The 275511-nt window shown below is 47.6% G+C and overlaps 77 protein-coding genes across 77 annotated transcripts in view; 45 read left to right on the top strand and 32 right to left on the bottom strand.

The window, feature by feature from the left end:
• The window catches only part of FSST1_005848 (uncharacterized protein), a gene marked incomplete at both ends in the record, with an annotated part of 1659 nt that extends 589 nt beyond the window's left edge, over nucleotides 1-1070 (top strand). Inside the window, one exon of the mRNA XM_083232162.1 lies at nucleotides 1-1070. This exon is cut by the window's left edge and continues 589 nt beyond it. Coding sequence (XP_083089278.1) covers nucleotides 1-1070 — 1070 coding nt within the window.
• A 987-nt stretch (nucleotides 1071-2057) lies between these two features.
• FSST1_005847 (triglyceride lipase) lies at nucleotides 2058-3123 on the top strand (the record flags this gene model as incomplete). Its single annotated transcript, XM_083232161.1, has 2 exons — nucleotides 2058-2250; nucleotides 2312-3123. The coding sequence occupies 2 exons, from the start codon at nucleotides 2058-2060 to the stop codon at nucleotides 3121-3123; spliced, it is 1005 nt and encodes a 334-aa protein (XP_083089277.1).
• Nucleotides 3124-3677: 554 nt separating this feature from the next.
• On the bottom strand, nucleotides 3678-3926 carry FSST1_005846 (proteolipid ATPase; the record flags this gene model as incomplete). The annotated part of the gene is made up of 2 exons (XM_083223790.1): nucleotides 3678-3754; nucleotides 3809-3926. 2 exons carry the CDS (start codon nucleotides 3924-3926, stop codon nucleotides 3678-3680), a joined length of 195 nt encoding a protein of 64 aa, XP_083089276.1.
• Nucleotides 3927-9117: 5191 nt separating this feature from the next.
• FSST1_005845 (putative sulfate/molybdate transporter) lies at nucleotides 9118-10501 on the top strand (the record flags this gene model as incomplete). Its single annotated transcript, XM_083232160.1, has 2 exons — nucleotides 9118-9360; nucleotides 9422-10501. The coding sequence occupies 2 exons, from the start codon at nucleotides 9118-9120 to the stop codon at nucleotides 10499-10501; spliced, it is 1323 nt and encodes a 440-aa protein (XP_083089275.1).
• A 1097-nt stretch (nucleotides 10502-11598) lies between these two features.
• On the top strand, nucleotides 11599-15600 carry FSST1_005844 (uncharacterized protein; the record flags this gene model as incomplete). The annotated part of the gene is made up of 1 exon (XM_083232159.1): nucleotides 11599-15600. One exon carries the CDS (start codon nucleotides 11599-11601, stop codon nucleotides 15598-15600), a length of 4002 nt encoding a protein of 1333 aa, XP_083089274.1.
• A 1035-nt stretch (nucleotides 15601-16635) lies between these two features.
• On the bottom strand, nucleotides 16636-19561 carry FSST1_005843 (uncharacterized protein; the record flags this gene model as incomplete). The annotated part of the gene is made up of 3 exons (XM_083232158.1): nucleotides 16636-19220; nucleotides 19277-19420; nucleotides 19495-19561. 3 exons carry the CDS (start codon nucleotides 19559-19561, stop codon nucleotides 16636-16638), a joined length of 2796 nt encoding a protein of 931 aa, XP_083089273.1.
• A 3665-nt stretch (nucleotides 19562-23226) lies between these two features.
• On the top strand, nucleotides 23227-26920 carry FSST1_005842 (RING finger protein; the record flags this gene model as incomplete). Its single annotated transcript, XM_083232157.1, has 3 exons — nucleotides 23227-23537; nucleotides 23708-24906; nucleotides 24963-26920. The coding sequence occupies 3 exons, from the start codon at nucleotides 23227-23229 to the stop codon at nucleotides 26918-26920; spliced, it is 3468 nt and encodes a 1155-aa protein (XP_083089272.1).
• Nucleotides 26921-27563: 643 nt separating this feature from the next.
• FSST1_005841 (uncharacterized protein) lies at nucleotides 27564-29556 on the top strand (the record flags this gene model as incomplete). Its single annotated transcript, XM_083232155.1, has 5 exons — nucleotides 27564-27679; nucleotides 27742-27815; nucleotides 27971-28349; nucleotides 28400-28618; nucleotides 28668-29556. The coding sequence occupies 5 exons, from the start codon at nucleotides 27564-27566 to the stop codon at nucleotides 29554-29556; spliced, it is 1677 nt and encodes a 558-aa protein (XP_083089271.1).
• A 180-nt stretch (nucleotides 29557-29736) lies between these two features.
• Nucleotides 29737-31008, bottom strand: FSST1_005840 (meiotically up-regulated gene 113-domain-containing protein; the record flags this gene model as incomplete). Its single annotated transcript, XM_083232154.1, has 1 exon — nucleotides 29737-31008. The coding sequence occupies one exon, from the start codon at nucleotides 31006-31008 to the stop codon at nucleotides 29737-29739; it is 1272 nt and encodes a 423-aa protein (XP_083089270.1).
• A 1093-nt stretch (nucleotides 31009-32101) lies between these two features.
• Nucleotides 32102-32941, top strand: FSST1_005839 (S-adenosyl-L-methionine-dependent methyltransferase; the record flags this gene model as incomplete). The annotated part of the gene is made up of 1 exon (XM_083232153.1): nucleotides 32102-32941. The coding sequence occupies one exon, from the start codon at nucleotides 32102-32104 to the stop codon at nucleotides 32939-32941; it is 840 nt and encodes a 279-aa protein (XP_083089269.1).
• Nucleotides 32942-32986: 45 nt separating this feature from the next.
• Nucleotides 32987-33961, bottom strand: FSST1_005838 (HAD-like domain-containing protein; the record flags this gene model as incomplete). Its single annotated transcript, XM_083232152.1, has 2 exons — nucleotides 32987-33790; nucleotides 33911-33961. The coding sequence occupies 2 exons, from the start codon at nucleotides 33959-33961 to the stop codon at nucleotides 32987-32989; spliced, it is 855 nt and encodes a 284-aa protein (XP_083089268.1).
• Nucleotides 33962-34272: 311 nt separating this feature from the next.
• Nucleotides 34273-35503, top strand: FSST1_005837 (60S ribosomal protein uL18; the record flags this gene model as incomplete). Its single annotated transcript, XM_083232151.1, has 2 exons — nucleotides 34273-34373; nucleotides 34636-35503. The coding sequence occupies 2 exons, from the start codon at nucleotides 34273-34275 to the stop codon at nucleotides 35501-35503; spliced, it is 969 nt and encodes a 322-aa protein (XP_083089267.1).
• Nucleotides 35504-38277: 2774 nt separating this feature from the next.
• FSST1_005836 (protein phosphatase regulator GIP3) lies at nucleotides 38278-41989 on the top strand (the record flags this gene model as incomplete). The annotated part of the gene is made up of 3 exons (XM_083232150.1): nucleotides 38278-38332; nucleotides 38441-40544; nucleotides 40603-41989. The coding sequence occupies 3 exons, from the start codon at nucleotides 38278-38280 to the stop codon at nucleotides 41987-41989; spliced, it is 3546 nt and encodes a 1181-aa protein (XP_083089266.1).
• A 2208-nt stretch (nucleotides 41990-44197) lies between these two features.
• FSST1_005835 (uncharacterized protein) lies at nucleotides 44198-46363 on the top strand (the record flags this gene model as incomplete). The annotated part of the gene is made up of 3 exons (XM_083232149.1): nucleotides 44198-44283; nucleotides 44340-45197; nucleotides 45253-46363. The coding sequence occupies 3 exons, from the start codon at nucleotides 44198-44200 to the stop codon at nucleotides 46361-46363; spliced, it is 2055 nt and encodes a 684-aa protein (XP_083089265.1).
• A 1261-nt stretch (nucleotides 46364-47624) lies between these two features.
• On the top strand, nucleotides 47625-47837 carry FSST1_005834 (uncharacterized protein; the record flags this gene model as incomplete). Its single annotated transcript, XM_083232148.1, has 1 exon — nucleotides 47625-47837. One exon carries the CDS (start codon nucleotides 47625-47627, stop codon nucleotides 47835-47837), a length of 213 nt encoding a protein of 70 aa, XP_083089264.1.
• A 1758-nt stretch (nucleotides 47838-49595) lies between these two features.
• Nucleotides 49596-53368, bottom strand: FSST1_005833 (phosphatidylserine decarboxylase-domain-containing protein; the record flags this gene model as incomplete). The annotated part of the gene is made up of 5 exons (XM_083232147.1): nucleotides 49596-49820; nucleotides 49876-50627; nucleotides 50690-52868; nucleotides 52937-52981; nucleotides 53174-53368. 5 exons carry the CDS (start codon nucleotides 53366-53368, stop codon nucleotides 49596-49598), a joined length of 3396 nt encoding a protein of 1131 aa, XP_083089263.1.
• A 3211-nt stretch (nucleotides 53369-56579) lies between these two features.
• On the bottom strand, nucleotides 56580-59842 carry FSST1_005832 (uncharacterized protein; the record flags this gene model as incomplete). The annotated part of the gene is made up of 6 exons (XM_083232146.1): nucleotides 56580-57650; nucleotides 57836-57967; nucleotides 58027-59098; nucleotides 59149-59253; nucleotides 59304-59329; nucleotides 59378-59842. 6 exons carry the CDS (start codon nucleotides 59840-59842, stop codon nucleotides 56580-56582), a joined length of 2871 nt encoding a protein of 956 aa, XP_083089262.1.
• Nucleotides 59843-64076: 4234 nt separating this feature from the next.
• On the bottom strand, nucleotides 64077-65543 carry FSST1_005831 (choline-phosphate cytidylyltransferase; the record flags this gene model as incomplete). The annotated part of the gene is made up of 4 exons (XM_083232144.1): nucleotides 64077-64214; nucleotides 64270-64612; nucleotides 64662-65012; nucleotides 65077-65543. The coding sequence occupies 4 exons, from the start codon at nucleotides 65541-65543 to the stop codon at nucleotides 64077-64079; spliced, it is 1299 nt and encodes a 432-aa protein (XP_083089261.1).
• Nucleotides 65544-67846: 2303 nt separating this feature from the next.
• On the top strand, nucleotides 67847-69159 carry FSST1_005830 (pectate lyase-domain-containing protein; the record flags this gene model as incomplete). The annotated part of the gene is made up of 3 exons (XM_083232143.1): nucleotides 67847-68375; nucleotides 68419-68831; nucleotides 69001-69159. The coding sequence occupies 3 exons, from the start codon at nucleotides 67847-67849 to the stop codon at nucleotides 69157-69159; spliced, it is 1101 nt and encodes a 366-aa protein (XP_083089260.1).
• Nucleotides 69160-71921: 2762 nt separating this feature from the next.
• Nucleotides 71922-73810, top strand: FSST1_005829 (ergosterol biosynthesis ERG4/ERG24 family-domain-containing protein; the record flags this gene model as incomplete). Its single annotated transcript, XM_083232142.1, has 2 exons — nucleotides 71922-71956; nucleotides 72016-73810. 2 exons carry the CDS (start codon nucleotides 71922-71924, stop codon nucleotides 73808-73810), a joined length of 1830 nt encoding a protein of 609 aa, XP_083089259.1.
• A 910-nt stretch (nucleotides 73811-74720) lies between these two features.
• FSST1_005828 (H(+)-transporting V0 sector ATPase subunit c) lies at nucleotides 74721-75429 on the bottom strand (the record flags this gene model as incomplete). The annotated part of the gene is made up of 4 exons (XM_083232141.1): nucleotides 74721-74785; nucleotides 74841-75101; nucleotides 75157-75286; nucleotides 75346-75429. The coding sequence occupies 4 exons, from the start codon at nucleotides 75427-75429 to the stop codon at nucleotides 74721-74723; spliced, it is 540 nt and encodes a 179-aa protein (XP_083089258.1).
• Nucleotides 75430-76246: 817 nt separating this feature from the next.
• FSST1_005827 (RNA binding protein SNU13) lies at nucleotides 76247-76844 on the top strand (the record flags this gene model as incomplete). Its single annotated transcript, XM_083232140.1, has 5 exons — nucleotides 76247-76262; nucleotides 76319-76381; nucleotides 76440-76465; nucleotides 76520-76634; nucleotides 76690-76844. 5 exons carry the CDS (start codon nucleotides 76247-76249, stop codon nucleotides 76842-76844), a joined length of 375 nt encoding a protein of 124 aa, XP_083089257.1.
• A 533-nt stretch (nucleotides 76845-77377) lies between these two features.
• Nucleotides 77378-80346, top strand: FSST1_005826 (SacI homology domain-containing protein; the record flags this gene model as incomplete). The annotated part of the gene is made up of 2 exons (XM_083223789.1): nucleotides 77378-79416; nucleotides 79473-80346. 2 exons carry the CDS (start codon nucleotides 77378-77380, stop codon nucleotides 80344-80346), a joined length of 2913 nt encoding a protein of 970 aa, XP_083089256.1.
• Nucleotides 80347-80449: 103 nt separating this feature from the next.
• Nucleotides 80450-81613, bottom strand: FSST1_005825 (uncharacterized protein; the record flags this gene model as incomplete). Its single annotated transcript, XM_083232139.1, has 1 exon — nucleotides 80450-81613. The coding sequence occupies one exon, from the start codon at nucleotides 81611-81613 to the stop codon at nucleotides 80450-80452; it is 1164 nt and encodes a 387-aa protein (XP_083089255.1).
• A 2221-nt stretch (nucleotides 81614-83834) lies between these two features.
• FSST1_005824 (Transketolase, thiamine diphosphate binding domain-containing protein) lies at nucleotides 83835-86400 on the top strand (the record flags this gene model as incomplete). The annotated part of the gene is made up of 6 exons (XM_083232138.1): nucleotides 83835-83888; nucleotides 84171-84217; nucleotides 84277-84372; nucleotides 84429-84513; nucleotides 84567-86216; nucleotides 86284-86400. The coding sequence occupies 6 exons, from the start codon at nucleotides 83835-83837 to the stop codon at nucleotides 86398-86400; spliced, it is 2049 nt and encodes a 682-aa protein (XP_083089254.1).
• A 574-nt stretch (nucleotides 86401-86974) lies between these two features.
• On the bottom strand, nucleotides 86975-87523 carry FSST1_005823 (DUF5308 domain-containing protein; the record flags this gene model as incomplete). The annotated part of the gene is made up of 1 exon (XM_083232137.1): nucleotides 86975-87523. The coding sequence occupies one exon, from the start codon at nucleotides 87521-87523 to the stop codon at nucleotides 86975-86977; it is 549 nt and encodes a 182-aa protein (XP_083089253.1).
• Nucleotides 87524-91489: 3966 nt separating this feature from the next.
• On the top strand, nucleotides 91490-93708 carry FSST1_005822 (CASC3/Barentsz eIF4AIII binding-domain-containing protein; the record flags this gene model as incomplete). The annotated part of the gene is made up of 2 exons (XM_083232136.1): nucleotides 91490-92139; nucleotides 92190-93708. 2 exons carry the CDS (start codon nucleotides 91490-91492, stop codon nucleotides 93706-93708), a joined length of 2169 nt encoding a protein of 722 aa, XP_083089252.1.
• A 3701-nt stretch (nucleotides 93709-97409) lies between these two features.
• FSST1_005821 (uncharacterized protein) lies at nucleotides 97410-100186 on the top strand (the record flags this gene model as incomplete). Its single annotated transcript, XM_083232134.1, has 3 exons — nucleotides 97410-97535; nucleotides 97646-98648; nucleotides 98700-100186. 3 exons carry the CDS (start codon nucleotides 97410-97412, stop codon nucleotides 100184-100186), a joined length of 2616 nt encoding a protein of 871 aa, XP_083089251.1.
• Nucleotides 100187-101562: 1376 nt separating this feature from the next.
• On the top strand, nucleotides 101563-105434 carry FSST1_005820 (uncharacterized protein; the record flags this gene model as incomplete). The annotated part of the gene is made up of 3 exons (XM_083232133.1): nucleotides 101563-104674; nucleotides 104728-105236; nucleotides 105399-105434. The coding sequence occupies 3 exons, from the start codon at nucleotides 101563-101565 to the stop codon at nucleotides 105432-105434; spliced, it is 3657 nt and encodes a 1218-aa protein (XP_083089250.1).
• A 607-nt stretch (nucleotides 105435-106041) lies between these two features.
• FSST1_005819 (gamma-tubulin) lies at nucleotides 106042-107885 on the top strand (the record flags this gene model as incomplete). The annotated part of the gene is made up of 7 exons (XM_083232132.1): nucleotides 106042-106049; nucleotides 106110-106150; nucleotides 106279-106445; nucleotides 106499-106681; nucleotides 106735-107028; nucleotides 107126-107590; nucleotides 107655-107885. 7 exons carry the CDS (start codon nucleotides 106042-106044, stop codon nucleotides 107883-107885), a joined length of 1389 nt encoding a protein of 462 aa, XP_083089249.1.
• Nucleotides 107886-108428: 543 nt separating this feature from the next.
• On the top strand, nucleotides 108429-108905 carry FSST1_005818 (uncharacterized protein; the record flags this gene model as incomplete). The annotated part of the gene is made up of 1 exon (XM_083232131.1): nucleotides 108429-108905. The coding sequence occupies one exon, from the start codon at nucleotides 108429-108431 to the stop codon at nucleotides 108903-108905; it is 477 nt and encodes a 158-aa protein (XP_083089248.1).
• A 21189-nt stretch (nucleotides 108906-130094) lies between these two features.
• On the top strand, nucleotides 130095-131718 carry FSST1_005817 (GATA-type transcription factor; the record flags this gene model as incomplete). The annotated part of the gene is made up of 4 exons (XM_083232130.1): nucleotides 130095-130126; nucleotides 130206-131115; nucleotides 131168-131482; nucleotides 131533-131718. 4 exons carry the CDS (start codon nucleotides 130095-130097, stop codon nucleotides 131716-131718), a joined length of 1443 nt encoding a protein of 480 aa, XP_083089247.1.
• Nucleotides 131719-138062: 6344 nt separating this feature from the next.
• Nucleotides 138063-140557, bottom strand: FSST1_005816 (glutamate--cysteine ligase; the record flags this gene model as incomplete). The annotated part of the gene is made up of 6 exons (XM_083232129.1): nucleotides 138063-139196; nucleotides 139252-139960; nucleotides 140017-140177; nucleotides 140230-140295; nucleotides 140403-140475; nucleotides 140547-140557. 6 exons carry the CDS (start codon nucleotides 140555-140557, stop codon nucleotides 138063-138065), a joined length of 2154 nt encoding a protein of 717 aa, XP_083089246.1.
• Nucleotides 140558-145140: 4583 nt separating this feature from the next.
• On the top strand, nucleotides 145141-145785 carry FSST1_005815 (camp-regulated phosphoprotein/endosulfine conserved region-domain-containing protein; the record flags this gene model as incomplete). The annotated part of the gene is made up of 2 exons (XM_083232128.1): nucleotides 145141-145176; nucleotides 145363-145785. 2 exons carry the CDS (start codon nucleotides 145141-145143, stop codon nucleotides 145783-145785), a joined length of 459 nt encoding a protein of 152 aa, XP_083089245.1.
• Nucleotides 145786-146273: 488 nt separating this feature from the next.
• On the bottom strand, nucleotides 146274-147323 carry FSST1_005814 (metal-dependent protein hydrolase; the record flags this gene model as incomplete). Its single annotated transcript, XM_083232127.1, has 1 exon — nucleotides 146274-147323. The coding sequence occupies one exon, from the start codon at nucleotides 147321-147323 to the stop codon at nucleotides 146274-146276; it is 1050 nt and encodes a 349-aa protein (XP_083089244.1).
• A 2042-nt stretch (nucleotides 147324-149365) lies between these two features.
• Nucleotides 149366-150715, bottom strand: FSST1_005813 (guanine nucleotide binding protein, alpha subunit; the record flags this gene model as incomplete). Its single annotated transcript, XM_083232126.1, has 5 exons — nucleotides 149366-149710; nucleotides 149765-150023; nucleotides 150085-150242; nucleotides 150350-150534; nucleotides 150598-150715. 5 exons carry the CDS (start codon nucleotides 150713-150715, stop codon nucleotides 149366-149368), a joined length of 1065 nt encoding a protein of 354 aa, XP_083089243.1.
• A 5077-nt stretch (nucleotides 150716-155792) lies between these two features.
• FSST1_005812 (uncharacterized protein) lies at nucleotides 155793-157292 on the bottom strand (the record flags this gene model as incomplete). Its single annotated transcript, XM_083232125.1, has 1 exon — nucleotides 155793-157292. One exon carries the CDS (start codon nucleotides 157290-157292, stop codon nucleotides 155793-155795), a length of 1500 nt encoding a protein of 499 aa, XP_083089242.1.
• A 1900-nt stretch (nucleotides 157293-159192) lies between these two features.
• FSST1_005811 (TFIIIC subunit 6 family protein) lies at nucleotides 159193-160443 on the bottom strand (the record flags this gene model as incomplete). Its single annotated transcript, XM_083232122.1, has 2 exons — nucleotides 159193-160266; nucleotides 160324-160443. The coding sequence occupies 2 exons, from the start codon at nucleotides 160441-160443 to the stop codon at nucleotides 159193-159195; spliced, it is 1194 nt and encodes a 397-aa protein (XP_083089241.1).
• Nucleotides 160444-160962: 519 nt separating this feature from the next.
• Nucleotides 160963-162664, top strand: FSST1_005810 (imidazoleglycerol-phosphate synthase; the record flags this gene model as incomplete). The annotated part of the gene is made up of 2 exons (XM_083232121.1): nucleotides 160963-161085; nucleotides 161138-162664. The coding sequence occupies 2 exons, from the start codon at nucleotides 160963-160965 to the stop codon at nucleotides 162662-162664; spliced, it is 1650 nt and encodes a 549-aa protein (XP_083089240.1).
• Nucleotides 162665-163034: 370 nt separating this feature from the next.
• FSST1_005809 (acyl-CoA N-acyltransferase) lies at nucleotides 163035-163988 on the bottom strand (the record flags this gene model as incomplete). The annotated part of the gene is made up of 3 exons (XM_083232120.1): nucleotides 163035-163242; nucleotides 163299-163749; nucleotides 163841-163988. The coding sequence occupies 3 exons, from the start codon at nucleotides 163986-163988 to the stop codon at nucleotides 163035-163037; spliced, it is 807 nt and encodes a 268-aa protein (XP_083089239.1).
• Nucleotides 163989-166200: 2212 nt separating this feature from the next.
• Nucleotides 166201-168569, bottom strand: FSST1_005808 (uncharacterized protein; the record flags this gene model as incomplete). Its single annotated transcript, XM_083232119.1, has 4 exons — nucleotides 166201-168126; nucleotides 168191-168301; nucleotides 168354-168370; nucleotides 168455-168569. 4 exons carry the CDS (start codon nucleotides 168567-168569, stop codon nucleotides 166201-166203), a joined length of 2169 nt encoding a protein of 722 aa, XP_083089238.1.
• A 6705-nt stretch (nucleotides 168570-175274) lies between these two features.
• FSST1_005807 (oxysterol-binding protein related protein OSH3) lies at nucleotides 175275-178410 on the top strand (the record flags this gene model as incomplete). The annotated part of the gene is made up of 3 exons (XM_083232118.1): nucleotides 175275-175331; nucleotides 175400-175476; nucleotides 175551-178410. 3 exons carry the CDS (start codon nucleotides 175275-175277, stop codon nucleotides 178408-178410), a joined length of 2994 nt encoding a protein of 997 aa, XP_083089237.1.
• Nucleotides 178411-181169: 2759 nt separating this feature from the next.
• FSST1_005806 (Glucanosyltransferase-domain-containing protein) lies at nucleotides 181170-182624 on the top strand (the record flags this gene model as incomplete). The annotated part of the gene is made up of 3 exons (XM_083232117.1): nucleotides 181170-181284; nucleotides 181342-182002; nucleotides 182051-182624. The coding sequence occupies 3 exons, from the start codon at nucleotides 181170-181172 to the stop codon at nucleotides 182622-182624; spliced, it is 1350 nt and encodes a 449-aa protein (XP_083089236.1).
• Nucleotides 182625-183214: 590 nt separating this feature from the next.
• FSST1_005805 (ClpP/crotonase-like domain-containing protein) lies at nucleotides 183215-184138 on the top strand (the record flags this gene model as incomplete). Its single annotated transcript, XM_083232116.1, has 2 exons — nucleotides 183215-183578; nucleotides 183645-184138. 2 exons carry the CDS (start codon nucleotides 183215-183217, stop codon nucleotides 184136-184138), a joined length of 858 nt encoding a protein of 285 aa, XP_083089235.1.
• A 99-nt stretch (nucleotides 184139-184237) lies between these two features.
• On the bottom strand, nucleotides 184238-184563 carry FSST1_005804 (TFIIH complex subunit TFB5; the record flags this gene model as incomplete). The annotated part of the gene is made up of 3 exons (XM_083232115.1): nucleotides 184238-184285; nucleotides 184337-184485; nucleotides 184545-184563. 3 exons carry the CDS (start codon nucleotides 184561-184563, stop codon nucleotides 184238-184240), a joined length of 216 nt encoding a protein of 71 aa, XP_083089234.1.
• Nucleotides 184564-185587: 1024 nt separating this feature from the next.
• FSST1_005803 (uncharacterized protein) lies at nucleotides 185588-186010 on the top strand (the record flags this gene model as incomplete). Its single annotated transcript, XM_083232114.1, has 1 exon — nucleotides 185588-186010. The coding sequence occupies one exon, from the start codon at nucleotides 185588-185590 to the stop codon at nucleotides 186008-186010; it is 423 nt and encodes a 140-aa protein (XP_083089233.1).
• Nucleotides 186011-189752: 3742 nt separating this feature from the next.
• Nucleotides 189753-194803, top strand: FSST1_005802 (uncharacterized protein; the record flags this gene model as incomplete). The annotated part of the gene is made up of 2 exons (XM_083232113.1): nucleotides 189753-194697; nucleotides 194748-194803. The coding sequence occupies 2 exons, from the start codon at nucleotides 189753-189755 to the stop codon at nucleotides 194801-194803; spliced, it is 5001 nt and encodes a 1666-aa protein (XP_083089232.1).
• A 1162-nt stretch (nucleotides 194804-195965) lies between these two features.
• FSST1_005801 (mitochondrial carrier domain-containing protein) lies at nucleotides 195966-197035 on the top strand (the record flags this gene model as incomplete). The annotated part of the gene is made up of 2 exons (XM_083232111.1): nucleotides 195966-196104; nucleotides 196167-197035. 2 exons carry the CDS (start codon nucleotides 195966-195968, stop codon nucleotides 197033-197035), a joined length of 1008 nt encoding a protein of 335 aa, XP_083089231.1.
• Nucleotides 197036-197457: 422 nt separating this feature from the next.
• Nucleotides 197458-198140, bottom strand: FSST1_005800 (60S ribosomal protein eL22; the record flags this gene model as incomplete). The annotated part of the gene is made up of 4 exons (XM_083232110.1): nucleotides 197458-197584; nucleotides 197672-197868; nucleotides 197996-198031; nucleotides 198126-198140. The coding sequence occupies 4 exons, from the start codon at nucleotides 198138-198140 to the stop codon at nucleotides 197458-197460; spliced, it is 375 nt and encodes a 124-aa protein (XP_083089230.1).
• A 1163-nt stretch (nucleotides 198141-199303) lies between these two features.
• Nucleotides 199304-200196, top strand: FSST1_005799 (protein-tyrosine phosphatase-like protein; the record flags this gene model as incomplete). Its single annotated transcript, XM_083232109.1, has 2 exons — nucleotides 199304-199808; nucleotides 199871-200196. 2 exons carry the CDS (start codon nucleotides 199304-199306, stop codon nucleotides 200194-200196), a joined length of 831 nt encoding a protein of 276 aa, XP_083089229.1.
• Nucleotides 200197-200917: 721 nt separating this feature from the next.
• Nucleotides 200918-201311, top strand: FSST1_005798 (uncharacterized protein; the record flags this gene model as incomplete). The annotated part of the gene is made up of 2 exons (XM_083232108.1): nucleotides 200918-201196; nucleotides 201249-201311. The coding sequence occupies 2 exons, from the start codon at nucleotides 200918-200920 to the stop codon at nucleotides 201309-201311; spliced, it is 342 nt and encodes a 113-aa protein (XP_083089228.1).
• A 403-nt stretch (nucleotides 201312-201714) lies between these two features.
• On the bottom strand, nucleotides 201715-203656 carry FSST1_005797 (uncharacterized protein; the record flags this gene model as incomplete). Its single annotated transcript, XM_083232107.1, has 2 exons — nucleotides 201715-203489; nucleotides 203548-203656. 2 exons carry the CDS (start codon nucleotides 203654-203656, stop codon nucleotides 201715-201717), a joined length of 1884 nt encoding a protein of 627 aa, XP_083089227.1.
• Nucleotides 203657-205520: 1864 nt separating this feature from the next.
• FSST1_005796 (uncharacterized protein) lies at nucleotides 205521-206544 on the top strand (the record flags this gene model as incomplete). The annotated part of the gene is made up of 3 exons (XM_083232106.1): nucleotides 205521-205974; nucleotides 206075-206269; nucleotides 206402-206544. 3 exons carry the CDS (start codon nucleotides 205521-205523, stop codon nucleotides 206542-206544), a joined length of 792 nt encoding a protein of 263 aa, XP_083089226.1.
• Nucleotides 206545-214291: 7747 nt separating this feature from the next.
• Nucleotides 214292-214738, top strand: FSST1_005795 (uncharacterized protein; the record flags this gene model as incomplete). The annotated part of the gene is made up of 1 exon (XM_083232105.1): nucleotides 214292-214738. One exon carries the CDS (start codon nucleotides 214292-214294, stop codon nucleotides 214736-214738), a length of 447 nt encoding a protein of 148 aa, XP_083089225.1.
• Nucleotides 214739-221172: 6434 nt separating this feature from the next.
• FSST1_005794 (marvel domain-containing protein) lies at nucleotides 221173-221706 on the top strand (the record flags this gene model as incomplete). Its single annotated transcript, XM_083232104.1, has 1 exon — nucleotides 221173-221706. The coding sequence occupies one exon, from the start codon at nucleotides 221173-221175 to the stop codon at nucleotides 221704-221706; it is 534 nt and encodes a 177-aa protein (XP_083089224.1).
• A 599-nt stretch (nucleotides 221707-222305) lies between these two features.
• On the bottom strand, nucleotides 222306-222698 carry FSST1_005793 (uncharacterized protein; the record flags this gene model as incomplete). Its single annotated transcript, XM_083232103.1, has 2 exons — nucleotides 222306-222409; nucleotides 222470-222698. The coding sequence occupies 2 exons, from the start codon at nucleotides 222696-222698 to the stop codon at nucleotides 222306-222308; spliced, it is 333 nt and encodes a 110-aa protein (XP_083089223.1).
• Nucleotides 222699-223454: 756 nt separating this feature from the next.
• Nucleotides 223455-224977, top strand: FSST1_005792 (translation initiation factor eIF2 subunit beta; the record flags this gene model as incomplete). Its single annotated transcript, XM_083232102.1, has 3 exons — nucleotides 223455-223466; nucleotides 223934-224747; nucleotides 224808-224977. The coding sequence occupies 3 exons, from the start codon at nucleotides 223455-223457 to the stop codon at nucleotides 224975-224977; spliced, it is 996 nt and encodes a 331-aa protein (XP_083089222.1).
• A 923-nt stretch (nucleotides 224978-225900) lies between these two features.
• On the bottom strand, nucleotides 225901-230218 carry FSST1_005791 (Nup133 N terminal like-domain-containing protein; the record flags this gene model as incomplete). The annotated part of the gene is made up of 4 exons (XM_083232100.1): nucleotides 225901-226238; nucleotides 226292-229684; nucleotides 229747-229816; nucleotides 229877-230218. The coding sequence occupies 4 exons, from the start codon at nucleotides 230216-230218 to the stop codon at nucleotides 225901-225903; spliced, it is 4143 nt and encodes a 1380-aa protein (XP_083089221.1).
• A 1160-nt stretch (nucleotides 230219-231378) lies between these two features.
• FSST1_005790 (AFG1-like ATPase-domain-containing protein) lies at nucleotides 231379-233292 on the top strand (the record flags this gene model as incomplete). Its single annotated transcript, XM_083232099.1, has 1 exon — nucleotides 231379-233292. One exon carries the CDS (start codon nucleotides 231379-231381, stop codon nucleotides 233290-233292), a length of 1914 nt encoding a protein of 637 aa, XP_083089220.1.
• Nucleotides 233293-233517: 225 nt separating this feature from the next.
• FSST1_005789 (uncharacterized protein) lies at nucleotides 233518-234286 on the bottom strand (the record flags this gene model as incomplete). Its single annotated transcript, XM_083232098.1, has 2 exons — nucleotides 233518-234033; nucleotides 234101-234286. 2 exons carry the CDS (start codon nucleotides 234284-234286, stop codon nucleotides 233518-233520), a joined length of 702 nt encoding a protein of 233 aa, XP_083089219.1.
• A 477-nt stretch (nucleotides 234287-234763) lies between these two features.
• FSST1_005788 (ACP S-malonyltransferase) lies at nucleotides 234764-236059 on the bottom strand (the record flags this gene model as incomplete). Its single annotated transcript, XM_083232097.1, has 1 exon — nucleotides 234764-236059. The coding sequence occupies one exon, from the start codon at nucleotides 236057-236059 to the stop codon at nucleotides 234764-234766; it is 1296 nt and encodes a 431-aa protein (XP_083089218.1).
• Nucleotides 236060-236794: 735 nt separating this feature from the next.
• FSST1_005787 (uncharacterized protein) lies at nucleotides 236795-238522 on the bottom strand (the record flags this gene model as incomplete). Its single annotated transcript, XM_083232096.1, has 3 exons — nucleotides 236795-237950; nucleotides 238004-238423; nucleotides 238479-238522. The coding sequence occupies 3 exons, from the start codon at nucleotides 238520-238522 to the stop codon at nucleotides 236795-236797; spliced, it is 1620 nt and encodes a 539-aa protein (XP_083089217.1).
• Nucleotides 238523-238779: 257 nt separating this feature from the next.
• On the top strand, nucleotides 238780-239128 carry FSST1_005786 (uncharacterized protein; the record flags this gene model as incomplete). Its single annotated transcript, XM_083232095.1, has 2 exons — nucleotides 238780-238888; nucleotides 238947-239128. The coding sequence occupies 2 exons, from the start codon at nucleotides 238780-238782 to the stop codon at nucleotides 239126-239128; spliced, it is 291 nt and encodes a 96-aa protein (XP_083089216.1).
• A 713-nt stretch (nucleotides 239129-239841) lies between these two features.
• Nucleotides 239842-240898, top strand: FSST1_005785 (exosome non-catalytic core subunit RRP4; the record flags this gene model as incomplete). The annotated part of the gene is made up of 2 exons (XM_083232094.1): nucleotides 239842-240008; nucleotides 240070-240898. 2 exons carry the CDS (start codon nucleotides 239842-239844, stop codon nucleotides 240896-240898), a joined length of 996 nt encoding a protein of 331 aa, XP_083089215.1.
• Nucleotides 240899-241192: 294 nt separating this feature from the next.
• Nucleotides 241193-242855, bottom strand: FSST1_005784 (Aldehyde/histidinol dehydrogenase; the record flags this gene model as incomplete). Its single annotated transcript, XM_083232093.1, has 2 exons — nucleotides 241193-241620; nucleotides 241667-242855. The coding sequence occupies 2 exons, from the start codon at nucleotides 242853-242855 to the stop codon at nucleotides 241193-241195; spliced, it is 1617 nt and encodes a 538-aa protein (XP_083089214.1).
• A 970-nt stretch (nucleotides 242856-243825) lies between these two features.
• Nucleotides 243826-244583, bottom strand: FSST1_005783 (P-loop containing nucleoside triphosphate hydrolase protein; the record flags this gene model as incomplete). Its single annotated transcript, XM_083232092.1, has 3 exons — nucleotides 243826-244323; nucleotides 244395-244479; nucleotides 244555-244583. 3 exons carry the CDS (start codon nucleotides 244581-244583, stop codon nucleotides 243826-243828), a joined length of 612 nt encoding a protein of 203 aa, XP_083089213.1.
• Nucleotides 244584-245070: 487 nt separating this feature from the next.
• Nucleotides 245071-246289, bottom strand: FSST1_005782 (mitochondrial 37S ribosomal protein mS35; the record flags this gene model as incomplete). The annotated part of the gene is made up of 2 exons (XM_083232091.1): nucleotides 245071-245663; nucleotides 245719-246289. 2 exons carry the CDS (start codon nucleotides 246287-246289, stop codon nucleotides 245071-245073), a joined length of 1164 nt encoding a protein of 387 aa, XP_083089212.1.
• Nucleotides 246290-246527: 238 nt separating this feature from the next.
• FSST1_005781 (N-acetylglucosaminyldiphosphodolichol N-acetylglucosaminyltransferase catalytic subunit ALG13) lies at nucleotides 246528-247255 on the top strand (the record flags this gene model as incomplete). Its single annotated transcript, XM_083232089.1, has 3 exons — nucleotides 246528-246843; nucleotides 246892-247030; nucleotides 247081-247255. The coding sequence occupies 3 exons, from the start codon at nucleotides 246528-246530 to the stop codon at nucleotides 247253-247255; spliced, it is 630 nt and encodes a 209-aa protein (XP_083089211.1).
• A 206-nt stretch (nucleotides 247256-247461) lies between these two features.
• FSST1_005780 (WD40-repeat-containing domain protein) lies at nucleotides 247462-249354 on the bottom strand (the record flags this gene model as incomplete). The annotated part of the gene is made up of 2 exons (XM_083232088.1): nucleotides 247462-249180; nucleotides 249241-249354. The coding sequence occupies 2 exons, from the start codon at nucleotides 249352-249354 to the stop codon at nucleotides 247462-247464; spliced, it is 1833 nt and encodes a 610-aa protein (XP_083089210.1).
• Nucleotides 249355-251297: 1943 nt separating this feature from the next.
• On the top strand, nucleotides 251298-251856 carry FSST1_005779 (uncharacterized protein; the record flags this gene model as incomplete). The annotated part of the gene is made up of 2 exons (XM_083232087.1): nucleotides 251298-251506; nucleotides 251565-251856. 2 exons carry the CDS (start codon nucleotides 251298-251300, stop codon nucleotides 251854-251856), a joined length of 501 nt encoding a protein of 166 aa, XP_083089209.1.
• A 970-nt stretch (nucleotides 251857-252826) lies between these two features.
• On the bottom strand, nucleotides 252827-254710 carry FSST1_005778 (ADA HAT complex component 1; the record flags this gene model as incomplete). The annotated part of the gene is made up of 1 exon (XM_083232086.1): nucleotides 252827-254710. The coding sequence occupies one exon, from the start codon at nucleotides 254708-254710 to the stop codon at nucleotides 252827-252829; it is 1884 nt and encodes a 627-aa protein (XP_083089208.1).
• A 3261-nt stretch (nucleotides 254711-257971) lies between these two features.
• FSST1_005777 (uncharacterized protein) lies at nucleotides 257972-258610 on the top strand (the record flags this gene model as incomplete). The annotated part of the gene is made up of 1 exon (XM_083232085.1): nucleotides 257972-258610. One exon carries the CDS (start codon nucleotides 257972-257974, stop codon nucleotides 258608-258610), a length of 639 nt encoding a protein of 212 aa, XP_083089207.1.
• A 354-nt stretch (nucleotides 258611-258964) lies between these two features.
• FSST1_005776 (uncharacterized protein) lies at nucleotides 258965-259407 on the bottom strand (the record flags this gene model as incomplete). Its single annotated transcript, XM_083232084.1, has 2 exons — nucleotides 258965-259320; nucleotides 259374-259407. 2 exons carry the CDS (start codon nucleotides 259405-259407, stop codon nucleotides 258965-258967), a joined length of 390 nt encoding a protein of 129 aa, XP_083089206.1.
• Nucleotides 259408-260567: 1160 nt separating this feature from the next.
• Nucleotides 260568-261240, top strand: FSST1_005775 (Tctex-1; the record flags this gene model as incomplete). The annotated part of the gene is made up of 4 exons (XM_083232083.1): nucleotides 260568-260579; nucleotides 260636-260674; nucleotides 260759-260833; nucleotides 260896-261240. 4 exons carry the CDS (start codon nucleotides 260568-260570, stop codon nucleotides 261238-261240), a joined length of 471 nt encoding a protein of 156 aa, XP_083089205.1.
• A 3021-nt stretch (nucleotides 261241-264261) lies between these two features.
• Nucleotides 264262-265179, top strand: FSST1_005774 (F-box protein; the record flags this gene model as incomplete). Its single annotated transcript, XM_083232082.1, has 1 exon — nucleotides 264262-265179. The coding sequence occupies one exon, from the start codon at nucleotides 264262-264264 to the stop codon at nucleotides 265177-265179; it is 918 nt and encodes a 305-aa protein (XP_083089204.1).
• Nucleotides 265180-266160: 981 nt separating this feature from the next.
• FSST1_005773 (uncharacterized protein) lies at nucleotides 266161-268462 on the bottom strand (the record flags this gene model as incomplete). Its single annotated transcript, XM_083232081.1, has 3 exons — nucleotides 266161-266697; nucleotides 266753-267412; nucleotides 267539-268462. 3 exons carry the CDS (start codon nucleotides 268460-268462, stop codon nucleotides 266161-266163), a joined length of 2121 nt encoding a protein of 706 aa, XP_083089203.1.
• A 3289-nt stretch (nucleotides 268463-271751) lies between these two features.
• FSST1_005772 (uncharacterized protein) lies at nucleotides 271752-273008 on the top strand (the record flags this gene model as incomplete). Its single annotated transcript, XM_083232080.1, has 1 exon — nucleotides 271752-273008. One exon carries the CDS (start codon nucleotides 271752-271754, stop codon nucleotides 273006-273008), a length of 1257 nt encoding a protein of 418 aa, XP_083089202.1.
• Between the last annotated feature and the right edge of the window lie 2503 nt (nucleotides 273009-275511).

The following is a 275511-nucleotide window of genomic DNA, read 5'->3' as shown; positions in this document are numbered from 1 at the left end:
GACTGCTCAAGGAAAACTGGAGGTATCAAATAGGATTAAAGTTCTTGCCTATTGAGCCCCCCAGGCCAAAACCGACAACTCAAGAAGCTTTTGCACGTCGTCCTTTTACGTTCCGACCGCAGTCCCCTCAGCCAGAAAAGAAACGCTCTTCCCTTTTCAACTTTGGTAACAGTTCTGAATCCAAATCTGCCTCTAATCTGGATCCTTCTGCGGATATTGCTCCGGCACCTGCAATTGAGATATCGGCTCGTCTACCTCACCCCAGCATCTTGACTTGCAACAAGCCAATTCCCCTGCGACTTATCGCCAAGAAGCTCAGCAACAATCCAGAACAAGTATACTTGGTCTCGTTCCAGATGGAGCTCATTGGGCGCACTGATGTCCGCGCACTTGAGCTTCACAACCAAAAGATCAACCGATGGGTCGTTGTTTCTAACCCCACTATCAATATCCCGTTGACCACGGGTCCCGATGACGAGGTTGGAAAGGAGTTGGTGATTCCAGATCATGTGTGGAAGAGCATACCTCTACCCAACACCGTGGCGCCGTCGTTCGCCACATGTAATCTTTCGAGGAAATATGAGCTTGAAATCAAGCTTGGTCTGGCGTGGGGTCAGCCCAAGAAGGGACTGACCACCAAAAGCCCACCAGTCATTATCCTACCTTTGCACTTTGCGCAAGTGGAGGTTTACTCCGGTATCACTCCTCCGGCCGAGCTGGTTGAGACAGCAAGGTCAACACGTCCTGGGCGCGCAACCTTTACAAACAACACTCCTCCTCGTCTGCCGCCCAGGCAGAATTCCGTCCATGTATCACCTCCACAGCAGCAACAACAACGGCCTTCTCAAGCGTTCAACCAAGCTCCCGCTCAGCCTCCTCATGATCCTCTTTATCCACCGCAATTGGCCCCAGGACAGGACGCACCTCCGTACGACGATGCTCCGCCCAGTTACGACGAGGCTGTTGCCGAGAACTTGGCTGGTCCCTTTGATGGGATGCAATCCCGACCAGCTTACAGCGGTGTTACCAACGAGAATGCACCTAGCCAGTTGCCTCCTGAGAAGAACTGAATTGGACAAATCGCTTTCTGTGGCAGGTTCTTTTTACGCGCCGACGATTATGACAACGAAGGGTTAACAAGGCAATCAGTTAGTTTTATGAGAGGGAAGGGAGTGATGTTTGCAGCTAGATACCCTATTCGACCGTACCCACTAGTGCTATACGCTTGTTTCTTTCTGATCGGGGAAGATATCACTGTGATGAGGTTGAGGACGATGTGTCGGGCGATGTGTCGGGCGAAAAGGATATAATTCAACAGTTGGCGCAAACTCCATCGTAGACCCAGACTTCGATGCGCCTCCAGGTTCATAAGCATATACTTTGGGCAGAAGGTTTGGATTAAATGAGTATACTTATAGATTCATTTTAATTGGACTTTATTAGACATAAAGTAAGGCACGCTTCTCTCGACCAGCACCAAAATGGAAGATCTCTCAACTGCAAGCATGGCCATTGAGGCTATTCCCGAGCTCCTTATAGTGGTAGAAACTTGCATAAGGTGTATATATTCAGCTCAGACAACCGCTTTAGTAAGGACAAAATACGGCAGAAACTCATATATTTTTTTAACAAATAGTACCATAATTCAGATACACTAAAACTTTGTGATTATAATTCCTCTTGAATCAGTAAATATCATTCGGTAACCTGGCAATTAACCCCCGTGGATGAAGCCTTCGTTTTGTTTAAGTGATGGTCATTTTGGACATGTATTTCTCGCAACTCGACATAGCATTTATTTCTTCCTCTTGGCTCTAAATATCATGTTATCTTATAATAAGGGCATAAGTAACTCTAGAATTTTTGGAACATTTATGATGATATCACTCCCTTATCGCTTCTTACAACCTCGGCAGTATTTCAAACCGTTATAAAATCGCATCACCCTAAGCGGTGACGTCATCTGTTTAACACTCATCTTTCTCATATTGCGACCCTTCAATTCCATGTGACCACAACACTTCTTCGTGACTTCCATCCATGCGATCCAAAAATTCATGAACAGATCTACAATATGGCGCAAAGCGCCCGCTTCAACTCTGGTCAGATACGCATGCCGCAAGCAACATCCCATAGCCCAATGTCGGAGCTTCACTTATAGTCGCTATGTTGGCCGTGAATATGACCCAAGGATAAAAGCCGTAGGTAGGGCGATATCCGATGATTATGCTCTAATACGAGAGAAATACGGTAAATTTTACAATCCCGGATTTTCACCCCAGGGAACATCTCACTGATAATCACGCAACAGATACCCCAAAATACCCCATTGTCCTCGCACATGGCCTGTTTGGCTTCGCTGAACTAAGCCTCTCTCCCTACTTCCCATCAGTAGAATACTGGCATGGGATTCGCGATGCCCTCACCGCGCAAGGCGTCACCGTTTTGACTCCCGCCGTTCCTCCATCGTCTTCCATTGCCGATCGCGCCGCCGCTCTACGCTCCGCGCTAGAAGCGCACGCTCCAGTTCCAGAGGCTGTCACCATCGTCGCACACAGCATGGGCGGTCTTGACGCCCGATATATGCTATCGCACCTTGAGCCTCTCCCCGTTCGTGTCGCAGCACTCGTCACCGTTGCCACCCCGCACCGAGGCAGTGCCTTTGCGGACTATCTTCTTGACGAGGAGGTCTCGCCAGTACATCATTACTTGCCCCAGCTGTACAAGACTCTTGAGAGGGCGGGTCTAGGCACAGCGGCCTTTTCGCAGCTGACGAGACGGTACATGGCGGAGGAGTTCAATCCGAGCACGCCGGACCAACCTGATGTACGGTACTTTTCTTACGGAGCGGCAGTGGAGCGGCCGGCGCTGCTGAGTCCATTCCGGCATCCACACGCCGTCATGACGCAAGCGGAGGGACCCAACGACGGGCTTGTGAGCGTGGAGAGTAGTTCCTGGGGTACATATAAAGGCACACTGCTCGGCGTGAGCCACTTGGATCTCATCAACTGGTCTAATCGCGTAGGATGGACAGTTCGGGAGTGGATGGGGATCAAGAAGAATTTTAACGCCATTGCCTTCTACCTTGACATAGCAGACATGTTAGCCAAGGAGGGTTACTAATATGCGCTTGCTTCTTACGGTGTTTAATTATTGTATCACTAGCATTAGATCATGTAGACATATCACGGGATATAAAAATTAGATGAGAAAAGTCACAGCTTTATACACAGTTGCTTTGGTCACTTGCGCGATTCAGGAGTCGTAAATAGTCATGTAAGGAAGGAATCATTATCGTTTGCTTCAAACAGGTAGGTATCAGTAGCATTAGAATATAGAACACAGCCACCTAGCCGCGAACACTCGACGAGAACCCGTCCTCCAGCACATTTGTCCCACGAGATCCGGTGGTATGTTGATATGTACGATGAAATGCAAGCCAAGACTGCTGCTGGTCGTTGGGGGTTCGACTGGCAGCCGGCAAGCGAGGAATTGATGAGGGACGTAGCCGATGTATGACTGGAATACGGGGTCACTGTCGGTCACCCGAAGTGTCGCAGGAGGCACTTTGACGTAACACCGCGTCTACCTGAAGCTAATAGTCCAAAGACGCTCATGACTATGCCTCAGGTCACCCTCCGTTCTCCCCTAACCTCGGTCTTCTCCGAACATTCGGTTTAGACGGCGGAGGCCTTGTTGGCCTTGCGGGTAGCGGCCTTCTTGTAAAGGAAGAGGCTGAGAAGACCAATGGCGACTGTTGACGATGTTAGCATGCGTTGCAGAGACTCCAGGGTTAAGATTGACATACCAACACCAACGATGCAGAAGACAACGATAACACCAGGCTCCCTAGAAGCCCAGTTCTGGCGCTTGACGAGCTGGTGGGCGACCGAGTCGCGGGTCATGAGAGACTTGATGGCGGCCATTGTGTTGGGAGCGGAGAGATTACTAAATGATATGTTAGAACAAAGATTGAACAATTTTCGCTTTCCGACATGAAAAATTGAGGTTATGAGAAGTTCTCATTCGCGTCCATTGAGCGCTGATGTCGCAACAATATCACAACCATGGCCATATCGTTGCTCAATTGAGTCGTGTCGAGACGAATTGACAAAACAGATTTGTCCCAAGAAGGTCTGGTGTGGACGAGGGTCTGCCGAGCGCTGGTGCCGGCAGTTGTACCAGGATTGCGACAACATGCGTGACCAGAGCTGAACTGAGAGACGACGGTCATGGGTGAAGAATTGTTGTGATCATCGCGACAAACAATGGACATCGAGGCGGACGAAACGAGTGACGAGAGCAGCATAACAGCAAGAGAACGGCTTACCTTTGCGAGCTTTGAAGGGTGATGGAGAAGCAGCAAGTGAGAATGGTCGCGAAGGCGGGCTTTGCTATGGTTTTGTTGATCAGCTATCGACACCAAGAATCACCCAAGAGTTGCGAAAAGTGGGGAAAACATCGTCACGACCCGATGACAAACAGTCTTGAACCAAACGAGGCCTAGAATTCCCTGGATAAAATGGGTCCTAAGCCCGGTAACAGCAGCTAAGAAGAGACCGGGCGAGCAAGCCAGCCGGGGTCTCTTTTAGTGGTTGCTTGGGTCTTCTGGGGGTGTGAGCATGGGTATGGGCAGGGCATGGGCACGTATGAGATTAATGAGAGAGAAAGAGAGCGATGGAGTGTGTCTCTCTCTTTGTGTGTGGTGTGACAGAGAGGCTGGATACCTAGGCGCTACGCCGCTACCTACTAAGGTAGGTCAGGCCTATCCTGCGGTGTTTTTTCGTGCACTGTACAGCCAAAAACATGACGCCCGAGTGCCCCGGACGATGTGGATTTTCGATTTCCAGAGTGATGATGATGTTCCAGTCCATGGACCGAGGGAGGAAAGGACTGGGCAGGCCTGGGATACAAAGTGGAACTCACAGAAACAAAACAGAAACACAGTGATTGTCACTGCTGGCAGGGATTGGCTGATTGGAATTTGGCTGTTATGTACTTGTCTGAGAGGTTATAGGAAAGGAATTTGTGAGGTTATAAGAAACTGTAGAGAGGTTGATGAAAGATTGTGTGATCTTAATAAAAGCAGGTAAGACAACTGAGTAAGGGAAGCTTCGTTGATGTGAGGAAGGGGTACCTCCGTGGTAGTGCAGGCAGGTACTGTAGGTGAGGATTCAGATCAGCAACTTCCTGACTGACATGACATGCCTGGAGAATGAGGGATAATATTTCAGGCACCATATCAAGATCTTACTCTCTGAGTTGCAAAGATAGTAAACGACTGGTCTCACAATAATCGCTCACCGAAAATGAATACGCATTTCAGGATGGATGCATGCAACAGACATCGTGATACTTGAATCCCAAGGTAACTTCAATGTCACCAAATTACCAAGACTCAAGACCCATACCATTCGATTCTGTTTACATGCTTGGTCAATTCTGCGCTCCACGAACGGGCCGCTTGTACATGAGCACTAGTCCCATTGTAAGGAACGAGCGGAGATACACGAAAGATACATATGAATACAATCGCCCGGACGATATTGTGCCGGGGAAAATGGTACGAAAAAAAGAGCTCTTGCCTGGGTCTGCTTGATCAATGCGTTCAGTAACTCGGAACACGGCAACTGAAGAACGGTGCGGTGAGATTATCCAAGTGGAGGGCGTTGAAGCTCTATGCCATTTCCATCAGTGGTTCCACTACCCGCGAGGGATACCAACTACAGCAAAATGCGTACAGCAGCAAAGCTCATGATACAGAGAATTACAGTGTGATGGTATATCCATACGGTACATACGGCTTCACAGCAGAGGCTCGCCCTCGCGACTGACAGGATGAGCTGCGCGAATTTCCTTCCCTCTTGGTTAACAGCTCCGTACCATTATTGGGTCCGGCTATGACGGAGTTGATATAACGGATACCCTCTCGTTGATAGGATGACGGACACAAATCAAAACTGGCGAGAGAGATTGCCCAAAGGCTCCGAAATGAAGACGTCTCCATCGTCGTACAGTTCTGTTCCTGAACAGTTGGTCCCCAATTCTCCCCTCTCTCTTATGTTCGTTGTTCCTATCGTGAGTTTATTCTCATCTTTTTAAATTACGGTACATTCGTAATGGGAGATGAGTCTCTGGATCAACCTGACCTGGATCAACATTGGTGCCTCGGCAGCCCTTGAAACGCCAATCAGATAGCTGCAGCAAAAGCTTAGGTACAGGTGCATGGCCGTTGCTTACCTATATCAGAATGTCCATTGACTTCATGTTATCATCGAGCTCGATCAAAGACAACACCTTACCCATTGACTTGAAGTATGAGACAACATCAAATCTGATGAATAGGTAGCAGCCCCAGGGAAGCCGCCTATTTCGCATCATTGCTTACTATACATGCGACTCTCTCGTCAAACTCTTATTCCCATTCGCTGGTAGGTCCCATCCGAAAGGAAAATCCTCAGCAGCTTGGCTCCACATGTTTTCCCCGATTTCTACAGTTACGCATGGCACTGTGCAGGCTTGACGTGACATTTACAAGGATTAAGCAGAATCAAGCCTTATCGATCCAGTTCAATGCCGGGAAGAAGCCTGCATCCTTTGTTCCCGATGCTTCTGTAGGTTGTCGCCGACTGTCTACCTCAATAATATTCACAACACGACAGGAATGGTTGTCGGAGAAGTCCTCAGAAGAGGAATATTATGAAAGAGTTTGTCTTGATACACACTATATCGTCGCTAAGTGCAAAATAAGCATCAACTACTAACCCATAACACGACACGAATCTGATTATCATGAGAACGATTGTGAGGCCTGGGCTGGGGGTTATAAAAGAAGAAAAAACTTCCCAGCTTGGGTACGTGGAGTGGAGCGTCGATATCTCATCGCTGGTTATTAAAAGCGTCTGTATGCATCAATTCATATGCAGAGCTTTATGCCCTCCTTTATGAATACAACTCTCTGCTATTGTCCGTATTTCGTACTTTGATGCCCTCTATCTCACAGACAGGTACAAGGTGTGAGCTGTGTCCTGCTGAACAATAGCTTGACTCAGAAGCTCGCACTCCAGACCGTTCCTGCTGAAAACCTCGCCTGGAAGTACCGGAAGACGAGGGATAAAACAGCCATACAGAGTACAGTTTACAAGGTTTCTCGCTTTACCTGGTTGCCGACTTGTCGCCGGGGGTTAAGCTACCGGCACGACAACCGCTTGCTACTATGAGGTCATCAACGATTACTGTCCAAGCTCTAACAAGGCTCTAAGAAAAGCCTCGTCAAAAAGAATGGCGCTTGTGATTAAGTGCAGTCTTGCCTAGCAACAGGGTCTTAAAGTTTATGTCTCGAACCGAAAACCCCAATGGATTTTACCAACCTCCCGCGCTATTGTTAAAAACGGCAACAACATGTGACCTTGCATGCAGTTGGATCTAAGCTTGGCAAGCTTGGCTACCGGCTGCTGAAGAAGGATATACATCATGCCATGATTTTCCCAACAGCACAATAATGAGGCTTGACAGATTAGCAAGAAACTGAAAAGTCGGCAATTGAATTGTGGTTATAGAAATAAATAACCTGAAAGCGGTTGACATAACTGACTTGCTTATTTCATCTTAGCCAGGTTTTCTCATCGCGAAGGCAAGATCTACAGTCACCGAGACCCAATAATGCCAAGTTACCTGTGAAAGCACAGAATATGGGGTGTTAGATAGTTGGTCGCACAAGCCATCGCCAATGGACCTCAGTACGCTTCATTAATTGAAGGACGGCTCCGCGATTAAGGATACCGGGGTAGGCTATTAGGCTATCTTCTGGAAGCGGTCTGCTCTCTTGGTGAAGGATCGACAACATCCTCCGGTGTTGAAACATACAGTGGTACATGCACAAGGCCCAATGAATCATGCCGTGGTGGTTCTTCTCATTTGGGTGAATCGAGAGTGCTGAGATCAACTTTGGCCTGTATGAGCGTCGAGTGCACTATGTTTGGAGCTGGAGAATAATTTATTATTGTCTAGAGCTTCAAGAATGTGTTTAGTGCCGGTAAGGATCTGGCCCATTTGGAACCAACAGCTCGTGTCGGAAGCACCCTCAAAGTAATTTGATGGGGGGCTTCTCAAAGTCTAATCGATGCACTCACAGAGTAATGAATATAGACACAAACTTCAAATATATCCTTCACATACGACCATACCTATCAGAGAACTCGGGATCCCGTCCGCTCTCCCATAGATAAGCTGGTAAGGGGCGGATTAGTAGTTGGGTCGGTGACGACCAGCGAATCCCCGCTATTGTATGTTTTTTACAGTTCAGCTTGATCTTTTTCAAGTAGACTCCAACCTATTCTGGACACTACCTATCTATACTTCTCTCTTTCTTTTTTTGCTGACATTGCCATGATCAATTCTCTGACACACCGTGATGCCAGTCTACAGCCACGGTTTGTCTATGCCCTGCGATCAGATCCCCCATCGCATATACGGGGTTCCTCTTCAAGACCGTTAACACCCCGAAACTCTGATATTGCTTTTTCTCGGCTCCGGTTAGCAGTAGCAATATTATATGTGATCTCTTCGAATACTCAGGGTTCAAATAAATGAGTGAGCAAAAGAAGTGAAGAATTCATTCAACTGCTACAATGGGTCTTAGTTATTGGTCCGACTACGGATAACAAAAGCGACTAGGTACGACTGTAACGTGAGACGAAGCAGCTGACTACAATGCACCCAAGAGGTTCAACTCGTTTAATACTTTGCTTTATTACTTTGTGTAAGAATTCTTAAACTATTGATGATAGAAACACGACCAAATCAGGTAACTGCAGAAATGATATTAACGACATAATCTTATCACTTACTGCGGCCTTTTCCCCTCGTCTATCTCAACTCCCCACATGGGCTTCGTCTATCACTTTTTCTTCTCATCAAAGGGCCAGTTGCGCCTTCTCAAACGCCATCATCACTAAACATCTATCTTCCACCGCCTTCCTTTGATTGCTACCAAATTTCAGTATCTCTGCGAATTCCCGTCGCCTGTTTGCATAAACCGAGGCTTTGCGCTACTACCGACTCGCCTGGTCTTTGAAGCAGTGAGGCCTGCCAGGTTTCACATCAGTTGCACAAGCCATGGCACCCTTATGGTTGAATGATGTCCGTCGCATCAACCGAAATAACCTGACGACTTTGCGTGCAGCACCATGGGCTGAACTTTCCGGGTCACTAGGTGATCTGGGAACTTTGCTGCCACTCATGATTGCCCTCACGGCACAAGGGTCTATCGATCTTGGGAGCACACTTGTCTTTACAGGTGTGTTCAACATTCTCACTGGGGCATTCTACGGGATTCCTCTGCCGGTTCAGCCGATGAAGGTTTGTGAGGCCTCATGCTATCACCAATATACAGTAGAACTAACTCAGACACTCAATACAGGCTATTGCATCGGCAGCTATCCAGAATCACTCTTCTATGGGCGTCGTTACGGCTGCTGGCCAATGGGTTGCTGCTGCTGTACTCATAATGAGTGTCACAGGTCTCTTGCGATGGGTCGTTCGAATTGTGCCTCTTCCAGTAGTAAAGGGCATTCAGCTTGGAGCTGGTCTATCGTTAATCCTCGGGGCAGGCTCATCGCTGCTTCAGCCTCTGCACTGGGTTCACCCGGCTCTTGATAATCGTATATGGGCCTTGATAGCTTTCCTTATCCTCGTTGGCACACAGAAGCTACCTCGCTTTCCATACGCATTGCATTTTTTTATTCTCGCTCTGATCCTGGCCTTTGTCAACGTCACTGCTTCCCACGAAAGTCTTCCGTGGTTCTATGCTTGGCGTCCTCGCTTCAACATGCCGCATTGGATTGGGAATGGAGACTCGCCTGCTCTGTGGATGGCCATTGGACAGTTACCTTTGACAACACTCAACTCTATTATCGCTGTCACTGCGCTATCCCATGATCTATTGCCTGAGCTTCCCACTCCTTCAGTAACCTCTATCGGGATCAGTGTGGCCACGATGAACCTAACTAGCACCTGGTTTGGGGGCATGCCCGTGTGCCACGGCGCTGGAGGATTGGCTGCTCAGTATCGCTTCGGGGCACGTAGTGGCTCCAGCATCATCATGCTAGGCATGTTTAAGCTAGTTTTGGGACTTTTCTTTGGTGAGACCCTCGTGGACCTCCTGAAGCACTACCCAAAGAGTCTCCTTGGTATCATGGTTATAGCAGCTGGTCTTGAACTTGCAAAGGTGGGAAACAGTCTCAACCAAGGTGCTTCTGACTTGTGGCATACAGCTTCTGGGCAGGGGCCTCCTCGCCAACGCGATGTTTCCGAAGATGAGCGTTTGGAGAGGTGGACAGTTATGCTCATGACAACTGCTGGTGTTCTTGCCTTCAGAAACGATGCCGTAGGATTCTTCGCGGGTATGCTTTGTCATGGAGCATATCGCCTCTCGGAACAATTGACAGAGAGGTACTCATATCGCACTTCTCCAGTCGAGCGCGAGGCCCTGCTTCGTTAGATATTCACCGTCCTATCGGTGTGTTTTGAGTTAGGAGCATTTGTGTTAATCGCGACGCTTTGTCTTTGATTGCACTGCTTTCATCCGCAATGTTGGTTTTGGTGTTTGTTATGTTGTACCTACAAGACATTACATCTGGTGGGTCTAGTATCATGAAATAGCTACCTAAAGAGAAGCACGAAGTTTGCAGTGATACCCGACACACTAATAGAGCTCATCTGATCAGATATAGGGCTGCATCATACCCCATCGGGATTCCTGGGTCTTGTCCGTTCTTCACCGAAGTTGTGACTCACTTAGAAAGACAGGCAGAGTATTTAGCGGGGCTGGAGTTGGGGACTCGTTTTTGCTCTTGTAACATCCATATTTTGAGTGATTTTGCAGATATTGTAAAATGTTTGGGGGCATGTTTGGATCCCAACATGGTGTTAATTTAATAATGTTTACAGTTGAGGATGATACCTTTGATTGTAATGCTCCATCCATGTTTGAGGCGCTGTAATGTGCTGCTCAGCGGGTTTGGTTCCTGAACGAAAAGAAAAATAAACAAATGGCTGACAACGCGCGGGGAAAGCGCGACTTGGAGCTTAAACCTTTCTTGTACCACCTCTGAGAGTCTGTACCACATATTATCTCTTTGATTGTAAACCTTAGTAGCTGGCTACCTATTATTTCCAACTTGATTATTCTCTTTTCTAACACTCAACTTTTGTTACCGGGTAAGCGATCCCATTAAGCAAGATCAACCACTGTCTATCCATTGCGGTTGATCGATCCTTTCCTATTACCTAAAGAGTACTAGCGGCGCGAACCATCGCCGGCCAATTTAGCACGAAGTGAGAGGAGACTCGGAGCAGTTGACCAATCAAGGCGCGCAGCCTTCCCCTCTGACCCTCTCAGACATCGCGGCTTTGAGGACCCAGGCGAAAGCCTCGTCCGTCTTGAACCTTTTATTTTCCCCGTCTTTACTGCCAACGGCCATTCCTTCAAATATACACCCGGCCCCCGGCGCGCCCTCCGCCGAGACCCCTCGTCGTTTGTGCCAACCCCTCGTGAGGTGAGGGTGAGTGACGAAGGAGCTGGTCGCACGAACAGCGATGACTTCGTCCATTGCTGGCCGCAATGGCCTGCCCGATAGCCTGGGAACCGACCGGGACCATCAGGTCGTCGCAAACAGAAAACCGACAGCCACAACCACAGCAAAAGCAGCAGCATCTCCCCCAGCTGCGATGCCATCGACTGCGACTGCGACATCGATATCGACAGCAGCATCGACTGCGACTGCGACGGCGACACAAACACCAAACGCGATACCAAATTCGCCGGTAGACAACGACGATAAGCGCGACCAAAAAGTTACTGACCCTACCCCGGCCTCGGTCTCGGCCCCGGTCCAAACATCTTTTTCACCAGTTCCAGAATCAAATTCAGTCTCAAACCCAAATGCTGCCGATGCTCCTTCTTTATCGGCTGCGGCTGCACCTGCTGATTCGTCAGTACCAACATCAACATCACCTCCTGCACCTGCCTCAGCAAGTACAACCACAGCTACTGCTGCTTTCGCTGTCAATTCAGCGCCAGAAACAACAGCAGCGACAGCAGCTACTTCAACAATGCCATCTAACTCGTCGCAGGCGGCAACTTCGACCGCAACATTGCCAGAGTCTTCAGACCCTCGTGCAGATTTAGCTTCTGCAGTTTCTCCAACGACAGCTTCAGCCTCTCAGCCTCAGCCATCAACTCCGCCGCCGTCTCGTACCGTCCTGAGCGGTCCTTCATCCGAAGCTGATATCAAGACGTCAGTAGAGCATCAGCAATTTGAAGCGCCTTCGAATAATGAGGCTTCAACTTCGGTGAAAGCTGAACCTAGTGACCATACGATGCCTGACGCTCCTGCTGCAAGCGATGTGGTTGTACCGGCGAGCGCTGATCAGGCTCAACAAAAATCCACCCCTTTGCAATTGCAGATGCCAGCTGACAACATGGGGGAGTCATTTGCGCCTTCTACCCCATATACTTCGACTACAATGCCTACCATAAACCAGCATGCCTACATGATGATGGCTTTGGCGACAATGTCGGGAGCTCCCTCAGTCATGTCACCCCCTCCAACGGTCACACCAGCCCAGGTTACTTTGCCCAACACTCTAGATGATTCATTTCAAACCCTTGCACAACCTAACTCAACACGCCAACCAGAAACCCACAAGGCTCTCGAATCTTTTGCACGTGTAGAATTTGCCGACAGTCTTTTCCAGATGACGACGTACGCTATTGTTATTGGACGTGATCAGCGCGCACTGGAACAAGCCCGCCGTGACGAGAAGCGCCTTGAAGAATACCGCCGCCGTGCTGAGGAAAATGCCCATCTGGGAATTCCACCACCCTCGCCCATTCAGCCCGATCGGAACAAGTTTAGCAAGTCCTATGTCAGTGAAGAGGGAGGAATGTTGGGTCCTGAATCAGATACTGGAGAGAACCCGCGGCCAACAAAGCGACGCAAGACCAGTACACAAGGGTCTTCGCAACATGATCATGATGAAGCAGCAGCACAAGCACAGGAGAACATGATTTCTAACCGACAATATGTTTCCCACACGCCGGGTGCTGCCGCGGTAGATTTGACCTCCTTGCGCCCATCACCATACCATGTTCCTTTCATCGGTATCCATTCGCCAGGTCCCAATATTGCATCCAAAACCAAGGCAATTTCCAGAGAGCACCTAAAGATTGCATACAATCAAGAACTGGGTGTATTTGAAGCCATTCCCCTGCATAAAAACGGGTTCTTTTGCGAAGATGTGCACTACAAAAGCGACAAGGTTGTGTTGCGAAGTGGTGACCGATTGCAAATTAAAGATATCGACTTTCGATTTCATATAAATGGCGTCGAGCGGGGACGAACGGGAGCTGAGGAATACGTGGAAGAAGAGCCTGCGGCAGCTCTCAAGAAAAGGCATGCACAGGGCGGAAAGGAGATGAGTTTCGATTTCGAATCTGCACATGGCAATGCAGAGATACAAGACACAAGTGATGAGTTATCCGATGTGGCAAGTCCACCTGAATCGCCTGATTTTAGCGATGATGAGGATGCTAGAATAGAGGAGCCAGCGGCCGTTGAAACGGTGGAAGCGGAAGCAGAGACAGTGACTGAGGTGGAGGCGGAGGCGGAAGCAGATGCGGAAGCAGATGCTGATGCTGATGCTGATGCTGATGCTGATGCAGAAGCTGAAGCCGACGCGGATATGGACATGGACATGGACATGGACATGGATATGGACGGGGACATGGACATGTCAATGATAGGTGGGGAGCCAGGATATAAGCAGGAGGGTATGCTTGATCCGAACCAGGAACATCTAATGCTCCAGATGCCTAGAAAACGAGGGCCTGGTAGGCCACCAAAGAACGGCATCATGTCGAAACGAGAGCAGCGGTTGCTCAAGAAACATCAACAAGAGATTGCCAAAAAGACTCTGCCACAGGCACCTCCAGTGGAGCCCCCTATCAAACGCAAGGTCGGACGACCCAGGAAACATCCTCTGCCTGAAGGATCCTCAGAGCGACCGGAGAAACGCAAGTACAAACCTCGCAAGCCTAGAGAAGATGGCGCTGAAGGCTCAGATGCAGAGAGGCGCGCGAAAGAAAAGAAGGAGAAGAAAGCCCGGCCGAAATCTCCTCCCCTGGAACTCAATATGGCAGACTATACCGAAGAACAGCTCCAGAAGCCAAACAAAAATTACGGCGTGCTCATCGATGAGACACTCACAGCAGCTGGGCCCGACGGGCTTACCCTCAAGCAGATTTACAAACGGATTTGCCTGAGATACCCTTGGTTTCACTTTCATACGGAGACCAAAGGCTGGGAAAGTAGTGTACGCCATAACCTTATTGGTAACGACGCATTCAGAAAAGATGACACGACTAACCTTTGGTCTCGTGTTCCGGGCGTCGAACTCGACGCTGGTAAGAAGAGGAAGGCCTCGTCTCCAGACCGTGCGGCAGCTCAAGCTTATGGCCAATACCCATACGCCTACAATGCCCAGCATTTGGCAGCTGGTACGCCCGGTTATAACGCTGGACAGGCGCCTCCTGGCTATCAAATGCCAGCATACACAGCACAACAAAGCCAGCCAGGGCGGCCAGTGCAGCAGTATGGAGCATCCGCATCACCACCAGCACCGGCATCAGGCCAGCCAGCCGCTACAACTGCTGCATCGCAGCCGCCAGCGCCAGCACAACTACCTCAAGGTTATGGACCACCGCCAGCCCCTGCTCACCCGCAACTCGGAGTGCCCCAACAAGGTACTTACAGCTCGCCATATGCGCCACGACCACCGCCTCCAGCAAATCCTGCGGTCAAGAGTGAAGAAGGACATGCCAATACCGTCATGTCTGCTAGTGCAAGCGTTGCCCAGCAGCAACAGCAGCCTCATCTTCCTCCGCCACCCCCGCCAACGGTGGGCGCCAAAACCGTCCCTGGAACTGGACCCGCGTCGGTACAGCAACAACCTGCCACCCCTGTAAACAGAACTCCTTCAGTGCCTGCAGCTCCTGCTCCAGCGCGACCCGCTATCGAGCCCAAGCTACTCACTGCAGTTGTCAACCTCAAGAATGGCCTGATTGAAAACCTCAAGAAAGCCAAGAATCCCAAGGCCGCAGGAATCGTCATGTCAGCACTGAATCGCTGTATTGGCCTCAAGAAGGAGGCAACAGAGAACGACAAGATGGAGGCGATCTGTATGAAGGGTATTCGTCAAGTTATTGACGGTTACAAGTCGAAGAGTCCCACGCCTGGTCCAGCTTCTTCTGCTGCTTCACCGTCGGCTACCGAGATACCCCTCTTTCTTAACTCCAAAGTTCTCGCATCACTCAATGGCTTCAAGGATGTTTCAGTCAAAGCTCTCAGCCCCAAGCTCGGTGAAGCCAAAGCGGAAGCTGTTACGTTATCTGCTATTGACCGAGTACTGGGCATAGCCGATGCTAGCATTGTTCCACCGCCGGGAGAAGGTGAAGCTGTCGGAAACTTTGAAGGCATTGAGCAGCATCTCATGAAGTCTATACGGCAACTCTTGACGGGGATGAATCAAAAGGTGTAGGAGGGGGGCTGATTTTGCGTCGATTTTGCATCCTCGGTTGCACTAGCCTGCCAGGTTGCTCTATCCGTCTTTTGGTCGAAGTGATGGTCCATTTCAGCGGCAAGGTTAAAAGTCAGGGGACGATTAGATTAAGGGTACAATGCTTTACAAGGCGTTCTGGAGGGTCTAACGACGGATACGACCTAGGGGGCGCTGGGTATGCTGTTATTATCAGAGTTGCCATTCCGAGGTATAATCATTATCTTAGGGGGCCTTTTTTTCATCTATCATGATAGGGGGTTACATATCAAGTCAAAAAGCTTGATCAAAAGGGATATGGAGTTTCTCGTCGGGGTCATGATCCCCTTTTCTACTTCAACTTGTCTCATATACCTCTAGAGCAAGCGATCGTCTTATCAAATTCAATGTTTGTCATAAAAAATTCTTTGCATTCGTTCCGTATAACTTTGACCGTTCTATCTAATGAGTCTCGCCTCACTCACTCAGTGCATCATCTGCTAATGTATTCTCTGCTCGACAGAAAGTACTTGAAAACAGCCAGCTGGAATGTTTAGAAATGGTCTGTGTCAACAAGGCAACAAAGCCTTATTAATATTATCACCACAAGAAAGAAGATTTGAGCCGCCAATATGTACCCCTTCATGAAGAAATCGTCTTTCCCTCATCTCAGCAAATCACTCAACCTTCAAGGTTGGGAAAAGACCCAACAACAAAAGCTGACCTCATCATCATTGTCTCTTTTAACATGACATTCTTGTTCGTCTCTTTCGAAGGTTGCCTCTGATGCATCATCTCCGCAGCAACTGATATCGTATCCTCCACCTCCTGCCTTTTAATCCACGTCCCGCCTGTTTCATCAACATATCTTCAAGATTTCCGGTTTTTTCCTGCGCCCTAGGTATCAAAATAAAAAGGATTAAACTTCTATTGGAGAAGAAGGTAAAAAGATAAGAAAGGAAATCAACGTCAGGGAATGACCAGAAACGCCCTAGACCAGTTGGAATAGTGAAGGGATTGTGTTGCGAATACGTTCTATCAAGACGCGTGTGGAGCCCCTTGCTCAGAGTCGAGACTTGACTTGGCTTCTTCAGCCTTTTGGCCGGCTAGCTTGTCGACGCCAGAAACGCCACTATCTGCTTCATCGTACGAGATCCCCAATCCATTGGCTTCCTTTCGGCCTGCGCCTGTCTCCTCTTCGGCCCCCTCTTCGAGGTTCATCAGAGCTGGTGGACGAGAACGCATCTGTTTAGCCTTGGTGAGGGATATCGTCTTCTGCTGATAGGTTGTGGTAATGGGCTTGGAATCGTCTCGATCAATAGTCGCTTTCATGAGAGCAGCCATCCACAATCGTCCTTGCTTCAAATTCGGAACAGCAAAGTAATGGACAGTTGGCTTTGTAAAGTTCACAGCTCTCGACAGACCGGCCCGAGGAGGAACCAGCTTGAAAATGAATATCGAGTCGTCTCCTTTTTCAAGATCCTCGGTGCCAGCTTGGCTCCCAGGCATTGATTGACCTCCTAGACTCGTGATTGTGGCATGAAGACCTGTGAGCTTTTCATTGTCTGCAGGCAGGACTCGGTGGAATGAAATATCAATAAGTCCCTTTTCTTGCTCATCATCTTCTGAATAGTAGTATGCCAATCTTCGACCCTTAAGAACAAAGAAACGGGGCTTCCATGTTGTCATTAGATTGGAACTCTTCTTCCTCATCCAGCCACTGTAGTCGGCATCTTTGCTTGCCTCCTTGGGTGAGATCTTGAGTAATCCTCGGGTGTAGGCGCTCGTTTCCTTTTTGCCCTTCTTCCCGGCTTTCTTGCTAACTTGATTCACAGGAGTACCGGGACTCTTGGCGGTATCAGGAGATTCAAGATCGAAACTAGCTCCTCCCGATGGTGTCGTCGAACCGGTCCGCGCAGGTGAGTCCACTAAGAAGTCCTTGTTTGACGAATCGGTCGGAGTCGACGCTTTGGACCTGTCAAAGCTCAAGTTATCAGATATGGCTCGCATACCCTTGCTTCCAGCCAGTGCGATCGGTTTGTTCACCATTGACGACAGCCAATCCGAATTGAAACCTTGGTGCCGAGTGGAGACAGGTGATGCTGTCGAACGGCCTGATCCGACTGTGGTGTCTAGTTTAGTGACAGTGGGTGACGGAACGTCGTTGTTAGATGCCGGTACGTTCATCGTCGACTCCGAAGCAGCTGACGCAGTTCTCCTGTGAGCGCCAGACTGAATACCGTAGTATTTCTGAGCTGCTGAGGAAATACCCCCCTCTGCCATCGACCCCACGCTTCCAAATCTTGACTGTCGTGCCATGGCTGTAGCGCTTCGTACCCTTTGCTCATCTGCATAACTGGATTTTCTCGACTCGGCATTGCTGTCACGCTTTCGCAATAGATTCCGCTTTCTTCCGTCGACTTCTGTTCCGGAGAAATAGCCTCGATCAGCGTCAACATTAGAATCTTGGGCGTCGGCCCCAGGCGGGCTAAGTAGGTCATGAAGGCCGGTCGAAGAAAGGGGTCGTTGCGGGGGTTGCGAATAAGCGCTGCCAAGGGTCCAGTTTCGGTCAAATGAGGGCTGCTTCTTATGAACACCCTCGGTTGCAGGGAGGGTACCCGGTGTTGAGATTTTAGGAACAGGGGCAGGTCCAGGTGCTATTGCTGGGCCAGCTTGGCGAAAATCTGTCGATGAAGAATGTCGGCGTGAATGGTTTAATTCCCTGATCGATGCCGCAGATGGCCTCTTGATATGACTGGCGCGATTAGAACTGTCTTGTGTATGAGATCCTGCGAACGTTGGAGATGGTTTAGGAGTGTTCTGCGATAGAGACATCCGTCTCGTTTGAATAGAAGTAGGCCGGTTTGTTAGAGTGTTTGCTCGACTTCTCGGCCGCCGGATGTCATCTGAGCTATCATTTCCGTATGTCTGCGTCGTCCGGCGTGTCTCCAATCCCTGATTGTTAACTTCATCCTGAAGGGCCTTGATCTTGTGCCAAGTCTTCAGTCGCCGGCCAACTGAGCCAAGGTCGAAGGCTTTGATAAACAGCGAGCTTTGATCCATACCAAGAATAACCTCGCCGGATATTTCTTGGTCTCGGAAGACTTCGCAGTGGTGCTTTTCAACTCCTGAAGTGAAGAGGTATTCGGCAACATCATCAGGTGACCACGCCTCGACTTCTTCTCGTGTATGGAACTCCCCTTCTTCTTCGTCTGTCTCTTCGCCTTGAATGTACGACGCTCGTTGGCCAGGGTGGATGCTGCTGTACTCGCTACCGGAATCGTTCGCTGCCGCTCGAAGCCCGCCATTGCTGGCTGGAGATCTCAAATCGGTTATGTGCTCATCAATGACAGTAAGTGTTTCGTGCAAGACGTGGCTGTCTTGGTTCTGGGTAGTCAGTTGGCTCAATCCGGGCAGGACGGGAGGGTCGCTGGCTACCAAAGCGGGCTCGGATTTGACACTGTTGAGAGGGAGTGTCACAGGGCTTCGGGTCTGGGGCTGCGGCGCAGGTTCTTCTTTTGTGTCGGGGGTCGAATCATGAGTTTGTTCTTGATGATGGGTCTGGGTTTTGGAGCTGCTGAAAGTGCTCGTAGGGGCATTTCTGGGGGCCAGTCTGGTGTAAACTGCAAATAGTCAATTGTGATTCAAGAAACGGAGCATATAAGATGGGTGAGCAGACCTTCAGGAAAGAGCCCATTGTTATTGTTGACCAGATGGCGACCGAGAAACCATCCGTCGCCAAACTCGTCATCTCGTTCTATTAGTTCAACTCGATCTCCCTTTGCAAGGCTGAGTTCGTCGGAGCTTCGGGCCTGAAAATCATCTGCAACGAGCAAAAGAGCATGAGGGTCAGCTAATGCTATAGACAAAGAGCAATAAAGCCAGGAGGAAACTCACGTATTACGACCAAGGTGTCGCCAACGTCAGGCCTCGGTGCCCCTTCGCTAGGGCCTCGTGAGGCCATGATGTGATGAAACGATGCACTGGAGATGACTTGAGGCGATTGCGTTGATAGTTGACGGTTGGGGTTCGTAGAGGGAGGAATGGAGCAGCAGTTTAAGGGCAGTCGTAAAGTCTGCGGAACCTGACGGTGGTGCGGGACCGAGCGGGTAGTGAAGAATGGAATCGGTCGACTCGAGAGAGGCCAGAATGTTTTTGTTGTTCGGATTCAGATCCAGCTGCTGGCGACCGAACCAATACTCTGTAGCCGTGTTGCCAGAGCTGGGCTCGGTTGGTTCAACTCTCTGCAGCGAGAGGGCTGGAAATGATGTATAAGTTGGGTACAAACTGCTGCAGCGCAGTCTGAGCTATGAAGAGAGACCCGTGGCAGTGGTGGTGCGCTAAGGTACGAATGTTTTGCTGGGGTGGAGCGGCGGTTGCGGTTGGGGAGGCGGGAGAAGTGCGTGGTTCCTGGACAGCACAGAGCGAAATGCCTAGCGTGGAAGATGGCGATTGGTGATTGGTGTGACCCAGGCCATTTATGGCTTTAATCGATGGTCGTACCAGGCTTAATTAATTCGAAGCAGACCCGACGGCAGTGCTGTCTTTTGTCTTTGGTAGTGTGAAGCACGTCTTGCAGTTGCAGGTAGGGCTTGCTGATGAGCCTCCAGAAGAAGTGGTGCATTCCAGGTTGCCCTCCAGTCCAGGGATGTCTGGGATTGGACAGCCGAACAGTCAAACCTTTGATGCTATTTTAGGATGATATGCCAGCACAGTGGGCTTAATGGAGTGAGAAATTCGATGTGATACGAGGTATACATATGGACCTACTATGATACTAGGTATAACTGGGACGCAGCATTTAATGCCTTCATACCTTACGGAAAATTGTTGTTGGGACCGACGTCACCAGGCTCATTTGATAGGATCAATCACAGGTTGAACAAGAAGCGGTGGTACAGTACTACGCCAAAAGTCTGACCCCACCACACCATCTTCATCCATACAGGAATTTCAACACAACATTTCAACATATTATTTATTTATTAATAGAAGGTCAATTGAGATAATTTATATATCATTAGAAAGCCCTAATTCTGGCATTTAATATTTTGTATACTAACCCCGGGCCCGAATATATGCTCTTAGTCTTTTCTCTATTGAGTTGATATACTTTAGAATCTTGGCCTGTGGGATAGCCTCCTACGCTAACTTAACGCATCTTGTGAATTCTGCGATTGAAGCTTTGTTTTTCTTTAAATCTCGTAGAGAAGGGAACTGTTTCTTTAACTGCTTCTTTAAAATGGCCTAAATGTTCTTAATTGGGCTTAAATTGGGCGAATTCGGCGGCCAATCTATCCAACTAACCGCATTTTGAAGCAGCCATTCTGTAGTAGAATTAGAGGTATGAATACTTGCGTTGTCTTGCTGGAATTGTCGGGAACTATCGTATATTGGTAGGAGACCTTCCCGGAGAGCTTTCTGATATGACTAAGAGCTGTATCCGTTCTTCTTGGCCAACGGATCTCTTGTTATGGTGATAATTCGAGATCTTCCCGTTTTCCAGATGGCAGCCCAGAATATAACGGAAATCGTTGGTTTAATATGGTCGTTCTTGTTCATAAGGTCCTTATTGTACTTTTCCCAAGGGAAACGGAAACAATATCTGTTGGGGTTGCTGCTGCTGTTAGCCACAGAGACTTTGTCTGAGTTGATGATCTATACGGCTGTCAGCGTTGAAACTACCCTCCCTGTGATTTGCAGCATACCTCCTTTAATTCTTCGATTTCGTCGATCTAACCTTGATAAAAATGAAGCCGGATTTGTGCTTTTTCTTTATTAAGCTTCGGTCGATCTATTGACTTCCATTTTCTCTTGTAGTGGAAGGAAACGGCGCGTTGGATGGTCCTGACTGATATAGAATTACCTGTTAATTCTCGGAGCGAATCCTATGAGATAAACTGGTCCTGTTGAATATACCTTAGTATATTCCTTCTCTCTACTTGATTCAGCTTCGAAGGACGCCCAGTACGCGTATTTTCGTTAAATATGCGTGTTTTGGTGAATCGTTTGATGATGCGGTCAACCGTACGGTGGTCCGTTTTGAACTCATGCGCAATAGCCCGTTTTGACGTGCCTGTGTAAAAAAGGGCGAAAATCGCAGCTTTTGCTTCCGGGGAAAATTCTTTATTTTTTCCTCGGTCAGGACAAATAATATCTCCAAGAAGGGCTTTTTCCGACATCGTTGAGACGTTATTATGGTGGTGTGATTAGAAAGGGTTGTCGCGTTGAAGTCGCGAAGTAATCGGGTGGTTGGTTAGGTGGGGTCAGACTTTTGGCGTAGTACTGTAGTGATGTAGGAAGCCTATGACAATGTAAGGCAAAGCCCAAGGCTAACTAGACTAGATGATGTCGTACAAGACAGACAATCCTTGCTCAATCAGTGTTGAGAGATGTTCGAGTACTACTACAAGACAGGCGGGATAACGAGATGCCGGACATTTATGGGTGTTTATCGGTATGGATATCCGAATAAACTCTCAAATTGTAGTCGTTTGTACTGCAGTCGCACAACGACCACCCAAAGTGATTCAGTAATAATACATAACCTATTAACTTGGTGCAGGGTAAACAACTACATACTAAGTCAGTATTAAGGCTGCGATCTATCTTACCCTTGCTCGCAATTACAGACTCTTGGCAATACTTGGCCGGACCGATTCTTATTAGCGCATGCAGCCTACCTTAGTGCCTTCTTGTATCAGAAAAGTATGTTCGATTGAATTATATGTGCGAGTTGCTCACATACAATATTCAAGTACTATACGCATCATATAGTTATATATAGCATATCTAGGTAGGTAGTAGTCATGGCATATGAGCTCTTTGTCTGGTTTATCGAGCATTTGGCTATGGTCGCTTTACTTTGTGAGACTGGGTGTGTGTTAATGTGTATGTTGCCTTCTTCCTCTGTACTTTTTATCCGATCTACCAGGGCAACATACATGCTGTGAAGTGGGTAAACGAAGTGCGTAACTAGGTAGGTAGGTAACCTGGACCAGTCAACTGAGACATCCAAATGCACACAGCAATAGCTAGACTAAAGATCAGATATCCAAGCCACCAATCTGGGTACCTACCTACCTATGTAGGTAGGTTAGTACCTTGCAAGTCATCGGCTGACTGCAGAGCAAGTACCTCCATACTACTAACCTAGGTAGGTAGGCAGGCAAGCCAGTGTTTGCTTCTTTGTCTCTTGAGCTGAGGCGCAACTGCACTTTTAGGTTTTGATTTAGTACCTGACTGGATCACTGCTCTATAGTTTCTCCGTTCGCATCAACAAACAACGAACTTACACATCGTGTGTTGATTCATCAACTCAATCTTTTGGCTAAACTGCTTCTTTGACTTGTACAACACGGTGATTCTTGCCTATCGTCGCCCACCTCTGACACAACCCCTTCGTTCACTCACTGATCAGTTTCCATAAACTGTGACTGATACGGCGACTCGCCCTTTTGACACTACTTATCTGCTTCACTGAATCATGCTCAAATTTGTAGCTCTCGACTCCAGGAAGCGGCGACGTTAAGAATGGTTCATAAGTAGGATACATATGATCCAAGTGGTCCTAGGTATATGTTGTGATCTCAGACTCACCTACCAAGACACACGTCATCGACCTGTGAAATGCCAAAAAGCTCAAAACAGAATCAGTCAAAGACTGTGTCCCCTCCTGATTCTCTTCAGATTGCTTCATCTAACGCAACTCTCAATACCTTTCTCGGTGGTCACACTCGGTCATGGATGACCGGGGGGCCAGCCGTAACCACCAACCCTAGGCCAGCTCCAGTAGCGTCTAGTAATTCCCGGAAGCGGAACAAAAAGAGAAAGGCGTCTGACACGGCTCCCCCGACCCATAACGACAATGACATAGAACGCGACAACGTTTCACCTGTTCAATCATCTGAACAACCACCGGGTGCCAGAGAAACCACCATGTACGTTATATCTGTCATTTCTGAACGTCTTATTCTTTAATACGCAATTCGCCTCGAACCAAGCAACAGAGTGTCGGCCGCGTGATCCGTAGTCTTCGGTTGCCAGCTTGAGGCAGCATTGCCACTGACCTTGCGCATCGTTTACCAACGTCGCTAACTTTGCAAAACAGAGCCCCGACCGTCCTACCCTCTCCGGCTCTGACCGATGCACCGAGCCCGAATGGCTCGAATCAAGTTGACCATATCAATCCCGATTCAAGCGCTCACGTAGAGACTGTAGGGCCTGGGCGGCCAGTTTCCGATAGTAACATGAGACGAGGCGACTTCGTACACGTCGCGACCAACACCAACCAACTGAACCATGCACCCACCACCTTTGCGCAAGCCGAGAGCTCTTTTCCTCAACAAGCCCATGGCGCAGAGATAGCAACTTTATCTGCAGTCACCAACCCGACAACGACTGCGCAGCCCCTTCAAAGACCGGACGTGTCGTTCGGCGTCGACAACATACAGTACGGTTCAATTGGGCCATCAACATCAAGCCCGAGAGTTCACCCAAGGCCATCATCTATCGACAGCGAGCACAGGGCCAAGCGTCCTCGTGTACAAAGAGGATCGACTTCAGAGTTAATACCAGATCACGAAGTATGTCGGTATTGGTTACAAGTAATCCAGAGTCGCGAAGAGCAGCTCCATAATGATGGGCCCTTCAACAACAACCACAATGTCAACAACCACAATGTTGAAGGACCTAGGTATGCCATTTTGAAGGACGCATGTCAGAATGAGGATTTCATTTTCATTGCTTTTCACCAGGCGCTTTGCGCTTGGACCTTGAACAAAGAGCCTATTCATGTTGCCTTCAACGGCTTGGTGGTCCCTGGCACCCTAGATCGTGCTTTCGAAACAATGCAAACCATTGTGAGGAGAAACGAACTCATGCCAGTTCCTCATCTTCAGTGGTTTGCCAATTTCCCAACTCCCATTTCTGATTTCTCTCGGGCATTTCCAGGTTCAGCTGCGGCCAGAGAACTATCTGTTTTTCTCATTCGGATGGCAACACATTGGCACCCGCTCCTGCGAAATATTCAGACTCGAAGTTACCCATTGATTGCATATGAAGTGATACATATCCTGCAATGTCGGTTCCACGGGCTACAGACTATGCTGTTTACTATGAGTCGCAGGATGCTCAACGTGAACGACGGGCTTCTGGCAAATGCGCTGAGCGAAATCTTTCGACAGGACCTGTGTGATGAAAAAACATTTGAGACGCGTGGCGAGCACCCTGAAGTTATGAGGATTCATCGAGAAGCTGTGGTAATGAAATACAAACGAGTTATATCATTGCGGCCAAGTGTCTCTTCCAGTACGTTCAACTAACTCATTGTATATCGATAATGTACTGACCGTTACGGTGGATAGATACGACAGTGTCCCCTGTTGCCGGTCAAAACCCTCCCATAATGGAGCGAAACAGGCAACAGCCAGTAGCCCGGCCACCGCTTGCAACAAACGTTTCACCTCATACCATAGACGCAGCGGCTTCGCCTGTTCCTTTACCCAACTTCGATGCCGTGGCTGCTAGAGCTTCTATAGGTGGCCCTGGGGCGACAAACCCGATGCCTATCAGCCAGGCCTTTTCGCAAGGCAGCAGAGGTCTTCAAGGCGCGCGACGACCAAACCATCTCCATATTCAGACGGAAACCCCAGCAGTTCCACCATTTACCGCTCATACTAGTCAGTCCCCTCTCGCGCAGCCTCCCACTCTACCAAGGTCGTCAAGCGCTGGGTCGCCAGTGATGTTGCAACAAAACCGGGCGTTGCAATCAAATGGCCAGGTGCGAACTCCCGTTATGCCTTCAAATAGCTTGCTGCCACAAAGACGAGCCAATTCCTTCGCTTTTCCGCCCCCCGCTTTTCCATCTCCAGGGCCTCCCGGCGCTCAAAATACAAACACCCATAATCCGTCAGTACATCCTCATTCACCAGGATTCCAACAAGCCAGGGGTCCGACGCAGATGACGTCTCCTCATCATACTCAGACAGTACAGTCTCCGCAGCATCCACCAGTCTATCCAGCAACGAGCCCGCCGCGTAGGGTATCTGTGTCACAAAACCTGAACTACGCGGTGCAAGCAACCAACCCCCCAACCGTACCATACCAAGTTCCAGTCATAGTCAATAGCTCTCACCAAATGCTTCCAGTACAGCAAATACCTCCGGCGGAATACCCTCCGAGTCCACATGTGGATAGTTCGCTCCAAATTGGTCTTCATCAGATTGAGGTACGCAGTCCTCGCCGCGTCCCGTCACACAAAGAAAAAGGTCGATTTTACCAATTTGTCAAACAGCTTGTGTACGAGCCTGTACACTTGGAGCCCGCAAGAAGCCTACGGCGTTTACCTTTCACCGTGCCAGAAGACTATATGCGGCAACTCTCGAGAAAAATTGAGGGGACTGGCCTTCCGTTTTGTTACTATTCTGAAGGGTCCTACCGCTGTCGACTGCGTATGTGTATGCTGCCCGAGGCGCAACCAGATCCTAAGGAACACGACTGGGTGGTAACGGCGACATCCTGGCCGAGCTACATCTTCTTTGATTTGAATAATAAACAATTAGAGCTGCGCCGCAAACAGCACTTCGGCAAGGATCAGCCGGTGGAATTGACCGATTTTCTGGTCAAGGGTGAGAACCAGCTTAGGATCAGTTATCCTCCGGTCAGCCAGAACAACACACCGGGTTTTAAGTATTGTATTGCTATCGAAATAGTAGAGACGATCAGCTATAGTGCCGTCTGTAACATGATCAAATCAATACGGCGCTGGTCCCCAGACCAAACGATGGCGCGAATCAAGCGTCGCTTGCAACCATCAGACTCGGACGACATCATTATCGAGGACGAGACCTTGACAATTTCCTTGACTGATCCTTTCAGCGCGACAAGGTTTAAGGATCCTGTGAGAGGTATCCAATGCAAACACCTCGAATGTTTTGATTTGGACACATGGCTTAACACCCGACCTCCGAAACCAGAACAGTTCGGAGGCGGTCCGGAAGAGAAAGGGGACGAGCCCTCGATGGTGGATGTTTGGAGATGTCCGATATGCTCTCTTGATGCGCGCCCTAACAGCCTCTGGATCGATGAGTATTTCGCAGGAGTACGTCGATCCTTAATCGGCATCGGTGATTTACGGACAAAGAGCATCAGTGTGACCGCTAATGGCAGATGGGCTCCCGTGTTGATCGCGGACGACACAGATGATGAAACCACGCCTGCGCCACAACCCAGAAATACAGTCAACGGCAATGCTGGGAAGGAGCCAAGACCATCCGTTACAACAGCACCGACTGTTATTGAGATCCTGGATGATGACGACTAAACCTTTTTTTTTTTTTTTTGGCGTAGGCCTTGATTGTTGTTGTTCTGTCGAGAGACAAAGTTTTCTAGTATTCTATGGTTACACAAGGCGTTTTGGAGACGGAGTGCTACTCGAGCTTGGCAAAAATGCGTTTTACAATTAGATACCACGTATATGACACAAGATCCGGCGTTTCGGGGCAGGTACCTTGGATGGCATACTTCATAGAACACGTGAGATTTTCTCTTCCGTGTTCCAAGATAAAAGGAAAAAAGAGGGTATGGGGGATCGTGGATGTTTATAAATCACCTAAACTATAGTACAGACATGTACATATCTAATGTGCTGGCTCTACCCACACATCAATGACGAACTGTTCTAATTTTTATCCTGACAGCTATAATAAATGATATCTATGTTTATCACACCTATTTTGAGAAGTTATATTACGGGAATGCAGTGTACATGAATGTAACAAGATCCATCCAAAAGGGCTTTGAGGGTTAATGTTGGGGTAATTTAGTAGTATCAACCAGACGCGTCAGACATGCTAGGTTACTTACTCCGATACCGCATCCAACAAGCAATAACCCGTGTACTCATTTGACCGATATGAATTTGTCGTCTCGACGTTACGTCCGATCAAAGTTCTGTTGCTGCCGATATGACAGGGAGAGAACCCAGCCCGCCGCGTCGCTTACGAGCTTGCGCTTCTTGCGTCAGAGCCAAAGCCAAGTGTCATTTCCGACAAGACAACCAGAGAAGACACATTTGCGATAGGTATTGCAGCACTAAAATCAAGGGTTGTTTCCTGTACTGGATATGAGAGTAACTTGGTCAAGGTGTGAGGTTTTGAAGAGAGAGTGTCTACCACAGACAACGAATAATCTGAGAAAATCACGAAGGATCCATCAGAGTAGAGAGTAAGACCGTGGTTACTTCGCGCGTTGTATACCTGATTAACACTAAGACTCTATAGATTTATTGCGAAACAACCAGGCGTGGCGACAACTGCAGGAGGTGCAGCATCTGTATCGAGAATATGAACTTTTACTGATCCTAAGTACCTAGATCCGAATGAGAACCAACAAACGCCAGAACCCAGGCGAATCACTGAATACGCTCAGAACTCAACCCCAAAAACTCCAGATACTGCTCGGCCTCCATTTGGACTCTCGTGGCCACAAGCAACCCAGATTCTAAATCTCTTCCATCAAGAATACATTTCTCAATTTCCCTTTGTGCTAATCCGTAGCGATGACACAGCGGAGCGTCTTTATAAAGGAAACCCATTCCTATTCCGAGCCATCTTGTTGGTTGCAGCGCCACTATCCGAATCTAAAATCATTAAGATGAAGCGCAATGTGCTTGCCTACTTGGGCTATCGAACACTTGTCGAAGAAGACAAGACTCTAGATATACTTCAAGGTATACTAGTGATTGTTGCTTGGTAATCCTTTACGTCTACCGTTACTGAACCAATACTAAAATAGCGTATAGGGCACATAGATGCCATATTGATAACAGTCAAGCCGTCAACTTAGCGTACCTGGGGTTAGGATATGCGCATAATCTAGGAATCACGCAAGATGCTCCGGCGTCTTCTGATTCTCACGACAACACCCAAGATTCAAGTACAGCAGCAATGGATCCAAAACAAGATGCACATCCAATGGAGACGAAACGCGCTCTTCTTGGAATCTACTGTGTGTTATCAACGTAAGTAATTGACTCAATCACTGCTGGGTGGGTGGCTAATACAGTACAGCCTCTCAATGAGACAATCACGCAAAAATCCCCTGCAGACACCTTATATAAACAACTGTCTCAAACCGTTCACCGAGACCCAAGACTCACCATCCGATTCTATAGCAGAGCACATGGTCCGTCTAGTCCAAATGAGCGAGAGACTCTCAGAAGGGTTTGGTGAGCCGTATGAACGTACGCTCTCCAGACCATTCGCTTTCCTTCTCGAAGGGACTGGAAGACGCTTCCACTCTGATCTAAGTCGCTTGTCAGAATCAGTCGCATATCCCAATCTCGCAAGCCATAGCCAGATGTTTGAGCTACATCGCTTATATCTCCTTGTGCGGCTATATGAGCCTGCAATTATAGTGGCATGTCATCCAGACGAGGGTGTAGCTCAGTTTTATTACCTTTTGATATGTCTGCGCAATTGCCTTGAGGCTATGCAGTCCTTTTTCGAACTTTTCCTGGGATTACCTGTCGAAATGGTCCTGCGCTGTTCAATACTTACCGCCGACCAAGCTCTCTATGTCATGCTGCAAGCATCACGACTGCTTCTCATTGAAACTCCTGAGTGGGATGTCGAGTTCGCTCGACAGACACTGGGCTTCAGTGCTGTACTGGATCGAATGATTGCACGTTTTGAAGAAGCTGAAGAACTACGTAAGAGGGACATAAGGAATTTTGTTAACAATGTACTCGAAGACGGGAGTGGAGAGAATGTTAGCAGTATCGCCAGGACCGCGAAAGAGGTGCAGTGGTTGAAATGCTGGTTCGAGGCCAAGACTCAAGGGCGTCAAATGGAGGATATATCACCAGATGAGCAAGGTAGAGATATACCCGAACACGAAATGAAACCGAGATGGCTGGTAGGTCTCTTAGAGGAGATACCATGGAATCTTACGCCTTGAAGGTTCCATGTCAAGTGTATAGAGAATTAACAGAAAGAAGAAATTCAATTCAATCAAATTCAATTGTAGGGTATCATGTAATCTCGAGAATAAATGAAATATGTCAAAAATGACCCATGAAAACGCCAAACATCGCCGCGCCCATCATCAAGAAATCATCTCTCCCTCACCATCTCATTATCACAGTGACTCTTTGCGGCTACATCCATCATCAGTGAGAGAAATTTCAGACATGTCGTCGTCTGAATCTTCAAGGCCGTCATCTTCAGAAAACTCGGACTGGTCATCATTCGACCAGGCGAAGCTATCGCCTTCTTCAGAAAGCTCTGACTCATCTTCAACTTCATCAAATACTCCCTCAGTAAGCAACTCCCAGCAACTTGGGTCGGTCATATCAAGGCCCTCAATCCTCTTACGCCACTTCTCTTGAAGGGTTCCGTCGTCGTTATATGGCTTTTGCCTCATCCAGCTTGTCCACATCATAATATTCTTGGATGCAGTTGGAGATCTGATTTTGAACCACTCTTGATGCGAAACATGGCAAGTTGGGCACCCTTTCTCCCGCTTTCGCTGATTTCGTAGCTGGTGGTGCACGAGCTTCTCGACTTTGACGTAGTGCTCAGCGGTGAACTGGCAAATAACTTTGGAGTCGTATCCGCATTGGGCTTTCCAATCCTTCATACGCTTTTCAACATTTCGTGCATATCCAATCTTTATAAAGGGATTGGCATCGCGGTATGTCTCGGGAAGAATGTAAGCATAGATGAACCCGTCTGACTTTTTCTCGGTATCTAACAAGGAGCGTAGAAGGAGTCTCCTTATGCGTTTGTTTATCTCGATGACTGTCCAAGCATCTCCAAAGTCTTCAAACTCATGCTTGAGGGTGGAGACCTTGGGAGATGGTTGCTTGGACGTGGCGGACGCGGAGCTGATTGAAATTTTGGTTGGTGTAGATGGGATCGGTTGAGATGTGTGGTCATTTGTGATTTTCGACATCGATTTCTTGCTCTGGGAAAGAACTTGATGCTTGGCTGCCACTATATCTGTACCTAGAGACTCTGGGCCATCCTCTTTGCAAGTTGTAGGGGGGTCATTTTCGTCTTCCTTCTTGAACGCCACTGTTTCAAGCGGCTTCAAGATTGCCACCCATAATAATATGCGTTGAGATGCTTGGTTTTGGTGGTTTCTCTGGCACATGATCAATGAGGCCATTTCCATAAGTAAAGACTCGGAAGCGCAGAAGCTACCATGATCAACGATCTGATCTAGTAAACGGGTAATCTTCTTGGAGTTGGGTTGGCTAATGGGGCTTCTGCATCGCTCGCCAGTCTTTTTAGGCTGGCCATGGCATCTTAATTTGTCGCCGTCGTCAATATTGAGCAACTCCCGGAGAGCAGATGCAGTAGTTGGCCAAGCTATCTTGGAGGTGGTAGTGACAACGGTAGGAATCATCCTGAGAGCCAAGATATCGATATGTCGTAGATAGAAGAGATAATGAATGGTTTCTATGCCAACCTGATACTAGAGACGTAGTTCAGGACGATATATAGCCAGATGAAGGTATCGTTAAGCGCCAGAAGAGGCAGCGTTGTCTTGGAAGGCCTCCTACATGTCCTTTTTGGAGGCTATGGTCATGAACCGGGTCGTAGGACTTCAGCTGGGTGGAGTCTGTACAGGAAGAGATGGTATGATGTGATATTTATAGAGACGATAAAATGGTTCAACATGGGAGTATATAGGTATTTCCCTCCATCTCTGATAGTCTGATGAATCCATGCTGAATGCCTTCCTTTCCACTTCCTTACGTTCCTGAATATGATTCCGTTGCAGACATGACAGGAACACTTGCGATTCCCTATCCTGCCCACCTATTTAGAGATCAGCAGTCAGCTGAGACTGAGTCAGGACTCGTCTGAACATGGGACGTTGGACTTCTGTTAGTGTGGCATCCCAAGATGTGTTGGTACACCCTGGTCTCAAAACCTCTGCGCCCCTCTTGGTCGCATCATTCGAACCATGAGGGACCTCGAAGCGCTTCTCATATCCAGTCTTAAGTCAGCCTAGAAGATTTACTTGCTACCATTGGCAGATTCACTTACATAGTCTTCAGCAGGTTCGCTAGAGGTGTCACATCATCACAGCCACCTTCGCAGGCCGTCGCGAGCAGTGGATGGATACCTACCTACACTTTAATGGTCTCGCCTTTTCTGAGATATTAAGCAGGGCGCTTTTATTTTTCCTTGAATATCCAATTTAAAACGTTTATGTTTTTTTATTCTTGGATAGGTATGGTAGAGGTTCATCATTTCAGTGTCAACAGCCATAGATGACTTATCTAGGCTACGAGGGAAGACAAGCCAATCAAGCAGGACGAGGCAGCTGATCAACTGTCCTCGGTTGAACAACAAGCCGACTGACGGAATTCATAGAGCTCAATTGGCGTATGTCGCTAACTACATAAGTATCAATCAACTCGTTACTTTCATCACATCTAAACACCGGCTGTTCACTATCATTTGTGTGCTGCCGTAATCGCCTCATCGCCATGTCTTCAGCTGAAAGTCAAATTGCTGCTGCTCAGCGCATGTACACTGAGCGCGCCCATAATTATGAAGATTCATGGCATCCTGACTATAGCAGACGCTTCATGGAACTTGTTCCCATTCATCAAGGCGATCTTGTTCTCGATCTTGCCTGCGGAACTGGTCTAGAGGCTGTCATTGCAGCGGATCGAGTTGGTGATGATGGAATTGTCGTCGGCGTCGACATCACTGATGCAATGCTTGCTGTGGCACGCAATAAACTGAACAACGATGGGCGTTTGGCTCGCCGTGTCAAGCTAGTTCAGCACAATGTCACCGATCTGACCGGCTGTCCGCATGTGACTGAGGGTAACTTCGACCTTGTTATCTGCTCAAGTGCGTTTGTTCTCTTTGACGAGCCCGAAAAGGTTATTGGGCATTGGTATAAATACCTCAAACCTGGTGGAAGGGTCGCCATCGACATTACCCACGAGTATAATCTCCGCGCAGGCCTTCTGCTGGAGACAGTAGCTCGACGTTTGGGCATGTCGTTCCCCGCAAACCGAAGCTGGATCAAGTCAAAAGATTCATTCAGCGATATACTCAAGAATCAAGGTTTCATAACCGAGAAAGCCAAAGAATTGGAGAAGATTGTGGGCCTCGGCTCGACGTACATCAGCGTGGATCAAGCTGATGAGCAGTTTGACTTTGTCGTCAACGGGCCTCTTACCGCCTCTATTGTCACGGATGAATTAAAGTTCAAGGGCAGAGAGTATTTCAAAGAAGAATGGAACAACGCTGCGGTAGATGGCAAGGTTGAGGTTTCTGATACTGTCTACGTTTATATTGCCAGAAAGGCTTGATAGTATTATAGTCCAATATCCGTATACTTGACTCTGCCATGTAGTTCACATCTTAGCCTTGACTTTCCTAATTTTAGCCTCGACAGGTATTCTTGGGTGATCACCAGCAAGCTTCAGTCCAGTAACGCGCTCAAGCTCATCAACGGCCTCGAACGCCCTCCCAAGATTCACCTTGATCGTTCTTAGTCCTTGTTTGCGAGCTTCCTTCAGGTTCTCTCCAATATCATCAAGAAATGCAATTTCATCTGGCTTAACACCAGTGTTCCAGTTTCGATCCTTGCCACGAAGTGACTGTGCATTGGCCTTTGCGAACTCGTCTACTCTGGCAAGGGCAAGCTGATACATGGCCGGATCAGGTTTGCGGATTCCCACATGGGCGGATGAAACGAAAATATCAAATGTTTGTCGTACAGGTTCGTCGAAGAAATGATCGAGATGGAGATTGTGGCCAGGTGGAAATATGACAGTGTTGCTTAAAGCTGCTAGGATGAATTGACCGTTCTCCTTGAGCTTCTTCAGTGCCGGGAACATCCAGGGATCAGGACTGTTGGATACAGTCATCATCTCATTGAATAGCCATTCTGCATCGATAGTGGGGATTGGTGGTGTTTCCTTTGGAAGGCTGGGGTCCTTGTTTTGCTCTCTTTTGTAGAAGGCTTCCCATCTAGTTGGGTCATGAAGGTCTTGACTGAACCCCTTGAAGAAAGATTCGCTCATGGGTATTTCACCCTTCTCCAATCGGTGCCAGAAACCGTTGGGGGCTGTTCGGGATATCGAGTAGTTGACCCATCCTGGAGGAATACCCAGACTCAACTCATAATCCAGGATGGCTTGGAAAGGTGACACGACCTAGGGATGTTAGCGATATCAATACGGTATTTTTCTATCGATTTTCGACATCAACGAGTAACAAAAGCTAATATCGAATGGCACGAGTTGAAGTCGTCGCGAGTCTCTTGAATCACTTACACAAACACCACCAATATCAAATAAAAGAACCTTTGGCTTGCTCTCAGACATTATGGTCGTCTTATTCGGGTTTAAAGAGAGAAGAAATCAAACATGTAAGTAATCAGATTATAGGATTGAGACTGAATATTGTATAAACTAAACCATTCAACAACTCTCAAGATGTCCTCGAAATATACATCCAAGACGACTCCACCGAGGCCTGGGCCATTAGATGAGCCTCGGTAGATCCCCATTTGACTCTGGGGTGAGATAAGATAAACCGTGACCACGTGATTCGATTGTCCCTCGTCCCCAACCCAGGTGCAGATGCTCAAAAAGGTGAAAACATGAGCTAGACCCTTTTGGGCGATTAGGGCTATATGAATCCCCCACCAAAGCCAGACTTTTACGGATTATTCCTCTCGCATCAACTCGTTAACTTCAACACCCAAGTCGTCGTTGAGCCAATACCGTCAAGATGGTAAGTTGAGGCCTATCGAAGGGGAGTTTCCTTGCAAAGGAGCTTCCTTGATGTTTTCCATTCTACGGCAGAAATGCCAATTGCTCTTGGAAGAGTCAACGCAAGATGCTTCGGAAGAAGAGCAAATCTGAAGCGCAAATTGCTGACTCGGGGATTTTGACAGCCTTTCCACAAGTTGGTCAAGAACAGCGCGTACTACAGGTGAGTTTTTACTGTTTTCCCGCTTTGGTTATCTTGAGAAGGAATGCTAACAATTTTTCAGTCGCTACCAGACTAAGTACAAGCGCCGCCAGCAGGGCAAGACCGATTACTACGCCCGAAAGCGCCTTATCACCCAGGCCAAGAACAAGTACAACGCCCCTAAGTACCGCCTGGTCGTCCGCTTCACCAACAAGGACATCATCTGCCAGATCGTCACCTCTGAGATCACTGGCGACAAGGTCTTCGTCTCTGCCTACGCTCACGAGCTCAAGGCTTACGGTATCGAGCACGGTCTCACCAACTGGGCCGCTGCTTACGCTACCGGTCTCCTCGTCGCCCGCCGTGCCCTCAAGAAGCTCGGCCTCGATGAGGACTTTGCTGGTGTTGAGGAGGCTGATGGTGAGTACAAGCTCACTGAGGCCGCCGAGACCGACGATGGTGAGCGCCGCCCCTTCAAGGTCTTCCTTGATGTCGGTCTGAAGCGAACCTCCACCGGTGCCCGTGTCTTCGGTGCCATGAAGGGTGCCTCTGACGGTGGTATCCTCGTCCCCCACTCCGAGAAGCGTTTCCCTGGCTACGATATGGAGACCAAGGAGCTCGACGCCGATACCCTCCGAAACTACATCTTCGGTGGCCACGTCGCTGAGTACATGGAGACCCTCGCCGATGACGATGAGGAGCGTTTCCGCAGTCAGTTCCAGAAGTACGTCGACGACGACGTTGAGGCTGAGGGTCTTGAGGACCTTTACACCGAGGCCCACGCTGCCATCCGTGAGGACCCCTACAAGAAGGCCGAGAGCGACGCTCCCAAGAAGACCAAGGAGGAGTGGAAGGAGATCTCCAAGAAGTACAGGAGCAAGAAGCTCACCAAGGAGGAGAAGGAGAAGCGTGTCCAGGAGCGCATCCAGGAGATCATGCAGCAGGATTAAAAAGTTGCTTTATCTCATTGGGTCACGGGCATTTGAGGATTGTTAACCTTTGCATTGGGTTTGGAGTTCCGAGGAAAGGCAAGGTCTATGAAAAGGACCATATGAATGAATTAACAAAAAGATACCTTCCAGCCAAATTCCATAGTTCTGGTGAAACGGGCATCTCATTATTTCTTGCTATTTGTGCGCGTGTACGTGAAAACAAAAAATTTACTCTATCTGGTTGCACTGAGTGAATAGCATCATGTGTGAGACCACGTGATCTCGTATCATCTGCATTTGCCCTGGCGATTAGTATAGGGTAGGTTCTCCAGAACTAAACTCTCACGTCAAATGTCATGGTCTGGACAAGCAATACAATACTCCGATACTATTGACCGGTTCTGAGACTTTGCTACCAATAACAATAGCAAGTTTTGCAAAGAATGAACCAAGAAAGTACCTTGTAATCGTGGAAACGGTTGAAAGCCGATTTTTGAGGCTTGTGTGGCGGCAAGCCTACTGGTGCATAAGGTTTGTTCCGGATTACCCATCAATCTACTAATGTACAGGGCATTTCAGCTAATGTATCTAGTGTTGGAGGAACTCGATCGCGGGAACCGTTTTAACTGTTCACCGTGATTGGACTTGAAAATCCGGTAGCCCGGATATCAGACATTCCTTTCTTCGGAAAATGGTGATACTGTGGACATGGTATAATGGAGTAAGTAGGACCACGAGCCTGACAAGAGCCAAGATGGAAAGAAAAAACAGCGGGCTGATGGGTATTTCGAGAAAAACCATAGCTAGTCGATTTCGCGGAACCTAGAATTTTAGTAGTGTTCGGTCACCTCGCCTCACCGGACAATGTGTTGAGCCCGCGGCCGAGGACCCAGTCAGTTATTATGATGCGGCTGGTGATGATTTCGGACAAAATCAGGTGGCGCGTGCCAAAAGAGAAAGGGGACCCGACGTAACGTTATTGAACCGTCCAGCTAGCTGTCTCTCCGAGTCGGATGGACCCGGTGGGTATTTTGAGCGAGAGCGAATGATGCAATCGAGTAAAATGAAGATCGGATACATCCTACGAGATGGACCCTGCTTTGAAGGCTTGATGAACCGAAGAAAAAAAAGACCCACGTTTGCTAACAATAATACTATGTAAGGGTTCTTATTATATGTCTCGGCGCCGACCAGGGGTTAATCTCGGCATCGATGGATACTCTGTTGTGCTTGTGCTGTCCCCTAAAAAATTGTTGTGCGATGACATCGTCTGCCAAGAATGATATCAATCAGGGCCCTCTTTTTTAATATATAGATTTACAGTGATTGACTTTGGTAGTTTTAGACTTCTTTCTCGAGAACAAAGCGCATCATTGTACAGTCGAGTAACGTATCTGTCAGTTTGTAATAGGGTTATGACGTAACGTCGTTTGTTTGTGCTTTGCTCATCATGGACTGAGCCGAGGGGGTTTGCATCATCGGAGGTTGCACCGACTTAGTACCTATTGTTGATCTCTAGTTTGTGCGGTGCATAGGTATGGAACCTGATCACTGCTGATACTGTACATGTATTAATCTCTAGAGTAAAGAGAATAGGGGAAACTTCATGAACCGGGTTCATTCATTCATTCTCGCTTGCGCATATTTGCGTATTCTGTTTTAATACAATGTCCTGTCCCGTTTCTGCACTGACGTTCATTTTGATGGCTCAACTTCCGTGCCCGGGTTCCAGGGCGGGCGGGCCCCGATAAAACCGGGGGTACTAGACAAGCTCCAGTCGGTTCGGTACATGATCAAGTACAGTTACATGATGCATGGGACATATCCGACCGGCTACGCGACGGGCGGCTGTTTCTTCCCCTCAGATCCCAAAAGCCTCTTTTATCCGTTTGGTAGGTATTACAGACATATACAAACTCGTCTCGTCTCGTCATTGCATCACGAATTAGACCCGAGATTCGCCTCGAGAAACGAAGTACTGCTTGCACTATATAATTGTATGCATGTGTAACAACCAAGATCTTTGTCGGACCCTTAATTCGACACTGACTTTATTTGTCAAGGATGACAGCCCTTGATCAGCAGGCATGGAAGGTTTGGCCTTTTAGTTTTTGGTCAGCAGCATAGTACAGTAATTACCTATTACTTGCCTTCCAGTTGGTCGGTCACTCTCGCCTCCTAATCAATCACATTTGCACCAAATAGTTGAAATCGTTAACGCCCTCCTGTAGGATTTCTGTATCATGATGTGGTCGATTGTGCCTTTACTCGACCGCTCGTGACAAACCGCTACCCCGCTATTGGATATTGCAGTAAATATGTTATGATTGTCCCAATCCACTAACTAAGTGATCCATTCTATCCTCCCAATTCCACATCTTTACTGTACCTCGTCCTTTTTCATCTCCCATCGTCATTGTTCCATACAAGGCCGAGACCACTCGCGCATAGTCCAGATCAAGCCCGCTCCAAGTACCTGTACTTTAAAATCCGTTCTCGGTATTGCGCATATTTGACTACCAGGTACCTTAACCTTGTCTAGCTCTCTATCTTATTGCCGACTATACCTCATCCAGCCCACCAAGCTCGTCTCCAGGATTCGCTAGCCATCCACATCCCAACACCACCTCACTAATCATTATCTTTCTGGCCGTTTCTCTCCTCTTTCTTTACTCACTTCCTCCTCCTCCTCTGACCGACTACAACACTGTTTAATCTGTATACAATAATATTATCGTTTTCAACGTTATATCGCTCGAGTCTCTACCTGCCGTTGCGGCTCCCCGCCCAGTATGGAGCAGGTTCATGGTGTTGATGTCAGCTGGATGACCCATGGTGCTTCCAAAGGTATGTTCCCTAATCGCCACTCGCGCTCAATCGCTTCACCATGAGATGCACACCGCGCCCATTGTTTTGATGCGGTAGACCAAGATCCAGAACTAATACAGCATACAGATAAAATAACTAGAAATTCGCCTCCGACCAAAACTCCCTCAGCAGCTCTTCCACGACAGATCCCAGGCGCAAACTCGAGACCGAAGCCACCGGCTTCAGATAATGCTTCCATAGACTCAAACACCTCACACAACGGCCAGGCCACGACGACAAACGGTTCAAACGGTTCTACCGCTCCTAAACGGGTATCGCGCTCGAATTCTATAGACAAACAAACTCCTCCTGGCACTTCACCTCACCGTCGCAATTCGTGGTTCTCCAATATATCAGCCAAATTCTCTTCCTCCGGCACACCGCCAGCCGCCGGTCCTCCTTCGCCAGCTCCCATACCAGAATCATCGCCAGCGCCATCGCAAGATCCCCTCCCACCAAAACTGACACATACGAAAAATGCCGTTCTACCGCATGCCGCGAAGCCAGAGGGTGATGGTCCTTACATACCTGCCCCACCCAAGAGTGGTCAACCCGGCTTCTTGGGCATGTTCCGCCGGCTCTCGTCTTCCAACGGTGGTGCCCTTACGCAAAGCGGAAAGCTCGGACATGGCCTTGTCGACAGGGTGGTTTTGAATGTTGATCAGAACCGTGAAAGATGTCCTATACAAGAGCTATCTTGTGCAAAATTAAGAAGAGTTGCGTTCTGTGTAGATGTTGAGATTGCGCCACAACCCAGATACGCCGAAGGCGACTCGCAATTGCCAAAAACAACTGATAAGACGCAGAAAAAGAAGTTGGCCGAGAAGGGCGAGGGCGAGGCGCTCAAGAACCCAAAGGCTGTTGAAGAACAGAAAGAAACCAACGGAGAAGTAAAGAAGACAGGCGAGACGTTACCTCAGAAACCCCAAAAGGAAGGGACCCAGGCTCCTCAGCAGACTGAAGACACGACAAACAGCAACGTGACTCCCCTCCCAGAGAAAAAGGAAGAGAATACTAAGAAGAAAGATAAAAAGAAGAAGAGCGAGGAAGAACGCAAGGCTAGAAAGGAGAAGAAACGAAAACTTGCAGAAGCAAACGGATCTATCCCTATGGAAATTCATTACGATAGTAGCGATGATTCGGATACGGCGGGAACGCCCCCCAATACCACCAAGGCTCCTAATGCTACTCAGACTGCCAAGACTCAGACAGCACCTACAACGAACCCTGTCAGAGTATACCGCAGATGTTGTCAGCTGCGCGAAACGCCGATTCTCAAGAAGATCACCGAGCAACTTACTGATACAAACAACTATACAGCCTCGACTGGCACAGTCAACAAGCTTGATCTCACTGATTACTGGCTGCAACTGCCTGATCTAGTCACCTTGGGCGACTATCTGGCAATTGTTCCTGTCAGGGAGGTACTGCTAGAAAACAGTGGCTTGGGCGATGAGGGTTTGCGAGTTATTCTGGCCGGTCTCCTCGCGGCCAGGCGACCTGCCCTAAGACGACGGAAACCCAAGCATGACGAAGAAGAAGAAGAGCAAGGAGGAGTGGTGGAGCGTCTAGTCTTGAAAAACAACAAGATTGGCCCCGATGGATGGAAGTATCTTTCGCTTTTCATCTATTTGTGCCGGTCACTCAAATTCCTCGACCTCTCCCAAATCCAGTTCCCGCGTCAGCCCCAAACTCCACCGAATGGATCACCCAACAGCGGAGTGCAAGTACCTCGAAGTATATCGAACATATTTTCTAAGGCTTTGGGCGAGCGTCTTGGAGGATCAACACTCGAGTTGATTAACCTTGGCCAAGCAGGCTTGACAATGGCGCAACTCGGTTCGGTTGTCGATGGTCTAATACAATGCGGTGTAAAACGACTTGGCTTGTCACACAACGAAATAGATGCAGATGGTATGAAACACGTCGTCAGGTTTCTCAGCGAGGGCCATTGCGAGGGTCTAGACTTGGGTGGCAATGACCTCAGCCAACATACTGAAGCTCTGGCCACAGCAATCGAAAACGACACAACTTTGTGGGGTCTGGGTATGGCTGGCTGCAACTTGACACCTTCGGCGCTTTGCAAGATCTTACCTGTGATGGTCAAGCTACCCAACCTGCGGTTTTTTGACCTGTCGCAAAACCCAGCCTTATTCCAGTCAACCCCCAGTGCCGTTGGTCTGCTAAGGAGGTATGCACTCGATTTACTTTATCAACACTGTTGACGCATATATACTGACTACACCTAGATATCTACCCAAAATGAAGGTCTTGAAGCGTATGCATCTGGAAGATGCTGCGATGACACCAGAACAAGCGATTGCAATTGTGGAAGTGCTCCCCGAAGTGCAAACGCTAGCACACATCAACATCACCAACAATGCCGAGATTGTCAAGCTTGCTGATGCGAGAACGGAAGAAGCGCAGGAGGAAGCTTGCGCCCTTTACGCCTCTCTGCTTGCTGCAGCCCGAGTGTCTAAGAGTCTCATCTGTGTGGATGTTGAAGTACCCAGTGAACATTCAGGTGAGATTGTCAAAGCCATGGCCAAGCAAGTTGTTGCCTATTGCTTGCGTAACATGGAGCGACTTCCCGATGCCGACGCTGGCGCAGTCATGGCGTCGACACTTGCGGAGAACAATCTTGAGGCTGGTGATAGTAAGCTCCCACTCTATCCTGATGTCCTCGCACATCTTGTCGGACATGATGTGCTTGACCAGGACGAAAGCGACGACGACAACAGCTCGGCGCCCGATGAAGATTATGTCATTGGAGGCACTGGCGTGGTCAAAGCACTTGCTTGCTGCTTGAAGAACCGGGGCGATGAGTCAAGGAGACAGTCCGGCGAGTTCATCCGTGACATCGAGAACGGTGCAACGAGCCCAGCAGCGACACCATCAGCGAACCTGTCAACAGGAGGAAAGGCCAAGGACATGTCGAAACACTTGTTGATGGGTGCCCGCAAGATTCGATTACGCCTCCAGCCAGCACTGATCAAGGCGAGGGCTCATTCTGACGATGAGCACAATCTGCGTAGGCTGATCTTTTTGGACGACACTCTGCAAGGTATCATCAAACGGTTCGAGGATGAGTATCCAGATACACGCGAGGATGCGACACCTCCGAGACGTCCACGCGCTGGGACCAAGGGCATCGAGGAACTACCTACAACCCTACCTCTGGATGATTCTGCAACGGCTCTATCAGACAACGAAGACGAGGGCGAAATCCATGCAGGCAAGCCACTCTCAAGATCAAATTCTATGGCCAAGATTCTGGTCGAGGAAGAAGGCCGAATTCTTCGTGCTGGTCACCGGTTCCGTGCTGGTTTCTTCAAGCAGGAGCAGATCGATCTACTCAGCACAATTGACGACATTGGTTCCGATCCTATGCACGTGGGAATGCTAACCGAGATGGCCGAGGATATTGGTGGGGAGCTGTTGGAACTCGTCAAGACGAAGGGTGCTGTTAGGGCCTTCAAAGAAGACAGAGACGTTGCACTTAAGTGCATGGCCGAAAGTGACCCAGAGCATTGGGAGCGATTTGTCGATGCTCAGAACAAGTCCCGTGCCAACATTAGCATTCCACCAGCAGCAAAGCAGGGGGAGGCGGCGGACGAGAGTGCAATTGCCGATTAGAGTAGTATCACTGTTGGGACGGTTGTGTAGCAGAAGCTTGTTTGGTGGTTGCATGGCAATGATTTGCTGGCCATTGAAGGCATACACGCATGTTTGAGGTGGACAGAAGGACATAACTTGCGCATGGACGCCTGCGCACTCGTTGATTCCCATTTCTCTTTTTCTGTTTTTTGCTTTGAGCGGGGAGTTATGAATACTACGTACAATCTCTTCCAGGAGAGAACTGGTTATAACTTGTTACAAATTTTGCGTGGATGAGACGATGAGCTGGTAAACCTTTGAACAGTAGTAAGCATCTCTGACAACATGTGGACGTTGCTTTTAGATAAGGGGCATTGGTTGATTGGGTAGCTCGATAACTGTCCAGTGAGGTTTCTCGCGAAGTATTAATCTCGTACATCTGGACCACAAAGCTTGTTAATTTGATTGTTCATCGACATTCGAATTTCCTTTGGACCTATGTAACCTAAGGAGTGGATAGGAAAGGTAGTACTCCGTGGGCAGTGCTAGCTGGGTATGGGTTATACGGCATTGCCGGGATGAGTACAGTACGACATAGGGGAGCATGGGGATAGGATGATGCAAGTCATTGGATGCTTCCAGAGATGTGATCCTAGTGATTATGAGCTGAAGTTGAGATGAGATGAGATTCTGTTGTTTGTTTCTTTCTCCCTGATTAGACCTTGAGAAAAGAAGAAAGTGAAAAAGAACAACGTCTTCCCAGTTGGTCTATTTGATCCAAAATCATGATGTTTGGTTGGTCCGTGATTTGTGGCCCTTAATCTGACCTGCAACACGCGCGATCCCGTACTGATGTGACTCTGAAACACGAGCTATGCCTTATTGGGTAACATGGGAGGCTCGGCGACTTCTCTCTAAGCCCGGGTCTCCGTAAGGCAGGAAGCGGAAGCGAAGCCTCTTTCCCTATGACATGACTTCACCTTGATTAATTAATCTTTAGTCTCTGTGCACGTTTCTTTCCTTTTGGACGTTTCACAGCTAGTCTATCTATCGAGTCTTTTCATTCGACAGAGGAGATATGAAATCCACCTTTTATTCCCGTCTCGGACGCACCGTCTGATTTCAATGCTTCTTTTCTGGGTCGGGAGACGGGGAAGCTGAGGCTGAAAAGGAAGGAAGGATTGAGAGTCATGGCGATGATGCGCTCTCAACTCAGGCCCAACATGTGAGCCTCGCCAGATGCGGCGCTTATTCCAGAAACTTCACATTTCCTCACTGTTGGGGTTTTGCCCAGGGCTGTCATCGTCATTGAGCTGTTTGATCTGCATCTTAATACAGGAGTTATATACCGTCTAATACGAAGATGGTTGCTGAGCTGGCAATGCGAGGACAGCAAACCACCCGAACCTGAACCCGATCGATTCTATTCTCTCCCCGAACATTTATTGATTGTACCTCTCAAGACCTTGTGCTGATCAATACTCGTGCAATTCCTCGCCTGGTCTGTGTCGAAGCTACGAAACGACCTAGAGCGTACACGTTTAAGTGTGGATTCATGGTTGATACTCAAATCCATCTCCCACGCTCCTGATTCTATTTACGACTCTGGGCAGTCTAGCTCTAACAAGAGCAAGGACTTTCTTCTGTAATATAAGCTGATGTCGAAACAGAAGCACGTCCCCCATCAGCGGATTTCCCGCAGCCATCCCGCCGAGTTGATTGGCTTTAGCTTGTCCGTTTAATTCATGCAAATGCTTGCAAAGCATGTACAGGGATCACTGGGGAGACGGGAGATCCTTGCCCATGAGCCAGGATCCCTCGACATCTGGTGACGAGAATCCGGGTTGTCCTCTCTTATCTCTTTGGTCCACGACTTACTTCTCATGCTTGCATTTCCCCCCTCTTCTTCACGGTCTTTCCTTTCACCTTGTGCAGCCTGTTGACTGGCTTTGGCGATTCGCTTCTTACACTCATTTACGTTTAACGTTTAGTCTGTCGTTTCCTTCTCATCTTTTACTTTCTCGAGGCGAGCTGCGCTCATCACTGTAGCCATTTTCACTCTTTTTGACTATTACTCACTCAATCTTGAATGTTCTCAGTGACCGACGCATCTTATACACTTTGACCATCATTAACCAACGAGTGTTGCATTCGATCTGCCTTGATCCGCGTCCTGGATCAACTTTGCCACATTGTGTGACAGCCCTTTGAACAAATCATACATCATATTCTGTCATCTCATAAGCCATGAGTCCAATAGAAGGACCTCCGTCGACTCGGTCGACTCTCCCGTGGGTTTGGGCCAAACCAGGCTCGGTTATGAATTTCGAAAGGTAAACTAAGCAACGGCAGCCATGTCTATTCACGGCAGTGAACTAATTCGATATAGTATCTCGGAAGAGCCTGGCTCGTCGACAAACACACGACCCCCGACCAGCCGGACTCGAGGCTTCACTTCTTCTTCAGGACGACAAACCGTCAAATGGCCCTTTCACAGTTTCAGCAATTCCCGATCTTCCATCCCCAACTACGCTCGTCGCCCTTCCAACTCAAGATCTATTCCGCAAAGCTCAGGGTCACTTCCTCGCCGTGCTGCCGGCAGCATCAGCCGTTCTGTATCCAGCTTCCTCGGCAGCGACATTATCCCCGATTATGTGATCAACTTCATGCGGGGCGAGACACCTGAGAGTCTCGCTCAAAGGCACCGTATTCCAGACAGCCCTGAGCCGGGCCAGTTTCATCGTACCCAGCCTTCTCAGCTCGATTTCTCGCCAGACAACTCGAGACCATGTACTCCAAAGGCCGAACATGAGAAGATGCTCGTTGATGAGCGACCAGTGCGGACTAGGTCTCTTATGACAGGATGGAGAGCTGGAGTTGCTATGAACATGTTTCTAGCCTTTCTCGTTCTTTTGGCCTCTGTAACTTGCCTCGCCCTCGCCTCTGCTAAGGGACATATGGCCACCTGGGAATCGACATTGATGCAAGACAACTCGACCACAGTTGAGGGTATCTCTCGGGGAATTATGGCAGGTGTCAACATTCTCGCCATTGTCCTTATTGCTGGAGCCAACTACGTAGTTCAAATTCTCAACAGCCCGACCCGTGCTGAATTGGACAACGCCCACCAGGACTTTGAGTGGCTCGACATCGGAATTCCTTCATTGCGAAACCTGTCACTCATTTCGTCGACCAGGGCTACGTTATCCGGAATCATGATGGCGTTCGCCCTCGTCTCTCAAGTAATGTAAGCAAGGAACCATATGCAGGCCAACCCGAAAATCATTGCTGACAACTTTTAGATATAATGCCGTAATTATCACAACCGAACAGTCCGACAAGTCCAACTCATCACTCAATGTCAACGGGCCTCTACTTGCTGCTATCACACTCGTTAATCTTGTTCTCATCTTCACGTACGCTATCGCTATCGCTCTGGCTCTTACTCGACAATCTTTCAATCCGCTGGTCACGCTCGGCGATGCTCTTACCTCATTCCTTGCGGACCCCGACTATAGCACCCAGGATTCATGCCTCATTACCAAGGAAGAGGTTAAGAAGGGATTGTGGGGTGACCGGGAGGGCAAATACTGGTATTCACAGTCTAGCTGCTGGTACAACATACCTTCTCCCAGCCGATGGGCTGTTTGGACCTTGACATGGATCACGCCTGTAGGCCTGACGGCGGCTGCTCTGGCCCTCGGAGCCATGGAAGACCCAAAGAAGGCGTTTTCGACGTTTGGCAAGGCGACAGTGGTATATGAGCTACCCACAGGAATGTCGCGGCCTGGCTTAGCTATAGTTGCTGCACTGCCTCATCTTCTTTTGGGTCTTCTTTACCTCTCAAGCAACGCGCTGCTGACATTGTTCTACCTATCTCATGAGTTCTCGCAGTTCTCATCAGACCTTTTGTCTTTCCGCGTATCTTCCGGTGAACCTCTGGGTGCACAGACAACTTCCCTATACCTTACCCTGCCTCGACCTGTATCTTGGATGCTCTTCTTCCTGATTACAGCCATGGCTTTTCTTCTAAGCCAGGGTGTCCTGCTCGTGTCTGTAGACGGCAGTGAAGGCTCGACTACAGGCATTGGATTCAGCTCGCTGCCACTGCTCATACTCCTTGTGCTGCTAGTGGTATTGGCATCCGGAGTTGTCGCCCTATCTCTCCGAAAGGTGGATCCCCGGGGTACCGTAGAGAGCGGAGCGCCGGCCGGTAACCCACTCGCCTTGGTGGGCGGAACATGCTCGGCAGTCTTGAGCGCACGATGCCATCGCGTGCCGAGAGAGAGCGGTGTTGAAACGCTCGAGGTTCGATGGGGTGTGGTGCGAGAAGGCGTGGGAATGAATGCAGGACATGCAACGTTTTCTGGACGTCCTGTGGGAGATATCATGGTCGGAAGATCTTACGCATGAGTTAATTTGATTTGGGTGTTGGATTATACGGTTGCTAATGTCTACATGGATGATATACCTGGCGTCTGTTTATTGGGAAAGGTTTAATGAGAAAAGTTTAGGTAGTAAAGTATTGAAATGCTTGACACTCTTTGTTACTGTAACTTTACCTTTTTTGTGTCGGTGTGATTGATTGCAGCTTTGCCCAAGAAGGTCGTAGCCCATGCAGAGCGCCAGAATGTCCCAACAGAAATGAGAAATGTTGATAGTCAGGGATCTCGTGATATAAAATGATTAGTCCCTAGAACAGAAACAGACGATCGCCGACCTAGATAATCAAAGATGGGTCATGGGCCCATCAAGATGAACAACGAAGACGAAACGAATCATTTAGAGGTTGACTTGGAAGCGATGAGGAAAAACGGTGTACGATGGTGTCAGCAACAGACGATTCGAGCCAACCCCCCCACATGCCTAATCTAGTCTTGCGAATGATGAATTATTGGTAATGGTTGACTGAAGTAGCACATTACCAATCCTTGCTTATAGCCAAGAAACATCAAGGAAGAAAGTTCTTCAGATTCATCTCGACTTTGACAAGAAACAAAAACTCTTTGTTCTCGGCCTTGCTGGATCAAAGTCTAGAAGCTGGAAGAAAAGGGTTCGGTTACGAAGACAGGGATAATTTCGTAGATATAAGCCACAGCTAATTCTTCTCCCATGCGTTGGTCATACGATTCAGTGCCACATCAGCCCAAAGGTCGGGCGTTTCTTACAATTAGGTGATTCATGATTGGTCAGGCAGCACATTTCCTTCCCATTCGGGATCTCCTGCCTGCCCTAGTTCACTTCGGTTCGGAAAAGCATTTGAGTTGGCGGGTAGGAGCGTCTGTACAGTCCCTCCCACGTATGTCCACTAAAGTCCAAGGTTAGGCAGGTACCTGCGGAGCTCCCTTTTGTTGGAGAGTCCCCACAAGGGTACTTGCGGTAGAGTTGGAGCATTGCAGACAAGGCAGGTTTAATCCAGGTACCAATGAATAAGTCAAAGCAGAAAGGACCTCCTTTCAAAGTGAACCAACCTCATTTGTACTTAAACACAAGCCCTTCTCCTTTGGCTAACCTTCCCTTCCCTTTTCTTTTCTTTTCTTTTCTTTTCTTTGTCTTCGACTTTGACTTTACACAATCCAACAAATACCATCTTATCCCCTTCACTCACCACTTGCTCACCTACAAACCACACTCACACTCAAGTCTTCGCATTCAGACTTGCAATACCGTCAAAATGACTTACACAATGACTGCCCATCTCTGCAAGCAGCTCTACGCTTCATGGCGCCAGGCCCGACAACCTTCTCCCGAACTGGCCCTCCCAAACCAGACTCCCTCATCTTTGATGCGCCCTGCCTCTCGATCTCCTTCACCTCCCGCCCAACGCTCTGAGCGACGTCCATCGAACGCTTCAGACTCGGACTGGGCCCCAAACAGACGTCACTAGACAACAAAGACTCGCGAATAATTGTTTTCTTACTCACGACTTACGAGATGAGTCGACTCATTGCATTTGGGACACGGTCACGGCATCTGGCGCATATAACTTGTTTACACCTGACGGAGTTATCCCTTTACAACATAAATGGTCTACGACTTTCTGAAAGACGCCGCCACCTACTTTCTGACGACGTTTTCCAATAACGAAATTTCTCACCCTGCAAAACCCCAACAAACAAACCACCCAAAGACTGTCCTCAGATGAGATGCAGCAAAAACAGCCCAGAAAGGGTGGGTCCCATTCGTGACCTTCCGGAACCACAAAGTGTCAATCACGGCATTTCGTGCTAGAATGATACAATGCAGGCACATGTACGTAGTACTTACGTAGTACTGCACGACTTGGACCTTTGGTCAATGAAAGACGAAAGTCTTACCTGGTATGCGTTTTTCTCATTTCCTTTAGGTCCTTGGGCATTGAGGCCTCCGGCTACAGACGGGCAAGGGCGAGGCTTTGTTCAGAAGCAAATGTTATTTTTCCTTTTGTTTGTCATCTTAATTGTTCAGTGGTTGAAATACACAACCTCCTTTCTCTTACATAGATACCCGAAATGAAATCCATACGTTGAACCTCATCCTACTTTATCGAATCTACCGTGCTAAGCACCGTCAATCCCATTCTTCGACCCCTGGCAACGCATGACTCAAAATGGAAAACAGTGGCATGACCATCTGCCCACATCACATGTCCCCTGCAGTCGGGGCCCGCCGCTAGCTGCCTTACTTTGCGGGGTGATGACATGGAGACAACTGTGGCTGTAAATCTTACAACAAGACCAAGGACTGATTTGGAAGACATGAGTTCTTATTTCTCTTCTTGAGAAGGTCAGTATAGCTCAAGAGAATTTGAAGCCCCTTCGAAATTCTCATTTTGAAAACTCTTCTTAGGTCCTATTGAGTCTTCTTTCAACTCAGTCAACACATGATTGACATTCTATGAGACAGCGGATTAGCGCTGTATATACATACACATACCACTTTGCAGAACTCACTCGAACCTGAGGACATGGCCAACAATAAAAAGCTTAATGATTCCCCCAGGCGCAGCATTCAAGTCTACCCCAGACTTCAGCCCTGAGTTGCATGTCAAGTAGGAAAGCAAAAATGTTACTTTTCCTCGGATCGGATCGGCTTTCCAAACTCGTATCGTACGTACCATATCTACATAGCCTCTTCCGAACCGAACTATTGAAGCTTATACTACACCTTAGCCATGTCAGCCAGCCAACTCAACTTCCATGCTTTGCCCAGAGTCTATTAATAGCGCTGACGTATCTAAACTCCAGCCAACTCACAGTCTTAAAGTCATGGGAATCACAAGAATGGACGTTGCAACCAGTATCATGATGAATTGCTCACTACAGATTTACCAGATATAAACAAAACCATTGTTATGTGTTACTGTCCAGTTGCTTCCGATGTCGCTTTTTCGTTTCCGTCGATTCGTTTCTCATCAGTCCAAGTTAAAATCCTAGGTCCCTTCCAGTCTCGGTCATGCTGTCTTAGTCCAATGACGGTGAATATGCTTCCCTTTGCCCTCGCACAATCCCTCCACGGCCAATTCAATGGCCATGTCTACACGTCTGCGAAGGCTGTTTATCCATCTTCTACATGCCCTCCGTAATGTTGAATATACTATCCGCCGTTTCCACCTCCAACGCCATCTATGCCCCTTGCATCGCTCCCGTTTGCTGGGCCGGCATCTCTACATCGCCGACGCAGCCATAGTGTCGATGGTTGGCTTGGCCAATCGTGACGCCTGTTCTTCCTCTCCGCTGCCGTCTGGTGAATCTTGCAGCGCCACGTTGCCTTGGATACGTCGCTTGGCAGTTCTCTTCTCGGCTTCCGTGATGTTCTCTGCGTTCTTTCGCATGTCGGGAGTCCACTGTGGCTCACTAGGCGTGTGGCCAACAGACATGCCTACTCGGACCTGTTTGATGCGTTAACCACTGACTACTTCACCTTATGCTATGTTCGTGACTTACTAGAGTTTCAAGTGCATCGTTACCATTATCGACAAGATCATCATCAAAGACCATTCTTCCAGGCTCAAACAGCAGCAAAATGGTGCTGCCGCCAAACTTGAAGTATCCAAGCTCCTCTGCACGTTGAACCTTGTCGCCCTCGTTGCGAGTGATAACAGTGCTGCCCACCATCATAGCACCCACGCAGATGACCATGACACGGCCGTGGCACTCGCTGTCAATGGGCACAAGAACTCTCACGTTCTCTCCATACACATCGAGAGCTGATCGAATGGCCATAGGATTAACTGTGTAATACTCACCCTCGATCGTCTTAGGCTTGCCCATGACACCATCAACGGGGATATGGAAGCGATGGTAGTCCTGTGGAGCCAGTCGGAAGATACCCAGCGCTCCACCTTCAAATCGAGATACATCTTCGGGATAGGCGTCTCCTAGGAGTCTCTTCACGTTGAACTCACGACCCTTGACCCAAATCTTAGTAGCGATTGAGATGGAGTTAAAGACAACACTGCGGCAATCGGCTGGTGATACGATGATACGGGGGTTGTGAGGTGCTGAGCAAGGACGAGCATCGGGTTTCAGAGCACGGTAGAAGAATTCGTTAAAGTTGTTGAACTCTTCTAGTGGCAGCAGAACCTCCGACATATCAAGGCCATGGAAAGCGATGAACTTCTCAATCTCATCTTTGGACGCAGGGTCATCAAACTTCTTGCCCTGCTTAACGCTGAGGTTTTTAAGCAGCTTTCGAACTGGCGATAATGTTAGCGTTCGTTCCGAAGTTGCCTTTCGACGTTTAGCATTCTACACTTACTTCGCTTGTTCTCCATATCTCGAGATTTGAGACCCTTGTAGAGAAGACGGATTCCTAATCTGACATAGACACTCATCTTTTCCTCGTTAATCTGTCCTGTGAGACGGTCTTGGACAAGGATATTGGCCGAGTTTGCACCCAGCTTGTATCCACCGTAAGAAATCTTGGTGATGACCTTGGAATACCACTTGCGCTGGGCCTGGCTGGCGGTTACGAATCCACCTACCAGGACACTGTTAACCTGTCTCCAATCCTGGCTCGCGCAAGTCGCGATATGAGTGATGATGTCAGCATCCTTGCGCTTGTTGAGTCGTGGTTGATGGCAGATGGGGCATTCCCGGATCTCGATGACATGTTCCTCACCACGGTCATCACCGCTGTCAGATTTGTCGAGAGGATCACCCTCTTCATCTGCAGGTGTCTTCAACGTGGGGACGTTGGAGGCTGGTGTTTGGGTTCCTGATGTTGTACTCAGGTCTAAAACGCTAGGATTCTCTGAGCCGCCATTGTTGTTATTGTTGCCTGAACGAGACACATGAAGGAGGTTCTTCATGTCCGGTACAAGATGCTTCAATTTGTCTGCCGCAGTGGCTGAAGGTCGTCTCCGGCCCTCCAACTGGTCTTCCAAACAAATGACAGCTTCGTCCATAGTGAGCTCCCAATTCTCCTCATTGTCAGCATCCCGGTGGGGGAATCTCGAAAAGAAGGTGTCGATGGTATTCTCAGTAAGTGTGGAGCCCAAAGCCTCAAGCATTGTCGTGAGTTCAATTCTGCTGATTCGGCCGCTTTCATCGGCATCATATTGCCGAAGCATGGCCCTCCAGAATTGTTGTCGCAGAGCATCGTATGGCATGTACTTGGCACGAAGGTACAGAATAGGGTTGTGCTTCTTCTCCCACTTTTCAAGATCCTTCAGTTTGAGGGGTACTGTGTATTCGTGAAAGTCGCCATCCCCGCCATCCTGACCGATCAAGTCCGGATCAGCGCCTGTGTTGGCAAGGGCATCCGATGGCGCCAGCATGTTAGGGCTGGGAGTGGACGTGGGCGCTGGGGCCGGAGCTGCGGTTGTTGTGCTGCCACTAGATGCATGCTTGCTCAGTGGTGGGCGGATCATCTTGCTGATGCTTGAGGAAGAGTTGGAGCGCGACATGGCGAGCTTCTTGAATCGTGATCGAGAAGGAAGGGCTTCAGCCTGCGCAGGCACCTTGAGGTCGTATAGTCCAGTTTCAGGGTTGGCTTTGGGGGATCTCTCAAGCAGTTCATGTAGGGGTAAATTGCAAGAAGCAATAAAGTCGTTTCCGGAGTACTTGTCATGGTCGATGACGGTGAAAGAGAACGAGTACTTCTGCTCATGGCTCTGAATTTGGAACAACATCTTCTCATTAAAGACAGGGTTGAGGTTGTGACGAATGCGGCGAGTGCGATAGGTCTTCTTGCCGAGTGATGCAACAACAAATGGATCCATGTCGAAGCTTGTGCGTGTGAGATTGGATTCGGGAGGCAGGTCTGTAATCTTGACTACTTCAAGGTAGATGACGCCGACCGTGTCGAAACCGTTGCTGGCAAATGCGTAAGGATTGTTACGCCTCCTCTTCTTTAGCCCTCGGATTCTAAGTCGGCGCTTTCGCTTGGTGGGATCTTGGTCTTGGTCGTCTCCCGATTCTGACTCGCTCGAATCAGAATCATCCTCATCAAATTCGTCGTCACTGGGACTGTCTTGGGCATTGGCGGCGGACTGGGGAGCCGCACCGGGGCCCAGGTTAGGCGTCATTGAGGGCGTGACGTTGCGAGAACCAGCGGGAGCAGTGCCCACGAGGGCTTGAAACTTTTCAAGGATCTCCTGTTGCGTAGCTGATGGGTTTGCCGAGTCGAAGAGAGAGAACTGCAGCTGGACCTCTCCAGAGACAACACTCGTCTTTTTACCGGGACGCTTGCTCTTGAGGCGATACCAGGTCGGCTCTTGCTCCACCTTGCCGTTGTTGAATATCTCTTCGAGAGCGAGATCGAATTCGCCCATGTAGTCTTTTCCGAATCGATCCTTGTCCCAGCAAATAACACTTAGGAGAAGATTTTGGACGGAAGTGAGAGGGATTTCTTCGGAAACGTTCCATTCTGGGTTGAGTGTTTTGGGAACATCGTTGGTTACGATTCGAGATTCGCCGGAGGAAACAATGATATACTAAAGAAGCTAATGTCAGCATTTTGTGAAGCACTTCGCGAAGACGACATTGAAAGAGGAGTGCTCACAGGATCTGACGTGCCGCTGCGATCTTTGGCCGCAAGGTCTTTTCCCTGGTGGAAAGTTAGTAATTATTCACGATTTGAGTTTTGTTCTGGAAGTCAGCTCTGTGTCCTGGTCAATGCATGACGGTAACCTCGACTGGCAACGGAGCGATGATGCAATAAAGCCAAACAAGGACCAAGATATGGGTTGGGTTTCGCGTGTTGCGGCGGCGGCGACATGGCATAAGCACAGTTACATACTCTTATAATCCAAACTCTCAAAGCCAGACCATTTCCAGCATCCCTGGAAGGGCTCGTGCTGTCATTCTTTGATCTCATGGGGGGACTTTTGCTGCGATTTTTTTTCGTGTTTCCGTTGCTGACGGAGATTGTTGCGGAGGAGGAAGAAGAAGATCGAGAAGAGGATTTGAGTCTTGATGGGATGATGCGCACCATGACGGCAAAAAAGGCCTTGGCTAGGCCTGCAGCGTACAGTTGTGGATAGACAGCTGGAGCTCCCCCGTCGGGTTACAGGTAATAGATCGATCGACAGCGGGGTTACTGCGCTGGTGGTCCTGAAAGCAACCCCCGTCGGACTTGCAGGTGAGTGGGTGTGGTGTCTCAGGCTCGGCCTCAGCTCAGGCTGATTTCCTTTCCAGGTGATGACGTTCACCAAATGCCCTGTAATCTGTTGCGTTGCAGAAAATATCGTTCCTCCAAGGCGGTACCCAGAATCGAGTGATGGGATTGGTGGGAAGTGACGTAGCAATCAATGCCAGGCCAGGCACAGATTATAAATAAATACCCAGGCACCTAATATCTGCGAGTCCAGTTAAAGTTTCTATCTTGGGAAGTATGCAAAAGAATATTCCCTCAGTAATAAACTCAGACCCAAAGTTATTGTCGCTTGAGTTTGTGTTGGCTCAAACTGGGCTTATTGTTCGCGTCGTCTTATTCGTTCCGGAAAAAGCGTAATCCAGCTCTAGATTCGCATGGATGAAACTCCTTTTTCGGCCCCTTTTCCAATGCGGCTGTATAAGTGGCCGTGTCGTACTCGTGGTCCCTCGGTTGAATAATAAAATGCGATGTGCACTCTCGCTCGTGCTTTTGTTTCCCTTTGCTTCCCGATGATAGATTGTTGCCCGTATCGAACAGTATACCAAATTGGTTTGTTCCTTTGACGAGTGACGAAAAGCCAAGCCACGGCCAAGCCTCGTTATCGATATCAGCGCGCGTGGGTGGGACAAGGAACGCGCAAAGTTCCTTGAAGGAGCTGACACAAGTCGTCGTTAAAAGTGTAATGGTCGATCGTTCAGGTAGTCAAATATGAGGGAGGTATTGACTAAGAAGGTATCGGTAGTGGTGAGATCGAGCTCGTTCGCAAGAGGAAAAGAGTATAAAAATGTAGTAACAGAATTGGGATTCAAATTAAATCCAACTCGGTTATAGGCGAGACGAGACGAGACAAGAGGTTGAATTAAACAAAAATGGGGGGCCTAGAGACTCAGGAGTAACCATGATACTAATTTGAGCAACAGGCTATGGAGTAAACAAATGGGTTAATCTCGTCTTTATGTCTCGCATAATAATGATAATAACATCTGGTAAGGTCAAGGGAGAGAAAAAAGAAGCAGGACGGAACGGCAAGAGCAAAAAGGAAACCGCCCTTGTTTTATTTACGAGTATAAGACGAGGTAGTAAGTAACAACATTTATTATTAGGTACCTACCTAGGTAGGTAGGGAGAGATACAATGATCTTACTCCCAATCCCGGGCATGGCTCTTGTTCCTTCTTGCTTCTTCCTTCGCCTTGGCCTCTACCTCTCTCTGCCTATACATACTTCAGCCCAACACAGGCGAGACCAGACCCAGACCAGACTAACTTAGAGCCCGTGAATAGCTTGTTGGGGCGTATCTTCCCGTGCCGATTTGGCCGTGACTGACTAGGGGACTGACTGTCACTGGACACGTATTCTGGACTATGGATCCGTGCGTCTACCGAGACAGCTATACCTAACTGGACAAGCCGTAAAGCCGTTCCAGCAGGTGCTGTACCTTTCATTCTTTCTTTGTCTTCTTATTCAGAAGAAGGAGAAAATACCTCTCGTGTTTTTTACTTTTATTTAGCCTGGCCGAATGGAATTGAATTCGCTTCTTCCGTTCTTGTTTAGCCTCATAGCACGTTAGACCGACTATCAAGTATTTGTTGGCTTCCAGTCTAGTCACTTTTTGCCCAGCACCTCGCCCTAGGGCTACATATATGCCTCGTCTTGAAGTTCATCGTATTACACTGGACTCAAGTCCGTTCCCCTCTATTGTGTCCCCTCCACAACAGGCAACTCCTTCTGGCCCTTGACTTCTTGGCCCTGTGCTTTTGGCCCCCATGGTGCCGATTGTCCGGGAACCTGCCAGATCGGAAGTCTTGGTATGTACAATCTGTTTATCTAGGACTATCTGACGAGAGGCATCCAGTGTGTTGAAATCGTCGATTCAGACTGAGGTTTATTGGGGCGAGTGTGAAAGAGTACGAGAGTAACAAAAGGAACTTTAGCTCTTGTACTGTACAAGTACAGTACTTCTGACTCTCAAGTAAGACTAGGTAAGCCAACGATGGAAGAAGCATGATTTTCCATCACCGTTCCAACACGGGCATGCGACAAGGACATGGTGGTTGGTGTCTATATTAGTTAGTAGACCGATGGCTAATTTTCTGTTGTTTTTCTGTCACCGCTTCTTCTTTTGGCTATATCATGATGCCTTTTGCATGTGATCAAAACTACATCCTTATGAACCCTGCAATACGCTCACTCACTTGAACACACTAACTCTCTTCTGTACGAAGCTCTACTCTACTTTAACCTTCGCAATTGACACGTATATCCATTCTCCAAGTCGAATCAGTCTTTCAACCGGCATTCTGCTTGCTGTATCAACAAGAGTATGACAGCTCATTTCGACGTCACTGGAATGCGCCCAAAAATAATCTTCATTTAAGACTGATCGTCTTGACCCTTGTCTCTGTTTTTTTCTTCGTCCTCTGGCCCTGTCTTGAGCTGAGACGAAGCCAGAAGCCACAAGCCACTTAACTTTAGCTCTCTTGCCATCCCCTATTTCCCCATCCAAGCTCTTCTTTCCAGAGGAGCTGATATGGCCTGGTCTGATCTCTAGCCAAAACGAACAGAAACAATAATAGATAGATATTCGTCTCCAGTTGGATTCGCATTAAACACCAGAGACTTCCGAAACCACATTAGCAAGATATTGTTACTAGGTTAATAGTTCAATTTGATATTAGCAATTTCATGTCTCATCTTGTCTTTCTCTGAGACATTCAACAGTTTTATTTTACATCTATGCAAGATCTTATCAAAATATGGGTATAATAAGTAACATACCTAAACAACAACCAATGCATTCGTGTATACAACGCTTTACGATGCTATGCTACCAATAGACTAATGTCTGCAACCGAGGCAAAATACAGTCCTCCGGAATCAACACCTTACTCCATGACATGTACGTCCGCTCTGTTTTCCCTATTGTTTTGACCGCCCAACTCCAGTCGCTATGCGGTCTCTATCACGTCAATGTTGCAATGCAATGCAATGCGATGCGCCCAGCCCAGCCAAATTCGGCCGCAAACAATACCCCATCTTCGCAAGCCAGCTCAACAGTTCCCAGCAGTTTCCTCCTCTAGTCGTATCAACACGTTTATAGCATCGGCAAAAAGAATGTTCCCTCCTCCTAAACACTCGGTCGACAGCATTTGCCTGACAAGACCGACAACCCCTCGGACCCCGTTGCGGTTACTTTGCGTTTGTACCTCATATGGCTCTTGAGACGCAACCCTTAGAATCCATTCCTTCGTAGCTTCATGTGTCACGCCTTTTCTAGGTTTCTCTTGCTCCTCTGCTGTACCGAAAGCCCAACAGATTAAAGAGCAGACATACATGCCCCAATAATCTGATATGTCGGACAGGGGTGTTGTCTTCGTCTGACAACCCTCCCCTCTGTTACATTCTGCTTGGCTGGGCGAGCACTGCATGTTCAAGAAGGTCTTCAACGCCCGCGCAGCAAATACTGTTGCTATTAAAGCCGTGTCTGAAATTCTCCATTTTTCAAGAAGCTTCTGATGTTCCGTAAACAAGTCCGAGTCAGTCACCTTTTTGTTAAACACCCAGCTCTTGCCAGATACTGATAGCAGATGATATAGGGGTGTATGGTGCAATGCCAGATAGGTGCTGGCAATGGCTGACTCAGGGAATATCTTTGAAATGGGAAACATATTTAACTGAAACTTTGCTGCATCTTCCACGAGACTAATTTGTGGTTGGCTCTGGCGCCGTGGAAGGAATAATGAGTATACGGCAAGTAAAACTGCCGCATCAAAAGCTGGGCCAGATACTATATCAGAAGCAGATAGTACCCCCAGTTTCGTGTTAGAAATGGTTTTGGGAGCTCTTCTCGTCTGTAATTTTGACCATGATTGAAGATCTTGGGCTTCCCAAGCCTTTGTCGTTGTAGCTGTAAGCGGAATTGGGAGAGTGCTTGGGGAAGAGTAATCCAAACCGATTACAGAACTGTATTGGCGTTCGTGATACCAAGAGCTATGTATATCGAGCAGGAAGCAGGCTGCCAACAACCGTCGTCTTGATTCTGTGGCAATCCATGCTCTCCAAGCTTGGTGCCCATCTCTGATGGAGGGGCGAGAAGCCGAAGTGAGTTGATCACTAATGACCTATCGGATGTTGAGCTGAGTATTCGCATGTAGGTAGTTGATATGAAAGAAAGAGAAAGGTATGAAGAAAACAGATATATAAAAGAAGGACAAAAACATGCAGAAAAGTAGAGAAAGTGGTATCGTAAGAGAATATAGAAAGAAAGATTTAAAGAAGAAGAAGAAGAAACTTAAGAAGAACTAACCCTGTTATAGAGTGAAGCGAACCGAGCAGAGGGTTGGTGCGAATGTGACTTTCTACCGCGGAAGCGTGCGTAGTACTCGCATAGTGCAATCGTTTGTTGGACTGGCATTGACCACTTTTCAAGGTGTGTAAACTAAGTGTATTAGCACCGGCCAATTGTTGCCTGGGCGAGTCTTTGTTCTCTCAACTCACCACTTTGGACTTTTGCCAGGCATAGGCATGAAGCTCCGCCCCCTTCATGCGGTCATCTGCGTCGGGGATAAATTGTGTTGCCAATGCAGCCATAGCACATTGTAGTATATGTTTATGCTCCGTCTCTTCTTCAGGGACGTCTTGGAATGTGCGCTTATGAATGATAGGCTTTCTGGGGTGCACTTGATCCCAATAGACCTCAAGATACCTTGGAATTGCTTCACTAGCAGCAGACGAAAGGGAAAGTGGCATCAGGTCCTGGGTGCTTAGCAAGCCGTTTCCTCCTGAAGTCCCAGAGCTGCAGCTGGCCAGATCGAAAGCCCCGCTTGAAGTTGGTAGCGATGGAACAGCTAACAAGGTCTCAGATTGAGGAACAGCCAATAAAGGGGACACGCTACGAACTGTAGAAGTAGGAATTTGATCGACAGTACTGAAAGTAGTGTCTTCGGAATATCCAGGTAAAGGGAGGCCCATGCTAAAAACAGGAGTGTAGACCTGTGGCGGAGTGTACGTATATGAGCCAGGATATGTGGCATGGTCCATACTTGGTATATCGTTCGGAGTGCTCTGGTAAGCCGACACTGGGTCTATCCAAGGTCCGTTCGTAGCCGGTGCAGGATACTGGTGAGGTCTCGTGTTATTCGGAGGAGTTGAGAAGGCGCTTGTTGTTGCGGAACTATCTTGCCAGTGTAGGTCCGGAGTTGCACTCTCTGGTAGAGTCGGCAATATCGGCATATCCGGTATGTTTCTTGGTTGCTCAGGATTGTTCGGCATGAAACTATTATATGATGTTGATAGATCAGGGCCTAACACGTAGTTGTCTGTGTAACTACCTTGTCTGTTTATACTAGGCTCTGTCTTGAAGTTGTGGTTTAAGTTAGGGGGAGAAACCATTGACGGCCAAGCTCCAGGGACATTGGAATTGTTGTTCACCGGAGCCAATGTTCGATGGTCGTTGTAAGCTTCGATAGGTTTAGGTCGTGTAGCTTCCGCAGGGGACAGTGCATGTGTCCTTGAACTGCCTTGGGTAGAAGGGCGTTCTGGTTCAGCAATATCCATGGTATCTTGATCACTGTTCTTTGTTAGTATTGAGAAAGTTGTAATGCAGTATGCTCAACCTACTGTCTCTGAACATGTCGGTCAAGAAGGTCTTTGCGGTGGAAGGTCTTGTTACAATCACGGATGGGGCAATACAAATCGGGAGGTGAATGGCTGAGCTGATGCCGCCTGGGTCGTAACTGTTAGAAATGTCCATCAAGATCGGAGGAGGAACGAACCTCAAATGTTCTGCTCTAGAGAACGTCTGGCTGGATTAGAAAGCCGCGGTTGTAGACTGGGAAAGGATATCTACCTTGGGACACTGATCGCAATTATGAACCAGTACGCCTTTTTTTGCCTTGCTAATCTTTCTGGTAATTGGGGTCAACCTGACATGCGACTCGCCGCTCGCTGTAGCGGGAAAGGGTCTCATAGGGCTGTTTGACGATGAAGCATGCTGGGCAGAAGCATAAGGTGTTTCATTAGAGCCAATGCTCATGTTGCTGCGGCGTCGGTTGTTCATGTTGAGATCGGTTGTTGTTGTTGTTGTTGTTGTTGTTGTTGTTGTCGGTGATGAGTGATCAATAACAGAAGACGGCTTGGATGATCCTGATGGGTCATGAGGGTTGTTATGAGAAGAGGAGTGTGTCTGATAGTTTAAGGATGTAACATAGCTGTGGACAGAGGGTGAACTTGAAGTCAGGTCAGTGGAACGGCTCTCAGATCGTGGATCGACGGGCTCGTCCTCGGTATTCATGATATTCTTGAGACTGGTCATGACATGTAGTTGATAAATAGAAGCACGAATTAAAAAAGGCAATGAGTCCGGAGAATTATTGTAGGTCAAGCCAAACTTAGTAAGACACAGCCCCCCAAGATGCGGATGAGCAGTTCCCGGCAGACAGAAGGCTTTAGGCTCATGTAATAAAGGTGGGCGATGAGGGTATAGAGCAGCAGGTGGGAGTATTAGTGGGGGAGTTGACGTAGAATTTCATCAAGATGAGTAGATGAAGGAAGGGTATGGACGGCTAAGGCTGGGGACACAGCGTAGGCGATGCTAGCCTCGAGTGATGAGCAGGGATGTATGTGGGTGCGAGGACGGGGCTCGGTGTAAGTGAGATATTTACTCTGATGCTAAGATAGAAACCAAGAGAGGCATTGCTAGTTGAATCTGAGCATGGTTAGTTGAGAAAGGGATAGAGATGGAGTTGCAGGGGAGGGTTCAAGTGATTGACCCAAGATTGAGGACAACCCTGCGAGCTGAGCATGGGGCGCAGGGCCCTGATGCATGGGTGGACAAGATTAGATGTTCTGTGAAGTCATCAAGTAAATGATGGATGATGCAAGGCACTCGACGGTCTGGGGATGCTGTAGAGAGCATGGATGGAATGGCCTCGAGACCAAACCCGAATGGCCATGCAGTCCGTCCATTGTTTAGTTTGGTTTGGTTTATCTGCCCATGTGCCACCCTTTCACATTGACCCTTGTCGCATGCTTGCCGCTCCCTGTTCGTCGAGATGTGATGCGACAAGTGGCGGGACGGGGCCGCAAGCGCCATCTAAGCCTTCAAGGAACGGTACCTGATCAAGCGACTAGCGCCCAGGCTTGGTGCAGTGCGGTACCAATCGAGAGTATCAATGTCAGCTACATAAGACATTCCCGACCGATCCGATGTTCTACGGCCAGACAAGCCGCGCTTATACAGCTGCCCAATGCCTTGTGAGGAAAGGCACAATGGCGGCGACGATCAGTAAGAAAGAGAGCTGTGTCGGCAACAAAGTTGCAACTAAAGCTCAAGCAAGCCTTGTAAGCAGGGAAGCAGGGAAGCAGCTAAGGGGCGTAGCTACTGAAACATCTTTACATACCTCGGAGCTAGGGTGTCTATGTATTTATCGTCCTGTATGTACCACAGAGTAGGATTTTGGAGCTTGATCGGGTGGAGGTTTGTTTGTTGCAAGGGGCACTGAGACAGTGTGGGCACGAGCATGAGCGTGTGCGGGTAAGGCGTCAAGGCGCCTGTTGGTGGCTGTTTTAGAAGCGATCGTGACAACGGCCCATCACAATACTCGACCGGGATTGATGATAGAGGAGTGGAATAGATCCAATACAAAGGGGCTGAGTGTTAAACTTGGATTGTACCCAAGTACCTAGAGGGCAGGAACGGCGGCCGACTGGGCTGTCCCCCTTGCCTGCTTTGTACTTGCATCGCTGACAGGTACCAACTCATAGGTACCATCGCGGGTTGGGGGGGTTTTTCGACATGCCTAGATGACACTTTAAGGCTGTCGGCTGGCTGTCAAAGATACATACAGCATGTCAGAATTCAATGTGATATATAGGTACTGCTAACAGACGGTCGACAGCCTTATTTTGTCATCTATATATGTTAAAAAAAAACCCTCTTCCCCTATGGTAGTACCTGCCATGTTGTACGTATTAGCCCTCCCTCAAGCTGACATGATAGTACGGGCTTGCTATCAATAGCGATGGGTGGACATAACATGCCGACTGAATAAGCAGGCCATGCAATGCATTGTCAAGTTGAATTAAAATTGATTATTGAGTAGTCTTGATATGTATAATGTTGTCTTGTTCGGTTAGGACTTGGATTTTCTTCTTCCTTGCTGAACCACGTTTATTCCTAGGCTCCCTTGTCCAATCTTACAAGTGCTTATCCAGTGGGTTACTGGCAATTAGCTCTAACCCACCCATGAAGCCTGATGGTATGGGCCAATATCTTGGCCCGAGAATCATCTCAACTATGAGCCATGGCACAGTTTACAGAATGTGCTGCTTTCCCAGGCAATTGGCTTCCTTCTTCCTTGCTCATCTTAGTTAATTGGAATCTATACTGGATCCGTTCTGCTGGTAGCGCCAATTTGAATCCCTGTCTTGCTTATACAGGGGTGATATTAGCCCAGCCCTGTCGGGCGCTAGAGCAACCAAGTAGAAATCCCTTAGGGGACACACCAGGACTCAGCCACGTGAAGGCTTATTGGTTAGTATTTCATGATGACCTGACATGACCTATTTTTATATATGGAATACAGGAGCTGCGCCTGTCAAACCCTTGTCCATAACTCTGTTTGCTTGCAGTGCGATGAGGATCAGGGAAGTGTCTGTATAGAGTAGGCGAGTCTTGAATGATCGACAGCTTACTGAATTAATTTATTTAAGACGAGGCATTCTTTGATACACAACTTAGTCATACGATTCCAATAATGCCTTGTGTTTTAAGTTCAACGATCCTTTAGAAGATGAGTATCTGAATCAACAAAGGTCAGTGCTTCGCTTCTCTAAAGATTTCATGTCGGAAGCCGTTCAAAATAAAATATGCGGGGTCGGACCGTTCCCTTTGGTTGTTCCACCGTCTCCCCGCCTTTTGGCTGGAAATGGACATGGCATCAGGGCAACACCATCACGACAAACGTGTGCAAGTCTTTCTAAATTAGGCCTGCATATTCTTTATGTGTTGTCCATCGAATTGGATCTAGTAAATCATGATAATGATCCTTCTCCTCATCCTCACCTTCATGAGACCCAAGATACTATCTATATTGTAAGATTCGGCCCGTGCGGAGAATATTCCTTCTTTCATGCCCTCCACGCGACCTGCGAAAGCACTGTAACCACATATCGCGTGCAAGAGCGGAAAGCCTCCGGCGCTTGGGATCCGACTATTTTTGTCGTTGGAGGCTCTTTCTGACCAATGCGATATCAACAAGAAGCGGCTTTTCCAAATGCAGATCTTGGTTGAATGTTTATCTTGGTTCCAGATGCCAAGCTCTTCGCTAGTATCCCGTCCCCATGCGCGAACTTACATCGTCACCAACATTGGCATTTTACGACTAGCTTTTCAGCACCGATGCACCTCTGGTCTGATTTGCATGTGTTCCTTTCTGGGAAGGGTAGCAGATCTGCACGTCGGGAGTTGCTTACAATATGGCTACCATTGCGTACCACTCACCTTTTGTTATTGCAATTCCTCCATACACCGCAACTTTACTCAAGCAACGAATCATCTATTTCCAATTTTTATTTGAGTTTATTGTCAATGAGATCTACCGGAGCTTGCGTCCTCTTTCGGACACATATACGAATATGATGTCGCGACAGTTCTGTTTTACGACCAGAAACTCAAACATCAGAGTCCACGAATACAATGGTCCATGCAATTTGCATCTTTACCCCTTCTAATCTGTTGTTCCTTTCTTTTTCTCGGTGATTTCTGTATTTGCTGTCGATGCACTGTCACGTTCTCTGTTGACTGTTTGGTCGCCAAATTTAGATGTCCCTCTTGTTATTGCAAACCGGGCATGATTATCATGTAGGGTATGAGGGGTGCTGTTTTAACGAAACGTTACTTCAGATGCTTAAGCATTCATTTCCATACCAAATACTTTTAATGCTTATACATGTGACATAGCCGCTCAGTTAAACGCAAACTAAGCGCGATCGCCCCATATCGTGACATACTGCGCTTGCGCCCTTCGGAAACTTGAGTACCCTGGAGAAATCTGATTCGGGCTCGGGATCGAACTCATCAGAGCCTCCAGCTAGGTTACCGTACGATGAGGCGTTAATCGAATCTGAGGTCAAGTTTTCCCAAAGTGATTTTTTTGCTGATGACTTCCAAAATATTGGCAGCCAGCTCAGCCCAGTACATTAGTACACGAAACGCAATGTGGACATCATCGAGTTCAAATAAGACATGATCTCTTCCATTATTTCGCCCGCTGCCGTACACGTAGTACTGGACAGAGAACTCTGGCTCAGTAGCGTGCTAACACGTCTCCGTAGCCGCAAGAGCATTCGATACATAAATAGAAGCCGGAACGCCTTGTATACCGGCCCTTTGTTAAAGACATAGCCGAATACTGATTAAAGTAGTAATCCAAAGCCCATTGCACAAAACACCTGCCGTCTCTTTTACGATGGCCTTGCCTCCTTTGCCATCGGGACATGTTTTTATCCTATCTCTCACATTTGTAGTTAAATGTACACGGCTCCGTTTATAGCTTGGAGGAAGCCGCTGCAGTAGGGGTGTCTGATGATTCCTTTGGCGACTTGGCGTGGGCATCGCTCTCTTCAGACTCATCGTCGCTGGGACCTCGGCTGCTATCGGCGACATTCACTCGGCTCTTGGTCATCTATATAGTTGTTAGTCGACCCGAACTAAGATGGCATGGTTTTCTTGTTACTCACCCATCCTCGAACACCACCAACAAGGCCGAGGGCGTATCCAGTGATAAACTCCTTGGGTGTACCAGAAGTACCTGGGGTCGTAGGTGAACGAAGTCCCTCGGCGGTACCCGAGCTGTTAAATCGGGCAGGGCTTTGAGGGCGGCTGACAGGCCAGAACTGCTTCAGCTCGCGGCCGAGTTCTTGGCCAGTAGTGGACCAGTTGTTTGTGATGTTCTCTCGCAGGTCCTGGACGTGACGCTTGAGGTCCAGTTCGTTCTTCTTGAGCCAGCTGACGTTAAGTTCCTGACGGGATGTACCGCGCTTGAACTGTCTGGCAATGTATTTCTCGTAGTCGCGCACGATTCTACAAATATTAGAACAATCATCGGAGCGGGGGTGGAATATCGGCTTACCTTGTAATGAGGCCAGTTGTGCTGACGCCCTCTGTACGCTGAGTAACAAGGAACTTGCCAGCGGCCTTGATGGGCTGGTAAATATCGTCGCCTTCGTCAGCACCGTAGGGGAGATCGTCATGGGCAACGTAATCGAGCTTATTCGCGTCGAGGAATTCGGGAGTGACGACCCATGGGCAGTCTTCGATAACCTCATCAACCCATTTGCAGTGACGGAGGGTCTCGGCACGCTCAGCGGCAGACATGACAGTCAAACCCTTGCGCTTATGTGTTTCATGATCGCCTGTGACGCCGACGACCAGCGTTGTGTCGGGGAAAGCTTTCTTGGCCTGCTCGAGTTGTCGCATATGACTAGGAAGTTGTTAGCACACATGATTCGACTGCGCAATTCAGACTACCTAAAGAGAAAACATACCCCAAGTGGAAGAGATCAAAGACACCATCAGCGTAGACACGGACAGGTCGTCCAACAGGGGGAGGGTTGGTCTTGTAGCCACCAGCAGGATCTTGTAGGTTGCCAATGGGAGGAGGGGGCATAGCCTCGATTCTGCGTTGCTCCTCTTCATCGAGCTCCTTCAAAGCTTGACGTCCTTTGCGACCAACTCGCTCAGCAATGTCGACGCTGGCTTCGGTGGTGTCGCTAGGCTCACCAGGGTCAATGGTGTGATCACGGTTCGAGCTAGAGCGCTGCCTCTTAGGAATTGGAGCTGAGCCGCGGGCGTGAAGACGTCCCGACTCGGCAGCAGTAGTATCACCCTCCTCGCCTGAAGCATCACGCGAGGATGTCTGGATGCCATTCTCACCAAAGTCGTTTGTGGATTCGACGCGAAGAGAGTTTCTCTTGCGCTTGCCGCCTTGAGATGATCCGGAGGGCGACGACATGGCTACGGCTGACGAAGATGAATGGAAATGACGCGGTTTCGGGCTTGGTTGGGGGTGGGACTGTCGGGTTGTGGGAGAGAAAGAGGGAAGAGAGGTCTTTATTAAGAAGAAGCGATGCCCCCAGTGTGTCTAGGTAGGTAGGTAGGTAAGTAGGTAGGTAAGGTCTGTCCTTAGGTACGTGCTGGGAAACGACGGGGGATGGAAATCAGTCGAGTCTTGTACAGCAACTTATTAACCTGGAGAAACGGTTACGGCTACCGAAGCAGTCCCACGTTGACGCGAAAAAAACCGGGTCTAGGATTTGGGTCTCGACCTTATGCCAGAGCTGATTGGGCTTGGGGAGGTGATGATCCCTGCAAAAATCTGGGGGGGTTCTAAAACTTGGCTCGCCTTACAGTAGAGCATGTAGCTTTTTTTATACGGGACGAGGGATACGGTTGGGGATACCGTCATCGGGAGGCGAGATATGATGATTGATAAGAGACCAGAAACAAGGAATGCAGCAAAATGCAGTCAACCAGAAAGATAAGTAGGAATTAGTCTTGAAGCCATCTGTACTGTACAACCCCTTAGTTATTGCCTGCCACGAATTACCTTTTCTCGAAATGACAGACACAATCTAAATTAAAAAAGTGGTCCAACTCTTCGTGTCCAAAAGGAGAGCAATCTCAAAAGAGTTAATAGCGCAGCCGCATCGTATCGTAGTGTAACCCATCAGACTTCTGTACATTGGGCAATTGCTCTCGTGACAATCCATATGCTTGTCTCTTTCGTAATTGTGCTCATCATGAATTTTGAGCATCTCAATGTTGGTTTTTTGGCCAGAATTCGTTGCTTCAACTGCTCGATTTCCCCAGTTTTCGAAGACCCGTGGCGTCATCATTGCAACCCCCCCTTTCATCTGTCCTCTCTCTCTTTGAGTTCCAGGAAAAGGGGAAGGAGAAGGAGAAACTCATGGAAGGAGCAACCTCGAAATTGTGAGCTGCAAGTCACATGATGTTACACGTCAAAGTTCCAATACATTCACAGCGTCTTCAACATGTAAGCCGCGTCAAGTTGAATGATCTTCAAATAAGCTTCACACAACGATTGAACAAAAAGTGGATACGTGATGCTATCACCAACTCTGATGCGATTCCGAGCAGTTGTCATCTTGGCAAAACGCACAAATCTCCAGCATTTTCTCTAATACCCCAACTCGTACAGGCCTTTATGACTCCTATTCGACTTGGTCGATGCTTTTACCGTTGCACTAACCCATCATCACCAAGCTCAGACCCAAGTCTTCCCCAGATTAGCAAACCCTTGAGATCGCAGCCAGGAACACAAGTTTAAGTATGCAAGTGCGATTCGATGAACTGGCTCTGCTTCGTTACCTTCCCGTTACTGACCTCTTCCGGCTGAATTCTTCACCTCCAGGGTCCAAAACATTTCATGTCTCAGGCCGTGGCTCCTTACTCCTGCCATACTGACCTGATCTCTTCATCAGAAAGGGCAAGTCATTGCTTCAGTTCTTAACTTTGATTGGGGGGTCACTGAATATATGTAACCACCCGTCTACTGACTAAGGGACTGAGGCAATCATTTACTAGCAATACTTTAGGTAGGGTATACCTAGGTATCTTAGTAGATAATCGAAGTTATCATAAACAGACTCCGATCTTTCACTGTCCAAGTCTGCAGGATTTCCAAAAGTTATTCATCTATTACGTTCACTCAAGGATCCAGTCACGCATAAATGAGATTACTACTTGATCCTCATCTCCGTTTCCCCATTTCAGATGAAACCACTAACACTTTTGCTTGGCTTCTGCGCCTTCTTCCATCTTACAAGCGACGTCCCGGTCACTTGTTCCATTGTGCAGTTGGCCTCAAAGGGAACTGGGATGTCAACCATCCCTAGCAATCTAGCACCTATACGTTTTCGCAAACCCCGCCAATCCAAGCATCTCGGTTATTAGACCCTTCAAATAGACTTGGGCCAAGCCTTCACTATATGCGGCCAGAAGCACCTAAGCCCAGGTTTTAGCAACAGACATACCATCGTTTTGATGGTCAATTCTTCGGTTCCTGTCATTAGCCTTTTGCCCAGGGTTGATATGCTTGTACTTGGAGGTTGAGGGATAGAGATATCGCATGTTGGGCACATTTATTTAACGAGTATAGTAGTCGAGGTCATCACGGTTTAGCTTCTCTTGACATTTGCATTTTCTTTCACATTACCCTCTGGTAGGTAGTTACGGGCAGGCCCAAAATTCACACTTTTTTATTCTTATACTCTCGTTCAACTTACACCTTTCAATATGCGAACCTCTGCTGTTTTGACGATTGCCAACTTCGGCACAGCGTTTGCCGCAGTGCAAGTGTACAACCAGTGCGGTGGCAGCGTCTATTCCGGTGACAAGGAGTGCCCTTCTGGATCAACCTGTGTCGAGGCCAGCAAGTGGTATAGCCAATGGATTCCTAACTCCTCATCCAAGAAGGCTGCCTCAGTCGAGAAGACTGATTTCGACTTTCCCGCCTTCGGGCTCCCAGCATTTCCTGCACCTCCTCAAGCTCCTTCCGTCGAGGGCAACAACAACCAGGGCGGTGACGATGTGTCAACTCCATTCACTCCCACTGTCCCTGTTCCCGAAGAGCCTGTCGAGACTGCCATCGCTGACCCGATTGTGGCTCCTACCAGTGCGCCCATTGAGACCGGTTCTGGGTCTGGGTCTGGATCTGGGGGTATCACGCGAACTATTCCAGCCTTCAGTGGTGCCACCGCCGTTGCTACTGCTATTCCTGTCTCTGATGAGCTCGATGGTGGCATGGCTTACTACGATCGATCCCGTAAGTTCCTTGATATGAAGGTTTTCTGTCTGTAGAGACCAAGAAGAAACTGGTGAGGCCGATGCCATGTTCATCCTCGAAGACGGCGCTACTCTTCGCAACGTCATAATTGGCCCTGGCCAGGCCGAGGGTGTTCACTGCAAGGGCAAATGCACCCTCGAGAACGTTTGGTTCGAGGATGTTTGTGAAGATGTCATTACCTTGAAGCAAAAGCCAGGTACTTCTATCATCCGTGGCGGGGGCGCTTTCCATGCTGCCGACAAGGTCATCCAGTTCAACGGCCGCGGCACAGTTGAGATTTCCGACTTTTATGTTGAGGACTATGTTAAGCTTGTCCGATCATGTGGCAACTGTAAGGACAACGGTGGTCCTCGAAACGTTGTTATTGAGAATATCGCTGCCGTCAACGGTGGCGCTCTAATGGGTAGCAGAAAAGTTGGCCTCCTAAGTCTTAGGGTATAAAAATAAGTAGTCTAAGGACTATAGCCTGAGGAGCATAAAGTAACCTGCTAATTTCGTCTCTTATACCTCCAGCGGCTAACTTTTCTGGTACCCTGATGGGGTTCTCTGCGGCAGTAAGTCATGCCCTTGTTTTTTGTTACCCTACAACTGACAAATATCCTAGTCAACACCAACTATGGCGATACGTGCACCATCTCCAATGCTTGCCAAGACGAGGGCAAGAATTGCGATCTCTTCGAAGGTAATTCTAGAGCCAACTAAACTGTCCAGCGGTCCTGATGGCACTTCTTGTAAGGTCAACAGTTTTATCGAGACCTGCTAAATGGGCTTCATCAAAATCGAGTAGAGTAGATTAAATGAATCAACGCGTGCGACTACAGCAGAATCCAGATCTTGTATGACCTTTTAATAGGGGAAGTCTATTGGTTCAACATATTGCAGGTCCAGGATGGCCTTCAGTAAAGGCAGCAGGCCATAAGAGGCTGCTATGAAGGTATCTGAGCATAAACCCTACAGCCTTAAGGTCGAGTTCGGATTTACTGTTCCATTTCTTGTCTTCAAAAAAAAAATTGTTCAGTAGTTCCCCAGCTTTGGATTGATATTTGGCAGGTTGAAGCCAGCCAAGAAAGTGAGTCTTGCTCAGCAACACGGTCACATATCCTCATTATGTTCAATCGAGCCGAACTGATCGGCCTACCTGTCTATGCGCATCATTGAATTATATGTGCTGTAATTGAAGTATAGCACTCTCCCATTTACATGACATTGAACGATCGCTACGGCCTATCGTACTCGGATGGCAAGGCGGATGCATGTTTATACAGGACCTCGGTACTCCAGTATAGTGACTGACTGTTATCATCATCCATGACCGCACTGCAGTTTATCAGTGCAATCAAGCGGACCTGACAGTTGATATCCAGTCTTGTTGTCCTTTCACATCGCCTCCCTTTTGCTTAGGTACACTGCAAGGGTACAAGTCGGAAAAAGGCCCAGGGCTCACAACCCCAATGTTACAACACCGTTATCCAACTGCACCTGAACCTGAACGATCTCCCGTATTAACTAAAATTTGAGTTTGCTACTGTAACTCTACATTGGTCTTTATGTTCAGATTACGTGGCAGGATATTTAGCTCCTGGAACAAGGTTGGCTGAAGTGCCACCTTGTAAGGGTGAACCGATTCGCAAATATTAATCTCACTGATGAGCAGACGAGAAAGGGGCTACATTACGACTGTTGGAGCGTCGCGGACATGCTACAACCTGCATATTCTTGACCTTCAACTGCGAGACTAGCATGGGTTATTGAACCCGGCGACACAAGGACGGCGGCGTTGGCCCTATCCATGTCCAACTGCACGAAGGCTTCACTCTAGGAATTGATGCGAAGTGACTGAATGCATGGCTATCGATTACAAGGTAGGGGCTGGCTGATTCAAGTTTTTAGTCGCATGTAATCACAGCTGCGTCTGTCAAGAGATACACTCTCAAGGACAGTTGTGGTGATCAAATAGAGGGGCACAGCCTAGAGCTGACGAATAAAGCAGACTGGCTAAACAAGCAAATGATGATTTGTAAGTTTTTAAAAGGAGACGGCAATTTGCAACGGCATTTGAGTCTTTCCAAAGACCTCGGGTTGGACTCATAGCAGGTTCGTGGGTAGACTCGATGTAGCCAAGATCAAGTTGGCCGAGGAAGAATCAAAGCAACACTCGTCTACACGGACCGAAACTCACACTCTTACAGTGTAATTGACACTTTGTCAATCATAAACTGTTCTTGTAAGAAATATTTGGCAATTTTAGACACTATTAGTATCGGGCAAGATGCACGTTTCGTCTAGCATGTAGGAACTTGGTCACGGAAATTCAAACTTGGTTGCGTACACTGCAGTACAAGACAACTAGGGTATAGAACAGTGTGTTAAGACTAGATAAAGCTCTCAATAAAAAGATTTGAGTCGGAAAGACGGGCAACATCACGATGCCGAGTCGAAAAGTAGATGCTACTTGTGGAGGAAGTTGACGTTTCAAGGTCGAAGGATGGAATGTCGTTGACCAAGTCGAGGCTTAGCTTCATGCACGATTCGTATAGCAGACCCTTGTCAGTGTAAGAGATGGAAGCGGATGCAAGCGAGCGATGAGGCTCAAAAATGAAAGTAAAAATTGATCTCATCATCTGGGGATGTTTGTCGTCAACATCAACATAATCCTTGTCAAATCGCTATACGAATCGTGCATTAGTGCCAAGATGCATGATTGGTGCGTAGGATTATCTGGGGCAAATGAGAAAAAGTACCTGATAATCTTATGAGAGCTCACCAAAGTTTGAGGTACCTCAATTTCCATCTGCATGGATCGACTGCTTTGCCTGTCAAAGCCTAACATTGATTGGCTGGGTCCCCTGAGGGAGATTGACTCGGAAGTGTAGAAGGAACGAGCGCGCCAATAGTACAACACGTTTTTCTCTTATTCGGGTTCTGTTTTGGTCTGGTCTCTACATCACGAGAATTGTTTGTCTTTGCCTCTAACATGCCCACGCAAACTTCCATGTTGTGTTGGCCGCACGCCCCTCCACTTAACAATTTTCCTTTCCATGACCCTGTCAACTTCTAATTGATTTTTCCCCCTTCCTTCTTACTGATTTAATCCTTCCCCTGATCCTTCAGAAGAGAACATCTTGGTATATCAGCGGATACTGAATACCTCTTTAGGCACCTTTCTCTCAATGCCCTAGTCCTCGATTGGAGGTTACCGTCACCGCTCGCTCCTCTTTGTGGTCCCTCCCCCCTGTAGCCCAACTACCACTAATTTATTGTGGTTTTGTTTGTTTCCGAGCGACGTACCACGTCTGCATCTTTCGTCAACCAAAAGTGCAATTGAGGCGCCCAATTGCTTCTCTTTGCATTGACAAGACCCTCCCTCTGTCACTGTTTTATGCACGCACTGTGAGACAAGGACAAGTATTGTCTACCATCAAAGCCTGATTGTTACTTGGGCTCGAACCGCTTGGTCTGGTTTCTTGGTCGCCTCTACGGATACAACACACATATATAAGGCTTCGCTTGAACCCTTCGTTCAACATGTCGTCAAGATATTCTCTACGCCAAACTCCCAGGTTTGTTTACCTTTATTCTCATCACTTTCATTAGGCACATGCTAACATTGCGCCTCCAGGAAGAAGGAACTCTTCGAGGGCATGGTAGAAACCCCTATTCGTCGTTCACGTTCAGCACGCCGCCAGACTTCTCAACCTCTTTCAGACGTCGAAACCGACCTTGCTGCTGAAGTTATCCCCCAACCTACACGTCGACGAACTGCCAGATTCAAAGAGGAGCTCGACGAGGAGACAGACTCTGACAACATGGGAGCTGTTAACAGGGCTGCCAACGGCAAGACCAACGGTCATGTTAATGGCAATGGTAATGGCTACACCAATGGCCACGCCAACGGCAATGGCTACACCAATGGCCACGCCAACGGCAATGGAGACGTGACCAATGGCTATGTCACATCCAACGGTGCTGCACCCACTCAGACTGTCATGGAGAAGACCGAGGGCGTTTCCCACGACCCGCACGTCGTTGATGGCTGGAGACCTGGCCAGGACCCCAAGGTCGACTACTCGGGCGAGGTCGAGTTTGGTGGCTCCTTTGGTACTGCTGCTATGATGACCCTCTTCCCCGTCCTCATGTGGTACATGTGGATTGGTGCTACCTACTACGATGGAAAGTTCCCCTACCGAACAGAGGGTCAGTCTTGGAGCGAATTTGGCGCCCATCTCGTCAACCTTGTTTACACCGGTGCATTCCCCCGTCTCCAGATCTGGGTCTGGTACTGGTCTTATCTCATTGTTGAGGGTGCTTTCTACTGCCTCCTTCCTGGTGTTTGGGGCTACGGTAAGCCTCTTCCTCACGAGGGCGGTAAGCAGCTTCCCTACTACTGCAACGCCTACTGGAGTCTCTACACCACCCTTGCCTGCCTTGCTGGTCTGCACTTCTCTGGCATCTGGCCTCTGTACACTGCCATTGATGAATTTGGCCCTCTTCTGTCTGTTGCCATTCTGAGCGGCTTCCTCGTTAGTATTGTCGCCTACTTCTCTGCTCTCTGGCGTGGCAAGCATCACCGCATGACTGGCTACCCCATCTATGATTTCTTCATGGGTGCTGAGCTGAACCCCCGTATGTTTGGTATTCTTGACTTCAAGATGTTCTTCGAGGTTCGCATGCCTTGGTACATTCTCCTCATCCTCAGTCTTGGTACCGCCGCTCGCCAACATGAGCAGTACGGCTACGTCTCTGGCGAGGTTTGGTTCCTCGTCATGGCTCACTTCCTCTACGCCAACGCCTGTGCCAAGGGCGAGGAGCTCATCATCACTACTTGGGATATGTACTACGAGAAGTGGGGTTTCATGCTCATCTTCTGGAACCTGGCTGGTGTTCCTCTTTCTTACTGTCATTGCACCATCTACCTGGCCAACCACCACCCCGATGTTTACCGCTGGAACCGTGGTATCCTGGCCGCTATGTTTGTTGGCTACCTCTTCTGGTACTGGGTTTGGGACAGCTGCAACAGCCAAAAGAACCGTTTCCGTGCCATGGAGAAGGGCAAGTTGGTTCTGCGCAACACCTTCCCTCAGGTTCCCTGGCAAACCATCCACAACCCCAAGACCATCGTCTCTCCCCAAGGAACCATCCTTGTTGACGGTTGGTACGGCCTTGCTCGCAAGATTCACTACACTGCCGATGTGTGGTTTGCTGTTTCTTGGGGTCTGATTACCGGATTCGAGAGCCCCTTCCCCTGGTTCTACCCGGTCTTCTTCTGCTGCATGATCGCCCACCGAGCCGCCCGTGACATCCACCGCTGCCGTCGCAAGTACGGTGACGCCTGGCTCGAGTATGAGCGACGCGTTCCTTATCTCTTTATTCCTGTAAGTCTGTTCACAAAACCGACCCTGTTGACTTTTCGCTAATATTTGCCAGTACGTTATCTAAACGATCCCCACCCGAAACAACCTTTTAGGGCCGTTGAACTTCATATTTGGGAGACAGGACTTTATGGTTATAGTTATTATTGAAGGTATTCTGTCGAGGAGGCAAGTGTGCAAGAACAACATGCACCAGATGTCACATGATAAATAAAGGAGTAATTTGCGCATGAAGAGACGAAGAAACGTAATACGGAGAGGTTTCTAGGAGGGTTGGATACGAGTCTCCAATAATTGTCGAAATGATTAGACTTCTTGGATGTTATTAGACTTTGTAATTATTTTACTTGTTTGCACATATTTTACTATTGGTTATCGTCTTAAAGAATATTGTTTCAATTGCGTGGTTGAACAAAGCGACAGCAGCCTATTGTTACTCTTGTAACAACTGCTTGGACTTGAAGTATTTCGTGTTTCCTTAGCGCTCACGTTACATAGAAGACATTGTGTTGACTACCAAGTCACAGTTTGTGAAAACAATATCAGATTCAGTGTGAGGAACAATTAGCAATAGCATACACTGGTTAATCGAGTTCCCTTCACCGTCTATGATGAGAAGCCTCCCGGACAAAAACACGCGCATTGACAGTATTTTACAGAAACCATTCTCTCATTGCATAACATCACCCCCCTCTTCCGACTAGTAAAAGCATAACAAGAGCTCGAATCCATTATCCCATTTCCGTGCACAAAAGGGCAGATGCAAGGTCGGACCTGACCATGCGCCCACGTCTCCAATCCCCTACTCCGAATCCGCGTCCGGAACATGAAGTAGGGAAAGTTGTAACGCCATATATGATCTCATTCGTTTTTACCATGGTCCCGAACCGCCCGTGTGTTTTTAGTACGTTGTTGTCAGGCTGGGTTTCGGGACAGGCTCTGTCGAGTTGGTCCTCTAGCAGACAGCGTCGACAGTGGCCTTGGAGTTCATGAGGAGAGCAACAATAAGACCGTAAAGACCTGGGACATAGTGTTAGGCAATTGGAGGCTTCCAAACAAACGCGACAAAACATACCGAGGACTTCAGCGAAAATGAGAATCAGAATCATTCCGACGAAGAGACGAGGCTGTTGGGCAGTTCCTCGGACACCAGCATCACCGACAATACCAATGGCGAAACCGGCAGCCAGACCAGCAAGACCGACGGAAAGACCAGCACCGAACTGAATAAAGCTGGTGAACAGAGGCAAGTCCTGCTTGAGACCATCGGAGATAAGGACTGAAACGACGAGACCGTAGATACCAATGATACCAGCCATAATGACAGGGACAATGTCTGTACAAGTTAGCACTGGACGAATACCCAACGTTGTTTCAGAAGGGCCGCGTACTCTTGACGATCAGGTCAGGGCGGAGGACACCCATGGCGGCGATACCGACACCAGACTTGGCGGTACCATAAGAGGCACCGAGACAGGTGAAGACAATGGCGCAGGTGCAGCCCATAGCACCGAAGAAGGGCTAGACGAGGATTAGTTATATGCATCTTGATGGTAAACCGATATCGTCGACCGCCTCACGATGGATGGGCGTCGCGAGGTGACGTCGACGGTACGGATAACGTGGAGGACTAACCGAGTAAACGGGGCTGCAAAGGCGCTCATGTTAGCTTCAATTATTAATGGTAATGTAATGCGAGGCCATTCTGACAGGTTTTCACGTTGAATGATGATGCCTGAAGCTCCTTGTGATGATGAGGGAGCTTGATGATGATGGGGGCAAGGAGGCGCGCAAGCACATACCAAAGTTCGCTAACCATCTTGACTATTGTGACGCGAAAACGGTACAGATATCAATCGAAAAAGGTCGTGTTGAAGGAAACGAAGTGCACGTGGGAACGACAGGCGAGCTGAATTGTCGGGAGATGAAGTCGTTGGTTAACGGGTCGGTTGCTTAAGACGAAGATGTCGAGGTAAGGTGTGCTGGTTAAGGTCTCATTCCAGGTTGGCGTCTGGTTGGCGGCAAGTTTTGCTGTACTGTGGTAGGAGGGAGCACGGGGGAGCATTACCTAAGACGCCACGGGGGTTACTACTGTTTCGGATTAAAGATAGACCACACACGCTAGTCCCTGGCTGGTGGATCGAGGATCTAGGTGGGTCTGACTTCCACAGCCTCGCATGCTGAAGCCACACAAGGCTCGCCGCCACATCTGAAATTTTCCGCCTCGGCGCATATACTTCTAACTTTTTTTTCCCTCTCTTCCTTCCCTCTTGACTCTGTCGATACATCGCCAACCACGTTCCATCAAGTTAATCTTAGTCCTCAGGGCGAGCCAACGCAAGGAACCCTGAATTACCATCTTGTATGTTTTAATACAGCTACCACCGCTCAACCAATCTCCACCACTACGCCCAGAATTAGTTACTGACCGCTCACCACCAGAATCTTTCCTAAACACAAACCTCGGTTTTAATCTTCAATATGTCTGAAAGCGCTGGTACAGTCTGCCCTCTCTCGAAGCTACAATATGCGGTGTGCTAACCTATATGATAGCCTGGCCCCTTGCCGATCAGAAGCTCGAGCAGGAGCTTCTCGATCTTGTTCAGTCTTCTCAGCGTAAGTTCTTTCTGAGCTGGTCTGTTTGAGGGATTGTCGCTAACGCGCTGTTGTACAGATGCCCGCCAGCTGAAGAAGGGTGCCGTAAGTGTTACCTGATTTGCAACTTTCCCTTCATCCTTACTAACCATGCTGTAGAACGAGGCCACCAAGACCCTGAACCGTGGTGTTTCTGAGCTTGTCATCCTCGCTGCCGACACTCAGCCTCTTGCCATTCTCCTCCACCTCCCTCTTCTCTGCGAGGACAAGAACGGTAAGCACTATCGGTACACCAAGATGTTCGCATTTTGCTAACTTCTGCCCGCCAGTTCCCTACGTTTACGTCAGCAGCAAGATGCACCTCGGCCGTGCCTGTGGTGTCAGCCGTGCTGTCATTGCTGCTAGCATCACCAGCAACGACGCCAGCGAGCTTGCCGGCCAGATCCGAGCCATGCGCGACAAGGTCGAGCGTCTCGCCATCTAAGATACCCAACGAGCCGAGGAGGAAAGCAAAAGATGGAAACGTTTTTCGTTTGTGGGCAGCCGGCTTCAAAAGTCTGTTTATTGCTGCTGAGATCTGTCGCCGAACTTTGATGGTTCGGTCCCAATCATATGGTGCAATAATTGGTGTATGAAATTAGGCCCTTGGGTAGAATAGTAATATCATCAACTGTCTTGACGAAAGCCCAATACGAAAACGAGCCAAAGTGGATATGTCGAACTATTTTCTAATGCGAATGCGGTTTCGGCGGCTTTTTGGCGCTATAGATATACAGTGGTTACAGCACTGCCAAGTTATGACGTCTCCACTACCAAAAATCTATTAAGCTGATGCGGTCATATCTGATTTCTGTTAAGTGAACTGCGGCTTTCCCCGGCTCTTCCTGCAGCTGGATTGTAACTCAACTTTGCATCTCTTGTTGTTGCTTGATCGTCAATCGCTCTGTTATCACTCCCCTGTCGTTGCCTCTGAATGCCCGTACATCATCGCCAACGACAAGTTGCGTGCCCCGCACAATGCCAGCCATCGCTCGCAAGCTCCTCATCTGCGCAGCGATAGATGGGCTTGTGATACAGCCTCTGTCTTCCAAGGGTCAACGACCTTTCCAACCGGTACGAATTAAATACGGCGACGCGTCAATTTCTCGTGTCCAACGCGAATATGTATCAGATGATTCAAAACCAGACTCGTCGTTTGAAGCTTTTGGAGTGATTGGTACGAAATCTCATGGTCCATGCTTACTGGCCCGTCCTATGTCATGTAAAATCGAGGCTGATTGCTTTACTATTCTAGGTCTTATCACTGTGTCCAAGTTGAGTTATCTTGTTACTATTACCCGGCGCCAGCAAGTCGCACAGATATGTGGCCATCCCATATACGTCGTAACCGAAGTCGCCATCACACCATGCGTATCGAAAACAGGCGCCGAGGAGGCCATAAAGAGAACCTCGGACCATCTGTCACGCCAAGCAAGAGACTCAGGAAACGATAGCGATAGCAGTGAAGAAGAGGATGTCGAATTTCCTTCCAGAGCATCAGACGAAGTTGAAGATGCTATCATCGATGACGACGATGCAAGGCCAGGTTCTGCCAGGAGTCGCGTTGCAGAAGATGTAATTCGCAGAAGAGGAAGCTATGGTCGATTTGCGCAACGTTGGTTTAGTCGAAGTGGCTGGACTCTGGACCAGAAGAGAAACATGGGACTAAGCAATGCTCCAAAGGTGTCTGAAGCTGCTTCTACTGCAGTTGAGTCCTCCTCAGACGAGGCGCAGGAGGGTCCCGGCAGTGTTGCGCCCAGTGAGCCTGAATTGTTGCCCAAGCTGTTGCGGACTGCCCAGGTTCTATTTGGCTCATCTCGAAGTTTCTACTTCTCTTATGACTTTGACCTCACCCGCTCCCTCGATGAAAGATCTGGGCCTCAGAATACCGAGCCCTTGCACAACCAAGTAGATGAGGTGTTCTTTTGGAACCGCAATCTCCTACAGCCATTTACATCTAGTGGGCAAGATTGTCTAGCGTTACCTTTGATACAGGGTTTCGTGGGACAGAAAACATTTATCGTTGATAACCAGCCTCCGCAAAGCGATGACAAGGGAAAGGATTCTGTCGAACTTTCCGACCTTTCGCCCACGAAAGAGCACTCAGAGTTCCCGGGATTTGGAAGCTCCAGAGCGTCCATTGACCTTCGTTCTTCAGAGAGAAAATATGTTATTACTGTGATTTCGCGACGCTCCACAAAAAGAGCTGGTCTGCGATATCTGCGCCGTGGCATTGATCAGGACGGTTTCGTTGCGAACATGGTAGAGACTGAACAGCTACTCTCCACGCCTACTTGGGACCCGTCTTCGAATGTCTACTCCTTTTTGCAAGTAAGAGGCAGTATCCCTCTTTTCTTCAAACAATCCCCATATGCTTTCAAGCCCACGCCCATACAACAACACTCTCAGAAGGCCAACCAAGTTGCGTGCTGTAGACATTTTGAAAGTCTATCTAGAAATTATGGCCAACTTCAAATCATCAATCTTGTGGAAAAGCACGGGGTTGAATCAATTATTGGTGGTGCGTACGAGAAAGCAATAGAAGAAGTTAACAAGAAAGTAAGCCAAGATAACAAGATACCCTTCGAGTGGTTTGACTTTCACGCGGCTTGCAAAGGCATGAAATTTGAAAATGTCAGCATACTTTTGGATCAACTCAGAGATAAGATTGAGAGCTTTGGCAGTACCGTACAAAGGGATGGTAATCAGGTGTCCCGGCAGCAAGGCGTCTTCCGAACCAACTGCATGGACTGCCTTGATCGCACCAACGTCTGCCAAAGCTCGTTCGCAAAGCATATGCTTGAAGTCCAGCTCAAGGAGGAAGGATTTGACATGAGCGCACAGACGGACCAGGTAACTGCTTGGTTCAATACTCTTTGGGCAGATAACGGCGATGCAGTGTCGAAACAGTATGCGTCAACAGCAGCGATGAAGGGTGACTATACGAGAACGCGAAAGAGGGATTACCGTGGGGCTTTGAACGATTTGGGCCTCGGGCTTGCTCGATATTACAGCGGGTATGTTTATCAACCACAAGCGCTTTATTTATTAATTCCTTTTCTAACCAAAATAGCATGGTCAATGACTACTTCAGCCAAGCAGCTATCGATTTCCTCCTCGGAAACGTAACGGCGAAGATCTTTGAAGAGTTTGAAAGCGACATGATGACAAAGGACCCAGCGGTGTCTGTCACCAAGATGAGAGAACTGGCTGTTGAACTGTGTCAGAAGCGAGTGATAGCCGATGAAAAGGAAGAATTCCATGGCGGATGGGTACTCCTGAGCCCAACCACACCCGACGCCATTAGGTCTTGGCCCCTGGAAGAAGTTGTTCTCTTGCTAACAGATACGGCTCTCTATTCATGTCGTTTTGACTGGATGTCCGACAAAGTATCATCCTTCGAGCGCGTTGAGCTCGACAGTGTCACAGGTATCAAGTATGGAACTTACATCACCTCGACAATCTCTTTGTCTCACATCGATGAGGTCAAGAACGCCGGCTTCGTGGTGACATACAGTTCCGGCAAAAGTGACATTCGTCGTACCAATACACGAACCCTATCAAGCCACGGTACAATGGCAGGAAAGGACAGCCCAGTCGAGCAGAAGGACGCGAGTTTACCGGCCAGTCTGGCGAACTTGCTTACAAGCAAGAGTTCGTCAGCATCACCGCCAAGCGTTCGCCGTCTTGTCTTCAAAGCAACCAATGCAGACTCCTCCGTCGCTGTTTTGGGTGACGATGGCCCGAAACAAACAGAAACCCAGCAGGTGTCCACAATATGTGGTGAAATTGAACGGCTGGCACTGGAAAAACAACCACGACAACCAGGCGAGGACCATGAAGCTCTCATAGAGACGGGTCCTATCATTTCTCTTGAGGAGGCGAAGAAGAATACGGGATTGCTAGAACAGCTGGGGCACTCGCTCAAGAAGATGGTGTGGGCTTGATTGACCATCCAAGAACCGACGTAAAGAATCGACGCATACGTAATAATGGCATAGATAATATAAGGCATAATACCAAAGTATTGCTCAAAATGGCAATTTATGATTATATTGGTTTTTGCAGGCGGTACAAGTGCATCTGGTAACGCATATCCTCCAAGGCTATCGGATACGACAAGTCTTCTGGAAGACGAAACCATATGGATTCGTCCGACTGCAGCTTCTCCCATGAGTACCCAGGAGTTTCAGTTTCCATAAGGGTGTGGTCTAGTAGCCATTGCATAGGATACTTCTTCTTTTCTTTGCCCAGGGCTGCTTCAGAGTAACTACCTGGACTATCTACCACAAGGACCAGGCTGTCCGGAGCAAGGACTTGTCCTAGGTTCTTAAGGAACTTGGTTGTTTTCCCGATCCCTGCCGTGGTGTACAGTTCATTGAGCGTGAAGAGTAAGGTCAAGAGGATAGGTGTCTTGCCACCAGCGCACTGAGCAGAAAGAGAATCAACGTCAAGGCTCAAAACATCTTTCTGGACAAATGAGAGGGAAAGCTGATCTTTTCCTAGCATTGGACGGTTTGCTGCTTGACGAGCTGCAGAAGCATACTTTGAGATTGGTGGGGGGCTGATAGTACTTGATTCCAGGAGAGACACGACCTTTGCCCATGGACCTGAATCGAGAAGCGTCAGATGGCCAAATGTAGAAGTGGTTTGGACGTAGGATGCAAGAGCGACATGCTCGGCCGCACAACCCCCGACAGACAACATATGTAGAGAGGCATTCCGTGAAGGAGAAGTGCTGTCAAGCTTGATAGATTCTATTCCGGCGGCGACATCCTGTTCCGGCTTATCGTTTTCGTCATTAGTCGTTTCTCCCTGAGTCTGGCCAACATCAGACTCCTCGCGCGGTGTCTCCTCGTTGGGAATCAAAATCTTTTCAAGGTGACGCTTGATGCTTAGCAGCACCGTAGCATAGCAAAGGGCTCGTGTGGGGCTCCATCGAGCAGCATAGGCTTTAAGATAATCCTCCCTCCCGAATGCGGTAGCAAATTCTCTGTTGAACAATGCCTGCTTTATCTCCTGTAGCGTCGTTGTGAAGTCATCTGAAGTGAGCGTCTCGTTGAAAGCGCTTGAGAAGATATTTAGAAGACGCTGCTGCTCCTCTTCGCTCTGAAGAGCTGGTGAAGAGGTTTCTGACGGGGCATTTGATTTTTTGTTGCTGCTCTGCTTCGATGAGGAAGCAGCCTTCTTGGAAGGACCAGTTTTCTTGACCATTTTCCTTTCTCTCTCTTTCTCTATCCTGAAATTTCCGGGATTTTCAGCTCATTGGCTGGATTATATTAGCGAGTAAACAAACTTGAGGTTGTCGTCGGCAACGTCACAGCAGTTGTTGGTTTAGTAATTTGATATTGGAGGGGGAAAATCTCGGACATGTTTGACCGACGAAATCGAAAAACCCCACTTCCATCGGAGGCTGTGAGTAAGTGAGCTGGCGTTCTTTGGTGAGAGACAGCGAAACCAAGGGTGAGTGCAAACGAGTTAACACTTCATTATGGGAGAGATTCGTATTGTTAGCAACCAATCTCGTGAATATCACATCAAATTTTAGTTCTTGTCAAACGTTTGTCATGAGTGCTGGGCGGCCGCGAAACTTTACGACCGGAAGAGTCGAAGCTCTTAGTTAGAAATGTCATATCATTGATCAGCAGTTACGGCATCATTGATAAACACTGACATAGTTTATCCTTTACCGTGTTGGGGTGAAAAGTGCTGCATGTAGCTACCACACCTCAATCTCTTGGCTGCCTTGCTCTATTTGTCAACTCGTCTTGTCTTTTTTTTTTTTTTTTTTTTAAAGAAAACGACTACAGACCGGTATCGCTCCCCATCGAATTTCAAGGTCGACAAAGTCGTTAGCTTACTCAACCAGTTGCGGCTGTGACACTGGAACACCATTAGCCGCACCTCTGGCAGGAGCAGAATTTGAAAACGGCATTGTATCCGACTCAATAGGAGCAATCGGACTTGGGCTGCTGCCCCTCTTGTGTCGTTTTGAACCCCTCGTTTGGGGGTCTCATTTCAATGCTTTTAGGCGTACCAATTCGAAACTCGTTGGAGTTTCCATATGGCCCATTGAAACGCTTTTGCCTATTAATTGCCGGTTAAATTTAACCAGTGGGCGATACTCAGCCGCAGCTTTAGAATTGAGGGAAATAAAAGTATGGTATGGTAGTAGTCATCTAGCTAAGCGCGTTTAGTAATATCTGATGTTTTTACACAACCTCCAAGAAAAATTTCATTATCAAGGCCAAGAATCGCCAGCAAAGCATGGCTACCTATGCACGGTTCACATGTTGGATAGAGTAGCAGAATAGAGACACAAGCAATGCAATGCAATGCAATGACGAAGTGGCCACTCGACGTCACAGCAGCGAGAATTTGTTGCCAGAAGTGCCGCCGTTATGGATATTCATGCTGATTAAAGAGGGTCCATATCCTTGGGCGAGCTGGCGAATGTATGTACCTCTCTGAAAGGTGAGACAAGACCAAAGAGGACCCTGAGCCTAACCAGATCAACGGGTCTGTTTGAGCACGCGTTGAATCCATAGCTTGTGACTAGACTTGAGAGTGATAACTTTTACTCAGCCGAATGAATTGCATTAACAAGCAAGCGTTAATGATAACAGCTATCATGAGAGGATAAACATACTTGGGTTAAGGAGGGGCTCCCTGTTCACCTTTGGCGTCACTGATGATACCCCCATCTATTCTGATTCTGTTCCCCCCACCGGAAGATCCACTCGGCGTGTCGCCGGCCAGATTTGACCTCATTCGGCGGCCACGGCGGCGGTTGAGGGACATGTTATACTGAAATCTGAGTTTGAGTGAGAATTCGATTTGGCGATTGAAGTTGTCGATCTACCCTTTTTGAGGTGGCTGGTACATGTACATTCCCACTGTAATTACCTGCCCAGCATTGGATGTATTGTACTTGCCAAGGGCATCATTCTTATACTTTGAAACTCAAAGGCATGGCGGCCACAGACAACACCAACACCAACACCAACAGCTTCACGCGCCCCCAAACAATGATTGGGTAAAGCATCATCCAAGTTGCAGCCCAAGTCTCTCCCTACCTAGATATGCTGAGCCGTCCATAGGATACAAAATATCACCATGTCAACGCGTATAGCAGCGGGATATCACCCGGCCGAATTATTCTACAAGACTGGGAAAACTGGAGACCACTAACATTTCATGACACTACCGCACCTGTCCTGTACCCCTCCACCCTTGTTTTGAGCTGTAGTTGGAGCGTGGTAGGTGGCAGGTAGACGTCAGACGTGCTCCGATTTATCTCCCCGTCATTCTGTGAGGTAGGTACCCTCAAGTACCTTCCACTCCCTTCTACTTCCTCTCTCTTTTTTCTCTCCTCCTTCTCCTCCTTCTTCCTTTCTTCTTCTTCATATATCCAAATACTCATAAATCAGTCAAAATGGGTTACGGCGAAATCGATCAGAAGGCTATCAACACCATCCGTGTCCTCGCGGTAAGCTCGACTCTCCTCTCTTCTTCCCTACTGCTCTGCTGTCGTCTGCCCCCTCGAGCTCACTGAATTGGTTTTTACCCCGCCACGGCTGCCCCGCCATTCTTACCATGGGGAATGGGCGACAAGCAACATTGTGGTGAGAGTATTAATCGCAGAGGACATCATAGTTGGGTTTCGAGTAGCTTGGGGTTTATTCGACGTTTTTGCACTGAATCCGACAGCTCCGCAGGACCTCGAGAATAAATTGCGAGAAAGAACCATGAAAACTAACGAGCTGAACAGGCCGATGCGACCGCTCACAGCAACTCGGGACACCCTGGTGCTCCCATGTGAGTTCACCCAACATACGTCTACACGATGAGAATACACACTGACATTGCTGGTACAGGGGAATGGCCCCAGTTGCTCACGTTCTGTTCAACAAGTTTATGAACTTCAACCCCAAGAACCCCGACTGGTTGAACCGTGACCGTTTCGTTCTCTCGTAAGTTAATTGAAGCCGTTGGACTGCGCCCATCTACTGACCATTTTTCCCGTTAGCAACGGACACGGCTGCATGCTTCAGTATGCTATCCTCCACCTCTTCGGTTACGACCTCAGCATCGATGACCTGAAGGCTTTCCGAGTATGTGGTCTGAATCTCGTGTTTCCACCTATGTGTGCTAACAAATTCCACAGTCCGTTGACAGCCGCACCCCCGGTCACCCCGAGGCTCACGACACTCCTGGAATCGAGGTCACCACTGGTCCTCTTGGCCAGGGTATCTCTAACGCTGTTGGTCTGGCCATCGCTCAGGCCCACACTGCCGCTACCTTCAACAAGGACGGTTTTGACCTTGTCAACAACTACACCTACTCCTTCCTTGGCGATGGTTGCTTGATGGAGGGTGTCTCCAGCGAGGCTTGCTCTCTGGCTGGTCACCTCCAGCTTGGTAACCTCATTGCCATCTGGGATGACAACCAGATCACTATTGACGGTGATACCGCTGTTGCCTTCACCGAGAACGTTCCCAAGCGATACGAGGCTTACGGCTGGCAAGTCATCAAGGTCGAGGATGGTGACAACGACCTTGCTGCCATCGAGGCTGCCATCAAGGAGGCCAAGTCTGTCACTGACAAGCCTACTCTCATCCAGCTCAAGACCACCATTGGTTTCGGTTCCCTCAACCAGGGCACCCACGGTGTCCACGGTTCTCCTCTCAAGGCTGACGACATCAAGCAGCTGAAGGAGAAGTGGGGTTTCAACCCCGACGAGAGCTTCGCCGTCCCCCAGGAGGTCTACGACTTCTACGGCAAGCGATCCTCTGAGGGCGCCGCCCGTGAGCAGGAGTGGAACCAGCTCCTCGCCAAGTACAAGGAGCAGTACCCCAAGGAGCACGCCGACCTCGTCCGCCGATTGACTGGCGAGCTTCCCGAGGGTTGGGAGAAGAGCCTCCCCGTCTACACCCCCTGCGACCCTGCCATTGCCTCGCGAAAGCTGTCCGAGACCGTCCTCAGCAAGGTCGAGAGCGTTATCCCCGAGCTCTTCGGTGGTTCCGCCGATTTGACTGGCTCCAACCTGACCCGCTGGAAGGAGGCTGTCGACTTCCAGCCCAAGGCCACTGGTCTCGGTGACTACTCTGGCCGATACGTCCGATACGGTGTCCGTGAGCACGGTATGGGTGCTATCATGAACGGTCTGGCTGCTTACGGTACCATCCTTCCCTACTCTGGTACCTTCCTGAACTTCGTTTCTTACGCTGCTGGATCCGTCCGTCTGTCTGCTCTTTCTCGCGTCCGCACCATCTGGGTCGCCACTCACGACTCCATCGGTCTCGGCGAGGATGGTCCTACTCACCAGCCTATTGAGACTCTTGCTCACTTCCGTGCTCTCCCCAACAACATGGTCTGGCGACCTGCTGACGGCAACGAGACTAGCGGTGCTTACTACGTCTGCTTGACTGCTAAGCACACCCCTAGCATCATTGCTCTGTCTCGTCAGAACCTTCCTCAGCTCGAGGGCTCTACCATCGAGAAGGCCGCCAAGGGTGGTTACGTCCTGCGCGAGGTTGAGGGTGCCGACATTACCCTGGTTTCCACCGGTTCTGAGGTTTCTATCGCCGTCGACGCCGCCAAGTACCTCGAGGAGCAGAAGAACATCAAGGCTCGCATTGTCTCCATGCCCTGCTTTGAGGCTTTCGACCTCCAGGACAAGGAGTACCGCCTCTCTGTCCTTCCCGACGGCATCCCCTCTCTGTCCATTGAGGTCATGAGCACCATGGGCTGGGAGCGCTACACTCACGAGCAGTTCGGTATCAACCGATTCGGTGCTTCTGGTGCCTACAAGGACGTCTACAAGGCAAGTTCCTCTATTCTCATTCTAAACCCTATCGAACATGTTGCTGACCCTTCAATAGAAGTTCGAGTTCACCCCCGAGGGTATCGCCAAGCGTGCGGTTGCCACCGTCGATTTCTGGAAGGATGTTCCCAACATCCGATCTCCTATCAACCGCGCCTTCCAGCAGATCATCTAGATCCAAAATAATAACGAGTAAAAAGAAACGAAGGAAAATAGTAAAAATACCGGTACAAAATGAAACCGGACAGAATGATTATGATGATGGACTTTGGAGCAAGGTTTTGTGGATTTCGAGCAACTTAGACGTACTACGAGATGAAATTAAATCTTTTAGAACAAAGAACTCGTATGCTGTGCCGTGCCGTGTCGTGCCGTGTCTTGGTGTGGCAATTTTCTGCCACGCGATTCTATGATCTATATAGCCGTGATTGGGTTGAATAACTTGAATTTGTATGTGCGCCTCCTATGTGTCATGGTTAAAGGCACGCAAATTCCTCATGAATCCATATGCTGGTCGATTTTCTTCTCTTGTCGCATCTCATCTTGCAGCTTGTCGCATTATAGATGGTGCACGAGCCTAAATGACGAAATACACCAAAGCTTTTATCCCAGTTTCCTCGTGTACTTCATGTCGGTTTCGCGCAATCCCTTTGTGGTATCGCTCCGTATTACATCGCTTCGTAAACGTAGTTCGTCATGTCATGAAAACGACAAGCATTGTTCGGATGTCAAATGTCCCCTTTGTCTGATTACTCTGGTCCATTCTCGTTTGCGCGGTCCTGACTGCTTTCAGCAGCCCATTCCTTTTGAATCTCTCTTCCTACGCGCTCCATTCTAGCGGATGCGCGGCGGGCCTCTCTTGCTTCATCTGCGGAACCGGCCACAACGACGCCCACGAGCGGCGGGGCCGCATCTTCAGAGCGCGGGTCGCTGTAGGACGCCGGCGCCGGTTCAGACCGAGGTGCTCTTTGGTCAACACCATGACTTGACCCAGGCGCCGAACCTGGACGGCTTGAGGTCGCCGCCGCAGGGTTGTTGGTGGTTGTGTCAACGGTATCGCGAGGATCAAGATATGAATACAGCACGACAGGCCCGCGGTCTGGGTACTCGACCATGAGGCGCTGAGGGCGGCCAAGGCCAAGTCTTTGAGCGGCAGTCTGTGAGGATAGTGCGCTGGAGGTTAAGGCTGTGAGGGATTCGAGATGCGATTGCGACGAGGCCGAGGTGATGAGCGGGGTGAGGGTACTGTCGGAGAGGTGGAGGGAGAGGGTGGGGTGTTGCGAGGGGAGGCTGGCCATGATGAAGATGGCGAAGGCCACAGAATGGCTATGATGTCTGTAAGAATTGGAGAGTTGTGCCGTAGCCAAAGGGATTCTGGCGCAGTTGAAAAGAATAAAATATTATGGCGGAGGTAAGGTGAGTGGAGGGGGGTTGATAATTAGGTCATGGATCGGAGGATATGGATGGATGGATGGATGATCTGGTGTTGGAGAGACAGCGACAGACAACCGCCCAAACTGGACCGACAGACAGACAGGGTAGCTTTTTGGCGCCTTCGCTTGGGGCTTGGCTGGTTAGGTTGAACCCTGCTGGAGAGCATGGCTCTGTCACTCCCTCTTTGCGCTGTTGCTGCGTTATGTTGCAGTGGGTTCCACCATATGATAAATCCAGAATTGCTACTTACAAAGAGGGGGAAGCTTGCTGGGTTATGGTAAGAACTCGCATCATATCTGTTCGGTTAGTCCTTCATGGTTATCTTGAAATCCTAGCAATCTCGGAGCTCTGCGGTGGTTCGTCGGCAACATACAATGTTGAGAGCGCTATCGGCAAAGAGCAAGCTATTAATAAAAGGAAAACATTAAATGGATACTGTATCAGCAACTTATTAAAGAGTGCATAGGAATTTGCCGTTCCCCGCCTTTAACTTTCCCCACTGACAGTGATAGTGAAATCATTCAAACGGCCGAGGTCATGAAAGCTCTAGTGATTGAGCCGCCGTTTTCCACCAGCTATCGTAGTACCTAGACCAGATCCAGATAGGTGGAAGCTAACTAAGTCGGAGAGCTATCAAGTTTTGCGGGGGGGAGATAGCGTGGATGGCGTCCAATTGCGATTGCAACTTCGTTCGTTATGTTGATTCTAGCAAGTTGGCGGTTTATTTTGGGCTTCTTTATTACCTTCCATTTTCTCCTCTCTTCTCCCCAGGTCGAGGCCCAAGTATCGTAGGAGGGGTGACTGGTGTCAGAAAAAGTTGAGTCGTAATTGGTGCAGTAAGAGGGCTGGATAAATCGTGGGGTACAGGATTGATTACCAGGATATTTGACGACGGTTTGCTTGGCTGTAATACCTAGCATGGGTTTTCGATGACCTTCGAAGAGATAGGGTCGACCCATTGTGGGTTGTTTGTTGAGGGAAAGCAACATATGCCTCACTTACGTGATTGAAATGCCATTTTTCGTGCTTGAACATGTTATCGATAATACACATGTCGATAGGGTGTGGGTGATTGTTGCGGGTTTGGTTCAGCTGGTTGACGAACCTCGGATCTTGAACGATTTACATGTATTAAAGCGGTCAACAAAATGGTAGACAACAGGGATTAGCTATCCATTGAGACACAAACACATATATGTTAGGGTTGAATTGACGCAAATTTACTCAGCAAGAAGACTGAGTAAGTTTGTACATGTCTTGTCTCTGGTGCATTGCTTGATACTACACGTCTGGCTTTGCATGCGAATCAAACCATCTGAACTCACGGCAAATATTCTCCAGAAGCATGGATACACGCAGCAATCCATATTATTGTCAATATTAAATCCATGGATGGAAGAAACTCAGTAGTGCATTTCTATGTAGAAGTGTTGATTCGATGAAACTATATCCTTGGGTTTGTAGTCACTTGAGAATAGTTTTTCTAATCGTAACAATAGATTAGTGTGGTTATTGGTAGTTGGGTAACTTCTCTTTTCTATCAAGTTCAGAGGCTCTTTCTCCGTCCAACAAGCAATGTCAAGTTAGCAAAGCTATCATTTGTACTCCGGGGACAATGCTTGGCCACCACTTGAATCCAATTCCATTCAAGAGACTAGGACGCAGCCCTTACGCAGAACAGGTAGCTTCCGGTTTCCTATCTTTCCATATTACAGTTCAAATCAGAGAAAGACAATAACAAGAACAAGGCTGATTTGTCTAGGTAGATATATGTTCAACTTAAGTATAGGGTATATTGATGACTCCCAAAATGCTCTGATCAAAGGACACATGATGATATATGAAAATAAAAAATGTTATATTCTCATCACTGCATAGCACAGACCTAACGCAATTTGTTAAAACTCAATATAGTTCAAAAGAGATAACGATTAACGTAAGATTATCTCAGTTGAAGGTTCTCCTTGCATGACCACCAACCCAGCTACGCTGGTGTTCAGGTTGAATCTGTCACCTGCTTCACATGCCATCCTAGTCGTAAACAGCAAACCAGTAGTTATACCAGGTCAGGCTGTCTGTAACACCGGAATCGGATTACTGAATACAAGATGTTACATACACTCGAGAAGGAGAAGGAATAGTTCTATTAGATGGGGTTGCAAATGCACAGACTTAACTTTAATATGGAGTGTACTTTAAAGTTTGTCGGATAGCCGTTTTAATCACGTTGTCAAGTTGTTTGTTTTAATAAGTGTAATGACAATTCGCGTATTGCTTCGCTCTAATGGCTACAGAGGTGAGGAGCTGGGACTTATATCTACAGTCAAACTAGGGAATGTCCGCCTCATCCTAAGAGCTAGCGTGGGGCAATGATCCCAAACTACTGTAGGCACAATATGGTGGATTGGAGGGAGGTATGCATGTCTCATGAGGCAATGTGGCCAGTAAATAATCGCCTACCTGTATGTAGTCTACAAGACTGGATTGGTAGTCGAGGTTAAATAAGGCAGCTAACCATAATGCGCTGAACTGGGTTATCAGAGGCTAAAAGAAAATGTATGTCTGCATGTTTACGGTCATCATACTTTATTCATGTTTGGTTTGTTGTGGTGCATCAGTACCTAGGTTAGGTTCGTGTCGTGAGTCGCGCAATGCGTTGAGCCATCGTCCAGTCGCGTTAATAAAGCGGGACAAGCAGTCAAGTCAGTGCAGTGTGTTGTGAAGTTAACTAAGGTACATGCTACTAAGGTATGTGTAGGTGGTGGTGTGCTGTGTTGCGCAGCGCAACCTAAAGCAAGTGTCGAGATGGAGGTCGGACTGGGAGGAAGCTGCATTCAGATAACCCCAAGCAAGCTCTGATGGCTGGGCTGGGCTGGGCTGAGGGCTGATTGATGTGAATCAAGCTCATCTCATCGTCGTTGGATGGACGATTCCCAATGTCTCTCTTATTGTTATTCGTCGGGCTGCTAGCTGTTGGTGGGGTTAATGGGAACGGGTCTTGGTCTGACAAGTCACCACGCACCACATATCTGCTTGTGTGGTACTTTGGCTTTTCAATGTCCTTCCAAGCTCAGTAACATCCTATAGCGTCCAACGCACATGGGGCTGGGCCTCATCGACCGGGGACCCAGCAGTTTTCTGGCGATCCGATTTACAGCCCAGCAGTATCAGAACAGTAGAGCAAAGCTTACCTAGCACAGGCAGGTAGCAAATCTTCTCCATCTTGAAAGAGAACAGGACCCGACACCATCACCACCGAACCACCTCTAGGTTATCCATACCTACTACTTACTCACTTATCCATCTTCTAGATTCCACTTCCGCTTCTCCTTCCTCTTCCCACTTCTCCTTCTTCCACCTCCACAATCCGCCTCTTCCTCCTCGCCCACCTCGCCCACCTCGCCCACCTCGTCTATCTCGCCTCGCCTCGCCTTGCTCCTCAACCAGTCCAGTGCTGCAGTATTTTTTCCCCAACTGCATCTATTCGCGGGCTGAGAGCTGACAACGAATATCCTCCCTTCCCACTTCCCACTCTTGCTTCGATCGAATTTATCGTCTAGCGGCTGTTTGTTGGTTGCACTTTTGGCTTTGTGGCATATTTCCATTGATTATCTGTCTTTTGGTTGATTATCATCTTCTACCGCCGGCCGGTTCTGTTTCCCATCGGCTCTCCAACTGTCCACACATCGTTTCGTCATTTCATCGATTCCAAACGCTTTCCTTCTCCGGCCTCCGCCGCCGTATGACCCGCAAACTCCGTCGCATCTCAGCCATCGAATCCCCGAAGCTCTGTCTGTCGTTTCCTACATATCTTTTATCATCACGCAATCATGGCTTCTGCTGCTCCTCGCCGTAGAAAGCTTATCGGTCAACGTCGCCGTGTTGAGGACGAGGGCGAAGACGAGGGTGGTCTGGAGGGCTTGGATCACGATGACGACTCAATCACCGATGGCTCATTAACCGACGACAATGACCCTGCCGACGACAGCGACACTAGCAACATCGACGAGGCCTCCCCCACATCCCCGAATGCGAGAAGGAAGCCCAATGGCGCTATTAAGCATGCTGGCCATGGCCATAAGTCGGGGTCCGGCTCCGGCTCCGGCCAGAACGGCAAGCCTGTGACGGATACGGACATGATGCTACACGGGTTGTCCATTACGGATGAGTCACCTCCCGTTCAAGAGATGCACTTTGATGAGGTTGTTGCTCCATCGCCCAGCAGATCCCCCGCTGCTCCCATAGTTGTTAGCTCGGCCTCCGCCAGACCTCCCGTCGCCCCCGCGAACCGACGTCGACAAGAGCATGAGGACTACAAGAAGAAGAGAGACGAGGATCCGGCATTTGTGCCTAACCGAGGTGCCTTTTTTATGCATGATCACCGGCACGCCGGACCTGCAGCAAACGGCTTTCGCCCCTTTGGACGAGGCAGAGGTAGAGGCGGCCGTGGTGGTATCGGGGGGCCATTTGCTCCCATCAAGTAAGTCGTCATTTGTCACTTTCTCTACTCCTATGTGCTGATATTTCTAGTCAATTGCATCAACCGGGAGATCCTACTACCAATTCTCCATGGACACACGACATGCACGAGACAGTGGTAGAGCAACCACCGCCAGTACGTCCCCGTCACATGGTAGAAGAAGAGGGCCCAGCCAACGGAAACGGATTTATTCCAACTTGCGACCCGAACCCAACACCTATCAATCGGACGCTTTCCACCGAGAAGCACATTGGGAATGCCCAGGTCCGAGTATCACTCCCGGACATGAAAGCACCGGTCATTATCCCACGTCTTGCTGTGAAGCAGTACACCAAGCTGCCCGACCATCGACCACCTCTTCGTCGTGACAAGCCTGTCCGCATCTCGCTCCCCAACAACAACCCTCGATATATCTATCCTGCCGCTGATAGATCCTTCATCTTCATCCCCAGGGCAATGCGGCCTAACCAGCAGCGCATGCGAGGAAAACCTCGCTCTGGCTTTGGGTCCATGGGTGGATTCTCGAGACGAACAAGTGTGTTTGGTGGCAGCTATTACGGCAGTGTTTACTCCCCCAGCGTAGCCATGAGCAGGCGGTCTTCTATCGTGGAACGTGATTATATGTTCTCTCCTACAGGTTCTGTCATCTCACGACCACCGATTCCGGCCGAGAATGCCCGGCCCGTTGTTCGACTTCCTCCTGCCCCTCGAATGGATATGCCTTTGAATGTAATGGCTCCTCCTATGGCTCCCCAAGGACCCGCGCACGGCCTAATCGACCTAACTTATACCACCGAAAGACCACCCATCCTAGATGCATCGATCAACGACTTACCGCCACCTCAGACACATGCCCTTCCCCAGAAGCCCACTTTCCAGGAGAACCGTCCCACGTCAGCGCTGCCCATGCATCAACCCCGACCGCAGAAGAACATATCGGTTGCGGATATAGAGTCACCAACCTTCACACAAGGTCCTCAGGCTTATCAGCAAGCTTTCCACCAACAAGTGCCCATCCAAATGGCTAATGGCCTATCTCAAGAGTCACATAACCGTCAGCCTTCTTACCCGTCTCATCACTCCACCGGTACACCACTCTCTCAAATCCCGGAAAGAGCCATCCATGCTGCACCATTTCAACCCAATACATACGGCCAGCAATCATACTATAATCAACAGCCTTATCAGGCACAGCCTCAGCAGGGTTATTACTACCCGCCCAACTACAACAATCCTGGCATGGGACCGTCAAATGTGGCACCTGCTTTCGCGCCCGGTCAGCCAGGACCTCCCGGCAGTTTTACCCCCCAGAACCAGCCGGAACAGCCTGTCATGCCCAACAATGGACCGAACCCTGGTGCAGGGTCCAATCTGGTAGCACAAGAGGTCAATGGAATGGTTTACTACTATGACGCGTCCCAGTTGCCGCCGGTCAACAACTATTCTACATACTCTGCACCTCAAAACTACCAGCCTAGTGTGATGGGTATGGGTGGCATGGTTACACCTAGCCCTGACGGCTTCTATTATCCCCAACAGGCACCTGGCATGGTCTACTATCCGCAGTAGAACTGGGACATGTCTGATTATCCCACTTTCACTTATCCCGATGCTTTCTACTCGTATTCGATTTAATAACTACAATTACGACTTCATACCTAAAAAAACACAAAAGCGCCTGCTACTTTTAACACAAAAGCCCCACGTGGGCAAACATGAGGGAGGAGGTGGATGGAAAATTACCGTTTCATGTGAAGCCATTCTTTGGTTAGGCTACTCATGCCTTTCAGGAATAGGTTTAATATGCACTTGGATTGGTCAGGTTGACGCATTCTTATCTTTATAACCACGGACGCGACATCATTACTTGGAATGGATTGACAGATGGGAGTTGAGCGGGAAGGAGTATCCTGACTGGTATTTTTATCATTGGTGGGAGACGGTGTTTTCCTTGGTTAGGAATATCAGAGAGGGGTTGCTGGGAAGCCAGTGTTGAGAGGGCGTTGAATTGCTACGGATTATCATTTCTGCCTTAGCAATCCATCTTTTCTACCCTCTTAATTTCTGTGTTGTGCTTTCATGGCAATGGTGCTTTGGTGTCCGGGGCATATAGTATACCTGTTTCCATGTGCAGGTAGTCCTGATGAAACGATACAATTGCTTAACAGTAAGAGGCGCTTTATGCTTTTGTGAGTGTGTCTGAGCGATCAGGAACAATGAGTTAATCTATGGCCGAGGTCACTTCATTGTATATCCTATGCTTTCGTGTGATTCCAGCCGAGGAAGTGAGTCGGTGTTGGGGCATGGTGTGCGGGGATGAAGTGGAAATAAGTTTAATAAAACCAGGGGACAAAGATGGAGTAACGAAGTCACGAGTTAACAATACGTGCATACCTAGTTGCATCTTGATAGACATTAGCAATACCTTGGGAAGCCTGGACAAGCTGCTACGAACGGAAAGACTACCCGGTCGTGAGTACTGTACAGACGATTCGTCCACACGATTCGTCCACGAGTCTCGTGTATAAACTGGGATTAGAGTGCAATCGCATACTCGGCCTACAGGATTCGATGTAAAGTGCCTACCTGCTGCCGTCGGCTAAGCTTGAGCTCACTCGGTTCAGGGTTACGACATCCGCGTAAGACAACTAACTAGAGGTGGGGGAGATAAGAGGAAAGGAAACGTTGGAATCTTGGACCTCAACAGGAACCTGCCTGAGAGTCAAACGGACAAAAAGCCTTGATCAAAGTTTGTGATACACACAAAGTCCTAGACAACTCGGCCTTTAAGTGGGTCAAGTACAAGTGTTTAAACATGCAAACTGCCAATGTCAGTCAGGGACATTGCTGTATTCTCAGATGATATTGTTCTCGTGTTATCAGTCTTTCTGGTAATAGTTTGGCTTCATTCGTTGGCTAGCTATTTCAAACAAAGAAATATCAGACATTAAGTCAGCTACTTCTCCAGGCATCGACGAGAGTGACGGATATGTTAGGCGACAGAGAGCACGCGTACTGTTACGCTGAGTCTGAGACCAGCCAGATACAATGATGCACCCTCTCTGCCTAAGACAGCAATTGGACTGGGGCGATGTGTTACTATTCTAATAACATGGTTGGTCTCGAACCCGACAAACAAGACAAGCTGACCAAGTTGATTTGGCCACTGATCTACAGTCGACGTGAGCCCTTATCGAGTGTCGGAGTGTGTATTGACTGACCCGGGCTTACGGTTCTCTTATGGTTCTCGCATTGTAGTGCTGAAACAAAACAAGAATAGGTACATAAGCCGAGAGAAGACCGATCGACAACCTTAGGTTAAGCTATGCGGCCAGACCCAGACAGAGTTGGCTTGAAAGCGGGGAAGATGGCTCTCTTGCTCTCCAAAGTCCAGGACTCTGGGGCCATGGTGACCATAACCATGACCCCGAGTCTGTGACCTTTTGAGCACCCAATAGTTCCGTGGAGGGCGGCATCGGTGAGGTGAAGGCGGGCATCGCGTTGCGTGTGGTGTTTTGTCGTCATGTGGTACCTGGCCGCAGATAGTGTCTGGGGTCGCGACAGGGCATCCAAGAGGCTCTCGTCCTATTACAGGTCAAGTCGAGCTGATGTAGTTCTCCGCTTCTTCGCTTTCAAGCCACTCAACTCCACTCTCCACTATTTTCAATCCGGGGGAGTTTTGAAGACCCAGCCAAGTGACTAAATTAGACTTGACCTGACGGAATATTCGTTACAGACGGTGAATGATGATTCAACTGTTTCTTTTTCTTTTCATGTGAGCTCACATGTAAAACTAAATGCCATAGAGTTGACTTTTTATCGGGTTGAAGAGGCTCGTGTCAATTGCACCGTTAATCAACCTTTCGGCGAAACCCTATGAGGAGTCAAAGTTTAGTAGTTGAACGACGTTGTTCGACACATTAGTCATGCTCTCTTTCCTTCTGCCCAATAGAGAACCTTATGTTCTGGATCAAATCAGCCAGCTCCACCATGCTCACAGGTCACAGGATAACCAGGTACTTACTGTAAGCAGAAATCACTTACGGTTACCTACCTACCTATGTCTGCTTTTCTATGTATTAATTTCTCGTTTGCCGGATTATCCAATTGCGTATAGATGTGTAGTAACACAGTAAGAGACGAAATTGAGCCCACATGGTCAGGTAGAGAAACGATCCATTACAGAACAGTATTGATCATTGACTGGAACAAGCTCAACAAGCTCAACAAGCTCGACCTCGCTACAGAACTCAATGCTAGAGGTGCCATGGTGCGACCCAGCCGGACCAGAACTCGTCATCATCAGTATTGCCTGCATCTTTTTTTTACCTTTTGCCCCATGGTTGCGTTTATCGCCATCCGTCCATTGACGAAGCTCGTCTGTCAATACGGGAGCTCACATCATCCTTGATAGGTGACTCTAGTCCCGCGCTAAGGCCGAAAAAGTGCCCTGATCGACCAACCCCCCTCAGTATCGAAGGCCAAGCCCCCAGCCCGGACCATCCCCCCGGCCGTCACCTGGTGCAGGGAGATTTCTGTTCCAGCCGCTACAGGTTACAGTTGGAGTGTTGATTCAAGCCGCCGCGTGTACTGCCATGCTACCTTGGCTTAAGCGAATAATTGCATGACTGCGTGTGGCTTAAGCTTGTAGTCTCCAGGTACCTTTTTCTCCCTGACGTGACACGGAGCCGCGGATTCACAGTACAGGACAGTCTCGGCTCTCCAATCTAACCTGAGATACCGGGCATCACTGCTGGGTTACTTGCAGCACAGCGCGTCCAAGCCAGCCCAGGCAGACTACAGGCAGCTCAGGCCTGTGTACAGCGGAAGCTTCCATTGTATTACTACTTCTTCCTCTCCCGCCTCATCCTCATCCTCCTTCTCTTTCCTTCTCCTTCTCCTTCATCTACATAACTCGTCTTTCCATCATCAAAAAGGCATTTTCTTTTAACCTTGAAATCATTTCCCCATTAATTCTCCGCATCGTCTTCTTAACAGAGAGTGTTATTGTCGGCGACTTTACAACGGTCGTCGGTCGCTTCGTCACCGCTGATTGCTTATCTCGGCCACTGATAACACCATCAGTATCTCAGGTCGTCACCGCCCCAGACTCAATTGTAGATTGCCTGTAAGACTCCGAATCCGCCATCCGCCATCCGCAATTGTCATTTCTTCATTTCATCATTTCCGTCTATTGCGGGTTGGGACACGACGAGGATTTACCTCTGACTATTTCTCTTCTACAGTAGCCGCACCGGACCATCGCGAACATGGCGTCCGCAGCGCATGCCTCGAGTCTCGACCACAACATCACCGTAAAGGTGATGTTCGAGGGCATCACCCGCCGCACCAAGATGCCCCTTCGAGATATGATCCCAGGACCTCTTGAAGCTAACGTACGTCAACAAGCTGCTCCCATCGCCTTCGGGCGATACGCTAGCATAATCTGCTTTGCAGCAGAATGATGATGGTTATATTCTCTGGATAACGACTAACATGGTGCCAGATCCGTAATTTCTTGCATATTCCTGCAGACGCTGAGGTCGCATTTGAGCGATACTCAGACTCTGCAGCTTCTTTTGTTCTTCTAGAACTAGGAAACATACCCATTTACAAGCAGCTCTACCGCGCTGCCAAGGCGAAGTCCAAGCTCAAGATCCGCGTTGCTATAAAGGAGCAGCCTAAGACTACAGTACCCAAACCTGTTAGTGTCGAGGATGAACCCGAGTCTTCCGCATCGGCTCCAGCTCCTGTCAGTCTAGATGAGCCTCCCCGAGAGATTGTTGAGGTCGCAGAGGAGGCTAGCCCGGCTCCTACACCCGCCGCCGAGGCCCCTGCGCCAACTCCAGCATCAGGTTTCACGCCGCCTGAGACGACTCTTCCCGTCCGCATCAACTCTCTGTCCCGCACCTACAACGCGGCTGATCTCAACGGCGCGGCAAGATATATCGGAGAACGACAAGACTTCCGCAAGGAGTTTGAGAGTCGACTTGCTAGCTTGATGGACCGGACATCAACGCCACTGACTTCGCCCTCATCCTTCAACCTTACCAAGGAGCAGCAACAAACCTGCTATCTTCCCAGGCCTCCTGCGCCTCCGGCCTTCCCTTGTCCCGTCCTATGCCCTGCAACTGGCACTAGCTTTGCTGTCTGCTGTAACAGCTGCGAGAAGAACATTCCCAATGTTCATTATCATTGCTCCACCTGCGATGACGGGGACTTTGATCTCTGTCAGTCTTGCGTAGACCAAGGCATTACCTGCCATGGCCGAGACCACTGGTTGATTAAGCGATCAACTGTCGACGGACTGCTGGTTCAGAGCACCACTGAGACAATCGCGCCCAAGCCCAAGCCCAAGCCCGAGGTCAAGGTCGAGGTCGAGACTATCGTGGAGACCAAGATTGAGCCCAAGACCCAGCATGTGCCACTCCCCAAAGCTCTCTCCGAGCCACTCCCTGCTTCTTCCGCATTGCCTGGCATTATGCGAACATGCAACTGCTGTGTGCAAGGTATGTATCTAAACAAACATCATCAGCAATCTGAAGCTAACATAATATCAGAACACCCCGAGGCCGAGTTCCTCCATTGCTGTGTGTGCGAGGACTTTGATCTTTGCCAGTCATGCTTTGCTAAGGACTCTCATGGCCACCACCCCAAGCATAGTTTCGCCACTGCTGTGAAGGGAACCAAGATGCCTGGCCACATCGAAGTCAAGATGAGCCCTGGACGCAACCACATGCATCACGCTATTTGTGATGGCTGTGACCAGAACATTTTTGGCGTTCGCCACAAGTGTCTCGATTGCCCTGACTGGGACTACTGTGCCAACTGCATCAAGACTGTCAGGATCAGTCACCCTGGCCACCGATTTGCGCCCATCTACGAGTCTCTCACGGATGTTCGCTTCCGCGCTCCAGCAGCCGTTCATGTTGGCATCTGCTGTGATGGACCTCTTTGCAATGGACGCAACGCTTATCCTTCCTACATTCGTGGCGCCCGATACAAGTGCGCGATCTGCAACGACTTGGATTTCTGCGCCAACTGCGAGGCTAGCCCTGATAACAAGCATAACAAGACTCACCCCTTGATTCAGTTCAAGACTCCTGTCCGTGCTGTCAGTGTCACGAGCACCGGCGAGACACCTGAGGGTATGCGCATGCCTGAAATGGGCGATCGTCAGACTATTTCTAAGGCTACCGAGACTATGCCTGCGGTTCGCAGCAACTCTATCAACGCTGTCCGCACGATTGTTGATGTTAAGCCTTGTGAGCCTGCTCCTGCCAAGGTGACCGTTAAGAAGCCTGAGCCGGAGATTAAGAAGGAAGCTTCTCCCACCCCGCCCCCTGGGCCTGAACTGAAGGGTGTTTTCGTCCGTGAGACCATTCCAGATGGCACTATCCTACCTCCCAACCACAACTTTCAGCAGACATGGACCCTTCGCAACGAGGGCAATGAAAACTGGCCCGCTGGCTGCTCTGTCAGGTTTGTCAGTGGTGACTATATGGGACATGTAGACTCTAACCATCCCGCTGGCATCTCCGAGCTCATGTCGGCCTCGGAATCTACTGTATGCTATGCTCCTCTTGGTCCCGGTCAAGAGTTCCCCTTCACTGTTCTGCTCCGAACACCCGCTCGCCCTGGTAAGGTCATCTCTTACTGGCGCCTGACAACCCCCAGTGGTGAGAAGTTCGGCCACCGACTGTGGTGCGACGTCAATGTCCGTGTTGTCAAGGAGGAACCCAAGGCCAAGCCTGAGCCCGAGGTTAAGGAGGAGGATACCACACCCGTTGAGGAGGCCAAGCAGGAGGATGAGAGCCAAGCCTCTAGCCAAATGATCTTCCCCAAGCTGGAGAAGGAGTCACCTATGGCCAGCATCCACGAGGCTGCTGTTCCTGTGCCTGCTGAGGAGCCCAAGGAGTCCGTTAACATCGATGACGAGTGGGACTGCTCTGAGGAGGGTTTCATGACGGACGAGGAGTACGACATTCTGGATGCGTCTGACGAAGAGTATCTGGAGGAGCAAAAGAAGAGACTTGCCACCAAATAAGCGCGAAACTGATTTATTGGGAACGGATATGGGGTTACGGATTTGATGGTTTTTTTTTCATGTCGGTCAAGCTTTTTGTTGATTTCCCCTCTTTACTCTGTATTATTTCTTCTTTCTTGTCCCAAATGTCATCAGCAACGACAAAATCTACGAAAAACCATGCAGTATGGCAGGGAATGAATTGTCACCAGTCATCCACGAATCTGGTGCCATTCGAAATTGGTCCGTAGAGACCCACGCTCCTTTTGTAGCCAGTAGTCAGCAAGGAAAGAAACAATGGAACTTGATATTTAAATAATTTTCTTTTTGGTTGGAAGTGAAGTGTGTGAGGTGAGGTGAGGTGATGGATTCTTTGTAAAGTACATGTGAGGCGTGCATAAGCAGTCACAGCGTTCGCAGTCTCAGGTTTGAGGCCCGACGCTGATGCACAATCAGCTTCTAGGACGAGTAAAATAGTCTTAGCGGAATGAGGAAGTTCAAAAGATAACGACTAGTAATTCTAAAATATCACATCTAGTGGGTGGGAGTCCATTTGCATACAAGACATTCATCACCTTTCATGTAGGCCAAACTAAGTTCACGGTCCCTTTGTACCTTGAAAGAAATCCATGATGTATTCCAGTCACGGGGACTGCTTGCCGCCGACCTCCACTGAAAAGACGCAGCATGATGTCTTTGGTTTGGTCAAAGTGGAAGCTGAAGTGGTTGCAACCGGTTTTTTTTTTGGTGCCTGAGAAGAGAATCTACTATGCTGAGGTACCTTGTAACTTTTGCTGTGAGCAGTCCTCAGGGTATCAGAAAAATTGACCGCTGGGAACATAAGAGACGAAACTAATAGGTCACTTTATGCCTCTTGGAGTGTAGTTCTTAGACTACTTATTTTTATACCCTAAGGCTCGGGAGGCCATTTTTTCTGGTGCCCAGTAGGCAGTTGAGTTGGGTGGACCCATAATTATTTTTTCGAAGGAGGGTCAGCAGCAGCTCATTTAGCAGTCGTCCCCCCAGCTCAACGCACGGTCAAAACATCCATTCGTACAACTCCTCTCATATTTTCGTGACGGTTTCCCAGGGCGACCCTGGGCTTATAACCTATGCGACTGCGCTGCCATCAACGCCGCATCGCTTATCGACAAGAACAGCTTCTGTAGCTGCATCTTGATTGTTTCTCATCAATTCCTTCCATCTGCCCTTTGTTTTATCCCTTTTTTTTGTCCTCAGGTCACGTCACCTGCCTGACCTCGCGCACTCAGTCGAGTTTTTAATAAATAAAAAAAACGCGACCTTTTGGTCTTGGCCCCCGATCGTGGTTTATCATCACTCCCTCCCCTTACAAACTTTTTTTTGCCTCTACCTCCTTTCATCCACCGTCACGCAAAATGGTTACCTTCTCTATTCCCGGCGACAACGAGCTCGCCGAGGCCGGCAAGAGCACGCCTCGACCGCGTCCTGCCCTGCCTTTTGCAAGGCGCGGCTACGTCTCAACACCATTAAAGAGCAGCCGTCTCGGCGTTCCTCAGAGTGCGCCGTCGCGGAGGATGTTGACGACTCGCGATGAACAGCCAGCAAGCAGCCTCAACAGATCAACAATCTCTACCGCCCGGAATATTTTCCGGGCATCCACAACCGACAGTCCTTCCATAACTCTTTTCTCTCCGAGCATTCCTCAAAACACTCCAAAGAAGGTGTTCGCTCCCGGCGCCACCCCCGAGCCGAACCGTGTCTTTCGAGAGTCGACTGCGCAGGCTACCCCCCGGGGCATGGCAGCCAAGACTACTTCCAAAGATCTCTTCCACATGCGTATCGCGGACCCCGATCCTGAACTGTCTGGAGAGGTTCTTACAAGGAAGATCCCACAAGATTGGAACAACAAGGGCTCCATCTACGCCGACCAATTCCTCTCCCATCTATGCCCTCCTGAGTTTGATGACGAGCAGCGACGGCAATTTTTCTGCATCCTCGATCTTCGACGACTCAAATACGCAGCCAACGAGATATTCTCCAACAAGGATTGGAAGCTAAACGTCATTAACTTCGCAAAGGAGTTTGAGAAAAGCAGGAGCATTATTCTTCTGCGATACGGTCTCTACGAATTCCAGAACGTCAAGCCCTCAAAAGATGTCCTCAAGAGATGGCGCCGTGAACATGGTCTTCCCGAACCAGAGGAGGACAATGACGAGCCCACTCCCACCAAGGTCACAGCAGCCAAGAAGCGTAAGGCAGATGATGAGGATACCGATATGAAGGACTCTTCCACCAACGGCAAGCGACGTGCTCCCGAGCGTGAGGAGGATGTCCAGGAGCAACAATCGCCGGCGCCAACTCCTGTCCCTGTCCCTGCATCTACCCTGGGCAAGAACAAGCGAAGGTCGTCTATCGGTGATGAAGCTGATGGCCAGCCATCCAAGATGCAGAAGGGTCAAGCGTCCGCTGCCAAATCCCTTTTTGAGAAGATCGCCAACAAGTCATCTACTACTCCTGTCAGCTCTCCCCTTAAGCCTTCTGCCAAGCCTGCCGACGATAATGCTGCTGCCAAACCCAATCCCTTCGCCTTCAGCAAGACCAATGGATCTGGCAGCTCTCTTGCTCGCAGTATTTTCCAGAATCCCAAACCCACCAGCACTACCGGTGCCTCTGGCGGCAACATCTTTGGTTACCTTTCTGACGCCAGCTCAGCCAAGAACAGCGGTGTTGATGCTGATGCCGAGAGCGAGGCCGATTCTGATGCAGAAGACGATAGCCAGGGCGATGAGCCAAGTGCGGCAGCTAGTGGTGCCGAAACCGCTTCTCAGGCCGGCAATAGTTTGTTCGGACAAAAGACTGCTCCTTCCAGTGGCCTGGCCGCTGGATCTAGTGCCCCTGGTACTAGAGAGAGCACCCCTGGCCGAAGTCTGTTTGACCGAGTCACCAAAGATACTGATGGGCAACCCGTGCGTGTTGAGGATAAGGCTGAGGCACCGGCTGAGAAGCCTTTCCCGAAGCTTGCTGACCAAACCTGGAACCCCAGCACTACCCCCATCAAATTTGCTCCGTCTGTCCCTGCTTCTACAAGCCAGGCTACCTCTCTGTTCGGAAAAGCCACTTCGGCGCCTACAAGCTCTTTGTTTGCCAACAAGCCCACCACCACTTCCAACCTGTTTGGTGCTGCCAAGCCTGCCGAGAAGGCGTCAACACCCTCGGACCAAGCTGATAAGACGGGAGGCGACGAATCCGACAAGGAGAACGATGAAGCACCCAAGAAGTCGATGTTTGAGTCCAAGGCATCCACTTCCCAGCCAGGCTTCGGTTCCATGTTCTCCAAACCAGCTACTGAGGCGACCAAGGCTTCGGAGCCTGCCAAGCCTGTTACCAACTTGTTTGGAGCTAAACCTGATGATAAGGCAAGCGCTCCCGCGCCCACTACCAACCTCTTTGGTGCTGTAAGCAAGCCTGCTGAATCAAGCGGACCTGTGATGCAATCTTCGACACTATTTGGAGCCAAATCCTCTGGTGGTGATAAACCTACTGCCACTGAAGCTCCCAAGACTTCGCTATTTGGCGCTCCCAGCACCTCGGTGGCAAGTGGCGAATCAACTACTGCTTCCTCACTGTTTGGCGCAAAGCCCACGACTACCGCTAGCAATCTGTTCGGCAACACTTCAACGCCTGCTGCTACGACTTTGTTCGGTACTCCTAGTTCCAGCGATGCGACTGCGGCAAAGAAGGATAGTCCTGCCGCAGACAATCCTGCCGCAGCCCCCATTTTCAGCTTTGGTGCCGCTTCCAATGGTGCCGACAAACTTAACGGTACCGCAAAGCCTCTGTTTGGTGCACCCCAATCTCCCAAGCCGTCTTCTGGAGCAGCCGGGCTTGATGGTAGTCCCATGAAGCAGGATGAGCCATCGCCGGCTAAGAGGGCCTTTAACGGAGGAACTGCGTCGGGCGCGTCTGCGCCCATCTTCAGCTTTGGTGGCTCAACTACCCCTGCTGCTGCCCCTCCCTCTTTTGGCGCTGGTGCTCCAGGCACCTCTACACCTTTGTTTGGTGGTGCCTCCACGACTCCTGCTGCTAATGACGTAGGTGCGTCTTTCGGCTCCAACTCGTCTGCCTCTGGAAGCTTCGGTTTCCAGTTTGGAGACGGCTCGGCTTCTTCTTCATTCAACAACCCTTTCGCGTCTGGTAATAACGGAGGTGACTCGGGCGCTGCCCCATCATCAGGTGGAGGCATGTTCAACTTCGGAGCTTCTTCTACGCCTTCTGCGCCTTCTGCGCCTTCCAGTGGTGCCACACCTTTCCAGTTTGGCGGATCAAGCAACACCGCGGCTTTTGGAGCAAACAGCAGCGCTCCCGCTTTTGGAGGCGCGCCTGGATCGTCTGGAGCACCAGGATTCAGCTTTACAGGAGCCTCACCAGCACAAAACTCGACACCAACATTTGGATCCAACCAGTCTGCTCCGGCCTTTGGCAACGGCAACCTTCAACCGCCTGCTGGTGGTTCTACCACCGGGACCAGTAAGTCTCCTTTTCCACATCGGAAAATCGCCCCACTAAAGCGACGGGTGTAGACACACCGTTTAGTCTTGGGGGAGGCTCTAGCCTGGCTACTACACCAGCCGCTGGGACCCCGGAACCATCCACCCAGGCCGAAGGAACCGCCGGAGGCGATGACGAAGGCGAGAAGCATGAGCAGGTCAACTTGGCCGAGAACCTGGAGCAGGACGAAGATGTTATACATGATGTACGAGCAAAGGTGCTGAAGTTTGTGCCGGCTGGGGAGAAGTCGGACGATAAGAAGCCCAAGTCGCAGAGTCCATGGTCCACACAGGGTGTGGGTGCTCTTCGATTGCTCAAGCACAAGGAGACCAACGTTGTTCGTCTTTTATTGCGAGCAGAGCCTCGTGGGCACATTGCCATGAACCGAGCTGTTCTCGCCGATATGTCATACAAGGCAGACAAGAAGTATGTCAAGATGACTACATCGAATGAGAAGGGAGATGGGCTTGAGACATGGATGATTCAAGTCAAAACTGCAGATATGGCTAAGGAACTAGCAGAGGCATTGGAGAAGAACAAGGTCCATAATAAGAAGTAATGCGGAAGGAAATTCGGGGATAGTATATTAGAAGCACACTATAGCGTGCTTACGTAGAAAAGGTAAGGTCCAAGGAGCAGCATTGCGGGCGTTGTCAAGCATTCGAGGTTTATACTTTTTTTCGCCGGTGGATTTATCTTTTAGAACATCGTGGGAGGAGCTCAAGCAGACAAAGATTGACTTGACTAGCTACTGCCAGAAATACAACAAAAGTTGCTTTATAGCAAAATATTTTTTGGTGCTTTTCATTATTGGAGTTGGCAGTGATAGGATTTGTGGCTGGTTGTTGTGCCATGAATTGATTGTATATAACCGAAGTACGGATACTAGACAGGTAGTTGAGAGAAGATAGATTCGATAATATGAATTGTGTTGTGGTAATGTTCTTTTGTAACCTATGAGTACCTAGGTATCTAGTACCTAGGTAGGTAAGATTGCCAGATGAAATGAGGGAGTCAAGAACACCTAAATTTTTTTAGCCCAAGCAGATAGCAAACCCAGCCCGATCTATTTTGAAGCATGTCTTCAATGAGATGGAATTCATCCTATAAATAAGCGAAAGGCATCGATTAGACTTTGAGTAGCTCCCCCCATCAAAAGCGAAAGGCAACACTTGAGCTGAAGATGGAAGTCCTCTGTGAAACGCGGGGGCGGGGATCAATTAGGCCCGGGAAGCTCAGGGCAGGTGCGGCACGCGTCGCGTCAGGTTTCCCCAAGACGATGCATGAACAAAAAAGATTTAGCTCTAAAACAACAACTTCTCAGTCCCTGATTGACACTTGACAATATGCCCAGGTAATTTAACTTTCTCTGCGGGAGATAAACTCAATTCCGATGCTCACCTATACTCGACAGGGAGATTATCACGATCCAGGCCGGGCAGTGCGGCAACAGCAGTCAGTTCAATCTCTCCCCCGCTACCGTCCCCATCAGCTACAGACCGCATCTACCAACCTCTACAATGCGTTCACAATCGAATATGCATGCGTATAGTGGCCATGGCTGATTCTCTTCACGTGCACAGTTGGAAGTCAATTCTGGCAGCAGCTTTGCCAGGAACACGGCATCAGCCAAGACGGAAACCTCGAAGACTTTGCGACCGAGGGTGGTGATCGAAAAGATGTATTCTACTACCAGAGTGACGACACGCGGTACATTCCCCGAGCTATCCTTATAGATCTGGAACCTAGGGTGCGCCTCCTTCGATAGTGGTAATGCAGCCGAGTGCTAAGAAGCTTTTGCAGGTCATCAACGGTATTCAAACAGGGCCATACAAAAACATTTACAACCCCGAGAATTTCTACGTTGGCAAAGATGGTGTGGGTGCTGCCAACAACTGGGGTGATGGTTACCAGAGTGGTGAGGCCGTGTATGAGGACATCATGGAGATGATTGACCGGGAAGCTGATGGTAGTGACTCTCTCGAGGTGAGTACTCTCCAATTTGGGTGGTACTCGTTTACTGACTCTCGATGTGTCAGGGCTTCATGATGCTGCACTCAATTGCTGGTGGAACAGGATCAGGTCTTGGTTCATTCCTCCTTGAGAGGCTTAACGATCGATTCCCCAAAAAGATCATACAGACATACTCAGTCTTTCCGGACACGACGAACGCAGGCGATGTCGTTGTACATCCTTACAACAGTATCCTATCTATGCGCAGATTGGTCCAAAATGCTGATTCAGTCGTTGTGCTGGATAACGGTGCTCTGTCTCACATTGCTGCTGATAGATTGCATGTCCAGGAGCCGTCTTTCCAACAAACGAACCAACTGGTAAGTAATCGCAATGTTTTTTTATTATTAACAAATCTAAACACTGGAAACCCTCTGTAGCTGTGTGATTGAAGACAAGAGAGCTAACAACTGTCAGGTTGCTACTGTAATGTCGGCCAGTACAACAACTCTGCGATACCCTGGCTACATGCACAACGATCTTGTTAGCATTCTAGCATCTCTTATCCCAACCCCCAGATGTCATTTTCTTATGACTGCCTACACACCATTTACTGGTGATCAGGTTGAGCAAGCCAAGACGGTCCGCAAGACCACAGTGCTTGACGTGATGCGACGGCTGCTCCAGCCCAAGAACCGCATGGTCTCGACGGTTCCCGGCAAGAAGAGCTGTTACATTTCTATTCTCAATGTCATTCAGGGTGAGGTTGACCCAACGGATGTTCACAAGAGTCTGCTTCGTATTCGTGAACGACGTTTGGCTACATTTATCCCTTGGGGACCTGCGAGTATTCAGGTAGCTTTGACGAAGAGAAGCCCATATATTCCCATGAGTCATCGTGTAAGCGGTCTCATGCTCGCCAACCATACAAGCATCGCAACAGTACGCAACACCCTTCCCCTCTTACAGCGATAGGTTACACACGTACTGACACATGCATGTACAGCTTTTCAAGAGAATCTTAAGACAATACGACGGCATGCGCAAGCGCAATGCTTTCATGGAAGGGTACAAGAAGACAGCACCATTCTCTGAGAATCTCAACGAGTTTGACGAGGCACGGCAAGTGGTTGCAGACTTAATTGGCGAATACGAAGCCGCTGAGGATGCAGACTACCTCAACCCAGACGCAGGGGAGAAGCCTACGTCTATAGAGACAGATCGACGAGTAGCGTAAGGAGGGAGGGGAGGCTGAGACGTCACGGCGGGTTGGATGTTGTTGACATTGCTTGTAGGCGTATTAGAGTAGAGGCGTTTTGGGGGCCGGGCTCGGTTTTGTTTCGGCTTTGCAGGTATGCACGGGGCTGGCCTTATGAGATCTATCCTAGTGGACAGCATATTCTTTGTCTACATATGATTGTGATGGAATGCCTTGATCAAAGTTGATATGCCGCGTGCTCTCCGCCTCGAGTCAGCTTCATCCAAGGCACTGACTTGGTACCTGACGATGGCCTTGGTAGAAACCCCTGCAATACTCCTCTTTAATAACAAATGGGTCGATCTGCGATCCGATTTAGTGTGATTCGAGGAAGAAAATGCGGTACAGAAGTACAGAATCTATCAGAAACATCGTGGAACGTGAAAGATGATGCTTCTTGTGGGGAATAACCCGGAGCTTTACGTGCGGATGAGGCTAAAGTGACGTCACTGACGTCACAAGAGTAAACCGCATCGTGATGTCAATTTTCATTGTTTGTTTGGAGGAGAAGAGATGCGAATTATGGAGAAGATCAGTTCTCTGGGCGCTGGTAAGAGAATATTAAAAAGGCCTTTGAGAAGTGTTGTAATTCATCATCATCATCATCATTATCAACTCTTCAACCACATCATCACAAGACTTCTATACCACCAAAACTACAATTTTCAAACCAGTAAGTCAGGTCACTCAACATTCACATACCTTAAAAAAGAAAAGAAATCTAACAAATCATCCAGCAAATCAATCAACATGACTCAATCCAACGACCAGAAGATTGCCGAGACTCAGGCCAACCTTCCTCTCCCCGACCAGCCCCCCACTGCCTCTGACTGGCAGTCCGCTGATGCCCGCAACGTCAACGTTGGCGCCGGCAAGGTCGAGGGTTCAGTTGGCACTGATGCCCATGCCCAGTCTGGTCTCCGTGAGCCCGCTACCAAGGGCGAGGAGGTTGACTTGAGCAATGTCGGCCGCGAGGGCGTTGAGAAGAACCAGCAATAAGTGTTGTGCCTGTCTGTACGATATTAAGAGAAATGAAAAGGGAAGGGACGGAGAGCGAGATTCGAGGAGGTTAATGATACCTACGTATAATCAATGAAGCGAACTATAAGCACTGAACGCTATCCCATGTCGATGTACCATCCTTTGTGATTTGTCTCTTTTAGTCCGCCTAACTACCCCTGTGAATTCAATTGGATGATATTTGACTGTTAACCCTTAATTCACTTATTTGTACCGTTGAGAGGATCGTTGTGCGTTGCATTTTGTTAATCATCTGGCCGCTGGGTACAACATGCATGATTTTCTGAATGTCTAATTTGGCTGCATTGCAACACAGTACATTCACATCATATACAATATGTATTTGAAGCAGTACCTTGACAGTATATTTACACCTGTCAGTGACCTCTATCACAATATCCCGTTGTGCACATGAAAGAAATCTCTCCAGTTAGTACCAGGGATCATACAAAATTATCCTTACTAGCTCAATCATCACTATCCTACAGTTACAGTTATGTGCAAAAGTTCCGACCTATATCAGATTAACCCTAACTACCCTTAATTTAATATAATATTTTAATTATTAATTAAGTAATCTATATATATTTAATAAAGTTATAATATATATTATTTTATAGAGAATTAAAAAGAGAATTTAATTATATATATTAATACTTTATATTTCCTTTATAGCAGCTAATACTTTAAAAAGAGCTATATACTTAATAGTAAATATAGGGTAATAGTAGTTTAATAGTAATAGTATAATAATACTATAAGGCTTAATATTAAATTAAACCTTATATTAAAATATAAGCTTTAAATAAATAGTAAAAAATCTTCCCTTTTTTATAATATAATAATAAAAATAAGAAAGTTATTAATATTAATATTTTAAGCAGTATAATATATAAATTATTCTATTTTATTACTTATATAATAAGGGAAATTAATTAATAATAGTTTATATAATAATATATTATATTAAGTAAGCCTTAACCCTATAAATACTAGCCTTAAGGCCTTAGCCTATAGTAATAATAATTAATATAATAATAAGGAAAAGTTAATAATTATATTAAATAATAATAATAAATATATTAAATATTTATATTAATTAACCTTTAAGTAAAATATACTTTATAATACTAAGATTAATAGTATATATAAAGAAAAATCTATATATAGTAATTAACTTAATATTATATTAATATAATTTAATTACTTAGTTTTAGTCTTTTTATATCTTATTAAATTAGATTATATTAAATAAGTCCTTAAGGAAAAAAAATATCTTAATGCCTTATATTAAAAGCTAGATTAAGGTATTATACTATTAATAAAAGAGGAGGTATTCTTAGAGGAAATATAATTAAGTAAATATAAGCTCTAGATTATAGACCTTAAAGTAATAGTATATTTAATTAAAATATTTAAATAATTTAATAATATATAAAAAATAATTAACTTTTTAATTAACTATAGCAATTAAGATAAATTTAAATAGAATAGGTTAATATTTATTATATAGCTATATTAGTTTTAATAGGAAGCTTTAAGTTAAAGTAAAGGCTTCCTTATAAATTAATAAGTATTATAAAAGAATAAATTATATAATAACTATTTAAATAAATATAAATAAAAAAAAATACCTTATAATAAGCAGTAATCTTAATAGTAGTTTTAATAATAGATTAATACTTTATATAATATCTATTAGTAAGGTAATATATATTAACCTAATTAAGTATTAATTTTATTATATTTTTATTACTTTATTTTTAATCTTTTCCTATACTTTAATAATAGCTTTAATAAGCTACTCTTTTATTTCTATAGTAAGTAAAAAAGCTAATATATTAAGATATTCCTTATAGATTTATTTTTTTAGTATTTTCTAAATATTCTTATTAAGATTAAAATTAAGACTATTTCCTTTATAGTAGCTAATACTTTAAAAGGAGCTATATACTTAATAGTAAATATAAAGTAATAGTAGTTTAATAGTAATAATATAGTAATACTATAAGGCTTAATATTAAACTAAACCTTATATTAAAATATAAGCTTTAAATAGATAGTAAAAAATTCTCTCTCTTTTATAATATAATAATAAAAATAAGGAAGTTATTAATATTAATATTCTAAGATTAAGACTATATAGAGGCTAGTCTATAAGAAGAATACTTTTTAATACTTATTTTATTAGCTAATCTTAGATTAAAGAAGCTATAAAGGTATAGCTATTATTATATTAAAAAGTATTTCCTTTTAAGAGATATCTTAGTAGGTATAACTTTAAATAAGCCTTAATATATTATATAGTTATATTACTGCACTTAGACTAAAGGTTTCCCTTAATAAGAATAATTATTTATATTTTTAAGACTTTTAATTATTTTATAAAGAAATAAAATAGCCTAAATAGTAAATATTTAATAATTTAATAACATTATAAGGCTATAAGGCTATACTTTTAAATAAGCTTTTAATAAAACTCTATATTAAAATAAAGCTATATAAAATAATAAAATAATAGTAAATATTTTCTTTTTCCTTATATAATAAAACTATTAATAAAGAAAGGCAAGAATAATAATAAAAAAGTAAATTATCCTACCCCTAATATTTAATATACTAAGTTAACCTAGATTATAGTTATAATATTAATACTATATTACTATACTATTTAACCCTATAACTATAGCCTTATAGCTAGGCAATATATAAGGCAATTTTACTATATATATAGTAAGATTATTAAGGCATTATATATTAGCCTAGCCCTATTCTAAGATCTATATAACCTTATAATAATAGAGCTAAGATATATCTCTATAGGCTAAAGACCTTTAACTAAAGATAGTATAGTATTAACTATATTTATAAGAATAATTATAAATAGTTTATTATAATAAATAGCTATAAAGAATATTTATACCTATTTAGCCTTTTATTTCTATAGTTATATCTTATCTTTATAAAGTCTCTTACCTTATAATAGTTAATATAGCTTTCTATTTAAAAAGGGATAAGATTAATTAATTAATAAAAGTATTACTTTATATAATTACTATTTTCCTTATTAATAGAGACCTTATTAAAAAACTAGTAATTAAATTAAAAAGACTTATCTTTATAATAGTATTTATTATATTATTTTTTTTAAATTTTAGTTATTTCTTTAATAAGAAATAAATATTAAAGACTACTATTAAAACTATTATTAAGATTACTGCTTATTATAAGGCATTTTTTTTTTTTTATATTTACTTAGGTAATTATTATATAATCTATTCTTCTATAATATTTACTAATTTATAAGAAAGCCTTTACTTTAACTTAAAGCTTTCTATTAAACTTAATATAGCTATATAAAAATTCTCTATATAAAAATTCTCTATTAACCTTATTATCCTAATTAAATTTATTTTAATTGCTATAGTTAATTAAAATATTAATTATTAATTATATTCCTTAAAATAATTTAAACTTTTCTACTATAATTACTATTAATATTAAATCTATAACCTAGAGTATATATTTACTTAAGTATATTACTAATAGAAATACTCTTTTCTTTATTATTAGCTTAATATTTTAATTTAGTTTTTAATATAAGGCATTAAGATATTCTTTTTCTTAGATTACCTATTTAATATAATCTATTTTAATAAAATATAAAAGAATTAAGACCTTATAGCTAAATTATATTAATATAATATTAAGCTTATTATTATATATAGATATAGAGTTTCTATATATATTATTAATTCTTATATTTTAAAGCTTTTTCTATTAAAAAGTTAATTAATATAACTTTTTAATATATTCTTTATTATTAGCTAATATAATAATTAGCTATTCTTTATTATTATATAGATTATTATTCCTATAAGTTAAAGCGCTAAGGCTATTATCTCTAGGGTCTAGACTTACTTAATATAATATATTATTAAGATTACTATTAATTAGCTTTCTTTATTATATAAGCAATTAAATAAAAGGACTTATATATTATATTACTTTAATTATTAGTATTAATAATTTCTTTATTTTTATTATTATATTATAAAAGAGAGAGGATTTTTTACTATTTATTTAAAGCTTTTATTTTAATATAAGGTTTTAATCTAATATTAAGCCTTATAATACTATTATATTATTACTATTAACTTATTATTACCTTATATTTACTATTAAGTATATAGCTCCTTTTAAAGTATTAGCTGCTATAAGGAAATAAGTATTAAAGAGTATATATATATTAAATATTATTTTTAATAAGCTAGTAATAAATTATACTTCTATAATAAGAAATTCTACTTTAATTTATAATATCCTTATATAATATAAAAGTATTTTTTTTAATAAGTATTTTAATATATATTTTATCTTAATTAGATAATACCTTAGGTCTCTTAAATTATTTATTATTCTTACTCTTATTTTAATAATAGTAATACTTTAAAATGCCTTTTATTATATCTAGAGTTATATCCTTAGAATATATAATATCCTTAATAGAATAACCTATATTATATATTATTTAAATCCTTATTCTTTTTTAAATAGAATAATTCTAGCCTTAAAGTAATTAAGATATATTTAACTGTTAATTAGATATATTAAAGATAATATATTAATATTATATCTAAAGAGAAAGCGGGGTTAGGTCCAGAACGGGTCGGAACTTTTGCGCGCCTACTGTACATCAAAGTCACTTCCATGTATTGATACAAGTCCCAATGCAATATAGATGAAACAAATTCACAACGTATAGTGGCCAGAGGTACGAAAGGTACCTAGTAGTAGTATTAGAGAACCTACAGAGTACACTCGTGGCTATCGACTTACCCTGTATCGTAACATCACATTGCCTGGTAAATCTCAACCAACTGAATCAAACCCATGCAGGGGATTAATTACAAACATCAACTGAACAAACAAGCAACTTATGATATCAATTCAACTGTCTCTGGCTGATACCTTTGTCTGGACCAGCAAATCATATTTAGCCGACCTCAACAACCACTATATATTCACAACCAAATGTACCAACACGCCCAGTGATGAAAGAAGGATTTCCGGGGCCTGTGCTGTGCCGCATGCAAGAATTATTTAATGCTGCTTGGGAGATCAGAGACACAGGTGAAAATCTCACGCCCATCTCTATCTTGTAGGCAGTGCAGAGTAACATTGTTAGATGACAGATTTGACAATCGCGATTCAATAAGTGGAGCTAGACTGAAAGGAGGGAAAGAAAGAAAGAAAGAAAGAAAGAAAGAAAGAAAGAAAGAAAGAAAGAAAGAAAGAAAGAAAGAAAGAAAGAAAGAAAGAAAGAAAGAAAGAAAGAAAGAAAGAAAGAAAGAAAGAAAGAAAGAAAGAAAGAAAGAAAGAAAGAAAGAAAGAAAGAAAGAAAGAAAGAAAGAAAGAAAGAAAGAAAGAAAGAAAGAAAGAAAGAAAGAAAGAAAGTGCCAGCGAGAAATGATATGATACGACAAGAAATGATCTGACATTATTTGTATCACCAACAAGCCTGTAAAGTTTGCTCTTTTAGATTTTACAGAACCAACATGCGCTGTTTTATTTGAGATGTGCTCGAGCACACAGCAGAGTGTTTGGTAGCGACACCAGAGCGAACCATATCATGACTCGCATTGCAAAACACCAGGAACGCTTGGGCGCACGTCAAGGTAATTAGTTGAGCCAGTTCAAGGATACATAATCTCAACGGGGAGGCATTCCACAGCCCCATGGCTAGTTTCTGCAACCAAACTTGGCAGCTAACAGTCAACTTGTGATAAAATTCACCCTGGGTTTGTCTTTGCCTCAACTTGTTTCGCAGCCAAGAACGCATCTGCGTAATTAATTGCAGGGCAGATATGGCACTCAGCTCGCAAACCATCACCGATACAGTATAGTGCTGCCCCATAAAGCGGCTGGCGTTCGCCCTAACATCAACTCCAAGCTATTGGGCCCAATACGCTTTGATGGCCCCGATGCTGCACAGGCAGACAGGCAACAGGGGCGTGCTTTAACTCTCGGAGCAGAGTCAGGAACTCAGGAACTCACCTGGCACGACTGCTAACTAAATCAGAGGACCCTGGATCGGCCACGGAGCCGCTGTCTCATATTCCCACATCATTTCTTCTTGGTCCGGCTAACATGCCTTCTAGCGCTGTGACTACTCCATTTCCTGGCAGTAAGGCCAGCGGTGAGCAACATCTGCAGATGCTCCGGCCCTTGTCGCTAAACCACCTGATAGGGATGTGAGATGGTGCATGAGTCTTGGACACTGGCCGAACTCGTCACTGAGCTGGAACTAACCAACCGCGGTATTTCAGACCCGATGATCGACGCAACTACCCGATAAAAGTGATTTCAGGGTCCTGGGGGTTTGATCTTATCGACGCCATGGCCAGTGCCAAACCCCAGCCTGTGAGCCGGATCGTCAATAGCCCCAGGCCATTTGTATTTAACACAGCACTGTCTCATTAAATAGGCCCCATTAAGGGTTCTTGCACAGGGCAGAAACTGTATAGTCTGAGATCGAGTTGCATGAAGTGAGTATCCTGTCCATAACCGCATTGTGGCACGAACTCTTAAGACGCAAACTTCAGTTTCACCCCCTAGATATAGATTCAACATGGCTGCAATGCCATCCTCTAGAACGATCATGCATATACTATGGAATCTCCACAGGTATCACATGCCGCAGCCAGATAGACATCGCCCACATCGTCGTACCGGTCAATAATGACCAAGTCAGGGTCCAGCATGGCCCACGATCTCGGATATTGAATGCGTTGTCAGGCAAGACCCAGAAGACTCTTGAGAGGCCCGTTTTGGGCCTTTCTGACCTCTACCAGAGGCTCCACGGTTGGTTAAAGGCCAACGATGAAGTACTGGCAAGGCGAGTTATCGTTTGAATTGGCCTACAGCAGATTTGGAAGGTATGCGCAAAAGTAAAAAGGGGGGTCTACTTGCCATATCATATCCCTCCAGTGGATAAGAGAAAGAAGTGAATCACGAACAAACCACGTTCAATCCCACACGCTCGTGTAACATCCGGGACGATTCACCTAGACAAGATACGTGGACAAGGAACTTTGACTGCGAGAGGATGCGTACGAGCTGATCAAAACGCGACTAGAACTCAACTCTCCGGCATCCGAATGAAATATTTGACGGCGGTCAGAAACAACTGCCGTGGTGATAAAAAGAGAAACACTAAATTGGCGTTTCTAGCTCGTCAAGATCGCCGCTTGGACACCTTCTCGAAGATTGATTTGCTGGGGGGTTCAATGCGTAGCTCGACTTGACTCATGATCATGCTTAAAATGTAGATAGACCCCTCAAGCCCTGTCCATGCTAGTTTTGGTTGGTAAATTCGCATGACTTTTGTATAATGCTTGTCTATGGGCGTAAATGTCATCCTCTCGACTTTCTCATTCATGCTATAGCAATTGCTTTGTTGATGCAACAAGACTGTGCTTGGTTTGAAGTGGATGCCTATGTGAGCAATATAGGACAAATACCTTGCTAACCAAGTTCGTAAGAAGGCTGTAAATAGCAAATATATTAACTTCATCTCAGCCTTTCGGCACCAAGGCTTGCCATGTGGATTAATGAATCGCGCTTTGGTCCAGAAGCAGGGGTCTGGAAATCGTCAGCTTCCAAGACCCCCGCCCCGATATGGGGAATGAGATACGATACGATACGATGCGATGCGATTCGATGTGCTGCCGGCCTACAACACGAGATGAGATACGATGTGAGGAGAGTTGAAACACAGTTGAAGCCATTTCATTCGACCGGTAGTGACCTGTTCAAAATTCCCGCCGAGGCTCCATGCGAATTTTCAGTGCGTGGTTGCCCAGACTTGTGTAGTCAAGATCGATAGTTGCTCGTTATCTTTATGACTGGTCATCCATCATCACCCGCTCCGAAAACACTAAGAGGGCATCGGGTAGCAAGCGAACAAGCTTTCCATCACATCGTATGATGAATCACGCCAGTTTGGGTCAAAGAAGGGGCAAACAAGCCTCAATTGACCCAAAACAGGCAAGTCATTCGTGCGCTTGGTTAAGCTTGTCTTCTTCTTAGCCAAAGCGGCAAGGCTGAGACGACGACTCGGTACCAGAAGAATGATATGGGATATCTTGTCTCGCATCCGCGGAAGCGGTTATCGACTAAATTCGTAGACCAGTTCTTAGCTTGAGAACATCGCAACAATACGCTAACAGCAGCATTGAGAGTTCTGGTGCGGAATTTAGTCCGAAGCCCTTGACGCCAAAACGCAAATGTAGAGCCGCCAAAAGGCCCAAGCCGTGACTACTGTCAGGTGTCTTCAGTGGCGCACCCTAAGACCTCGGTTGGAAGTCGCTGCCAGCTCGGCTGGCAAACCCTCAAGTTATTGAATAAGTGGCGGTTGCTCGGTATTCATCTCGTATATATGCTTTCGGATCGATCACGGACATAGCATAATCATCGATTGAACGGATAAGTATTCATGAGGCTGATGTCCAGATCGACTAAGGTCCTCTTTTGTCGTTGGCCCCGGGGCCTGAACGAACAACAAGGTGTAGTATACTGTATATACTATACCGGCCAATAGCACATTCTTTGATATTAGGCGACTCGGTAGTGCCAAGTTGAAAAAGACAATCGCCAGCATTGATGGAGGAGTCGTTATCTGACCTAGTGTGGCCATAAGGATTTTGGATTTTTACCAATCAGAAGTGGCGGACTGCCTGGCTGAACCTGTCAGCATTATTACCGATCGATTCACCACAGCCGTAACTTACCTATCAAGCAAGCATTGTAGTTTCACAACAGAGCGCAACTATGGCTCACGCATAGGCAGATGAAGGCAGTTACAGTCAAACACTAAAGCCGTGCAGTTGTTTGTTCTTATGGCCACCTTTAGTCCTCATATTATCGGCGGATAAGGCGCAATGGACACAGACTTGCCACGGTGGTGAGCGAGGTCGGTACATACTATCAGTCTGGTTGCAGGCTCGACGTTTACCAAGACAGGAAGCTCAATGTGTCCCAAGGGTCTTGCTGCATGTTTGACACGCACGCTGAGCTAATGGCAGCAGCACTTCGATCGATCCATCCGCCTGTGGGCCCGATATAAGATTTGCTCACTAGCTCACTGTATCCCCCCAAAACAAAATCAAGTCACAAAGCATAGTCGGTGAATGGAAATGAATGCAGGAGGTGTCCGTGTTGTTGTTGACCCAAAGTGGTAGTAGTATTCGTGAGAAGAGCGTTGGCGTTATTATCAACTCCATCAACCAAGAGGTGAAAAGGGGTGTGGAAACGCTGAAAGCGGTGTGGTGTGTTCGCGGGACGGGCAGGATCTCACTAGTGTACGGCGCCCTGGGATCAGACGATCGTGCTGTCGAGCCTGCCCCACATCTAGCCAGATCCCAGGGTTCCCGCCATTCCGTCCTGGTGTTGATGGACAAATAGATCCTTGTCCTTGTTTCTCCTGAGCTGTTCAATAAGAATTGCTGCTCCTTGGTCTTCTGCCTTCCTGTAAGCTGTTCAGTCGCTGTTTTTCAGGCTAAACGCGTCTATGCCTGTAAGATGTATCGATGTACGTATACATCCTTCTCTCACCAGTGGCAAACTGGTCACGAATTCTTTTGTGACAACTGAGTGTTCAATATGATGAGTTGTTGATGAGCCTTGACCGAGCGGGGACTTAGCACTCGGAAGACCAAGCCCTCACCGATCGCTTCGGGCGCAACCCACCCTTGACATGAGAAGCAGCAAAGACTGTATACGATAGGACTTGTACGTTGAAGTTGTCAGTAGACATGTGTGTATGTTGGCGGTATCCCGGGGTCATGGCCTGGTCATTGGATCGCCCACCCCGTACAAAGCAGACTCAAGAACAAGAAATCGATCTACTGTAAAGGTACAGTACTTCGTAAGTTGTCCGAAGAAGTATAGCCACGTCATTGTATCGCGACCCCGATCGGCTGGGGTTGGCTGAAATACTGACTTTGCTTTGGGGCTGTATTACTGTATTGCTTCCTACCTGGATCCTCTTATGCTCAAAAGTGCTCGTAACAGGACGACAAAAACGACCGTGAGTGTGAATTAACAGGCCACTTACCAATTGTAACAGTATGTGCGGCCACAACTACTATGATGCTTCAATTTGTAAGGATGTTACGTCCTTTAATGAGACCTCGGCAGTTGATGACCCTCGAAGGGACGAAGAGCAAAAAGTCCGCTTGTTCGCATGTACTGTCACACTAGGGATCGTGCGCTTGAACCATGAAGGCCTCATATGCTCGCTCCTAACACGAAGTGCCTATCCAAGCAAGGATGTGACCAATAACCCCCTTTGACGTGGTATCTCAGATCAAGTCTGGGGTTTGCAACATGGTGCAGGAGAAAAAATGATTACCATACTCGCTATGTTGTTGCTGCTAAGCTTGTTGACGTCTGAAGAAATGAATAAGACGAATGAGATGTCGAGAATAATAAACTTGCATCTAGCTGAGTCTTGACAAGCATTGTTTATGTGTTGCTTTTTCGAGCGTTGTGCATCATCGAGACCGTTGAATCGAGAAGCTGCAGGACGGACGCATTTGGACCATGGGGTCGGGTGTGCGCGGTCAACATCCATGGTCGGGATGTGCCGTTAACCAAGCACCGGTGGGTGTTATTGGTCATGTTTGCGTTAATTATGTACGGTGGGTTGGTGGCCGCCAACTGGATTTCACCAACACCCGTTACATTTTAGGCTCACTTGGTGACAGACTGTGTAAGATATGCATCGGAGTGCGCATGTGGGTGGACTCTCGGCGAATATTACGCGAGAGCCTGTCTTGAAGATATGTCAGAGCAACCACTGAGTGAGGAGCAATCACTGTGTTGAAGCACTGCACTGTATCTGTGGGGACAGATAGTAGGAGGGTGCGGACAGATAACAACGCAATGCTCCTCAGGCCGGGATGCTGTCGCATTGGCGGTTGTTCTTGTTGAGGAATCATGATGAATGAGAGATCGATTTGCGAAGATCCAAAGGAGGTCGGGCAAAGGCTGGGACAAAGGTGGTGAAGCCGGGGGTTGAAACCATCAAACAGGGTGACAGCGCTTGCATGAGATCCATCGGTGATGAATCTCCAAAATGACATTTTAGGTAGCCATGCCGGCAACCAGTTTTATCGATTCCGATATTTGCGATGATCAGCGGCTGTTGAGCTGGCGCAGAAGTAAGGCCAGCCGGGGGGTCATATCATTTGAATATTATGACCAAGCAGGAAACTGCTGCTTGTCTCCGAGTCCGAGTCCACGTCCAAGTTCACGTCCAAGTCCAAGGCCACTCAATGGGTGATTGTTGGATGCATCTCAACAGGCAGGCATTAATGTTAGCAAATCATGTATCATCTGATGATCTGCACGTCGTAAAGGCGTTTGATTTTGTAGGAATTTTCCGAACACGATTCGCCAAGGGGTTTGAAATGGTGTTTGAGAAGGGTTATTGAGAAGCGATGGAAGAAAGGAGGTCCATAGGACATCAGGTTGACCCTCTTTTTCTTTCCCTGACATCACTTTCAGGCAATGTATCAGTAGGCAGGCACGCGAACACTTCGGGTTTGGCCCACTGTGATAATTCGGAGTTCTTTCTCTTGTCCCTTTTACTTCTTCTTACGGCATAGACTTTTATTATTGAGCAAACTTAGAAACAGATGAAGCTGTTGGGACTGACAGGGCACTAATAGCGAAAAAAGACATGGAAACCCCAGCCAGCCTGTGTGTGACTGCTCCAGTTTTCTAACTAGATCCACCAGAACTTGAGGGTCAAAAGCAACCTGGTTGACCACCTGCCTCTGCCGCTCTAGAGAACTGCTGCATAAACATAAACAGTCTGGGATTTGTTTTTGCATCAAGTGCGAATCATCAAGACGTTTGAATGGCGTGTTCACCGAGGGGAATGCTTGACAGATGATCAATTATAATGGACCTGTATCATCTACTCTGTATAAAGCCTGTGTTCAGTAAATTAGAGGTACGTAGTGCCCTGAGAGGATAACGATGCGCTCATTTATAAGTTAGCATGAGTAGAGCAAACTTTGTAGATCTGTATTTCCAGGGGTCAAGAGAGGAGCACACATAACCTTGTTACAGTGGAATTTACTGATTTGACCAACGGCCAAGCATCAGCATACAGGGCTCGACTTTACGCAGCACATGAAAGGACGGTAGGATTGTGTGCCATTTTCATCATCTCGTGCATTGTCTTTTAATCCTCTGCTTGTCCCGTCTTTTGCTAGCCCAACTCCACATGAACAATCTCAATTGAAAGGCGATCCCGAATGTCCATGCGCTCCTTACTACGTCAGAATATTCCTTTTTAAAAGAAGGAAACCCCATCATGTATGCTTTGATTATCAAGGGATATTGCCAGTTGTTAGGATTCAAACACAGTTCGTCCGCCCTGCATTCAATGCTCACCACGTGTTCCATTCCTAGTACAGTCCTCATTCGACTCAACTTTGCTCGTCCTCTTCTGAGGCCCCCCATTGAACGACGGTACATATCCACATTGTAAGTGAAACACATTGCTATTGGATACCAGTGGTTGATAAAACGCTCCGGAAAATACAATCCAACCCGAACAGAGACCACAATGGCTCCAGTACGATAGGTAACCTAAATGGTGGTAGCCTGCAGGGAACGATGCAACATGGTTGGGAGTCATCCATTCGATCTAGTTTTCTCTTGGTGTCAGACTTGCGGGCGGACCTGGAAACGACGGGAAATAGATCAATGCTGGTCGGTCGGTAGGTAGGGATAAAGGATAACATCGGTCGATACGATATAGTACTTTGGGGTATTGTGGATCGAAGTACCTGGATCTTGCAGCGCAGCCCAGGTCATGACCGACATGTGTGTAATCTGTATGTAGCTGTAGGGAAGTAGCCAGCTGAGACGGGCGCATCTGATCTGTCTGATGCAGTGTGCGGAAACCCGCCCGTCTCTCACTCCATATGCCACCATCATTGGAGCAAAGCGTGGACTTGTACACTGCGAGTCTCAAAGCTATCGTTCTTGTCGTTAGGCGCTGATGAAACCCCATTCCCTGATGGGAGACTGCACCACCGCTTAGGATCACGGATATGTAGGGATCCACGAATGTCTGATGAGTTGGCCGTGTAACCGTGAAAGCTGATATGCAAATATCTCACTCAACTCGATCAGTCGTGCACCCCCTTTCCTTTGCTCAGTGCACCTCACACATTCATTCATTGCATACATGCTGACGATGCAATATACGGTTTGGGTACAGTCCAGATGCAAGCAATTGCAAGACCGAGGCAACGAGCCGGGAGGCGTTATCGCGGAGGCTGAGTGGCTACGTTATTATTACTTGTTGGTAGTCAAGGATCAAGCTTGACTACATGCCTGGGTAGGTATGTACTACATTGCATAGACAAAGTCCAAGTACCGTGTAATAAGTTTCATAGTGCGATCGATATCAGGCCACCTCGCAAGCCCTCGTCGCAGTCAAAGGATGTTCTAGGCTTCTGGTCTGGCACGCCCTGACCCTAAGATCTTCCAGTCCGGGCCATTCAAGCCTAACCCGATGGTCGCTGCTTAGTGTGTGTGATGAGCTTGCCCGGGGAAGGCTTAGCTCTGGCAAGAAACACACGATTTGAGGCTGATGGTGGGTGAGGGCTTACTGTCAATGGTTCCGGTTGGTTTCTCGCTCCAGCCGTGCGCTACGCCGCATCGTGAGGATCTCATGATCGTGTCCGCTGGGATTCTGTCCTCCAGCGTTCGAGATCTGACCCCTGACGACATTGGACGTTTCTGCCGTCTGTGTCACAGCACCTTTCAACGTCCATGTACGGTAATCGGGCCTAGTAAGCCCTGCACCAATAGACAACAGGCAGTTGCTTGACATTTAACATTGGCAATTGGCTGACCACCCCATCATGTAGCATTCTCAATCCCAATCCTAGCGCACTGAATCGACGATTAATATCTCCAACGTTAGATCCCGACCGTTGGAACTTTTTTTTTTCGTTGGTTTTGAGAAGCGAAGGAGGGCTGTGTAACTGCATTTGGGATGGCTTATACTTGGCCAGGCTGGACTAGGCTGTGTCGACAGGTTTCTAATTATTGAACAATATCCAAGGTCCAAACGTTCTGCCCTTTACAGGACGACATGCGGGTTTCTTTTTCCTGAGGGTCCCTGTTTCCACTTCTGCCTCCCATCTATTCCCGAACCTGACTCGATATTAAACAGGGGTCGTTGATAGCCTTGGCTTAGATTGTTACTTGAACAAAACAACCCGAATTAGTCGTGGACTTGCGAGGTGCAGAAACCGAACAACAAGGTAAATCAAATTGACAATTAAAGAAGCAAACATAAAACAACGTTGAAGGAATACTTGTGGGGCTATGCAACTGCTTAATAAACGAGGAGACGACTGTTAATGACAGCTTCGTACACTACAGACAACACAAGCATAGCGGAAGTACAAAGTCATCACTTGTCACATCGCATGAGATGAGATGAGAAGAGAGGATACTTCATATCCAGCTCCATGTACATGTCCTTTGGACCGGTGCAACAGCTCAGTCAAGCCGAGTAATTCTCGTTTGCGCACAAGATCAGGCCAAACTCATGCAGCTGGCAAGCAAAACGAATGTCAAGATCCGATGCTTGTCGTTTAGATCGCCCATCTCTGACCCGAATCCGATTTCGAGGAAATCTCTCTTGCTCTATTCGCTGTATATGGGGCTGACATGCATTGTGTGTGGGTTTAGCATCGGGGATATGCTATATGTAGGTAGGTACGTACATATATATATACCTGGGTACAGATATACCTACATTAGGCGAAGAGCACACATGTGAACAAGCAGTGTTTGTACATCGGGGACAGACCACGATTGACAGATGAGAAATAGAACAGGCACTACTTGACAAGGTTCTTTTGCTATTTGCTTTTTTGTATCCTGGTAAAGACCGAGTTGGCTTCGAGAGGTGGTGCTGAAAAACGTATGACCTGCATCCTCGATCAGCACATGGAGGAATCTGCCGAACCTGAAGAGTAAATGCCGACCGGATCAAAGTACAGAGATACCGCAGCAAAAGCAACTAACGAACTAAGTTGGCAAATCTAGAGGGGAAGGACGAGAAGGAGGAAAAGAAAGAAGAAAAATCTCAGATCCTCCTGCAGGGAACCTCGCTTACCTAGCTTACATGGCGCCTCTCAATAATAGTTGCGGGGTGTTTAATGTCGATGGGCCATGGAACTAAGCCAGATGGGACATTTTAGGACCTGGCTACCGTCTACGATGGAATAGAAGCAAACTGGGGCTTCCTGAGCTTCCACCGGTACTGTACGGCATGGAAAGTACTAAGGTAAATAAGTGGGGTACCCACTTACTCAGGTCACTCACTGTATGCTCTATTCTTACGGGCTGGATTAGATAGACCCTGACCTTGTAGGCACTAGAAGCATGCTAAATATTTCCATTCATCCGTAGGTCAGCCCGCGCCTGATCCAGGACAACAGACTTTTGTTCTGTCTCCATTTGCTTGCTAGATAGGTTTCTTATCCCTGAAAAAAGTCCAATTTGATCGGGTAGAAACGTGATTGTTACGTACTTGCACAAGCACAAGGACGATTGCATTGGCAGAATTCTCCGACTTGTACTATCCTTGTAATTGAACAACGTAACGTTGTGTGTCACTTCTTTCTTGAAGGAGACAGACGGGATACAGTAACTAGTCCGGTTCAATCCAGCCCAGTCCAGTCCATGTCTCACCAAGGTATAACAATGGTTAGACAAAATCATGACCGAACCCAAGGTTACTGGTAGATTTCAGATACCTATCGCCAAATACTCAACAATCATGCAGACGAGAACCTACAGCCACGGATACCTTTCCCAAGATCAACAGGTAATTAGTTCAAAAACAAACAAAACTCCTCTGTCACTGCATAGTCACACAACATTAAGTTGCACAGCATGACCGTTTTCGCCAGGGTTAAAGGCAAAGAACTGTCCAGAGAGGGAGAAGCCTTCATCAAAGCACGGAGCCCTGGTCCTTGTCAGCTAAGCTCATGTCATGACTTGACATCTCTCCCAACGGCGGCACAGCCGATGGATGTTCCATCCCAAGCGACTGGAAACAGTAATTAATATCTTCAAACGAGATTCAAACAAAAGGCCAGATGAAGGAGATCCAGCCAGCAACCAGGGAGACCCATGCCACTGAGAACCATCTGCTCTTCCATGTGACGCACCCTGACGGTCAAGATTGCATCGAAAAACCCATCCACGTCTAGAAAATGCCGGTGCACCAGTCAGGACTTCTAGCGTAAAACTACAAGAGCTATTTGACACCCTATCCATGCTATTCTGAGACATGCACGTAGTAATTAATTTACTGGTCTTGCGAACCGCCCAACCTTATGTTGATCGTTAATGTCCCGATTACGAGATAAACTGTATCAGAACAGGAGAAGCACGTCGAAATGGAATCGTCGCCTATCGCAGTAGAATGTGAAAGATAGAGTGACCAAGGATGTGCATGCCCCTGCCTCTTTCATGCATCGTTCTGGAAGCTCAGTGGGAATGGGAAACCTTGTTATAACAACTGAAATTGGGCGATTACACACCAGGATAATGCTGGTGATGCTAAATCAATCGGACCACTGGGACAACACTGTAGATATTGTACTTGACATACCGTGTATTGCTTCCTTCGACATGGGCCAACGAGGACTTATTGTCAGCCAGGTGGTTTTCGCCATGTCAAACCCCAAGGGAGGAAAGGTCGATCGATGGAAGCCATCACCAGATCATTCGCCCACAGCTCGAGCAATAACCTATCAACACCTGCTTTGGCTTGGCTTGGCTTGATTCGCCGGCGAGAAATCCATGTCATGGAACATCCTTGGCTGGTCAAAAACCATCTACGATTGACCATCGGCTAAAACAACCTAGACCAAGGAACCAAACAATCGACTGTCCTTACCCAACATACATTGACCAGTCGAACGAGACGTAACCTACTGGAACCCGTATAGCGCTATGTATCTTCTACGCATCTTTATCTCATCTCATCTCATCTCATCTCATCTCATCTCATCTCATCTCATCTCATTTTTGGCTCGTCAGTACATAGTATGAGCAGAGTGGCGACCTTGTGCACCACACACGTCCATGGCGGCGCACTAAGCAAGGGCGTGTCTGATCTCGAGAGATTAGGTCCGCGGGTCATCTCTGCGCTGCTGACGATGTGAATGGACAACCCGCCAGCGCGGCGCCAGTCGACGATTTCGCGTGGTGGCGGATGAACCATCCCTGCGGGAAGGGAGCCGCGGGGGACCGTTCGAATTGGGTTTCTTACACAGGGACCTGCGGGCCACACGTGCTGAAGCTCAAATAAAGTGTCAACTGGCAGGCAGCTCCAGAAAGCTAAGTACTTTATGGCAAGTTGAATGCCCGCCTGTACCTTCGCAGAGAGGTGGGCTTGTAACTGCTTGTAGCCTGGTCCTTGCCCACTGACGTACCTGGCTGCGGTGCCGCCCATCCATCGGGACCGACCCAATCTGTATTCTGCATCTGGAAAGTAGCCCATCTCTCCAAAACCTCTTTGTTCGTTGTTGTGGCTCACAATAGGCATGCCATCTGCGGTCAGGATGTTCATCTTGATCCATGGGTTTGCTCAACGTAATAAGTGCCGGATCCTGGTTTCTGGAGTTTTATTAGCTCCAGCTTTAAAAACTTTTGTTCCCAACTCTTTTCGCGTCAATTTCATCATCTCCCTTGTGAGCCGTCATAAGTAATGTTTCCCGTCATTTTGCCCCTATTCGCCTTGAGCTAGCATGCACTCCTGGCCCTCATGCCCTCTGTTCCATTACAGGGGACAAGCTAGACAAGCGATGCAACTACACTGTTCAATACCTAAAGAGACAGCCGACAGGGAACCCGACCTGTACCGGATCGAAATGTGACATGTCGATGAGAGACCATTTTGCTACCCAAATTGTTCATGTTCAACACCAGAGAAGTGCTGCAACATGAACATCTCAAAATAGCGATGTTATCATCGGAACACTGCCCCATATTCCGCCCGGCCCTTACTACAACGTCAGTTCGACACTCAAAGCACCCATCCACTGTGTTGCGCTTACCACCGCGTATCACTATGTACATGTGCTTGCCAACAACAACAACGGAACCGAGTTAAGGTGGCTCGTGCTCTTGCGGCAGCATCAGAAAAACCCGTCAGTTCCCAGTCAAGCATTGGGGTGGTTCAGGGGTGTCTTTCGGTACGTACTACTTGTCGACTAGGTACTCAAGCCAGACCGCTGCTGACCCCATGGAGCAGGGCCCCCCAGAAGTCGTACCATTTTCCAAAAGTTGAGATTGGAGATCTCCAAAGCCTAACCGCTACTGAGCCAGACCATCGTCATGCCCCAGCCATTGGTGCAGAACATGACAAGGTCGGTGTTTGAAGCAACGGCAGTGAAGAGTGCATCATTGTCTCGCTTTTTCTCCGGCTTCTCCTCCTCTAGTCTTTTTCTGGCACCAGAATACCTAGGTAGGAAGGAATGTTAGGGTAAAGGACTACGGATACGCATCAGGTTCCAAGGCATGCTTTTACACTAATGACGAATAACATAGAGATGCGCGTCCCCTAAGATCTTGCTTGCCAGAGATGAGATGCCACAGCCCTAGAGCAACATGGGGTTCTCAAGTCTTTTCCCCTGGTGAACTTCAAGGCCACTCATCCTTGTTTGCTCCCAGATGGCCCACCCATCCATGATCGATTTTGTTCGGATCCCTACCGTCCCCCTTCTCCACTTATACCGTATCGTAGACCGTCCTGCAGTTGTGTCCCCTAGCCAGTGGGAGCGAACCTTGAAATCCTTGTAGCACGGGCGGTATCTGTATCCGTGACCGTTTCCACCAGGCGTCGCGACCTAACGCCGTATGGACGGGATCAAGAATACTTGCTAAAAGTCGCGCTTGCTGATTGACTTGTCTGTGACGTTGGATGTCTCGTAAAGATTATCGTTTTTGGGATAAGATTGCCAGTATCCGACCCTTCAAACAGTTCTTTATCAGAAGGCTTTGTGTGTTCGACGGTAAAAGGGCATCGACCAATTCATATGAAATATTGCTGACTCGGTAAATGGAACTATAGTCGCGTTAGACTGATTAGTTTGGATGGATCACTGACAAACAATCGCGTCGGTGGTTCAGCCTGTACCGGTCGATCCTTTTATTAGTGTCCACGCTGGAGGTTACGCTTTTTCAACATGCGTATGCTTTGCTTCAGTAGGTGTTGAAATAAAGAGACGTTGAAGAGGACTGCATTGGTAGGTACTTACCAAGACAATTAAATACTGGTTGTAGGTTATTATGACTTGTTTGCTTGTCTGTCTGTCTGCTGCAGTATCTCGATAGCATACATGTATGTATGTATATTAATTAGTGGGTGATAGAAAGGACGACTGATCGAGGTGTTGATCTCACATCTGGTTCCTCGTAGCGTGATGCACTGTAACTCAGTTGGTGATTTTTAGGTGGTTGTACTGCTTGGGTTGCTTCTGTCACATCGCAGGTCCTTCCGTTCTAACTATACCTTGCTTCACCTTGCTTTGCCTTGCCTACCTACCTACTACCTACCTACCAGGCCTGCCTCGTAGCTTGTAACTGCGCAATATTCCTTCCTTCCTCTTTCCGCTGCCCTTCTCTTCTGTTCTCTCCCTCCTTCTATCTGTCTTTCTCGCACCTCCACATTTCCGCAGCAACAAAGAGATAACCGACTTCCTTCCCCTGACCTCGACCTTTGAATCTCTCTCTCTCATCTTTCAACCTTTTTATTTTCCACCTTTGTCGATTTGTCCCGTACCTTCCTTTCAGTGACCCCCGCGCTGACTCAAGCGCCTGCAGAGACACCGCCGTCCGCAGCAGCAGCAGGATTTGTCCTTGCCCGCCATTCTAGTGGCCGCGCTGCCCGGCTCCGTGTCTGTGTGCAATACGTTATAATTGCACTATCCCTTGCTGGTCAACCCATCCCAGTCTAGTCTTCACTCGACCAGAATTTTGCGCAACTTGTGAGAGACCAGAGAGAGAAGGAGAGGGAAACAGCAAAGTGATCACCAAAAGTCAATTCGAAATACCGACGTCGTCAATCAACAACAGCGCCAGCACTCGAGTCATCGTCGGTACAGGTTCTGGTCAACCAACCTTTTTACATTCCGACCTTAGCTTCGCGCCGCGCGCGCCAGGTGTTATCCACGTCGTGTCGAGCAAATCCCTCCACCACCAAAGGCATCGTCTACCTCAGGATTTCTAGCAGTCACATTTGCTAGCTTCGACTTTGTTGCCAACAGGTGCAATCCAGTGCCGCGATTCTGAGCTCCACCCGCCCAATTCTTTCGTTGGCTGTCTTGGGCTAACCTACGTGCTACGTCCCCAGACCCCGGGCATTGGACCAATTCCGCGGCAGTCGCTCGTCTGTTGAGTTTGCGCTACTCTTCACACTTGCCTTGTGTCCCAAAAGACGGACAGCAGCAATTGATCGATCAATCAATCAAACTGGTTCTTCCATCTTGAGAGTTCTTGGTATTTGGCGCTCTGTCAGCAGCCAGCCTTCGAATATTCCAACCCAAGCAAACCCCAGTCTTACGGCCCCTGTGTGTCCGCCAGAACAAATCCAATCCCGACCAGGACAGGACCTAAGTAGGCGGAACCCCCCTGCCACTGTCCCGCTCAGCGCCACCACGAGGGACCTTGTCGCTTGTCCATCGCACGCCAGATCTACCCACCCCCCCCCCCTGACCTGGTCTGGTCTAGTATTATTTGTTTCTTTTCTTCTTCGCTTCTGTTCATTTCGCCTCATCGGTCCCCCCTCCCCGTTTTGACACCCCATTGCCAATCCTCACCTGAGCCCATTGTCACATCTGTTATCCTAGTCCCGTGTCGACCCCATTCCTAGCTTTTTTACTTCCCCTAGCACCAGCAGCTCGTTCTTTACCACCCCCCTCCCCGTTATTCAGTGCTACTGTTTTCTTTCGCCCATCAAACCACCCCCCAAGCCGGATCTAGCCAGGTCAGATGCATCTACGGCCTTAAAACTGTCCCAAGTCATTGTTAGTAATTACCAGATCCGCTATGGAAGCGGCTGACTCTGGAGCCAGGCAAAGGTCCGTTTGAATCCTAACTTCAATATTATATTTCTGTCTGCCCCTCCCATATCAACTAACATCTTTTTTACTCTTACAGCCGTCACTCTGCTACCAATTCAGAACATCAACTCCACCGTCCATCTCAACTCGATCAGCCATATTCAGATCATCGTCGTCATCATTCCTACTCGCGGGATATTCTCGACAGGTCGTCATATCGAGAACCTCCCGCCATGGCAACGGCAACGCTCATCGCTCCGTCAGCCCATTATCCAGCTCAACCGCCTTTCCCAAGCTATTCCCAATCGAACTCGGGTGCCGCCAGCATATCCAACATGATTTCTTCCGTTGAACCTCGAAAACAAGCAGATGATCAAGAGCCGCCAAACCGTCAATCGCTTCCGTCTATCTCGGAAGTCATTCAGGGCACCAAGCCTGGACCATATCCTGTCGCACATGCGCCTGGTCTCCAGTCTACCCCGACTCTGCCATCGCCCTTTGCCCCGGCTCCTCGATCTTTCCCCGAAACTGAGAAACGTTCCTCTCCTCAGCCTCTTCACCCGACCTCAGCTTTTTCTCGGCAAGATGGCCTACCTACGTTTTCGGACTCACCCCGCCCACACTTCAGCAGCCGTCCATCACTTCCTCCTGTCTCTGATCGTCGTCAGAGCCCTCCGGCCAAGCCTGATCTACCTCCTCAGCATCACCACCTCGAGCAAAAGCATTCGGAACCTCATCACCCTCTGAATGGTGTCTATTCGCATCCTCCGCCGCCGCCTCCTCCGGCCCCTGTCGCATACCAGCCTGGTCAATTGCCTCCTGGGCAGATGCCCCTGCCTGCGTATCCTATTTCCCCAAGACACGCAATGCCACCGCCCGCCTCTGGGCCATACGACCCCCGAGCACCTCCACCACACGCAGAGGAGTCTGAATATGCTAGAGCTAGGTATGAAGCTACAGTTGACAGGCACTTTGAGAGCTGGAGCTATCAAGACTCGTTGAGCCGAGTAAGTTTTAATCCACTTTGAACCAATGCTGGTCATTGCTGACTTTGTCTAGATTGGCTCGTCATCTCGTACCATCTTCAATTTTGCCGAAGCGTACAGCAGAATCGCTCAAGAGCAGCACGGCGCTCACCCCATTCCAGCTCGACTACCTACAGAACGCGAAGTCAGCGATATGCTTAGCAACATTGAACTTGTCAAACGCTCTTTGGAACAAGTGCGAGACCTGGTACAAACCTCAATTCAGAACGAGCGAGCTCGAGAAGGAGCCAAGATGAAGGGTCCTTACGAGGAAGAACACGATGTTAACATGTATGGCGATGGAATGAAGCCACAATACGGCATTACAGAAGTTAAAAAGAGACGAGGAGTAAGTCAGATTGATCAACACGCGATAAAACACAAGCTGACAAGATGCAGCGCGCTGCTCCCCCAGGAAGATGCCATAGCTGCAACCGAATCGATACTCCGGAATGGCGACGTGGACCCGACGGCGCCAGGACATTGTGCAACGCGTGTGGACTGCATTACGCCAAGCTTGAGAGAAAACGGCAACTCGAGGCAAGATCTATCCGTCCCAAACCTGAAGAGGCCCACCGACAATGAGCCACGTCACATGCTGGAGATATCGACAAGAGATAATTCGAATTCGACATGGGGCTGCTCCTAGTCAATGGCAGACATACTCACACTCGACGGATACATATACGCAACATTTTACGTTTAATAATACCCATATTTCGGAGCGACGACTTTGCGTCGTTCTTTGTATATACGTTTTTACAACTCGGATACCTCAGGCTTCTCAGCAAGGATTCGCGGCATATCAGGCGTTTGTCTTATTATACACACCCCAACCAACGATGTTAGTGGGTGTGGTCTTGGGAAGTTTTTTACGGAGGGAGATGAAGTTTGAATTTCTAGACAAAAGAGTTTTCATGGGCCACTCAAACGGTGGAGAAGTCTTCAGGATGATAGGGGGACGTAACGCAGAGCAATCATGGTAGAAGTTACCAAATTGAGGTGTTGGTTATGGTCAATGGAAGGAAATGCTATTTACACGGGATTGACAATTGAGAAGAAAATCACTACAGAATTATGGCATGTACCCCAAGACGAATAGTCTTGGCACGAAGCGAAGCAAATTGAAGGGTTGAAAGAAGTGATTTCGTTTGAAGCGATGTAAACTCATACAGGAGATTCGGCAATAACGACTTTTGAGATTAGTGACGGCTGAAGAAATCACAAAGTGACTGACCATATCAAGACTGGATAATCACTCACTCACGCCTACATGCACCCTTGAACGTCCCTGCAGAACTAGCGACAAGTGTGTGGCATGCGGTCCGATGCCGAGACGATGGTTGCTGAGACAAAAGAATCCGAGCCCAGATATGACATATTGCGATTTAGATTGGGATTTAGATGTTTGCCACTTGGGCATCGACAGAGAGACTATTGAAGGTTTTGGGAGTGTTGATTGGCCACTCTCGAGAAATGTAAGGTCAATCAATAACCTTGCCATGCAAGTAGGCTGATATGATCTACAGTACAGTCACAGTGTACGCATATATATATGTACGTACATAGTATTGATATACGTACATAGTATCGGTATACGTACATAGTATCGATATACGTTGCATTGGCAATGTATCTCAATGTACATGTACGTATATCTGTATAGATAGAAGAAAATGAAGTAGAATATGTACTGAGCAAGAGGCATGGAATAGTTCGTCAGATAACAAAGGTGACGACGAAAATAGGTAGTGAGTGCCAACTCATGACTACGGGAGATAACCTATAAAACAATCTAGGATGAACAGGTCGAATGCAATGGTTCGACAGCGACGGTTGGACAGAAGCAATGGGGTCGCACATGGGAGACGAGGACGGGAAAGGAGGCTAATCAAGGCACGAGCGGGAGATCTAACGACGGGTAGCCTGCTTGAGCTCATCGAACACGGGAACGTGCGTGCATGTGCATGTGTACAGAATTTATTGCTGAGTTGTGGTGTTGAAGTTGTTCTGGATAGACTACTGTAGTACAAGGTCTCAGCTGTAAGAGGTGTACATAGATTGTTGTTAGTCGGATATGCTTTTCACATTCCTATTTAAGAGCATTGCTAGTGCCAATATCATGCACTACATACATCAGATATATATGTGAGTATTCTGTCAACTCATGTGTTCAGCTATATAAGCGAGCGAGTGAGTGAGTGAGCTGCGATGCATGTATGCATAAAAGAGACACGGCAGAAATGATCAACGAGCGATTGTGATTGTGAAGTCATCGCCAGACCTGAACAGACATGTCTTGATGCCTGAACTACCCCAAAAGAAAGCCAGCCCGCACCATGAACAATGGGAAAGCAGCACGAGAGCTCGTATGCGCTGTTTCTTGTACCACTTGATCAGAGACAGGGCTGCAAGCACGCGATCTGCACGTCTTTCCAAGATCTTCCCTGGTCCTCCCCCTTTTTATGTTATGTTATGTGATGTGATGGATGAGGTTCTTTCCTGTAGCACTGTAGCACAGAAAAATAGGTATATAAACTATCAGATCATATCATCTCATCTCACCTCATGGCACGAACCCCCCAACACCACGCCTTTGCTCTGTGCGATGGTAGCACGAAGCAAGGTCAGCGAGAACAAGAACAAGATAAAGGTGCTCCTGTGCCGCGTGTCTGCAAGTGCTTGGCTGGTTTCTCCTCAGCTGCGTTACATGGCATTACATGTACGGAGTCTATATGTAAGTATCCATCCATGTGGCTTGGTCCGTCTGTATAAGGGATCTAAGCTAGTTTGAGAGTCAGGCTGGTAGAACCAGAACCGCTCGCTGTTTTTGTGTGCGCGTGTGTTTTGATTTTATGAGGCTCTGGCAGGTGGCATGCGAACCATGTGTATTGTGCATTACCCTGAGACTCATAAAACGTTTGGCTTTCTTGTAATGTGATGTATCAACTGGCTTGGTTCTGATGAGTGGATATTCGGTTGGGTATATGGATGGCCTCAACTAAGCAACCCCCTCCACAAAGAGTTCAAGGTCTGCTTTTGACTGAGACATGGCAGTTGAACGAATGGCTATAAGGTCTAGATTCTCAGGACCCAGGCTTGGATTGGGGATCGTCGCCTTTGAGAGGTGTCATAATTGTACAACTACGAATCAACAACAACCAGGGCATTCGCCCACTCACTCATTGACTTACTGCACTGCAACCAGGATCATTTGTTGACAGGCTCAGTATGGAATTCAACCGTTTATTTCTCAGCCGTCGTCAGTCACCCTTGTTTCATTCTATGGACCCTTCAACAGCCGTCATTCCAGCCAAAAGCCAAGAGGATCGGGCTCTTCACAGCCACGTGGTATTCTACACCCGAGGAGCAAGGATCTTTTGGTCTAACTTGTTTTTTTTTAGATTGTCTTTGCCTCAGCCATCCTCCCTTCTTCACTCTGGCCAACGAAAGAGAGAGTGTGTATATTTGGCTCGGAGGATGTCACTAGGCGTGGGCAGCACGAGGTGCTGAACCATATGGAGAAAGAGGGTTGTAGATGAATGCAAGGGCAGACAAATTAGACGCCCGCCGAGGAGAGATTTACTAGGCAAGAGTTTGGTGAGACCAAAAGTCTAAGGGTAGTTCGAGACAGGGATAGATTACTTGAGGAATGTGACTGGTTGACGTGGTTATCACAAACTACATTTATTCCCCTTCGTGGTCTCTTGACAAGAGATCCCTTCAGGTGGTGGCTGCGTACTAGAGTTTCTCGGTTACAGAAGTTCATGGTCTAGTTTAAAGTCATTTGGTTGGGTTGAATCGTACTATCCTCCTGCATTTTGACGTTGCATGGCAGCGGGTTTGACTCAGCCCAAGGTCTTATAGTCGGAAGAAATTAGGGCATGTGGTTTTATTTGTGTTTTTTTCCTTCTTCTTCTTCTTCTTCTTTCCTTTGTTTCAATCATTGGGGTTTGACTGACGTGCATTCTTAGACTGCGGCATTGCAATTAGTTGTTGAATCCTTGATCGTGCGTGGAATGCCAGTCAACGAGGATACCAAATATAAGCAAAACTGCCGAGCTGCTTCCTTCCACCTGAGACGTCATACCGAGTTCTTCTTCCTTTCCGGAAACCCGTTTTGTTAGAAGTCAAAACACAGCTGCCAAGTTTAGACAAGATAGCTATAAAAAAAAATAGACTGAAGCCGCGCAGAGCATACTATATGTACCGTGTTGACTACTGGCACATGTCGACATGACTCTCTCATATCATTCATTACTTGGAATAACATGTCCCTGATCGAGATTGATGTAGGATCTAACTAATAGCAGTCGGCGACATAGAATAACAACGGATATATTGCGCTGCTAGTCAAAGACAAGCTAACTAACCAATGCGATCCACAGCACCAAAAGGATGAACATTGTGATAGCGGGTAGCGGAAGAAAAAGAGGCCTTTCTGCATTGGGCCGGGGCCGTTTCTTATTTTCCTTGTGTGAATCTGGCTTGAGTTAGTTCAGGTTTAGTTTGGACGCCCAGTTTCCTCGATCAGGCCACCACACGATCTGTTTGAAGATCGAACCGCCATGTCTGAGACTTGACGCCCACTTTGGAATGGCGGCGTGTGCCTCGCCTCGGCAATTGCACAGCAGTTAGACCCAAGGGCGTGTGGTAAGAAACAAGAGAAGTGAGATGTTGGTCTATAAAACCTGGCTGGGCTTACTATGTCCTAGTTGTGAGACAGAAGCCGCCTCTATGATTGGGCAGTATATCTCCTGGAGTTCCCAAGTGAATTTGTGCAGAATATGTCACTTTACTACGGTGAAAGAGAAGAGGCGATGTTACCTCGGCTGTATCTACATGATCTGTCAAGATATGCGGGTATATCGCCGATTCCTGAAGTCTAGTTCAGCCAGCCTTGGGTCTAGGATGTCGCCCCATAGCGGTAGGGTAAAGCGCCTAAGCGCAGTAAGCAAATAGGCATCCTTACTATGCTGTAAGAACCAACATCATTCCGGTCAGCATCGGTTGTTGATCACATCCGTTAGTTTCGAGACAAGGTCCAAGGATATTGAGTCAAGATCAGCACAGCACAGCACAGCACAGCACAGCACAGCACAGCACAGCACAGCACAGCACAGCACAGCACAGCACAGCACAGCACAGCACTTCTAATCAATCACATATTACCCCCTAGTCTATGTATCTTGAAGTACTGATCACTGTTGGAGCTTAGTTGAGATGAGCACCACAGCAACATTAGTAGTGACAATGAAATACCCTGGCCTATATCCATAGCAATATCAACAAGTCCTCCGGCTTCCGGACGTCCGGACCCGGCGCTTAAGTCTTGACATGTCCAAGCCGTGTCGGCCCCGAGATTAGCCCCAGATCGGCATCGGCATCGGATGACCACCGAACGTCGTTAAGCTGCATCATGCCATGTCTCGGTCCTTCTCCTCTTTCCAATGTCTGTCTCTAGCACAATGTCTTACTTATGCTTTAGCGCTTCCACTCACATGACCACGTCGCCGTTTTAACAGGCTAATCTTGTTTTCCCTGCTTCTACGGATAAAGATCTTCAACTACTGCGGCCGCTTGGACCAACCCCTTGTTGTTGAACTTTTCCCCCCAGCATGACACATTCTTACATACCTGAAAAGAAGGAAAAGAAATTCTAATAATATCCGTGCGCACCATGTTACAGATCATCAACACCCCCAGCCTCGTTAAGCGGGAAAAGCAAAGACAACAACAGCCTCAAAAACTGAGACTAGACTAAGTCTCTGTCGATAATGACAAGTCTCATTTTCGAGTATCATGTCAAGATGTAGGGCGAACACATTTAATCTCACCGGTCCACGCTAGGCCCTTTCGCCATGACCGGTCAGAGGACCCTTCTCTTGTTTCGTCACGACTGTCGTACTCTCATGGGACATGTTAAATAGCCATGACCTGATATTGGTTTCCAAGTCCGTTTATTTATTTAATCTTTACCAGAATTCCAGCTGAAAAGGGGGTAGCCAAGCAAGGCAAAGCAAGGGGCAAGGGCGGGGGACCCAAAAAAGCAAAACGGAAAAGCCACAACTCAAGAAAGACTGTCTCTATCAAACAAAGAAACGAGTATCTAGTAAACCTAGAACCATGTCATTTGTTTCTAGAAGGGGCCGTGGGATGCATTTTTAGTCTGCGGCACGGCACGATCAACACGGCTGAGAGTTCCTAAGAGTTTGAGTTGAGTTCCTCTTTCATACCTACTCAATACCAGAGCACTTTACTAGACCCCCAACGCTCGGGCTTTGTTTGATCTTGACTTTTACTCCTGCATGAATTCGCGAGTCCTTACACAGAAATACCTCACTAGGAAGATGGGAAAAGCTCCGAGCGCACTGATGTTGACTGACACTTATCGAGATAAGCCCTAACCCTTGAGACCCCTGACAGGTCACGCTCGATGTGTTGTGCAGCATGATTTGGTTGAAGTCCTGACTATCACAAGGCTGACTAGGAGACCCGGATCCGAGAATGATTATCTAAACCCACTGTGAGGTTCCATCTGCGAGATGCCCGTTGACTGTTCAGGATATAATAGGGGTTTCAACTATGAGTGAACTTGATTCTACACTCAAACAAACCATACGAGTCATGCTATTGAGATTGAGACACAACACTGACAACGATAAATCAGATCCAAGTAAATATATTCTTTTTGGGGCTGTGATAGGCTCGACTAGTTGTCAGATAGCCTTGAGCATCAACACCTGTGCCGTGTCTCAACCGAGCCCGCCAAAAGGCCAAGATAGTACAGTATTGGCATATCCTGAGACCTATCGTCGAGCTTCTCGCCATATCTGTCTAAGTACATTCATTATAATCAAGGAGAGAAAACATATAACAAAAAGTAGGACCGAAAACTCCGACCAAGTGCAGTTCTGCTTTGTATTGTTTCATGATGCCATCATTTCCTGGCCATCAATCCACTCGCTCTTCCGCTTGAGGGAGCCGTTGATAGCCTCTGTCTCTGCCGCGTGTGAGTTCCCGTTTGAGCCGTTGCTTGATCCGCCGCCGCAACCTCCTCGGAAACCGTTGAGCAACCGTTCGAGGCCGTGAATTCCGAGCCCCGCAAAGTTGCGACCGGCCGTCTCTCGCTCGCCGATGGCAATTACAGCGCCGATAAGGTCGTGGTTGATCTCGTCATTGACGACACTGTCATGGTTGTATTTGGGATGTACATCAATAAAGTTGCGGATCCATCGGGCTGTGGTGTCAAGCTCTCCGCTTGCTCGCTTGGAGATCAGGTCGAGGTATGTGGACAGGTGGCATCTGGTTGAAACATCGACATTCACGCTGTCGAGGTAGCTCTCGACGATGGGGATCAGGCCAGGAAACTCGCCCGACTCTGAGCCGTTAATGATATCGTTGACGGTCATCTCCTCAAACTCGTGCTCCACGGGACCACCGGGGGTTGGAGGTCGGCTAGGATGAGCTGACCCGGGTCGGCTGTCGTCGCCGAACGTGGTGTTTGCCCTAGACGGGCGGCTAGGGAAAGGGTTGCGTCGGAAGTGAAACTTCTCCTTCAAGACGGCATCCACCTCGTGTGCGCGCTCCATGTTGTCGTCAACCTTCTTAATGGGGATGTAAAAGTTCAGGTCAAATGACAGAATGGCACGCGTGACTAGGACCATAAATACCGAAAAGGCGGCATTCTCAAAGTCTGTAATCTGGATCTCCATAGAACGGAACTCGACTCGCCAGCCGATGCTATTGTCAGCGGGTGGCGGCTTAAAACGCATATGCTGCCAGTTAGTTGACTGGATGTTTTCGAAATGGTCCGTCTTGTTGAGATCTAATTCTTGGAGATCCTCTTCAAAGACGACAATAGGATCACGGATAAAGAGATGAGCGAAATGAGTGGCCAGGCGGTCGTCCATGCCACCCTCAAGGAGTTGACGTTTGATATCTGAGTCATATACAAGATCAGGATCGAGGTACTCGTTTCTCAATCGTGGATCTATAGCGATGTATGTTGAGTTGGATGCATACCGCGACTTTGGTATCCTTCTGACGCCTTCCGTGAGAGGCTATTTCAGTGTGAGCAACATTCCCCGAGTTCGCAAGTGCAGGATAAACACATACCTTTTCTCCCAACTCTTCTGGAGTTCTACAATCAACAGCGTGGCTGATCTGGTTCCATCGCACATCTGTGTTGGCAAGAAAGCCCTTGTACACGGGTGTCGCAGCAGTCAAAGCCAGCATAATGGGACCAAGAGGGCTCAGTTGGTCGTAGAGCATTCGTCCTTCGGTGATGTTCTTAGCCTGGAAGGTGATCTGGAGACAGCAGCTGCCCATTCCAAAAGCCATGGCGTCCATATGGATGAAGTCGTCAGGGGCGGCTCCATTCCGCACATCGTCGTCCTCGGGCCAGTCATGCTTGTCAAAGTTGACAGTGGGATCTTTCCAGGGTTTCGGTGTGTTCTTGTCGTGAAAGATGGGAACATTTACCTGGACCTTTCGGCCTCGCCGAGAGCGAATGTTGGCTGCTAGAGTTGGAAATCTGATATGGGGGTTGGCGATCTCATCCGGGACAAACTGAGAACGGAGACGGGATCCTGAAGGTGGGAAGTAGGGGTCTGTGAACTGTCCAGGAACGCCGATTTGAGGGTAAGTAGTCAGTGTAATGGGATATTCTGTGGAGAGCATGTGCTCCTTGGCAATCTTCCTCCGCAGCTTCATGTCAGGTTCTACGTCAAGAAGTTCTTTGAAGCCGATACCCCAGGGCTTGCCGGGAGTGGCTTCCAACATGAAGCGACCAAATTCGGGATGGAAAACAGGAATAGTCCTTTCTCTGAATAACAAATGGTCAGCGCGAATATCCTAGGAATGAAAGGGACCTCAACCTACGTCTTCTTTTCATATGTGCTCGGCTCTTGAAGTTCCGGGACACAACCACCTTGCTTCTTGAGATCTTTATCGGCGGCTAATGCTTCAAGAATCTGTGCTTGGCGGAGGGACAGTAGCACTCGCTTGTTGTCTTCGGAGTAAACCACAACAAGATATTCGACCTGTCGAAGTTGTTAGTCAAGCGGGTTCAAAATCTTTAGGTTCATGACCAACCTCATCACCCCAGAGAAGAGCATCGCGCTCTTTACCCTTGGCTTTGTTCCATATCTCCAACAGTTGCTAAACGTACAAGGGAAAGTCAGCAATCTGTGACATGATTCATTACTACCCATACAACCATTCGCGCATAGTGTATAAGAGTTCAAGAGAGTGAGCGAGTGACTTACCTGGATACCCCATTCCCTAACTTGAGGGGCACGCTTTTTGGCGTCGGGCCAGTCGAGGGCCGTTCCCAAAGCTCTGAGGGTAGGTCATGTCAGTATATATGTTCTCTTATGAGCACTGCAACCATGCATGTGATCGTGACTTACAAGAGACCCATAGTGAGAGAAAGAGTGAGGTTTGCGAGGAGGATGAAGATGGAATTTTCGGGCTCAGGGGCTAGAGAGTCGCTTAAACGCGGCGATCTTGGTTTAATCGGCAGGTAAGTAGTTGGAAAGATTTGCTCAAAATGACGAAATCCGGTTAATGAGACGAGATGAGATTCGGGTAAAGCGATGAGAGTCTTTGGCCTAGATCAAAGACGGTGCCTCGACGAATTATAATGTATGACAATTCGGTTCCGAGGTATAACTAATCTTTTAGTTAAAGCGAAATCGGCAGGTGGGCGCTAAATAGGCGTAATAAAATAAAAGTCGTCTTTTTTTTTCCCCCTTACCCAGAGATATGCTTCCCCAAGATGGATGTCGGAGTCTCGGGGTTTGTTGTGAAGAACAATAACTTTTTTTGCTTTATTTTGATTGGGAACTTCAAGATAACCAGAGAGGAGTGTTCTTATCAGTTAGTAGTATTCTGAGGCTTTTCTTCTCGCAGGACAAAAAGAAGAAGAAGAAAGGCAAAGACCTAAGACCTAAGACCTAAGACCAAAAGCCGGTTGATCAATCGTCGACAATAGTAATAAAGTCGAGCGACGACCCGAAGGTGTTGACAAAAAAAAGAAAGGAAAGAAAGCCTTGAACGTCAAACGTCAGACGCAAAATAGTAACGGTCCGTGTCGATCAGTAGGGAAGGAGATAATGGAAGAGTGACTGCCTCCGCAAAATAAAAATAAAAGAAGAGTACCTTAGTACTTACTTTAGGAAGGAAAGGCTTAATAATATCCCCGTATTGTACTTTATCGTACTATTTCTTCTTTTATGTTTGCCAGAGTCGAGATCAAGTCCAATTCCGCGGGGTTGTCCGTTGTCAAAGTAAAGAAAAGCGCCGAAGAAGAACAGTTCCAGTCCTATCTTTGCACTCGACGGTGGATCTTCATGTGGAAACAATTAGACAAGCAGTTTTAGTTTTAGTTTATGTTCTTATCAACTGATTTCACTTTCTACATTGTCAAACCCTCTCTTTCCTCTTGACTAGGTTGTTATGGCTGTTGCATCGCATCGCATCGCAAGCGGAGCGCATTTTCTGCTTAGAAATCGACTGAAAAATATCAAATCGGACAAGGGCCAGATGATGCCATCGCACGCTAACCTGTAATGGGGGCAAGTGACCGGACCAAAGCCGGCAATCTTGAGCGGTTCAAAGGTCCAGGGTAGGCGAATGCCCATCGGACATGTGATGGGATTTGCCCACCTTTTCAATATATCACCATTATCTATGTTATAACAATCAACTAAACAAATTCACTACTGAGGCATAGTCTGGCTACTAATACAGCATCAAGCTGTAAGTCTCATATCAGTATTGGACACAAGTCAGCCCTGTCACTCGTTCTAGTTCGACGCCAAAACAACTCCGTGTAACCGCAGGCCGTTATGCTTACAATAGCATCTCCGAATTGCTAAGCACCCGATTCCTGCATGTAGACGATCGTACGTAAACCCACAAGCCATGACGTTAGACTGTCGGCAATTCTACAGTTGTAAACAGCCAAGACAGTTGTGCATGCAGCAAAAGATTCAGGAACTCCAAGGAACTGGTTACAGAAACGGCAAAGGCACTGATACAGAGCCCAAAGGAAGCTTAAATGTGCCGCCGACACTATGCATGCACGGATTAACCCCATTGTTGTTCCATTGTATATTCCAGAACAGAAGAAGAATCATATGAAACATACATCTCGTTTCCCCAGAGTTCTTATCTTACCGCCACCACATCCCACTTATAGTAGCTGATTGGATTTTGCCAAACTCCAATTTCATGCCGTCATCCATCCATTGATTCATTCCAGAATAAACATATCCGAGTTATGTCCGTTGTGTTAAAATACATACTCCATTACACTTGGTCGATTCCTTACTCAAATCCAATGTGAGCTTGTTTCAACTCGCACAAGATCAACGTTAATTATGCAAAGTCAGCTGGGTCACCAGGTCTGGTATTGGGAAATACTTTACCCCGGATCATACAAGTCCAAGATATTTCACTGGTGATCGTTTCTTCCAACTGAGGTCTAGATCTCTCCTCTTCGAGATGTGGTACTACCAGAGAGCCAACCAGCTAGAGCTGTTTTACGAGTCACGCGGCACTACCCAGCTGTATGTAACCAACAAGGTGTAATGGTATGCGGAAAGCGTGGGCAATGTGTTTGATTGGTATGGTACTCGACAGTACGATTCTGCATCATGCAACAAATGTGTTATATCACCCAACACCATCGATTTATCTCATATCTCACCACGAGGTGGCTGACTTGCCAAACCATCCGTCTCCTGATTCTGCATATTTGACAATTATGCGAATTCTCATCTTCCAGACTTATTGCACTAACATCAAGGAATGGAGCGCTGTCCTCTAGCATAGCTGGTAAAAGTTAGCCCCATGCTAAATGTTTAGTCTTGCAAAACACCACTCGCAGTCGACACAATACTCTGCTGTCGGTGTTCAGGGTGAACCAGAGACGGCCTGGTTTCTCCTCAAATTCGGCGGGTGTGTGGTCCTCTAAGGTCGCTCTTATCAACTGCCGATGAAATAATACACTGGCACTGACATTGCTGCCCCTCCGAAATTTCAATAGTTAGGACAGTCTGCCACAAGCCACCGCGAGCTTGCTGTACTCTTACAGGACTGTACCGCATCTCTGCATTAGCAGCCGCTTCGGCTGCGGGGGGGCATCAAGCTTCCGTTCGAGCCAGCAAGCCGAACTCTATTACATAGAAGGCCATTATTAGCTGGAATCCGTACTGATTTCAGAGCACAGGATTCAAAAGGCGTGCCGCATGCCTCATTGATTTCCCTTTAGATCGAGGGATCGACGTTGTGGTACCGGCCGGAGCAAGAAAACGAAAAGTCGCCATGACAAGATACCTCGGTACGTATCTCAGGGAAAAGGTGTAATTGACGATACTGAATACAACATGACGGCATGGCTGGGTGATACACAAAATAGATCCCAGAGACAACACGGAGACACATCGTAACATTGTATTGTATGACCGGAGACAGAATGCCGGCGATGAAGTTTGTGGTATTGCAGTATGTTGGCTTCCGTTCCTAGCTTGATGGGATCGTCCATGACACTAGGATGCCATGTGAGCGATGTACCCCTAGCCCAAGTCGCATTTCATGTGCTTATCGAGGTGAACCAAGTCAGCCAGTCAACCACACACTCCCTTACAACAATCTCCTGGTTGCCGTTCCAGTGCCAAGGAAGAGAAAAGAGATAAGCAATGAGAAGAGAGGTGTGTAAAGCTATGACACTCTGACAAACGTCAGAATTCCATCAAGCTCACAGTCAAGACACCCTCTTACCCGGAGCATCAGCAAGCTCCACTGATGCCCTAATGTCATCCGAGCTTGCTCAGCATTATCAGCTCTATCCATGGATGAGAGATAGCTTCATGTGTACGGACGGCAGGCCTGTTAGTCCCGCTATTTCGGATCCGGATGCCCAATTGTGGCCCTCTCGAGGGACCCTGGTACTTGACGACAATGCGCTGGGTAGCAATGGATGTTGACTTTAATGCATCCCACCAGGGGACAACACCAGTCCCTGACGATCTTATTGAACACTGTATGGATAATATCTTAGTAAAGCAGATACAGGGTCTTGTGGTCAAACTCTTCTCGGCTTCCAATTCTTTTTTTGTTCCGATGCCTCTGTGGTGCTTTGACAAAAAAGTACAGCACAGATCAGCACAAGTCTCGGGTAACAGAGATAATCTATGCAACGACTGTGTCTGCATTGCTATTGCTCTCCCCTGATGCGTGATGCTTGGCACAGTATAGTTCAAGCCGATGATTCAGCGTTGTTGTCATTCATACAGTTCATGTACGACGCACCGTGGCAGCATATCCGACGCTGATACTGGGCGTTGCAATAAGTGACGTTAAGGTCCAGTGAGACCAGCTCACAATATGCAATGCACACGTGAAAACGGCAAGATGAATTAGTCAGTTAGTAACAATTGGATACGAAGCTCTGCATAGCATACAGGTAGGTACTGTTGCTTAGATAGAATTCGCTGTCATCCAGTGGATATAGAATGATATACCTACGGAGAGAGAGATAGAAGATACATACCACGCCACCCCTGAGTTTCAGCCAATGTACTTATGACGTGTTATTCACCTAAGCCTAACCCCGCTATCCTCATACAATGACCAGCGCCAACTCTGGATCTGCCAGCGACCAGCAGCCAGCCAGCCGTAGCCAGCCAACCACCTTAGCTGCTCAGGTATATCCATGTAACCCCCACTACAAGATAGACCTCTCAGGCTCTCAGCTACATCATACCCAACTGCTCTTCAGCCCCCCAATCAGGCACTATCCCCTACCACGGCCTGCGACCCTGTGGCTCCTCCAACAACCCCCCCCGCCAGTCTCAGACTTGATTCCTTCAAAACGACGCTTGGCTGTACCCGTACCGCTTTGCACTGCACTGCACCATATCGACAAAAGAGAGAAGCACGGCATTTCCTTGTCCTTCAACTACAACGTCAGCGTTCCAGTCCAAAATCACCTTCGCCATGAACCCTCACCAGAAGAACAAGGTCGACGTCAAGGTAAGCTGCCCCCAGGAAGCAACCTCAGAAGACTCAAGCTCCCCTCTATTCATGACTCGATGCCCGCGATAGCATATACCAAAGACCCGTCCGTCAATGCCGCTCGCTCACTACAACTTCTACACCGATATCACTTATAAGCATTCTTCGACTCTTTTGCTAACGACATGCTCCCTTGCGTTACAGTCACTCACTCCCGAGGAACAGCGTCTCTTCCGTCTCTACGGCAAGCTGCCCTCCCGATCCGACCACTTCGCCAAGCATCTCAAGGACCGCAAGTATTTCGACTCGGGTGACTATGCCATGTCCAAGGCTGGCAAGGGCGACGGCGTTGATGCTGGTGCCGTCGGCTCTCAGCACCCCGTCCCGGAGAACATTCCCCACCTCTCCTCCCCGGTGAATGGCTCCGGAGCCAACGTCCCTAAGCACCACGGCTCCGTCCCCGGCATTCAGGCTGGCAGCCCTATTAAAGAGAGCAGCTTCCTCAAGAGTGAGACCAGCGTCGATGAGTCTCAGGGAGACGACGTCGATAAGCCCCAGGGTACAGACACTGCTGCTGCACCTGAGCCCGTTGCCGCCGGCGGCGAGGGCATCCCCATCCGAAGATAGAGAACAGTCGTAATAACATGCGAAAAAAAAAAAATAAGCGGCTGCAATAGGAACAACCACATGGTCTTTTTTTTATCATTGTTTTTTTATCATGCACAACATGAAATGGTGGTTTGTACGAAGTCTCGTGTGTGGGCTTACAGTGGACTGCGATATTAGTTTTGACGACTTACGAGGATCGCACAGTTGGCGTTTGGGAATGGGCAGACAATCTGGTTCGCACGCAGAAAGGGGACATATCTCAGTCTGAAACCATCAGATAGGCTAGGTTGTTTGATAGCGGGAGACGAGAGAAACATCACCCTCCCCGCGCAGAGTCATCGTATTCATTTGGTATTTTAGCTACCTGCTTCGTTTTCCGAAGTAGCCTTTCTATTTATTTTCTTCTTCATGTTCACATGTAGTAATCCCCAGACTTCATCATCCGTTTATGGCTTTGTAGGGGTGATCAAATACACAAATACCATCTCGACTGTGTAGCTCGTAATTTAACCCTCAAGGGCCTTGGTTGCCATCTCCTTGGCGCCCTCAAAGGTCTTGTTTCCGCCAATGAAACCAGCTGCGTGGACAAACACGCAGCCAGGAACACCACTGATTCCATCAAGCTCAGCATCCCGGAAACCTCTCCAAGCCTCGGGGAGTGGCTTTCGGCTCATAAAGGAGTCCTTGCTCTCGGGCACGCACTGGATGCGCCACTTGGCACCAGGCTCAGGCTTCTCGGCGTATAGAACGTAGAGAACAGAGGGGGTGCCATCCTCAAGAGTGTACAGGTGGTCCTTCCAGGGGACAGACTGGCCTTCGAGGACGAGAATGCGGCCTTGCTCATCGTATTGTGTGCGCTTGTTGAATGCCTCCTGGACAATGGTGCGGGCAGGTAGCCACGAAGCGGCATAGCCGTCGAGATCGCGGTCGAACTCCTGACCAATGCGGTTGCTGGCCTCGTTGAACTTGGCATCTTCAGCGACCTGAGCCTCAGCAGGGTCGGAGGGGGCAGGGTCGTTCCACTTGGGGTTCAGACGTCCGACCATGGCACCGAGACCGAAGGCACCCTCACTGAAACGCTTCTCAAGGCCGGCAGCGGCAATGCCAGCGGGGTCGAAGACAGAGATACCATTGTCGTGGGCATCGAGGGCCTCAATGAAGTTCTCGTACAACTTCTTGTAGATCAACTCGACATCGGGAGAATCCTCAGACAGTCCAAGGCGTTCAGCAACGATGGCACGGCCAAAGTGCAGGAAGACCAGACCAGCACTGGAAAGCTTTGTTGGACGGCCAGGGAAGGTGGTGGCGAAGCCTCGCTGGTGGTGATCGAAGCGGCGCTTCTCAGCATCGTACTCTCCACCAACGTCGACAACGGTGTGGCAGGTAGCTAGGACAGCAGGGTCACGGGTACGGACGAGGTCGGCGTCGCGGTAGGCAGGAAGCCGACGGAGCATGTGGACGGCGAGGGCCTCATCAGCGTGGAAGTGGCCGCTGTGAGTGCCGATGAGGGGGCCGTTGCCCGAGGTCTTGACGCGCTTAGCTGCTGATTCGGCCATTGTAACAAAGAGACGACGGTACATGTACTCTGCGTATTGTGGTTGTACGGGAGAGAGGGAGAGGGAGAGTTAAGGTGGGGGCAGATAAAAAAGTTGTTGCTAATGAAGTCTAAAAACGCGGGGGGACAAAATAAGCGGTACATAATGGCACTGCACTGAAACTGCCTGTAGCCAGTACGAATAATGTGCAGGGCAGATGGCATCGATTGAGTTTTTTTGTGTATTTCATTCCTTTCTTTACACTTTTCAATTAATCTGTAATAACAATTGCTGTTCAAGACCCGGATTCTCTACTTCTCTTTCTGTAGCTTTATCTGTGCCGCATACGCTCAGTATAGGTGGGAGCAAATATGCAAACAATTGGTATGGAAGAAATGCACCTTTCAAGCTACGAAAAATTCCTTGGCGTACTACCTTTAAGATATATCTCGTCATATATTTCTGCTTGTACAGAGTATTATAAACTGTCGTACCCTGATATACTGGATCCAAGGTGAGCCAATCAGTGTGGATGAATTACACAGTCCAGACCCGCTTCAGAAGTTAGTATGTATAAATATTATCCGATCTGATGCAGATATAGTTTACGCCTAGTAACGTTCTATTATTCCTGGTTGCTCGATCTCAAAAACTATACTTGATATATCGGTATAGTTTATAATGACTACTTATTGATAATCATATAGGTAGTACCCATAGTGCGAGGTAGCCACCGAATCCCTAGTCTTGTAATCCAAGAAAGTACGTCTATTAGTAAAGCTCAGCTTTTCCTCAAGAGTTAGGAGATGAAAATGTTTACCGACTGTTCTATCATAAAACGTTACTATTATTAGGTACCCATTGATTAACACGGTCTTGCTAAACTAACAGGAATTTAACATGAGCACATGTCGATTGTCCACTATGATGAACAAAGGGACTACGGACACTATATTTGAAATAGGTTCAACTGCCGAGATGACCGATAACTAAGCTCTGTAGACCAAAGCTTCATAGCAGATAATAGTCCGTTCTCTCTTATACTATGTACGCTTTTGCAGTTTTGTTGTATGTTCATGATGCATTGACCTGGTAAATACAAGACTTCTACTAAGCTTGCAAGCGAGCGAGCGAACCCGATGCCTACCATCCCGTCCTCATACAACACATGGCCCAAGCAGCCATGTGGCCACTGGGCTGCATTCGTTGTCAAAGCTCTGTTTCTACAACGGGAGCGAGCGAAGAGAGGGGAAGCGAAGCGAAGCGAAGCATGGGCCTTATTATTCCACTTTGGCCGTTGGCTGATAATGCGTAACAACCATTACGTGTGCAATGGTGGCATACATGGACGGTTCAATCCGAGTGTCATATTATGTATCTTACTCTATATATTTACATAACCAGTCCCTCGTTGTTTTACATCGTGTCTCATTATGAGCACTAAAAAGAAAAGAAAAGAAAAGAAAACCGAATGACCAGCCGCCGTTCCCTCTTTTCTCTTCTTTTTAGCAAGCAACTAAAAAGAAACTAAAACAACACACTGGTACGCCTAGGTATCATGCAATGCAATGCATTAAAAGAAAAAATCAGTCTGCCGCTCGGTCCTCTCTTGTTCCACTTCTGTTCCAATGCGCCTTGTGACTTGAGGACATGACTCGTCACGATTACTTTTGTACACTGATGGCCGCGGAGCTTTCCCGACAGGTTTTCAGCTCCGCCTGCAGACGACTTTCCAGTCTTGCAGCAACCGAGTAGGGGTTCAAACGACTTGGACAGATACGCAAGTGGGCTGTGAAAGGGCATACGCAGTATGCGCAAACGTGTCGACTGCAGGAGCGTCCGGGCTCAAGAGGGAACTGAAGTGTGATCCAGAATAGATGACGGTGGAACAGGCCTCCGCCGATCATGCTGGTCCACCTTCACCAGAGTGCTGCTGTGGAAAGTGGAAGTATAAGCGACCTGATATCGCCCCCGGGAATATCTTAACGCCATATATCCGTATATATCTTGAGAAATGTCGAATACTTGTGCATATAAACTTGCAATTCGAAGACCAGAATTCATTATAAGATGAGTTGCTTGAGATTACGCTGAATAATCATGTCCTGGACAGAGGCCATAGTGATCTTGAGCAGATTAGTATCGGTAGCGTTGGTGAAATGGCCGTAGATTTCCTTTTCGGTGTTTCGGTTCAGGGCTTTGAACTTGTCGAGGAAGTATTTGCTGGCTGCCTTGTAATCGTCCTTGGGGCCATGGTAATCGGTGAAACCGTGATTTGAGATTGGGCTCTTGGGAAGCTTTTCCTTGAAGAGGTCCATCTTGTTGAGGAACAGGATAAGTGCGGATCGAGCAAACCAATGGGAATTGGCAATCGATTCCCAGAGCATGAGTGCCTCGTTCATTTGGTTCTGCATAGCTGTTAGCATGTGATCCGTGGTATCCCAAGTTTGTGAAGTACTAACCCCATCCTTGTCCTCAACCAAGCACTGGTCGTAACCACTAATTGCGACCAGGAACAACAGGCAGTTGACGTTCTCGAAACAGTGAATCCACTTCTTTCGCTCTGATCGCTGACCACCAACGTCGAACATACGGTAGGTCAACTGGCCGAGGTCGAAAATGGTCTCTGTGATACCAGTTGTACGTAATCGAGATCGGAGAAGATCTTGATCATCTGGGACATAGTCTTCTCCCCAGAGTCTGTCAATATCCTCAATAAAGCTTTCAACCATGTCAGCGCATTGTTACACACGTTTCAGTTCAGCTGTGGTGTAATACGTACTAGGTGAGGTTGTCGTGTAGCGCATATTCATTTCCCATTCCAATGGCCGCTCGGACACCGCTGTCGACCCATAACGCCTTGACGGGCGTAAGATAGTCAGCGGGCATTGGATCGTGTGGGCTAATCTCGTGGTCGACAAGGATATGAGCCATGTATTTCTGTAGCAATTGTCAGTCGCTGTAGATGTCGAACGGACCGGTTTGGTCGCCAGCAGAAGTGATGGTGTTCTAGCGATCACGACCAAAACCAAGCAGAGTCTGCTTACCTCATTGTCGGGACTATCGAAATGAAGATCATGTTCGCCCATTGCCTCGGCAATAACCTTGAAAGATTGAACAATGTTGTTGAAAATTACGGGCTTCCATTCCAGTTTCTCGTTTTTGGTGAAGCCTTGGGAGTAGATGAGCTTCATCTGTTTGAGGACAGTAGACTTTCCAGATTCTCCAGCACCTGTTGAGCGCACGCAGCGTGTCAGTCTCGGTTCGTCTTAGAGCGCGATGTGACAGTTCCTACCTAGTAGGAGGAGCTTGACCTCCTTTGATAGTCTCTTTTCATCCTGACGGAGTTGCTTCTCGATCTCGCGGGATCTTGCAAGGCCGCGATCGCCTTTGTCTCGGTTTCCGAAGCACATTGTGTGTTGTTGAAGCGACTGGCTTGACTGCAGCGAATGCGAGACAGCAGAAAAGATGGTGTCGGCTGAACGGGAACGCAAATCGAGGTCGCAAGCGCGTAATGTTATGTATATATGGCAGTAGAGTTGAAGCTGCGATGCGAAGATCAAGACTGATCAAAGCCAATGCCTCAAGCTTTGTATCGAAGGATTAGGGGACGGAGTTGCAAGACGAGTCGCGAAAACAGCGGGATACCCGGCCGAGTCACGTATTCGATCGAGGGTTCGATTAAGATGGCGTTTGAGACAATGTCTTGACGGATCGGCAAAACCAGCAAGGCTAGCTGGGTGACGCAAGACGAGGCCAAAAAGTTTCCTATTCCCGTTGAATAGCAAACAAGAACAGAAGAAGAAGAAGAGGAGCTTGCTCTTGCCGGGCGTGTTGGTTCAAGTAAAGTAAATATAGAGAGGGTGTGGGGCAAAAGAAACGATGGCAGACAAGAACGACACTGGACGGGATGTGTTGGGATAGGATAGGATAAAAGCGAGCAAGCCATGCGGGTTTGAGACAGGGAACTAGAGACGGGTCGTTTATTAATTGTGTATTGACATTCATCTAGCATCCATGGATCACATCCCAAACTAGCCCGCCTAGGCAAGAATAGAGAAGTTACCTCACTTTCCACATCATCCCGTCATAAATCAGGTCTAAGACAGGGACGGCAAGCATGGCAACGGCACAGTGCAACAGATATACGTATCTAGCAGCTTTTTCTTCTCTCACAGTATCAGATTAGCTGCACTGCAGGGCCACTCGCGATGCTAACCCTTTGTTCTTCGTATACTTGCCTCGATACCTACCTACCTATCCTCGGGCGCTTTCTTTCTTTTCCCTTGGGCCTGCACAGGGCCCTGCAAGCTAAGGTTTATAGCAGTGGAGTCGCCCCTTAGAGCGTACCTGTCTACCTACTAGGTAAGGTAGGTCTACTGAACTCATTAAGGTGAGAGTGGATCTTTTGACAGGCGGAAGGAAGCTACTGCACCAATTGAAGTACCGCGTGCCGTGGCGTTCCTACCTAAACCATACCGTCCGTTCCCGGCGATACTATGGATGTTAAGACATCTTGGGTCCGTCTCCTTCGCACCTGCCTCGGTAGGCGCTGAGGTAATGAACTATAGATACTTACCTCCTACTACTACGGTAAGAGAATCAAATCGTGTCAGGAGATATACTGAATACCTTCACATTCAATGCATCATCATAGTTCGTCCTTCATGCCGTTCAAGCACTTTCTTTCAAGGTTCATCCCCGTCTCCATCAGCGGACTAAGTTACATACCTAAAAGCCCCTTGAAACACGAACCCTCGAGGGGCCGACGGCGGGAAGGTAATGTACTCGCTATTCGGAACCGTCAATGGGTCAATTATGTCAATCAGTGGCTCAGCACTTACACAATGGTTCTGTTTACTTTTTTATTTTTCTTCTTTCTTTTCTTTTTTCGCCTCCATCCTTCGATGCAATGCGACTCTGGAAGGTCATCCGCGCTTAAACGATCTCCACTCAGCTACATTGCGGAAGAAACATTGCTAACGATTGCAGTTAGTAGTCAACAAAGCCCCATTTAATACCACGAGGTGTGGGTGGATGCTAGCTGCGGATACCGATGCTGATAATTGTAGCGTAGTAGCGAACCTGAAGAGCGGTACAGTAAGTGCCGTGCATGAGATGAGGCTTGTCATCAGCAGTTACAACTCACAACTAACTGATGTATAGTATACTCTACAAGTAGTACGACACAACTCTCTTGATGACTCCATCCGTATTTGTATAAACTAATTGGTAGTCACCACCTAAGCCGGTGAATTGTCTTCCATCTCTCTGATTGTAAATAGACTTCCATACTAATAGTCCGTGCTCCGATCGCCATGTGGTGGTTCAAGGTCGGGCTGCTCTGAACACTGGATGTCAGGCTCAAACATTGATGGTAACGTTATGGTATGTACGCAGCTTGCCTGGCTGGGCTGAAATTGGCTACACGGCGCTCGTCCACTGACTCGAATCGAGCTGGCTAAACCTCGTAGAACCAGTGATCGGCATGTGTCAGTTCTTACTGTACAAGGCCGTGCTTACGACCTCAACTCAGTGCTCATTTTGGCGACCCCTGATTTCTTACTCGTCTAAACAACACAACGCACGGGCTCGTGATGTTCAAGAAGATCAAGAAGCAGAACCTGAAGCAAGGCGACAAACTACTTCCGAAATTTCCGAAGAAAAATTCTAGTGAAATATCCACAGACTACAGAACATCTCGGCTCCATCAGGTGTCTGGTAATTGTGGCAAACGGTGGGTCTTATTCAATGAACAAAGACCATTGACAAAATTCTTCGATCACCTAACCTGTCTTGTCCATTGGACGTTGGAAAAATTGACTACCTATTTCTCAACTCGGTACCTGAGTCCTAGAGACGCTATCGCATTACCGGGACCATCAGTATTTGTCCATTGCACCTGAGTCTCAAATAAAAACACCAAAGAACTATCCCCATTCCCTAGCAGAGCCTGCTCGTGCTCATCTCACAGCGTCATTCTTCTCATTGGCTTCCACTTCTCAGAACGTGGAAACCTGGTCAATGACCCTTGCTTAACCTCCAGGAGTTCTTCTCTTCCACCCTGGTTAACCCACTCATTTCCGTTGACGGTTGCAGGGACTGAGGGACCACTCAACATTATATCGCATCATACCACACCACACGATGATAAGGGGAACTAGTTCTGTAACAATTCACATATCCGACGTTCATCCTGGAGTATTGTTTTCACAGTCTCAAACTCTACTAGCCAGCTAGCTAAACCACCACCTCCAGCTTGGCTAGGCTAGGTGGCTAAGCACATAGAATAAGCAATAACTGGGCGTTTAGCTTGTGACTTGTCAAGATATTGCAAGAGTGTCCTCAACATTAAGCCCAAACCACCCACTAACTACCTGCGATACATCACATCAACCACCGCCGACGGTACAAAAAAACTGCATTGGCGTGCCCAAACCCATAGGTGATGAATTGATCGCGCTAAAACATGGAAGTTCGGAAACAATGTTCGAAGAGGGAATAGCATATTTCCGAGCCCACTACACCTGAGAATAGCTTGGCTGTTAGCATAGATATTTTCTCAGGTGATGAAGTGAAAAACAGACGTTTAAATCGGTCGTAAAACACCAGCTCTTGGCGCAGACGAGTCTTGAGCGGGAAGGGGGAAAAGGCTCCCCTCCTCTCAAAAGCTCTAACCATGTTACATACAAGTTCTTAGCCGCAACAGAGATCAGCAACGTTTCTATTGATCGATGAATATGGGTGGACGCCAGAAAAATAGGGGCACGCACTTTGTGCCCTGTAAATATTTTGACTTGTCGTTTAATCTCTGATAGGAGAAGGAGTCGCGAGCTAGGATCGCTCTCGGATCCAAGACATCCCGAAAAGCATACATACTTTATGAATCAATTGTTGGAACCTCCTGCATAGTGAATTTCTTCTTCAGCTGAAATATGGTATCCGTAGTATAGATATAACGTATAGACGGATATAGAATGGGTTGCCTCTAGCGTCCGCCCTCGATCTACATAATTCGACGATGTTATCAATAGCAAGGACAGATCTCCCGCTCCCGGTGGCTGATTGACTAGACTAGGGTTATCAATACTGACCATTAGACGTCAATAGTGAATGCATCTACGGTAATGGAGCATCCAAAAGCTCAGCTCTCACAGTGTAATACTATTCCTGGCTTGGTAGTATCCAACTCACACGAGTTCTTGTACAGATAGAGTTCAAGTAACCAACGGTTGGAAAACCGTAAGGGGAGCAAACATCTATACGTTGCTGCATGCTGTTGGGTTCATCATATAACAGCTACTATTGATTGGCTGTTGGATCATGATGAAACACGATTCTTGTCATCACATACCAGTCTGAACTAAGAGGTTGTCGAGTGGGATGGAGAACGAAGGATATGCCCAATTAGAATGACCCATGGGCATACCAGCAAAGTATTATGTAGGTATATCAGAGTTCAAGTATTGGCCACACGTGGGTTTCCGCATACTTGCTGCACATATCCCTTAGATCGATCATACTTCTAACCCACTATTCTAGAACAATCAGGGAATGTATGCAATGGTCCTAACGCACTAAACTTGACGTTTGGATAGTACAAAGCTTAGAGACGTTTGGTGCCACCTAGTTAAATTCTGAAACTATCAACGTCTCTTTTCAAAAGCGGCTAATAAGTTAGCACATGATTGGAATTCCAGACTTGGTTAAATGCAGAGACGCTTCATCAAACTATGGACTGCCTCGATTGGGGTCACTGCATGAAAAAGCTCGGTATCCGAAAAGATGCTTCTTTGCAGACAATGATGTGCACACGTTATAACCGCCCGGCACTATCCATGAAACAGGTTGAAACAAATATTGTATTGTTAGTCTTATGGCTTAATGACAGGGATCTAATCATCAGCCGCATCATCCGGCCCGGTGTCATGCGTTGATGCCAGGCCATGATGAGTTCGCGCATATTGCGGTATGTGCATTAAAGCTTGAGTTCGCTGGTCCATCTTACAACAGTTGGGTTATGCGATGAGAATCTTGTACACTAGTGCAGGTTTGACAGCTGTAGCGCCTTCTGTCTACGATGTTGGAAGCATTCAATGCCGCAGAGATAAATTCAGTGACTGTTTTATTTATATACTGGGCAATCATAAGTAAGAATCATAACGTGTCTAAGGTTGAGGCATGATAAAGTGGTATCCAGGTATCAAATGCCCGTCATCAAAGTATCCAACCCACCTCCTTGGCTTAAGTCTTTGCATCAAGCAAGCCAGATCAGAACTCTATCTAAAAATGGAAATCCCAAGAGTTCAACGCCGCAGTCATGCCGTTCTATCCAAAAAGTAATTCCCGCTCTGGAGGGCATCTTGGGATCCATGGCTGGATCCGCTATCTCGATGCATTCGTCTAAATTAATGATATCATCAAGGTTTCTACTGAAGCCTTGTGCCAACGCTAATGAAACAACATAAAACCGAGCTGGCAGTATCTTGTTTAATACCAAGTGTTTTTGGGGTCAAGGTTGTAGAGAATTTTGCAACTCTGCTTCTGGCACATCTTGCCACGATCAAGCGTCTTGAACACGGGTCCGTCAGGGCCAGTGACGTAGTGATACTGTCCAAAGAAGCGCCATTGACGAGGGTCAGCGAGGGAGTATACTTCGTCACCCCAATGTCCGCGGTAATGGAACCAGGAGGTTGGTGCATGTGGATTTGAGGCTGCGGGAACGAGACTCAGAGGTTCCTCCGTATCGTCCGGTTCGTGGCCGCCTTCCTTTGTGTAATCGTAATGATATGCGTAGTTGTTAAGAGACGGATCCCACAAGGGCCCCTTATCTGTAACATCCTTGAGGAGCTTGAAGGGGAGAATGTAAGGATGCTTGCCTGGTAGAGCGTACATCGCGTGCGATCCAACGGCGGAATAGATGACGGGTCGTTCTCCGCGCTTCTCAACAGCCTCAAAGGCGTATGCTTGCCCACCCTCATGTTCTGAAAAGAACACACCACGGGGAATGCCGTGCTCGAAGCGCACCATGCAATGCTCCCAGTCACCCACATGGTTGCCAAAACGAATCCCCAAGACGGTTTGGCCAAGATTATACGAATAGAAAAAGAACCAGAAAGCGTCCACAATACCGGATCCTTTATCAACAACTACCAGTACGGCTGGAGCGGCCGAATAGCCATTTTCGTCTGGCCTGTGGCCATAAGATTCCGAGCGACGACCGTTTTGGAATTTGCGATGCCTGGGATCCGAAATCTTGTGTACAGGACGGTCCTTGCCGACATCATACCAAGTGCTGGGTTCACGAGACTCCGGTTGCCCTTGAGGATGTCCTATCGGTATTTCGGTGTCCTGCTCTCCGTCGTGATCATCCGGGAACGGTTTGGGAATGTTGTAATGACTGTGTAGCCAATCGGGTCTAGACTCAACATCATTGTCGCTTCGGAGAGTAATGTTGCCGGAGTACTTGTTTAGTTGGTGCAAATTGTGAAGGGTCCATTTCTCAGTAGAGTTGATAAGCTCATCGCTAGCATATGCGGTCATGTGTTCGACATGCTGACGGATATCTGAAGGCCAAAACTCCTCTCCAGAATACAGATGAACCAAAGGCGCATGCTTGGTAACATAATCGGGGATGTCGCGGAGAATCCGGCGACGCTGATTTGTGTTGCGCTTATGATCTTGACGTGGAAGTTCCTCTGGCTCCCAGGCTAGAGAACGGCGCTTCAAATCCCCCCATTCAGGCTCCTCGTCGTCATTGCTCCCACGAGTAGCAGGGTCACTGCGCAAGTGGTGCAGTCCGCACAAGCTCATCCAGAGACAGGCTTGACGATCCAGAAAGTATGGGCTGCTATTAACCCAGCGTCGGTCTCTTTCTCGTCTCTCTGGGCCTTTATCCGTTGGGTCTAGCACTCGAGGGAGCAGCCATGCGCCAAACGAGACAAGCAGCACAAAAGCTAGCAATATGGAGAAGCGGCGTAACCAAATCATGGTTATTGCGACGACAAACTCATATGATGTGGGATTTGTAGGAATTGAGCAAGATAGAGTATTGAGTTTTCGATAGCGATAGCGACAGGGCGGAAGCGGTCGGAGTATAGGAAGAAGGGTCTAAGTCAGGATAGGCCGGCTATACAGGCATCACGAATGAAGGGGAGCGAAGAGAGTCGGTGCCGCTGTCGGCATGCCGTTGAATGATATGGAGAAAGAAAGGAATGAAAGAAAGAAGAAAAAGCCTTTGACTAAGTTGATGGAAGAAAAGAAGCGTGCGCAATAGTCATGGCCGTTGATCGACAAGGGTACGGATAGATTGGCGGAGTCCGCAGTGACCCATGAGGTACTGTAGTAAGTGGAGGGAGAGGAGTAATGCAGGTACTTGACCTTTTTGGCAATGGAACTGCAAACTTACAGCCCAGAACAGGTCTTGGGTGTGTACCTGACAGGACTGTTTCTTGTTTCTTTGTTGCCCATAAGACGCCAATCACCAAATACCAAGACTAAGTCTTTACAGGTGTCGAGTACGAATACGTAGAAATTTTGCCCATTGAATCTGGGGTATTGACATCCATGGGCGTTCCATGTGGAGGTTCCTTGCTCCCCCAAGTGCCGATGAATGACTTACTCAAACATCCATACTTGATGGGGTTCTCCTCAAAGTTTGGTATACTCAAACATCTAGACAATAGCAAGCCACAGGTCAAACTCACTTCCGGATTCAGACATTTTTGCCAAGTTTTAGAAGCAGCGTTACATGGACAGGTACATACAATAGTACCATTTCAAATGCAACCAAAGATCTCGAACCTCATGCCCATGTGCTTGCTTCCTGTGGAAAATGTTTTAGCGTACTTGGAGACCCCTCTTGTCCTACTCAGAGCCTCCATCCAAGAACCCCAGCATCGCTACGACCCTGGAATGGACCGACTAGTTAGACCTTCTTGCCAGAAATACACGCAAACCCGTATTAAACCCCATCCAAAAGGACATGCAGGGGTTTAATAACGCTGAGCTTGCGATCCCGAGTACGATGCTTCTATTCCTCTAAGAGAATCAGATGCATTTACCTGTTCACTGTCAGTTCTCGTTCCGAACAAATGATCTTCAGCAGAATTAGGACGGATGGACGAACGCACGAGAAAGGCGGGGGAATTGTGCTGAGTGACATGATCATTCTATGTCTGCGAGTCACGACACACTTTGCTGCTTTATAACTAAGTGAATTACTGATACCAAAAAGGCCTTGGGCTGCAGTCTTACAGAGCGGTTTAAGACACCAGAAACACGGATACTTGTAGTCACTCGGCTCACGAGACGTCCCCACGAGCTCATATCACTGGCTGCGACCGTCTCATACTGGCCGAATTATCATAATGCCACATACGAGCTGCAGTAGTAAATAGGAAACTCTCGGTTCCATAGTCCGAAATCCCTTGCTGATCCAGCTTGAGGACATATTCCAGTTTGAATTGAGACATCGCAAAGAGCCAACGTAATCAGAACAAAACGTTTCCAAGACCTTGGTACTTCTATCACCGCCATATGGTACTTGCGAGCTGGAGCGCATGTTCTTGTCGGTGAACAAGAAGCGACTTGAGCCTAACAGCTAACGCTTAACGTTGACCGCATAACTGCTGACCAGCAGTAGTCAGGCTAAAGGTGCTCATGATCTTTCTTGTATCGGAAGAGTGCTCTTAATAGCCCTCAAGAGAAACGGAATCACATCAAGTGACGAATGGAAGCATGGTAATATAAAACATGTCATTCAATGTGGGCAATGATGCACCACGGGTATCATAAACTCATACCTCCATCCATCTATGGCTTCTTAGACCCAACTGCGCCAGACTCAGACGTCCTGAAAGGTCTTGGCCCGCAACTACCTGGCCAATACTTATTCAGCGTTTGACATATCTTCGTCTTCATCATCAGTAGTCTCGCTCTCATCATACTGGTCCATCTCGTCGTATTCCCCTCCATGCAGGTCATTCCATCTGCTCGGAGTAGGAGTCGACAGGTGGCCTTCGGGATATGGACCCTCTAGGTCTCTTCCTATAGATGGCGTCAAGGTCGTCGAACCGGCCTCTGATCCGCGACCGCGACCCTGACCGGCTCGAAGTCTCGGCCGTCCACCCCTACGTCCACTTGCACGCCGCCTCTCTCGTTTGGGAATGACTTCCTCTCCGTCTTCGTTCAGCAGTCTCCTCCTCCGCCTAGGTTTGTATTCGGGGTCTCGATTGTCCTTGAAATCTTGTCCTTCGCCATCTTTTGCCCATACGGTGACTTGATCCGTCTCGCCCTTCCTCTTCTTGAGCGCCATCAGATTTTCCAAGAATCGCGTCTGCTGAGCTCGCTCGCCTGACCTGTCCTTTCCGACGGGAATTCTAATGTTCCATTCCTCTCTGATGGCAGCTAGCGGATCCTCCCGAATAATATTAGGCTTACCAATGGTCTCCTTAGTCGCAATCCTCGAGGCGCAAGCGCCCAGAAAGTCAACGTTTCCTTCTAGACTGCGTAGAGCAGGAAGGGGGTTCTCGATATCGCGCGATGTAAAGATTCCTTCAGTACCAACAACCTCGGCCCATGAGCCCTCAAAAGTTCGACCTTTGTACGATATAATCGGGTGCGGCGAATGCAGTTCCAATATCTGAATGTCCTCAGTCTCATTACGGGTCTTGTTCCCATTCTCCTTTGTATCGTCCACTGTATCGCCGCGATCAACTCCTTTGCCTTTGTCGTTGCTCAGGGCCGGGTCGATTTCGGGTTCGTCGTCGTCAGCCTCTGGTTCCGGCAAAGGGTCGTTGTCGATGTCGTTATCATCCTCATTATCCTCCGCAGCGCGAAGGCCTCTCCAACTAGGATTATGGTCCAGCCAAGTTTTGTAGTATCCACCTCGACTATGGTGCGGTGTTCGTGGTTGTCTGTCTTTGAATTCGGGATATGAGAGATCAAGTGTTAAATAATAGGTCTAGTAACAGTCAGCTGGTTGTTTCAGGCGAGCGTGTAGTTCTCAATTGAGTAGTACTTCTGTTTCAGTGGTCGAATATTCGTATTCCCATTCTTCTTGGTCATCTTTTTCTAATTGTTCTCCAATCTTGAGGATTGCCGCCGTCTCAGCCGACCTCGCCGCGTCTGGTGTGGCCATGCTGTATGCGCCGGGTCGCTCAAGTAATGTTAGGATGGTGAATTGTATAGAATAAATGGCCCGGTAGGATTTAGGTGTGTATGAACGATTCGTATTGGCATCAGCGCATCTGTAGCTTTGAAAGTGACGGTGCTTGAAAGTCTATAATGCTTTTGTTGACAAAAGGCAGAGGTTTGGTCGCGAAACTTAAGGCTTATAGCCAAGGTACTTACCAATTGGGGCCTCAAAGTCGGTCAAAGATGGCACTTTGTAGGAAAAGTTGATAATTGCAGGGATCAGGCGGGGCAGCTTCTGTCCACCCCTGCCCCGCTATCACTATCAGGCTGGGTTACAGCATTTGATGAGTCTTATTGGATTTTGAACTTGGCCATATCTTTCTTGACGTTTTCAAAAACACGCCCTTGAGTCATCCAACGCTTCTCTTTTTATGTTGTATTTAACAGTCATAGTTTCCTTTTACTGAGAGACGAGTCTCAAGCCTCCATTCTCCAATCTTCTTTACATATATTCAAGAGCAAGATGCCCACTGTGCACCTATTAGATTATGTTGCCGGCAACATCAGGAGTCTGGTGAATGCCATTGAAAAGTGTGGCTACGAGGTCGAATGGGTTCGATCTCCAGAGGACGTTCCCAATGCAGAGGTTCGGCGAGACTCTCCCCTTTTATGTGTCCATCAAGACTGATGCGCTTCAGAAACTCATCCTCCCCGGTGTCGGCCACTTCGGCCATTGTCTTTCCCAGCTTTCTCAGGCCGGCTACCTAGAGCCTATCAAGAAGCACATTGCCGATGGGAAGCCCTTTTTCGGTGTTTGCGTTGGCCTACAGGCTCTCTTCCAGGGTTCTGTCGAGGATCCTGACATCCCCGGTCTCGGAGTCGTGCCAGCTGCTTTGGATAGATTCGACGACTCAAGTAAATCGGTGCCTCACATTGGTTGGAACAATGCCTTCACTGCTGGTAAGGCCATGTACGACCTTCAACCCGACTCAAAGTATTACTATGTTCACTCCTACAAGTGCCCGTACAAGCCAGGGGAGCTCGAGTCGCAAGGATGGGCTGTTGCGACTGGCACCTACGGCACCGAGACTTTCGTAGGTGCCATCGCCAAGGGCAATATCTACGCAACCCAATTCCACCCAGAGAAGTCTGGCGCTGCCGGTCTAAGGACTCTCCGGGCCTTTCTCACAGGTGAAGGTCTGAAAACCCTCGGCAATGTAGTCGACGAAGCTGTCGCCAATGCTCCCGTCAAGTTTGAGGACAGCCTGACACGACGAGTCATTGCATGCTTGGATGTGCGCACAAATGACCAAGGCGATCTTGTCGTTACAAAGGGTGATCAGTACGATGTCCGCGAAAAGGGCGACGATCGCAACGTGCGCAACCTGGGCAAGCCTGTCGAGATGGCTAAGCGATACTACGAATCTGGGGCGGACGAGGTCACGTTCCTTAACATCACTTCTTTCCGAGACTGCCCAGTTGCCGATCTCCCCATGCTTGAGGTCGTTCGTCAGACGTCTCGCACTGTTTTTGTGCCCCTGACCATTGGTGGTGGTATCCGTGACACCGTGGACACTGACGGCACAAAGGTTTCAGCGCTTGAGATTGCCACCATGTACTTCAAGTCTGGAGCCGATAAGGTCTCGATCGGGTCTGACGCTGTTCTTGCTGCCGAAGAGTACTACTCTCTCGGCCGTAAACTCTTTGGCAACACTGCCATTGAGCAGATTTCCCGGGCCTATGGTAACCAGGCCGTTGTTGTGAGCGTCGATCCCAAACGTGTCTATGTTCCCAAGCCAGATGCTACCCGACACAACATCGTCAAGACGCAGTTCCCCGGTCCCAAGGGCGAGGAGTACTGTTGGTACGCCTGCACAATCAAGGGTGGCCGTGAAACTCGGGATATGGATGTAGTCGAGCTTGTGCAAGCTGTCGAGGCGATGGGAACCGGAGAGATCCTCCTCAACTGCATTGACAAGGACGGCACCAACAGTGGGTTCGACTTCGAGCTCATCAACCAGGTCAAGGGAGCTGTCAAGATTCCCGTCATCGCCTCAAGTGGTGCTGGCAACCCGGCTCACTTTGAGGATGTATTCCAAAAGACTTCAACAGATGCCGCTTTGGGTGCTGGAATGTTTCACCGCGGCGAGTACACAGTCAAGCAAGTGAAGGATTACCTACAACAAAAGGGTCTCAAGGTGAGGCAGTTCGAAGAGGGCTTTTAGGGCTTTTTGAAATAGAACAAAGAATAAGTTTATAGACAAATTCTTGAATTCGGTAAATATCGCTTTGGTATAATTTCAACTAGAAGGCATGCTGTACTGGATAAAGAGTCATAACCATAAGAGCTTCAGTATAACACAGAGACACCAATACGCTCCAACACCTTCGAAATCCTTCAACAGGAAAGATGCGCCAAGATGAGTGTGTTGAACTTACGACTCAACGTCATTGCTAACAGACTCTTCGAGCATAGCAGAGCAAGTCGCCGAGCGAGCCTCCAGGCTAAATTTTGGAAAACACCAACGAAAGTAAAATGACAAGAGACAAAGAACACAACCACTCCCAAACTCCATAAAAGAAGCAACTCGTTGCCTATAGCTCCATGCCCATCAACATCCACTTCTTGCTCGTAACATCAAGATCATGGGCCCAGTGATCCAAGGTAACCATGTCGAAGCCAACCCACTGAAGGCTCTTTGACAGAGAGTGGACGTCATCCGCGGGAATACGCCTGTCAATACAGGTAACAATGTGAGCACAGTCCAAAGGACCGTCGGCCAATTCGATAAGGGCCATGAGACTGTGATATTGTGTTAGCGAGATGCGACAGATCAGGATCAAAGGGAGAAAACATACGCCTTTTTCAGGTCTCGGCCGAGAACGCCTTCAACGTCGAAGAAGACAAAGAGAGATTTCTCCTCTCCATCATCAGCAACAAAGGCACGGAAGCTCGCACCGCCGGCATAGTCCCAAACCTCCAGCCAAGCGGTTATGTCGTAGGCAGATAGCTTGTCATCGGAAACAGGCTTGAAGTGTTCGGGAAGCCGGTCATCGGACGGCGGCGTTGGTAAAAAAGCACCAGACAGGCCGGAGCCATTCATGGACGAATTCCTCTCACCGTGGAACGTCGCCTTCATGGACTCGCAAAAGAATCTCTCACATTCTTCCCTGATCGAAAGTGCTGCCCCCCCTCGTCGGCCCAGGCGCCGGCCTGGGATTTCTCGCTTCTTGTTCTTGGGCAAGAGAGCGAGCTCGTTAGACGAGGTTAATGCGGCGAGGGGGGGGCTTGTTGGAGGGGAGGGTAATCCTGAGGAAGGGACCTCAGGAATACCACTCGGCCCCTGTAGCACAGAGTTAGGATCATGACGCAGATGTAGTGTTTTATAGAGATAACGTACCTGCAACCCCGGTAGTGCAGTAGTGGAGGCCCTTGAGGTTGGCGGCAGAGTCGACGAGGTAGCAAGAGGCAAGGACATTGACCTTCTGGGCAGCGGCCTCGCCATAATTACTACTGTAATTCAAATTCTGATTATTCATTGGCGCCATTGCTGGTGATGTTTCCTGGGTATCGACTAAAGTGGTGATAGTTGGGAAAGGACCGAGGTTGTTGATCGGCGGAGAGAGGTTGACTGGTAACGTTTGATTGAGGTGGCTCGAAATAAACGGGTTGGAAATCCTTTTAAAAGATTTGTGTTATTTGTTTGGAGGCGAAAGTGTGGATACGTGCGGCGACGTTTAGTTTCGTGTCTTGGTAAACTCGTGGAGAATGTCTTTCAGCTTGGAGTAGAGTAGAAGTCAAGATTGTGGCAGCGGTGTGACGGGCGAAGACGAGGATAAATACTGAGAATTGAGTGTGTCAGGCCTTGAAGGGGGAGCGACAAAAGCCCATGAATCTGACGCTCGGGGCAGGAGGAACAGCGATTTGTGTGGACCCCTCACCTGAGGCTCTGGAATTTTGTGCACCACAGTGGAGGTAGCGCTTGCCACACCCACCTACATTGGGTGGCATCCATTGGAGCCGGGGTAACAGCAACAGTTTAGCAATTCCAGTGGATGGACAGGCGTTGTACAGTGCGACTTTCTTATCTTGGCAAACGCTGATGTGAGTTGAACCGAGCGAAATGGAAAGAAATCCTTGGATGAGTTGTTGTTGATCACAGCCAAGATATCGTCATCTCGTCACAAACTTGATGAGCATCTTGCAATTTGTAACAATCTTGTTTCCCAATGATTATCAGTGGAATTTCAACTCATTTCTCATCAAAATAAATCATAATACCTACCTTGCTAGCCAAGCATTCTTCTAAACCTAGCGCACGCTTTCGCACTAACGCGAACGCCTCCGCGGCACATGGTAAGGCCTACTGGTCAAGGGCTGAGAATGTTAGTTGCCAGCTACAGAGTAACGAACGACAAAAACTTGATGGTCATACAGAGTCTAAAAGTGTTTCACGAATGAACGCAGGCTTATTGTTAAGGGCAGTCCAGACTGTCCATGTATGTCTTTTTTTTTTTTTTTTTGGTTGCACATCACCGTTGCAACTCAATACTTCCAAGACTGTCTCACGCAATTGCTACCACCCAACCCGGAAGAGTCTAGAATTCTCTGCGAGCGTCTTTGTAAAGTGATGTTCTTCCTCGCTTACATACTGTGTTAGTAACGAACAGCAGAGTTACACGCTACGGATGCATTGTACAGCAATTACTGTATTCAGTTCTTCATACCGCTGGGTTGTGCTGTGCCACTTCTACATTGTGTGATGGGAATCTGGAGAGGTCTTGTTCAGAATTGCATGATACACCTACAGTGTAAAAAGACTGCAATTATCTGGGGCGTCCTCCACAGTGATCAATCACATGATCAAAATTTTCATGATCGATCCAATTGACAGTTTCATGCAATTTTCATGATCCTCCCTGTCTACAATGCCAGAGGTAACAATTAAGGGCGGCATTCTCGGCCAACTCAACCCAACCCGACCCAACCCAACTCATAGCAATGTCTATCTATCTCCGGACTAAATGCCCCCGTCGTGTAAGTTGATTGGTGGACACGCTGTGGTCCCGACATGATGGCGCCGTGCCCAACCCCGCGTTTTGGTTCTCTTCGGGAATGCATCCGGACCGAGACTACTCTATATCAAAATACCCATCCTAGCTGCTGCAGAGATGAAGCATGATCAACATGCTAAATACTCAGTTCGACCTTGGCCTCCAACGGCCACATCCTTCCCTCCTTGCTAGCTTCATGCACCTGCTATATGAGGTTCAGAACAAGCTATATCGGCCCGGCTCAATTGCATTACTTTAGATGCCAACTAATCCCACGCGATACCCAAAGTATGGCAGAGAATTTGGAAGCTGAACAAGGTTTTATTCAGTATAAACCATAACAAAGGGACCAATCTCTGTCTCGTGTCCTCCTATCAGCAAATAGTCTACCGAGAAAAGTCCCTGATTGGAAGAGTGTTTCCGCGACTTCATCACGCCGGGGACATGCTCATCACCATTCACCGTTATGGCTATGCTGTATTCTTGGCCTCTATTACTCGGCCAGGTCCAATTTAACCAATGCATCCTGTAATCCCATTCAGTTACACGAAAATACGAGTCTAGTGCAACCTGAACCAAGATCTTCAACGCAACTAGCCAAAAGAGACATTATTATACTATCATACAGTGTTCCCACATCTCCTGTGTCATATATGTACTATCCTGGACATATTTGTATTCAAATGCACATTCTATTACGGTACTATTATCCGTGGCGGGCACTGAGGCTTGCAAATGCATCCGGGCTGTGTCGACCATTTGTCCATGCGAGGTCCATACCAAGGTTCATACTCTCCCGGCTCCGAGCAGCAAAAGGATCCGAAGTAGCCGTAGCGTTTGGGCTTGCAATGGAATTGGCAGCAGATGCGTTTGTCATGAACGGATTCGTTCCAGATGACATTGGCGGGTGAACACTGTGGTTCTGCTGCACAGGAGCCATTGGTTGGTTCTCGGGTATGGTTGGCTGTTGTGGTTGATGAGCTTGTGCTGTCTGGTAAGAAGACTGTGTTGAATCGACACTTGCTTGCTGGGGAGTTGCTTGCGGGTAATTGTTGAAGAGCGCCATAATCGAGGCTTTGTCGGGTCTCTGGGGCTGGTAGAACTGCGGTTGCTGTTGCTGTTGTGGCATCTGCTGCTGTGGCATTTGCTGTTGTTGTATGTGTGGCATCTGCTGCTGCCCATAGAACTGCTGCCCAGTCTGTTGTTGGGCAAATGGATTGTTGCTCGCTTGGGCCTGATTCTGCATCGGCTGCATAACAGGCTGCTGACCAAATACTTGCTGTCCTGTTTGTGCTGTGGACTGGCCAGCATTCGCGAAGAAAGGGTTCGTAGTAGTTTCAGGGGGGCTCAGAGGTGCCGGGCTCTGATACACGGCAGAGCTTTGATATACTGCAGAGGCCTGATATACGGCTGGGTTCTGGAAAGAGCTCTGTGTTTGCTCTGGGATCTGGCCAAGACTGGGCGATGCTATCCGAGTCGGAGATCGGGTGAATGGATTGTATCCTGCGGACGCTTGGTTGGTGTTGACTTGGGGGAAAGGATTATTTGACTGTTGAGGCTGCTGTTGGACCGCGACAGTCTGGTTCGTGAAGAAAGGGTTGTATCCTGTCGACTGCGCTTGGAGTGGCTGGGGGTATGTCATGTTGTTGCTAAAACCCAAGCCCGAGAAACCACCAGGAGTCGTGGGTGCCGAAGGGGCCACTTGCTGGTATCCTGTAGGCTGCTGGACAGGTTGCGGGACCGGTCCTCCAGTATGGTGAGGAAACAAAGGCTGCTGTGGGGAGAGTGACATATTTTGAAATGCCTGGCTGAAGGCATCGGTCGGCTGTTGCTCCTGCGCAACGGGTGCGCCAAACGGATTTGTCTGGCCGTATGGGTTCCGGTTCTGGAGACTCCCTGTCGAGTGAGCTGTCTGTGGTGGAGCTGTGCCTAGGTTATCAAATGGATTCGTCGAAGCACTCGATGGAGTAGTCGGACGGTCTGTGGCTGAACGGGAAGGTACACTGAGACCTGCGCCGAGTCCTAGCCCTCCAGAATTCGGTGTAAGAGGCGTCAAGGACCTTGATGTACGCAAAGTCTGTTCTCGAGGTGAAGGTGTAGGAAGAGGAGAGGGACGGCCACTTCCCTCGCCTAATCGCACAAGAGTTTCGATCGCCCTTTCCAGGTTGCCGTTGACACCTTTCAGCACCAAGGCATTCCTCTTAGCATCCTGAAAGCCCATGTCCTGTAGCCTGGCCATCTTCTGGTCCAGCTCATCAGGTTGGTCGAGATCCAGTGTTGCGCCGAAAACCTTGGACGGCTTATTGGGCGGCCTTGGAGATTCGGTGCGACTAGCTTGAGCAGCCGCTATTGTTTTGGCATCCTTCTTCGATTTGGAGGACAGAGGAAAGATGGACGAGGCAGATCGGAATCCGAACTTCGAGTTCTTTGGCGGCAAAGGTGGAGGTTTTCCCTCGCCCATATGCGGAGACTTGGATTTTCCCGTTCCATTAACAGTATTGTTCATATACTTCTGTCGAATGAATCGTTCCATCGCGGAATCGGCTTCGTCCACGTCAACGGGCACAGGCGGCTTGCCATGTTCAGGGTTGTATAAGTTGTTCGATGTAATATTTCCAACCTTCCTCATGTTCTGTTGGTTGTGTAAGCTGAGAGATACTCCCGTACGCGACTCTGATATTATTCTCGTTACTCACATCGACTTGCTCGTTGGTCCAGCTGTCCATACTCAAGGACTTGACTTTGGAAATGTGCGTACCAAGCTTTCGGTGGATTGCAGCACATCTCATGCATAAGAAAACGCCGAGCTAATAACGAAGTTAGTCAGAGTCGATTTCGGTACGCCATAGAAATGCTTACACTCCATGATGCCCATGCTAAAGATGACAGTTCACGTTAGCGAATTCCGAACCTTCTACAGACGGCCCCATGATGAGCTTCATTGTATGTCTGGGGCGTACCTGGGTTACGCGCATGGCAGTCTGCACACATATTATTTCCCGGAACATTCTGCACAAGATCTTGCAGAGCCTTTTCATTCCGCGCCTGCTGGCGCTTGCTCATTAGACCAGACATTGTCGACGGGTCAAATGGACAAAGATTTCGATGACCTCTAAAAGAAATGCGGTAATAACGCGATATATCTTGCAATGTAACAGCCTATGGTCGTTTGTGGAGCTCGCGTAGTACGAATTCGGCGGTCGGAAACTCGAATGCTCTCTGTACAGAGACTGGAGGCCGGAATGGGGGTGGTCGTCAACGGGAAGAAGCAAGTTGTCGAGATTGATGTAATGGATGGCCGGGAAAAGCAATTATGGCGGCAATGCATGTGAAACAGATGCAAGTAATATGTAACGCAATGGTATGCGATATAATGCGATGCGATACGTTACCATGCAATGCTGATGGGTCTGAAAAGAAGGAGGAAAGAGGATGAAGGTTGACGAAGGAGGTGTTACTTGTTGCGCCGTGCGATTCAGGTCCAAATGGATGCGGGTGCGGGAAGAGCGCGGGTTTCTTAGGCTCTGACACAGCGTAGAAACCAACAATCAATCAACTACCTTGTGCGGGTAAAAAAACGTAAGATTGGAGAGCTTGTTGGAATTGATTATCAAGTTTCCAAAGCCAGATGTAAAGAAATTTGCAGAAAAAGGATTAATTAAAAGTCAGCCAAAATATGATCTTGTACTCAGAAAAAAGCCCCTGGCCTGAACCTTTAGCAGTTAGAAACTTGCCCAGGGATAGGTTTGTCGTCCCCTAAAGCCACAGTGGAGTTCCATCCTGTTGCCCGCCCGCTTAGATCCACCAGTCACTTAACGTAGGCTAGTAGGTAAGGTAAGGTCAGGTTCCGTCTGACTATCCCAACTTGTTCTAGGCATGGGCTCGCCTGGTCCATCCACTGGTTGAAAGCGAATTGACGGCCTTGGCTGGTTGGATTTTGACGACAGCGTCAGGGGCAAGTCTCGTGGGTGAGACAGGGTTTAGGTGAAGACCGAGATTCACTGTCCAGAATCTCCAGGGTATCTAGCGGGAGTCGCAGATCCATATAGTACGCCATTGCTTTGTTTTGTAGCAGTGGTTTTCGGTTATGATAATGGACATAGTCGAAATAAACGAATTCGGTGTTTGCATTACAGTGAATATCAAATGTTGCCTCCATTCTGCGTTGCAAGACTTGTCCCTGTAGTGGTACATCGTCAAGTGCGTGTTAAATAACTCATCCCATGTCCAGTCCTGGAAGTTCAACATTTATACACCTATTCAACTGCAACCACGTGCATAGACCCCTGATTGCATAACATGGCATTCACGGATGGTCTCGTAAGTGGGATGTAACCCACAACCGTTTATATCGGTCCTATCAGCTCAAAATTACAGAGTTGCTAGATAGTATTTAACTTCAATATACATGGTAGTTATGCCCAGTTTAGGATAAGCTAGGCAAATTGACTGGCATGGATTCTTAGTCGTTTTATATTTCTTTATATTAAAGGAATAATAAGTAGGCCGCTTAGCAGTGCTTTTATTTCCTTATAGCAGCTAATACTTTAAAAAGAGCTATATACTTAATAGTAAATATAGAATAATAATAAATTAATAATAGTAATATAATAATATTATAAGGCTTAATATTAAATTAAAACCTTATATTAAAATAAAAGCTTTAAATAAATAATAAAAAATCTTCTTTTTTTTATAATATAATAATAAAAATAAGAAAATTATTAATATTAATAATTAAAATAATATAATATATAAATCTTTTTATTTAATTATTTATATAATAAAAAAAGCTAATTAATAATAATTTTAATAATATATTATATTAAATAAATTTAAATCTTAAAAATAATAATTTTAATACTTTAATTTATAAAAATAATAATTTATATAATAATAAAGAATAGCTAATTATTATATTAATTAATAATAAAAAATATATTAAAAAGTTATATTAATTAACTTTTTAATAGAAAAAGCTTTAAAATATAAAAATTAATAATATATATAAAAACTTTATATTTATATATAATAATAAGTTTAATATTATATTAATATAATTTAATTATAAGGTTTTAATTTTTTTATATTTTATTAAAATAAATTATATTAAATAAATAATTTAAAAAAAAGAATATTTTAATACTTTATATTAAAAATTAAATTAAAATATTAAGCTAATAATAAAGGAAAAAGTATTTTTATTAGTAATATACTTAGGTAAATATATACTTTAAGTTATAAATTTAATATTAATAATAATTATAATAGAAAAGTTTAAATTATTCTAGGGAATATAATTAATAATTAATATTTTAATTAATTATAGTAATTAAAATAAATAAAGTTAATAGAGATTTTTTATATAAAGAATTTTTATATAATTATATTAAGTTTAATAAGAAGCTTTAAGTTAAAATAAAGGCTTTTTTATAAATTAATAAATATTATAGAAAAATAAATTATATAATAATTACTTAAGTAAATATAATAAAAAAAAATACTTTATAATAAGTAATAATCTTAATAGTAGTTTTAATAGTAAAGTAATACTTTTATATTATATAAAATAAATTCTTTCCTTTAAAAAATTTTCCTAAGTAAAGCTATAAAGGTTTTATATTATATATAAGTTAAATCCTTAATAGGCTTTTAATATATCTCCTACTATATCTAATAATCTATTAAATATTAATCCCTTTTTTATTTTTATTTTAATACCCTTAAACCCTTAGCTAAATAGCTATAATACTTTTTCCTTCTTTAAAAAGTTATACCCCTTTAATATATATTCTAAGGAGAATTATTATTTAACTATTATTAAAAAGTATTAATAAGTAAATAGAGTTTAGGTTATATTAATTATCTTATTAGGAAAGTTAATTATTAAGAGATATTTAAGTTTAATATATTAGGTTTTTAATTTATATAAATCCTTTAATTTTAAATTTATAAGAAAAACCTTAAAAAGACTTAGGCTTTATAAAATATAAAGTAAAAAATAAAAAATAAAAATATTAACTATATATATTCCTTAATATTAGCTAATATATTAAATATAAGCTTATAATATAATAAATTTACTATTAAAACTACTATTAAAATTATTACTTATTATAAGGCATTTTTTTTTTATATTTACTTAGGTAATTATTATATAATTTATTCTTTTATAATACTTATTAATCTATAAAAAAGCCTTTACTTTAACTTAAAGCTTTTTATTAAACTTAATATAGCTATATAAAAATTCTCTATATAAAAGTTCTTTATTAATTTTATTATTTTAATTAAATTTATTTTAATTATTATAATTAATTAAAATATTAATTATTAATTATATTCCTTAGAATAATTTAAACTTTTTTATTATAATTACTATTAATATTAAATCTATAACCTAGAGTATATATTTACCTAAGTATATTATTAATAGAAATACCTTTTTCTTTATTATTAGCTTAATATTTTAATTTAATTTTTAATATAAAGTATTAAGATATTCTTTTTCCTAGATTACTTATTTAATATAATTTATTTTAATAAAATATAAAAAGATTAAAACCTTATAGCTAAATTATATTAATATAATATTAAGCTTATTATTATATATAAATATAAAGTTTTTATATATATTATTAATTCTTATATTTTAAAGCTCTTTCTATTAAGAAATTAATTAATATAACTTTTTAATATTTACTATTAAAACTACTATTAAGATTATTATTTATTATAAGGTATTTTTTTTATTTTATATTTATTTAAATAGTTATTATATAATTTATTTTTCTATAATATTTACTAATTTTTAAAGAAGTCTTTACTTTAACTTAAAGCTTTCTATTAAAACTAATATAATTATATAATAAATATTAACTTATTCTATTTAAATTTATTTTAATTACTATAATTAATTAAAAAGCTAATTATTTTTTATATATTATTAAATTATTTAAATATTTTAATTAAATATATTATTACTTTAAGGTTTATAATTTAAAGCTTATATTTACTTAACTATATTTCCTCTAGGAATATCTCCTCTTTTATTAATAGTATAATACTTTAATTTAGCTTTTAATATAAGGCATTAAGATATTTTTCTTCTTTAAAGACTTATTTAATATAATCTAATTTAATAAGGTATAAAAAAACTAAGATTAAGTAATTAAATTATATTAATATAATATTAAACTAATTACTATATATAGATTTTTCCTTATATATACTATTAACCTTAGTATTATAAAATATATTTTACTTAGAGATTAATTAATATAAATATTTAATATATTTATTATTACTATTTAATATAATTATTAACTTCTCCTTATTATTATATTAATTATTATTACTATAAGCTAAGGCTTTAAGGCTAGTATTTATAGGGTTAAGGCCTACTTAATATAATATATTATTATATAAATTATTATCAATTAGCTTTCTTTATTATATAAATAATAAAATAAAATAACTTATATATTATACTGCTTAAAATATTAATATTAATAATTTCCTTATTTTTATTATTATATTATAAAAAAAGAAATTTTTTTTATTATTTATTTAAAGCTTATATTTTAATATAAAGTTTAATTTAATATTAAGCCTTATAATATTACTATATTATTATTATTAAATTACTATTATTTTATATTTACTATTAAATATATAGCTCCTTTTAAAGTATTAATTATTATAAAGAAAATAACTTTTTAATATATTCTTTATTATTAATTAATATAATAATTAGCTATTTTTTATTATTATATAAATTATTATTTTTATAAATTAAAATATTAAGGCTATTATCTCTAAGATTTAAATCTATTTAATATAATATATTATTAAGATTATTATTAATTAACTTTTTTTATTATATAAATAATTAAATAAAAAGATTTATATATTATATTACTTTAATTATTAATATTAATAATTTTCTTATTTTTATTATTATATTATAAAAAAGAGAAGATTTTTTATTATTTATTTAAAGCTTTTATTTTAATATAAGGTTTTAATTTAATATTAAGCTTTATAATATTATTATATTATTATTATTATTTTATTATTATTTTATATTTACTATTAAGTATATAGCTCTTTTTAAAATATTAGCTATTATAAGGAAATAGTATAATAAATACTAGAGTTTAATCTAGTTTACCTTAAAACCTTATATATATTTTATTATTATATATTTTATATTTAATAAATCTATTTACCTTAGAAAATATATATTAGATTTAAAATAGACTAGCTATAGTAAGTGCCTTTTGCCGCTAATGCAGATATCCCAGCATTAAATAATAAATAATAATAATAATAACTGTATTATGTGAGAATAAGGTTGCTCTTGGAGCCCTATGTTTCGTGATAAACCCTCCTCATTGCATCGATTAGACTTTGAGAAGCCCCCCAATCAAAAAGTCACGCCTAGTTGCTTGTATTTTTACCCGTCGACGTCCAGTGTGAGTTTTAGAGCAAGCCTTAGGGTAGCTGGCCACCTTACATTTGTGCTGCACTCATTTCAATTCCTAACTCATTGTAACCTAGACCTATTGGCAACGTATGGAATGGGAATTATCTGTGGGGTGGCAGACCATAGTAGGGTTGGGGAGTTTTATTCATACTCATCAGGATCGTCCTTGGTTAACATGGGAATTCTCGAGACAGTGGACAATCTGCTAGCAAAATGTACCACTATCGTTATTGTTATTACTGTAACTCGAGATTGCAGTTAAAGCCATATAGACGACAGTAAAGTTTTTGATAGCAACGGTTATATGCTCGCCTACACATTGCTGTACACTCACGCGTACCGTTGATGGTTACATCACTTAAATTGGAAAGCAACGTCATATCATGCCGCAATAAGCTTGCCGTACTTGCATAAAAAACCAATTGATTGAGATGGTACATGTCGAAGATGCAAAGTACTTCAAGAATAGGCTTTTGTTTCTCGTATTAGATAAATTCCCCCTCTAACAGCATTCCTTTGATCGATATTTGATCATCATCCATCTGCAAAGAATCTCGTCAATTATTGCCTCCAGCCACCTTCATCACCTTTTTGACAGGGCTCTTATTCCCAACCTCCGCCCACCTGTTGGTATTCCCAACCACTCAACCCTCAAATTGACCACTTGAAACTGACAACATCCTCGCAACAGTTTCGCGTACATCTCCGAATTGCCCCAAAAAGGACTGGTTTTGTGGCTGTAAACCCACGTTCCCAACGCCAGCAGCAAGGCGAACCTCGCTTTACCGTCAACTACCCGGGCCTCCACCTGGACCCCTGTCGGACCCAATACAGAGCCCAGCACCACGACTACAGCACTAGCTTGGTCGTTAAGTTGGGTAGCTGCTGCCTCGTGCTCGAGCTACAGCGCACGTATACCGAACTCCTGAGCTCCTCTTGGATTCGAGGCGAAACTCTTGGCTTCTACACATGTGAGCAGAGTCAGACGTATAGTACCTAAAGAGGAGCTGTCAGCCACCCCCTGCACACACAAAATCTCACCTCAACTCTCGAAACTTGTCTTTATCAACAGCAGTAACCATCTCGGAATCCAGCCGCAGATTCCGAACCCCCGAAAACCCAAACCAAGTACCGAAAGACCCGGCATGGTCAATATCTAAAGACCGAAATCCAGCCGCCGAATTGATCCACGACCTCCCCCATAGCTCTTCAAAGTGATCGGTACAACAACTTTCTAACGCGAAAACCTCCGACGCCTGCGCCAGAGACACGGTGTCCCAACATCGCATACAATGGCAGGCATTGAGCAGCTTGAAGTTCACAGCAAGGCATGTCACCGGCTCTCCTTCGTATAACAGACGCTATGACAAGCGACGGACAAAGAAAAAGATCCGAACTCTCAACTAATACTCACTAGTCGTATATCGTTCGCTGGGTGAAAGTCGACGAAGGGAACACGTTATCATGGAGCGTACAGCCTCACAAAAAGTCCATGTACGCATGCTCTCTGCTGTGCCTCTTATATCGGCTCTACCCAGGCGCAGAAATGAAGCTCTGTACTAACGCAGTGATAGCAATTTCGGTCTTGTCAAACATCCCGGCAGCGGTGCCACCACTTTTGCATCCTCAACAACCGAGGACTTGAATAATGGACCCGAAGAATCCGGCGGTACCTCCGATGGCAAAGCAAGCCGTTTCTCAAAGAAAGAGACCAACGCGCAGGAACTTCTGAAAAGCAAAGGATTCGTTCCGATCAAATGGATAGGTAAATGCGAAGCGGACAAGGTATCAATCGGCACCTTCGATGTCAAGGAAGATCAGAGTGGGATGTACGGTCTCGTGTTTGACAACACATTCTCAAAACAGACATCTAAAACGGCAACCTTTGTGGTTATGACATATCCCACTGGAGCACCACCGCAGACTTCATCACACTTGCCAAATCTTCAGGCACCGAAAGCCGGTGCGAGCCAAACAAGCCTGGGACGTTACAGCAGCCCTAAGCTTGACGGAGTTACGTCTGCTTCTGTGGATAGCCTCCACAGTCATAATGCTGCAGGAAACGGCGCACCTTCGGTCTCCGGCCGGAGTGAGGCTGGCTCGAGCAATTACCACACAGGCGTTCTGCACAAGCGACGACGTAAGAAGGGACAAGGTTATGCGCGCCGGTTCTTCTCCCTCGATTACTCCACCTGTACGTTGTCATACTATTACAACCCCAAGTCATCTGCTCTCAGAGGTGCCATCCCCCTGAGCCTAGCTGCTGTCGCTGCAGATGAACGACGGCGGGAAATTAGTATTGACTCAGGCGCTGAAGTATGGCACCTGAGAGCTCCAAACGACAAGGAATTTCAGGATTGGGCGCATGCGCTGGAGAAGGCCAGCCGTGTTGCAAGAGGACTGGAAACCCTGGATCTTCCCAAAAAGAATGAACTCAAACTCAACACACGCCAATTACAGCCCACTTACCAATCTTCGCCCCAAGAAGACAGAGAATGGGAACAAGTCGAATCTCTAGTTAGCCGCGTGGTAGGAACTCGCGATGCGCTTCGTCGTTTGACTCGCGAGGTTACAGCTCAGGCGAAGCCAGCGTCAGCGAACACACCTCAATATCTTTCACCTACACCCGGAGGCACCAGTGCCGTAGAAGAAAATGATTCATATTTTACGCCCCCTTCAGAACACAGGCGCTCGTTTTGGAGACGAAAGTCGAACGCACCTGCAATGTCTCCAGCGACACTTGGTGCGGCAACAGCCATGGCGGTGCCCGCACCTAGCGGAGTTACGACGACCATCTCGGCCAGTACGCCAAATCACTCACGGAGACAATCCAAGGCCATCAATCGAGAAGAAAATACGCTCCAGGACCATTGTCAATCGCTCTTGACAGACCTTGACTCAGTTGTATCCGAATTCACAACCCTTATTAATAACAGCAAGCGTCGTCGACTGCCGGTGCCTCTATCTGCAGGCGGTGCATCGAGAAAGAGTATAGACACTGTCTCGACTGCTGATGAGTTCTTTGATGCTGAGGATGCCAACTCGGCCGTTCTCAAGATCGATGGCAGCGAAGACGAGGCCTCACGATCGGAACAAGCAGAAGATGAGGAAGAAGAGGACTCATTCCGTGACAATTCTTCAGTTTCATCTATTGGGGAAAACGATACAGTTAATCTCGACGACGCGTCTCACTTGTTCCCTGTTAAACCCAAGAGCCTCATACCCCTACCCATCGAGCAAGCCGTGGTGAGAAGGGCCACTATACCACCCGCAGCGGCAGCAGCCCCAAGTTTGATCGCATTCTTTCGGAAGAACGTTGGCAAAGATTTTAGTACAATCAGTATGCCAGTCACCTCGAACGAACCTTCATCAATGTGTCAGAAGGTGGCCGAGCAGCTGGAATATGCACAGCTACTGAACCAAGCGGCAAAGCAATCTTCCCCTACAGACAGACTTCTTTTTGTGGCCGCATTCGCAGTGTCACAATTCAGTAGTGGTCGAGCTAAAGAGCGTGCGATTCGCAAGCCCTTCACCCCTCTTCTTGGCGAGACATTTGAGCTGGTGCGAAGTGAAAAAGAAGTCCCCGGAGGTTTCAGGCTTTTGGTTGAGAAGGTTCAGCATCGACCTCTTCTCTTGGCAATGCAGGCTGATTCAGCCAACTGGTCATTCTCTCAGTCACCCGCGCCCGGCCAGAAATTCTGGGGTAAGAGTGCCGAGATCACTACAGATGGTCGCGTGAGAATCGTTTTGCGGTTGTCCAATGGCTCTGAAGAGCGTTACTCTTGGAATATTGCTACCATGTTCCTGCGTAATGTGGTGATGGGTGAGAAGTACGTGGAGCCCGTGGGTACAATGCATGTTGTCAACGACAGCACTGGTCACAAAGCTGCAGTCGAGTTCAAGAGTAAGGGCATGTGGGGTGGGCGAATTGAGGATGTCGGTGTAGAGATCTTCAACCCTGAAGGAGCCAATACAGGAAGTGGCCTGGTAGGCACATGGACCAACAGCCTGAAGACAACTGGAAAAGGGGGCGGCCAGGAGATTTGGCGGGTCGGACCCCTGGTGGACAACGCTGCTAACACTTTCGGCCTCACCACTTTTGCTGCGACCTTGAATGAAGTTACCGAGATCGAGAAGGACAAGATACCGCCGACAGACTGCCGTCTGCGACCTGACCAGCGCGCATATGAGCAAGGCGCAATTGACGATGCCGAGGATATGAAACAAAAGCTGGAGGAAGCTCAGCGTGGCCGACGCCGAGAGCTAGAAGAACGAGGTGAGACATATAAGCCTCGATGGTTTGTGAAGGTCGAGAACGCTCCGGAGGGTGAGGAAGTGTGGAAACTCAAGACAGGAAAAGATAGTTACTGGGAGGAACGAGCAAAAGGAAGCTGGCAAGGAGTGGAGGAGATCTTCAAGATTTCTTAACGAATGACGACAACAAATAGAAAGTGCAATTGGATCTGGTTTTTATTAAAAGACCGCATATTAAAAATGAGAAGCAGGCTTATTAGGTTGTGCAGAGAAGATGTTACCTTGGAATGTAGAGGTAGGTACAGAGTACGGAGTACTGCCTAGCATGTAACAAAATGCGGAATAGAACCCGACTCCCTTGTGGTGTAGGAGCGAATACATGAGAGACCATGACGAAATTTCAACAGCGATCAGGTCTTGTTGCCCATATAATTGAGATGTGTTTATGTTGCGAAGTTAGTCAAAAGTGTCACTTGAAACCTCCTATTGCTCGTTGAACAGGTTTAGAAAGCCAAGAGAAAGCTTGGCCTTGAGATAGAGTGATTACCCGTCTAGTGGTGCGTAGACGAACAGGGAATGTGAAGGACACCCCAGTCACTTTTCAGATGAAAAGAGGGCCACTACGTTGAGCGTTTTGGAAACCATGAGATGAAAAGCGACGCTGTTTCACAAGAGCCTTCATTCTTGGTTGAACGCCCAGATCTTGGAGTAATATTATGCAACCGGGTTAGGTGAGCAACATTGGCGCTCTGGAGAAAATGCTAAAGCGTCAAGGCGTTTATTGATTGAATTGAACTGAGCTGAAGGTTGAGTGACTGTGATGGGTATGGTGATCAACGTGACGATTGAAATTTGACCGGCGCCTCACCAGTCAGCGAGTATCATGTGTACTGGAGCTGTATGGACCAAGGGAAACCCATGCCAAGCCTGCTCATCATCATTCTATATTTGCAGCGGTCAGTCTTCCACAATACCCAAGCTCCTTTGACGCAACGAGAGGACGATTGCTTACTTTGCTAAGAAAAGAAAAGAAAAGACCCAGCATCTAATAAGGGTTATTACATACTTGCCAATAATACCGAATCGAGAATCTAGCTCCAACATATCAAGTTAGACACATAATTCCTTGATTAACTATTCCGAATAAAGGCATCATATCGAATTGCATTGCAAACGTTGAAGGAAGAAGCATTGAAGAAGAAAGAAAGGTCCCACTGAAGTCAGCTTTAGCGGCTCAGGAGTGGCGAACCATCCACATCCATTCAACCAGGCCCCTGACGATTCATCCTGAAATAGAAGAAGCCATCCATAAGTTCAGCGAGTAGATAATTCGTGATGGAATTGTTGTCAACTGTACTTTACAGTAGAAAAAGATGATCAAAAGTTGACTACCTTTGATAACAGGACAAATCCCCACTTCTAAGCAATTGGATCAAAGACATTCAATGCCAACCCCAGCCAGTTACTCACAGTCCAAGACCGTTTGTGTGTAGACGCACATAGAGGTACGCTGGTACTAAGTGGATGGCCACAGGCGAGTTTCAGCAAGGCGCCAATCGCTGATCAGATGGCGCTTGACACAGCCGAAAAAGGGGGTGCCCGCGATGGAAGCTGCTAAACCATCGACGGGTGAGGGGCGTGCAACTGCGCTGCACTGTACATCACTCTAGTCCCGTCTGCAGGATGCCGCGAAAAAGCATTACGACGACTCTCGGATTTAGTGGGTCAATTTGTTAACATTGAGTGAATTCGAGGTTGGAGAAAACGAGGGAGCCAGTTGGAGACGAGAACGTTGTTGATGCCAATTACACTATCAGTCTTGGACCTGTCATGGAAACGAGAAGGATTGAATTTGTTGTGGCTGGGCACTCTTGGGAATTCCTTGTCTTGATGGAGCATGTGAGGTGAGATGTTTATACGAGTGAAGCGGCACCACGGGCAACACTAGCAAAGAAAAAGACAAACATAGCTTAGTTGTCTGGATGAGGCGGCACTATGCACACTATTTTGAGGGACTTGAGCTCGTTATAGTAACAAGTCGTCGTATACAGAATACGTTGGTATAAAGTTACAATCGCCTTGTTTACATACAACAAGAGGTTGGTGCTCATCAACAGCAATCATCGAGAAGCAATCATTCACAAGCAACCCGACTCTGGCTGCTCGTTTCATCTGACAATATAGTTCCACGACATGCGGGATTATACGTGCAACAATAGAGATTCTGTCTATAATGGCTGTTAACCCTCCAAGCGGCACTGAAATTACTGGATCAGACGTGCCCCACGTTTAATCCCCAATCCATGGTTCCCTCTGGGATTGCATGGCAGTCAATCCAAGGAAGAAAACTCAACTGAGTCCACTGTCGACGTAGTGTATTAGCGGTTAGGTGGACGCTTGGACGACTACAGTAAGTAAATGTTATGCCATGTTCCCCGGGTCTTCATGAATGGATACACACACCCCATCTCCCTCCTAGGTAATGCCGAGTATTGGAACAGGAAAACCAGTCAAGCCAAGTTCAGGGATCCAATAATCGTCAACCATCCCTTGATACCTACCACATGAGGTGGCTATCAAATCGAGTTGCACCCCCATCCTCTCTTTTTTAACCCCATTCCAGCCTCTACTTCAAACTCGCCTTCCCTCTCTCTCCCTCCCATTGATTTATTAATTCTTTCAAATCTCCAATTTCACCGGTTAACGCCTTCTGTCGTTTTTGTTCCGGTCTTCATCCTTCTTTCCTTCTCAACCCCAACTCTCGCTATTGGGCTTATTCTAGTTTGATTATAATTCAACAACCACTCACCAAATACTCTCATTTACACAATACAGCGCTCCCGTTCCGGCTTTCGACTCTTTTTTTTTTCTACAACAATTTCTCAATCAATTCCAGTAATTTCGACCCATTACATTGATTTAACAAATTCACAATGAAGTCTGTCACTCTTCTCTCCGTCTTGGCGGCTGTCGCCTCTGCCACCCCTACTCTCAAGGAGCCTCCCAGCAAGCGTGGATCCCTTCCTACCGTCACTGCTTCAGGCAATGGTTAGTGCTTCAATTCGTCACAATCTAAAAACCAAGTCAATATTAACCTTTTCGTAGCTTTCTGGGCCGGTAGCGAGCGTTTCTACCTCCGAGGTATTGACTACCAGCCTGGTGGTGCCTCCGCTAATGAGGATCCTCTCGCCGACCCCAAGATCTGCAAGCGTGATATCAAGTACTTCAAGGAGCTCGGTGTCAACGTTATTCGCGTTTACGCTGTCGACAACAAGGCTGATCACGATGAGTGCATGAAGGCGCTCGACGACGCTGGCATCTACCTCGTTCTCGATGTCAACAACCCCAAGTACTCCATCAACCGTGCCACCCCCGGTCCTTCGTACAACGCCGCCTACATCCAGAGCGTTTTCGCTACTGTCGAGATGTTCGCCCAGTACGAGAACACCCTCGCTTTCTTCTCTGGTAACGAGGTCATGAACGACGAGAAGGACACCGACAAGTCCGCTCCTTACGTCAAGGCCATCACCCGCGATATGCGAAACTACATCAAGGCCCGCAAGCTTCGCAAGATTCCCGTCGGTTACTCTGCTGCCGATGTTGCCTCCAACCGTATGCAGACTGCCCACTACATGAACTGCGGTTCCGACGAGGTCCGATCCGACTTCTTCGCTTTCAACGATTACTCCTGGTGCAACAGTGACTTCAAGACCTCCGGCTGGGATGTCAAGGTCAAGAACTTCACTGACTATGGTATTCCTATCTTGTAAGTGAAACCAGCCATGCTTGTTCGATAGCCACTAACCCGCTCCAGCCTGTCTGAGTATGGTTGCATTGAGAGCCGTCCCCGTAAGTTTGAGGAGATCAAGCCCATGATGGACTCCGACATGTCCTCTGTCTACTCTGGTGGTCTCATGTACGAGTACTCTCTCGAGGACAACGACTACGGTATTGTCAAGATCAAGGGCAACACCGTTCAGACTGAGGACGAGTTCGACCTCTTCAAGTCTGCTCTCTCCAAGTACCCTGCTCCCACTGGCGCCGGCGGTGCCGCCAAGGCTTCTCACGGTGTTGAGTGCCCCAAGTCCGAGTCTGTCTGGCAAGTCGACCCCAGCTACCTCCCCGAGATGCCTGCCCAGGCCGAGAAGTACATGAAGGACGGTGCTGGCAAGGGTCCTGGTATCAACGGCGACGGTTCTCACTTCGACACTGACAGTGGTACTGCCACCGCTAGTGTTGCCGTTGGCACCTCCACATCCACCGGCGACTCTTCCTCATCCAACTCTGAGGATGATGATGACAGCGGTGCCGCTACCCTCGGCTTCGGTGCTCTGTATGTCACCGGCGCTGCCACTTTCTTCACCCTCTTCGGAACCCTTCTTCTGTAAATAGCAGATTTACTATGAATTGCTTGCTTTGTTAGTTTGGGGGTTGCCGCCAAAGCTATGATTTAGGCCTCCCCGTTGGGTTCATGATAATCACAATAAGATGTTGGTGACGAGCGCTTGATTAGCTGCGCTGGGTATGTCGGGTTCGTATTTTTTCAACAGGAGCATTGGCGTCTAGCCTTGGAAGGGCAGACAAATGATTATAATGCTATCTGGGCGATTACCGCCTTTGTCATTTGAGTTAAAAGAGTTCGGTACGGAAACACAATCAATAGACTTTCCTTAAACTTGATCATGAATTTGCCGATGTCTATATGTTTGTGCAGCGATTTTGAAATTGTCGTTTTATACGCTGTTCATAATCGTCAACCAATAGCACGCGTGAGCTCGTGTTAGCCGTGGTTAGACTTGACATGAGCCTCGGCATCTCCATCTGTAGGCTACTATGGACATGGTTACGTTGCCACTCAAGCTTCACCATGGTTGGCTGTCTAATACTTGAATTCCTTTGAGTCTCTTACAATTGTGCTTTCTCCATACCATCCATCCATCGTTCCCTTACAATAATCTACAACCACTCGCGATTCACAATGTCTTCCGCTACGCCCTTGCCCGCTTACGCTTCTTATAAGCACATGCTTGTCAGCTCACCAGGACCCTTTGTCGCACATGTTGAGATCAATCGTCCCAAGAAGCTCAATGCTTTCTCACAGGAAGTCTGGCTTGAGTTTGGTCACGTTTTCGATCAACTCAGCAATGATTCAGACGTACGCGCTATTGTGGTCAGCGGCGCTGGCGATCGCGCATTTACAGCCGGTCTCGACGTGCAGGCTGCGTCTGGAGACGGAATCCTCTCTGACGCTGCAGGCGATGTCGCGAAGAAGGCCAAGGTGTTGAGGAATCACATCGAAGAGTTCCAAGATTCAATTAGTGCTATGGAGAAATGTGAAAAGCGTAAGTGTCACTCGCAGCAGTTTGGTCAAGAATGGTTACTCATAAATGAAATTTGAACATCTACAGCTGTCATTTGCGTTCTTCATGGTATTGCTATTGGCCTTGCTATTGATATTGCATGCTGCGCCGATATCCGCATCTGCGCTTCCACCGTGCGCTTCGCTGTCAAAGAAGTTGACATTGGTATGGCGGCGGACATCGGCACGCTCTCTCGCCTTCCCAAGATCGTTGGCTCGACGTCGTGGGTCAAGGATGTGTGTCTCACAGCGCGAGACTTTTCTGCGCAAGAGGCGCTGTCAATGGGCTTTGTGAGCCAGGTCCACGAGAACAAACAGGCGGCTGTACAAGCCGCAGTGGCGTTGGCGTCAACGCTTGCTGAGAAGAGCCCCGTGGCAGTTCAGGGAACGAAGGAGCTGCTCAACTACAGTAGAGATCATAGTGTCGCAGAGGGCTTGAGGTATACAAAGGTGTGGAATGCTGCGGCAGTGCAGGGCAAGGACTTTGCCGTGGGATTGACGAGCGGGTTGAAGAAGACGAAGCCTCGGTTCGAGAAGTTGTAGGCATTTCGATAGTCGCGCATGGCCGGTATTGAGATATAGTAGTTCGTATTACGATAAAGAAGAAGAAGGACGGAACCGACCGAGTGGGTTCTATTATTCCTATTCCGAGCCAGATTCCTCCTCGGGAGGCAGGTTTTCCTTTAATCGCTGTGCATTTGTTAGCGCATAAGCGGTGTATTCATTGAAAATTGTACGAACATCTTCAAGCTTGGCCTTGAGCATCGAGACCATGTTTTCTTTAACGACTACGCGTTCGTCGTCGAGATCTTCGATTATGTAGTCATGGTTGGCACTATCGATGCTAACAATGATGGATTTGATGGAGGGGTCGCATTCGATAAGAACGCCTGTAGTAGAGTTAGATGGATAAGAATAAAGAATAATGCGTATTATAAGGTGAACTGACCTCTGATTGCGCGAGGCATCTTGGCTGTGCGAGGGAGGTCGCGCGGTATGATGAAGCCAACAATAGTAGAGTCAAGTTATGGATAAGAAAGCTCCCCAGAAAACCTAGTGGAGTTGAAAGGGAGCCTTGCATGCATGATGCACAGACCCACTTTGACGATTGGAGTCCATGACATGACATTCCAAATAAATGTTTATTCATCTTGTAAGTCTGCGCCTCAGCAAAGCCACTCTTTGATAAAAGAATTACAATCACAGTCAGCGGGAATGTGTATGATCAAGAATCATGTTGTGAACCAATCTAGAAGTTACTAATGCGAGGTTTATGATGTGGCAAATCACTCGACTATCTAAACGCAGGGCATGCATCGTATTGGCATCATCGTATTCTCTTACAAGCTGTGTGAACCCATGAGTGCATAGCCCAAATCTAGTCTATGGAACTTCCGGGAAGACCTGTCACGTCTCGATTTACACTTTATCACCACCCTGGTTGAACCTCTGTATGAGGAATCTGGATTACTAAATATGGGCTGTGTGCAATAGTAGCAGCAGCAGGTGCCGGGCATTTTATTCCGTTCTCACCGATGCCGCGGTAGTATGCAGCCTACCAAACCTAAGTAGATTTTGAATCTAAGCTAACAAGCCACCATGATGAAGTCACCTTCCGTGCAGTGATCGGCTACGCGGCCTGCTTCTAAATCTGGGATGAGGCACGCAAATCAAAGGCAAAAAAAGCAACGAGGTCGAGGCGAGCATAAATACAAAGGGTTGCCCTCCCCCCCTGTGCTTGTACACTCTGGTGGTTGCTCTGATGACGACACCCTATCAAAGTCTCTGACCTCACAACTTTGCAACTTATCCGTTATTTAATTCTTGATTCCCCAGGTTTCACAAATAATTACCTAATACCACTGAGAAACTACTTATTTTCAACGATCAATATACATACTCGAGAGGTATATGCAAGTATCAGTCTCTACGACAACCCAAAGGTCCATCTATCGCCACTCTACCTAAATCACCATCGACCCTGCCCTTGCGATGGCAACTGGGGACTCTAACGATTCCAACGATGCCAATGATGACGGCTTCAACTTTGGACAAGAACCATTCGCTTGGGCTCTCATCCCCTTATTCGTCATCCTCATCCTTGGATTGACAGCAACTGTCGTCCAAATCAGACGTCGACGCCGCCGTCGTGGAAACCAATGGCCCGGCTCAAATCCCCAAGCACCCACATATTCGGGACTTCGTGGCGGTATAACAACAAATCGTGGAGCCCTATGGAATGGGACTAGGTCTCAAGAAGGTCTGAACGAGCTTGGACAGGCGCCGCCACCGTATGATGGCAAGAAGGAGAGGCAGGATCCATTGGAACTGAGAGATCTTGAAGCTGGTGGTAGTCCACCCGAGTATCCTTCTGAGCCGCCACCAGCTCTTGTGACGGATGGCCGGAGATCTTGATTATGATCCCTTTATAGTATGTTTTTCGGGCTGGTTGATGTATGGAGTTCTGCGCATCATTGGGAGTAAAATGGATTTGGGACGCGTACGGCATGGAAGTTAGGAGTTGGATAGTTTTACTGGTAATTGAAATGAATGAATTATACTACCAAACTCGTTGTATTGGGCTCGAGAATACTGATATCCGTGAATTGGTATTTAGCATGGCTGATTGCCAGACTAGACATGCCATGTGTAGCACAACGTCATATGTCTCAGATGATAGAGGTTTCTCGGTCGGTCGAGTATCGTGTCTCATCATGCGTTGTATCATAGTATGACCATGTTGGTTCATTGATGAGCAATCTCCTATGCTCCTATGTTTAGCCCCAATTGGAACTTACACGTTCTACAATCTTGGATTAGCAACAGTACATCTGTCAAACTGTGAAGAGATATATAACGTATGGTATGAGCGTATGGGTATATGCATCTCACAAGCCATCGGAATCAAGTCCTATACGAGGTCGTCTACAGGTTACACGATTGGCCTTAAGATACCCGGTTGGCTGCAGGGCTCGAGGTTGGTGTTACTGGAGATGTCGTTACGATCTTCCACAAGGTTTCACGGAGTCGATCAAGACCATAAACTCAGTGCGTCTCCATGTACAAAGTAACGTGATAGCAATTCAACCGTCGCATGCTGACTAGGACCATGGCCATAATATCGCTAGCCAGGAACCATAATCAGGCGCTCGGGATATTTGATGGGGTCTGATATTTGTTGTTGTGAGGCCAATCAAGATGGAATGGAGTTTTGATGGCTTGGCTTGCTGCAAACATCAGGACTACACTACGACGGACAGAGTCGTGTTGGATACTCTTAGCTAAATAGCCCAACTTCATCTAGAAAGCTGAGGAAACAAGTGAAACCAAGAGAAAAACGAGACAAGCAGTTAGTTGTGCCAGGCTTGAAACTTCAAGGATATACCATGTGTTCTGATGTGTCCTGCATATTGGTTTTCGCCGGGGGAGACCCACTGATGCAGTTTGCACGAAAAGGACCAGATATCCGAATGCGCAGTTCGCCTCGTCTTGATAAAATGTTTGTTTGCAGTGGAACAGAATGCACCGGTACAAGCTCGTAGTGGTTAGGAGGATATATGGGGCGTAACCAAGTATATGGAGCCGGAAGTTTGCCCTGAAGATACGAGAACGGGGAGGCTGGAAGTGCTCGATCGAAGCTGTCCCATTTTGGAATAGCTTCGGATTAGTTGTTTGGCATTTCACTGATGTTACTAAGTACGGAAGAGAAATCCAATTCTTGATGATCTTCAGGGACATGGGAGCTGAATTAAGTTCGTGCTGGAGACGGATATTCTAAAACACCACGTTTAGAACTGACGATCATTTGTGCTGTAGTTTATCTCTGCATGTGTTTTTGAAATTCCACATTGTATCCATAAGTGAAATCTAGTATCAGGAATGCAATGTTTTACAGGTGAGGACTGTCGGCTCAATATCTCTCAGACTTTCAGCCCTACAGCCCACTCATCAACATGAGTGGAGTAGAGATTTGATCGGCTTGAGTACGTAACTATTCATTGTAAATCTCTTAAGCGCTGCTCATGGGTAATTATTCTTTTAACGGCAACAGAGGACAACCTCGTCACATGAGAGTATGCGTGATTTTGCCGAGTAATGAGGCTCTCTCGAATGATGTTCCGCCGCCTTTCAGGACACGGACGCCCCAGCCGCCAGGTTTGAGCCGTGGCGTTGAGCCGAAGATTAATTGGCGAACCAGGGTTTGGGTTGATGATTGACGGAGTGGATCAGATCAAGCGAGGGACGAGGGAAGGATAGAGGCGAGAGGTTGGGGGAAAATGGAGCACGATGATGGATTTATTACTGGGGCCTGATTCGAATGGGAAACCAAAGATGAATCGTCTTGTATCAGATTATCGTGGCAGCCCAACGGTCCGTTTGATACAGGAGTAAAGAGGCTGGTGGTCAGTCGTGGCAAAGCTACTCAGCAACTTTGGAGACCGCTAGTTGTGAATACCTGTTTTCGATAGCCACAGAGGATGGTTATTGCTTATTATTCGGTAGTAACAAAATGTGATGGATGGTGAGAGTTGTCACATCGCATCGCATCACATCACACGCAGGCAGGCAGGGTAGGTCAGGATCACAACGAACTGGTCGGGCCTCGCTTTCTTTTTGAGCCTGCAGCAAGCAGTCTCCATTTCCTGCATGTCCTCATTCTTCTCTCAAGATCGTCCATTGGCAGAGAAACCACGGGCATAGCGTGTTGAGCTAAGTGTGATCCCGGCGGGCCGGCGCTATTGGGTAGGCCCCCCTTCGGCAGAGACAACTCATCACGCCCAAGACACTAGCTTCAAAATCTCAAGGGCCCAGCCGCCAACCTAGAACAGGACAGGACAGCAGTTCTTTTGTGTGAATGATGATGGATATGGATTTGAGAGAAAGTGGACAATATCATCAAGAAAAGATATCAAGCCATCAGACTTTGAGGAAAACCCTATCAGTTAAGAAAAGATATGAGGTTGATGAGGACATGATGGACCTCTAGTCCCACTACCTGGCTGTAATTATAGACTACAACTAAAGCTGGCGCACCAAGCATTTCACACTTCATGCATCATCGAAAACAATTAAACCTCAATCATAATCTGTTTTAGTGGCTTTAGCAATTGAGTTTGCTCATTGCCAAAATTGCCAAAACGGCCGGCCCAGCTTACTCTGTACTTACTGTCACCAACCCGTTTTTTTCTTCTTTTCCCAGCCTCCAAATCCTATTCCCAGCCTCCTCTGTCCCTTGTATCCCCTCGAATACGGTACACCTAAATTGATTGCCCTGTTCCCCTTTCCCAATCAGACCTAGATTTCGGTTTTCCTCCTTCTCTTTTCTGTCCGGTTTTCTGGGATCTTTACTGTTTTCCAACAAACCCAACATTGAATATTGCACATATTCCCTGTTCATGGAGGTAATACTTCCGCTTCCATTTCCACTTTGGATCCCTGTTTGGCGTTGCTGCGGGCAACTTTGTTAGCCCCATCTTTTTTCTAGCCCCCCCGCCAGAACCTGACCTCCTCTCTACCTTACCGGATCCACATCCCCATGAGCCTTGGGAGACATTCTTCACACCATTACCATTACCATTACCATCGACCACGCCGCACGTCGTCGCATCCCAAACCCTTCCTTCTTCCCCCAAATCTCCCCCCTTCTCGAATTTCCCTCGGAAACCTAAAGGAAAGGGCTTTCTGCGGTGAGAGGTCACTATCGAGTCAGCCATAGTGACTTCACTAGGAGGCTCTCTATCTGCCTGCCTGCCTGTCTGTCCTTTGGATAGGATAGGATAGAAAAGGATACATTGTCGGTCAACGCTTCCAACTTTATTTCCTTATTTTTAATCGGGTCCTTGTGTGTAAGTCTCTCAACTCCATCCTTCTCCGCTTCATGAGTCGATACGACGCTGGTGGCGATTCATAGCCCCATGCCATTGGCCTACACCGTTATTTCTCAGCTCAGTTAAACCTTGGAATCGCGGACATTGACCTCTGTACCTAGACACTCTTTGCTGCGACTTTGATTTCCGCATGTCTTGCTTGATATCAATCCGTTAATCAACCAACCCCCTCCTCTCCCACCGGTGTTTCTCTGCATCCGATCCGGATCGCAGTCCTGGGAAGAAAGGGCCCCGAAACACCTCCACTTAAGAGCCTCACCAGATTTACGATGGGTGTATCTGACAGAAAATCTCTTCCACTTCCCGCTCCCACCGAAACCGAGACTAATACCACGCCCACCGACCTCACATCAACGGCGGATGTGGTGAACCCCGGCGACGAAAAGTCCTCATACTCCATCCCCGAAGACGGAACTCCCGTCACCATTGCTACCCGTGGACACAAGGCTAGCAAATCCCAAACCTCTTTGCTCATCGAATACTTCGAAGGAGGCAAGTCCACTGTCGGTTCAACAGGCGAGCGCCGTCCCAGCGTCCGTGTCCGCCTCACACCTTCCAAGAGAGGTCGATCTGATCATCACATCCAAGTCACCGAGAGCGCCCGTAACACCTCTGTGACTCGACGGATACCTTTGGGCGATTCTGAGTTTGACGCAGACGACGGTCAAAGCATGGACTCTTACGCCTCCGCCACAGAAGAGTCTAACGTCTCGAGAAATCCAATTGACATTGAGATTGATCGCAGCCATAGACGTAGACGACCAGCCAGCCCTTTGATTCCCTCAGAGACGTACGACGTCAACGCCTCAGAAATATCCGCCATCCCATCTGACAGCTTCCTTGACGGTACTGGTAACAACACCGACGCCAAGGCAGAAAGCCCAACAGGAACAAGGGATATGTCCACAGCTGCTGGTGCTCACGCAATGGCGAGAGATGCAGCAGACGAGGTCAGAAATCGTAAGAGCAGAACCAGAGATAGGTCAAAGGTTTCCACAACACATTCGTCGAGGGACAAGTCGACATCAGACAGAAAACGTCGACCAAAGAGCAGAACCAGCAGCGTTTCTGAGAGGACGGAGGAACCTATTAAAGCCCATCGCCGTCGCTCCAGCAGAAGCCAACAACTGGAATCCAATGTGTCAGGTCTTGACTCGAATGTGTCAGCATCTCACCTGGCCCCTAGCCACCGCACACACGCAGCGCATTCCTCACGATCAGATGTCTCTAAATCATCAATCAACAATCCAAAGCTGCTCGAAACTGTCGAAGACGCTATTCGTCGACTAATATTACCTGAACTCAATGCTCTCAAGCGGGAAACCAGCAAGAGAGAGGGTCGCCGGGACTCATTCACTTCATCCGGCACATCACTTTCAAAAGACGAGTTGACACCCGACCGCCGGCGGTCGTCAGTTCAACGACATGAATCAAAGGATAGGCGTAACAGAGAGGCTCGTCATGTCCTCGAGGCTAACTCTGATTTGAGCCAAGATTCCGTTGAGGATGATTACCGCCAATATGAGAACGATTCTGTTGCTCCCAAGCGTGACATGGCTAAGGGTGCGGCGGCTAGTGCCGCTGCCGCCGGCTTCGCCTCATCTATTCTATCCGATAGCACACAAGGCGACCGAAAGCCAAGAGAGCGACGCCGCCGGAGAGCCGAATCCACTCATAGCCGTGCTATGAGTCGTGATCCTTATGCGGACCAGTACGAAGATGATCACGTGGTCCCTCAACCACCAATGCCCCTCATGAGTGAGATCAATCCTTCGGAAATGACCAGGACTTCCATCCGATCTGCCGATACCGACAGACCTCAGTCAGCCAGTGAAGAAATCACCCCCATTAAGAATGTCCCTGGTGGATATGTCTCTGGAAACTCAACTCCTACACCATCAGCGGCGCCTTCAAATGTCGACAACAGATTATCTACCTCGCACGCCAATGTATCACAAGGTGACCTAAGAGCGCTTCCTCGAGGCCAGAAAGATTACGTGGAGGAGTACGAACCGGACGAGTATGGTCAGAAGCATCCTCTTGAGCGCCAGGGCCAGTATGAGGAAGAAGATGTTTCTGACAATGACTACCCCGAAGGCGGATATGACAACTCTTACTTCGCTACTCAGGATGTTCCTCCCCCTCTGAAATATGTCCCTTACCAGGCTGGTGCCCGAGGTCTCAGCCCCATTCCCAGCGTCTCTGGCTATACCGAGGGAGGCAGCGAGTATCATCCTCGCAATTCAAGGAGCATGCACTCCACGAGCCCCGCCTACTATGAGCAGTCTGGGGATCGTCGTGACAGTCGATCAACTCCCTCTCTCAACTCCCTGCAGCAGAGGGAACCTGAACACATGTCTCCTCGTGAGTCTGGCATGGACTACCGCAACTCTACTTATACCGATGACAGCGAGCTGGAAAAGGTGGCGTCTGGACAGGCTGTGCGTGGCATCGCTGCCAACCCGAACGTCGTTCACCCTCCTATGGGCCCAGAATCAGCAGTTGCCTCCTTGATCGACGGATCCATGCTTGATCCTTCCATGCTGAGTGCTGCTTACAGCGATTACCCCACTCATCGTGATTCAGCACTGTCTTATGACGATCAGTCAAGAACCTACAGCAGCCGCGGTGCTAGCCCCGACAAGCAATATATGGACGGCAGCGAGTTGGAGCCCGAGAGGCATGCCACACCCAGTGCCAGGTCCAACAAGTCTCAAGAATTCACTGAATATGATCTTGACGACCATGGCCGTAAGGTAGCTCGGGCAAGATCTCCCACCGCTTCCGAAGTGGCTATTGCGACTGGTGCTGTCGCAGCTCTTAAAGCCGCACAGGGCAAGAAGCAGCCGGCTACTGGGGAGCCAGAGGAATACCAAGGCGCAGGCGTCTTCCGAAACAAGTCCTTCAAGGAGCGCACATTGGAAGGCCACGAGCCTCGCAACACTCCCGCACATAGCATCGACCGCCTTTCCTACGATGATTCACCCAAGTTGGGCGCGAGTGGTTTACCTGACTTTAACAACCCCATGCCCGAGTTTGGCTACATGGATGATGATGTTCAAACCAACCCTTCAGTCGTGCAAGACCGTCTGGACGGTGAGCATCACGATGATGTTTCAGAGGGTCGAGTTACACCTACGCCTCGAAATGTCGCCGCACAGCGTGCTGAGAGTGCTGCCAGCCAAGACCAAGACGAGTGGCAGCGAACCTCTGACGATCGCAAGAGAGACACCCTTATCACCAACCCATACGAGGATACCAGCCCTGTTGCTAACCCAGCCCTGAACGACAACATCATGGCAGCTCGTGGCTTCGGAGCTCCATACCATACCGGCAGCCCTGGCTACAACCCTAAGTATGACGAAGGTTACATGTCCAATGGCAACAATCGAACCCCCGATCTACAGCCCAACACCAAGGCTCTGCACATGTCTCTGCCCGGATCTCCCAATGCTGCTGGCCAGGATCCCTTCTACGCCCCTAAGGACGCCCGTCACATGAGTGGCATGTCTCAAGGCATGGGGTCGCCCTTCTTCGATGCGGCTACTGGCCAAGGAATTGACCGTATTGAGAACAAGGACATCGTGTCTTTGATGCAGCACCTCATGGTTCGCGATGCTCAGCGCTCTGCTCGAGATACCGAGATTGTGGCACTACTTATGAACTCAGCCATCGAGATGCGTTCTTCCATGAACGAACTTAAGAACCTCGTCCAGGACACCAGTGACGATGTCATCTTTGCCGGCACTGAAAACACCGAGAAGCTCCAGAAGGCTATCAACGGCCCCCGCCCCTACCCTGGTGCCCGATCAGTTCAGAGCATTTCCCAGATCGACACCTTCAACGAGGCTGCCGCAAAGAAGAACCTGTTCAAGCGAGCATTCCAAGGTCTCAGCAACAAGGGTACTAGCGACTTCAAGCGCATCGAGGAGATTCTTATGCAAATTCTCGGTGAGGTCGATGATCTCAAGGTCCAGGGCACCGTTCAAGCTCCTTCCACCAGCGGTGGACGTGGTCCCTCTTTTGACAACTTGCAACCTGAGGGCCACTTCGAGCAAGACCGAGGCTATGAGCCTGAAGGCAACTCAACAATCACCCCCAGTCAATCGGGACATTTCTCTCTTTCCAACTCCAGAACTCGCCTAGCAGGCGAGCGCAAGTTCTCTGACAATCGAATCAGCACTGTGGCTGAGCATGAGGATGAATACGAGCATGACCACCCTAGCCCATCCGCTGAGCGTAGCAACCCCAACATGCTGACGCCAGAGCGATCGGGCTTCCAGCGCGGCAGCTCAGTTCCCCTTGACACTCCTCCCCAGCCCTCCAACGTTCCCCAGCCAATGAGTAACGAAAACACTCCTCGCACAACAGAGAAGAAGAAGAAGCACAAATCTGGCCTTTCTGGCTGGTTTCCCAAGATTTCTAGATGGTCTGGAACGACGGCTTCCAGCCAAGGCAAGGGCAAAGAGGAAGTCAAGTACGACGACTACCCCCCCTCGCGTTCTGCTTCTAGCCTGGGCTCTTACAACGATGGCGATTACAGCCATGGTCCCTACGATGACCAGCTTCCTGCTGGATTTCAGCAACAAGAGCTTCCCACGGCACCCAGTGCTGCCCTGCCCGCACCTGTCCGACGTGAAATCTCACGTACCCCGGGTGATGCTCCTAAGTACAAGGTTCACCGAAACTCCTTGAACCTTCAACACCCCCAGCCTAGACAGGGTCAGACAGAGCGCTTCCGCAATGCCTTGGAATTCTCTGCTCAGGAGTACAATGTCCCGATGACACCCAGATCCGCGGACTGGGGTGGTTCGGTATCCAGCTTCAATCAGGCGGGCCAAAACACCAACCGATACAGCCAGGCATCATCTACGGGTGCTCCCCAGGACCCAGCCTACTGGACAACATCCCCAACTGGTCCTCCTCGACCCCCTAAGGAGCCCATTGAGCCTACCGGCAGCCCTTCAGCTATGTCTCCTCAACAAAGAGGCAGCCGTATCTCGAAGCTGGCAAAAGGCAGCCCTGCACCACACCCAAGCGATGAGAGCGGGTATGCCACAATGAGTGGCACCCATTTCAGCAACTATACAAGCAGCCCCAAGCCCGAGAACCGCAACTTGAACGCTGCTTTGGGTGTTCCTACCCGCCGACCCAGTGGTCCTCGGGCCATGACTCCCAAGAGCCCCGAGGATGAATCTCGCCGACGCAAGCGAGGTGAGTTGAATTATGAATAATACAAAAAGACAATTGACTAACTTGAGAAGAAGACACGTTCGGTAGTGTTACCTCCCACAACACGGATGATACGGAGACCTTTTAGAAAGGGGCTCACCGTGGCATCCGACCGTTGCCGGGATATTGATCTTTTGTCGAAGAATGACACGGCGCTTTTGCTTTTTCTGGCATAATCTTGCATCCTACCACGCGTAGGCTTTCAATATGTGTCAACTGTATGAAAATTTTATGGACATGAAACGGCCTTCAACTGAGTGACTTTTCAATCGGAAGAAGATGAAGAAGCTATAGAGTGAAGGGAAGGGGTGGCTTGCAAAAATAGCAGCCAAGCAATCCGTTGTAGGATTTAATGACGAACCAGGAGGAACTTGAGTCTTGGAAAATATCAAAAAAAGCGAAGGAAGGAAAAAGGTACACATTTGCATCAGAGGCTATTGCTTCATTTCTTGACGACGACACGACATGGCTTTCCAATTGCAGAGCGACACGTCAATGGTTTGATTTGCGGGCAACATTGTTTTTCTGTTGGACTGGATATTATGAGCGGAAAGGTGAAGGGCAGGCATACGGTAACTAGCAAGCACAAGTCGTTATGAGTGTGCGTGGACATATTTGAAGTTAGATAGGTTTAGTTATTAGTTTTGCGAGATAGATACCACTTACCATATGAGAATTAACTGATATGAGTCCGGACTGGATATCAACTCCAAATATTCCGAGGTTTTATTGCATTTCAACTGTGAATAAATGTAAATACGAATCTGTGACTTGAGTTGACACGCATAGGATCGGCCTCAGTTCAATTTGGATGGATACTGTACTAACAACTGAGACGGATTTTCGCCGGGGAAGCTAGAAGACTCCGGACGCTGTAATGCACAAGATCTTTTAGAGGAGGTTAGAGGCTCCAGGTACATGTCCCTGCCTCCGACGACCGGTGTCAAGACCCATTGCATTGTAATTTATTTAGTGAGGGACCTTCCCCGGACCCGGCGAATAACGAGCAGTCGATATCAAAATATTGCAATCGTCAGCACTCGACCTCTGAATCGAGAAGTTTTTGAACTTTCCTATCATCTCGAGTGTTATCTTTTGCAATATATCTTTCATCCTACTATTATGCAGAGGTAGTATAACCTCCAAGATTGAGCTTGTGTTCATATTTCCTTCATCGCAAGTGCGATTATCCACTGTTACTACAAAAGTTAGTGGTGACGAGTAGACTCCAAACGTCGTCGAGATACACAATGGCTACAGACGTGCAAACGAAGGGCAGCATCAAAGAGACAGCGTCCCTAAAATTGCAAGAGAGTCAACCGAAAAAGAAGACGAATGATTACAAAGGATTCATTGCGGGAGTCTTTAGCGGTATAGCTAAGCTATCTGGTAAGTAAATACCACATCATGACGCAAGCCTGAATATCAACCAGACTGATCTTTTACAATAGTCGGTCATCCTTTCGATACAATCAAAGTCCGGCTACAAACAACAGACCCAAGTCGATTTAAAGGACCTCTCCAATGTGTTACGCAGACTGTTCGCAATGAGGGCTTTCGTGGGCTCTACAAGGGTGCAACGCCGCCTTTGGTCGGATGGATGTTTATGGATTCGGTCATGTTGGGCTCATTGACTGTTTATCGCCGGCTTCTATCAGAACATGTGTTTAATGTCCAGCCCTTAGGCACAGACGTTACTTCATCTTCACCAGGTACAGCACCAAAAATGCACACAGCGCTCCCGAGTTTCGGCCACGGCATCGCAGGCATATTGGCTGGTGCGACAGTCAGTTTCATCGCTGCGCCAGTTGAGCATATCAAGGCTCGACTACAGATTCAATACGCGGCGCAAAAGTCGGACAGGCTATACGCTGGCCCAATTGATTGTTTACGAAAGATATACCGACACCACGGGTTTCCAGGTGTCTACCACGGTCTGTCAGCGACACTTCTCTTCAGAGCGTTTTTCTTCTTCTGGTGGGGCAGCTACGATATCATATCACGACAAGTACGCGAGAGAACGAGTCTCGGTACACCAGCTGTGAATTTCTGGGCTGGCGGTCTCAGTGCTCAAGTGTTCTGGTTGACGAGTTATCCAAGCGACGTGGTGAAGCAACGCATCATGACTGATCCCCTGGGCGGAGGGCTCAATGACGGAGTTCGAAAATTCCCTCGATGGAAGGATGCGGCAGTTGCCGTGTATAAGGAGCGCGGTTGGAAGGGTTACTGGAGAGGTTTTGTGCCATGTTTCTTGAGGGCGTTCCCGGCGAATGCAATGGCGTTGGTTGCCTTTGAGGGCGTTATGAGATCCTTGCCATGAGTTTGAATAAGAATGAGAATGAATATCAAATGAAGGAAAGATATGGTTGGGCATGACTGGAATTATGCTCCATAAGTCGACAACCGAAGTTGTACATTTCAATGTAAGAGTTGGCATCAATGCTCATTGCCAGAATGACTTCACGTTGTCAATGGCCCCCATATAATCCGAAGAACTACAATTGTGGGCGATACGATAATCATTGAACAGCCTGGCGAGTACCCGGTATCAACGCATGATTCACAATTCTAGATGGCATCACATTCACAGAGATTTGTAGGAGACAGTAATATGAACACCACAAAGAGTGCCACACAAATGGCTGGGTCTATTGGCCAAGTCCTTAAAACTTTTGTTCGATCCCGTTTCCCAATTCACCAATCCATTCCTGCGCCGTTGCAATGCATTGCAATTTGTTTCGTTTACTCGTCGTCCTCGTCAGCCTCGTCGTTGACGACGTTGAAGAACTTGAGCTCGTAGACACCGCGAGAAGTGGAGACAACACGGAGCCAGTCACGGAGCTGCTGCTTCTTGAGGAACTTCTTAGTCCTATAGTAGGAGGGTCAGTAATTTATTCTCATGTGCTTGCATTTCTCAACTTCGACAAGCGAAGCGGGAACCAAAGACAAAACGTACAGGTACTTGAGGTAACGACCAGAGAGCTCGTTGTGGGCAATGATCTCGATCTTGCCCTCACCCTGCTGCTTGACAACGACGTTGTCGCCAAGGTTGTTGGTGCGGCCCTCGACCTTGATGCGGTCCTGGAGGAACTTCTCGAAGGCAGCGACATCGAAGATCTTGTCGCTGGCAGGCTGAGAAGCATCAATGATGTACTGCGAGGTGTTAGTTAGTGATTGCGGTGGCGGTTTCGGTTTCGAAGGGATCGCATCGAGTAAATCGTTTCGTTTTCTTTTTTCGTTGATTTGGCTGACTGCGATTCTTTCATTTCGGATAGCGTACCTTCTTGGTCTGCTTCTGGGCCTTGCCCGACTTCTTCTGTTGAAAAATGACTTTAGCCTACTGCATTTTTGTCTCGGCTACCTCTTCTACTGAGGAGGCGCCTAACAGCAAAGCGGTGTCATGTACGTACTGCCTGAGGAGCCATTGCGAATGGATTGGGATTTATGTGGTGTCTGAGAGAGGGACTTGTGGTATTTCTGGTCGCAAAGAAGTCTAATCCTGCGCTTGAGAGAAAAGAGGAAATGAAAGATTGGTGGATTCTTCCGAGGCAATATTCGGGTGTGCAAAAAATTAGGGCTCTGCGGGGCATCAGTGAGGTCATGTGACCTTCTTTTAAAAACTTAGCACCTATTAAATACTAAGCAAACGATTGAAGGGCTATATATCTATAATTCAAAACTTTTGAAACATTATTGGTTGGCATTACGAACGCTGAGTGGATAAAAAGGTGAAGGATGTTGTAAATGGATCTTGAATTTGCCTGCAAAGACAATGTGTTGTTATAAGTATCTGAATGAAAAACAATGAATAAATGTATAAGCATAATTCTATCTATAGCTATTTGAAAGAATAAGAAAGGAAAGTAGAATACGGGCGTCTTTCGGAATTGCCAGGACTCTATGATAATATATACCACAATTGCTATTAGCCTCTGAGGAGAATTAGACATGGTGTAGTTATATACTGCTGGCTTATACAAATTTCTCGTCTTCTGTTGGTCATTGAATTGACATATTGGTAATGTTTCAATCTAGAACTTTTTCTCTTATTTTTATTTTTTTGCAGTTCTTTTCTTCGCTAGTAGCATTTCCATTTCTGGATATATGTGTCGAGTTCCACCTTCAAGATATAGATATATCTCAGCCAACAAGACCTTGATTGACTGCTGGACTCATCTATACCTCACCCTTCATCTTCTTGCCCACTCAGCTCAATATAGTCTTTTCAAAGGTGAAATCAGGCACTTGATTGATAATAATCACACCGACTCTCGACTATCCATTACAATCACCGAGTTCCGTGATACAGTTTCACCCACTCACATCTCATGATTGACCGTGGTATAGTTTCATCTACCGACTTATAATTAACCGTGATATGATTACTCGTTTAGAGCTAAACATCGCCTGTGAATCTCTTTCAGTTTTCTGTCTTGTCTAGCCACTGCAGCATATAATATGCCTGCCACCGCCATCGCGACTGGCAGTGCTAGGTCAGTCTTTGGTCAACTATCACCCCTCCCCATCCCAACAACAATAAAAAATTTCAACTTCAGACAATACCTTGCAACTTAAAACAACCCGTACAATGTCTCTGTCACGCACTGAGCTCGAGGTCCTTTCGACCACTGACGCCCGATGTCACATCCCTCCTGAGCTTCTCAGGGCAGCTCTCAGCAGCAAACCCTTTATTCCCACACGCTCTCTCCTCAACATTCGCGACCTCGGCGCTGTTCCTGGCAGCGCTATACACCCTGGGCATATTTTCCGTTCGGGCATGCTCGATTCTGTAGCCGATGACCCGGAGGCTATCTCTTGGCTCTCATCTAACATCAAGACGGTCTTTGACCTGCGTAGCAAGGAGGAACGTGCTGCGTACCCAAGTCCAAAGGTCCCTAGCATCAAATTTGTGTTTTGTGAGCGCATCACTGCTTATCCTCAACCTATACCGGCTGATTTCACTATGGACGATGGCAGTGCCGCTTGGAGAGAGCAGCTGATGGCTGTCGTAACGGCGTACAAGCCCACCATCCGAGCAATTCTCCAGCACGTCAGGGACAAACCGGAAGAGCCATTCCTGTTTCACTGCACTGGTAAGTAGAGCATCAAGCTATGCTGTTTTTGGATTTATGCTAAGTATTCCTTTCATCAACAGCTGGCCGTGACCGCACAGGCGTCGTGGCAGGTCTCCTTCAAACCCTGGCCGGTACAAAGCAAACCGACGTCATTCTGGATTACATGCTGTCGCGTATCGGGATCGAACCAGCACGCGAGCGGCTGACCCTGTTTGTCATGGAAACCGTTGGCGTGGAGGATACTGAAGTGCCTGGCTTTTGGAACATGGTCAGTCTGCGTCCGACCTTTTGGGAGGCTTTCGTTGGGGGTGTTAATGCCGAGTACGGAGGATGGAATGGCTACGTAAAGGGTCTTGGATTTTCGACCAGGGACTTGGAGACTATCAAGAAGAATCTGAGAGGGTAGTTTTGGATGTTTGGTCAGGATGGAATGAAGAGATCGTCAAGAAATCACCATTTTGGTAGTTGAACAATTCAACTTGTCTCAAACTATCAACGGTAATATCTCCAGCCCTGTGACATACGCCATGACATCACCCCCACGATCCCCTGTTTTTAGAACCAGACCCTCTAAGGACCCTGCATCTTTACAAGGATCCGTCACCCACTTTGCCAATCAGGCTTCTCTCCAAACCACCTAGTGACGTGCCATTGCACCTCCGAAACGTCAAATCCGCCACTACAGAGTCCCCAAGAAGACCATCTCATGTCGATTTTCCAAGTTTTTATTGCCTTTAATTTATTTCAGGGTCTTTTTGACTTGCAGTAAACTACGATGATGCTTCTTTTCCAAGGGTCCAAAGCCAACGTAGGTTCCATTGATCGGATCTGCACTATTCTCAAACTGCTGATCAAGTTTCCTTGCTCTTATTTCATCAGTAATCGTAATAGGTGATGCAATAATGTCCTTGGCCAAGATGATGATTGTGATTAGGATGATTTCGTCCATGTCAAAATTTGTATATAATGTCCCGCTGAGGCCAGACTAAGAAGCAATATCAGAACCATCATCTGAAAAACAACATCCAAACACAACATATCCTTGCAAATAAATACAACTTCTTCTTCACACCCCCAAACAACAAACACTTACAATCAATAAACATTATACAAGCAAATCACCCAACATGCCTCTTACACGAACTCACCGACACTCTGCCCCTCGTCGCTCCATCTTCAGCACTCGCCGTCGTGCTCCAGCTCGTTCCAACCGTCACACCGTCACCACCACTACTACTACCACTACAAAGCCCCGTCGCGGAATGTTTGGCGGCGGTTCTACTGCACGACGCACACATGGCGCTGCCCCTGTTCACCACCACCAGCGCCGACCTTCTATGAAGGACAAGGTCAGCGGTGCTCTCCTTAAGATCAAGGGCAGCTTGACTCGCCGTCCTGGCGTCAAGGTATGACACTCACTCGCAATCTTCTTTGATATAAGTACTAACGCCGTGATAGGCTGCAGGCACTCGACGCATGCACGGCACTGATGGCCGTGGAGCTCGCCACCGCCGCTACTAAATACGTTCAACAGCATGAAATGTAGATAGCGGCCATGCAGGGCATTTTCTGAACTTGGATCACATATACACATGTACGATTATGATAGCGTTGATACCCTCTAGTGAGAGTTGAGAGAAGAATTGTATAATTTTCTATACCCATCACAAATAACTTGCCCTATGCCACGTACCTCCGCAGCGACTTATCTAGTACAACCTCGTGATCATGCTTGACCGCTCTGAATCCTCGATCCTGTGTCCGTCCATCTCGATTCACTATGAAAAATGGCCTTCTTTGACAAGTGCCATTGCTTTCCAGCCTGGGTTTATCCACTGGAAACCATATCCCCCGTTCTATATTAAAAAATAATTATCAATTTGAGTATCTCAGCCATCGTTTAGTAGCCCCAAAACCTCACTCGTCAATGCAGCTCGTCTACATCATGGGGAGAAGATCCTGCTGGGCGATAAGGTGGGGCCAAGCGTATATCCCTGTGTAGCTTGACCTTGGTTTGTGATGGGTATCTGGCCGTCGATGCTGAAGAACTTCGCCGGTGATGCCCTCCATCATATGCCGGGTTTGCTAGCTCGTCGATGTTGGCGATAGCCAGACGGGTCAAACTCAACCTATTTCTCTCGCATGGCCTCAAAGAAGGGCTCTTGTCAACGTGACCTGCATTTACTTCGTCTGGGCAGTCGCCACCAGCCCTGGAGGCTTGGTCATGAGCGTACCATCGCAATTCCCTTTCCAAGTCTTCTAGAGTCTCCTTGCTAGGCGATGGGTGCTTCTTAGTCCTCTTAATACAGAAAGAAGTAAAACCTGTCGTCGTTTGGTCCCAAGCCCGCCGAGATTGACTGGCCGAGTCGGCTGCGGCTCCCTCGCTTGGATTGCCAACGTTAAATCCAGAAGGGCTGTCTAGAGCCGGCGTCTCTTTGTTAAAATTCAACGGTGGGTAGCTCAACTTGTTAGCAAGTCGCCTCCGGGAAGGACTCATGCTATCGGCTGTCGAGATGCACTCGTCGCTCGAAACAGAGGCCCGTTCAACTGTTATCCGAGGCGTCGAGGAACCAACAGGCGTACTGTTCAAGAACCTATCTTCAATGTTGTTGTCGAATTCCTTCTCAGACTCGAATGGGCTACGTGAAAGGACGAGCAGTCCTCCTTCCTCCTTCTCTGGGACAGCCATCAGCCTATGCTCGAAGGTTGTTGGGGTGTGCCATCTATCACGTTCAGAGAACGGATCTTCGATAGGCTTTCCGCTCCTAAGAGATTTTCCATCATCAGCTAGTGGTTTTCGATTCACCCGACCTCCTACAATTCGCTGCACTTTTCGCTTGTTGAGGTTATCCCCTTCATTCAGGCGGATCTCAATGTTACTTATTGGAGACATATTATCAGGCGAGACAGGCGAGGGATCAAACTCATGCGTGTCGAGCCTTGTGCCTTCTGCGTCATCGAAGGCAGATTTGTTCTGACACCCCTTCCCTTGAGATGTGGCTTTCGGATGGAATCTATCCCAGGCATTTGAGACTTTAGCAAGTACTTTCGATGGTACCATACGGGTAAGTCTTGAGCTTGAAGAGATGGTCCGCTGTGGTGTTGGCTTAAGAGCATCAGTTGCGGCTAGCATGGCAACAAGTTTTCCGTTGATAGCGTCGCCGTTAGCACATGATTCCCCGATAGAAGGTGTGCTTGGGTCCTCTGTAACACGGTTTCTGACGTTTCCATCAACAACAGTAAGGGCCACGGGTGCCGTGATCTTGTGGCTGTTTGTGGGATGGAACTTTAAAGGATCAAGAGACAGTTGTCGCTTCAGGTTTGTGTTTGTGCGTCTTTGGGATCGGTCTTTGCGTATTCGAGTAGTGGCAGCCCGTTTTGGAACCTTTCCTGGACTTCGTTGTGGGAATTTATCCACCCGTGGCCTCTGGGGTAACTTTCCAGATGGGTTAGGCGGTGTTTCGAGAGGTGAAGGGAGATTGAGAGGCGAAATTGCTGGTTCGTCCGCCTGAAGAAGTGAGATCTCCGGTGTATTGGCTCGGCGCTTTTTGGGAGAAGCATCTTCGTCGCTGTTCTCTGGACACTCAAGAGTGGAATCGTCTAGCAACCAACTTGCCATTTCTTCTGCAGTTTGGGGGTTTGCCATCGCTCTCTTTCGTGAGGTGCACTTTGTATTGCCATCAGAACTTAGATCCGGCGCTGTGTGATAGTTAGAGAAAAGGAGGGCTGTCATGGAACAGATTTGAAATAAACATACTCAGTTGCTTGAACAGTGATGTATTGGCTGCGTTTTTCTGCGGGCGTGACCCTAGCGTCGATAAGATGTTCCTATTTCTCCTTTTTCCGTATGTGATAGTCCTAGACATCCTCGACGTCCTGTATGACAATAAATATAAATATTGTAGACGAGGTGAACGAGTGCTTGGAGTCGACGGTGGCTTGTAAGTGAGTGACTGTGTTCGATTCAGCGCACCTGATCGGGGCGACGCAAAATTGAAAGAACTAATCGGTGGACGGCCGAGAGCGAAGGCGCTCAGAATAGGTATCTGGTGACAAATTGGATTTTTGTTCAGTATTTGGTCACCAGAGCTCTTCCATTTCGTAGCCAAAAAAGACCTTTCAGATCCAAGTATAAGAAGGGGTGTTGACTTGGTAGGACGTTGAAGGTGAAGATTCAATACGGGCAAGTCAAAAAGACAGGCAGGTACTCAGAAATATTACTAGTATCCGCTAGAATCGTTGTTGAATTATCAGATTAGCGGATAGGAAGGTAAGATACCTCTAGACAGTGACGGAGATTTGAGGAAGGCACGTCCAGTGTAGTTAAGATGCGATATCGGACGAAACCTCCATCAGTGCCTACCACTGCCAGCAACAATATCAAAATCTCACCATAAGCAATGCCTGAATACCTGACATATACAGTGAATCGAAGCCGAGATCAAGTGATAAGCATCGGCAGCTGAGAAAAGAATGAGAAAGAACTTGTAGCTAATAGCAAACTCCTCAATTTCATTACATCTATACGCAGCACAAACACACGATTATCGTCCTACCTTCAGACTTATAACACCAAGACGCCACTTCGCTCTTTTGTAACTTCCATCCCAATATGAAATTCGCACCAAGGTTTCACTGCAGATTATGTTCCAGATGCGATTCGTTACTACAGTCGCTCAACTACCACGCTTCCCCTGACTTATATCGAAGCGACTTGGCTATGTCAAACCGGTTAGAAGCAGGTTTTTTCGTATATATAACCATTACTTGCCTGGGCATCTTGTATACTAGGTCGTTGTATTCTCAATGGTTTCATGTCAATAGATAGTCGAAGCAAACAGGCAAGGGACATAAGAATATAGTCTGCAATCACCGGACTCTATACCTGCGACTCACCACGTTTTAATTTCACTATTGCATTAACAAATAAAAACTATTTGATAGATCTTTTTCCAATTGCTATATTGTCTTTGACCTCCTAGACGCCAGTCTAGGTACGATTCCTACCCTAAGGTTTGTCAATTCAACTTGCTATGTATAAGAAGGATGTAGCCAACCTCCCAAGCATAAAGATACTCGACACAAGTGCAAACTTCAGAATGTGGAAATTGTAGCTTGAGACAATCCACATCTCGATACTTGTGCTACGCAACCCGAGACCCAATGCGAGCTTTTAGACAACAAGCTCTTCCCAACCAAGCTTTTTGAACATCGCCAAATTGTAACAGCGACCCGAGACACTGTCTCGAGATGTGTAGCGCGAGTTGGAGACTCTTGTTTTTGAGACAGTCATAATCTTCACGAAATGATTTCAGTTGCTTCGTTGCAGTTGTTTGAAGCACGTGGTAGCACAGCCACCTAATATACGTGGCGTAATGACGATTTGCATTGTGGCGTGGTTTTTATCACGAGCTTGCGGAACATCCAAAAATTTCCAATTCAACGAAACGACCAATTCTTCTAGAACAACAAGGGAGCGCAATTACAGTGTGCAAGCCCATATCGAGAGACGCAATGCTTTGATTATGAATCTGGACGGTTTCCCGCATATTTACAATCACACAAACATACTGCCCTAACTCCGAAAGCTCCGATCAGTTACGAGTTATTATCGCCTCTGACCCGACCCAAACCGATCACGAGGTTTTCCACGACGTTCTGTTTGATCGCAACTCGAGGCATTGACATTTTGTGTGAACAGACACAAACTTTTTTTTTCTAGTTGAAGCCATGTTAAGACAGCCATTTCGCGGCGTGCACGCGCCAGCACGAGCTTTTGGCCAGTCAGCTCGACAGGCAGCCTGGAATGGCGCATGGGCAAGGCATTTCACGTCGCAGTCAGGAAACCAAACTGGGCGTCAGATTTGGAGATGGAAGACCGGGGCCCTCCCCTGGGAAGGCATGATGGCCCGTCTAAGGAGCACCCGCTTTACACCAGGAACCACAACAACGCCAAGCATGCTCCAAGGTGTGTTGAGGCGTGGATTTCGATTCACAACGAAGCGCAAGACGAACAAAGGGCCGACCGTTGGCGAAACCGATGAAGCCAAGGGCCTCAGTGCCAGACTTAGGAAACTCACAAAGGAGTATGGCTGGGTGACCGTTGGCGTTTACCTTGGGCTGTCTGTTCTGGACTTTCCTTTCTGCTTCCTGTTTGTCAGAATGGTTGGACCTGAGAAGATTGGTAAGATACTGCCGCGGCCTCAACCATATCCGTCGATATGACTGTGCGGGTCTTCTTCGTTGCCAAACCGATTGCTAACGTGTGCTGCTGGCGGGGTTAGGTGAGGTCGAGCATCGTGTGATGTCAACAGTCAAGCAGATGATCCCCGATTCTGTTCGGGATGCTTGGCACACTTACTGGCAGTCTTTCCGGAAGGCTGAGGCCAAGGCCTTGGGCGATGACGAAATTAGTGACAAGATGGAGATGGCCACCTGGGGGGTTGAGAAGGCTCAGGAGCGTAATCGCGTCGATGCTAGTAAGTGCAAACCACACGCCTTTCCCCTGGGTAGAAGGAGAGAATGCTCCCGTTCACTCCTCCTATGGGGGTGGGAGACCGACCGCTGGGTCAGTTGGTGAGAAAGGCTAACGACTCAATCTTCTATGACAGGCTTGGCAACTCAGCTGGCGTTGGCGTACGCCATTCACAAAAGTTTCATCTTTATTCGAGTGCCTTTAACGGCAGCCGTAACGCCCAAGGCTGTCAAGGTGCTCCGATCTTGGGGCTGGAATATCGGAAAGAAGAAGGCGTGAGTGTTGGAGATGGTATCATGACGGTTCCAGACTGAGAACCGACCAAGCCTCAGAAGACGGAATCGATCCATTTATGAAACGTCTCGATTCTAGTCAGAGCCACTCAGCCATGTTTTTTTTTGTATAATTAGAATTACGCATAACAGTTGATGCTGGAGTTGGGCTTCACTATAGAGTTGATTGTATAGTACTGTACTCATATTTTCTACCTTTTCGCTGTGCATGTAATCGTCGTTGGCTGTGGCTGGATCGCAGTATTTGAAATCTTGGATTCTGGTAGATCGAGTGAGTCCGGGTGCGCCGAGCCTGCGATCTGTTACCGTTACTGAACGTGCATTCAGGTACTGGCTGGCTCAAGATGGTATAAGCCATCAAACTCAAAAGCAACGGCGGCAAATGGGAGTGACGCAAGTCATGCGTACAATAGGAAACGGGCACGCGTGGTCAAGCCGCAGTTCGATAATAGCCATGGCAGAAGGCTTGGCAGATTTGTCTCTTGTCTAAGCTCCAAGTAGGCGAAAACATGGCGCCCTTGACAACGTTGCAGCGTTGCAGCGTTGCAGCTATAGAGATTTCGGCGCAATATCCCCTCTACAGAGCTTATTGAGGCTTGTTTGAGGTTCTCGTGGCGCATCTTTTGTCTGGGTTGACGGCTGAGACTCCGGAACGGCCTAGCCTCGAAACGCCAAGGAAACCCTGTGACAGGGGAAAAGAACGATCACATATAGTTAGAGAAGCTAGTTAGCTAGTTGGTTAGTGAAGAACCCGGAGGAGAAGAAGGCTAGAACTTTTAGAAGAGGCGGTGATTACGGACGGATTGACTTTTTGTCGTCTCACTCATGTTTGACCCACGACATGTGTACAATACGTTCTAGCCCGTGTCATGCCATGGCTGGCCGTTGAACAAGTGATACGCCGGCGAAGGAACAAAGAGCGAAGAGGCGAAACAAATGATTTCGGCGATCTAGAAAAGACTGGAAAGAACCCCGTTCGAAGGAAGTGGAGCTGTTGATGGCGCCGAAGTAAAAAGATCCTAGCTGAGGCCTAGTCTCGGAGGCTTTAGATTCCCTTGATCACTGTACGGTCCAAGTCAGGCAAGGCAAGACAAAACCAGTCAAGTCAATGTCGGCGTCAGTGTCAGTCATGATAAGTCCCCCGGACAGAAACCCCTTGCAGTAGTAACAAAGCGGGCTTTAGTGGACGGAAATAAGAGTTGGAGATGAATGGTTTGTTTCGAGTAACTGGAGAATTGACTGGGATTGATCCTGTTCCACGTCTTTTAGTTCGATCAAGTGGAGAAGAACTTGTAAGAGAGTTTCTTTTCATGTCATGTCATGGTTTGATAGGCATAGCTGCCTACATATTTGTATCGGCGCCAATTCGCGGCTCCGAGAAAAGGGTAAATTGGAATCCTGATCAGTAGGTAGGTACCTAGGTATCAATGACACAAGGGGTATTGCTCCCCACTGATTACGTACGGTTATGTAATGTGATATTCATGTTGGGTGGACGCGAGTCGTTATTTCACCGTTCGTGAATCAAACTCTAATATTTACTTCTTTGATGATATCGTATTTACCTGTGCCCGTAATCCTGCGCCGCCATGAGACCGGGCGGGTAGGATTCAACAGATCAAGAACGGTAATCAACCCGCCAACCAACAGAGTACAGTACAGCAAAGCAAAGTCAAAACCAAGAACTTTCTTACAATAAGAAAGTGAGAAGGTAAAATGTATTGACTTTTATGGATAGGGTACGCGACAGTAGGTTTGTGTTTGTCTGGACAGGGGATCCCTGAAATGATCGGCTCAACGGCCCAAAGTAAACGACTACAGTAACGGCTTAGCAAGCAAACATGAACAAGAACAGGGAGAGCAATTGGTGCTCAAAGAATAGAGTTTGGTGATGAAGCAGCGATGGGCACGCTTAGGATACAGCCCGCAGGGGTTTCAAATGTTAGTTCGATACTGAGTTCCATTTTATTTATAATCCTAGAAAAAGACAGGTTTTAAAGGTATAATAATAGAGAGAAATAGATAATATTCTAGATATAGACCTCAAGATATTAAATCTAGTATTTTTCTGCTATTTAATAGCTCTATTATAGAGTAATCTATTGAAGAAAAAGCTAAGTGGCAAATATCGGTCTTGCGCTAACATTTGAAACCCCTGCGGGCTGTAATAGTGGACGGGGTCGTGAAATTGCTTCCTACAACCTACTGCCTATATGGTATTGGGACAGACTGAAAAAAGCGTTTGGACAAGACTTGATGGTCCAGGCTCAAAACAAACAGATCTAGATATCTGTACTCTGCCCAGATTGCAAAATAGGTATCAAGACATATACTATATTTTCCAAGGATCAGGTGGCGGTTGACCATGTGGGAAAAAGTGGTCCTTCCCCCTTCTAAGTCGGGTACTAAACTCATGTTCCTGAGCCAAGCCTAAGCCAGCAGACTGAGGTATCTCTAAACTATTCCAATATTATTGATAGGAGGCCCCAGAGTTGCACCAGTAGATACTATTGGCATCACCCATAACGTGGATATGTCACAGATTCAATATCCGCTCAGCCTCCTGGTTCCAGACTTTATCTCGCTACCTCGGAAGTGCACAATATTCGGCTTACACCACACCATTATCAGTACAATACAGAAGTGCATGCACACATTTATGAGTGGATACAATATGTACAAGATTCAGGGTAGGGTTGGCATTGACATTAACATGCATGGATCCTGATCCCCCACACATTCTCCGGGACAAAGATCTCAAGCGGAACCATGTGGTGGACCAGGCAAACATCATCCACTCCCAGGCAGTCCACTATAATGAGGCAGTAACTATGTATTGACAATACGACTTGTAACAAAGCACCCGGTGATGTGTCTGTTACTGTCTGACCGGTGAGACTAGCGGACTATTGCTTTGTCGATCAGCCCAGGTATCACAGGAGGCTGCTGCTGCAACATCGGGGAGACATGCATGGAAATGAGACTGGAAATAATATGTCGCTTGTCACTTTTGTTGTCACACTCTCAATGTCTTGGCGTTGGTACCGTATTGGGTGTCCTGCCGCGGCCATTTCATGCATGTGCATGTGCGTTTACGCTCAGGCTTCTTGTCAATATCGGAACTGAGCATATGCTCTGTGATCGTCCTAACCTAGGTTCAAAAATGAAAATGCATGATGAAATAGGGGAAACTTGGTTTTGGTTTTGATTTTTGATTTTTGGGTTAGACTTTGACAAAGACATGAATCACAACTGCACAATCAAAGTCAAAAATATGTACCCAATCAAAAAGGCCCAGACTTTTTTTCCTAGCATCACAAGTTGAATAACTACAGCCCGGCGGTAAATTACTCAGTCCCCCAACTGCCCCGAAGCACCTCGGCTGGACGGGCACCGCGTCTAATCTTCTATTACTGCCTGCCTACCTTAGTTACCAGGTGGATATGACGACGTGAGGCTGACTCGATAGAGGCACGGAACAGTCCATTAGCCAAATTACGACCACAAAATACAGTTCAGGACGGTACCAAACTAATTAGCTAGACGATCGAGCGCCTACGTCGTATAGTCAGAAATGACCGCGTGACGGAGGCACCAAGCGGTAGACACCACCATGAATGGCGGAATAGTCGGTGAAGCAAAGCAAGTATCTTGTTTGCGTTAACTAACCACCTAATAAATAAGTTTGTTGGGTACGAGAGTCAACTTGCAGTTACGACGAACCTATACCTACCTACCTACACCCAGCGCCAATGTAGCCCGATGGGTACAAAACAATTAGACTTTTAGGCGAAGTTTGGGCAGCACCTTGAGTAACGAACCAGACAGGATAAGGTGACAACCGTACGGGCTCAGGTAGTGAGACTCGGAGACAACTCCATTCAGTACTGATGAGCTGTAGGGATTGAGCAGATCAAGTCGGCCAACACGGTGGATCTAATGCCAGCGTGAGTATGTACGTTAGTACCTACAGTTACCTAGAGAGAGAAAAAATGGAGCGTAGAGTTTATGTTCTGCAACCCACACGTTGGTCTCAACACTAATACCTGCTGTCTGTCGTGTCGTGTTTGATGAGTTGTACGAACCCTATTTCAGACTAACGAGCAAAAAGAAAAGTCACGGACAACAAAACAGTCAGAGGCCTAATTACATGCACGCAATCAACCGGGTAGGTACCTAGGTATGTATGTATGCTGCATTGAGTGTGTAGCGGATGGCGTGGGGAGTGGTTGCATTGCATTTCCGGTGCATCACCGCCGGCTTGTCAATCATCTGCTATCCATTAATTAGTGTGCAGTCAGTGCATTGACTGCATCATCTGCCATGGATCTAATTTAGTTGTCACGGTATGACGTCTCCCATCTAGGAACCCTGAATTTATTTGGCAACGCACAAAAGCTAAAAAAAAAAAAAAAAAGGCCTGCCAAAAGTCGATGTAGCACAGATATCACTGTTAACTTTTTTGCCCTTTGAGTTGCGTACATGTCATTGGCCTCAGAGGCACTTGAACTCTCGATGGCTGAGGAATGGAATCGACAGGGACAAAAGCTTAAGAGATGGACCATGGCTTGATCTGGGAGGTATGAAGAAGGCCGATGCCGGTGCTAGAAAGAATCCAGAAGCTTTGTGGGTATCAGGGTCGCCAGCTCCATGGCGCCGTTGACCAACACGCCAAGGGCTTGGACAAACTCCGAGTCGAGCACATAGGGCTGCTTGGCTTGGCCTGACCCAAGCTGAAAGCTCAGCAGCATACATATATGTGTAGGTAGGCAGGGAATCAATAGATCCAGACAAGAAACATTGGATCGTTTATGTGGCATTAGTCTAGCTGGGGCAGGCTGGCTGACTGAAAAATGCATCTACTCGGGCGCTTTCAACTGCTCGTTGTGTACAGATGCAAACCCTAATCAGTTCTTTCCAGACCGCATTTTCAAGATGACATAAACGACGTAATTCATTACACAAAGAACAAATGATACTACCAACTTTAGTAACAAAGTAGAACCTCATTATGGAGAGAATAGTAGTAGCCAAGATGCTAAGCAATATCACATTAAAGGTAAGTCTGAAGGATCCATCTGGATCTGCCAACACCCCCATTTGAAGTCAGGAGGAAGAGTCTAACCCTATAGGGAGACAGGTACCAAAGTCAATCGCGCTTAACAGTAGATGGTTGCCTCTTTTGGGTTATAGGTCCCCAGGCAATTGCGATTGTGGTATGTACTTGTGGTTGCCGCGGGTGTTGGGGCGTAATGCATGTATCTCCACTAAATGTCAGAAGTTCATGCCTGCCAGTTTGGTAAGCGCCATTCGCCCTCGCCTCGCCTCGCCGGGGGCACCGCACTTTCCTAGTAGTAGGCACTGGTTGAGCTAATCAACACCCACTGTGTAAGGGCCTCCCTACCAACCTTTCTCTTTCGGGCATCTTCAGAACGTTGCATGCTCGTCTAACATCAGAGAAAGTGAACGTGAAGAAACGGAACCCCAAACAAGAGGACCAACCCAACTTCCGCGAGTTGCTATTACATATAACTGACTAAGATTTCAGGGCCCACGGATTATGCTTTGCAGTCCACTATCACAGCATAACCATCCTGGTCGTTAAAGATACCGACCAAGTCGAGATTTTTTGAAACATTATTTCCGAGACAGGACAGGACGGCACGGGCAATGGACAATTAGGGCAACATCCATCAAGTCGAAACTCGGCTCCACCACAACTGATAACTGCCACTCATGTCAACGTCAGGCCAGGTCGGTCCACTAAACGCTGGTCATACTCTGCCAATTCTGCATTGGTGTACAGAGTACCCAAAGAGGGAACTGCGTTATCTAGATTACTTCACGACGGTCCGTTCCAAGACCGTCAGTATGTTGTTTCGCGCCACCGTTCGTCTATGGACCTGGATCTGGAGATCTACAGCAACAATATTGAAAACTTGCAAATTCCTTATTTCCACCCGCCTTGGGTCATTTCAGACCAGGTTTCCTACTCAAGTGGCCCCAGTTGCACTTGCAATACCGAGTCACGCCGAACCAGGTCTCATGAGGGTCTGAATCCAAAAAAAAAGAAAAAAAGTCAGAAGTCAGAAGCCCATTTCTGAACTACCTGGCCTTCTGGTGCAAATAGACTTTGGGTCCGGCGCACTTCACTACGTTTCTCGTTATGGCGTAGCTGCTTTTTTGTTTTTCTCTTCCTTTTTGCCTTTTGCCTTGTACCCCTTCCTTGGTTGGTCGCCTGAGTGGCTCTGATACCCTTTACCTTACCCTTCCAGGCCCCACGGCTTATCGTGACACTCCCCTGCCTACATACACTACGACCGAAGGGAAGCAAAACTTTAAAAGAAAACCAAAAAGAAATGCCCACCATACACCCAATTCCTTTGGTCCAAGTACTGAGTACTAAAAATGTGCGCCGCATCCTTTCTCAGCGGGTTTAAACTTTTCTTACACCCCTGCTTTGATTTGTGGTCCCCTTTTTCCTTCTTCTCAATCCCTTTCTTGCTCTGCCGTGCTTGCTCTTTTCCCTCGCATAATGTCCATTTTGATAGACATCGGCCGTCCAACCCACACCCCCATGGTCAAACCTGACGCCCCGGGACGATCCATGGCTACATCTATGGCGGCGGCCTGGCAGACAACAAGAAAAAGTGGAAAGGTAAAGGCATACTCTCAAGAAGCCAGCCTACGTAACGCGTGGTCAATGGCAAAAAACGCATTCTGAGAATGAACAAAGTTGACCGTACCGATACTACAAGCGGCGGATGCGAGCTTGTCGTTGCTGGAGCCGAGACCCCGTCCCGTCACGCTGGTTCTCAGGTTAGTCTTTGGTATATCTCATGCCTGGGTGAGTATAAAGGAAAGCCGTTTGCTCCGGATTCCTGGGTCAGGGCTTTTGATGAACTACTTCTCTTCTCACCATCATCAACATTTCCACCATCATCAATTTCCATCTTCTGCGGCGTTGATCGACGTTTTTAGAGTTGCATTGCCAATTAGTATTCAGTCTTACTGTCCATCCGTATCAATTACCTGTCATCGACAAACATACATATAGCACCCTTGTTGCTTTCCGTCACCAGTCACACAGACAGGACGAGAAAGGAAAAAAGGACGACCAGAGCACAGCAAGGACAAGGCCTCTCGCCTCTCTACTGGGATTAAACTGACAAGGGCCATAACCACCAAGACCATAGACAAGGACCCTTTTCTTGTTCACGCCCCGACACATCTCGGGTTCTGTTTGGACACAATATAGCAACTATCGCTGTCGGTGTAAGACAGACGCCAACTCAAAATCCCCGAGACGGACAAATCGAGCCCGTGCCATACCTATCACCTGCCTGCGTACATACTTGCATACACATATACATACAGTCTACTGTACCACAACCGTCCCACACTCGCTCTACAGTACAGTTTGGCTGGAGCAAACCTTCAGGCAGGGCTACCTAGCTACCTGTTGACCCCTGTCATAACTCGATCCACTTGAGACGTTGTTCCAGATCTTGGGCAGGCATTAATATCATCACTACCAGCCTGTCAACCCACACGAGCCACTCGCCCCCCTCCCTACCCCATCCTGCCTCTCCACTTGTCTAAGTTACCTACTTTCCACAAGGGCAGCTCTATTTCCAGCTCCTAGCCTGGAAATCTCTCTCTGATACATGCGCGACTCGCCTGCATCAAGCCCATCCACTCCTCCGGCTTATATTAAACATACAAGTACTACCATGATGTCCGTCGCTCCCCAAGAATTTCAATCACAGTCCTACTACTATCTCCCCTACCGTCCTGTCTCTTCCCATCGCCATCCTCAACAACAAGATATTTCCTACTTCACCTTCACCAACCTCACCCACTCACCAACTCTTGATTCTACAACTACCGCCGCAATGGCCGCTACCGCCGCTGCTAATGCACGATCTCAACAAGACGCCAGTGTTGCACAGGCCCTCGAGATCGCCCGCGAGAGTCCTGATGGTTCATCGGACCCTACTATCAGCAAAATACTAGAGGGTGCGCTGGCACGAATCTGGAGCAAAGTCACAGAGCATCCCGACTCGTATGTCATGACAAGAGACGAGTTTGCTGTCTTCAACTTCTTCCAGCACCGATTTACCGGCAATAAGATGGCACTCAGCGCTCGCAAGCGATTCTGGGATAACACCCACGCTTGATTTCTCCTCAGGATCACACTCACACAAAGCGGCGTCCTGTCCTGCCATGTTCCGCTCAAGAATGGCTCGACACATCCGGCGCTTACCATTCACATAAGCAACAAGGTGCACGCACATCGTCCACTGCTGATAGAACCAAACTTCTCCCCTTCTTTTTGCTTTCCATCTTCATCTTCGTCAACGATGATACGACACTTGGACATGAGTATCCATGCATGCTCACACCTATTACCATATCAATACCCACAGAGGCAAACGAGGCTTTGCCCAAACCTGATTTCATTATCCGAATTTCCGATGACTTGCCTATCACTTGTACGAGCCCTCAGGTTTCAGCTCTCGCTTCTTGACAATCACCGAGCTGGGCAGTGGATAATGGCAAGACATAGAGTCTAACACCCCTGTGTGTTTTGCCCCGGAGGAAGTTACCCGCCGGGATTGAGATGACCTGGTATCCATTGCAGGGCTTTCCAAGTCATGGCAGGCCGGAAGATGCCCATCAGGTCGATTATGCCCACTAAAGCGCGGAAGCCGAGAAGAAGAACTGGAGAAGGAAAAGAGAAACACCAAAAATCAACATCGAACCCACTCAGTGGAGAAACCCTGGATGATCCGCCACAAAGCCCCGGTTCCTGAGTCCGAGCCTGTTAGCTTGGTGGGTCAAGAATTCTGCCATCCAGCATCATTCGCATGGCGCCCCGCTTTCTGGTCCTACTGGGGCCAATCTCCGGTGATACTGCCCTGCACTTATAGTGTTGTCCATGTCTATGCGACCTGTCTGTGTCTACCCTGTCGCCTCCTAGTATACAGGGCTGCAGAACACAATAGAGTGGCGTTTCCAAGGAGTGTCTTTGTCTTCCTTCCATTCCTTCTCGACCAAGCCTTGACTCATGTAGACAAATCTACGTCGCATCGTCTCAAACTCTTGATGACGATGCGGGTCATGCCGGTCTTTGGACTGTTTCCAACAATTGCCCCTGTGTTCGTCGTTAACTTTGTCCTTGACTCGTTACCGCTGTATAGCGGAGGCTTATTGTTTTTACTCTTCGTTTCATTATCTTTTCCCACTTTTGCCATGACTCTTCCTTCTGGCTACTTATGTTTAACTCTAACGAATCGTCTTTGGCTGCTGGCAGTCGCCTGCTCCTCTGAAATCGTTTTATAATTTCGTCCACCTTCGAGTCATGCTTTATGGATACCATTTGGGTTGGATTCAGAGCTATAGTACTCGACTCTTCTTCACCTTATTTTTCTTATCCACTTTTGATCTCATGTTTTTTCAAAGAAATTTTTGTATAATAGAAATACCACATGGCGTACAGTTGCAGTTTTGTGTTTTTGAAACATTAGGCATATTATAGACTAACTCACGAAATCATGCTTGACCAAGCAAAATACAAATCATCATTTCCGAACCTTTCTATCTAATGTGGATAACCATTTGTTAATATTGAAATCATCTAGTTCATAGAACTGGCTCGCTTGGCGCCTCACCACCTGTGTATTGCCTGTTATGTTGTGCTTTCCCTTGATAAGCCAGACAATACAAGCGTCCTAAGACAAGTGTCTTATTTCGGCAACATCCCGCCATATCGAAGCATCTAGTTAAGCAGGAATAGCATCATACTGCGTCAATATTGAGAGGCTTTTACTGCCACACTAGCTGGACATGATTATGTGCATTTCCTACTGTTGGGTTGTCTTGCACCTTTGAGTTTACACTCACATCACTAATTGTTAATAGCCTCTCACTAACACCATCAGCTCAGCTCAGGCATGTGCATACATTATCAATCAGAGGGGGGGGTATTAAAAAAGTTGACCTCCGAGTTTAGAGGTGTAAAAAACAAGCAATCGAGAAATGCAACAAAACAACATGAAATTGTTCACTGACTTTCCCTTCCAAATTTCTGATACCCAGAGAGGAGTGAGTATAATGGATTGGTTGCTGAGAAATCATATCTTTTCCAATAAAGGTTACCCAACGCTCCGGTGCAGATCTATGATCTGCAGTCAGTTGATAAAAAAAACATCCGCTAACGCATCCCACATCCGGGCACGCAGTTGTGGCAGTTAGTTGCAGCCCTGCCGTTGTACCGCTCCGAGACTCCGATCCCGGGGCCGGTGCCCGCCCCACTTCCACCGACGTTGGGACATCCACTTCCACCAGGATGAATAGGTGAAATCTTGTGAAGCTTTCGTCAACTACAATGCCAAAAGGTCAATAACTTTCTGCCTGAGTATAACTGAGTCTTCAAGATTCAATCAGAACGCATGATATATCGTATAACATTTATACCAACGCCTATTTATGAGTGTTGTCTAACAGGGGGCCTACCACATATCGTACCAACTTGCACTTCAGATCGTACGGATAAAGCTACCTGACCGGCCGTGGGAACTTGAAACGCTCAATAATATCCAGAGGAATGTAAAGATTGTGGAACCATACAATCGGGTGCTGTTGAGGCGTTCTGCTTTACCGGCATCTCAGACCAGTGTAGTTGACTTCAACTGCTGTATGACCTTTCGCCAAGAATAGCATTTTGATCGTGCGGAAGTCACTTTTGACTTCTTAGACCAGCCTTGATGAGCCTATGGACAATGCTAAAACCAAAGCCTACAGTAGGCATCACATTTGGATCCGTACATAGAATCATAGGCGTTGGCTCGCCGTATTCAATGATCACACCGCCATTTTCATTAACGTTGCGCCACAATATTGCCTTTCCTAGACTCTATGATACAAAAAGGCTAGAGTCCATATGAAATACGGTCTTTTGGGCAACACCGTCAAAGGACGGAGTTAGATCAGGGAATTGTAGTTCCGTCAGCACCCATCTCGGGATCCCGACTGGGTTGAGGGGGATCAGATAGAGTTTGGATATGAGCCGCTGATGCTCCTTTCTGCATATCGTGCCCATAAATGGAGAGCGGCCGCTTCCACACTTATCTCAGGGTCGGAAAAACGTTGAAGGCGCTTGCGCCAGGAAAGTTTATCTTCGAACTACCAGCAAACCGAGCGAACACCAGGCCCAGCACCAGTATTTGATCGTCACGATGCTCTATAGCTAAGTTCTTTTCGCTTTTAGTGTTGGATGTTGTGCATTGCATGTTCCTGGATACCCACGGCAAGCAGTTGGCTCCAACCTCGCGGATGCTTAGCTGTGATCTAAGGCCCAGTTATTATTTTGGCCTCGGCGATAAAAAATGTTGGTATAGGATTGCCAGGTGGAGCGACTGCATGGACAGGAAAGCAACCGACTCATTGTATCACTGAGATGCTCTCTTCGTTCTCCCAACGCTTGGCTTTCGTTGCAGTGAAGCTGCAGCAGGCTAGCTTCTCAGTAACAAGGCTCATGGCCATGGCTACTTACTGAAGAACTTCCGACCTAAAGGCTTGCGGACGACCCTTAATTCGGACGTTGAGGTTTCAAACGTCACTATCGAAAGCCTGGCTCGACCCAATGGCCACATGTGGCTTGATAACGTGAGTGTGACGCCTACTGTGCTGTGTAGGGTGCGAGACCAGCTGGAAGGGTAAGGCGTCTTAGCTTCGAGCCCCTGTGCCAGTTTCGTTGACAGTGACCCTTTTGGGTAATCCAGAAAGTCGGTAAGTTGAATGTTTGAAACTCTAATTCTTGAGGAGGCGTGTAAAGGTATCAGATGCTGGCCAGCTATATAGAAGCCTGACCAAATTCCAGAAGGATACCGGAAGAGGCAAAGTTTTCTGCCCCAAGAGGAAAGGCCAGTGCCATGAGATTCTGGCCATGGTGCAAAAGTAGGCCTGGCGAAAGCGATCAGATCAATAGTCTGGCACCAGGTAAAGGTTATTTGCCTCACACCCCACACAGAAGGCGTTGCTCCCAAGCATCAAGGTATCGAATACATCACGGCCAGAAAGACGCCAACAACCCGAGAGGTTTAGAGAAAGGGGTAGATCTTGAACTTGGATCGCTGCTCTCATGCCATGAGTTTACCCCCAATGTAGCGGTGATGAATATGGGGCATCCCGAGGTTCTGGAAGCAAGGACCCGGGGGAAGGGATAGAAGTTCTGTGTTAAACTGGGCTGAAGCTACAGACTTTTTGGCAAAGGGCATCTTCATCAGAGTTTGAGAGAGAACCGGCGGCTCGGTACGTGGAAGAAGTGCCACTCAGTGGTTCGAAGCGGTGAAGAGTGACATCCCGTATGGCGTTACCTATTGTTGACGTGAAACCTGTAACAACGTTGATCACATTGAAGTCGATGAGGCTCTTTCTTGCAGACACTGACAGCGGATCTACCCAACAACCCCGGCTCCAAGATGAGGTTGACAGCTGCAGCAAAGAGTTATACTGCCCAAAAGCCAGCCAGTTACAGGTGGTAAGAGTCACACCAAAGCTGCAATCTGTCGGTGAGGGGAATTCGAGGGAATACGAGGCTGCCTGAGTGGGTTGGATGAAATGGCGTCAACGAAGTCGCTAGCAAGTGAACGAGGTCGTGGGGCCACTCAAGTCAACTGGTTCCTGGTTTGACCGCTTATGACGGGAGATTATCCTGTATTGTTCTTTACTTCAATTCTCCGTAAAATATCGGTCCCCCACGGTTGGGTGAGTGCAGCGACTTTTGCAGATCTGCAAGCCGCATTCCGGCCATCGACAGCGCAAGCATGCAGTACCATGATGCAGATCTTGCGGCATCTCTTTCCGAGCTGAGAGCGAGTCTTGAGGGCCATATCAGGATCATAAGGTCAGGCTAGCATACTGGATTTATCGTGATAAATGTTTACTCAACAATTGCGAGGGTATCTGAGGAGGGGCAAGGTGAGCCACTTTGCCAAGCAGCAGATACGTGCTTTTGGTCTTTATGCTTTTGGTGTCTTGTGCTAAACAGACTTGTTGCGTTGCGGAGCCGACGCTCAAGACATTTGACACCTGGAATTGACTAGGAAGAGAGAATCGACCTTGTAGGAACACGAAAACAGTCTTGGCGAAAGGGATACATGACTGTACTGCTGAACCTGTTTGATGAATATTCTCCAAGTGACGGGCCAAAACGGTCAAGACGCCATCTGCACTCTGACAGAAAAGGGATTTGCAAGGAGAAATGAGCCCGAGTGATGGTTGGGCATGGCGTACGGCAGTTGAACAGTGACAGGTGCCTCTTCCGCGCAGATGTGAAATTCAAATCAGTCAGTGGCTCTGCACTAATTCGGGGGCGTTCAAGTGTGGCTAGCTGATGGCGGAGACCTAGGTAGTTGACGGAAAACGTAATGTTGGCTGAAAGCTTGTTTAAGGTATTGGTATGCAAGAAGTTGAGTTGATGGCAAAACATGATTTTGTATCGAATGAGGTAGTTGAAGAAGTTAGGAATTGATCCAATCAATGACTTGCATGACCAGTGGGTGAGGGAGGGGCGGAAGGACCCTTTTCTGCAGCTACCACCCGAATGGCCCGGCTGCAACCATTGAGCTGGTAAGAATAGCGCCCGGCGAATCAAATAAGAAGTATCGCTGTAGCCGCCTTCATTCCCGGGGATCCATGGATGGATGCGGTTCACCTGCCAACCGCCAGGCACTTATCTAGTACCTACAGCACTTTGAGGCGCAGCAGCAACATGAACCAAAGAATGGATCATTAAAATACATAGGAAGCTTCTTCAACATTTTACCGCCCAACACGCGGCTGGTCAAATTAATAGCCAAAAGCAACTCGCAGATCCGTTGTTCTGTAGCGGCAATGGAATGTAAATATGTAGTAATGACAGCTCTGCGAAAGTCCTGATTGGTCAACATCCCTTAATCACTCGCTGTCAAAGCCATTCACTCGGCCAAGAGTTTATCATGAAACACAATGAGAGATCGGATCAAGGAATCAGAACCTCATTTCCTATCCGGCGTATTCGTATGGTCCATTAGCCGGGCAATTGGGAAAGAAGCTTGCGTGGACGTTACAGAAACGGTCTGGAGCAGCCTCCTTCCACTGCAACCCTAGGCCGATTGACGGGACCGTCCCAAAGTCATTAAAGCACCAAGGCGTAGTCGTTGGCGGTTGCTTGGGCAATGCGCAAAGGAGAAGTAGCCAACCAAGACCCCATCGCCAACGTCTCATTTGGAACTCATCACATCACGTCAATTTACTTTGCTTCGATTCGATTTAACTCCACATGCATCCTCCATCAAAAATTCCAGCCTTACTGCGGTAGCTGAACATCGCCATCCCCGCATAAGTTGCTCCAGGTTTGCTGCCGATCAACAACCCTTCTATCACTTACGATACCATACGAACCCATTGAGCAGCGTTTTACTCGCATAGCCCATCTTATCGACACATCTACTGTGCAGAGACTACCGATCCACTCCCACAAGTGCCACGACTACTCTCCGTGTAACCACTACTGCACTTCCATCAACGCCGTTGTAGACCGCGTATTGAGCATCATCAGTTGCCCATCATGCGCTACAATCTTATACAGATGATCCTGCGAGGCACAGGGCTATTGATGACTATCCTCCTAACAGCACTTATTGGCAGTGTTATTTCATCAAACATCGACGCTATAGGCTCCGCAACTGCTGCTGTCAACTTTATCATGTTTGTTGCAATTGTATGTTGGATCGTTTGCATCATTGGCCTCCTTAGCTTCTTCGTCTCTGCTCTCGACAAACCGCCTCTGCAACTCCCACTCGATGCCATCGCCGTTCTTTTCACCTTCATTGGAGCTATTGTCCTTGCTGCCAAGCTGCGCGTCGTCAGCTGTGGAGAGATAAACCCCAAAGCATTGCCAACGGACTGGATTGCATGGGGATCAGCGAGTGATGAGGGCCGATGTCGCCGATTGCAAGCAAGCACAGTTTTCATATGGTTTTTGTTTGCTTGTGTATCTGGAAGTCTATTCTTGACTATCCGAAATGCCCGCAACACCTATGGCTCTCTCCGAAGCGCCGCTTCAAGACCATCCATGTCACAGATTTCGTCCAGTGTGTGATGAACCATATGGCACCAAGGTGCCATCCTACGATGGGATATCCGTCGCACGAGAATGTCGCTAACGCGATCATGGGAGCTTGTGGTCGGATCAGCGAAGCTGTACCAAGGCTGCGGGACACTGGGCCAATCATTTAGGACAGTATCATAAAAGGCATACTCGAAGAGTGTCGTCAATTGTTGACGATAATGTCCTACATTGGCGTCCAAAAAGACCTACGTTTGAGTTGTTTATACCAGGAATATTGGAATGTGTTAATTTTTTGTGTGAGAGAAAAGGAAGAAGTATGATCAGCACGGGAGTTGGACGACGGGTAATGATTATGTAGTAATTAGTTTGAATGCAGTCATGATTTGTGATATGGCGCTGTAGACTACCCCAGAGGCTATTGGCCCTGGAATCATGGTCGAGAGCAATTCCTGTCGAACGGGGAGCATGCGAGGCATGAGCGTAATCATGATGTGGACATGTATAGTCATCTATTTTAAAATATGCGATCAGGAATACCCCAACACCGTACTAAAGCCATGCGTGCTCCTAAGGATCCGTCAGTCGTGTCTGTCTTCAGAATGCCCCTCGCCCTTGGACGTGTATGTCGTCTATAATGTTGCCGCGGTCTCGACAACACCTGCCGCCTTGAATGCTTTCTTATCCGTTAATCGAACATCGACGTTATGTGCCCACTCCATATATCGCGACCAACCTGGTTAGAGATGTGTCAGTGAATCTGCCGAGCTCCAGGCCGCTACTGAGAAAGACTTACTCCAGTAGGCAAACTTGCGACCAAAGTATTTACCCATCCAGGGGACGATCATCATAGTCAATATCAATTGCAACTGCTCCAGACTACGTTCCCACTCGGCTTGTGCATCAGAGTCGGAAACATCGGAGTAAATGTCGTCGGTTGATATGGAGGGGAGAGAGTCGAGGTCGTCCTTGTCGTCGGACATGGACGCATCATGGAGGTCGACGAGGGAAGAGTCGGCAGCCATGCTTGTGGTCGTGGTAGGTACGAGATTCCAATCCTTGACTAAGCCAACACTAGTTTCTCGTTGGCGCGTGGTATCGTTGGATCAGGCAGCGAAAAGGACTAAATCTGCATTCGAGGTTGATGTATGAATGATGGCGGGACGTTGAATCACGGGCCGCTTCGGATGGGACAATAACTCGAAGAGTTCGGATCGTTGTAGAAGCTAAAAATAACCACTGTTCTTGGAGGACTGGAGTATGACGAGTTTATTCGTAGGGAGGAATGCCAGAAACCTCTGAATTGCGACAGTAGACAACCAAAACGACGACCGAGGTGATGTTCGTCACAGTCGCATCGGCACCCGGAGCTACACTCCGATCAGAACCGGGGAAGCTATGAACAGCTTCCTGCCTGATGCTGCGATTGGTGGTGTTAGACACGTGAGATAGCACGTGACTTAATCGTGGCCTCCGCTTGCGCTGTTGACTCAAGGTATCGCATCCGCCCATGACGTTGGATTCATTCACCTCTACCTTGTTAACCCGCAACAAAATCCATCGGAAGAAGCATATCAACAAAACGCGCAAAAGCTCTGCGACTTGAAAACACCTATTATTGTTGCGCGAGAGCCCGTGAAAGAAAAACGAAAAAAGAGCTTCCTTCACCTTGTACCGAGTCGACACCCACATCCCAAAAAAACTTCCGGTACAACTGCGTGCCCGCTGTGCAACAAATTAAAAGAAACATCTTCTAAGCAATCACAATTGCAGACGCAACCATGGAGGGCGAGGTGAGTCAAGACACATAAGTTCCCTATCGACTCACTTCTGAGTCAAAATACAACCTACCCGATACACTACAACTGCAATACATTCAGCCTGGCTTCCATGTGAACCTCAGATGTGTACCAGGCTCTCATGGTCTTCCATGTCCTTGTACCCTTTGAACCGCACAGGCCCAATCTTTTACCCCTCCAAAAACCCTCCAGCGCCCTATCAACCAGCCTATCATTGCCTCCCCTATCGCTTTTTACCCCACCATCATCCTCAATGTGAAAGTACCTCTGTACCGTCCTACACCACTTTTGATACGGAGAACAGGCGATTTGACATCAATTTATTCGGGCTACCTTTGACTCACATTTTCCCAACCGCCACCTTCACCATCATCATTCATTATCCACGACCGCCGACAACACCACCCCCTCAATCGAATCCTCTACTAACGCATTTACCTTTTTTTCTCTCCATTTTACAGGCACCGACCGAACGTAAATCTCGCAAATCCGTTGCTTTCACCGACGAACAGGTCGTAGTAGACGCTGACGGTTCCGTCACCATGGTTAACGCTACCGAAGAACCCAAGGATTCGGCTCAGTCCCACACGCCTCGTACGCCACCGCTTTCTGCCGCCCTTGAGTCCTTTACTGATTCGCAAACGACAGCTGCTGAGGATCTTCCCCCAGCTGAGGATGGTGGCCTCGATCTTTCTCTCATGAAGAAGAAGAAGAAGTCAAAGAAGGTCGAGGATGATGCCGACGCCGCCCCCGCCGACGATGCTGCCCCTACCGAAGATGGAGGTCTCGACCTGACCTTGAAGAAAAAGAAGAAGAAGCCCAAGGCTACCAAGGATGACGACTTCACCAAGCAGCTCGAGAAGCTTGAGTTGCATGAGGGCGCTGAGGAGGCCGAGGAGGATCCTCAGGAGCAGGAGGGCGACATGCACGAGGGAACAGGTATCTGGGCTCACGACGAGACTAAGGCCATTGGCTACACCATGCTCCTTTCTCGATTCTTCAGCGAGCTCACCCAGAGGAACCCCGACCACGTTATGACCGGAACAAAGAGCTACAAGATCCCCCCACCTCAGTGCATGCGAGAAGGCAACCGAAAAACTGTTTTTGCCAACATTGCCGATATTTGCAAGCGAATGAAGAGGACCGAGGAGCACGTCACTGCCTATCTGTTTGCTGAGTTGGGTACCAGCGGTTCCGTCGACGGTAGCCGAAGACTGGTTATCAAAGGTCGTTTCCAACAGAAGCAGATCGAGAACGTTGTCCGAAAATACATCAGTAAGTTTTATAGAATATGCTGTACAGCAGACATATAGTTGCTAACTGTGCCCTTCTTAGTCGAGTACGTCACTTGCAAGACCTGCAAATCTCCCGATACCGAGCTCAACAAGGGTGAGAACCGTCTGTACTTCATCACTTGCAACAACTGTGCTTCTCGACGAAGTGTCACTGCTATCAAGACTGGTTTCTCCGCCCAAGTCGGCAAGCGAAGAAAGATGCAGGGTTAAGCAGCCCCGCGTCTCTTTTCCTTTCTCTCAGTTCTGTCCCCACTCACTGCCAACAACGTCCTTGGCCTGTGGGTGCTGGGTGGTTACCTTTGTCTTGGCGGTGTTCTATCTTGGCTACGCAGCTGATTCTACATTGAAAACGAATAAACGGGTTTCTTTCTGAGCTGCGTAGTCTCGACGATGGATGCAGATTTCGCAATTTTGGATGAGGCTCTACTGAAAGTTGCCTTCTCCGCACGATCTGGTCTCTAGGGTCAAAAGGAGTGATGTCGGACTCGATAAATTATGAAATCGGGTGCCGGGGTTATGATGTTGGCGTATGGATTATGTACATGATGCCGGAATGAAACAAGACTGCAGACAACCAAGCTTGATACAACGGTGACTACAATTGACGAATCCCATCATCAAAGTGATTGACAAAACCCAACCCTCCAAAGGCAAGATACGTGCAAACATAAACGGTATGCAGATATTGTGCATCCTTAAAAGTATTCATTACCACACGACGACAATCTGATTCAGTCGTGCCTTCGGGTAGTCGTCAACCCAGAACTAACCTTTTACTCCTACCTCTAATAAATGAGGGATCCTATGTACAAGATTTAGGTATGAGAGATTGAAAAGTTGAAAAAAATAAGAAACCATGCAGTAGGATATGCCTGCCCAAACGCAGAAAGGCCGCAGCCTAATAACTCTTCAAAACCAGACCAGCATAGCCCTCCCCCCGTTTTCCCCTTTTTTTATGCGTGTTCCTCTTGTGTACAAGGGTAATAATGAACGTTGATGTATGCCACCGCTGTGCCACTTGCATCACCTTCCATCTTCAGTATGTATGCGCCATGCAGAACATTGTATTATTATACATGCCAGCCAATTGTAGGGACAAATTAGCGGCCTGACCTCGCCGATGAACTATTCGTCTAAAATCGTCCAACAGGACTCGTGTCCACTGACATGTCAGTGTCAAATATCGAGCCGGCAATAACTTTATCTGTGTCAACAACGCTAGTGTTCTTGGTCGCAGTGTCTAAAGTCCTGTCCAGTTCTACCCGTACGGCCTCAAAGGTGGTGTGTACCCATTGGCCAAGGCGGTTCTTCTCGACGAACTGATAGAGAAGCTTGTCCTCGTGCTTCATGACTTCGATCAGCTTTGTGCGGAATGATGCCTCGAAGTCGCGGAATCGACGGTCAAGGTTGTCGGTAAAGGCACCTAAGACCTCTTTGGGGGACTGAGGCCGGAAAGGTTCCCGTGTATCTTCTGTGATCAAAGTTAGTAAAAGCTCGAGTTGCCAGATCCAGAAATCAACTTACGAAAGCTAATGCAGTCTGTCAGCATAGAGTAGAGTTCAGTGTCTTCCAATCTCTCGACCACCTCACGGTCGTCCTTGAGTTGAGTGTCGTTAATGCGTGACCAATCGTCACGAATGAAGAGTCTCCTCCAAATCATACGCTTGGCTTCCTTGACTTCGTCGGGATGGCAGCTATTTTCAGCAACGAGAAGAGCCAGCCAGAACGGATTGGCGATTTCGGCCCGTGACTCGGGTTTTAAATAAATCAAAGTAAGAAGGTCGATGAGTGTCATAGCATCCAAAGCTTCATGTTGCAGGAGACGCTTCATGCCATCTTCGAAAATCTGGTGTTGGGCCTTTTGGCGACGAGGGATGTTCATGCTGTGAACCTCCATGGCAAAGTTGAGCGCGGCGGCATCATCCACGGCATCATATGTGCTGGGAAGAACCTGGTGATATAGTTGATCCTGGATCTTAATCGCAACCAACTCTCTATCAACCTGCTTCAACTTTTCCTCAGCACGGACCTCATCAGCGTTGACCTTGAGACCACCGGCCTTGATGTTCTTCTCCTCAAGCTCGGCCATAAGAGCAAGTTTGCCTAGACTCAACTCAATCTTCTTGCTCCAGACTTGTTGCTCTTTCTTGAGCGCTAGATCGATAAGGGTATCGGCACTATGGCCGACGTCCTTCTCCTGTTGCACATCATTGATCCACGATATTCGCGCCAGTTCAGGCTTGCTACGGAGGAACTGGGTTTTGAAGCCGTGGTTATCGAGGTCGAATTCTAATACGTCCTCGACTCCGTGTTTCTGAAGCAGGAACTCGTAAGCCGGGAACGCGAAGGCCTGGCCATAAGTAGAAAAGCTATTCTGCAGCTTAGTTTTCTTACTATCCCTAAGTCGCTTGAGATTCTGCGTTTCCACTAGGGAAAGCCCTGACTCGCCAAGGCGATCTTCGAGAATCTGGATGTGATCAAGCAGGATAACAGAAAGAGCACGAAGGCACTCGTGCTTCTCAGCAATCGAGGCGCCTTCCTCCCACTTTCCGGAACGTGCCAACGCAAGAGGCTTCTCGAAGCGATCAGTTGCATACACCTTTGCAAATTGCTGCGACATGACCTTCTGGTCGGTTTGTTTATCCGACCAGCGAGCGTACTCCAGAACCGAAGTGAGCATGCCATCAATGAGAGTAGGGAGCTCCTCAAAAATCTTGGAAACGACCTTGGGATCCGGCTGGTTTGCTGCCTTGTTCGATTCTCCAGCGTCGTGGTTCTTCAGCACCCACTGGTCCGAGAGGTCGACGAGACGTTTGGCGTTGTTGGCGACGTACTGCGAGCCAGTCCAGGGCTCGGGAAGGTCATCATATCCATCGCGGAGGATACCTAGGCGAAGCTCTTCGAATCCGAGGCCATAAGAACTAAGACTGTTCTTTCGGAAATCATGGGCTGCTGTGTATGTGCAGTTGTAGACTTGAATTGCTTCGTAAATCATGACATTAACCTTGGCGTCATCGAGTAGATTATCCTTGTACAAGGTCTTAATGACTTCGTACGCCCAAGCAACGAAAAGTTCCAGACGGAAGACGTCGTTGATGAACCAGTGACGAACGCGATCAACCTCGCCAATCTCGGCGACGGGGTTGTGCTTCTGACCTTGATGGATGAATTCAACAATCGTGCCGACAAGACTCTTCTTGTCATTTGCCGGTCGTGCAGCAGTGAAAGTCTCATGTCTCTTCCAAAGCAAAGTAGCTACATGCATTTTCTCGGCATCGTACAGCAGACTCCAGCGTGTCTTGCGGTTGAGATCTGCTCCCATAACTCTGAGCTGAGTAACTAACCTCTCAAGCGCATTTGATCGAGCTCGCAGGTTATCTTCCAATGAAGCCGGAAGGGTTGATATAAAGGGGGTGCTCGAACTTAAGATCTCATGACTGATTTCAAGAGCAGCTTCGGCGATTTCTTCATCAGCAAACTTGATGTCTTGTCGACCGTCAAAAAACAGGGGGTTGTCTTGCTTTACGCCGAAGAAGACTGCCTGCTCAATCTTGCTCTTTGCGGAAACCTTTGGTGGTTGGTCACTAGCGAATTTGTCCACATCAGTTGTCACAATGCGCACTGCACCGGCTCCCCTAACCATGAGAACAACAGCAGGGTTCTTCGTCTTGGGTCGATGCAGTCGATTCTCCTCGTGGGTAGAGGCCGATGTTATTTCTTCAAACCCAGAACCAATGATTTCGTGTACGTCATCTTCTCGGAAGTCGATGACATCTTCAAAGGCGGCAGGTAGTATGTGACTGTCAATTTGAAGCTGAGATTCGGGAGATTGGGGCGGGACAGCGATAGATGCAATGACAGTTGCGCGATCGAAAACGACAAAGGCAACGAGGGCGGGTCGAGGAAGATATAGGCGTGGTCGTGGAGTTTCGGAGAGTTGAGATGATGAGAATGGCGCACTATATGAGGTTATGGGACGGATCATGCCGATTTGACAGTCCCTAGGGGTTAAAATGGCCTCGACCAAGGCGTAGCGAGAAGTGCTTCGCAGGGTCAAGCTGACGAGAACCAAGAGGTGTTGCACTGACGAATCATCGGTGGCCATCGCATCACTAAGCCTGCTCAAATCAAGGTACTTTGACTCCAAGCCCTTGGGGACATAAGTGAAGTCAACTGCTTCGAAAGAATCCTCGGGATACTCTTGAGATACAGGGTCGGTCTCCTGCAGGGCAGCAATAATTTCCTCGCGTACATTGGCATCACCGATAATCTCGTTGTGGCCTCCACGATGAACTCTCCAGGCGTTAAGTCGTCCTTTGCCGGTAAGAGCAACAATGTTCCTCTCGCCTGTTCGTGCAGACCTATCTGCTCGGACGGCGGCAATATCTCCTTTGAGAGATAAATGCTGGAAGGCGTGTCGAATACTGCCAAAGATACCACCAGTGGGAGGCGACAAGTTGTTGCGCAAGAACTGAACTGAGATGGAAGGCCGACCTTGGCTATCGCGCACGTTCATGTACGCAAGGCGCCCAGAGTTGAAGGTGAGTATGAAACCAGCAGATTCAGCGTTGGTAATAGCCACAACTTTCTCCCCAGAGTGCATTCCTGAGATGATGTACTCAACACCTGTGCGGTCCTTCTTCATGAAAACAAACGTGGCCGCGCTTGCAATAGATTCCCAGTATACAACCTTTCCGCTACCTCCCATAACCACAACTAAGCCAGGCTCTGCAGATGACGCGGATGGTGAGACGAGGCATCCTACAGGAAGGGGTTCGTGTGGTCTGGTAGTCGATGGAAGGCTGAAAGAAAAGGTCTCGGGGGATTGCGACGTGGATGTGTAGGGCCAGACAAGGGCGTGTGTTTGAGTTAGGGAGAGGGCATAGCCCGTAGAAAAGATGTCGGCGGTTTGGTAAGCTGTGACGTTAGAAGTGAGCAGGGTATCTACGAAAGTCAATTCATTGTGCGTATCGACTTACCTGACCAGTCGGAGCGGATCCTGTCAGGCAGGGCTGGCAGTTTACTAACTGTGTATGCGTTGGTACTTGTCTGCAAAGGGGCAATTAGTATGCGGCATCAAGCTGAAATAAGTGGCTTCTCTATTCTTACCAACACAAGACTTCCATCACCTTTATTAGCGGCACGGTCCCCATGCTTCGTCTTTTTTACACGAACGTTCAACTCCTTGCGCAAAACCGGACTTGAAGGTTCTGGCGGCTCATTGTTTTTATTCTTGGTTTTGGTTGGTAGAGTCGCGACCTTGGCATCAGCCTTGACCTCGACCATCTCCTGTTGGTTATCTGGATTGACAAAAGTCTGCTCCGTCAGAGGCAACCTCTGTCTCTTGGCTTTCGGTTGCTGAGTGGTGCGTTCGGAGCTCACAGGGCGCTGACGACGGCGTGAACGAGTCGCAGTCGCTGGGCCGCCTTGAGCGACGGACGGGGAAAACATTTTGGGTGGATCGCAAAGTTGATATCGATGGATGGCTGAGTGTATCAAGAAATTAAGTCGCGAAATAGGACGTGTCGGATTAAAATGGCGATGGTATCAGCCGCGTGATCATAGAGGCATTTTGCGGCGTGAACGTGACGATGATCGTGATGGATTCTGACGTGAATGGGAGGATGTGAACGGTGACTTTTTTGATGGGATGGATGGGATGGGATGCAAGAGAAAACTGGGCTTTCGAAGCCTATCCTGCAACGAGAGAGCAGTGACGAAGCGTGCATCGGTAGCCAATCGAACAACAAAATAGGTTGACGGTTTCCCAGCTACGACCTTGTCTGGCGCGTTATGATTGGTCGAATCTGCTCCGGTGCCTTTTTTTTTCTTCTCTGAGGTGTAGTGCTAGAGCTGCTGTGCTGAGCTGGCATTGCCTTGAAGCCCCTTGAGAGCTTCCATCAATTAGGCGTGCGAGCCAACCAGAGCTCGGACTACATGTGGCCCACTGAAGATCCATTTGCATGCAGACAGTTCGTGCCAGAGCCTCCGTTGTCTGAAGTACGTAGGTAGGTACCTAGGTAGGTAGGTAGGTATCTTTGAGCTTGTGGTACCTTGCCTTAGTCACAGCTGAAGTCAACACAACTTTGTGTCCAGGTACTTTATGCCTTTTGCTACTTTCATTTGTCAAGGCAACATGCAATCAATGCCATCTCATGTTGCACCATTTATTGCAAATAATTCACTTGTGATTATTGCTTGACTTGTATCTTAAAGCTAACTGATTTATAATATATGTAATTCTCTATTTATTTATATAAATTGTAAGCATTTATGTTAAGTATAATTTGGACTGAAGGCTAGCCATGTGAGTCGATGATGCGTATGACACCCACGATCTGATAAAGGTTGTATTAAATAGCAGATCGCGAGGTTGACCGATCGCCACTTGAATGCAACGTAGGTAGGCTGAGTACTTATCTAGAAACATCAAAACATTTTTAATGTATGTGCCTCTAACGTCGCATTTTTCAATCTATCATTGAGTTTTCATCCAAACCACGTGGTCACCCAAGACCTTGCTTGATTCATGTCTACCCTATGTCTACAGCACTATCTATGTCGATGCTAACCCATCCCTATACATCGTGTCGCGCAACAGCAGGCTCAAGATGAGACGGTTCTCAACAGCAGTGATTATAACAGATCCCTTGGTCAAGTATCAAACACACGTAGCCGCCGGTTTTTATGCTCCAGACCCATCTCAGCATAGACTTGCCAGGCACTTACAAAAGATATATCTCCGCATCAAGGACTACTCTCCACAAACCGAATATCGTCAACGCTTGAAACAAGCTGCCCGCTTGACAGAGGCGAGACCCAAAGACAATTCAGAAGAAGATGGGAATACTCTTGCATTGCGCAGCCACTCGATATGGAGGAACCCACTCTTCAAACATCTGCTCGCAACACCTGAAGGAAAGGAGAGTCTCGCTATGACACGGGTACTTGCGAACCACGAGTCAGCAATTGAGATAGACTCACCCAAGGGCCTGTTTTTATCAGGTGAAGTGGGCACTGGGAAGTCTATGTTGCTCGACCTACTCGCAGATGGCTTGCCAACTGAGCGGAAGAGGAGATGGCATTTCAACACCTTCATGCTTTATACCATTTCCCAACTCGAGCATCATCGAAAGACCAGTCCAAGTGTTAAGGAGGGTGAAAATGACTATTCTATCCTGTGGATGGCTAAGAAGCTGGTTGACGAGTCTCCGGTCCTGTTCCTTGACGAATTCCAGTTGCCAGATAAAGCGGCTAGCAAAATCCTCAGCCATCTCTTCATTGCTTTCTTCCAGCTCGGCGGTGTTCTTATTGCTTCTTCGAACCGTATGCCCGAAGAGCTCCAGAATGCAATCGGTGTGGACTATACGCCCGCACCGACAAGAGGCTTGATCCGCAAGTTTTTTGGTGGTGCAGTACGTGCCCGAGGCGAACTATACGGGCCAACCAGTGATTTTGCCAACTTTCTCGAAGTATTAAAGGCTAGATGTGACTTTTGGCAGATGGAAGGAGCCAGGGATTGGCGAAGAAGAGAGGAGACCGATAGCCCACTGGTTATGGCTGGGAACACTGCCGAAGGCGAAACGGTGGTGGAAGAAACCATCGCTCGCGACAAACTAGAAGGAACTGCTAAGAAGCCGATCAACTATTACTTGTCAACAGATGAACATGATGCATGGATGGAGCGAGTAAGGACTGCAATCACATGGACAGACCCTGAATCACTGCCATGGAAGCCCTCAACTGTCGTGGTGTATGGCCGAAAGGTTCACACTCCTCGGCACTACAATGGCTACGTGTTCTGGGACTTTGAAAAGATAGTCGAGACTTTCGGACCCGCTGACTATATCACAATGGCCTCTACCTACCACACATTTATCATCGACAACGTTCCTGTTCTGACACATGCGACAAAGAACGAAGCGCGACGCTTTATTACGCTGTTAGATGCTCTTTACGAAGCTCGCTGCAAACTCATCATCCGGGCCCAAAACCCTCCCGATACACTTTTTTTCCCCAAGAAGAGAGGCTCTTCGACTGGAAAGCCAAATAATCCAAATGAGCCCGACGACCTCATCTCAGAAACAATTGCCGAAGTATACCAAGACCAAATGTCTCCATTCCGACCCAATGTGGCATACTACGATACAAAGTCAAGCACTGCATCTTACGATCCGGACCAGGACTCGGACTTTGGCATACAAACCAAGCCCCTTGACTTTGGGAATAGAAGTGCATTCACCGGTGAAGATGAGCGGTTCGCATACAAGAGAGCAATCTCTCGACTGTGGGAACTTTGCAGCGCGCAGTGGCATGCCAGGACAGGAGATTGGTGGCAACCGCTGCCCATCGAGGCAAGGCACTGGGAGGGAGGCATGGTCACACAGGCTGTCCAACATCAAATCGGTGCAAGTAGGCTGAGTAAAGATGAAGGGATGGGTCAGAGTTTTGAAGTCGATGAGATGGCTGGACTGTCAAAGTGGAGGGTTGAAGATCTGAAGAATAACCCCGAAAAGAGTGTCTGAACATGTCGAAGCCAGTAGAACACAAAAGATAAGCACGTATAAACACATCGCGGGACTCAGTACTTGAAAATGAATACATTCAAGTTGTTTGTGAATCAATGAGTCGCCCGTATGAGGGCAGGATCTAACTAGTCTATGACCGGATATTCCGTTATGCCATACTCCAAAACGCCATGCACCTATATCTTGCTTTACTTATTATACACTACTTCACCACAACTGAGCTCAGAGGCTTGTCACGCCTGGCGTCCAGCCTTCCCCTATTCTCTTCATATCCTCGGTAAACTTGCGACTCGTAATCTTTTTACCCCCTCTCCCACCCAATGGCGCATGCTCATCTGGGTCATAAAATGGGTTCTGCAGTAACTTGACGTACGCATGCTGCATGGCGCGGAAGACGGGCTTCAACTCAGCATCGCGCAGACCCGCAGCAGCGCCCCTACTCGCAGCTACAGGAGCGTTGCCATCTACACGGCGACCACGCATGTCGACGACACAAACCATGCGAACGCCTGTGTTGGTCTCGAATCCGTAGGCAGCGAGGCGGTCGTCCACGGCGTGCAGCAGGCCAAAGTCACCCGAGAGGCCTACGCCCGAAACAGCGTTGTTCTTTGCGCGGAGGTCGAAGACATCGATGGTAGAAGACAAGAGGAGCGAAAACTGGAGAGGCGTACGGATTGGGGCGAATGTGTTTGTCCCTGGATCGAGCGAGGGGAAGATTGAGATATGGAGTGGGTTGTTCTATAAGAAGGACGATGGATTAGTGACATTCCTTAAGGAACGATGTATTATAGATGGATATACTCACGTTTCGACCGATAACGCCTAGGCAGGCGATCGAAGGTATCGCGGTTGACATGGTTATAACGGCTTGTTGGCGAAGATGGAGGTTGAAAGAGGAAGCCCGGCTTAGTGGAAGCCTCCATGCTCGCTTCGTCCCAGTGGGCAACCTTAACTTGTAATCCCCACCTCCAATTACTTCCAAGGCCATCATGATGGATAGTTAGTAGCAAAAAATAGCTCTTTAATGGTAATAATTTGTGAAATAACGAGAGCTCTGAAAATAGAAAATATGGAGTCTATTTATTATTTCCAATTCGGAATATGATGATAGCGGCTGGAGGCTGGAATGTCTCGCTTTTAGCTTGTCTGTCTGAAACCGGCCATTAACTCAGAAACCATTACAAGTTCATGAGCTCTCACAGGTAGGTAGGCACCAAATGATAGGCTTAACTATTGCCAAGTACGTATGTATGCATATTGAATCTTGTAATAGTCGATGCTATCAAAGCTGTTCAATTCGTGAAACCCATAATTCGCTCGCTTCTTATCCAGCGTATCTCCCATTAAAGTACACTCCAAGTAACATGATGTATTATGTAGTGAGCCGTTCCCATTAAGGGCCGCAGAACAGAGCGCTATAAGCGCGTGAATCCTCCCTTGTATCTTTTACACAATCCCCAATTCAACTTCACTCTGAATATTCGTCATCTTCCATTAAACCAGCGGTATCTTCAAGTCCTCTTAGAACCTCTTCAACCTCTGATGGATCTGTGATGGCCCATACGCCTCCACCCTTAACCAGATCTTTACCGCGCATACCGACCTCTTTACCTACGAGGTTGCGACCGACCTTGCCTGGCCCGACGCCCACCCATCGTCGTATACGGGCCTCTTGATCCAAGTACTTGATGCTGTCCCACCACCGAACTGTATCTAGACAGCCACGGGCCAGCAAATCTTTGAGCTCATTCTTGCAGCAAACTGGCCGTGCAGACACATTACTGACAATCGGCAAGAGCCCGGGGAATGTCACAATGTCCTCGTTTTCACGACCCTTGACTTTGCTGGGCTCTTCCAGTAGCCGGCGCATCACAGTGACGGCGGGCTTCATGATAGGACTGTGAAAAGGACTATCGGCCTTGAGACGAACGGCGCGCGGGTCGTAGCCGAGAAATTGGCGGACGTGGGCAATGAGTGTCTTTATCCGTTCGATATTGCCACTCAGCACGATCTGATTCTTACTATTTATGTTGGCGATCAACACCTGCTCAATGGGCGGCAGATCTGCCAGGTCCTCGGCAGAAATCCCAACAAACTCCCGGATGGCCTCGACAAGTCTGTCCATGTGCTCTGGGTGAGATATGACAGCGACCATGCCATATTCTCCGCCGTACTTTTCGATCGCATGTTGTGTAGCTTCTGTCATGGCCTCTGCCCTTTTGCGCACCAGGTTTAGACTGTCCTGAAAGGAGATGTAACCGCCAGCTACGACCGCGGCAAACTCGCCAAGTGAGTGGCCTAATGTGACGTCGAAGTGGTCGGTGACTTTGAAACCGAATTCACGCTCGAGAATGCGCAAGATAAATATGGAGGTAGCCATGATGGCGGGTTGCGCATTGGGGGTTTCAGTAAGCAGCTTCGAAGGCCCATTCTGAATAACGTCGGAGAGCTTGTAGCCCATGTATTCGTCAATTTCGTCTCGTAGTTGCGATGCTGTCGAAGGGAAGGCCTCGAGCCACGGAGTCAACATGCCGACCCGCTGAACACCTTGACCCGGGAAGAAGAGCGCGGTTCTTGTGCCTCCTCGATGCGTAGATCGCCATCTTTGCTGCTGTAGTAGATATTGTCTTTGCGGTAAAGTCTGTAATGACGGTCGGCTGTGTGTTATTGTTGTTGTAGTTGTCGTTGCTGAAGGAGAAGTCGAGGAGCGAATGTGAGTAGCTAGAGTATAAGTGCGGCGGCACCGCATCGTGAGCGTTGCCATTGCCGTCTGAGCGGCGGGGCAGAGGATAGAGGTCAAGATGGACGGAGTGAGGGTTTCATTCTGTGGTGATTTTGAGCAAAGAGGCGAGAAAAGGAACAAAAAGAGCCCTGTTCTTAACCGAGCCTGAGCTGAACAAAATTAAATAAGAAGCCAGGCCACAGCCCAAGCTCGAAACCACGAGAATGAATGATCATCCTTTGGGGGGTCTCGGCCTGGGTATGGGGTTCGGGAGTTTGCGTGACGTCGGGGTCATGTTTAGTGTCAAGGTACGTACCCCAATCCTCGGATTTGGGGGGAGTTTTCATTCAATGCTCATGAGATTTGTCGGAAACGAGTTCCCCTTGGTCCATTGAGAGTCATGGGATGTCCAATCATATGACGATCGCATGGAAGCGTCGTTGCTACAGGCGCCTTTGGACCTTGAACTTGGGGCTCCGGGTCTACCCCCACACTTAGAGCCGATGCCCCGACCTGGAGCGGCTTCGGAGCTCCGTTGCTGTTTGGGTGCATCCTCCGAGGGCTTTCAACATTATTTTTTACATGCTATTGGATTGGCTCATCCTAATTATTCCTTTAATTCCCGCGGGAACATGTTCCGATCATGCACTTGCATTATGTTTGTGCACATGACATGTCTGGGTAATGATTCTGCATCGACTGTTGTTTCTGTCGTGACCTCTAGTGGAGCGCAAATGTACCTGTATGTGCAGGCAGCTAACGTCCAACTCTTTTTAATTAACATCGTATCTCAACGCCCCCCTTGCTTATTGTCAAGTACTTGACTCCCTTGTACGGTTTGACACTCTCTCCCAGACCCCTACTCTTGCGCGTGTCCAACTGTATGCTTTCCACCTTCAACCCACTTGCCAACCATCCCTTGATTGAGAAGCTCACTGATGCCGATGTTGGCATCAATATTTTGTTCTGTGCGATCTTCTTGGTGTCCTTGCCATCGCCTGTGCTCTCTTGGTCGTCTGTGACTTTGGCCACGGGTGCGCTCTGATAAGGTCCATCGAATGTGTAGTCGGTGTTAAATCCAAACCCATTGGGATCGAATCCCTCATCATCCTCGCTTGCTAACGGTCCCACCACGGTACACCTGAGACCAAAGTAGCTTGTACCGCCTGACAATTCCTTTGCGGGAATATACCATTCCAAAAACTTCTCGCCTGGGTTAAAGCTTGCGTCGCCTTTACTTGGTCGAATCTCGGATAAGTTCCTAACATTAGCTGGCAATGGAATCGTCACGGTCAAGTCATCCATCAAAGGAGCTCCTGGTGATCCTGGATGAGGTCCTCCAAGCCGTCCTCCACCACTACCTCTTCCTAGACCTGATGATGCTGGCGAAGGTGCTCCGAGAATCTTGTTGACTTGAAGACGAACCTCAAAGTCTGATCCTGTGGCACCCAATCCCGTTTTGACCTCCATATTAATGGGTAGTTTGAGATTGTTGGAACTGAGACTTCCGCTCTTCCCACTCGTAAAGGGCAACAGGTCCACTTCGTACCCAGCTAGGATAAATCTTCCATCAGGCGGAATGAAGCTTAACTCGCCTGGTCTCTCCTTCCATCGGTTAAGTCGTACGCAAGGGTGAAATACAGGTAGTTCCATTATACTGCCAAGGTTGTGTTTTCCAGACGGACTTGTAATGTTCAAAGTAATATCCGGAACACCTGATACCTTGGAAGTGAATGCGATAGTTCCATTGGCGAAGGCTGCCAGCGGTCTTCCTGAAGGAGCGAGCGTAACAGACAATGTCTCCACGATATCCGCGTACATCTCATTTGACGTGTGTCGTACGTTCGCTCTCCTCCATGGCAAAGCGGTCGAGTTTGATGGCAGAATGGAGGATGTGCTCGAATTTGAAAAGTTGGCGCTCAAAGGTGCTTTTCTAGACATGGATTAGCTCAAAGGTCTGTCTCAGAAGCTCGATGATCCACGAACCCAGGCAGATTGATGCTTCCCAACAATTTGCCAACCCAGCCTTCCTGTTCAACCACTTCGCGCAGAGCATTGGGTTCTGTCGTGCTTATTATGCCGGCATCGCACATCTCGGTTAACAGCTGTGCGACAATATCATAATTGTTCTCAATCTTGACGGCCAGGAGCGGCGCGCCAAGAAAGTCCTCAAAGGCATCTATTATGCGGTGTAGGAACTCGAAGACTAGCAGCGGTTCTATCTCGGTTGACGATGTCGCAATAAATAAGAGGTTCGCATGTGTTAAGTTGAAGACAAGCGTTGGGGGACTTGTGTTGGGTAGGTAGATAAGGTTCGGTCGTGGTGCAGGATGCTCTAGGTAGAGGGGTAGAAGATGGGTTGCCGACATGGGCCGCCCTGCATAGGTATGCGAGAGGATAGGATTCCTAGACGTAATGCCTGATTAGAAAGAGCCTTCCCGAGTGATTTCGAGAGTTATACCGGTTATCATCGTAAATGTGAAGCGCCTCAATAACACCGTTCATGGTAAAGACCAACACCTCCCTCTAGTGTTGACAGGCGAGAGCTTAGATATACTTTAACAGACTCCAACGGCGGAACAGCACCAACAATGACGACTCTAGGTGTAGACCCCTGCAACGCATGACTCAGCGATCGATAGTATGTTTGTCCAATCATCGTTGAACTTTCTTCTACTCTGCAATTGAAACCCGTGATAATTCAATGTGGTTGAATTCTTTTAGTCAAAGATATTGATTTCACCACACGAACAACAATCAGAATGGCCGGTGATAAGATTCCTACAGTCCAGTCTCTCGAGAAGCCAGAAAAGCTCGAGGATATTCTACGCCAGGACCGAGGCGATGACTGTCTGCCCTGCAAAGTTGTCGGTCAGTTTCTATCACTCGGCTTCACACTCGATCTTATGATGGACTAACAAGGGGACAGGTAGTAGCGCATTCTTTGGTCTTGGAGCCTACAGCTATTTTTCTGGCATGTCACAGCTTGAGAAACAAAAGGACTTGATTCTACGAAGCAAATCGCCTTTTGGAATGCGAAGTCGCAAGCTCGGCATCACCTCTATATCGCTGGCTCTTGTGTGGATGGGACTCTGGAGGGCACTTAAATAATCAGTCAATACTTTGTCGCCAGCTACTAATTCAACGAACTCCCCTTACTATGACAGACATATGTGTACAATACCTCTTCATGCGAAACCCTGCGAGCCCAACCCCATTCAAATAATATCTACAGTATTGTAATGTAGAAATACTCCGGTTCTGGCCTTTTGGTATCTCTGTGTTGTAGGGATCCTTATATAGTCGTTATAGAAGGTGTTGAATGTTTGAGTCAACTCGTCCCGACGTGGAGTTACTGTGCTGTTCTATAAAAGTGCGACGACGTTAATATGCTTGAGTGCTGACTTCATTATTTTATTATCAGCATGTTTAATTAAACAATTCACATAGACTCAATGTGTTCCCATGCGGATTGATGTTGCATTATAGTTGGTTTATGGTGGTTAATTTCGGGTTCGATGACTGTTATAATACTCACCCACTGCATACCTCTAATCCATAGCTCACTCAGGGCACTTATTACGTTGCCGCCAACACTACCTAAAATCTCAATCCCGGAGCCCCACATCGAACCTTTAACCAAACTTATTCCACAACCAGAAAATCGACAACAAGATAATCAAGCTGAGCCTCAACATACTACAAACAAACGCTCATTGTAGTGGACACTTAATACTACCGGTTTCATTATAATACGGTTAACCGGCCATCTGACCCTAACGACTGACCGGTTTCGCGCCTCGTCATTCTCATCTCATCTTATCATGCCTATCACAATTCTCAGTCCTCAGCCTCCTACACCCAGGAGACCACAAGCAGTCGCTGCTGCAAACAATGACTCCGACTCCGAATCTGAAGGTGGCGCTGGGGTAGATGGCGATGACATTTTCACACCGGGTACCGTGATTACATCTAATCCCCAATGGATGCGGTAAGTCTTAACATCTCAGACGTCACGATCGCTATCCTCTGATACTAACATACTTATTTAGTGGACACGGCACATATATTCCTGCCGGATCATCTGACATTACATCATCTCTTGCTGGTACTCTCACAAAGACAAACAAGCTCCTCTCGGTGCGCCCTCTTCGCGCTCGCTACACACCAGAGATCGGTGACCTTGTCGTCGGTCGCATCGTCGAAGTGCAGGCCAAGCGATGGCGCGTCGATGTAGCTGCATCCCAGCTCGCTATCCTCCAGATCTCAGCCATCAACCTGCCTGGTGGAATTCTTCGTAAGCGTACCGAAACTGATGAGCTGCAGATCCGCAGCTTCTTCGCTGAAGGTGACCTAGTTGTTGCAGAGGTTCAGCAACTGCATCAGGACGGCGCCGCGAGTCTTCACACCCGTAGTTTGAAGTATGGCAAACTTCGAAATGGTGTATTTGTCGCTGTTACCGGTACTGGCGGCGGTGGCGGTGTTGTCCGCTCCAAAAGGCAGGTCTGGACAATGGATGTGGCCAACGCCGGCAGCAAGGTGGATGTTCTTCTAGGGGTGAATGGCTACATCTGGATCAGCAAGCACATCGAGAGTGAAACGGCCGCTGAGGCTGCGGGTATCAACCGCATGGAGGAGACCGTCAGTAGCAAGGTCTACTCTAGCCAGAACGACCCCATGGATGTAGCAACTATGCGCGAGATTGCGAGAATCCGCAGTGTCATCTTGGCTTTGGTTGAGAACGGGTTGAAGGTGGATGAAGATACAGTGACCAGAGGATATAGCGAGGCTGTCGATCTGGGAAGAGATTCGACTGACGATGATCTGTACCTGGGAGGCGAGAAGGGACGGCGTCTGGCAACTGCTTTGGCTGGCCACTGAGATATCTTAGATTTCAAAAGTCACTTTCAGACAACCATAGTCCTAATAAAGATACCACTACTTAACGAACCGTGAAGCTTAGTTGTACGATTTTCTTCGCGTGATTATTAATATTGGCTAACTACAAATGACGTTTGAGATCAAGAGGTCAAAATATGACCGTGATACATGGAAACAAAGAAAAAAAAGCCAAAGTGCTGGGGCGGTCGCCCTTTTGTGTGCCAGATAATATCGATATATCGCCACCTCAATTCCTATTGACCTTAAAAACAGGGATATCAACTAGATGTATTATTATCGTGTGAGCAGTTGGCTCAGAGTACCTTTCTTCGCTTCCAGCACAGCAGCTGCAACCACAAGGAGTGCCCACCTGAGAAGAGCGCCCTTAGCCTTCTTAGACCCAAGACCGAAAACCAGGGCGACGAAATACCCGAGTCCCTTAGTTTTGTTGCCGTCACGGTCAAAGTTGGGCTTTGGTTGCGCAATCTTGAGGCGATTCATGTTGGGCCATTGATACGGCATGTAACGGACACGGAACAGGGCATCAGCCCAGTAAGGGACCTCGGCGATAGTGCGTTGGTGGCTGAAGGTCCTGATGGAGTAGATGCCGTGGTAGTTGCCCATTCCGGACTGACCTACACCTCCCAGCGGAGACTGGGGAATCTGGGAGTGAAAGAAGGCGTCGTTACATGTAGCGCCACCTGAAGTGACATTGTCCAGGACTATACGCTGTTAGATATGCTACCAAAAGGTTATGATCACACTTACCCTTCTTGTTTTCATCCTTGCTTCCAAAAGTGCTGAGTGACAGAGGTGTTGGGTCAACCGAGTTGGCGATGTTCATAGCCTGGTCTAGAGAATCGACTGCCATGATTGCGAAGATGGGGCCAAATGCCTCGTCAACCATCATGCTATCCTCAACATCATCAACAAGAACTGCCGTTGGCTCCATGAACAGGGTAGACTCGTCCATAGATCCTCCAAGAACAATCTTGCCCTTAGTTCCGTCCAGCATCTTCTTGAGACGGTTGAAGTGACTAGCACTGACGATATGCGCGAGATCGGTACTGTTCTTGGCACCCTTGGGGAAGAAGGTTCGCAGTTGATTGTTAAGTTCTCCAAGGAATGGAGAGAGGACACTTCTCTCGACGAGGATGTAGTTGTGAGACATGCAAACTTGGCCTGCATTCAGGGTCTTTTGCCAGAGAAGTCGCCGAGCAGCCAACTTGAGGTTGGCGTTCTTGGTGACAAAGGCTGGGTTCTGGCCACCAAGCTCGAGGAGCACAGGAGTTAAAGTCTCAGCCGCCTTTTTGGCAATGATCTTGCCGACGACCTTGCCGCCTGTAAAGCAAATTTTGTCGAACTTTTGTTCGAGCAAACGCTGGGTCTCTGGGAGAGCACCGTTGACGTAGGCGAAGCACTCGGGGTCAAGAGATTCATCAAAGATCTTCTTGAGCACCATGGCACTGTTTGGAGAAGATTCGGATGGCTTGAGAACAACACAGTTGCCACAAGCAATAGCTCCAACAACAACAGGAAGAGTGAGCTGGAAGGGAAAGTTGAAGGCGCCAATGTTGAGAATGACACCGAGAGGCTCGAAGCGGGTGCGATGCTTCATGAGACGAAACTGAAGGGGAACATTGGGAACAGGCTCATCGCGCAGCCACTTCTCCATGTTGTTGGTCATATCAATGCATTCTTGCTTGCACCAATCGATCTCGGCCAGAACGGCCTCGTACTTGCATTTGCCAAGGTCCTTGAGGAGAGCATCTTGCATGAGCTCAGTGTTGTCGACGATGGCCCAGTAAAGCTTTCGGATCTGGCGCATGCGAAACTCAATATCTTTGGTGCGGCCTGACATAAATGTCTTCCTCACGAGATCAACCTTGGCATTGATCTCATCGAGGGGTGTGTGCTCCAGTGGGCCGATCGTGTAAGATGTGGTGTTGTCAGCCATCTTGATAAGTGATGTTGAAAGGTGGTTGGCTAGTAAAATGAATTGAGTGCTGACGAGTTCGATCTCGATGAAATTAGAAGATTAAGGATATATATCGAGCGCGCAAAGCCTTTGATTGGGAGAAGAGGTGATTGCGGGAGGGGAAAAGACAGGGACGCCTAAGGAGAGGTTTGAATGAGTTATGTTCAGTTGGAAGGCGATATCCTTGGCGGACGGGACGTATTGCCTGCCCGTGCCTGTACCTGATTTTACGGGGCTTTCTCCTAATCAATTAGGCTGCCCCAGAGGAAGGTGATATTGGATTGGGTAGGCTCAAAAGGGTAGATTCGGCCAATATAGCAGTCATAGACTCGAATAGGACCTCTAAGAAATCTTCAAGTCGTCCCTGATACTTGATAGCCAGATAAAGTCTGTTGAGGATAAGAAGTTCAAGATGTTGACATTCCCTAGAAAATGAGGGGCTTGTAGTATCAACCCCCGGACCAGCTCTGTCTTTCCGGTGTCCTCGGCACCCTTACATCCACGTGTGTTGGATCCAGCCAGCCGAGGCACAGTCTCTTGGCCATGAGGTTTTGCCTTAAAGCCTATATGGAAACGATCAGACTTGACAAGCTTTATTGACGACAGAGGACACTGGCGGTTTTCTACGTTAGATGATCTGCCGCGTTGATACAAGGCTGAAGCACTGTGCACGCGAAACAAAAACCAACATGCTTACAAGCTCACAGTCATTCTCGTACATTGTCATTGGGCTAATCAGATCAACGTTTTAATACATATGACTGTGCAAGAGCACCATGATTTACATTATGTAGGGCATCTGATCTCCATCGAAGATGCTCAAGCCGTAGAAATCGCCGTCTTGTGTAACGCTGTATCACTTCTAGCAATTTTGAGGCGTTCCAACCATTTCCGCGCCTTCAGCAGAGGCTCTTACACGGAGCCAAAATCAATTTGCACAATCTCAGTCTCACGATCCTGCTCCCATTAGAGCCTCCTTGTTGACACCTTTGTTCTCCAATACCCTCGCTGCCAACTCCTCTACCACATCCTTGACTCCATCCCCCCAGAGAGCTGATGCGACCCCAAATTTCGCATCCAATAGAACTGCTAGTTCGCTCCCCTCTTCTATCCCGCGTTCCCATGCTTGCCCCGCGGCCTCCGCGCCGTCCGCCTTGCCCGCAACGACGGCCGTAGGCGGCGCCACTTCTTCCAGGTACGGAGCCAGTACTTGAAGTCTCATGCGCCGAAGCTCCTCCAGACTCTCGGACGACGAGCCCTCGTATAGCATGATGAGGGCATCTGCTTCGGCTGCTAAGCGACAATATTCGGGAGCAGAGTTGATGAGCGTGGACGGAATGCGCCTTAGTTTGATGAGCGTCTGAATGCCCGCGATGTTGGCTAGGCGCGAGTCTCCAGATGCTTCTGCAATGGCATCGTATCGATCTGTAAAAACTTCTTCGCAATACTAGGAGCAGCGCACGTGTGTTAACCATGTGTTAACCAGTATCCGAATGGGTCTTCCTTGCATCAACTTACCCTTCGTATAAAACTCTTCTTCCCAGAAACCGAAGCTCCGAGGACGACGAATTCGACGGTGTATTCTGGCTCCATCCTGCTAGCTCTTCAACTTCAGTCACAAGAAATCTTGTTGCGATCAAACTCGAGTCCACGTCAAAGCAATGGTAAATCATAATACGTTTGCTCACGGGTGTTATTGGCAGTCATGATGATCTTAGTCAGCAGACCTAGCATCATGAGAACATGGACTGGACCTCAATGTAAGGTTCGATCTAGGGTGTATCTTGCACTTGGGTACCTCGTACTAATCGGCCAGAAATTTCCAAAGATGCCTAGCTAGAACAGGTTTTGGTGGCTGGATAACTAGGTAGCCATTGTCAAGTCAAGGTTTGGCAACTGGTCAGGTAGGTATTTACACGCATTTTAGCTTTTGATTTGGCCCAGCTCAAGACAAGTTACAAACTCTCTTCATCTTGAACAAAACACTTATCCAACCCAATCGCATCGATTCACAGACATGTACTGTGAGACATTTTTTGGAATAAATTGCAGCAGCTCGATTTACATGTTCTCTTATTGATACCATCTTAAACATACATCGTACAATTAATTGTACATGCCCCGCCAAATCTAGCGTATAATACATTTCATCCCATATCAGACGTGTCAGGGGAATTTTTTCCTTTATCTGGTTCTATCTCCTCGCGCGGCTGCCACTTGCACTCTTTGCAGGTGCTGCAGTAACGAGCTCCGCAACCTTGGCCTTCTTCTGTTCCTCGGTTGGCTTCTTCAACAAGTGCTGGTCAATGGCCTGAACACCATCGATCAACTGGCCGCTCTCAGCCATCTTCACATCTTCAATGGCCAGACGTGAACGGTGCTCATCAAGCTGCTGTCGACGCTCAGGGGTCATGCGCCACTCCTTGGGGAATTGCGGCTTGGGCTTAACAACATGATGCCGAGTGTCGAGGGGAATATCCTCAAAAGTATCCTTGGGGTCCTTGGCCGCAGTGATGAGGTCGTCGATTAGGTTGGAGAGGTATCTCTTGTTTTGCGCTTGGTACTCAAAGCTGTCGCTGCTCATCTTAATGATCTCTGTCTCGGGATTGTAGCGAGAGCCGGCGAGCTTCTTGAGCTTTTCGGTTTGGACGGGAGTCAGCTTCAGGTCGTCGGGGGCGAACTGTACCACGACCTTCTTCTCGGCGGGGTGCGATTCACCCATGTAAGATGTGTATCGCCATCGTAGGATCTGCTTATCGGTAGGAGGCTCAAAGGGCTTGGCGTACTCTATTGAAGGTATTAATATGTGTACTCGTGTATTTAAATCCTCTACTGAACTTACTCGAAAGAAGAGGTAATTCCCACACTGCCAATCGGGCATACTTTCGCATCTCTCGAACTTCGTCAAGTTTGCCGTGAGCCATAGATGTGATATCGTCCTCGTCGAATTCCTCAAGCTCTTCCGTGTTGGTCTCGGGGTCCTCCTCATCGAACCAGAAGGACTGCTTGTTGGGCTTCTCTCCTTTATCGTCTTTCTGGATATCTTCCAATGTTGATCGGTCCTCGGATGCCCAACCAGGATGAAAGTCTAACTTGTTTTGCAGGTATTGGTCGATGGAGTTGTAGCCATTTGCCTTGGCCAGCTGGTCCAATTGCTTAAGCCCCTCCGGTGTAGAAGCCTCAGCCAGCGCAGCCTCGAGTTTCTTCAACTCTACAGGTCCAAAGTCTTCCTCCTCAACATCGTCCTGGCGCTGATCTTCCTCTCGGGCCCATCTTATCGTCGATGTGGTGAATGCCCGCTGGGCAAGAGGTTTTTGTCGGATGATCTGCCGAGATCGGGGAACTTGCTGGATTCTAGACGCCCTGCGACAGGCAAGAGCACATAGTCTTGCCGCTGCCGATGCTGAAGCCATTGCGAATCGGTCAAAAGGGCAATGGCCGCGTCAAATTGTCGTCGGTTTAAGAAATGGTTTGGCGGCGTTCGAAAATTTGGTTACACCACCAAGCACAACTGCTTTCCCCACGGTCCGGCATTTAGCCGGGGTGTCCTCTTACATGAACCTTCTTCTACCCTATCGCAAATATATATATATATATTTGACTTTCCAACAAAACACTTTTTGTGAATTTCCAAGAAATGTCTTGTTAATCATGGCCGTCACTCATCTCGATCGGGTGTGCCTTGTCACAGTTGGTGCGACAGCTGGATTCAAGACTCTCATTGACTCAGTTCTTTCAGCCAGCTTCTGGCAGTACATCACTTCCCAGGGGTTTACCGAGTTACACGTTCAGTGCGGACCGGACAACATCTCAGCAAGGCAGCAACGCGCTCTCCTCCAACATGAAGTCCCATCTGGTCTCACGATTGACATCTTTGATGTAAAGAGAAATCTTATGAAGGAGGAAATGATTCTGTGCAAGGCCTTGGAAGGAAAGCGACAACTAGGGTTGGTGATATCTCACGCTGGTATGTAACATAATGCTTTTCCGAGAAGCCCTGGTTCACAAATTATAGGTACTGGCACAATACTAGATGCCTGGAAAATGGGATTGCCGATTGTTGTGGTGCCAAACACACAACTCCTGGACGATCACCAAACTGAGATGGCCAAACATCTCTCCAAGGAGGGCTATGCTATCATGAGCTCTGGGAGGTATGTTAACTGAACAACACTAGATAAATACCTATTCTAATATGTTACAGCACTGAGGACCTTAAGGAAGCTATCCATAAGGTGGGACTCCTATGGGAAGAGAACAAGACTCGATGGCCTCCTCACAAAATCCCCTCGCAAGAAGAGCCTGACAGACTTCGCTTGTGGGATCTCGCCCCTGCAGAAGTCGCAAAAGAGGAGAATGCAACGATGGCGCACGATTAGTAGCTCGGGCCTATCAAGCGCATTTTCTGTCTGCGAGCAGACTAAGCATGATTTACGACTGATGGATGGGAACGGACCTTCACTCTTGATCTGGGACGGTTATATGCTTGGTGTCTGGCGTTAAACTGGGCATTTATCTTATGTTGTACTTCGTTTTCGGTCGTCTCTAGGTGGGCCGATTAATCTAGTCTATGAAGTCGCATAGTTTAAGGCAAGTTCTGAACACTCCATATCTTTACGCTGGCATCGCCTCCTGCACTGGCAACTTTGCCGCCTTCAATCCAGGCCACACCGTTTACACCGTCCTTGTGAGCATTGGCAGCTTTGATACGCTTGCCTTGGTTCTTTTTCTCCAAACACCAAACGAAAATGTTGGTGTCGAGACTGCCGCTGGCAGCATAGGCACCTGTGTCGTCCCATGCAATCGAGGTAACTCGGGCAGTGTGAGCCGACCAGCGGTCTGCCACTAGCTCCCAGCTTCCAGCGCTGTAGACATAGATCTTTCCAACGCTGTTTCCAGCGGCCAAATGTGACCCGTCTTTCGAGAATGCAAGGGCCGAAACGGTACCGGTCGGGTTGCTCAATGCCTTGACCTCCTGAAGTTTGCCGTCAGAACCAGTGCTGTAGATGCGCACCGAGTTCTCGTTAGCTCCAACTGCGATAAAAGAACCAGATGCCGCAATAGCTCCGGGGGTGTAGTCCAATGACTGCTCGCTTACTAGCTTCTCGCCGGAGTAAACGGAAACACCTGAGTAGGTCGCGACATAGACAAGTCCATTAGCCGCACTCACACCTTTGGGTTGAGCTTGCAGTTTGACAGAAGAGCCTAGGAAAGTCTTTGCCGACTCATCAACAATTCGGAGATTGTCATCCCAGCCTGCGCTGAAAGCCTTGCCATCCGCAACGGCGAACTGAGCCACCTGGTTCGTGTGTGCCTGGCCATCAACAACTGTAGCAATACCTGACTTGATATCCCAATGACACACTCGGCCATCAAAGCTGCCGGACCAGAGGTCAGAACCCTTACCATCCGATGCAGTTGATAAGGCGGTGATGCCTCTGTTGTGTCCGTAAACAACACGAACAGGCTCCTGCTTGCCTTCAGTCAAGTATGTGAGTTGACCCTCAAGGCTGAGACTGATGATGAGCCCATCGCTGCGGCCAGGAACGAAAACGACACCGACTTGCTGATCACCAACGGTAGCATCCCCTCCAAACTTCCAGGTTTGAATGACACTGCCTGCATCAACGTCCCAGAGCTTGACAGTTTGGTCAGCACTGGCGGTGACGAACTTCTTACCATCTTGCGACCATGACACAGAAAATATACTTCCAGTGTGCTCGCCCTGACCGATCTCCTTGGTGGGCTCACCAGTCTTTCCATCATAAAGCTGTATCCTCTTGTCGGCACCAACAGTGACTAGAGTGTTGCCGTCAGGGGAATAAGTGGCGCCTAGAACAAAACCAGTGTGCTGAGCGCTCTTATTGTTGAATTTGTAAGGGGCTCCATGGTAGAATACCATGTTGCCGTCATCACCAACAGTAGCGGCACGGAAAGGACGCTGAGGCTTCATTGCAACAGCGTTAACTGACTTAGAGTGCCCGATAATCTCGCCAACAGAGTTTCCACTATCAGCTGTGATGCAGCGGCCGAACTGCTCGCGACCGTCACCTACAGCAATGACACGCTGTGACTCGCCATCCCAGGCAATGTCATTTAGACGACCCGAAATGATGGCGTACTCTCCCCTTGTGCTGTCGATGGATTCAGGCTCCCAGACCTTGAGCATGCCACTCGTGTCACCACTGGCGATCTTGAAGCCACTGGGAGCGAAGCGCGCAACGGTTGTAGGGGCGGTGTGGCCGGTGTACTCCTTTGCATCGGAGGGATCATCGATGGAGCGAACAAAGATGGATTTTCCGCACTGCGGGGGTCAGCGATCCTGTTTGTACCATATGTTCTGCTCACAGAAGCTGCTTCATACAGGATAAGCTATTCGTTGACCCTTGGAGTCGGCCGAGATCTGGGTTGGTTGACCACGGGTTGTAACTGGGACAGCCGCGAGGATGCGGTCGAGGGTGATGGAGGGGGAAGCCATAACGGATATGGAGTATGAGCTTGTCAGAAGAAGATATGCAGATGCAAGGAAACCAGCAGAAGGACCTGGGCTTGAACCTGGAAGTCAAGACGTCGTCAGCCGGGCTCTAATAGAAAGTGTTGTTGTGAAACGTGGGGGATGCGATGCGATTCTTACCAGATGGAGGGGTACTTACTTGTTAGTACTGAGGTATTGAGCTGATGTGGGGCAATGGCGTAGGGAAACAGCTTGAAAGTTATTACACTACTAGTGTAACAACTGCAAAGATGATAATTTTGCGCTGTTTTTATAGTAGCTGAGCGTGCGAAACAAATACCTGTATTAAATACGGGTAGATGGATGGCTTATATCTCAAGAGTCCATTTCTGCCTAGAAAAATTGCCTTGGCAGTTTAATGTTACTGCCTGCTACGGAAGTCAGTGGATGTTTCCTACAATAGCAGGGTTGCCGCTACTGTAGAAGCCATAGCTGAACTGCCTTTCTTTGAAGCTCAGGAAAAGATAGACCAGAAAACCAGCACCAGTTGTATAGCGGCAGTCTCGCTAATGTGGCTGAAGACGTATAGCTTACCGAATCAAGGTAGCATAGAATATATACGGCAAAGGTCTATGGTCAGTTGAGTTGAATCAAGTTAGTAAACAGATGTACCGTATTATCCTTTATTTGGATACGATTGCGTTCTGGTACATCACGTTGTGTTGCTGTCTTGTCCTCGGTTTCGATATTTATGGACCACAGAGAATATAAGGCTTCCGAGGCATCCCACGTACTACATACGTACTGAACACACGGCATGTCTCCAATACTGGCTGCATTGCATTCAGTATTGCTGGCCATTCCTGCAAGACCGCCTGGTGGGTCAGTTGGCTCCATTTCATCAACCCAAACGATGGAGACAAGTCTCAACCTCGAGTTGCTCACCATGATAAGATACCCAGACATATCTCAACAGTTTTTTTTAAGGTGAGCTGTTTTGTGAGGTGAGAGGGTACTATGTACATACACCGATGAATGTGGCTGGGCAACCGAGCGCACGGTATGTGCATCACCAGAAAGCCATACGATGTTACACCGTCAAACACACAGCGTACATAAATAACTCTGGTCATCTGCATAATGATAGCACAACAAGCCAACACATGGACACAGGGAACTGCATAATCCCGCGGTTCAGCCTCCTCGTCCCCTGATAGAGCTAGAGCGAAAGCGCACTAGCAGGCCACCATCTGCTCCATGAAGGGACGTCTCCCGGAGCAATAGTCAAGGATTAACAACTACTAAAGCCTCCCGTTGGAGAATTATCAGCGAACGACGCATGGACAGGGGGTTTCTTCATCTCCACTTTCTGACGGGCCATCGACAACAAAATGTACATCGTGTCTTTGCAGGTCTCACTCAACTGGCGGTCGAAAGATTTCCTTGGTGATTTTTTGTTTCACTGCGTCACTGTGCCTACCAAGGTATTGAAAATGAGCATCTAATGAAACACATTCATTCCATGGAATTGGGGCATATGATTGCCTCATTCAGGAATATACACAAACAACCTTAAACAACAAGCAAGCACAACACAAAAAGCGTCAAAGCTCAAGCCACAAATAATCAACCACGACAAGAAAAAAATAAAGCTTGATCGACTGGACTGAATGGTCAGTCTGTCAGCCCCTGTAATTGTGCATGCCATGGGTCCTGGCCGGCCGCAATGGTTGGGGGTGGGACGGTAGAACAGACCAGACCAGCAAAAAGGCACGATACTAAAACCAGGCCCTGTTGTTAATATCCCCCGTACTCTCGTCTGTATGATTAAAAAAACGCCTCTTCCTCCTCAACTTATATATCAGCTTCATTCCTGCTTTCCCCAGTCTCCATTTCTTTCCATCATCCTAATACCTACTCTGTAAACTAATCCTCAACACTCCTAAACAACTCACATACCCACCATTATGAAGTTCCTCTGGTCTCTCGCCCTCTTCGCCGCTGCTGCTTCTGCTCAGTCCGCTACCGATTCAGACGCTGCTGCCCCCTCAGCCTCTGGCGGATGTGACGCAGACTTCATCGTTAAGCGATGTCTCGAAACCGAGAACGCAAAGGTTGAGGAGTGCAAGCCCAACGACTGGGATTGTCTCTGCCCTGCTTACGAGGCCGTCGCTACGTAAGTTGAACCCAAGTCAATGCACAATGCAAAACATGATCGCCTAACATCCTCGTAGCTGCTTCAACAACTGCCCCGATGACCCTCGTGCTGGCTCCGCCAAGGGCCAGGTTCAGATCAACTGCCAGAACCAGTCTCTCTATGGAACCTCCACAAGGAACACAAAGACCAGCTCTGCCACAGCTACTGCCTCGGAAGCATCCGCTACCGAGTCTGATGATGCTGAAGAGACCGGCACTGCAACTGAGTCGGCTTCCGCCGCTGAGAACACCAATAACGCCTCTAAGAAGGCCCGCAACACTGCTGGCGTTCTCCTCGCCGTTGCTGGTGTTGTTGCTGCCATCCTGTAATTCGATTTTCGGAAAGGGGTTATGAGTCCCATTTGTATGGGCTACGGAATTTATACGAACCTTATGGCAAAAAGTTATGCATCAACGGAATATTAAACGATTAATCATGTAATTCATTAATTAATAAATCAAGGATCAAACCTTGATCCAAATTACTTCTAACAACCATCTTCATAATCATGTAAATCACCTTGCTTACATGTTGCTGAAGCTAGATGAGTGACCGTCCCGTGCCAACCTCGTAACTCTAATAAAAATAGGTAAACGAGTAGCGCGACTGACAAGCTATTTATACGTTATATATCTACCCTATTAACCATCAGTTCAAAAATGTTAGTATGAGGTCGGCTAGAAACATATGGATGCAAAAAACCGACGCATTCAAAAGCAGGGTAATGCAACGAACATATAGGCTGGCTCATCGACTTTTGGTCTTCTCCTATTTGATATTGACTACATCTGCTGGCTTGTTTAACCATTGCATTGCCTTACACAACAGGTGGAGCAAGCATCGTCAAGCTTTGATATAATGACAATCGTACAATATCCCCTTCTTCTTGGAGATTCATGGCTTGAAAAACAACAGCAGAACAAAAAAGCCCATCGGCAATGAACGAGACACATGACCCAGTTTGAAAATTCTGTCCCAAAGCGCCAGTAAAATAAACAATATACGTGCTTCTCTATTGAAGGCAAAACGCACAAAAACACAATATTTCCCAGAACGTGTAATCTGTAATCTCCCAAGGCGCCCCCATAGCCCAGGTTTTCGTATGTAAGAGGCTGTGCATGCAGCCGTCGTTTCTCAATCGTGACCTGTTTCCAGGCAGTGTTCATAAAAGGGTTGACTAAAAAGTGATATTGTTGAAAAGTGATGTTTCAAGAAGAGAGGTGAATCCAATGGTTGGTGGCTGTACGGCCGGTGTTGATTGAGATACTAGCACATGCAAAAACGAAAGATTCCCGTAATTTAGACCTTGCGTGGCCGTCTTTCTCTGGCGTTGTTCTTGACAGGCGTCATCAGAGTGATGTGTTTCGAATCATCTTTACGAAGCCTTACAGCGCCCGATACACCGCTAGATTCTCGGCGCAGTGAGCGCGGGTCTTGGTCGTCGTCAAGTGTTATTTCAGCCACGTCTGATACCGACTCCGTCTCAAGAGCATCATTGGCGCCAGAAACTGAGGAGCCGTCATCAGTATCGTCGTACTCCCCGTCGTCACTAACCAGAGAAGGTGCATTATTGCTGACCATCGTGTTAGGACTCATGTCAGCATCCTCCATATCGAGATCTTCATCCGAAAGGACGACAGTTGTGCCGCGTGGTGCAGAACCTGAAGGGGTCTTGAAAGTAACAGGAGCACGACCTTTGCTGCTGGATGAACGGGCTGTGTCCATGACGGATGGAGAGTTGGTAGCCTTCGCAGGCACGCGCATTACGATGGGTGTTCGTACGGCAGAAGAACTCTTCATCTCATTGACCTCGGAAGGTGTTTCAGCAAGTTCGGACTCTTCACCGGAAGTCATGTCTTCCAAATGCGACTTTGTCGTGGCATCTGCAACTAGCTCACGTAGACTACCGTCGAACTTCCGACTTTGCAATAGACGTGATAGATGGGGCATGCCCGGAGCTTCTTCCGTTGAGACTGCTGTTTGGGCCTGGCGGTGCTTGTCCTTGTCGGACGACGAAGGAATGCGTGTGACGCCCGGTAACTTGCCTTCACGATAAAGCCTCAAAGAATCAGAGATTCTTGACCTGAGAGCGACATATGCCTGCTGTTCAGTTATGTCAGGGCGGGCAAAGGGATGAACAGATGCAGTAGCTGGAGTTTGTGCGGAGGGTGCAGCTGACTTCTCTTCACCAACTCCTCCTCCCTCCGCAACTTCAATAGGGTGCCCACTATGCACGGCTGCTTCTTCGTGGCTCTTGAAGTCGCGCTTATGAGCGATTCGGCAGTGGTTGATGAATCCTTGAGTACTTGAGAAGTTCTCACGATGGCAATCGAGACAGACCAACTTGACTGTCTGCCCATCAGCACGCTTCAGTATACACGGACCAACCTTGTCTTTTGGTTGGGGATAACCGCTGGACAAAGAATGTAGCTTCTGACTGGTAGCTCCACGAGCCGAGCGACCTTTAAGTGCGCCCGTAGGCTCAGCAAAACTGTTTCTTGTCGTTCGTCCCTCAGCATGTGACATTCTTGCGCGCGAAGCCTCCTGAGTAAATTGCCACTCAGGTTGCTGGCCATCAAATGAAGGATCGGGAATCAGCCACTTGGCATAATGTCTGGCATACGGACCATCGACAACACCGAATGGAGGTGCCCATCTCGGTACAGGTTCTCCTGGACGTGACTGCAGAGTTGGACCCTTACCAGCGCTAACATTCAGCATCTGTTCAGGGGTTGGGCAATTCACAGGGTAAGGAATGAGATGACAGCGTCGTAACTGTTCCAGAGCAACCTGGCACTTTGCGAGTTCCTGGTTGATGAGTCGAAGTTCATCGTGCTTTAGCAAAACCTCAAGACCAAACTGGTGGCGGATCTCATCACGAGCATTTTCCAAACTAGAAACCGCAGGGCTTTGGTGCGCTATCGCGTCGCACGCTGCAAGAGTATCGACGCTGGTGGGTGTATCAGTTTTTATGCGCTTGGCGGGCGCATATATATCTGGAGATTCATCAGGGCCATCGATGCTTGGCCGCCTCCTCTTAGGAGGCTGCGCGCTAGGTGATGCTACTGCTGTTGTTTTTGACAACGAGCGCGGTTGCAATGGCTTTATTAATTCTGCAATCGGTTGTGGCGCCTGCGGCGTCTTCTCACTTCCCCGTGATTCAGATGTGAAGAATCGAAACATGAGGATACCTTGACTAGATGTCAAGGAGGAAGATTTGATGTTGCGACAGTAGAGCCGTAATCACCTTTAATAGCAATGCGACAGGCAGAAATGCAGTCACAGATGCAAAGCGTAGGGTGCGAAGGGTGGTGTGGATTTGTTGGACGGGTCCAAGGCTTAGCGCAGCTGTGGCGCAGGCAAGGCTGACGTAACCGAAAGTCGGACAATCGGAATCGGGCGCAAAGGGGGCGATGATGTGGCCCCTCAAAACAGGTCAGAACCGGAGAGGAGATCGGGTCAGCCAGCGACAGTAGCGACCAGGGCTCACAGCGACAAAAACGAGCCCGAAGACAGAAAGGAAGTAATCGAGCACTAGCAAAAGCCTCGACCTGTTGTCTCTGAGAAAAAGGTGACAAAGAGGTATCTCTTTGAAGGTGAGAGTGTGTATGAGGGAGGGAGATTGGGAAATGAGAGAGCGTGTAAGAGGCAAGATTAGGTTGTGGTGGTGAGGCAGTAATAGAAAAGGCAGGAACACGGGGGTACAGGTACAGGTGCAAAGGAAGGTGCGAAAGGGAAATCAATAACGGGGGAAGAGGGAAAGTAGAATGGAAGGTAAGTGGAATTGTTGTTGCGGGAGTCTGACGCCGCGTCCAGGGAAAACGGGGATAAACTCAAAACCTCAGGACAGGAAAGAAGGGGGAAGTAGGTGGCACTTGCGTGATGAGATGAGACCTCAGACTCTGGGCTGGCTCGTTCCCGGACTTTCAGTCAGTGCAGCAAAGCGTAACAACAACACCTACTATGGAGCGAGGGTGACGACTGGACGCCTGGGTCTCGTCTTGTTTTGATGGTGCTTGCTTGTGTGCTGGGTTTCCTCCCTGATTGACTGAGAGATCGACGGGCAACCTCTTCTGATTGAATGAATGATAGGTTGTCTTCCCACAAAACGCAGACCTGAGGCGAAGCCTGTTGGGAGCCGTCGAGCAGGCTAAACAAGCCTGAGTCTAGGGGGACCTTGGGGGCTAGTGTAGGCAGGCAGGCAGTTGGCGGGTGCGCCGGGGCGCGATATCAAACTGTGGACGGGTTTCTAGGTGAGTGGACCAGTGGGCATCCAAGCAACAGGGGCAGAAAACGAGAACACGCTGGAAACCTGACCAAGGTTGGAGATACCCACTAAATGAGCCACACCACCACTATCTGTGTCTGGAGCAGGCAGGCAGGGCAACATTTGAGACTGTGATGTTGAATACTAGGAAAACATCAGCCTTCATATGTTGCTAGAGTTTGGAGCTATATGTGAAACTCGGACTACTCGTTAAATGCGATGTTGTGAGCAGGCGTGTGTTAATCTACAACGCGATAAATGTTTGTTTACTGCTTCAAACGTGTTTCGCGGGCTGTCAACTTATTTATACCTTGAACTAAGATCAATATTCCCCTGGTCTCGCTTCCCTGCTTGGTTGCAAAACGATAACAAACGGGCCCCAGATCGAATAAGCTCGACGATAGGACAGGAAGATATCCGCGTGTTCATGGGTCCATATTGTCGGCGACTCTCTGGGATTCTGATAATAGTATTGCCTATTAGTACTCTGTACATCGTGGTGTTTAGTTGAACACTAACTCATCACGATCCTACACGAATGAGGCCCAGAACAAGAGTTAGTCACATCCCTTTTGGTGAACGATATCCACTGGTAAATACTTTTGGGTGAACAAATTCATACTAAGTATCTCTGACCAACAGTGACACAAAAGTATAATAGAATACCTAGAAAAGATGGGCGGGCCCCATACATCCCATTCCATCCCTTGTGCTTGGCATCTAAAGCTAATTGATTGTACGGATATCGCCAGATGAATTCAACGACTGAATTCATCTGGCAATCTCTCGTGTATCTGCTCTTTCGTAACTTGAAGTTCTCGCTTGCATGTCTCGCACTTTTGTCCTCTTATCACATGTCGTTGCTTCCCACCAGGCAATCATTCTTTCACTCGGCTTCGGGACGAGACTTGGACGTCTGACAGTGCAACCATCCCCGAGACACGTTTGGTTAGAGCAAAATATTGGCGTGTGGGACACGGCTAGCTTGGGATTCTCTTTCTAAGTTCCTGCAGCTACTTCCAACCAGCTCGCTTAATCTCCACTTGGCTTGAAAGTCAGATTGGAATTGCTAATGTGATGCTATGTTGGCTGGTGCCTCTCGACCTGCAACAACCTTGGACTCGATTCAACACCTCTTCGTAGAATGAGTCTTGGGTCCAAGCTCCATCGGCTTCAGCTGTGATGAAGCTGAGGTGCAGTAGTTCTGAGCTTGACTTAGTTTGTCCATCGATGGAGAACGTACCGGGATATCTTTAGTAAGCGGAATGCAGTCTGCAAGCTGAAGGGAGATTTTCCGAGCTGTCGTGAGGTGATTCTTTGAGGTCGGAGCCACTCATCCTCGCCCCACAGATAATCACCAGAATCGTCATCCATGACATCGCCAGATAGAGTGTCTAGTGAAGTCTTGAGACTCAAATCATTCCGGCAGCAGACAAACCCTCCAAGACAATCAAAATAGATGAGGGGGACTAGCAATGTGCCAATACAGTATGCCCGATTTAAGGTATCATAGTACTTAGAAACCAAAACTGAAGGGCGATCAAACTCAGCTAACACCTGTTTTTGGATCCTCAGGAATTCAACTCTATCCATCCGTGGCACAAACCCTTCAGCCACATTTACCAGGTACGAATCCAAGTTTAGAGTCATGATAGGTATAACCGCATTATAGTTCGTCTTCCACATGTTTAAGTGCGGCTCTGCATTGTAGTTTCGTGGTTGTAAAAGCCCAAAACTGACTCCATCCCTCACTCTGTAGCTACCTATACTCATATTGCAATCATTGTACAGAAATACTTTGCGCCAAGTGCTTTGATAGTCAGCATGCCAATTAATAGTCATACATAAATAGCTATATATCGTGATATTGCTTGAACACAATACATGCATAGGTAGGTAAGTACCGCATAGTCTACAATTTGAGGATAAGGGTAATGATAACCTAAAGTGACAAGATGGTTTTAGACTTAGATGCACCATGTTCTACTACGTATAACCTCATGATCTACTAAGATGAGGAGCGTTGGGAATGGATGGATAATACAGAGTATGCTGTCCCAAGTAGCGCCTAGAAAGCGCTTAAACGAAATACTTGCATGCTTGCGCCCCGCCAAACTCAACCTCCACAACTTTTTCGTCTTGCATCAACCTCGTTCTTTCAACTTTGATACGCAATAATGTCCAGCGCAAATTTGACCCAGGGCTCAGGGAAGAGAAGGCCAGATACGAACCCCACGCAAAATGTGCAACCGACGAAACGATCCCGAAGCGACGACGTTGCGACCCAGACATTTGCCCTTGCAGCTCCCCACGAATCTATCATCGCTGAGCTGAAACCCAAGTACGGTGTGCTTCCTGCTTCGGTCATATCATCGACACAAATTAAGAAGCGTATTATACATGTCACCAATCACTTGCTAGCACAAGGCGACCGCCCGCAAATAGCTTTGCTGTATGCGCGCACGGCTGATGTTTGCAAACTCATCACCGTGGTTGAAAAATGCAAACGAGTTTTGAGCGAGGAAGGGAAACAATGCTACCAGTACAACCAACTCTTCGATCAACCAGAGAAGGCGAAGCGGAAGGACATTGTTGAGGAGACAATACTCGAAAAAGGTACAATGGACGAGGAAGACGATGATTCCGGCAGCGACGATTTCGAAGTCATGCACAGCCGATTCGAAGACGCCGTGCTGCCTTGTCCTTCCCAACGGACCATTAAATCAATGAGGGTTTTCCTCTCGGTCGTCCCTATACCGGAATTGAAGTTGAAGAAAGGCGTCACGGTCCAATCAGGAACAGCAAAACAGACCTGACCGGATCCCCGAGTATACATCTTGCATCAATATCTGATACTTCTCTGAAGGGGGGTCGTGGGCCGTTCGGCGCTGACAACAATAATTATTAATGGCAACGGAAAACCATGTCGCACATCATTCAAAATACCCGGCGCAAGGAATAAAGTACTCTGTTTACAAGTGTTTATTAGAACCTATAACACTGCACAAGGAAAATATAAGAAGACCCGGCTCAAACGCCAACAGCCCATTGTAAATTGATATGCATCCGCTTGTTCCATCTCATACGCTTCACCTACCCCGTTCACCCACTGTTTCATATTCCGTCCGATTGCCGCGTTGCGGTTTTTGATGTTGTCATTCTGATTGAATCTAGTTGGAGTGGTTCTTGGACTTGTCGGTGATTCGGAGGACAAAGTTGACAATGACAGCCAAGAGAAGAATAATGGCCAGAACTGTAGGACCGAAACGGTCATCGAAACCGGCCTGTCCCTTCATACGTATAGACTGGGCTCGCCAGTGGTATGTTACCAGTGCGTATATCATGGTGCACATGGCAACACCAGTGAATAGGAACGCGGAGATGAAGGCAACTCGGTCACCGAAGTTGAGCATACCAATGGCAAGGGCACCGAGGATGACGGTGAAGTTAAGCCATGATAAGAACGTTCGTTCGTTGGCGAAGAAGACTTTGGGCTCGACTCGAGTTGGCAGGGCGATGCGCTTGCCTAATGAAGAGGTCAGAATACACAAATATATGATGATCCTTTGGGCAACGTACCGGGGGTGGTTTGGAGAAGAGGCTGAGAAGACATGGTGAAGTCAGTTGTTGATAATACGGCGAGTAGCTAAAGTAGCAAGCGATTGTTGTTCAAGAAGCAAATGTACTTCTGCTGAATACACGTATAGCTGCACTGCGCTTGTGAGACAGATCAATTGATCAATTGATGATGCCGATGGAAGCGATTGGCGAATGAGAGTTTAACTTGGCAAGAAAATATTGACGGTTGAGAAAAAAGGTTGAAGTGAAGTCGTCTTTGTTATGTACGACATGGTAGCGAGGAGCAGATGCGACAGCCCCACTCCTTGGTCTGTTTCTGCAAGCTTGATCCTGTTTGAGCAGGCACGTGGTTCATTGGTTGGATAAAATAGCAGCATGCGACTGCTGTCAAAATATCTGCAGGTACGATGGGTACAGGCAGACCTATTCCCACAGCTCGTAAGAAATTCGTCAATTGTATTATTCTTCCATTCATACATATCTTCTGTAGATGCTCGCTGGACTATTGCATATGACAAGCCATGAATCAGACTGTGATCTTGATCTGAGACGCTTACGGATAGGCACCATGCCATCGAGACATCAGTGCGCGTCTCCATGGTACCCAGCCTATGAGCAGGCTTGAACTACTTACTATGAATTGGGTGGTAAAAACCAAAAGAAAGCAGAAGTTGAGCGAAGATGCATTGACATGTACCTGCCTATGTAAAACTCCAATTAATAAGCCTTGACTTGCAGCTTGACAAATTAGTTCGATCTGAGCAGCCCAAGTCTTGACAAGGATCACGTGCACATGTCTATCTTCAAGCTGGGCGTACACCGAAATGGGGAAAGAAAAGGTAAATAAAAACAAATGAACAAAGACAAAAGCATTTGCGTACAAGATAAAAATATACATCTAAGCACTTTTATTTACGCGTGTCAATGGCGAATAAGATCAAACATAGAATAAACTCAATATGAATTGCGCATGAAGAACTGACTTACCGGTCCAAGGTAAGGCAGGGCAAGCATGGAGTGCCTCTGATAAGAGAGTGCCTACTGTGATGCTTGTTGTTTACTGACCGACCATTTTCTACCCGTATGGACCTGGACCACCACCTGAACTATCTACTAACCTATCCATCTAGTTCTCCGCCAACCCCAGTTTCTAAACTCTGATTTCTCAACTGCATACTTAAGTTTACTTTCAAAATGGCCACTCCTGTACGTGCAGCAATATTTAAGATTACCGTGAGCATGCATAGCTAATCTCCATCCAGCCGATTCCTGTCAACCGTCTCAAGCAGATCGCCACCGACGTATGTTGCTCCCCCAGACGATGCTTACCGCCGACGTTGGCAACCCATTATTTTCCAACACGCGTGTACTGATTTCAACAACAGGCTTGCAACAGCGCCATCGGAAATGCTGAGTTCTACGACCACGCTAAGACTGAGCAATGGAACTCGACAATCATTGTAGGTTGAAACGAAATCACTGCGCCGAGTTCGCATCAAATACTGACCGCATACCTATACAGAGCTCTGTGTTAAAGGCTGTGATCTCCGAGTCGACCCCTGAAGGTGCTTCCGCTCCTTCGTTCAAGTTCGCCTGCAACAGCACCATTGTGCAGCACCTCGTCCCTACATCCGCTCTGAACAAGCCCCGTGGCGGCACCGAGACCCAGGCTCAGGAGCCTCACATCTCCACCAGCTCCGAGGCTACTGCTACCGACGGCAAGCCGCACGTTGGTCGACGAGGAATGCACAGCGCTACCGGTGCCTACTGGGACGAGAAGAAGGACGGCATGTGGACTTTCAAGTACGATGGCGGCGAGGGCAAGGGCCTGGACGTTGTTGTCATGCTCATCTGGGTTGCCATTTGAGCTGTAGACAAAAAGATGGACTCTCATGGACTCTCGCCCTGTTCTGAGCCGAGTTAGCTTGCTTCTGACATGCGCGACCCCTGATTCAGCTATGGCGTTGAGGGACTTGGGAAGCGTGACATTAGGACTACGAAGGTTACGATCGAGCTTCCGGTTAAGGTACCTGCCAATGACTTTGGTGTTATTGCAGACCTTGGATGTACAAAATGCGCTGGAATTGATAATATTCTACAATGACAGACGGCTGGATCCAGCCACGATTCTTCCGTTTATGATGCCGCTCGCTTGGCAATGTTGAGACTGAAGTAAACGCATCCGAACATAGCGATCATGCATAAATTCTTGACCTTGCACTTTAAATCACTTGCGCTGCGTGAAATGACCAGGTCCCTCGTCCAAGCATTGGAAGTAAGTAAATCATCTTTCTTTTGATGTTCGAAGCTGAAAGGACGACTGGCGTGGGTGAATGGCGAAGCTTTGGTTTGCATCTCTCCGTCATCATAAGATACGATTACGGAACTGAAGGAATAACATGTATGTATACAAAATAAATTACCTACGTGGCGATCGATTGAAATACCCGATGATATTATTTTGGTATTATTAGGAATGCAAGTTTTGATGGCAATGACATCTTTCTTTCTTTCAGCATCAGAGTTATACTGGCAGGTTTTGGAACCCCGTTTCCTACAGGAGGGCGTGGTGCTGAGGTATATCAAATGGTCACCAACCTGAGCGACGAGTATCGATTGCACAAGATGTACAACCACCAACGATCCTTGGACAGTTTCATGTACACATGATCATTTGCACAACCAAGCGGTAGTTGTCTGCCGACTTGAGGTGAATATTCCAGAACCATCTCCCGACCATCGTGCAACAACGCACTATACCCATCGGGGGTGGTAGAAATCAGGAGATATTGCCCACGCGATGGCCCTCATTTTGGCATCAGATAAAGCAAGCAACTAGGTAATTGATGGCTGTCAGATCATATATAGCACAGCAGGCGGTGTTCGGGTGCGACCGCGCATTGGCGCAACACCATGGTGACTGCCAACGGTTCATACCTGCATAGTGTTGTGTGTACACAAGTATTGAACATTACAGCCCATCTAATGAGAAACGTTTCTGCAGGACCTGCAGATGAAGTTTCTACAGGTGGCTTCCACGCGACAGACACACAGACACCCTCCTTTTAGTCCTTCTCGAAACGACAATGGCCACCATATAATCGATTGACAACTGATAGTTCAGCTTGGCAACAGAGATCACAAAGCCATAGATGCATCAATAGCTAGCTACCTTACAACACACCACCATGCTGCATGCACATGTGGGTGGGTATTGCAGTGTTGCATCGGGGCCGGATTGAAACTTCATCGGAAGCACAACGCACCATCACGACTCAATCCATTTTAACCAGATGTGCCGCGTTGGACATAACAAAGAAATCACTTAGCCTCGGGGGAGAGTGGGAATCTGCAACCACCACCGATTCAATACCATGAAGTCGGAAGATGAAACTGCTCCGACAGCAAACAGTCCTATAGCAGTACTTCCTCCAACTAGCAACTGCAGCTGCAAATCCAATGCCGCTCATATGATAGTCAGACAAGAGACAGTCTCTTGAGAAGATAGAGCTATGGATAGACAGATTTTGACTTTAATGCCAGCCTATGAATGAGCATATCGATATTTTTATTTTTCTTAGTCTTTGTCCAGTCTCAATCTCTAGACTCTTCAGCTTTATAGCCCTTTCGATACTGACTTCTTGCTACTACTATGTAGAGAAGCATCAAGATTTGTCTAGACATAACGACCCTGAATGACGATCGGCTCCGCTCCGCTCCACACTCAGCTTGGTGCGCTTGAATTGAGGGGACTAGGGGACTGTAGCTTGTAGTATCCACAATGACGTCGAGACTGGGGTTGAGACGACTTTCTTGGACGACGGCTTCGACATGGACGTCGTTCCAAAAGGATATCAGACACAGAACCTAAGAAAGGAGGTTGCACGGTCGCTGCAAGATTCGTTGTCAGTCAGTCTATCACACCAAGACAATAAGCAGAGCTGTCGCGTTTTCGGAAGGCTTGAAACATGAGAAAGAGGTGCCTGTCAGACTGTATTTGGGTACGATCTTCCCCACATGACATACTGTACAGCACTCTGCGACATCACAATCGTCTGGGGAAAGACTTTTCTCGCTTCTTCCCGTCGTACGATGACAAGCCGAGGACCAATAGGTACTGTGTGTAATAGCAGTAGGTAGTACATACATTGCTATGGCTTTTGATCACCAGGCCCAATTCCCGAACATGGATCGACCTCCGGATAGACTTTTACCGTGGTACATATCATAGCGCCTTGCCACAATTTCTCGAATCAGGGTCCCCGGTATCGCGCGGTCTTCGGCATCACCATTCTAGGTACATTGGATAGCCAGTAAAAAAGGTCGATAGAGAGAAAAAAATTGAGGTGGGAAGCACACAACTGTCTGTGCCTCAGACAATCTAGCCATGATAGCATTAGCTTAAGTCCCTGGGCCTGGCCTGGCAGAACCAAGACAAACAGAACTTCCATTCTCGAATTGGCCCACTATGGTCCCGGGACCCATCACACCACCCACCAAAAACCAAACGGCGTCGACCGACCATCGGTTTCCGACCGGCTCCTGGCCTGGACAGTTCAATCTTGTCGTCAGTTGTCTTTATAACCGAATCGCGTCGCCACTTTACAAAACCAGCCCCTGCCCTGTATTAAATTTGCATAACAACAACTTTGAATTTATACCCTCTTCATCTGCTCATGAACTTGCTAGTGAGGCTCCAACCTCATCAATACTCATACAGCCGACGCCGATATACATAACATCATCACACGCATCAAGAAGTGGACCACTCCCCTCCAGTTCACCGTATTCTCAATCCACATTACCACATTATATTATATCACAGTAACTGTGACTACACTCAGCAACCATACACACTATACACTTGACATAAAGCAAGAAAGCAATAATGGTTCAAGTACTGACTGATCCCACATTCTCTCCCGCCGGGACACCAACCTACGAGGCCACCGATGGTCCTCTCATGAAGCGTCCTAGCTTTGGCAGGACCGACTCATCAACATCAATGACCCGAGAGGAACATGCCAAGCGGATGCAGGAACTCAACAAGAAGAGAGGAACGATGAAGGCACCCAGACGAGGCTGGTCAATGACCGACTACCAAGGCGACCATGTCGCTGCATCACATTCTGGCGCAGCCCACATTGAACGACAAGCTCCTATTCCTGAGAACGACTCTCCTTCTCCCACCGAACGTCAAGAGCCTGTATTCCCCGAGGCTCCAGTTGAGAACCGCAAAATTCAGATTGCCCATCGACCCAAGTTGCCTCCCCCTCGCCGTTCATACTCTGTGATGGACTATGAACCAATCCCACAAACTCAACCACAGCCTCCTAAGGACCATACCCTACTGGACCTTCCTTCCGAGCTTCACTACACTATCTTTGATCATCTCGACCCCATTGACAGCGTTTGTTTCGGCCTCACTAACTCCAACTTTTACGAGATTCACCGACGATTGCACGGCACTGTGCCCCTTTCCAGTCGGTACTCGGGGCCAAACGATATGGAATGGGCTTGGCGAGGGGCTGGTCCTCTTGTTCATCGACAAGAGAGAGATCCCGAGAAAGAAGGCACCATTGAGCAGCTGCGTGTCAAGGGGCAGGTTTACTGCAGAAAGTGCGGAATCTCGCGATGCGAGCTACACCGTCACCTCAAGGACTGGATGCCCGAGGGCTCCGAGTACTGCTCTATCAAGGAGAGCTTCGGAGAGCCCGCTGGTGAGGACTCAAAGCCATACTGCTACATGAAGTCACCCAAGAACCCACACAGATGTGGGCGCCATGGAGGAAAGAAGGGTCAATGAACATTCTAGACCAAGACAAATCAAGACGAAACAGGTGGAACGATAGAACGAAAACAACCCAGAAAGGGTATGACGACATGAAAACAACGACGACGGCAAGAGAGCTGGCAAACACTGGATTTTTTGTTACTTGGTAATAGTTGCGATATCATATGAGGAACATTCGGTTATTAGCTTGTACATGCAATTTATTTTTATTCAAACTTCGCAAGCATATATGATAAACGTCATTTTTAGCCAAATCACTCAGAAGTACAATGAGGGGAAGACTTGAAACAGCAGGTGTACCTAGTTGATCATTCTCATATCATGGCATGACGCAATTCAAATTCCTTTCCTATTAGTGATAAGATGTCATTGCTTAAGAACCAAAAGCACAAATGGAGTGATGCCTCGGTGCAAGCGTCCGGGTTAGTCGGGTAATAATAGATCAACTTATGATGCAATTTTAAAGATGGAGATGGATCTACCAACATGGCTTAAATTCCACGCGCATCAGGAGCTGGAATAGACGTCATGGCTCTTACCTATCCGTATACGTCGTCACTGGCATATCGGATGTTATCAGTAACAAATCTTTCTTGTTTGGAGCTTTTGTTATCATATGTCTCTAATCCGCTATAGAAAAGTCTACCCATTCCGTTGTGTATGGTGTAAACTCGTCGACTACCCGTTCTAAACTCTTCATCTAACAATAGAGAAGCGAATAGTAATTCTCTCCAATCCGCTCTACTCTCTAACCAACAGACCGACCATGCAAAGTTGCGCCAACACAGAAATTGACCGAAAAACAAAAGAAGAAAATACCCGTCTGCGTCCAAGGTGTGTGTGTCCCTTTATCATAGATAGTGGAAATTACCCGAATCCGTTAACGCCGTTCCATAAGGTAATAATGACAAACACCACTCATAGCCATAATCTGCCCCTTTGGCAGTGAAATAGAAATAGAAACGAAAAAGCACGTCGTGGTGCTCTAACGTTTTATCTGGGGTCCTTCCAGTTGGGCGTGCAGTCGCCCTTGGCATCAATCCAGTCGTTGATGCCCTGGACGAACCAGCCGCTCGTCCATTTCTCCTCTGGCTTTGGTTCCCTGCGAGGCTTTCCTCTCTTGAAGCTCTTGGCAACGCAGCAAACGTTGTTGTGGTAGCGCCATTGGAAGCAACGGCGGCTACCATTCCAGTTCTTGTCGCCCCTCTTTTGGTTGTAACGGTTCTTGATCATTTTGTTGCGCTCATTGTCATCCTTGAGGCCGTAGTAATCATTCTCAGATATGCCGAGGCCATCACTTTCACAAACCTTGGCACAATGCTCTTTGGAACGGTGCGCCTGCTGCTCGACGGCATTCTTGTCACCCTCCTTCCTTTGTCGATTCCTTTGATGATCCGAGGCCTTGGCTTGGGCGTCAGCGCCGAAACCGATATAGCAGACATCATCAGATAAGTTGTCCCATTCATCGTGTTCCGATTCCAGCTTGGGAGCCCAGAACTGATGGTACATTTCCCGGATTTGAACAGGGCCCTGTCGTTTGATGTCAATTACCGTTTTCCTGTTCACAAATAGCCATAAAACATACCTTCTTCTGTCGAGTCTTCTCAAAGTGCCAGGCATTGCTGACCTCCTCGGGGTCCATGTGGTGCATAGTCAGGAGGGGCTCGCACCAGTGGTTGTTACCAAAGGGCAAAGTAACTGGCTTCTCGCCGTTGAACATAGGGTGCGCCTGTTTGACTTTCTTGCCTGTCTCCATGACAGCAAGGGACATGAGGTAATCGCCACAACATTCGTGCGTGGCCATCATGTCGTACTTGTGTGCCAAGTCAGGGATCTGGGCCATCTTCCTCATGGTGTCACCATGGATGACATAGCCACTGCCTCCATGAGCAAAGGGCTTGCCTTTGAGCATCGCGACACTTCCGACATACGGAGTCTCTGTGCCATTGACCTTGTTGCGAAGGTACCACACCAAGTTCGGCCAGAAGACGTAGGTATCGGCCTCAGCGAAAACATACCACTCCTTATTAGGGCGCATCTCCCAGGCTTTCTCAACCATATGGAGGAATTTGTACTTATCAAGATTCCAGCCATCCTTGCCGGTCATGTCGGCGGTGCAATACTGCTGGGGAATTGGGCAATCAACCTGTGCCTTGTAAAGATCAAACTCTTTTCGGCCTTTCCTGACATCATCCTTAACATCCTTGAGGACATCGTAGATTTGGTACTTATCAATTTGTTGGTCCTGTCCGAAATGGTTAGCTCAGTTGTATCGCTCATGGAACTGTGGCTTGATATGAAATTCCATAGGTGGCGCAAAGGGTCCCCCCCTGCGTCACCTGCCTTGAAACCCCAAAAATACTTTACTTACCAAGTCAGAAAATAGGAGATAGTCGTCCAGACATTGCAGACTCGTCAGGAGATGGGCCGGGAGCTTGGTGAAAGCTTCAGTAGCACCCGTTTTCATGACAAGCATGATGCCATCCGTATTAGGGAATCCTTCGCAAACACCTGTCCAATTAGACAGAGGGCCCGAGGGAACATCCAATTCTGCCGTTTGTGAAGGAGTAAACTCTCCTGCGACGCTGGTCGTGGAGCTCACTTCTTCAGAAGCTTTAGTTGCCGTTGCGCCATTGCCGTCTTCGTTTTCCAGGTACTCATGTTTTTGCGCCAGGTCAGGAACCTTAATTTCGCCAGGTCGCTTATCATCGTTATCATGAAATTTATTCTCGACTTGATGGGGCTTGTCGCTGTTTCCCTTGTGCTCGTTGAATTCATCACCCTGCGGCTTGATCTCAATGCTCTCTGGTTTGTTGGTCTCTTCAGGTGCCTCGCTGTAGGTTGGTGTGCTGTGGATTTGTATGCTAGGGGGAAGTTCGCTCTCGGTGCTCCGATCGACTTCAAGCACTGATCCATCATCGTCACCTTTCAGTCTTCTATCATCTTCTGGCTGCTGGGCTACAGCAGGCGTCTCGACGCTCTTGGGGGGTTCCTTGTCCTCCTCACCAGTGTATTGGGGTGAGTCTACATCGTAAGAGATCTCTCGGGCGGGTTGTTCATCATTTAATATTTGCTCGTTGGTCGTTTCGTTGAGGTTGGCGACGAAGCCTTCTTCGACATCGTAGGCAGCACCTTCATGGCTGAGATATTTTGTCAGATGGCCGTAAACGCCCGGGGAATCGTCGCTGAGTCGATGGAGGGGTATAACAAGCAGCAAGGTCAAGACGACGAGTGTGACGGTGATCAACCTCCAGCCTCTAGGGGTTCTCCAGGAGGAGCTTAAATGAATACCCATTGTCAAACGCTTCTGGTGAAAACAAAACTGGAACAAAATACATGTAAGGAAGGATGGAGTGGAAAGAAACGAAAAAGAGAAACGAAAAATGAGAGTGGTGCTGAGAGGCTATAAGTTGCAGCGGCCTGTAAGAAAGAATGAGGGCAGGGACAGGGATCGAGATAATGTGACGACAGCCCAAGAAATGGAATTCGACAAAACTGGGATCACGTTTTGTGCAGCTACTCCAAAGTCTTGTCCGTTCATGGATAGGATGGGTAACGTGTCGACAGATACTATCGTCTCCACATCAGCTTATCCTACCACTCCTTCGTCTCGTATCTGTTTATTCTATTTGCCCGATGTCTGCTTGCCTGAGAACTTCAACACTTCCGCAAGTGAAGCACAAGCCTGGGTTAAGCAAGGGCTCTCCCTAGTCTCTGATCACTAGTCAAGCCCAGGCTTGACGCGGCGTCCCGGGAGCCGCTAACCCTGTCTTGATTCTGAGTGGGCAATCATCTACATACGATTCAGGGGTGGTACAACAGCATTCTACTGTATACACTGCCACTATGACGGGTCTCAGCCGCATTGGAATGCGTTCGTCTTGCGAGGGATGCTCTAAATACGAGTAAACGCCCGTAATTTCAGAGGAGTTGACTTCAATGTAGTGCCGCAATCCATTGCCGATGAACGTTGGAATGTCTGTACCTGAGCGGTTTTGTCCAGAGCGTGTGCAATTAACGCGATGTACCGGTTCGCCGTAACCAAAACTTTGCTCCCAGCGTACACTAAACGACAGATTGCTCATGGTGCCTGGGCGTCGCCCCAATGCCAATAGTCAAACCTGTGGCTGGGAATCACAGTTTCCGAATGTCCCGGAACGAACATTTCAAAGTTGGCCCCTTTTTCCATTGTCCAATACGGTGTGGGTATTATCAAGTGGCTAGAGGAAGAAAAGAAGTAGCAGAAGAAGAAGAAGAAGAAGAAGAAGAAGAAAAATGATCCCTGGATCTAGCCCGGCATCAATAGTTTCTGCTGAGATTGTTTCGTTTATCACCGGTAACCATCAATAGTGCCATGTAGCGCTTCTCTAGATGCGCTTTAGATCATGTCAGGCGCGCCAGGCCTTGACTGAGTGGGGGTTCTTTTCCTATTTAGCATTTGCAGCCGTTGATGGCTTGCAGAAAAAAGGGACATAATTTTTCTGCCCCTGTGGCTTGCAGCATCTTTCAGCGCAAGTTCAGCTGCCAGGCGCAATACTTCGAGTAGCCGTTGGGCGAAGGCTACTATGTAAGAGTAATCAATTACAGAACTCCCCTTGTCGCCATCCCTTGCGCCAATATAGATATGCGCCATGTTTTCCTTATGGAGGTCTGGACAGCGAACCCACGTTTCAAACTTATCTGAAACCCAAGTCTGAATCCGCCACAGACCCCGGCCAGACGCAAATGACGATCACATCACTCTGCAGATTCTCTCTTAATTGTAGTTGAAGAGACGCGCGTAACTAATCGTACTGCAATTCATGATCTTGTCGCTTGTGTGTGCCAAGAGAGATATTCATGACTACGGCGTTTAGCAGCCAGCTGCCCATTAGCCATTCGAGAAACCCATTCTTTGCGATTTGATCGGCTGTCAGAAGCTGTAACACTCCTGCTTACCTGCTTGGGTGCTGTATAACCTGTCTTTGTTCCACGTGCACCAAGGCGGGATGTCGGTTGGAGTGTGCAGTGCAGTTGTATCCGATGGAGAACAGCCCCCGACTACACATTGATTGGTGGCAGAAGCGGATGTTTGATGCAAGATAGCACGTACTCAGCAGGATCGAGGTCTCACGTAACGCGATTATCCGCATGAGGTGACGCTGCAGAAGCATGAGGGCCGCGGACTATTCAATGCACGTATGGGGAAATTGCGTGACATGTTTGCGGGGGTAATGATGAGGAGATGAACGATTAATTCCAAGAGCAGGTATTGATTAAAAGTCAGCTTGAATTCGACAAGACTTGGTTATGGTGTTAGTGTTATATAGATCAACGCACCCAACAACAGACCAGTTGCTCCTGCCAATCGCTGAAACTGTCTGATTGATAAGATGATAAGCATCTGCCACCAAAATGGTAAGAGCAGTAAAGATCAACCAAGGTTGGTTATAGTTACTAAGGGAAACGCGTCAAAAACTTCCAGCACGTGCAAGCTACCTATGTACTAATCCATTAATCTTCCTTTGAGCTTATCTTTATTTTTCTATGGCTCCAGGTTCTATGTATTGCTCATCATGGAGATCCTTACAATAGGCTCAACACACTACATACTATGCTCATCGTTTAGCAGTTTTGAATTTCGATTTGCGCGACTTCGATCGAGGCATCATATCCAAACGTGCGGTGCCATAGAGCCAAGCAATTGCGGTAAACGGCTTTACTCAGCTCGGCATCTAATCGCACCGCTTGCGCCATTCCTTCCAAAGTGGTTCCGACCCGAACTCTGGTTCGTCCATGGCTTTTCTTCATAGAATCATAGACTTTTTGTTTACTACCCTGCCAGGGTCTTGCAACCCCGCCCCACCGAGGAACGATCCGAACAAGACAGTCCGGATCGAGCAGCTAACGAGGACCCTTCTTCTCTCTGAATGGTGTTGGAGAATCTATGATGCAGGATTCGTCAATAGACAGAAGCCTTTCCAGGGCAGACGCCCAAGTTCCAGAGATGACACTGTCCAGTCTCCTGTTTCTTGCTCGATCTGAAGTCTATTAAAGAACCGCGATAGTGATAGTGAGGCCCTCCGGATAGAGCCGGACTCTTGTCGCACCCACTCATCTGAGGGACTATGTCTGGATCGGGTTGCTAAAGGCTTTCGCAATCGAAATCGCGACCAATTGGACAAGGACAGGCTCTCTTCCTCCCCAGATCTCGCTTTCATAAACGTAAGCTATCCATGACTCTGGCCAGGGATCGAGCAATTTCTTAAAGACGCAATCCGCCATCTCGATTTTACTTGACCAACATTAGACCTCCTCTTCTCTCTTGTCCATCTATACTTACTGTTGGTTTCAGGCAGTGCACCGCCAGGCTGGGATCTTTTGGTCGCTATCAAACTTTATTACCCAACCACTCCCGTTGAAGATAAGGGTTTTGTGGGTTTCTAATTCGCAACGGAAACATTGAATCAAATCAACTACATATTGTACGAAAACCTATACAGTCAAAGAGGCGCTCGGCCATTACGACGAAAGGCCAGTCGGTTTACCCCAAAACGCTATTTTTGCTTTCAGGTTCCTCAATCAACTCACTTTCAAGTCTCGGTATGACAACCTTACCGCAACCTGGCCACGGGCCTGTCAAGACAAGTGCAGTTGTGGTACTCGGGGCTTCCTCATGCCCTGCCATGCCTCCTCCCTCTCCTCCTACCCCGTCTTCATCGCCGCCGGGGGATGCTTTTTGTGAACCCATTGACCCATTGGCTTTGGACCGAGAGCTTCGAGGGGAGTTTCAGACTAAGGACCAGCGTCTTCAGGATGGTCTCCATGTGCTCAACACAGAAGCAGTAGCTCTAAGGAACCTTTCACGGCTTTATGAAACAGATCCTGTAGCCCGCGATGGCTTCAGTCAGACAGTACAGGCTATCACACGACAGCAGTCAACAAATGGAAAAGTTGTTGTCATTGGTGTGGGCAAATCCGGACACATCGGACAGAAGCTTGTGGCCACTTTCAAGAGTCTTGCTATTCACGCTGTTTTTCTTCACCCAACAGAAGCCTTGCATGGTGATCTAGGTATTGTTGGGCCCAACGACACGCTCATGTTCATTACATATTCCGGCAAGACTCAGGAGCTTCTTCTCATGCTACCTCATCTTGATGAGTCTCTGCCAACTATACTTCTCACATCACACACAACACCTGACACCTGCGAATTCTTCAAGCACCGACCTAACACAATCCTGCTTCCTGCACCAATTCAAGAGCCTGAGAAGACTTCGTTTGGTGTATCCGCTCCTACTACATCGACAACTGTTGCGCTGGCCATCGGCGATGCAATTGCAATTACGGCTGCAAAAGAGATGAACGCAAACATTGCATCTCTTTTTGCAAAGAACCATCCCGGTGGTGCTATTGGCGCTGCAGCTCGACAACCTCGGACCATCGGGGAAATTGCCATCAGCTGGTGCGATATCCCAACCGCGGCGGAGACAGTGGAATCCAGTTTGGGCTTCGACTTGCTACGTGCGGGCCTTGACTCTTCGACAGGCTGGGTCAGGGTACAGGATCATGTTGCATCACCTAGCACGATACGTGGAATTGGAAGACATGATTTGAATAAAAGCTTAAAAGATATCCCAAGCTCTCTTGTGTCCAAGAGCAGCATGATATCACTCTCTTCAGATACTGCGATTCGTCAAGCACAAATCATCTTGAACAACATGCAGTTGTCCTTGGATGATGAGGATCTGGTGTGCACTCGTGAGTCTGTCGTGGCTGTATTAGAAAGGGGGGATCTAGTAGCCGTTTTGGAAGCTGGCAGCATTTTGGATTTTGAAACTGAGGCATCTTTGTCGAGATGAGAGCGAAGGCCCTCGGGCTACTGTCATTAGGCTAGAGTTCTGTCTGGCAGGTCTAGACTTGATGTGTTATGGAAGCGCATTGGCGATTATGACTGGGAATCATTCTGGACGGATGTCTTTGGGTAAAGATATTTCATGGGGTTTGGCGTTTTATAGACAGGTATATGAGCATTGAACGGGCAGTGAGCACACCACTGTAAATCTGGATGCATCCTTCACTACATCAATTGATCTGTTCACTTCAAGTCATATCAGTGTTACTCAAGTATTGTGGTGCTCAGACCATAGACTAAGGTGGTGTGCCAATATTGTCTTGGCCAGGCACGTATGGATGTGTTGATTGACAGCCTGGAGTCATTATGGTTTTATTATTTTGGGAATATTCAGTTAAGTTGATAACTGCCTAAAACTTACAAGACACTATGGGTATTTTGAGTGACGAGAAAATCAATGTACCAACCTGGTTATAAATTCCAATGTGCTTACCCTAGAGTGTCGATATCCATCTGGTTCTCAATTAACTACACAACCCAGTAAGTTTTGCAGCACTACATAATTTCACATGCTTATACAGGAGCCTCAATTTATGCAATCAAGATTAAGGTGAGTTTGTGGCGTAGTGCATGCATCTTTGGGAACCATTAACTAACGGCCTCGGCATATGCACAGTTCATGGCGAGAACGGGTATTAGATATGTTGATCGTGCTCGTTAATGCCGTAGATCACTGCCTCGAAAATTCCTTATCATCAGCAAACTATGCCAAGTCACCACAGGCACTGGACCAGATTATGCTGAGAGTTGTCGATGCACACAGGCACACACGGTTTGTGACAGTGCAGCAATTGTTGTCAACCTGACACATGTTTAGATTACCCATGAGCATGTTGCAACAGCCTTAGAATATTTTTCATTATTGTTCACAACTCATAGCATCTTTGAGTTATACTGACTTGTCAGAAGCTTCTCTCAGGACACAACCACTTGTAACTCATTTAATGACACGAGTTCTGACGTTGGGGCTATTTTAGATCCACGAGCCCTCTCATGCCAGTGATACTTCCGCGTCTACCAAGTTGACCGATAATTAATAAGCTTGTTGGGTAGGTTGTTTTAGTTTGTGGGCAGTAATATGGGGTTCATATTCGGCCCCTTTTGACTTGACGTGGTCACTTGACATGTTACCCTTTGTGTGAGGTGAACCAGGACCTGAAGCACGCACATGCATACAATACCACGTAGCATACATAGTAGTGGGAATGTTGTTGCTTGCAGGCATCCATGTCTAAACAGTACAGCGCAATCGGTGTTGGCAGTCAAGCAAAATTATGGTCTAATACTCGTCACCAGTGAGCATGACCAGTGCGTAGTCAAAGATCAATCTCCTCTGCAAGTGAAAAGGATTAGTGATTCGAAAAGCATTGACTTTCCGCACTGGCGACTGGTGTATGTGATCAATTGGTTATTTGGGCAGTGTGTAATGGGGGCAGATTATGGATGCCCTTCTTTGAGTCAGGTACGGGGCTGGCGGTTGGACGGCTGAGTCAAGTTGTCTGGAACCAGAGATCTAGAACACGATCACTTGTTATTTGTTTGCATGGAACATGGAACAAACTCAGAAAGTGCGGGAATAAGACAAAGACCCGTTCAGGGCATGCCGTTCTACCCGATAACGACGGGCGTCAAGAGTTGATCTGGCAAAGACAGGCGTGACTGATTACCGTTTATGGACTATTTGATGGGGGGAACTTCTCAAAGTCTAATCGATGGCCGTTTATGGACTACGAATTGCATTCCTCTCGTAACCTCTGCAATGGAAGTTCCACATGCACCGCACACGCACGGTCCATAGCTAAGGCGGCTGTACGGGTTGTGGGTAACATACGCAACATACCCCTGGAGGATATCTTATGTATTTCATTAGAAGGGACCTTTGTCGAGAGGCAAGTTCTGAGTTGCCTACTCTGTATATGTACACACGGATATAGCAGGGGCGACTTTCAGGGTCTGGCCCGTAATAGAACTGGGTTTGCTCAAGATGAATGGAGACAAGACGGGGATACCCATAGAAAACCCCAGCATATCGTTTATAAGAACCAGAAGCTGAGGGATGAGGTTATGCCACCCCATGGTTTACCGCATGGGCAGGGGTGGATATGCATATTGACAGACCGAGATTCCAATTCGGTATATCTGTATCTGCAGTGCGTGGAATATTTACGTATAGGCTCTTAGCTACCATAACTCGCTCGGGCAATTACGTTTCTTGCCGTACTTTTCTTCAGACTGCTCATAAAGTCCTCAAACCTCCGAGCCCCATTCGTCTTTGGCGCAGACAAGTAGGCTCAACGTAATCATCCAGGGACAGAGCTTATTCACTGAGCCGCAAAGGACAAGGGTCGCGAGACGATTCTTTGCCAGGGCCAACCGTTAGATCGTTGCTAGCTATTTTACGACGTGTATGGGTACATGGCGGCTAAATACCATACGACCCGCAACGATCT

Source organism: Fusarium sambucinum, chromosome I (assembly GCF_050947815.1).
Source record: "Fusarium sambucinum isolate potato_lamoka chromosome I, whole genome shotgun sequence".
NCBI classification, from domain to species: domain Eukaryota; kingdom Fungi; phylum Ascomycota; class Sordariomycetes; order Hypocreales; family Nectriaceae; genus Fusarium; species Fusarium sambucinum.
The sequence above is the reverse complement of the archived record's forward strand: the minus strand, read 5'-3'. Positions and strand labels throughout refer to the sequence as shown.